Source organism: Cervus elaphus, chromosome 16 (assembly GCF_910594005.1).
Source record: "Cervus elaphus chromosome 16, mCerEla1.1, whole genome shotgun sequence".
NCBI lineage: Eukaryota > Metazoa > Chordata > Mammalia > Artiodactyla > Cervidae > Cervus > Cervus elaphus.
The window spans coordinates 21,843,589-22,131,946 of NC_057830.1; the positions used below are offsets into that span (position 1 = coordinate 21,843,589).

The 288,358-nt window shown below is 42.5% G+C and overlaps 1 protein-coding gene, 1 long non-coding RNA gene and 2 pseudogenes across 5 annotated transcripts; 3 read left to right on the forward strand and 1 right to left on the reverse strand.

Annotated features, from left to right (window-relative positions):
• Nucleotides 1–1,861: 1,861 nt before the first annotated feature.
• LOC122709957 lies at nucleotides 1,862–12,739 on the forward strand. The gene is made up of 3 exons (XR_006345785.1): nucleotides 1,862–2,729; nucleotides 10,246–10,503; nucleotides 10,658–12,739. It is a non-coding gene; the product is annotated as an uncharacterized LOC122709957 (long non-coding RNA).
• Nucleotides 12,740–28,547: 15,808 nt separating this feature from the next.
• NXNL2 (nucleoredoxin like 2) lies at nucleotides 28,548–36,236 on the forward strand. Of its 4 annotated transcripts, none has more exons than XM_043870583.1 (3): nucleotides 28,548–28,582; nucleotides 29,634–29,953; nucleotides 35,755–36,236. In XM_043870583.1, exons 2-3 carry the CDS (start codon nucleotides 29,652–29,654, stop codon nucleotides 35,921–35,923), a joined length of 471 nt encoding a protein of 156 aa, XP_043726518.1. In that variant the 5' UTR covers nucleotides 28,548–28,582; nucleotides 29,634–29,651; the 3' UTR covers nucleotides 35,924–36,236. The 4 variants fall into 4 exon arrangements, with proteins under 4 accessions (XP_043726518.1, XP_043726515.1, XP_043726514.1 ...); XM_043870580.1 differs by lacking the exon at nucleotides 28,548–28,582 and adding an exon at nucleotides 28,639–29,163; XM_043870579.1 differs by lacking the exon at nucleotides 28,548–28,582 and adding an exon at nucleotides 29,286–29,511.
• A 43,665-nt stretch (nucleotides 36,237–79,901) lies between these two features.
• On the forward strand, nucleotides 79,902–80,180 carry LOC122709878 (annotated as a pseudogene).
• Nucleotides 80,181–82,674: 2,494 nt separating this feature from the next.
• Nucleotides 82,675–215,388, reverse strand: LOC122710031 (annotated as a pseudogene).
• Between the last annotated feature and the right edge of the window lie 72,970 nt (nucleotides 215,389–288,358).

Below are 288,358 nucleotides of genomic sequence, written 5' to 3' on the forward strand. Positions count from 1 at the left end.
AAGTGGTCAGTGCCCATCTTGACCAGCTGGCTGGAGCCTGTAACACCACACTCTGAAGTTAACCACACATATCGGGCCTCAGACCCACCCTGGCCAACTGTCCTCAGAGATTGTCTCTGGGTTGTGGGTCACTTGGTTACATCAAGTGATGGTAAGTGGATCACTATGGTGTCTCTAATTTGCTCTAACAAATTAAGTCACTCTGTCGCTAATAGGAGCTCAATAGCATCAATTTACATTAAAATGATAATGAGAAGAACTTTCCTGGGAGTCCAGTGGTTAAGACTTTGTCTTCCAATGCAGAGGGTATGGGTTCAGTCCCTGGTTGGGAGAGCTAAGATCCCACATGCGTTATGGCCAAAAAAACCAGAACATAAACAACAGAAGCAATATTGTTCAAATTCAATAAAGATTTTAAAAATGGTTCACATCAAAAAAACTCTTTAAATAAATGATAATGAGAGACACGATAGCTTACTATTTGCCAGGCACTCTAGAGACTTTGTGTATATTATCTCATTAAATCTCCCAACAGACATTACTATCTCCATTTTATAGACCTGGAAACTGAGGTTGAGAGATGATAAATAACTTGCACAAGGTCACGCAGGTAAGAAGTGGTTGGATCTGCTTCAAGTATCCTATACATACACAGCTCTCACATCACAGTTCCAAGTACACTTGTACACGCTCATGATTATGTGTCGGATTGTGAGTTTTGGCATGATACAGGAAATCTATTTACTCAAAAGTAATATATTCACACTCATTTCACACCAAGATGGCTCTACTCAGAAAGATGTGTTAGTGAGGATGTGGGAAAATGGGAACCGTTGTTCATACTGCTGGTAGGAAGGTATATGGTGCAGTCGCTTTGGAAAACAGTCTGATGGTTCCTCAAAATGGTAAACAGTTACTACACAAGCCAGCGCTTCCACTCCTGGGTTTAAAACCCAAGAGGAATGAAAACATGTCCACATAAAAGTTTGCACACACGTGTTTCTAGCTGCATTATTCACTGTAGACAAAAAGAAAAAAAACCAAATGTCCATCAACTGATGACTACATGAGCAAAATGTGGTCTATCTCTATGGTGGAATAGTATTCAGCCACGAAAAGAAGAAAATACACATATGTGTGAACCTTGAAAAATGTCCAGAATAGGGTAATCTATAGAGATAGACTGAAGGCAGGAGAAGAAGGGGACAACAGAGGATGAGATGATTGGATGGCATCACCAACTCGATGGACATAAGTTTGAGCAAGTTCTGGGAGTTGGTGATGGACAAAGAAGCCTGGAGTGCTTTAGTCACGTGCAGTCACAAAGAGTCAGACATGACTGAGCAGCTGAACTGAACTAAACTGATAGAGACAGATGAGGAAGCAGATCAGAGGTTGCCAGGGGCTGAGTGGGAATGGGGAGTGACTGTTCAGTGACTGTTCTGGGGGTTCTTTTTTGGATTATGAAAATGTTATGGAACTAGATGGTGGAGATGGTCGCACAACCTTTTAAATATACTAAAAAAAAAAAAAAAAAAAAAACAACCCACTGAATTCAAAGTTTACTTTTATAGGGCTTCCCAGGTGGCTTAGTGGTAAAGAATCTGCCTGAAATGCAGGAGGCACTGGAAATATGGGTTCAATCCCTGGGTCAGGAAGATCCCCTGAAGAAGGGAATGGCAACCCACTCCAGTATTCGTGCCTGGAGAATTCCATGGATAGAGGAGCCTGGCGGGCTATAGTCCCTGAGGTCACAAAGAGTCAGACATGACTGAGTGACTAACACTTAAACTTTTTCACTTTCAAAGGGTGAACTTTACAGTATGTGAATTTTATCTCAATTTTTAAAAGGTCAATGATGGAATCTGGAGAAGACAGAGACCACAGTCCAGGTCATCACATGGAGCCTACCAGACCAAGTGCTGGGGACGTGGACAACACCCAGCTTGTCAGGAAGCACCATACTCTGTCTAAGATCAATATGTCTCATCACCTGGGACCTCCTCCTGTTCATTGACCTGTTGCAGTGAGCTTGCCAAACAGATCTTTGAGCAGCTTGCCAATTAAGAGAGTCTTTTCAGGATTTGTAAATGAGGAAGTTTAGGTGAAATTGGAATGAAGCTATGGGTTGATAGGCTTGCCCTGAAGAGCTGCATGGGCCTCCTTGGGAACCGCAAAGATAAGAGAGGCAAGAGCGTGTGTTGAGAGACCCTGGTCTGAAGCTGTGCCCCCAGGTTGAACCTCTGGGCTGTGTCCCTGTGTCAGAGACCCAGCTCCCTTAGGGACAGTGGGCTGCTTTACTCTCATTACTTTCATTCTATGTGGCAAGTGTCTGACAGTCTAGGACTTTAGAGGCTCAAGCTATGTAAGTTTCATGCCAGCCACCCAGAGCCCAAATCTAAACAGGATAGTCAGCCTGCTCCTCATAAAGCTCACAGCCCACAGGGGAGGATGGTCTCAAACTACTAGTATCACTAACTATCCTGCAACACCACGTGGTTATACATACTATATAAGCTATATATGACTTATTCAGTTATACAACTCATGCAGCTATGTTAATTGGTTACAGAGTGAAATGTGCTCAGTGTTAGTTAACCTGGCCTGACATGGTCCAGGGGTTGAAGGTGGACTTGCTGGGACAGGGCGTTTAAGCAGAAGCCTGAAGCAGGAGGACGACTAGTGAACTGAAGAGAGGCAGAAGAAACAGCATGTGCAAAGGCCCTGGGGTGAGAAAGCACATGGCTTGTTATGTTAGAGAAACTGGAGGGTGGGCAGTGAGGGTGGCAAAGAAGGAGAGATGAGCAGGATGAAGTTTGGTCTCAACAACCATCTCAGGCAATATAATGAATGGTCACTGTTTGTGTCCTCAGGCCAGAGGGCGCCAGTGAGAGCTACACCTGCTTGTGTCCTGTATCCTCTAACACGCACTCACACTTTGTATTTCTCTGTTCTAGTTCTCTCACAGACTTCTTTGTAAGATCGGCTCTTATCCATAAAGGCTTTCTAACTTCCTCATGGGGGCTTACCTGGTGTCTCAGTGTTAAAGAATCTGCCTGCCGATGCAGGAGATACAAGAGACTCAGGTTTGATCCCTGGATTGGGAAGATCCCCTGGAGGAGGAAATGGCAACCCACTCCACTGTTCTTGCCTGGAAAAGTCCATGGACAGAGGAGGCTGCCAGTCTAGGGTTCATAGGGTCACAAAGAGTCAGACAGGGCTAAGCAACTGACCATGAGCATGAACTTCCTCATGCCACATATTTGTGATCTTTCAGAGAGCCCTCCATGCATTTTGTTAGTTCATTCAAGGGTGTTACAGGGATTTCCATTTGTAGTTATAACTGAGGTCTATGGGGGCTGCCCACTGGCTTCTGAAAACAATAGTCCTCTCTGACAGAGTCATTGCCTGTGGACCAGATCTCTGCAGCGGAGAAGGCGAGGGGGTAGTACACAGAGCCCTGTGTTTTAGGGGATCCTCTGTAAGCAAAGCAACAACACAATATACGTTCTATTCTTGCAAAACAAGTTTGGGTGCCAGGACAGTAGGTCGAGGTCCCGTGTGTGTGTGTGTGTGTGTGTGTGTGTGTGTGTATGTGTGTGTGAGAGAGAGAGAGAGAGCACAAGTGAGCTGTGGCAGGGGTTATAGGGAAAGGACAGCCAGAGTGCCAGCCATTCACCATGTGCTTTTAGAGGCTTGAAGGATGCTGTACATGGAGAGTCTGGAGATAGTAGACACAGGTACCTTGAGCTAACAGTTTCCATTATTGTACATGCGGAACTCTAGATCTCTCATTGGAAACTAACCATCTCTTAGCAAGCAATCATTTCAGCTCTTCATGTCCTAAGAGGCGACTCATCTCTGCCTCCATGCCCTGTCACACAGGGTGTAGTGGTCAGGCTTCAGATCTCCACCTTTAAAATGGGCTGATTACTCCCTTTAGGGCCTCCTTAAGGGGCTATCACAGGGAGTGAGTGTGACCTCCACCAGAGTGACCCCAGGAAGGGGCAAAGGCACTGCAGGCCTGACTAGACGCACCTGTCGAATCGTGATTCTGAACTGCCTTGTCTCCTGAGATTCCATCACATTCAGTAGGAAAAGTATCTGGCATGATACCTTACACAAGATAGAAATTTCAGACAATGTACCACCTAGGGTATTTTCCACAACAGTGATAGAAACATTAGCTCAGACAAGAATGGATCATCTCCCATAACTGAAAGCTCTGAGAAGGGGAGGTGTGATGAGGTGTAGTACATCAGGGTCGCCTGTGTCTTCTCCATGATCAGTTTTACCCGTAGCCTGACAGCATGATAGGTGCTGCTGTCCCAGGCATCTGGTCCACTTGAGGACCCAAGTCTATTAAGGGACAGTAGGACCTTGGGTAAGAGGATGAGGACATAGGAGAGAAAGTACACACAGACAGGTACTTTCCTGGGGATCCCCCTTGCCTGCTGGAAGGACAGACTGAGGGGTTGGAATGGTCAGGACCCTGCTCGCAAGGAGGCATGCCAGCTTACCAACAATCAGGGCAGAGAGAGATGAACTTCTACCTTGCTGTACTTCCCAGCCCGAAATGCATACCAGATAGCACTTCTAGTACCAGCAGCATCTAGGCACTGAATCTGGGGTGGATGGGCCCTGGGAGAAGACTCAGTCTAGCTGCACAGAGACAGCCTGGGGGTCTGGGGTGTGATATGGTTTGAACCTTGGAAACCATCATTAGTGTGGGAATGACAAGTGTGGTCCTCCACTGGAGCCCATTGTCAGTGCATTAACAGTGGGGCACAGGTCCAGCAGAAGCAGGGGTTGCTGGCGTGCACATTTGGGTGGGGCCACAGAAACACACGTCTTACATGGATGGCCCCTGGGGAGGAATATGCAGCAGTTCCTTTCCTGGCAGGAGTGCTCTGGTTCTGCCCACCCCTTACCACAGTTTGGAGCTGGATCTGGGATGAATAGGTCCTGGGAGAGACCTGCTATAGAGTCAGCCAGGTCCCATGCAGTGGCACAACCACCTTGGTCCCTGTAGCCACAGCACCCTGGCCCCCAGCACCTGCCCAGGATGAAGTCTAGGATAAACACAATGGAGAAAAGGATGTGACCGTGGGCTGCTTCCATGTGACCATGGACTATAGCACAGGTGGTGAATGGGTTCACTGTGACCACAGGAACCTCAGTTGCTTCAGCACTCACCTCCTTTGGGACAGAGCATGCAGTCAAAGGCAACAGAGTGTTATTTAATCCATCCATCCATCAGAGCTTCTACTTCAGGAACTGGGGAGCAGACCCTGCCCCTGGCAGGGCTGTGATGGCTATGGAACAAAGAGGGGCCCTTGCCCAATAACTAGTGCTGGCTCTGGATAGCAGAACATTAATTACACCCACTGTGGAGTGGATAGGGCTTCCCAGATGGCTCAGAGGTAAATAATCTATGTGCAGTGCAGGTGACACAGGAGGCACAGGTTCGATCCTTGAGTTGGCAAGATCCCCTGGAGGAGGAAATGGCAACCCACTCCCGTATACTTGCCTGAGAAACCCCATGGACAGGAGCCTGGTGGGCTATAGTCCTTGAGGTCACAAAAAGTCAAACATAACCGAGCAACTGAGCATAGCACATCACGTGGGGAACAGCCAGCACACTCTGAGAAAAGACCCGTATCCTAAATATTGGACTCAGTCTTCACAGAGGTGCTCCCACAGAAAAACACCCCTTCAAGGACGATAATAGATCATTTTCTCCTAAAGTTTTACAGGCAGAGAAAGTGAAGTAAGATGAAAAATCAGAGGAATCACTCTCAATTAAAAGGACAAGAAAAATCCCACGAAAGAGCAAATAATGAAACAGACCTTACCAGTCTACAAGACAGTGAGCTCAAAAAAGAGGTAATAAAAATGCTGAAGGAAATAAAGATTTTAAATAGAAATGCAGATCACTCTAACAAGAAACTAGAAGCTATAAAAAGGAACCAATCAAAATTAGACAACTCCATTGCTGAGATAAAAACCAATCTAGAAGCAGTAACTAAGTAACACAGAAGAGCAAGTAAGTGATCTGGAAAATAGAATAATGGAAATCACCCAATCAGAACAGCACACAGAAAGGCAAATGAAAACAAATGAAAGCAACATACGAGATCTGTGGGATAATATAAAGCATGAAAAACAAAGGTGCCAGAAGGAGAAAAGAGAGAGAAGGGGGTCAAAAATGTATTTGAAGAAATGATGGCTGAAAAATTCCCAAACTTCAAGAAGGAAATAGATATTCAGGTGCAGGAAGTACAGAAGGTCCCAAATAAGATGAACCCAAACAGACCCACTGCAGACTATAGCCCACAAGGCTCCTCTGTCCAAAGGATTCTTCAGGCAAGAATACTGGAGTGGGTTGCCATTTCCTTCTCCAAAACAGACCCACACTAAGACATAAATATAATTAAAATAAATAGGTGCTATAATTAAACTTAAAGAGAGGATTCTAAAGGCAGCAAAAGCAGGGACAGAGGATGAGGTGGTTGGGTGGCATCACCAACTCAGTGAACACAAGTTTGAGCAAACTCCAAGAGATAGTGAGGGACAAGGAAACCTGATGTGCTACAGTTCATGGGGTTGCAAAAAGTTGGACATGACTTAATGACTGAACAAAGGTAGCAAAAGAAAAACAATGAGTCAGTCACAAGAGAACCTTCATAAGGCTATCAGCTGATTTCTCTGCAGAAATGTTGCAGGCCAGAATGGAGTGGCATGGTATATTCAAAGTCCTGAAAGAGAAAGACCCACAACCAAGGATACTCTACCCGGGAAGATTGTCATTTAGAATAGAGAGAAAGAATTTCTCAGAAAAGCAAAAGCCAGAAGAATACAACAGTACTAAACCTATTCTAAAAGAAATATTGAAAGGTGTTTTCTAAATAGAAAAGGAGCAAGAATCCGTAGAAAAGGGAAAATCACAATAGGAAAGGCAAATATATAAAACTACTGAAGATCACTTTAAGAAGTCGGTTGTTTAGTCACTAAGTTGTGTTGAACTCTTTGGCAACCCCATGGACCGTAGCCCACCAGGCTCCACTATCCATGGGATTTCCCAGGCAAGAATACTAGAGTGGGTTGCCATATCCTTCTTCAGGAGATCTTCCCAACCCAGGGATCGAACCCAGGTCTCCTGCATTGGGAGATGAATTCTTTACCACTGAGCCACCAGTTGTTCGGTCACTCAGTCTTGTCTGACTCTTGTGACCCCATGAACTGCAGCATGCCAGGCTTCCCTGTCCTTCACCATCTTTCTGAATTTGCTCCAACTCGTGTCCATTGAGTCAGTGATGCCATCCAACCATCTCATCCTCTGTCCCCTTCTCTTCCTGCCCTCAATCCTTCCCAGCATCAGGGTCTTTTCCAGTGGTTGGGCTCTTCATATCAGGTGGCCAAAGTGTTGGAGATTCAGCTTCAGCATCAGTTCATTCAAAGAATATTCAGGGCTGATTTCCTTTAGGATTGACTGGGTTGATCTCCTTGCTGTCCAAGGGACTCTCAAGAGTCTTCTCCAGCACCGCAGTTCAAAAGCATCAATTCTTTGGCACTCAACCTTCTTTATGGTCCAGCTCTTACATCTGTACATGAAAATTGGAAAAAATCATACCTTTGGCTATCTGGAACTTTGTCAGCAAAGTATGTCTCTGCTTCTTAATATACTGTCTAGGTTTGTCACAGCTTTTCTTCCAAGGAGCAAGCATCTTTTAACTTCATGGCTTCAGTCACTGTGCACAGTGATTTTGGAGTCTAAGAAAATAAAGTCTGTCACTGTTTCCATTTTTTCCTCTTCTATTTGCCATGAAGTGATGGGACCAGATGCCATGATCTTAGTTTTTTGAATGTTGAATTTTAAGCCAGGTTTTTCACTCTCCTCTTTCACCTTCATCAAGAGGATCTTTAGTTCCTCTTGCTTTCTGCCACTAGAATGCTATCATCTGCATATCTGAGGTTGTTGATATTTCTCCCCACAACATTGGTTCCAGCTTGTGATTTATCCAATCCGGCATTTCACATGATGTATTCTGCATAGAAGTTAAATAAGCAGGGTGACAATTTACAGCCTTGTTATACTCCTTTCCCAAAACTTGAGCCAGTCCTTTGCTCCATGTCCAGTTCTAACTGTTGTTTATTGTCTTGCATACAGATTTCTCAGGAGGCAGGTAATGTGGTCTGGTATTCCCATCTCTTGAAGAATTTTCCAAAGTTTGTTGTGATCCACACGGTTAAAGGCTTTAGCATGGTCAATGAAGCAGAAATAGATGTTTTTCCAGAATTCCCTTGCTTTCTCTATGCTCCGATGAATGTTGGCAAATTTTATCTCTGGTTCCTCTGCCTTTTATAAATCCAGTTTGTACATCTGGAAGTTCTCTGTACATCAGGAAGTATATCTGTCTCTTGAGAAACCTGTATGCAGGTCAAGAAACAACAGTTAGAACCTTACATGGAACAATAGACTGTTTCAAAACTGGGAAAGGTATACCTCAAGGTTATATACTGTCACCTTGTTTATTTAACTTCTACACAGTACATCATGCGAAATGCCAGGCTGGATGAATCACAAGCTGGAATCAAGATTGCTGGGGAAAATATCAACAAGTCCAGGTATGCAGATGATACCACTCTAATGGCAGAAAGCAAGAGGAACTTCAATATCCTCTTGATGAAGGTGAAAGAGAAGAGTAAAAAAGCTAGCCTGAAACTCAACATTAAAAAAAGTTAGATCATGGCATCTGGTTCCATCACTTCATGGCAAAGAGAATAAGAAAAATGTAAACAGTGACAAACTTTATTTTCTTGGGCTCCAAAATCACTGCAGACAGAAACCGAAGCCATGAAATTATTAATAAAAGATGCCTGCTTCTTGCTAGGAAAACTATGACAAACCTAGACAATGTATTAAAAAGCAGAGACATCACTTTGCCAACAAAGGTCCATCTAGCCAAAGCTATTGTTTTTCCAGTAGTCATGTGTAGATGTGAAAGTTGGACTATAAAGGCTGAGCACCGAAGAATTGATGCTTTCTAATTGTGATGTTAGAGAAGACTCTTGAGAATCCTTTGGACTGCAAGGAGCTCAAACCAGTCAATCCTAAAGGATATTAACCCTGAATATTCATTGAATGGACTAATGCTGGAGCTGAAGCTCCAATACTTTGGCCACCTGATGTGAAGAGCTGACTTATTGGAAAACACCCTGATGCTGGGAAAGATTGAGGGCACGAAGAGAAAGGGGTGACAGAGGATGAGATGGTTGGATGGCATCACTGACTCAACAGACATGACTTTGAGCAAACTCTGGGAGATAGTGAAGGGCAGGGAAGCCTGGTGTGCTGCAGTCCATGGGGTCCTAAAGAGTCAGACATGGCTAGTAGTTTGTGAAAGTGGCTCAGCTGGAGAAATATCCCCAGAGAGGCCAGTATTCCCTGCAGGGGGCAGTCACATTTATAGAGTTCACTGTCTAACCGGGGCACTGCCTAAGTCAACTGGTAGCAACTGCAAGGCTTACCATGTTTGCTTACCAGGCCAGCAAACTGAAAGGCAGACACATGTCATTTTTTTTTTTTAAGGAGAGTCGTTTACAACTGCTACATGCATGCACGCATGCTTAGTTGCTTCAGTAGTGTCCTAATCAGCAACCCCATGGACTGTAGCAAGCCAGGCTGCTCTGCCCACAGGCAACCATTGTCAGAGTCTGGTTACTGCACTAAGTTAGTAACTCTCATTCCTGCACAAGTTAAAGGCAGCACGTTGGGAACTATGTATTTTTAGTTTTGTATCCTTTGCCCTACCCATGTCCAGTATTCTACGGCTGGTCTGAGGCTGCCTCCAAGAGCCGTCAGACTCCTTTTCCTCAGTGGACCCCCAGAACTGCCCTCTGCATGTGTCAGAATGGGGCTATTGAGTGCACTGAGCCCCCAGATCACGTTTGTTCTAACAGTGGGTGGCATCCTCCCTTCTCCGTGTGACCTGGGAGAAGAAGAATGAGCACGTTGGGCCCCTGGAGGGCCTGGAAAGATAGGAAGAAAGTCTCCTGCCCTTGCAAGCGGCCCCTGAGCCAGCTGCACCCTAAGATACTTCTGTCCCCTCCCTGGGAAGGGAGAGATGCCTGCAGGGCATTTCTGGTCTGCAACAAGGCTGTGTCATGGCCTCTGTGGGGATGTTTATCTTCAGCTGCATCTTTGTTTTATGTGATTTTCCAAATCCCTTTTTTTCTTTACAGTAAAAGCTTAAAGAAGCACATGGATGAGATAAGAAAAATCCATGGAGGGGCCAGAAAGAACACCCGAAGCTAAGCGTCTATGGAGAGATGCCAGATGCTGTTGCCTCTACATGTCAGAAGTTGGGATGGAAAAATTCTACATAAAAAATACTGGCCTTTGTCTTTGACCTTTTAGTTAAGAACTGAAGACAGTTTTCCTTGGTGGGGATACCACTGGCTTCTGGATATGAGTGCTTTGTGTTTGGTGTTGATAAAAAGGTGAGCAGGCCTGGGAGTTGTATGGTTTTCTCATTATCCAAATGCTAGCTCCTTGGGGCCACCAAGTTTGGTCTGATGCAGAGCTGGATGTGAGGATGAAGTAAGATCAAATATTATAGTTGTGTTCATGCTTCCTGTTCTTACTCCCACCCAGCTTATCAAACTTCCTGACAAAATCAGGCCAACTGCTCTCCCAACGTGTCTGAAAGAGCCCTCAGGACAGACGTGAGAGACTGGAGAGATGGGGATTCTTAGAATGCTAAAAGTGAGACCTGGAAATACATCCTTCCACCTCTGCCCAAACTGGACAGCTCTTTATTAACTCATTATTAACTGGGGGATTTTTGCAGAAAGTAATGCCTGTGGCCAGCGATTTTTATTTTGGCTGGCCAAAAATTAATTCTGTTACTTCACTAACACTTTGCGGGTTATTGCATTCAACAGTTACACCTGATGCACCTGTAAAGTCTCCTCCAGCACCATGAGTTTCATTTTCACTTTCCATATAAGAATCAATCACTGAAGTTTTTTGTCTTTTTGTTGGTCTAATATTCACACCATCTGAATCAGAACTATGTTCTGAAGAACTATCATCTTCTGAGACACTGGTATATATGTCTCTCAGACAATCAGAGGAAGTATCTGGATAAAATTCACTGAAAAGTTCTTCTTCACTCAGAGTTTTGCAATGCATCATTTTTGAAAATTTTATGGTAATTAACTTATGTGTATAATATACACAGAATTGGAATAAAAACCCAACAGAGCAAAACGTGAATGGTAACGACTGTCATAAGTTGTATAATAATCAATGTTAAGCTCCAGCAGCTTCACACAGTGATGTTAATTGTATCATTCTGTCAAAACATATCGTCATGTCTCAGGTCAGTAATCTGTTAAGTCACCAACAGTCTCACAGCCCAGTCATCTTCTTCCCTCTTTGCTCCAAAAGGGACTTAAATCAACCAATAGAAATAGACAAGTTAAAAAAAGACAACATGAAACTGGAAAGAGAAAATGAGGGTGGGGAAGCCTGGCCGGGCACATTGACTGATCTGAGCCTGAGTCCCCAGGGAAAGGGCCCTGACTTTTGGGGTTCCCCAAGGCTGGATCCCCATCTGTGCTGTGAATCAGTGTAGGGCCCCTGAGTTCTACTTGGCCACCGAGGCATCCGTGCTCCTGGGGAGTCGCAACTTTTCTTTCTGTTTTTCCCTGTGCATTGAACTATCTCCAAATCCTATTTAGATTACAGTTATCTTGCAATAAACAGACCAACAATCACCAAACACGCTGGAAGTGAGGAAAGTGCCCTCAATGGGCAGCATGGCCTGGACTGGACGTGAAGGCCCGCCCAGGAGCAGAGGAGAGCTAGAGGGGCTGCCGGCCGGCGGATGCTGAGGGCAGGCTCATGGGGCCTGGGAATGGGGTCGGAAGCCCAGAAAGTCCATCTCATTGTAAATTTAATGTGAAGCGATTAAGAAGTGGTTTTAAAGCAATCAATGTCGTCTACACTAGGTGTATTTTGTAACTTCACATAACTCTGTAAAATACGGTTCACTTTTCCTAGACAGTCACACAGACATTAAAGGTTTCTGTACAGGTGGGAGCAGCAGAGACAGGTGGCTCTCTTTGCAGTGAAAGGAGAGGCATCACAGCAGCAAAATGTGTCTTTGGAGAAGAGAGTGCAGTTAAACTCACTCTTGTTCCTGTTTCTTCAGTTTGATTAGTGGAATTGGCTTGCTTCATCATGATTAGCCCTGGATCATCAATAGTCTCTATTCTTTAGCTCCTCTGATCAGCACAAGAGAAGGGGTTTCCAGCATCACTTACAAAAATGAATGCTTCTGTGCCATGAAACAGACACTAGCACTGACCTTGAAGACCCCAGACTTCTCAGACCTCTGTTCTCAGGATCCTTTGTAGTCTCATAAATGACTGAGGAGCCAAAGACCTTTTATTCATGTGTGGTGAATGTATTACTGTATTAGAACTTAAAAATAATAAAATTTTTATGTGCATGCTGCATGCTAAGTTGCTTCAGTCATGTCCGACTCTTTGCGACCCTGTGGACGGTAGCCCGCGAGGCTCTCCTGTCTTTTGAAATCCCCAGACAAAAATATTAGAGTGGGTTGCCATGCCCTCCTCCAGGGGAGAATCCTGATCCAGAGATTGAACCCAAGTCTCCTGCATTGGCAGGTGGGTTCTTTAGCACTAGCGTCACCTAAAATAACACTAATAAACCCATTACATGTTAATTCACATATTTTTTTTTTAAATGATGTTTTACCAGTAATTATTTTGTTTGGAGAAGAGTATCACTGTGTGCCTTTTTGCAAATCTCTTTAATGGCTGGCTTAATAAAAGATAGCTAGATTCAAATATCCACTTCTGCATCCAATCTTCTGTAATAGGTTTTATTTTTCATTTTATTTATTTTTGGCTGCATTGAGTCTTTGTTCCTGCCCACGGGCTTTCTCTAATTGCTCTGTGCAGGCTTCTCATTGCTGCGGTTTCTCTTGTTGTGGAGCATGGACTCTAGGTGTGCGGGCTTTAGTAATTGCGCCACGTGGTTCAGTAGTTGGCACTTGAGGGTTCTATCTATATTTTTCAATCTATGCATGGTTTTGTACCAAAATGCATTGGCCATTTGGAAAATATTGGTTCACCAAGGTAAATGGAACTTCCAAATGTTGATCTAATTATTATAGAACATGAAACAAATCACAGTTGTTAATATCACCATCTAACTCTCAAGTATTTTAATGATTGAAAAGCTCTTGAGCTCATGGTTCTTGGTATAAGCTTTTCAAAATGTTAATTTTTGCTTGAAAGATTGAATGGTATCACAGGCAACAAGAAATGTCAGTTGTTTTTCTTGAATTGACAGGTTCCATTTATTCATTTCTGAGGAAACATCTGCCAAATACCCAAGTCTAAATATTCCGTTTGTCTGCCAATTGTTCTTTCAGGAAGCAATGATGTTCCATGAGAAAGTGGCTAGTTTGGCTTGCTATTCAAACAATTGCCCAAGTGTTTTTCCTCAAGAAAACCATAGTGTTTGGGGATGCAACAAAAGTCCTTTTTGCGAACTTCCCATTTTGTCATACAGAATACAAAAGACTTGTACTCTGAGATTGAGAGTTAATAAATTAATAACTCTTATAGCATCATCATGAGTGAAACTGGCCTTTTTTTTTTTTTTTTTTTTTAAGGGTGTGAATGCTTGTGAGGGAGGAATATGATCTACAGTACAGTCTGGTGCTGGTGGCTTGATTCAGGTTGTGCCAGCAGTTTAGCCCACTGTTTCTTTTGTACCATTTGGGCAAATGTCAATACAATGAACGTGAATACCATTTCAGTGTTATTATGAAAACAGTTTGACCCTGTAAGCCATCTGAAAGGTTCTTTGGTCACACAGTGTTCTGCAGAACATACTTTGAAAACTCCTGAGATAGGTTTTTTCTTTCAGTTTACTTTTTCTCTTTTTGATTTTTCTTCTTTCAGTTTTGTTGAGATATGATACAGCACTGTATAAATTTAAGGTGTACAGTGTAATGATTGGACTTGCATACATCATGAAACAATCATCACAATAAGTTTAGTGAGCATGCTTCATCTCATATAGATACAAAATTAAAGAAATAAAAATTTTTCATTGTGGTGAGAGCTCTTAGAATTTAATCTCTTAATGACTTTCATATATAACATGTTAATTGCTCAGCTGTGTCTGACTCTTTGTGACCCCATGGACTGTAGCCTGCCAGACTCCTCTGTCTGTGGAATTCTCCAGGCAAGAATACTGGAGTGGGTAGCCATTCCCTTTTCCAGGGGATCTCCCTAATCCACAGACTGAACCCATGTTTCTTGCCTTGCAGGCAGATTCTTTTTGGTCTGAGCCACCAGGGAAGTCCCATCATATATAACATACAGCAATATTAATTAGTGGTTTATTTTTCTTACAAGCCGTCTTGCCAGCCTTCTGGAGATAGATAAGCACTAGACAGGGGGTTCTGCTTATTCCTTTTGTATCACTGAAAGGAATATTCCAGGAAAAGCCTTACTTCCCACTGGTCAGGCCTGCAGGAGGCTCAGAAAGGAAGCATTTGGGTTTTCATACTTCTGGGGGCACAGGGTCGCAGCAGAGAGAATGGAGGATGGGGTTAGTGAGGGGAAGCCTCAGTGCCTGAACAAGGAAAGTATTTCTGGGCTTCACTGTTTCTCATTTTAATAAAACAAAAGTCCACATTTCTGATTTTACAGTTTCTTTTTTTAAAGAGAGGAGCTACATATATTGCTTTGTTTCTGCAATACCTTATGAGACATTTTGGAAGACTGAATAAGATAACACGAAATAGGGAATGCACATAACACAGTGCCTGGCACATATCATGGATTAAATACCACCATTATCACATATACCAGGCATCCAGGGCCCTGCCTGAGCTGGCACAATCAGCCTTCCACCCTCCTCTCCATCCACCCTCCTGACAAATGTCCACCCAAGCCAAATTGAGATGCTTGCCATTTCCTCTCCCCAGTCTGCTTGAGTTCAACTCCCACCACCTCTTTCTTGGGCTCCCCTCTCTACAAAGTCTCCCAATTCTCCTCCTTGAAATAACTGTCCTTCCTCTAGACTCATATTACGGGCTGAATCATGCCCCCCAAGGAATATATGTTAATGTCCTGATCCCCAGAACTTCAGAATGTGACCTTATTTGAAAATAGGGGCATTGCGGATGTAATTAAAGTTAAAATGATGCTCTACTGCAGGAGACTGGGCCCATGATCCAATCTGAATGGTGTTACAAAAAGGCCCTGTGAAGGTGGAGGGCTGGAGAGATGAATCACAAGCCAAGGGACACCAACGATTGCTGCAAACTACTGGAAGCCAGAAAGAGGCAAGCAAGGATTCCAGTACTGGCTTCAGAGGGCAAGGGTTCCTCTTGGATCCCAGCTCTACTCTCTTTGCATTTTGAACTCTCTGACTTTATGTTACATACCTGTATTTTGTTTGTTGAAGCTTCTTGGTAAGTCCTGCTTCTATCTGAAGGGCAGAAATCTGTGGTTCTCTGTGTTTTAGGCAGCAGTAGGATTATTGGGGCTTCCCTGGTGGCTCAGTGGTAAAGAATCCACCTGCCAATGCAGCAAGATTCAATCCCCGGGTCGGGAAGATCCCCTCCCTGGAGGAGGGCATGGCAACCTACTCCAGTATTCTTGCCTGGAGAATTCCATGGACAGAGGGGCCTGGCGTGCTACAGTCCATGGGGTCGCAAAAGAGTCATACATGACTTAGTGACTTAACCGCAACAGGATTACTCTCCCCAGAGATTGTTTTAGGGAATTCAAAGGCAAAGATGGGTTCTACCTGGTCTAAAACTCTTTCTTCACTGTCCTCAAGAATACCTGTTTCTGGAGACTTCCCTGGCAGTCCAGTGGTTAAGACTCTGTGCTTTCAATGCAGGGCATTTGGATTTGATCCCTGGTTGGAGAACCAAGATCCTACAGGCTGTGTGGTATGGCTAAAAGAAAAAACAATCCCGTTTCCCATATGTATACCCATTATGGACCAGGAACTTGTGCCTTTTTGGGAAATGCGTGAACTTTTGGATAATTTGGAACTGTTAATGGCCACTTTGGGGAAACTTCAAGTTAGACAAATCAACCTGAAGGGGCACCCTTGAAAAAAGGACCTCACATCTTTCAGAGACAGTGGAAAGCAGGTTTTGATTGGTATGCAGAAATGAGAGGGTAACAGGCAGGAAGGCCAGGGGTCTCCAAATGGAGGAAATAGGCTGAAAGTGTCAGACATTTTTAGCTCTCTTAAGCAGCAGGAGGAAACAAACTGGGGATATTTTTTTCCTTCTCTATACAAATTTAAAAGGAGGTTTCTCTTAAAATACTGTGTTGCCATAATGATACCTGGTTTCACTTGAAGTTAACTACTCTCATACCTTGAGTTAACCAATGCATTTTTCTTATGGAAATATTTGTCTTAAGCTATGTTAATGTACTATGCATTTACCCTAGACTCTGTCTTCAAGTCCGTTCTGTCAAATGGCTCAGAACCTACTTGACAAACCAGTATGTTATACTCAGATATTGTTCCCCTAATCTATGTAAACGAAACTATTTGTATGGTAATCTGCCCTTCTACAAGATTGAAGTCAATCGTTTTATGGCCTGGGATGAATCGTCTGGTGCCAAAATTATCCCGAAATACATCTTATGGATGAGGGGCCTGGTGCCATTCTGAGTTTAAAGACATTCCTTTCTTTCATTAACAGACTGCTAGTGACTGTATAACATCCAGCTGAAGATTGGCAGGGGGGTACTCTTTCTGCCCCCTTCTGATGCCTATGTCAGAAGCTTTCTCTATCTCCTTTATACTTTAATAAAACTTTATTACACAAAAGCTCTGAGCGATCAAGCCTCGTCTCTGGTCCTGGATTGAATTCTTCTCCTCCAGAGGCCAAGAATCCCAGTGTCTTTTCATTTAGCAACAACCTTTCAGAAACAAAGACAAAATGATTTAAAAAATATCTTTTCTAAACGAATCCTTACAGCATGCAAAAAAAAAAAAAAAAAAAAAAACTTTAGCAAAAAACTGGTCACCTGAGTAGGTAAACTTAACTTAGTCCAGCAGCCAGGACCACTGTTAGTATCCAGCTATCCTTTCGGGTTTTGTATTACTGTACCTGAGACTTGGCTAAAATTTTTAAATGAAAGCTATAAGGTCTCTGTTGTGTCTGTCTATATTTTTATGTGTATCTATTTAAGTATTTGTATTATGTATGCATTATTTTTTAAAGTGTTGTATTTAATTGGCTAAAAGAAGAATATGTGCTTATAAAAAGTATTTGTAAAATACAGAAATACAGAATCTAACACAAATATTTTTTAAGTTCACAGGATCTGGGATAATCTTTGGTAAATAAAATCTAGTTTAAGTGTGTTGGTTTAATAGAACAGGAATGTCTTCAGAATTGTCAGCATTAAATGTAACACAAACATACAGTTTTTCCTACCTGGGTTTACTAGTCAAATTAGGTCATGCTACCTCTACATTACAAAATTGTCAACAAGAAAAATAACTTAAGATAATGGTTAGCTCTTTGATGTCTAATCTAGGCATAATTGTTAAGAACAATTTAAATAAGATAAAATTTACACTGAGTTTAACTATATAATGGATATATTTTGAATATCTAGGTCATATCGAAATAAGGTAGTATACTTAGATTTTGATCACTAAACATAAGTTTGTCTACTTTTAGCTTTTTAATTTTTATGGAGAGACAGTGGATATCTGGGTCTGTAATCAATATATCATTTAACACATTAAAAAAGGATGCTATGAAAAACATGTCTCTACGAAGTATAGATTTTTATAATTATGTACAGTTGGCCCTGTGCATCCTTGGGTTCTGCAAGCATGGAGTCAACTAACTGTGGATCAAAAATATTCAGAAAAAAATTTCAGAAAGCATGCCACATGTTGGAAACTATATACATAGCATTTACACTGCATTAAGTATCATAGGTAGATTAGAGATGATTTAAAGTGTATAGGAGAATGTGTGTAGATTTTGCAAATATACATCATTTTGGAGAGGGAAGTGGCAACCCACTCCAGTATTCTTGCCTGGAAAAGTCATGTGGATGGAGCAGCCTGGCGGGCTATAGTCCATGGGGTCTCAGAGTTGGACATGACTTAACAACTATACCACAACAGCAATGATATACATCATTTTATGTAAAGGACTTGAGCATCTGCTGATTTTAGTATCCACTGGAGTCTGGAGTCAATCCCTAGAGGATACAGAGGAGTCACTGTATTTATACATTTGCTAATTTACTACATGATGTTAATAGGTAATAGTTCATAACTGCCTGCTTCCTAGTTTTCACTGGGAAGTAAAGATTGTAATAGTTAAAATTTATAATCAATATGTAAAAATAGAATTACTGGTAACAGTAAGAACAAAGGAAAACAAATTTGTATATAACATATGGGAAGAAAATGGGATATATTTTTACATGAAGAGTATGCAAGTAATATAGGATGTGTTTTTGTTAAAAGAGAGGGATGTTGTCTAAAATAAAATGACTTCCAGAATAAGAAGAGAAAAAAATAAGACAAAACCTAAATGGATATAGAAAACTGCAGGAGGTTTATGGAAAATAAATTTTATGTTGTGAGGTCACAACTGACTAAAATTGAATAGATACAAGGGTTTTTTAAAAAATGAGCTTTAATAAATAGGGTACTTATGTAAATCTAAAACAATGTTCTTTCATCTGCTAGAAGGACAAAGTTTTGTTAGACTGTTGGTCTGCTCTTGCTGATTGTGAAAGGTCTTTCTTCACTTTTTAAGTAGTCTGCCTAGAAAACAAAGATTCTGTTGTTTATGAAAACAATTTCCTGTGCTTCATGTTGTCTTTATTGAGTCTGATTACTTAAGAAAACTGAGTCTTCTCTATTAAAAGAGCTATGATTTTTTACAACTGCAGGTGACCTTTGAACAACATGGGTTTGAACTGCACAGGTCCACTTATACTCATATTTTTTAAATAGATAAGTATTATGATACTACACTATCCAAGGCTGGTTGTGTTAGGTCGTTAGAATAGGGAAGAGGAGTCCAAAATGGCGGTGGCTAAAAGACAAGGAAGAGAAAAGCCTGAGAAAATAGAACAGAGGAAGGTCAAAGAAAGGTCTTGAGGACCAGAGTGAGGACTTCAGGTAGAACAGCACTCCTGACGAAGCCCAATTTACATAGGGCAGGCCCAGGGGGAAGAAAAAAACATATAAAAAGAGGAGCCAGAGGACTCTCTCTCTCTCTCTCTCTCTCTCTCTCTCTCTCCTGCGCGATGGGGCACTCTTCTCTTCACATCTTTGGATCGACATGCCCTCACGCCTCGGAGGTGGATTTTCCTGCTCTCATCTAAATAAAATGGAGCGGTAACGCTGAGCTGTAACACTGATTTGTCTAAGAGCTATAACACGGTCCGTTTCAGACCTGAGAGCTATAACACGGTCTGTCCAAGACCCGAGAGCTGTGACACGCCGAGGGGGGCTTTAATGTCCGTCACTCCAAATCTTTGTTGTGACAAGACAAGAACCGAGGCGCACAAACGCGCCTGACAGTTGGGTCCAAGGAGACAGAATCGCAGGTGTGGAGGGCCAGCTATGGAGTTACGTGTGGATTTTTGGCTGCACAGAGGGTTGTGCTCCTGCCTTCATGTTGTTCAAGGGTCGGCTGTATATAACTTTCCGTGTTGAATGAATAATGAAGTGCTGTTTTACAGTGAACTGTGATCTTATTTGATCAAGTGTCTTAAACATTTTGACATTTTTGACACAGTTCCCAAAATCAAATTATGAAAGTCCCAAAAAGTCACTTTGGGATTTTTTCCAGAGGGTCCCTGGAAGATCTCAAGAGAGTTGCTCTCCCGCCCTATAATTTATTAGGCTTAATTTATTACATTATTAGGCTTATTTTACATGTTAAGTTACATGGGAAACATAATCAAAATAAAAACTATTTAACTTTCTTAGATTTTATTTACATGGTTATATATTAACATAAGTAATTCAGAAATTATGTGAAATTCCTAAAAATCCAATATGTCCTGCTGTAATGTTATCAGTCATAATTTTAGTTATTATTTTACAGTATTGAAAGTGAAAGTCGCTCAGTTATGGACTATACAGTCCATGGAATTCTCCAGGTCAGAATACTGGAGTGGGTAGCTGTTCCCTTCTCCAGGGGAATCTTACCAACCCAGGGATCAAACCCAGGTCTCCTGCATTGCAGGCAGATTCTTTACCAGCTGAGCTACCAAGGGAAGCCCAACATCACAAAATAAACATTTGCCTCTCAATTGCATTATTATTATTATTATTATTTTGGTCAGTTTTAACCATGGCTATTTTGAAGCCTTTTGTCACTTACAGACAGGTATTTTTCATTCTCTATTCTTTTCTGAATGCACTTACAATCAACTACAGATGAAAATGCTTCATCTTCAAAGAGATTCATGAAAGGACCCTGACAACATGACAAGTGCTCTAACTGGTTTGTTGGTTACAGGATTTCAGTCCCATTTCTAAAAGTAGCCATTTAATAGTGTCTTTAGAGTGGAAAGGCAATTGAGAGAGAGGATTATTAGAATAAGTACTCAAATAAAGGAGTATTAAAAGGAGTAGGAGTTAAAGTTTTGGTCCCTTTTACATCATTAACCTTTAGTTAACCATCTGCAAATCTTTCCATGAGGCTATTTTGGAATTCTGACACCTCCGGGGGCTTCTGTATACCAATTAAAATAGATACAGTGGTTTGAAATAAGAGCTCTCTAAAATTTTCAACAATTTGAAGACTTTTGAATTCAGAGGATCCAAGGAGCTAGCTCTTGCCTACAAATATTTTCCTCTGCTAATCTAATTTTAGAAAAGAGAAAAACTTACCGCTGTTATTTCCAGCAGATCCTGCAGACAGAGATCCAGAAGACTGCAACCCACTCCAGTATTTTTGCCTGGAGATATTCCATGGACAGAGGAGCCTGGAGGGCTACAGTTCATGGGCTTGCAGAGTCAGACACAACTTAGCAACTAAACAAGAACTAAACAAGAATTTTATGTGAAAAATTTCTGGAGAGCCAGAAGAACACAATTCTTGCCATTTCAGGGTCTGATTTCCTTTAGTTCTAATCAAGTACTTGTAAGCATACATAAACCCAGCTGGTATTCCCATAGGTGACTGTCTGCATGGGAGCTATTTGGCTTTAGAGTACAATTTCCCATTATTAATTTGGTAGGCTAATTCAGATATGAGATATGATCTGAACAACTTTCTGGGGACAGTGTGGTAGATCAAATGTGTGCTCCTTCTGAGTCTAGATCCCCAAGGGGTTACCCTTGGGTCAATTCAACTCTAATATTTCTCAGAGTCTCCCTGTGACAGTCTAAAACTGCCATCGGTGCTCCAAGTACTAGGTTATCAGCCTCTGTCTCAGCCCTCGAATCTCCTCACCTCACCATGAGCAGTATTTACTTGATGGTGATAGAGGTCAGTCTCTCTTGTTCTTTGGAGCTGAATAATTCTGTTTCTCATTTCATCAGCAAAAGTTTTACTCAGACCATATATCAACTAGTTTAAAACAAACTTAACAAAACCCCAGCCATCCATGTTTCCCTGGATGTCTTGCCCAGATGCCTTTAGGTCCCTGCCTAGGAAATGCACTGGTGCCCATTACAACTTCAAGTCTTAAGTAAAACAGCTGGAATATAATTTTCAGGACCATCACTCAAACAACGGGATGCAATATCAGGAGAACTCATCAGAACACCTGAGCAATGCTAAAAAGGTAGTGGGGTTCAATGGGTCCTATGCTGGTTCCAGGTAGGTTCCAGGTGTCCCCTGTTGGATATTTCTAATATTCTGCTGTCTACACCATACATATCATGAAAAACTGATCAGTTGATCTAAGAAAAATTTTGAGTCAAACTGAGTTATAACATGGGAACAGCCACCCAGAAAGCTCCAAGAACTGTTCTGCCTGTTAAAGGTCAGAACGCGGTTATTTAAGCTTTTGAGACAGAGGTTGTTGTTCTTGTTTAGCTGCTAAGTTGTGTCCAACTCTTTGCAACCCCATGGACTGTAGCCCTCCAGACTCCTCTGTCCATAGAATATTTCCAGGCCAAAATACTGGAGTGGGTTGCTATTTCCTTCTCCAGTGGATCTTCCCAATCCAGGGACCGAACCCCGCATCTCCTTCTGCATTAGCTTTCACCACTGAGTCACTAGGAAAGCTTGAGATGGAGGGCTATACGTTAAATGAAGTACTACTGACAGTTCATGCACACAGCTATGTGTAATGAGTCATCATGGCCCCTTACAGGGTTAAGGAGAGAGGTTATCTCCTAACGAGGTCTGGTTAATGTGGATGTACAGTACATACTAAAAGGGAGGGAGGAGCCAAAAAAAGGAAAGAAAAATGTTATGTTTAATTTTTTTCTCATCTTGCCATAGAATATGAATTTTATTTCATCACCACTTACAGGCCTCAGAGCACTCACTACAACAGATCATATGTGGACAACTTTCATTCCTGCTGCTGTATGGTACATGTGAGGACATGATTAAAGACTGTCAAACTGCAAACCAGGAAAATCCATCAGATTGAAACTGCTAGCCTCATTCCATCATCTAAAGAGGCTTCAAACTCAAATCTAGAAATTTCCTCAACTAGCTGGTCTCCAAGCTTGGAAACTGAATTTATAATTTGCTCCAACTCTTAACCTTTGTTTTTCTTCTGTTTCCATACCTATTTGCCCACATAATATAGAGGCCAAATTTAGGTGGATGCTCACCTAACATCACCTCTTGAAAGAAAACATCCCCATGTTCATCCTTTCCTAAATAACAATGATGTGTGTTTGCTAATACATCATGCTTTATCTAGGTAAATAAATAAAGATAATATAGATTGACTTAGACAAGTAAAACCTGTATTTGATTATAACCTAAGTTATTTTATTGGTGAAATTTTGGCTTAAAAACAAATCTTGGCTTCTGGGAATCTCTGCTCAGGGGAATTTTTCAATCCTTGGCTATTTTTCTCCTCATTCTCATCATATTAACCTGTCTAGTTTGTTGTATTCTCTCAAGGGTTTTCAATACCTTTTGGTAGCCACTCACACTTCAAATGACATCTGTCAGGATTGGACAACCTAACAAAATTAATGATTGACATCCAATGTGTATGATGCTGATCCTACTGTTGGTTACAGTGCCTACAATGACCCTCTGTCCTGATGATTCAATTAGCTGAAACATCCAGTATCTGATTCTTCACCCTGGTGGCAACAACAGTGGGAACTGAGAGTAATACCATATAGTTGGTCACACCCCCAACTTGCTGAGAGAATGATTAAACTTTTAGCTGTTGGTGATTGATCCAACCTCCATTCCCCTTTTCTTCCCCAAGGGACAGGATGGTTGGGATTGAAAGCTCAAACCTTCTAAGCACCTGGTTAATTCCTCTGGTAACCAGGCCCGGTCCTCTGGAGCATTTCAAAAATCACCTCATTAACATGAAAAAGATACCTGTATTCCTCTCATCACTTAGGAAATCCCATGGGTTTTAGGAGCTCTGCACCAGGATTGGGGGACAAATAAAGATTTTTTTTGTTATTAATAACAATATCACAAGAAGTCACTGGATTAAGGAGCCTTAATCCAATAGACTATGGCCTTATAAGACAAGGAAGATATCTCTTCCTCCTCTCTCCTCACTCACCTCTCTCTCTCTGCCATGTGTGGACACAGTGAAAAGATGGCTGAAAAGCCAGGAAGGGAGCTCTCCCCAGAACCTTGAACTTGGACATCCAACTCCAAAACCTTAAGAAAGTAACTTTCTGTTGTTTGATCTGCCCAGCACGTGTCCTTTGTTACGGTAGCCCAAGCTAAGTGAGACACACTGCCAGCTTCTGCACCTGCACTTCTCTGTTCTAAGCCATCTGGTGGAATTATCTAAAAGCATCACTGGGAAGAACTAATGGGACCAAGGAGCACTTCCTTGTCCATCATGAGGCCTGTTTGAACTGCTAAACATTGTCATCTCTGAGAAGCTGGTATCCATTGAGTATGATTTGCCCTGGCCGCACAGCTCATCATTGGTAAACCCAGGCTTCCGTTTGTCGCTTCAACATCCTTTCCCAGCAATGGGCCAACCACTGTTTTGAAAAATGAGTCACGAAAACCTCATGACACCAACCCTTAGGAACAAATATTGAAATACAGGAAAATAAGTAAGCATGAATATTTAAAGCCAGGAAATTCAGAATGTAATATTTGCACACTGGGATATCTAATTTGTTTGCTCTGCTGATCAGAGCAGAAAAAAGTTCTCATAGTTCTATTTATATATTCATAAGTAGTAGTACACAGAAATCAACCATCATTTGTACCTTTTGGCAATGAAAAGAAAAAGTCAACTTTATGTCAAGCAGCTGAGGGTACCATGTTCTTCACACGTTCCTCTTTTGTCACGCAGGGCAATTCAGCGTGTCAACAAAGGACAGGACAGAGCAGAAGTGCACTGATGGGAAGTTCTCAAACATTCCTGCCTAGAAAAGGAATTTTTCTAGTGAGAAATGGCCTCATTCAGAAGTGGAGAGAGTGTGCATGCTGAACACAGAAAGGCAGAACCATGATTTTACTGGAGCGCTTCTCCTTGGAGAGCCTTTGAAGGCCCCACATACCCAGCCAGCCAGTAGTTAGCTCTGGAAACATTCTGCCTGTCAGTCTCTGTCATGGTTATAAGCACACTGAGGTGTCACAGTCTTTGATGGCTGTTCAAAAGAAACAGAGCCAGACCCTAGTTGAAGGCAAATAAGATTTATTCATACTACTGCAATAAGGAGAAAGAGTTGAGCTCAATTCCTAAGGCAGGGACAAGTGGGGATTTATGGCTAAGAAAGGGGAGTCAGTCAGTCAGTCAGTTCAGTTGCTCAGTCGTGTCTGATGAACCACAGCATGCCAGGCCTCCCTGTCCACCACCAAGAGTTATCAAATGGAAAACTACTGAGAGGAGACATCAAGGGTGAGATACTCTTGTTAAATCTACTTAGGATTCTTGCTGAAGGCAGGCCAGAGTGGTCAGTCCAGGAGTGAGGGATGACTTAGCAGGATTCTTGGCGAGGACTGGCTGAGGCAGGCCGATGATGGGCCCTGAATGAAACCACAGAACACATCTCAGAGCTCAGAGGCTCTCATGTTCTTTATGTTTCAGCGTGGAAAGAATTCAGGGAGAGGCAAAGTGATAGATAAGAAGTGATTTATTTGAGGGGATATATGTATACCTATGCCTGATTCATGTTGAAGTTTGACAGAAAACAACAAAATTCTGTAAAGCAATTGTCCTTCAATTAAAAATACAATAGTTTTTTTAAAAAAGAAGTGATTTGTATAAGATGCTTGTGAAGATGGGCAGGTAAAAGGGCTCTGCTCTGAGAACTTAGTAGGCTACAATTTTACAATCAAAGGAAAAGTGGGATGGGGGAGAAGACCACCTCTTCTTCATTCTTTTTAAAAATCAATCAGTTAATTAACTTCTGGCTATGTTGGGTCTTCGCTGCTGTGTGGGCTTTTCTCTAGTTGTGGCAAGTAGGGGCTACTCTCTAGTTGCGGTACGTGGTCTTCTCATTACAGTGGCGTCTCTTGTTGCAGAACATGGGCTCGAGGGTGTGTGGGCTTCGGTATTTGTGGCACATGGGCTCACAAGGATGGCTCCCAGGCTCTAGAACACTGGCTTAGTAGCTGTGATGCAGGGTTTAGTTGCTCCAGGGCAGGTGGGATCTTCCAGGACCAGGGATTGAACCCATGTCTCCTGTGCTGACAGGTGGATTCTTTACCACTGAGCCACGAGGAAAGCCCGCTCATTCTTTTTAAAAAGTATTCATCTATTGACTTGGCTGCCACAGGTCTTAACTGCAGTATTTGGGATCTTTGCTGCATCAAGCAGGATCTTTTGTTGAGGCATGTGGGCTGTCTCCAGTTGTGGTGCATGGGCTTAGTTGCCCTGTGGCATGTGGGATTTCAGTTCCCCAACCAAGGATGGAACCTGTGCCCCCGACACTGCAAGGCAGATTCTTAATCACTGGACCACCAGAGAAGTCCCCTCTTCCTCATTCTTGAATAGACATCAAACTTCCATCATCAGCTTCTCCTCCACCCTGGGTGGTACAGTTTTTTGATCGCTATATAGTCAGACTGGGATTGTCAAGGTGCTATTCAAATCAGCAGAAGGGTGGTAACACATGCTAAAGTATGGTTAATCATCTCAGGCTTCTGCTGAAGGGTCTTCTACTTTGGGATGTCACCTTTCCCCTATATATATATATATTTTTTTTTTTTTAATTTTTATTTATTTAATTATTGGCTGTTCTGGGTCTTCAATGTTGCAAGAGGGCTTTCTCTAGTTGAGGAGAGCAGGGGTTACTCTATCTTGTTGCGGAGCACAGGCCCTAGGGCACTTCAGTTTCTATAGTTGTGATGCATGGGCTCAATAGTTGTGGCTCTCAGGTGTTACAGCATGAGCTCAGTAGTTGTGGTACACAGGCATAGCTGCCTTGAGGCATGTGGCATCTTCCCAACCCTGGGATCGAACAGTGTCCCCTGCATTGGCAGGCAGATTCTTAACCACTGGACCACAAGGGAAGCCCTATCTTTGTTTTTAGTTCATACACAGATGAACATGTCCTAGGGGTCATTAACTTACTGACCTCAACCAGCAGGATGCAGATGTCACTGACTTGACGTACAGTTTTGTTGTTAAGCAAGCCTGCTTTGTTTAACAATTTTCTGATTGCTTTCTTGATGATCATTAACTTACAGTGGTCTCTCAAAGCCCCCTAAAGTTCCCCCTCTCTTTATAATTTCCTAGTGGGATTTTTAAACTAGCTATTTGACTATCTTACTCTAGACTTATCATGAGGACAGGCCTGGTGGAAGAGAGGGTTCAGAGGAGCCAGTCTAAAGTTTGATCGAGGAAAGCCTTTAACAGAACCGAAGTTATCAGACAGGGGACAATGCAGAAAATGTTGCCCTTAAATTCAGGTGGGACATGGATAATAAGGTAGAGTATGTGAACAGTAAACTATTTTTAGAGTAATGGCAGGGGTCTGGGAGAGGGGGCAGGGGAGGGAGGCAGGTGTGAGGAGGCCCTCATGGAGCTGCTCTCAAGCATCAGGAGTAAGAATGTTGCTCAGTTCCGCTGAGATTACCCAGGACACATAAAGCTGGTTAGCAGAGGCCAGCAATCCAGCCACCCTTTGATGCCCTGGAAGGAAGTCAGGTATGAACGGACGCTGCGTGTCCCGGCTGGGGTTAGTCACCTTATCCTGTTTCCAGGACTCCGTTTATGGCTGTCCTTGTGCTCAGTGGAGGAAAAGCCGTAGGAGACTTGGTTCCAGAAGAGGCAAGGAGGGGGTCCTGGGCTTCCTCTCATAGCATCGCAGTCCTCTCCCACCTTAAGGACCAGCCAGTGCGATGGGTCAGAAGCAAATGACACAGGATCACGGCTCAGGAGGGGCCTTGGGAAAGTCCCTTCACAGGCTGGTTGAGAACACCCAGCAGATGCAGAGCTGGAGGGGAGCTGAGCTGTGCCTATGTTCCTCTTGAGGGGGTTCTTGAGGGCGGGGTCCCCAGCTTACACACACACACACACACACACACTCAGAGCAGTCACAGGAGGAGGGTCCCTAGGTGCGGAGAGGTGCTGGCTTGCTGTTCTCCCTAGGATTTCTCTTCCCTGGAGGGCTGTGCCCCTTTCACCATGATAACTGAGTGGGCTGTGCTCCCAGGAAGGGACATCTACCGCTCCCCCAGGACTCGGAGGGCACACAGTACTTATACCAAAAATCGGGAATTTGTCGGTGGGCAGGTGGCATCACCACTAAAAGGAATGTTCCCTACCTTCCCCGCTATGGTGATAAACGAAGACAAGCCAAACAGATGAAAATACAGTCTTCACGACATTTAGTTTCGTTACATTCATCTTAGTTCTGAGTTTTAAGAAATGTCAGGGACCTGTACATGCAAGATTTATGGTGCGTGTTGTTCCTCTCCATCTCCACACCGCCCCCCAACCCCCCCTACGTTTCGCCTATAAATCCCCACTTCTTCCGAGAGGACAGTGAATCAGGGCTTTGGCAGCACTCTTCATGGAACAGGATCAACCCTCGGACAGAATTTCCCTTGGCCCTGGCTCTGCCAAGCGCACGTACACGACCAACCGAGGAGGTGGGGCTCGTAGTGAAAACTGCACGTTTTCGTCCCATTTCCCTGGGAAGCCGAGGGGACAGCGCGTGCCTGGAGGAAGTTCATCTGCGGGCGACCCCGCCTTCACCATCCGCGCTTCCTTTCCCTTCTCGCACCGTCGCAAGGGCTCTGTTTTCCTCATTCACCTTGTTTTTTTTTTTTTCCTCTTGTCCCCGCGGGAACATAAGCACCGAGAGGCAGGAGGCGAATCGGGACTCAGAACGAGAGGAGCTCGGGCGGCGTCCAACGGCAGGGTGGGATCCTGTCCTTACATGTTTGATGTTTTGCTCATCACAAACTTTTTTGCATTAACATGAGAATACTATTTAAATTGACCACTGAATTTTTTTTTTTTTTTTTGGCGCTAAATCTTTTAAAATGAGCCCCGCGTGGAAGACTCACCCATCCCGGGCAGGAAGTTGAACTGTTTTGCTCGCGACTGAATCCCAGTGCCGGGCACAGTAATACTCTGGTTCTCCGAAGAAAACATCCTTTAAGAACCGCCCCTAATTTCTTGCAGGGACCCTCTCTGCCAGGGCGCAGTGCTTCGGGGGCAAACCCCGGCAAAGAATAGGGCCCAGGTCTCCCCAACGCCGGATCCCTGCCCGCTACAGATCGAACCGCTCTTACCTTTCCTCGCTGGTGGGACCCCTGGGACAGGTGGGGAGGGACTGAGCGCCGAGTGGGGCGAGCGCCCCGGGGACTTAGGGCGAGGGCGCGGCGGGCAGGGCCCAGGGGAGGGTGCGGAGGGGGAGGGCATGCGAGGGCGGCGGAGAAGAGAGCGTGGCCCAGGAGCGCGGAGGCGGCGAGCGGCGCGGGACAGAGAGCTGCGCAGGTGGGTGGGACGTGCAGAGGGTCGCGGAGGAAGGCGTGGGGCGGGGCGCCGAGGCAGGAGGGGGCGGTGCCGAGGCAGGAGGGGGCGGGGCGGGGCAGGAGGGGGCGGGGCGGGGCGGGGCGGGGCGGGGCAGGAGGGGGCGGGGCGGGGCGGCTCGGTTCCCTGGAGGCCGGCTCTGTGCTTGTTGGTGCTACGGCCGCTACACCAGGGGTCGCGGGTGTCTGTGAGTGTTCCCCCTCAACCCAGCGCGGACGCCCCTGCTCCCTCCGGAGGCCGAGGCTCAGGCTGGTGCCGAGGTCCGGGCGCCCGGCGGTGCGAAGGGAGCCAGACATCGCTGCCCGCCCGCAGGTGACCGTTCGCCTGCAAGGGATCAGCCACCTGCGTTCATTCACCCTTGTCCGCTCCTCCGCTAGTATCCGTGCCCCGCGCTCACCGCCCCGCCTCTCCCCTCGGGTGTCCTTGTGCCGCAGGTGTCCCCGCGCCCGGCCATGGTGGACGTGCTGGGCGGGCGGCTCCTGGTGACCTGCGACGGCGCGTGGGTGGAGGCCGAGGCGGCGCTACAGAACAAGGTGGTGGCGCTCTACTTCGCCGCGGGCCGGTGCGCGCCCAGCCGAGACTTCACGCCGCTGCTCTGCGACTTCTACGAGGAGCTCGTGGACGAGGCGCGGCCGCCCGCGCCCTTCGCGGTGGTCTTCGTGTCCGCCGACGGCAGCGCGCAGGAAATGCTGGAATTCATGCAGGAGCTTCACGGCGCCTGGCTGGCGCTGCCCTTCCACGACCCCTACCGGCAGTGAGTGGAGACCGTGTGTGTGGGGCGTGCTGGGAGCTCCCCCACCAGCCCCCACCCCAGTCCCTCATCCCCGGGCTTCTCCCAACTCGCAGGGCCTCCTCGATAGCCTCCACCCCCACCCCGTCGTGTTTGAGCCTGTTTGCTCTGGCTTCCCAGGGAGGCTCTAGCGTTGGCGACGGCGAACTTGGTGGGCGCGGACCTGGGTCCACCCTCGTCTTTGGCTCAGTGCGTCTGAGGCTCTGGGAATCTGAATGTATAAGTTCTGGCGATGATTATTCTGCGGCAGGGAGCCCACTCGAGTAATCACAGCCCTGAGGTGCTGCACCCTACTTGCAGGGAGGGCTTCCCAGGTGCCTCAGCTGTAAAGAATCTGCCTGCCAATGCAGGAGACACAATCGCTGCAGGTTCCATCTCTGGGTCGGGAAGATCCCCTGGAGGAGGAAATGGCAACCCACTCCAGTATTCTTGCCTGGAGAATCCCATGGACAGAGGAGCCTGGCGGGCTATAGGCCCTATGGTCCTCAAAGATTCGGACACAGCATTGAGCACACTGGCACTGCATAGGGAAGACACCTACCCTTATCCGGAGAGTAGGAGAGGGAGATCCAGAATGGATGCTCAGGTCAGAACTGGAGACTATGGGTGGACCACCCTGTCCCAGCAGCGTGGGCCTGGGTACCAGGTGCTGGGGAGAAGGGTCAGGACTCAAGTCCTGGAGGAAACCTACTGCAAGCCACGTTGCAATTTCAGTTTTGTTGGCAGTGATTGAAATTTCATAAAGGTGTCTTCTGCTCCTATACCTGTAAGAAGAAGCAGCTTCCTGGACTCCTGAGACAGATGTCAGAGGTGACAAAAATCCATGCTCTCTGAAGGGATCTTGCCCCACCCTTGCTTTTAGAAAAATATGTGACATGGATTTCAGAATTTGAGAAAAAACTAGAAATTGACCCTAGTGCTCTATTTTTTTTTTTTTAATTTAATTTCTTTGCCATTCTGTGTACCATGTGGAATCTGTTTCCCAACCATGGATTGAGCCCACAGCCCCTGCACTAGAAGCTCAGAATCTTAACCACTGTACCACCAGGGAAGTTCCAACCCTGGTGTTCTGTTGGCTGTGGTCATGGGATCTATGGAGGGGAGGAGGAGAAGGTGGGAGGGGGGTGTTAGTAAAGAGAGAGGACATAGGAGGACTTTGTGGAGGATTGGAAGAGGGAAGTGGGGCACAGGCACCGATTGTCTGGCATGTTGGGGTCACCTGTGGTGTAGGAGTCCAGACTGAGGTTAATTGTTCTTCACTAAGTGCATTACCCCACCATCCCCTTAACAGATATGGAGGTGAATTTCTGGATTTTTTTTTTTTTTATAGCACCATGTAGTACATTTTTCTGGGAGTTAGTATTCAGTTGTGGCGTTCCCCCAAATTAATTATTCTGAAATGGTTTTCCTTCTAGACACTTAAAAATTAAAGCTAACTTTGGAAAGTTCCCTGGAGGAGTAATTTTCCCCAGCACATGCTTTTGCTGATGCCAAGCAAGAGGTGAGGCCCAGGCCCTTCAAGGGAGGTTACCTGCTTTCCAAGGCCTCACTCAAGGCAGGACTAGGGAAAGTCATCCATGATACATCCAAATGACCATGATTTACTTGGTTGAAAGTTCTATGGCTTCACATCTAGTGGTGATTGTAAAAGGAGTTTTGATTTGCTTAGCGTTCAAGTTACACACTGCTTTTGAAAGAATACACTTAGTTTTGAAAGTGACAGTGTTAGTAATCAAGTAAAGAGCTCAGGCCCTGGGCAGAGTCCAGCTGTGGGATCTATTTGTGGGGTAACTGTAGGCAAGGTATTCAATTGCTGAGTATAAGTGTATAATGATGGATGAGAACTGCACTGATGCACGAATTCAGAGCTATGCCGGCTGGTTGTGTAGCAGCATTTTCTGTGTTGCCCATTTCACAGATGTACTATTGAAGTGCAGAGATGGGTGTCCCTGGCTCTGGAGCCAGTCCTTTCTGAACCAGCTTCCTCTCCCAGGGGACACTGAGCCTCAGCACAGCCTTGCTGCTGGTGGGGATAAGGGTGGGGTTGGGGGGGCTTACAGCATGCTCTCTGCTTCCTGGATTAACTGGTCAAAGGCCCATTTGGTCCACTGCAGGTGCTGAGCTGTTTAGGGCTTGGCATGGTGCTGCACTAGGCCCTGGCCATCTCCGGCTGCCAGCCTCACCTAAGAGGAATCTGATCTGGGGGGCAGGGTGGGGTGGGAGGGTGGGAGGCAGCAGTCTGGGGAGAAGTTAGTTCCTGGGGCCTCCCCTTCCCAGATTGAGCTTTGTGAATCCTGTCATTGCAATTTATAAGTTAGGAAATGTGGTATTCTGTGGGAAATTCTTGGAGCTAAGCCCTAAATTTTGCTTATCCCAGCCTGCATTTTGAAATCAGATCGTGAGCAAAAATGGAAGTAACTGCCACCAAGGAGAACTAAAGAATGTAAGAAGCCTCCAGGAGGCCTTTTGAGAAGTTCTCAATATATGCAGAGCATGGCATTCTTCTTGGTGCTGTGAGAAGGTGAGGGACCCGGGCTGTCTTTTTTCAGTGGTCCACAGGTGTCATCTGCTGTCCTCTGCTTTTCTGATGACCTGCCTGAGGCTCATGCATGCATGTGTACTAAGTTGCTTCAGTTCGTGTGTGACTCTTTGCGACCCTATAGCCTGCCAGGCGCCTCTGTCCAGGGGATTCTCCCAGGCAAGAATACTGGAGTGGGTAGCCATTCCCTTCTCCAGGGGATCTTCCCAATCCAGGGGTTGAAACCACATCTTTTCCATCTCCTACATTTGCAGAGCAGTTCTTTACCACTTGGGAAGGTCCGCCTTAGGCTCAGGAGATGGTAGGTCCCACAGAGGCACTCCGCCCCGCTAAACTTACCCTGGGCATGGCTGGAGGCGGTGATGCTACAGATGCAACTGCAAGAAGAAACTTTCTAGAGCTGCTCACCTCAAGGTTGCTCAGATCTTGGCTGTCCAGTGAAGAGTGCACACAAGACCCGACCCCGAGTGCCACCCTTCTGCCTAGAGAGGCAAATATCTAGTGACGTCCCTATAGCCAGGGGCAGTGGGGGCCCAGGGTAGGCCCTCAGGTCCTGCCCTGATGCCTGTGTGTGCAGCTGGGTGAGAGGTCTCAGCAAGGGGGCAGCATTGAAGACATATTCCGTCCTGTCTTCCCTCCCTTTTTTTATGAGCCAAAGAGCCAAGTAAGGAATAAAGAGAAATCCCTGACTTTGCCAGCAGGAATTTCTGTTGCGTGCTGCCAGGCATGCGAGACCCACTCAGGCCATGTCTCACACATCCCCCTCCAGTATTTGACCCTCACTCATTTTATTTCTTGTTATCTCCTTTACATCTGTGTTCTGGTCAGACTTGACAACTAATATGCCAGAATACTCCATACGCTTTCCCACCTCCAAAGGTCTTACTCATGCGGCATCCTCCAACCCTGGAGCCTCCCACTTCTCTTCCTAGTAGCTCTTCCTTTGTGCCCCTGGGGACACCAGGTGTGTGTCTGGACCCTGAAGCCTATACCCTCCATAGCTCAAGCCAGCGCCACTCCTGTTGGAGTGTATGTGTCTGGTGGGGCGGTGGTCCCTGTAGTCCCAGAGGTTGAACTAGACATTGTTCAGGGCTTGGCACCTGCAGGGCACTTGTTTGATGGATGCTTGAAGCAAGTAGAGAGATTTGCTCGGTAACAGCCTGGCTACCAGTGGCTGAGATGGAAAGAGACTGGAGCCAGAAGTTGCCATGGCAACCCAGAAGCAGTTGTGCCAGGGATAAGGATGCGCTGCTTTAGATGAAGGGAGGGAGCCATTGCTGCAACTGCATGCAGGGTAAGGAGGGAATGGGCTCTCGCATTTCCCTGAAATGGTTAAAATGCTGAGTTATCACTTCATTCTGCCCAGCAACAAGGTTCTTTCCTTTCTGAGGCTTGGTCTTCTCTCTCTGAACACAGCTCCCAGAGGAGACAGAGATGACTTCAATGTTCTAGGGTAACACCTGTCACCAGGCAGAGGCTGCCAGGGTGGGGATGTAGGGTCCACACGGTGATTCTTTGAAGAGAAGCTGGAGCAATGAAATGCCTTCAGACCTCCTCCTTATTCCTCGAAGGCCTGCCCAACTCCTGATGTCCCCCTGTTTTCCCTTTTTCCTTCTCATCTCGATAGAGCTTTTCTCTGTTTTTTAGTCTAAGAACCAGGTTTTGTTTTGTTGCTCACCCCATGTGGGTTCATTTCCTAGTCCAGTGATTTCTGTCTTCTCTCTTCTTTTGCCTTCTTTCTACTTTCTCTGTAATTGCTTCATCATTGTTTTTCTAGTTTCTTGAATTAAATGCAGAACTCATCTATATAGGGGCCTTTTAGTTTTGGACAAGAATATGTAAGATAACTTTCTGTGTCTAATTGTACCTATAGTGTGGGACCCATAGTGTATTCCATATTGCCCTGTTCTAATTATTTTGTAAGTCTGCTTTACAGTTTCATAGATAACATATGGTTATTTAGTTTTTAACTCATTCCAAAAATTATTGCTTGTTGGTTTCCAGTTCCATTATGTTATGGTCTGATTAAACGATCTGCACTGATTATTTGATTATTAAGATCCCTTTATGAGCAACACCATGGCTGGTTTTGTCCCCATTTCATAGATGCCTGAAAGCAAGGCATATTTTCTCTGTTGGGTGTAGGTACTGGATTTTTTTTTTCTCCTCAGTTTGAATTAAGATTTGTCTTGGAGCAGGATATCAGAAAGCAGCAGGAAGGAGCTGATGGAGGTGTCACAGGGAAGGTTTGGTAACAGGAAGGTCTCAAATGCATTTTTCTTCCACTCAGGTTCACAACCCTGAAGGCGACAGATAAGGGAAATCAGATTACTGCTAACCTGAGGCCCTGGCAAGCTGGCGGTGGTAACAGGACAGGATTTGCACCCAGCTGTCCTATCTTGAGGGCAATAATCCCTGTGAAGGTTATGGGGAGATTTGCAAAACTAAGAAGGCAGATGTTCCTTTCCCTAAATGAATACAAATAATTTTGTAAAATGGTCACACAAGGGGTTATTTCATGTGAAGGTAAAATGTTTCACCCATAATGTTAAGTAGCATGTCCTTGAATTTATAGGGTAGAAAGTCTAGTAAGCCTTTGCTTTTGTCTAAAACTTATGGAATTTTAACTTTTGCCATTATAGGTACCTGATGTATTTAAACCTCTTGAGATGTAGGAAGGATCCAAACTTACTGGGTTACTTGTGAGTTTGAAATTGCACTGTGCCATTTGGCAGCCACTAGCCACATGTGGCTACTTAAATTTAAAATAGACTGAAATAGGGAATTCCCTGGAGGTCTAGTGGTTATGACTTGGTGCTCTTACTTCCATGGCTGGGTTCAATCTCTGGTTGGGGAACTAAGATCTGCAAGCCGCTTGGTACAGCCAAAAAATACATAAACAAACAAATAAATGAACTAAAGCCAAAATTCAGTTCCTCAGGCTCACCGGCCAGATTTCAAGTGCTCAGTCATCACGGGTGACCGTGGCGATGACCCTGGGCAGCACAGATGCAGAACGGTTCCATCACTAGATGCTCCTCTGGGGCAGTATTGGCTGAGAACCAGCTAGCAGCGAGAAGAGCCCACAGGAATCCTCCGCCCAGGGGGAGGGCTCACCGGGCAGGCAGCGGTCTCAGCTGGCTCCGGGGAGGCGCCGGTCCCTGCAGACGTGCAGCGGCCTGGCCTGGCCCGCGCTGACCCTCGGCCACCCTCTTCTCTCCCACAGCGAGCTGAGGACCAGGTACCACATCACGGCCATCCCCAGGCTTGTGATCCTGAAGCCCAGCGGGGAGGTCATCACCGACAAAGGGCGGAAGCAGATCCGGGAGCGGGGGCTGGCCTGCTTCCAGAACTGGGTGGAGGCCGCCGACATCTTCCAGAATTTCTCCGGTTGAGCTGGGGGCCGGTCTCCGGGGGGCCTGCACCGGTGTGCAGTCACTCCTGATGCTGCAGCTTCCACCCGGCAGAGAAGAAGAGCATGCTGTCTCTCTATGTTGGTGGTTTCTTTCAGAGCAGAGGCACTCATCTGTGATGGAAAGAAAATGTTGCTCAGGGAATGCCCTCCCTCTAGCTTTGTTGCTAGTTATTTTTATTATTCTTAGCGTAGTTTTCTCCACATGAGCTTAAGTGTGTTCACAATGAGCTATTGGAAATCTATGCAAAACATGTATTTATACAAGCTCTTCAGGTAAAATGGCATATTTATTGGTACATTTTTCTGGAGATGTCTTTATTTTATTTTCCTTTAATTTTTTTTTTTTTATTGAAGGATAATTGCTTTACAGAATTTTCTCGTTTTCTGTCAAACCTCAACATGAATGAGCCATAGGTATACATATATCCCTTCCCTTTTGAACCTGCCTCCCATGGAACCTTACATTACCATATGTAAAATAGAGAGCCAATGGGAATTTGCTGTATGACTCAGGAAACTCAAACAGGAGCTCTGGATCAACCTAGAGGGGTGGGATGGGGAGGGAGATGGGAGGGAGGTTCAAAAGAGATGTCTTTATTTTAATGATACATTCTCATGACTGTATTTATTACTAAAATTTGCACAGTCTGTTTGCTTTAATAAACACACCTATCTGCAGCTGGAGTCCTCCAGTTTCCTTCTTTCTCCTGGCAAACCAAGTGTCCTTATGAGGAAAGTGAAGCACTCGAGAAATTCCATTTTCAAGCACTTTGTTTTGTTTTTCAAAGGGATAGTTTTTAATTACAGGTCTTCTTGGGAATTCTTCTTCTCTTTGTTTTCTTACACTTACTTTTAGTAGCATCATATCTTAGAAAGAAAAGAAAATTTCAAGGCTGCATACTCATATCTTCAAGATCAAATCTCCCCATCTTCTAAAAGGTGCTGATTAATCCAGGTAGACAAAAGTTCACACACGATCTTTCATTTTTTTAATTTCTATTGAAATGTAGTTGATTTACAATGTTGTGTTAGTTTCAGGTGTACAACAGAGTGATTCATTTATACATCAGTCGGTTTCAGTTCAGTCACTCAGTCATGTCTGACTCTTTGCGACCCCAAGAACTGCAGCACGCCAGGCCTCCCTGTCCATCACCAACTCCCAGAGTCCACCCAAACCCATGTCCATTGTGTCGGTGATACCATCCAACCATCTCATCCATTGTCGTCCCCTTATCCTCCTGCCCCCAATCCCTCCCAGCATCAGGGTCTTTTCCAATGAGTCAGCTTTCCACATCAGGTGGCCAAAGTATTGGAGTTTCAGCTTCAACATTAGTCCTTCCAATGAACACCCAGGACTGATCTCCTTTAGGATGGACTGGTTGGATCTCCTTGCAGTCCGAGGGGCTCTCAAGAGTCTTCTCCAACATCACAGTTCAAAAGCATCAATTCTTCGGTGCTCAGCCTTCTTTACAGTCCAACTCTCACATCCATACATGACCACTGGAAAAAACATAGCCTTGACTAGACCGACCTTTGTGTACAAAGTAATGTCTCTGCTTTTCAATATGCTGTCTAGGTTGGTCATAACTTTCCTTCCAAGGAGTAAGCGTCTTTTAATTTCATGGCTGCAATCACCATCTGCAGTGACTTTGGAGCCCAGAAAAATAAAGTCAGCCACTGTTTCCCCATCTATTTGCCATGAAGTGATGGGACCAGATGCCATGATCTTAGTTTTCTGAACGTTGAGCTTTAAGCCAACTTTCTCACTCTCCTCTTTCCCTTTCATCAAGAGGCTCTTTAGTTCCTCTTCCCTTTCTGCCATAAGGGTGGTGTCATCTGCATATCTGAGGTTATTGATATTTCTCCCGGCAATCTTGATTCCAGCTTGTGCTTCCTGCAGCCCAGCGTTATGTACATTCTTTTTTAACATTCTTTTCCCTTATAGGTTATTATAAGATATTGAGCAGAATTCCCTGTGCCGTTCAGTGGGTCCTTGTTGGCCATCTATTTTACACGCAGTTGTGTGTGTCTTTGCTGACAACAGGAGGGGTGTGTGCACTGCCTGCCTGCTGGAGGTGGCCAGCCGTGATCTGATCCACATGATTGGAATCGTGAAATACCAGGCTCTCACCTCTAGCCTGGTTCCCATCTGCCAACTCACTTGGCTCACTGGGTCCCTCACCGGGAATCTGGAGCAAAGCTGTCCCTTGTAGGACCCAGGAATCCCCACACTCCCTAAGGAGGCCCTCTGTGGAGCAATGCTGGGTGAAGTGAAGACGGCTGCTGGGCTGCTCAGGTAATCCAGGATGTGAGAGCTGAATCTAAGAGGGTGAGGCTGTGTCATTGGCTTAATTGTATCAGGGCCAGGGAGCTCCATGGCACAGTCACCTTGATGTGCTCTCCTGCCCATCAGTCAAGTTCCCCATGGGTTTACTAAAGACGTATTTGATGAAGCTAACCTGGTCATTATTTGCCCCAGAAATAAAGCATAGAAGTGCAGTTTTCTTCTCAAAACAAAAGATGGCATATTTCACTTAATTTTGGCATTTTCCCCAGTACCATAGTGTTAGCTACTCTCTTTATCATATTACATGGTTACCACCTGATCTTATTCAAAAGGCTGAGAAGCAGAGACATCACTTTGCCAAGGAAGGTCCATCTAGTCAAAGCTATGATTTTTCCAGTAGTCATATACAGATATGAGAGTTGGACCATAAAGAAGGTTGAGCACTGAAGTATTAATGCTTTTGAACTGTGGTGCTGGAGAAGACTCTTGAGAGTCCCTTGGACAGCAAAGAGATCAAACCAGTCAATCTTAAAGGAAATCAGCCCTGAATATTCATTGGAAGGACTGATACTGAAGCTGAAGCTCCAATACTTTGGCCATCTGATGCGAAGAGCAGATTCATTGGAAAAGACCGTGATGCTGGAAAAGATTGAAGGCAAGAGGAGACGGGGCAACAGAGGATAAGATGGTTGGATGGCGTCACTTACTCAGTGAACATGAATTTGAGCAAACTCTGGGAGATGGTGAAGGACAGGGAAACCTGGTGTGCTGCAGTCCATCTGATCGCAGAGATTCGTACATGACTGAACAACTGAACAGCAACAATGGGTACCACTGCGTTTTTGTGATGAAATCATTTAAGATCAGATTATAGTAATTCAAATCACACATTTTGGGTGTGTGTGTGTGTGGGCATCTCTTGTAGGTGTAACATCCTGGTGGGTGGGTGCACACATATGTGTGCATGTTTGTGTGTGTGTGTGTGTGTGTGTTAACCACAACCAAACTTCTTGAAAAGTGTAGATAAGTTCCTCCTGGTAAACATGCTCATTAGTTGCCATGACGGAGCCCAAGCACTGTGCTTACCCCTGAGGCTGGAGCATCACATTGCTTTCAGCTTGGGAGCTGCATGGGGCTGTGTGTGTGGTGAGCATTCAGCACCTCAGGGGAGGGAGGGGTCCCAGCAGAGGCCACCCCACAGCTGCACCAAAGTAGCACATTGGGGGTTAGGGTTTCCACATGTGAATTTTAGGGGCACACAAATATTCAGACCACAGTAGTGGCTCTACCCTAGTCCTGTATCCCGTTGAAATTCCTGGGTCTCTGTGTGTATGCTGATTTTACAGAAGCCCTGCTCTACGAGATGTCTGTCTACTAAATTTTTTGAAATCATTTACACTGAGCCTATAGTTGTGGCATCTTTTCTCACACCTGGGCTGCCCGATAAGCTGGAAGTATTAGCTGCAGGCTGGGGAGCCACTCAGTTCTGCGCAGAACCATGTGCAAATCCCAGGAGGTCTCCACAGCAATTTCACTTGAGAAAGATGTTGCTTATTGTGTGCTTGTGTGGGGAAGCCACTGGGGGAACATGTGGACACACACATACAACACACAAACACCACACCACATATACACCACATACACTTCACACACTTTACATTCACCGTACATGAACACATACCACACACACACACACCACACACATGTACACCAGTCATGCACAATATCACACATGCTATACCACACCACATGCACATACTACACATCACACAGACACACTGCACACTCACCATAAACAGCACACAAACATCACACAAAAAGCATACCGCATATACACCACAGACACACATACTACACACCACACGCAAACAAATCACATGCAAACACCACATACTACACACAGACATACCACACACACACACACTATGTTCACACCACACATACCACAAACACACATATCATACTCACATCACGTTTGTTTTCTGCGTCTTTCTGTCCTCCCTTCCTTTCTCTCCTTCTTTCGTAGTGTTTTGTTCTAGTTCCATGAAAGCAAGATCTTCCTATCTCTTCACAGGACACTGATGGGGTTTGGGGGACCAGATGGAACCCCAGTGGGCTTGCTAACTTTGCGCTCCCCTTAGAGTGATCTTCCTGGGCCACTTTGCCAGGGAGACTTTCTTCCTGGGCTGGTCACATTGATCAGGTAACACCCTCCCATCCCCACTGGCAGGAGAGGACTGGGGGCTGGCAGGGAGAACACACTTTCCCCTGATTTCCTGGAGTTCACTTCAGCACCCCGCCTTCAGCTGTGTCTCTCCCACCGTGAAAGACCTCTGGGTGAGGTCGGACACCCAGGGTAACGGTGCAGAGGTAATCTGTTGTTGTGTTAGTCCCTCAGTCATGTCCGACTCTGTGACCCCATGACCCCATGACCCTATGACCCCATCCTCTGTCCATGGAATTCTCCAGGCAAAAATACTGGAGTGGGTTGCCATCCCTTTCTCCATAGGATCTTCCCAACCCAGGGATCAAGCCAGTGTTTCCTGCAGGCAGATTCTTTACCATATGAGCCACCAGGGAAGGGAATCTAGGTCTGATTTCATGTACAGACCCCAGTCCTCACGGGCACTTGTGTGTCCACCTCAAGGGGTTTCTGGAGCTGCCAGGTCTTAGGTCTTCAGGATTCCCGGCTAAAAGCAGTAGGTTCTTGCTTCCCCAGGCTGGCCAGGATCCTCTGTGTGTGTGTGTGTGTGTATGTGTATGTGTGTGTGTGTGCCTGTAGAGGCAGCCACCACCCCTGTCACTTTTAGAGCTTCCAAACATTTCTTGTTCCCTCTTTGTTTTCCCATCATTTAAAAAACCCCTTTGTTGTCATTTTAATGACTCTGTCAAGGAGTGAAATTATATGCAGGTGTTCAAAATGCCTGTTTGCCTCAGAGTTGAGAAGTGTCCATTTTAAGTTTGTGATGCCACCAGGATGATCTCTTTGAAATTTTTATTGGATTTAGTGAACTGACAAAATGCTGTATAAATCTAGCTTTCTGCTTTCAACATGAATTTCTAAGTTTGACAATGTCTCCACAGTTGTAATTGCATGTCCAGCATTACTTCTACAACACCTCTCTGCCTTTGCCGTTGAAGCATGAGAATGAAAACACTTGTGCCTGGTTGGACCCAGATGCTTCACACCATGCATAGGAGCAGTGATGATGTGCCCTGGGTTAGGATCTAAAAGGATGATTTTAATCCAGGTGCAGCTAGATGTGAATTTTAGGTCTAAAAATCCTGGATGAAAGCTCTCTACTCCATATGGAAGCCATCTGTAATCCAGTATCCTGTAGGCACAGACTCTCCTTCAAAGAACAACTGCTTGTAGGCAATAGTAATTAAAAAGGAGGGGACTTCACTGGTGGTCCAGTGGCTAAGGCTCTATGCTCCCAATGTACGGGACTGGGGGTCAATCACTGGTCAGGGAACTAGATTCTGCATGCTACAGCTAAGAGTTCATCTCAACTAAAAAGATCCCACATGCTGCAATGAAGATCCAAGGTCTAGCATGCTGCAAAGAAGACCCGGCATGTGGTGGTGGTGGTTTAGTCATTAAGTCATGTTTGGGACCCCATGGACTGTAGCCTGCCAGGTTCCTCTGTCCATGGGGATTTCCCAGGCAAAAATACTGGAGTGGGTTGCCATTCCCTTCTCCTGGGGATTCTCCAAACCCAGGGATCAAACCCAGGTCTTCCGCATTACAGGAGGATTCTTTACTGACTGAGCTATCAGGGAAACCTGACCAGGCGCAGGCAAATAAATAAATAAATATTAAAAAGAAAAGAAATGAAAAGGAATGCTACTTGTTTCTGACATCATTGAAAAGTAACTAAAGAGATCCTTCCCAAAGTCCCAAACTACACATGGAAAATTCGCCCTGCCTCTGCTCCCCAAGTGAAGTGAAGTGAAGTGAAGTCGCTCAGTCGTGTCCGACTTTTTGTGACCCCATGGACTGCAGCCTACTAGGCTCTTCCCTCCAAAATCTCCTGTCCACTCCCATACCTCTTGTTCCCTGTAGCTCTGCTCTCTCCCTCTCAGTTTCATATGGTCTGTCTCTGGTTCCATTCGCATTGCCTTCCTTGTTCTCCAGATTCTGCCTTTCCTCACTTGGGATCTCTGCTGACCTGGAGGACTCCTGGTGGCTGTAGGAAGTGGTGAATTTACAGGGTACAGAGAATATTCTCTCTTTGGCTGTGGAATAACAGAGAGAAGGCTGGCTAGGGACGTGGCAAAACATGTCTCTCTCATACATTGTACATAATACGTCTCTTGTTATTCCAGGTAAATGTAAATCCCTGGGTTAAAGTCTTAAGATTTGAGGGTTAGTATTCTCAGTGACTGGGCAGAAGATAAATCATTTTTATTTCTTATGTTCTTTTACTTTCTTGCTTTCCTTTTAATGACAAAGAATCATTATCTTTAGTCTCTCTCCCTTACGTAGGTATCACGATAATTTTATTTGTTACATATAAGCAGCTTTGGTTTGGGGGTAAGATGCATATATTGATACAAGGTTTTGGATATTAACCAATACATTCATTCAGCCATTCATTCAACAAGCATCTGGGGCTCGCCAGGCATCTAGGCTGGCAGACATTAATTGTGTCATTAAATGGTCTGTGACAGAGCATGGGGATCTCAGGCAGGGTTTAGGCTCAGAGGTGAGAGAAGAGGGTGGAGCTAGTGAACCTGGCAAGGACAGCTGCTCACCTGACATGACAGCCTTTCAATCAGGACCTCAGAGAGCGGGTCTGAGGCCGTTCCCGGGGTGTGATTACTTCTCAACGTGAATGATGACCATCTGCTGTGAGTCGGACGGGAGAATCTCTCTGCAGGGAAGGCAGTCATCCAGGAGCATTTCTGTACTGGAGGGCCCTGGAGGTGATGGCACGTCACAGCATTCCTTGAAGGACAGTGGATGCACCTAGGACGGCGCCCTGCATGTTTCTCTTTCCCTCTGTGGACAGACTTTGCTCCGTGACATTTTCTCCAAGACAGATTCACCAGGCATCCTTTGTCAGTCCCAGGTTGACAGGACAAGGGGGACAGGCTGGGGATTTTCTGGGTTCATGAAACAGATTTTGTGGCAAAAGGTGTGTGAGGCTTTGAGACTGCAGGAGAAGGGAGGCCACATTAAAAAAAAATTATTTATTTATTTGACTGTGCTGGGTCTTAGCTGCAGCAGGCAGGATCTTTTGTGAACTCTTAGTTGCGGCATGTGGGATCTAGTTCCCTGGCGAGGGATAGAACCTGGACGCCCTGGATTGGGAGTGTGAATCCTTAGCCAGTGGACCACCAGGGAAGTCCCGAGAGGCAACATTTTTAATTGCAACGAATATCTTTGCAGGCTGCGTTTTTGTGCGTCTCAGCTGACAAGGCTCCTCTTTCCTCTTACCTCTCCCAGCTTCAAAAGAGACCCAAGAAACCGCAGGCTTAGGTGTCTCCCCTTCCAGGTGGGTGTCAGACAGAGCTCCCTTCAAGAGCCTCTGCGGTGAGGTTCCTGGCTCTGTGGCTGCTTGCATCAGGATTTCTGGAGCACTTACACTGTGAGAATGTTCTTAAAGCTGATTATACAGACAAGTATATACATAAACAAACCATGTTTGCTGTCATAGTTCCTCCCAATTTGTGGAATTGGTGGGTTAGAAGTGCTTTTCCTCTTTCCCTGTGTGCAGGTGGGAAGAGTCTGACTAATAACCTGAGATGAGGGGGGACACCCAGCCCCAGAGTGTCCACCTTATTCCAAAACAGACACCAGTTGGTTGTGTGGTTATAGATGCACTTTGAAGCCTCACCCACTCAAAGCAGGTAAGGCGAAAACCAGTGAACAAGGAACTCAACGGTGTCTGCCTCCACTCAAGAACCTTTGAGTCAGGGGAAGAAAATTTATGAGAGGTCAGTTCACCCTCGCATTTTATAATAAACTCCAGTGGCAAAGTTCTCTCTTCCACATTTTAGGAACTGCCCTTCAGTTATTTGCCCACCCTCGCTTCAGTGAGAGCAAAGGTCACTTGAGGACTTGTTCAATGGAAAAATGATAGTGCTTCTTTGTCCCCGCCAGGGCTTCCCAGGATCTTGGTTAGAAGGGGAGGAGACAGGCCCTCTATGCCCAGGTCACTCCTTACTCACTGTGCTTCCTGTCTCCACATTCAACCTCTTGGTACCTGTACCAGTCAGCTTGGGCTGCATAACAAAACGGCACACACACACTGGCTTAAACAACAGACATTTATCCCTCACAGTTTTGGAGGCTGGAAGTCCAAGATCAAGGTGTGGGCAGGGTTGTTTCTCCCAAGGCCTCTCTCCTTGGCTTGTGGATGGCCGCCTTCTCCCTGGACCCTCTGTGGTCTTCCCTCTGGGCGCCTGTGTCCCAGTCTCTTCTTATAGGGATACCAGTCATTTTGGATTAGGACCACTCTCACTTCATCATTTTAACTTAATCACCTCTGTAAAGACGCTATCTCCAAATACAGTCATGTTCTGCAGTACTGAGGGTAATTCAATATATGGATTTTGGGGAGATGCAAGTCAGCTCATAACAGCACTCAGCCTCCTGAAAGCACTCTGCACTGAGCAGAGACATCTGCTTCAGCAAATACGCTGAGTCTTCCAACAAGCACAGACGACCCAGAAACAATGGGGGAGCAGAGGAGAGGGTCCAGCCAGCCTCACAGCAACCTCTTTCCATTCAGGACCCTCAGCTCTCCTGTGCTGCCCACCTTAGCTGGGCTCTGGGGTGTAGGAAGAGGAGCTGGAAGGCCTCTTCTTGGGGCCAGACAGGTGGCTGTTGTGTCTGGCAAGTAATATGGCCAGTGCGTGGACACCACCAGGAGCAATAGTGGCTCTCTGGAGACTGGAGGCTAACTGTGGCTAACCCAAGACACCACACTCTACTGAGATCCCAGACAGACGGCTGCCATGGGGGAGCCCCCAGAGACTTGGTGCCTTACCACCCACCAGGCTGGTCCTCCATGACTGGCCGCCCTTCACGGCTCGTTCCCTCCCCCAACAGTGACAGCAGTAACTGTGACTGCAAAGGGCTTGCTCCTTCCCATGAACGTTCACTCGTGTGCTCTCCTCCTCCTCAGTGCCTGCAGCAGCTCCCGGCCCCAACTTTATGGTAGAACCCACACTCCACGCCCTGCACTTCCCGCCAGGTATAACCTCATGCAATTTGCTCAGTCCATTTAAACTCGAGCTTCAGAGCAACAGTGATGATGTGAGTCCTTCCACCTGAAATGGCAAAATAAATGGAGTAAGTGGAAAGATTGTTCATCCTCTTCACAGGGAGCGGGGCTCGCTCCCTCCCCGGGCTGCTCTCCTGGCTAGGTCCACACCCCACGTCCAGCAAAGCCATGTCCTGAGAATGCAGGTGGGAGAGACTAGGGAGTCTGAGACCTTTTCGGGGTGACCTAGGAAAGCCAGTGAGACCTCCCAGAATGGTGCATTCCCTTCTGCTTTCTGCAGGCCCTTAAAAAGATGTGGGGGCACCTGTGAATGGACCATTGATTTTAAAGAGGAAAGAGCTGGCAGAAAACTTCAGCAGAAAAGGGGACTGTGGCCTTCTCAGGAATCATTGCATGGTCTCCTTTTCTTTCAGCATCTGAAATCTGAACATAGATCTTCACTCAGTGGTGTGAATTCTGCCAGTGTTACAAAAAAGCCTGTCGCCTTCTGCATGATGGCCCCTCCTGGACCAGCTTGATGCTTCTCTCTGCCAGCTCTGGCCTTGCTGTCCCTCCGGCCCCATTGTCCTTACAGAGATGAACTTCCCACTCTCATCTGTCTTCTACTTGCCATAGGCTCCTTCCTTCACCTTTGACTGCAAAGATTCTCAGGTGTGGCAACCTTGATCACTGCAGAGCCCTTGGGTTTCCTGCATTGCAGGCAGATTCTTTACTGTCTGACCAGGGAAGTCCCAAAACCCCAAAACACAGATGATAAATAGAGCTCTTATGATGAGTTTGGACATCCCTGATGGTGCAGTGGTAAAGAATCCATCTGTCAATGCAGGAGACACAAGAGGTGCAGGTTCAGTAACTGGTTTGGGAAGATCCTCTGGAGAAGGAAATGGTAACCCACTCCAGTATTACTGCCTGGAAAATGCCATGGACAGAGGAGCCTTGCGGGCTACAGTCCATGGGGTCGCAGAGTCAGACATGACTGATCACACACACATACAACTGGTTGACATAAAAAATGAATATTTTTGTGACAGAACTAGTGAGCAAGTGATTAATAGAGAAGGCATTTGCAGTGGTTGAATCCAACATGAGATTCCTCCCCACGTTGTCTGTGAATCTCCTGCAAGTGACAAGAAAGTGACACGTGGGGAATGTGATAAAAGCATGAATGGGCGTCTTACAGAAAAGGGGACCAAGAGGCTCACAGGCCCCTCTGGAGACATTGACCCCACAGTCATCAGATACAACCAAGAGCCCAGCTGGGCTTGGAAGACTGCTGGGACAGTGTGGAGGGGCAACATGGTGAATGGCACCAGGGTGGGACAAGCAGCAGCTGGGGGCCTCAGATTAGAGGTTCAAATAGCTAAATCACACTCCACATGGCAGGATACCTTGATTCTGCAGATCTTGGAAGACTGAAGAGCAGAAAGACGATGTAGCATCGTTGGAATCAGCATCACGTACGGGACTCCGGCCTTGACCTGAGAACCAGGTGGTCAGTTTCCAACACGTTTTCAGCAGTGACCTGAGTACAAGCAGCATGGATGGCTATTAAAAACATCATATTGAGTGAAGAAAATAAAACATAGAGTGAATTATGAGACGGGTAAGCAGTATTATCATTTATGTCATTGAACATACATACATGAGAAAACCCCACACACATCCCAAAACACATGCAAACAAATTATGCACAATAAGACCCACAGAGTGAGTTCCTGGTTATGGAGGAGGGGTGTGGAGTTAAAAGGGGGCATAAACACAGGAGAAATAAAAATAAGAGATGAGTCGCATGCTAGCCAGTGATGACACTGCACATGGACCTCTGCTCAAAGGATAAAAAATGAAATACACAAATCCAAGGTTCGACACCAGCCATACCCATCAGGATGACTAAGTTACTAGGAGGAAAAACTTCAAGAGCAGGGAGCACTGCTAGGGGAGTGTGATTGATGCAGTCGTTTCACTGATCTGGTTTGACTGATTCTGCTAAAGCTGAAAGTTTGCACAGCCCGAGACTCAGGGATGTCAAGGTCTATCCCAAGAGATCATACATCACCAGAGAACACAAACTAGGAGGTACATAGCAACGCTGTTGTTAACAGTCCCAAGCTGGGAGATGCTCTTGGCCCATCAGTAGCAGAATGGATAATCCTTGGAGGTATATGTACAAAGCAGAGATGTGCAATTGCCCATAAGAATAATGATGCATTTCAACAGTTAGTAAGAGGTGAAAAGAGTCAGACACAGAGAGAGTAAGACGTATGTTTTCTTTGACACAGCGCTATGAACAGGTGAAATGGATCTGAGTGGTTAGAAATCAGGATGGCCATTGCCCAGGCGGAGGGGTTGGAAGTGAAACGGGCCTCAAGGGTGCCCCTGGGGGTGTTGGTGACACTGTGCAATTTGTGAGACTCCAGCAAGCGTGCATTTCTGTTGGCTCTCAGTAAAAAGGAAGAAAAAGAGTAAGACAAAGAAAAGCAAGTCAGTTTAAATCACAGGAGGGCAAATAATAAGAGATCACCCGGCAAATTTTGTTTATTGACAAAATATTAAAACACACACAGACTGAGCGCTCCCCACGTGGGGGCCTGGGGTCAGAATACAAGATGGGTGATCTACCGCCTGTGAGTGGCGCTGGTCACTGATGCACCCTGATAAAAGAAACGTTCACATACTGAGGTATGGTGAAGTCATTCTGGCTTGTCCATGAGTTAACTTGAACATTATGCTAACAAAAACAACCTGTTTGTGGCCTATCCAACAAGCATTGTACATCTGCTTTAATTACTAAAGGAAAGAGTGTCTCTGACTCTTGACCGGAAGTAACAAATGTCCATGTTAAACGTAAAGATTAAATGCCTCCCTTTCTGGGACACGAGAACATCACATTTAATGTATATGTTTGATGAGAACTGACACCGCTCCATTATTGAGCTTCAATCCGGGGATGACATCTGCTTGGCCTTTTATTCGTTTGTTTTCTGTCTCTTGCTGCTGTCTTAGTTCTTTCTGCATAGCCCTGCCTCTCTTTTGCTTCTTTTCACACGTGTTTGTTGCTGTTGCCTTTGGAAAGAGAATTCTTTCTTCCTTTTTTTCTCCCTCAACTTGGTTTTTATCTACACATAGAAAAGAAGCCCCCATAGCATGTGAAATTGTCACCAGCTGACTTACGGCTTTTATGACGGCTTGGTTGTGTCTGGATTTCCCGAGCATGTGGTGGTGGTTTCAGCTTTGCCTCCTTCACTGTTTTCAGCTCTTCTGTTCCTCTCTCACCTTAAACCAATATTTACCTAATGAGAATATTTCTGGTATTTCATTATAAAGATTGGTACTTATTTTTGGCTTAAGATATGCTTTTAAATCATAATAAGAAAATACTCACTTATTGTTAAGTGTTTTAAAAATTTAATCAGGAATGGATGCTGAGTTTTCTAAAATATCATTTTAGCTTCTCTGCAGATAATTATGTGGTTTTCCTTCTTTGACTTACTAATGTTGTCAGTTGTGTGAATTGATGTCCTAATTTGAATTATCCTTGCATTCCTGAGGGGTAAATCCTACTTGGCTGTGGTTTATTATTATTTTAATGAGCATTTTGAATGAAATTTGTTAATATTTTATTGAGGCTATTTGCAGAGATATTCATGTATAAGATTGCTCACTTTGTGCTCTTGCATCTTGCCGTGCCCAGCAGCATGCCGCCTGTGAACGTGCCGCTCTCCAAGGCAGAGTACCTGGGCCAGCTTCTCATGCTGGTGACTCAGTTGTGCTACTTTTATACTTTTCAAAGTGTGCTTTTCTTTTGGCAAGTAGGGAGTGTGGTGTGCATACTAAGTTGCTTCAGTCGTGTCAGACTTTTTGCTACCCTGTGGATTGTAGCCCGAGAGGCTCCTCTGACCATGGGATTCTCCAGCAAGAATACTGGAGTGGGTTGACATGCCCTCCTCCTGGGGATCTTCCCGACCCAGGGACCGAACCCAGTATCTTTTGTTCCTGCATTGGCAGGTGGGTTCTTTACCACTAGCGCCATCTGGGAAGCCCCAGGAAGTATGGTGCCTTGGGTTAAAATCTGTGTTTAGACAGAACCTCTTAGGTGTCTTTGTTCACTTTGTCAGGCCTCACCTTCCTCATTTGTAAAACTGCAATATTATCACACGTCTTTTATAAGGTGATGGGGATTAAATGGATGAACAATACATACAAACTTGGAAGAACAGCATCCAGTAAAGAATAAATATTATATAAGTGTTTGCTATTATTTTGACCAATGCTATTATTCATTTGTTAATAAGTGAATAATACTCATTCAGTATAATTCTCTCATTCTTCAAAGAATGTCAAGGAGGACATTAACTGGAGGAACCCCGTGCTGGCCTGATGCCTTTAAATGCTCAGAGCTGGATGTGTGTGGGAAAGGGCCTCTCATATAGTTTAGCACTGAGGCCTGCGGGTGGGAAAATCGTAGAAGCCACTGAGCTAGCCAGCAGACTTGGAACTAGTGTCTCCTTGCTGGTTGAAACCCTTGTCTGTCCTCCCACCATTTGAGGCTGTCGGCTGCCTGGGTAACCTGGATGTGAGTGCAGTGAGTGGGACCTGTTGTGGTGGTTGCCATGGCAGAGTTGCTGTTTCCAGGCAAGGGTCGAGTTAACTCAGCGGCTAACTCCCAGGTCAGCACATTTAGTCCTGTCCTGGAAAATTCATCAAGGACTTTGAACCATCTGGTGGCACCTCAGAGTCTAGCCTTGAGCACGCAGGACATGTGTACGTGCTAGGTTACTTCACTTCCGTCTGACTCTTTGCGACCCTATGGGTTGTAGCCCACCAGGCTCCTCTGTCCATGGGGATTCTCCAGGCAAGAAAACTGGAGTGGGTTGCCATACCCTCCTCCAGGGGATCTTCCTGACACAGGGATCAAACCCAGGTCTCTTATATCTCTGGCATTGGCAGGCTGGTTCTTTACCACTAATGCCAGCTGGGAAGCCCTGAGTACGTGGGGGACATCACACCAGATAAACTGCTGCGGAGCTGCAGGCCACAGATTCCCTCAGAATCACACCCCACCTACACACATCTTCTCGCAGACTTCAGCCAGATAATGTCTAGTCACAGAGAAATGTTTTCATGAGGCTGAGGCAGCAGCCTTCTTGGATAGTCTCTGTGGCTGCAGACCCTCTGGTTGGATTTCAGTTCAGTTCAGTTGCTCAGTCGTGTCCGACTCTTTGCGACCCCATGAACTGGTTGGGTTTAGGGGTAAGTTGTTGTTGTTTAGTCCCTAAGTCGTGTCTGACTCTTTTGTGACCCCATGGGTTGTAGTCTGCCAGTCTTTTCTGTCCACAGGATTTTCCAGGCAAGAACACTGGAGTGGGTTGCCATTTCCTCCTCCAGGGGATCTTCCCAACCCAGAGATCGAACCTGCCTCTCCTGCATTGACCGGCGGGTTCTTTACCACTGAGCCACCAGGGAAGCCCTTAGGGGTAAGTACCTGTTGTATAATAAAGGATACATCTAATCTTTGTCCTGGGATCCTGGCACAGAGCTTCTAAACCCTTAGGAATTCCTGAGTGATAGGAGTGTCTTAATGGTAACGAGCCCTTGGACCACATATAAGTTTATGTTACTGAGGCAACTCATGATGGATGCATAGATAGTTTCAGAATGGGGTGGTCAAGCTAGAAGCACCAACCACATGATTAGAGGGTTGGGGCTTAGAGCCCCCATCAGCCAGACTTCCCAACCTCCAGGGCAGGGGGAGGGGAGTGGGCTGGAGATTGGTTTCAACCACCTGGCTGACCAACGATTCAACTGGTCATGATGATGTCATTAAACTCCAATGAAAACTCTGGACACCAAAGCTTCCTGGTGCATGAACATGTGGATGTGCTAGGACATGGTGTAGCTTGACATGCAGGAAGAGTGTTACACAGAGGTTCTGTGTTGGGGACCCTCCCAGACTTCAGGCTATGCATCTTTTCATTTGGCTTGTCCTGATCTATATCCTTCATGATAAAACTTAAACAGAAGTGTAGCACTTTCTTGAGTTCTATGAGTTTCTAGTGACTTACCAGACTTGGGGGTGACCTATACATCAAAAAGCAAAGGAGAAAAGGAAAGATATTCCCATTTAAATGCAGAGTTCCAAAGAATAGCAAGGAGAGATAAGAAAGCCTTCCTCAGTGATCAGTGCAAAGAAATAGAAGAAAACAACAGAATGGAAAAGGCTAGAGATCTCTTCAAGAAAATTAGAGATACCAAGGGAACATTTCATGCAAAGATGGGCTCAATAAAGGACAGAAATGGTATGGACCTAACAGAAGCAGAAGATATTAAGAAGAGGTGACAAGAATACACAGAACTGTACAAAAATGATTTTCACGACCCAGATAATCATGATGGTATGATCACTTACCTAGAGCCAGACATCCTGGAATGTGAAGTCAAGGGGCCTTAGAAAGCATCACTATGAACAAAGCTAGTGTAGGTGATGGAATTCCAGTTGAGCTATTTCAAATCCTGAAAGATGATGCTGTGAAAGTGCTACACTCAATATGCCAGCAAATTTGGAAAACAGCAGTGGCCACAGGACTGGAAAAGGTCAGTTTTCATTCCAATCCCAAAGAAAGGCAATGCCAAAGAATGCTCAAACTACCGCACAATTACACTCATCTCACACACTAGTAAAGTAATGCTCAAAATTCTCCAAGCCAGGCTTCAATAATATGTGAACCATGAACTTCCAGAAGTTCAAGCTGGTTTTAGAAAAGGCAGAGGAACCAGAGATCAAATTGTCAACATCGGTGGATCATGGAAAGAGCAAGAGAGTTCCAGAAAAACATCTATTTCTGCTTTATTGACTATGCCAAAGCCTTTGACTGAGTGGATCACAATAAACTGTGGAAAATTCTGAAAGAGATGGGAATACCAGACCACCTGACCTGCCTCTTGAGAAACCTATATGCAGGTCAGGAAGCAACAGTTAGAACTGGACATGGAACAACAGACTGGTTCCAAATAGGAAAAGGAGTACATCAAGGCTGTATATTGTTGAGAGGGTAACAGGCAGGAAGGCCAGGGGTTTCCAAATGGAGGAAATAGGCTGCAAGTGTCAGACATTTTTGTCTTTCTTAAGCGGCAGGAGGAAACAAACTGGCGATATTTTTTTCCTTCTCTATACAAATTTAAAAGGAGGTTTCTCTTAAAATACTGTGTTGCCATAATGACACATGGTTTCACTTGAAGTTAACTATTCTCAAACCTTGAGTTAACCAATGCATTTTTCTTATGGAGATGTTTGTCTTAACCTATGTTAATGTGCTATGCATTTACCCCAGACTCTGTCTTCAAGTTGGTTCCGCCTAATGGCTCAGAACCTACTTAACAAACCAGTATGTTATACTCAGATATTGTTTCCCTAATCTATGTAAACGAAACTATTTATATGGTAATTTGCCCTTTTACAAGATTCAAGTCAATCGTTTTAGGGCCTGGGATGAATCATCTGGTGCCAAGATTATCCCAAAATACATCTTATGGATGAGGGGCCTGATGCCATTTTGAGTTTAAAGACATTCCTTTCTTTCACTAACAGACTGCTAGTGACTGTATAACATCCAGCTGAAGACTAGCAGGGGGGTACTCTTTCTGCCCCCTTCTGATGCCTGTGTCAGAAGCTTTCTCTCTCTCCTTTATACTTTAATAAAACTTTATTACACAAAAGCTCTGAGCGATCAAGCCTCGTCTCTGGTCCTGGATTGAATTCTTCTCCTCCTGAGGCCAAGAATCCCGGTGTCTTTTCGTTCAGCAACAACCTTTCATTGTCACCCTGCTTATTTAGCTTATATGCAGAGTACATCATGAGAAACGCTGGGCTGGAAGAAGCACAAGCTGGAATCAAGATTGCTGGGAGAAATATCAATAACCTCAGATATGCAGATGACACCACCCTTATGGCAGAAAGTGAAGAGGAACTAAAAAGCCTCTTGATGAAAGTGAAAGAGGAGAGTGAAAAAGTTGGCTTAAAGCTCAACATTCAGAAAACTAAGATCATGGCATCTGGTCCCATCACTTCATGGGAAATAGATGGGGAGACAGTGGAAACAGTGTCAGACTTTATTTTTTTGGGCTCCAAAATCACTGCAGATGGTAATTGCAGCCATGAAATTAAAAGACGCTTACTCCTTGGAAGGAAAGTTATGACCAACCTAGACAGCATATTGAAAGGCAGAGACATTGCTTTGCCAACAAAGGTCTGTCTAGTCAAGGCTAGGGTTTTTCCAGTGGTCATGTATGGATGTGAGAGTTGGACTGTGAAGAAAGCTGAGTGCCAAAGAATTGATGCTTTTGAACTGTAGTGTTAGAGAAGACTCTTGAGAGTCCATTGGACTGCAAGGCGATCCAACCAGTCCATCCTAAAGGAGATCAGTCCTGGGTGTTCATTGGAAGGCCTGATGCTGAAGGTGAAACTCCAATACTTTGACCACCTCATGCAACGAGTTAACTCATTGGAAAAGACCCTGATGCTGGGAGGGATTGGGGGCAGGAGGAGAAGGGGATGATAGAGGATGAGATGGCTGGTTGGCATCGCTGACCGAATGGACTTGGGTTTGAGTAAACTCCGGGAGTTGGTGATGGACAGGGAGGACTGGCATGTTGTGATTCATGGGGTGGCAAAAAGTTGGACATGACTGAGCAACTGAACTGAACTGATAGGTGGCCTGGGGAATTCTGAAGTATGGGGTAGTCTTGTTGAGAACCATGCCTTCTAATCTGTGGGGTCTGTGCCACCCAGGGACATGTTGTGGGGCTTTGGAGCCTGGTTGTTTAGTGTTGGAATCAAATTGTGGTGTACCAGGTGGGATGGTGATAGAAGGGTTAGTGCTCAGCAAAAGTGGAATTAGCTAGCATGACTCAAATCACTGAAAAATATGGTTTTGGGGGAGAAAGGATAGAAGGGTGGGGAAGAGAAATTTTGATTCCTGAGTGGCTGGGGGGTCTCTGACTGTGGTAGGGAGCAGCTGCTGTGCTGACGTCAGTTTCTGGAGGTAGAAGTTCCCAGTGGAATTTAGAGATGATGAATCCAAATTCTGGGGATTTGGCTCAGTGGATCTGTAAGGAAATGCAAAATAATATGAAAAGACTAAAAGATACAATCCCTTGGTTATTGTTCTATGAGAGAACTAAAAATGAAAAGGCTAAGCTTAGTTTACGGCTGGGAAACCATAGCCTCTTGTCTCAGGGCCCTCAGTGGAGGATATGCTGGGGATTCAGATGCAGACCCAACTCAGATTATTGCATCTAGTGTCAGATATTTCCAAGGGAAAAAGGTGTGCCGAAATAGCACATGACAAGGAAGGTGAGGCTGATGGCCAAAGGAAGGGGCATAGATGAGGGGCGAGCCACAGGAGTTGTGCCATGGAGTGGAAATCCTGAAACAGTTATGAAGAAATGGGGTGAATAAAACAGCTATTGATGGTCTAAATGAAGGTCTTCTGCAGCACTCTTGGAGGGTGACTAAACCAATGAGAGCCCCTGCTGGTTCCCTAAACAAAACTGCTTTATATACTCCAGTTTGGAGGAATTTGGAAAGGTCCAAGCCAAAAATGGCAACAGAGAAAAACCACATCAGCTGTCACCTGTGGTGAAAGTGAAAGTTGCTCATTTGCGTCTGATTCTGCAACCCCAAGGACTGTAGCCTGCCAGGCTCCTCTGTCCATGGGATTCTCCAGGCAAGAATACTGGAGTGGGTTGCCATGCCCTTCTCTAGGGGATCTTCCCAACCCAGGGATCAAACCCAGGTCTCCTGCATTGCAGGCGGATTCTTGCTGCCTGAACCACCAGGTTAACCTGTGGTGATGGTTCTGCAATTGAATCAAGAGAAAGAGTGACAAAAAGGCCAGAGTCTCTTGGTTCAGTCTCCTGCTGGTACCCAAACGAAATGCATATGAATATGGACTTCCTTTGCCATCAGTGGTTAGGTCTCAGTGCTCTGATTGCCAGGGTCCCAGTTTCAATCCCTGGTTAGGGAAATAAGATCCTGTAAGCTGTGCAGCAAGGCCAAAAAAAAAAAAAAAAAAAAAAAAAAGAAAAGAAAAGGGGAAAAAAAAAAAAAAAAGGAATGTTTAACAGGCTTTATGTGAAGAAGTTGTATCTCCTTCACCTGAGTGTTTTCTGGGCATGGACATCATGTCTAGCTGGGGTATCGTAAAGCCAAATCCTGTTGGTGAAGTTTGGTAGTCAGGAATGCAAGGGTTGATGGATTAAGATGAAGATTTGGACCAACTGTGGCTTGTCTGCATGGGCTGTTTATGAAGTGTCTATATCTGTTCATCTGAATGTGTGATGGGGATGGATATTGCCTCTCCCTAGAATTATAAAGCAGAAGGTGGGTACATCTGTCCTTCTATCAGTACTAATTGGATATGTCAATGGGAACTAATAAGATGGCTTGAGTCATCACAGGTTGTTAATTTCAAATAGTGTAGAACAGTGCTGATGTGAACAATTCTCTGTGGAGTGAGTAGCCTTGTATGGGGTGTAGGCTGGGGCTTATGACAAAGCCCACTTGTGCCACCAGTGATATCCAGTGGGACTTTGCACTAGAGAGTTGCCATCTGAGAGGCAATGACTAGCTTGCTACCGGGCATGAACTGAAACTGCCCTTATGACTGAAGGACTTAATCTTGACTTATGAAATACCCTTGATGTCTTGGGTAATGTCTGAGAAATGCTCCTATAAAGAGGTCAATGCACAGAAACGTTCCATAGTAAAATGGAAATGGTTTACCCAGGATCATGCTACTCAGGGAATTGTAGTTAGTATACTCATGAGCAAGGGGTCAAACTCCTGGAAAGGGAACGTGGCATGGAGGCTGCCATGCCCGGAGAAAGGAGAAATGGGGTTTTGTCGTTTACTGGGTATGAAAAAGTTCTGGAGATCATTGTGGGACAATGTGAACATCCTTAACACTGCTGAGCTATACACTTAAAAGTTTTGAAGGTGGTACATTTTACGTTGAGAATATTTTACCCCAATGAAAACAACAAAAGATCTGTAGAGACATTTTTCCAAAGAAGATACATTGTTGTTTAGTTGCTAAGTGGTGAATGATTCTTTTGCTACTCCATGGATCATAGCCTGCCAGACTCCTCTGTCCATGGAATCCTCCAGGTTAGGATATGGGAGTGGGTTGCCATTTCCTGCTCCAGCAGATCTTCCCAACACAGGGATCGAACCCAAGTTTCCTGCATTGGTAGGTGGGTTCTTTACCACAGAGCTACCAGGGAAGCCCAAAGAAGATATATGAAGGGTCAGTTAGTACATGGAAAGGTGCCATGTGACTCATCACTGGAGAACTGTAAATCACAGCCACCAGGTCGGCTGTAATAGATGATAGTGGTTAGCAGCAAGGTTGGGGAGGGTTGCGGACACTGGAAAGCTCACAGTGCCACTGGGGTGTGAAGTGATGCAGCCTCTTTGAATAACAGCTTATAGTTTCTTTAAAAAGTTAACATAGGTTTCCCACATGGTCCAGCAATTCCACTTGTATGTACACACCTAGGAGAAGTGAAACATGTCCATGGAAAAGCCTGTGCACAAATGTTTGTAGCAGCGTTATTTGTAAAAGCCAGCTCTCGGAAGCAACCCAAAGGCCCATCAGCTGATGATCAGATAATTAAATGTGGTATTAATATATGTGCACATCAAAATATTATTCAACAGTTAAAAGGATTGCTGTACTGACACATGATAAGACATGTATGAACCTTAAAAACATGCTCAGTGAAGATCGCCAGTCAAAGACTATACTGTATGATTTCATTTACAGTAAAATGTTCAGAATTTGACATCTGTAGAGACAGATTAAGACAGGGATAGGGAAAGGGAATGTGGGGAAATGAGATGTGATTGCCAATGGATACAAGGCTTCTCTTGGGGGTGACAGAATTCTCTAAAAATTGGGTCTTTGTGAATATACTAAAATCCATGGATCTGTATACTTAAATGGGTGAATCATATAGTATGTGTATTGTATCTTAATAAGGCGGTTAAAAATAAAACTAAACTAAAAAATAAAAAAAAATTGTCATTATTTATCTGATTTGCTGGAGGTCTAAGGGGAGAAAGAAAGCCCTCAATTGACAGCTCAAAGCAGAGAGGTAGTGATTGTACAAGAATAAGCAGTAAGTAAGCCCAACAGTTGCCCATGATGTTGAGTGAAATAAAGGAAATGGGGTGTGAGGGATAGTGGTTTCCTTAAACAGTTATTCAGGGCGGAGTCCCTGAGAAGAAGAGTTTTTGGCTAATCTGAATGGAGGGAAATTGCCAGGCTGGTGGCAGTGTTTTCTGGACTTGAAAGAGTTCCTGCAAAGGCTGGGTGAGACGCCCCATGTGTTCTGCAAACTGGAGTGGAGGTCCTGACAGGGTCTGGGTAGTTTGAGCACAGATGTCTTCACCTGAGGGCAGAGATTTTATTGGTGTTCTGGGTCACGCCTGACTCATGTCAGATGACTTACTTGAAACCATTTTTTTTTTTTCCGTTGTAGAATTCCTTCATTGATTTTTTAAATTTTGAAGCTTAAAAAAGATTACCGAAAGATTTGCTGTTAAGTTCCCCTTTCATTCTCATGATTCCAGCGAGGGAGTGAGGAAGGAAGCAGAGGGGAAACACAAGCCCTCCCACTGCTGGACTAGGTAGCACCCGAACCCCCTGGCCAGGGATGTTATTGATGCCCGCTCGGCCCTCCGGAGAGGGTACCACAGGTGGGGCTGGGGTCTACCTGGTGTCTCAGCTTTCATACCTTCTTCAGCGGCTGGCTTCTCCTTTCTCCTTTTGGAGGTGCAGGCTGGAGTGTGTGGAGAAGTCCCAGGTGCCCTAGGAGGATTCTATTCAACTCATGACTTCTTGGTGGTGCGGGGGCATCCCCCAGAAATAAGAAACAGGCAGAGTTCTGCTCTTTGTGGGACTGTGGGCGACTTGGAGCGCCTGGGCTGTGGGAGGCAGGGTGGCCTCTGCTCTATTTCTGAGGCTGCCTAGATGCAGGCGTCTGGGGTTGCGGGCCCTCTCAGGACCGCATTCTGTCATGACCCTGCCAGAGTGTCTCCATGAATGGCTTCCTCTTGACCTGGGCACATGGAAAGAGTTTCAGCAAAGAAGGGTCAACCTCACATAGCGGTGGGCGGGGTTCCAGCTTCCCACCTGAAATGAGTCTGCATTCAGGCTTGTGGCCGAGACCTCCTGGGCAGATGCTGAGGTAGGGGCTGCGTGACCCACACTGGATAGTCCAGAGGCAGCTGAGATGCTACTGGGGGGGTGGGGGTGGTGGTGGGCAGGAGGGCGGGAAGGCGGACCGGAACCTGGGGACCAGGAGCCTGGACCAGGAGAGACAGAGGGAAGTAGGAGAGAAGGATGGTCACAGAGGGGTGTGAGGGAGGGCAAATGGGGGACAGAAAGAGGGAAGGATGGGGAAGCGGGGAGGGGAGGAGAGGAGGAGACAGTTGTGCGGAAACATGTTGAAATACATAGACAGCTGCACCCGTAACGGGGCGTGCCTGTCGGGGTCCTCGACAGTGGCTTCCTGTGAAGAGTCCCAGTACTCAGGGTCACCGGGATCCCCGCTCTAGAACTGAGAGACTGAACTGCATGGACTTCTGAGCAGTTCTTGGCCTTAGGATGGAGAACGGACTCTAAGGTTCTTTCCCTTTGTGCTTACTTCCCCTGTTAATGGCTTTTCCCCACACTTCATGGCTTACTGCAGCTTCAAGGTCTAAGTTAGAGTTTAAGTCAGCCTGAGCACCGTCTCTGTATCAGCACTGTGTTATTTCGGAGGGGAAATGAGATGGTTCTGCCTTTGAAAGTGCAGGGGACCTCGCTGCTGCCTGTGTGTGAGGTGAAGGCTGGTTGTACCCTCAGTGACGTGGGTCTGAGCTCACACCTGGTGTCCGGGGTGAAGCTGTCATCTCCTGCGTGAGGATGGGGTATGCAGGTGATCTTGGGGGTCACTGTGGGGTACAGGGGCTCCAGACCAGAAGGGGTGGATGAACCTCCTGCTCCTTCCCAGCCCTGAGAGCCCACGAGGCCAGCGGGTGTGGGGGTGTTTTGGTGCCTACCTGAACAGGAGCACAGATGCCCCACAAGGACGCTGGGGACGCCTCTTGGTGTGAGGCCTCCAAGGTGGACACAGGGCCTGAGGGGACCCGGTGACCCTGAGTGCAGGGCTGGCTGCCGCACAGGAGGCCACCATGAGAGCATCAGGCCATCCCAGCATGGCCACCACGGCCCATCCAGTCCCCATGGGGCTCAGCCTTCAGCCTTGTCGTCACAGCTGAGGTGGAAGTTGGGAAATCGGGAAGACTCAGAAAATAACCAAGAATTTGGGAACTGATTGCTCTGAAGGAAAGCTGGGTAGAATAGTCTCCAGAAAAATCCTCAAGAATGCAAAGGGCAGGTGTTTTAAATTATAAGAAGAAATGGGATTCATCTTAGGGTAACTGGGCACGTGGGGACAGAGCAACCTTGGCCACGGGAGGGGCTCCTGGATCCAGCTGGCCCAGGACAGCCGGGCACAGCGCTTCAGGGGTGCAGCACCCCCTTGAGGGGGGGACGTCTGTAGTGCCCACGGCCCCACTCAGGGTCTTTGTAGGGGGAATGTGTGACTTTGAAACGTGTGCATGCATGATGCAAAAATAAGAAATGGACCTCTATTGACCTAGCCTGAAATTGATTTGGTTGTGAAGGTTATTTATTAATGATAGAAAATATGGAAAATACAAAAGAGGACAGAAAGAGAATTGAAATAACCTGCAGTTCGGAAAGACTGAAGGCCAGAGGAGAAGGGGACGACAGAGGATGAGATGGTTGGATGGCATCCCCGACTCAATAGACATGAGTTTGAGTAAACTCTGGGAGTTGGTGATGGACAGGGAGGCCTGGCGTGTTGCAGTCCATGGGGTCGTGAAGAGTCGGACACGACTGAGCGACTGAACTGAAACCGAAACTGCAGGCCCACCACTGGCCAGCACGTCGGTGCTGTTCTTCTCCTGGGTGTGCCGGCTTCCACTGTGGAGAGTCTGGAGGCCTGACCTGAGGATGTAGCAGGGCTGGCCTGCGATGTGTTCACACTGCCCCCTGGTGGCCCTGCAGGGGCAGCCACCTCCATCTCAGAGGCACATACAGATCACCTCTTCTTAAGGGCCAGGAGCCAGTCCAGAGGGTCAGCTTTATAATCTGGCATCCATGGAGGGAACCTAATGTGTCCAGGGCTTTGAGGGGACCTCCCCAGGGAGCTTCAGAAAGGTGAGCTTCATCCAGACTGTCGGGACAATGGTGGGCAGGGCCGAGGGCCTGCGTACACGGAGCTGGACCCAGAGGACAGTGGGTGGGCAATCCAAGTCTGCTTCTGCAGGACCGTTTCTACGTCCCCGCCCAGGAGCTGAGGAAGGGAAGAGGGGGCCTGGGGACCAAAGACTGGATTTCTTGCTACATATGTGGGGAGGTGGTTAGGATCATTGAGATTTGGGCAAGTAGGCAATTGTGATACATTCATTTGTCCCTGTCGGAAGGCAAAGCTGGGGGACACACACAGGTGGTCTCTGTCCCCTCCTATCTCCACCCTCACTGATGCTGCCTTTCCGTAGCTCAGCACTCGGACACCTTGGGGAGTCAGCTGGTCTTCCTTCACTTTGCATCATTGGATGAAATGCGGCTGAACATGGCTCTCTTTCCTCCTTTTCCTCCTCCCCTCCTCCTTCTATTACTCCTCCCCTCCCTTCTCCTCTCTCCTTTCTTCTTATTAAAATTTGAAGAGATTTTATTTAAAAATTTTAAAAACGTTATTTTGAATTAACTTTGGACTCAAAGTTACTTAATGAGAGCAGAGAATTTCCATCTGCTCCCCTAGTGTTAGCATCTTTGTGTGAGTTGTGTGGGGCTTCCCAGGTGGCTCAGTCGTAAAGAGTCTGCCTGCCAATGCAGGAGATGCAGGAGATGTGGGTTCGATCCCTGGGTCAGGAAGATCCCCTAGCGTAAGAAGTGGAAAACCACTCCAGTATTCTTGCCTGGAAAATTCTGCTGACAGAGGAGCTATAGTCCATGGGGCTGCAAGGAATCAGATGCGACTGAGAACTGATTAGTCCCTGACAATGGTCAAACCAGGGACTCTGCCCTTATGCAGCACTGTGAACAAGTTCATGAACCTCATTCAGATATCACCCATGGCTCTGCGAATGTCTTTTTCTGGGCCGGCACCCAGCCTAGTCTCACATGTTATATTTAGTCATCATGTGTCCTTGGGCTCTTTTAGTCTGGAATGTTCCTCTGCCTTTCTTTGTCTTTCACAACCTTCAGACTTTTGAAGAGCAATGGCTGGGATTTGTCACATGTCCCTCAATTTGGGTTTGTCTGATGTCTTCTCACAATTCAACTCAGGCCGTGCATTTTGGGTGAGAATATCATACATGACCGTATCCTCCTCCATGCATCACGTTGTGAGTCCTACGATGTCGATGTCACATCACTGGTGCCAACTTGGATCACCTGTTAAGGTGGGTTTGCCAGGCTTTCCTCGTTGAGGTTATCTGCATGTTTGTAATTCATATAAGCCCAACACTGGCCTTTAAATGCACTGACTTCCACCATTTGACAGTTTAGTTTTCCAGGCCTGCCACTGCCCATCCCTTCTGGAAAACCTTCTGTCTTCAAGCCCTGTGGGGAGGGGAGGATGGCAACTGCAGCAACAAGGAAGTGGGGGAGGCCTGGGCGGGATGAGGCTTGTGATCAGTTCCTAATCAATGAGCTCCAGAGTAGGGGGAGTCAAAGACAATACAAGCAAATATTGGTTTGGCCAAAATGTTTGTTGGAGTTTTCTGTGCATTTTATGGAAAAAACATGAACTTTTTGGGCAAATCAATAGTGTCACTCATTTTTTAAAAACTTAATAGTGAGTGTTGGTGATTTTAAATTTGGTAACTCTTCTATTTGGGCTTCCCTGGTGGCTCAGAGGTTAAAGCATCTACCTGCAATGCGGGAGACCTGGGTTCGATCCCTGGGTCGGGAAGATCCCCTGGAGAAGGAAATGGCAACCCACTCTAGTATTCTGGCCTGGAGAATCCCTTGGACGGAGGAGCCTGGTGGGCTACCGTCCATGGGGTTGCAAAGAGTCAGACATGGCTGAGCGACTTAACTTTCAACTCTTCTATTATTTCATTTATTTGTGAATGCCTTGTTTCCAAACTGATAAAAGCATATTTTGAACGGACTTCATTGCACAGAGCACCTGGTGACACATAAGCTTTTCTCTTCAGTTGTTGTTTTTGTTCAGTCACTCAGTCAAATCTGACTCTTTGTGACCCCATGGACTGCAGCACACCAGGCTTCCCTGTCCTTCACTCTCTCCTGGAGCATGCTCAAACTCATGTCCATTGAGTAGGTGATGCCATCCAGCCATCTCATTCTCTGTCGTCCCCTTCTCCTCCTACCCTCAATCTTTCCCAGAATCAGGTCAGTCTTTCCCAATGAGTCAGCTCTTCATATCAGTTGGCCAAAGTATTGGAGCTTCAGCCTCAGCATCAATACCTCCAATGAGTACTCAGGATTGATTTCCTTTAGGATTGACTGGTTTGTTCTCCTTGCAGTCCAAGGGACTCTCAAGAGTCTTATTTACAGTTGAGAAGGTGCTATTTTTTTTAAAGGTGATTCCTAACCATGATCAGGATGACAACAGTTGTGGTTGGTGTCAGTAAACGTTAACCTGTGGAGGACATTGGTGTTTGGCATATGTCCGTATGGGAGGCCCTGACGTCTTTTCCTGTTAATCAAGAGCTCCCTTTGAGCTCCCACTCACTGGTTCTGTCATTCCCTCACCTGGATTCCGGAAGAATATTTGAGTTGTGAGAGTTTTGCTCTTTGTGACTCTGTAGCTATATATTTCTAAAAGGAAACGGACTGTTTTTTTTTGGGGGGGGAGTGAAGATTGAACTGCTCATTAGAGGAGCAGTTTAAGCGAGGTAATTGCACTGTTAGCTTTTGCTGCACAAGATGCATCCCAAAATTTAGAGGTATAAAGCAGCAGTTATTTTCTACTGTTTACAAGTCTAAGAGACTGTGGGGCCAACTCAGTGGTCGTTATCTGTGGTCGGAGGGCAGGCGGGCATCTGGGTACTGTGGTTCTGTTCCTTGTGGCGGCTAATCCCCCAGCAGGCTCACTTGAGTTCGTTCCCACGGGAATTCGGGGATGCCAAGCGGAGGCAACTCAGTCAAGTCTGTTTGCATCACATTTGCTATCTTTCTACTGATGGCTGTACCCAAAGTCAGTGTGGGGGGAGGCTGCCTGAGGGTGTGAACACGGAGACAAATTATCAGCCATGTTTGCAAGCCATTTCCCATAAGTGAGAAACAAACATCACTGCTTATAGGGCATTAAGCACCAAATTGTTAACAAAATAATGAGAAAGCAATTCAATCTTCATTTTATGGGGCTTCCCTGGTAGCTCAGCTGGTAAAGAATCCACCTGCAATGCAGGAGACCCCAGTTCAATCCCTGGGTTGGGAAGATCCCCTGGAGAAGGGAAAGGCTACCCACTCCAATATTTTGGAGAATTCGATAGATTGTATAGTCCATGGGGTCGCAAAGAGTCAGACACAACTAAGCGACTTTCACTTTTCATTCTATCATGTGTATATTCCATAGCTCTGTCCTTTCTCAAGTGTATGCACGCTGGAAATAGATAAACAACCTAACATATCAACAAAGACTTTCACTGACAAACTAGTTCCTTAAGTTTTTGGAGCAGACACATCACTTAAAACCTAGACAAAGAAGGAAATTCTGTCACTGTCTTGGAAAATTAGTCAATTCTGTGCAATTATCCTAGGTAGTTTTCTTTTTTTTTTTCCTGAGAAGTTGTATTAACATTGTTTTGAACCCAAGAAAATACCTAATGGTTGCATGCACAGTTTTCTCCAGTAGCCACGTTATTCTCATGGCTAGGAATTTCATTTCTTGGGTTTTTGTTGCTTGAAGTTTCCTTGAACATATCACAGTCCTGTGCATAAATGCGGCGGCAGCAGCAGCAGCGCATTACAAATTCTCCTCTCTATCAAGTGTCTAGGAATACTAGGAAAAAATATTTCCCAGCATTGATTAGAAAAGTATAAAAGAGTGAAGTCAAGACATTTCATTTTGAATCATTACCAAGATTGATATAAACCTTTCCAGGTATCGTGATCAGCCCTCACCTTCTCCCTCCTACCTGGGTTTTGTGCCTGTCTCCAAGAGTTTGTCTTCACTTGTCCTCTGGAGGCCCTGCCCTCTGGCCTCTGTAAAGGTAATTTATTGCCTTTACCCCTAATTGCTGCCCTTCCTCTTTCTGCCCTTTCGCAGACAAATTTCATGTTGGTCATCATTAAGAATATTTATTTATTGAGATGAATAAACATTTATTAATGTAAAACATACTTGTGATTGAAAGTATTAAACAGAACCGATAGTTTCAAGATAAAAATAATAGACCTCTTGGTCACCTTCTCTGTACCCCAGCCCCATTCTTCAGAGGTCAGTCACTTTTAAACTTCTGTTTAGCTGTTTCTTCTGGCCCTCACCTCCATGCTTCCAGACAATATACTTTACCATTATTTCTTTTATTTTTAAAATTTTTGCATTTTATTTATTTGGCTGCATTGGGTCTCAGTTGCAGCACAGAAATGCCTTGTGGCATCTGAGACCTTTCGGTGTAGCGCCTGGGCTCTAGATCACAAGCTCAGTAGTTACACTGTGCAAGCTTAGTTGCCCAGTGGCCTGTGGGATCTTAGTTCCCCGATCAGGGATCGAACCACATCCCCTGTATTGGAAGGCCGACTCTTAACCACTGGACCAGCAGGGAAGTCCCTCAATATTTCTTGATTTGATAAGTTTTAGGCATTGTCAATGGGCTTTCTCCAAGGAGAGATTTTTCTTCCATGTCTTCTGTGACATTGTCTAGGAGAGGTGGATTAATAATCAATATTATGTTACTAGTATAGCTATGTATTGTTCTTTGAGGCTCCAGGTGAATATTTCCTTTCTTGTGAGAGTTTTTGTTTTTCCTGAAGTTTGCAACTGTTTCATTTTTTCTACTTGTTTAATTTCCTACTCACATATTTTTGTATTGTCCCAAAGGTATAATTTTTTATCATTTGTTCTCCTTTTCCCCCATGAGTCTTACCTTCCAAATACTTCTATAACCCACTAAATCTGAACTGTTTGCTGTCCAGGCCCATGGCACATTTTTCAACCTGGAGCTTCCCCTAACTCTTGGGGTTGGACACATTGTTTCTTTACTTCCCTGTCTTCCTAAATTTGCCAGAGATTATCTCTAGTAGTTCCCTAGGGAAGGTGCAAGAAAAATCAATTTTGAGATTCATTATATGAATGAAAATGTCTTTAGTCTATTTTTACTTATGACTAGTGTTTTGCTGAGTTTATAATTCCAAGTTGAAAATAATTTTTCTTCAGAATTTTTTAGACATTAAGATCTTTACCAACATAAGATGACATAAGAACCTCACCATACAGTGTTATATGGAGGCTGTTCTATGTAAGCCTTAATTCTTAAAGATTCACAGATGTTCCTGGTTCTACCCTCATTATGCAACCAGTTGCCTGACTGCTTCAATACGGAGCCAGTGCATGATGATTCAGAATGGTCAGTCTTCACAGTGCTGAAGGGCTCTGCCTAGATGATTCCTGCCTATCATGACATCCAGCATATCTTTGCCTTTTATAAAAAACAGTATTTTGTTATTTTCTCAGCAGCTTTTTTTCTGCTATTTTTGTTAAGATTTTTTTTCTACTATTTTTGTTAAGAGAGTGTTGCTATCCACTCTGTGATTATTGTTTTTCCCCTTTTAAACTGGAATGACATGTCAATTTCTGAACCGACCTGAAGAATTGCGGCAGCTCATGTTTTTGTTCTCAGTTTTGCTGGCCACCCGACCAGGGTGGGGCGCAGCCCTGCTGGGTCACAGCACACAGTGACCTGGTGCAAGGAGGGACCGGGGCATGGGGGTGCATCTGGGTGAGGGGTGTGTGCACCCTCTGTGGATCTGCAGTGGAGAGGGGAGCCCGGAGCCAGGCAAGGAGAACAGAGCGGCCCAGGAGGGTGGGGTGTGAGGAGGCTCTCCTGAGCAGGTCCTTCCTGCCCAGTGACTAAACCTGGCTGCCAGGCAGGTGTCAGGTCCCAGTCCAGTGTTGGAGGGAGAGACAGAGGGAGAGTAACACTTGGTTTGTATAATGGCATCAAATTAGTTCTAATTTTTAGTTTAAAAAATCCATGCTCTGACCCGTGAAACACAAGCCACCTTCAGAAGGACACTTCACAAATGCATTTAAAACCCAGGCAGAGACCAGTCTCTTCTGTCACTAGAAGAAACTGTAAGATGACTTTCCCCAAATATTATTTCTTGTGTCTTCTGCATGTATCCCAGATAGACAGACCTCCCCCTGAAGCTTCTTGGGAGGAAACAGGGTCTCCAAGCTCACAGATGAAGGCAACCAGCTCTGGTCTGCACGTCCTGGGTGAATGTAGGGACACAGGTCTCCAGTGTTCCTGGGTCATGTTTGTTTTGGTTCTTGCCAAGCAGGGATTGCAGGTGATCCAAGGAGGTGGGCGCATTGAGTGTCTGTAGCCACAAGGAGACTAGATGTCTCACTAAGTGCCTCCTTGTGGGTCGCCAACAGTGGGAGCTGCTCCCTGAGAGGTCAGTTCTCCATGTCAACGGGAGTAAATTGTCTGCGATAATTTTCCTGTGTGGATCCCAGATTTCTGGGCTGTTCCCTCCTTAATGGCACCTCCAGGGAATAGAAGGGGGTGTGTGGGGATGGGGGACAATGGAGAAAGGAGAAAGGTGGTAATGGGGGATAGGTGGAGACACTGTCTGTATTGTGAAGACCTGCAGCCTGGGCCAAGCCAGTGAGGGTGACCTCCACTTTCAAAGATGAGAAACAGTTCTGGCTTTAGTGGAAAATACAGGATGCTTTTATTTATTTAAAAATTTTTTAAAATTTATTTTTATTGGAGGATAATTGCTTTACAATGCTATGTTGGTTTCTGCCATACAACAACACAAATCAGCCATAATTATACACATATCCCCTACCTCTTGAGCCTACTTCCCCTCCCCACCCCAGGTCATCAGAGAGCACTAGGCTTGGCTCCCTGTGTTATATAGCAATTTCCCAGCAACTATCAACTTGTAGGATGCTTTTAAAGTAGAAATTCTCAGGTGTCTTTACACACTCACCTGAGGGTGAAATAAGTGTGTGACCTGGTTGGACAAGACCTCATGCCTTATCCAGCCATGCTGACTTCTTTAGAGGAGCTTGGATAGCTTTGGAGCACTTGAGTCACATGCCCCTCCAAAAAGGGACATTGCATTCTGAGGAGGGACAGATTCTGGGAGTGAAGAGGAGCCTCCTGGGCCCAGCATGGTCCTGAAGCCAGTAGTGGGGGAGATCTCAGTGGCTTCACACAAAGAGATGCAGGAAGAAAGACCTGTTCCGTACCTCACTTGCCACTTAGGTTACAGGGGAGGAGAAGTATAGTGACAGGCTTCTTGTGGTTACTAATATAAATCTACTTCCATTGCCACTAACCAACCAATATACCACCCAACATTATTAAGCACCACTGTATACCAGGTACTTAATTAGCATTTCCAAGCATCACTCATGCAACCTTCATAACAGCCATGTGACACATACTCATCATTTCACAGACAGGACACTGAAGCTCAGAGAGGTTTAGTGACTTCTGTGGGTCACACAGCAGAGGCATCTGACTTCAGAGCCTTCTGCTGCAGCCTCGGTTGCTTGGATAGCTTTGGGGCACCAAGCTATTTCAGGGTGGTAGCTGACCTGATTCATGTTTGTTGGGGTTCCCTGAGCTCATGACCAAACATGATGAGTTGTGGCGAGTGAGAGCCCTTCACTGTTTAGGTCATGTCTGCTCTGTGCCAGATATGCTTTCTTTAGGATCTCATTCCTTTACTTCTGCAACAGCTTAAGGATGAAGGCAAGTTCTTTGCTGAAAAGCTGCCAACCAGATGTGGTTGCTCCCCAAAATGTTAGGTATATGTGAAAATTAAACATTCATTTTCTCCTTCCTTTGCTCCAAAAGCTACCTTCTGCGTCTCTAACCCCACTGCCCAGAGCAGCGGTGGCCCCTTGCTTCAGCACTGGTGGAAACTTGCTTGGCCCCTTTACCTCTTAGAGCATGTTTTACTGGCTTCCTATCTCTTCTGTAACCCAGTGTCTGGACCTTAGGACAGCTATAGTTTCTATTTTTGACAGCCCGCCCGGATTGACCACTAGTGATTGCTTACAGCTCTGTGCTAAAATGACGCTGCGACATGGTTGGATGCAGTTCTGGGTTCCGTTATGAGTGTTTGTTATGGGCAAAGGATGGGAAGGGGTGCAATGTGTGCTGATTATAGAAAAGTGTCACCTTTCTATAAAGTGATAGGTCTTGGTGAAGTGTAGGAAAGAAGGCCCTTCATCAAGTTACTGCTATAGTGTCCTTGGGAATAATGACACTATAGTGTCCTTGGGAATGATGGTCAAATGAGCCCCCTCTGTCCCGTTTGGGACTTCCTTGGTGATCCACTGGCTAAGACTCTGTGCTCCCAATGCAGGTGGCCTGGGTTCGATCCCTGGTTGGGGAACTAGATCCCCCATGCAGCTAAAGATACCGCATGTCAGAAATAAGACGTGGTGCAGGATTGTGAGAGTTGCACCACAAAGAAGGTTGAGTGCTAAAGAATTGATGCTTTTGACTGTGGTGTTGGAGGAGACTCTTGAGAATCCCTTGGACTGCAAGATCAAATCAGTCAATCCTAAAAGAAATCAATCCTGAATATTCATTGGAAGGACTGGTTCTGAAGCTGAAGCTCCAATACGCTGGCCAACTGATGTGAAGAGCCAACTCACTAGAAAAGACCCTGATGGGAAAGAGAAGGAGTTGACAGAGGACAAGATGGTTGAACGGTATCAGTGACTCAATGGGCAAGCGTTTGAGCAAGCTCTAGGAGACAGTGAAGGACAGACACCTACCACTGGATTCTACAAAAACACTGAACTTCTTTTGTTTTTGTTTTGCATATCTAGCCATCCATCTCTATATTGATCTGCTTTATACTTTTAATTAAATAAGCTCTATACTTTATTTGGATGCTTAAAATTTTAGATTGTGACAAAATACACATAATAATAGGGGCTTTCCTGGTGGTTCAGTGGTAAAGAATCTGCCTGCCAATGCAAGAGGTGTGGGCTCTATTCCTGGGTCAGGAAGACCCCCTGGAGAAGGAAATGACAACCCACTCCAGTGTTCTTGCCTGGGAAATCCCATGGACAGAGGAGTCTGGCAGGCTACAGTCCATGGGGTCGCAAAAGAGTCAGACATGACTTAACTAGACAACAACAAAAACAACAATACATAATACAAAACTTACCACATTAACCATTTTCAAGTGTACAGTTTAGTGGCATTAAGTACATTCATATTGCCTTGCAACCATTACCACCCTCCATCTCCAGAACTTTTTCATTTTCCCGGTCAGAAACTCTGTTCCCATTAAACACTAACTCCACATTCCCTCTCCCCCTACTAAGCACTGTGTTACTTTCTGTGTCTATGATTTGACTACTCAAGGTCCTTCATATGAGTCCCTTGTAGTCTTTTTGTGACTGGCTGATTTCACTCAGAATGATGTCCTCAGAGTTCATCCATGTTGCTAGCATGTGACATGGTTTCCTTCCTTTTTAAGGTGATGTAATATCTCACACACTAGTAAAGTAATGCTCAAAATTCTCCAAGCCAGGCTTCAGCAATAGTTGAACTGTGAACTTCCAGATGTTCAAGCTGGTTTTAGAAAAAGCAGAGGAACCAGAGATCAAATTGCCAATATCCACTGGATCATCGAAAAAGCAAGAGAGTTCCAGAAAAACATCTATTTCTGCTTTATTGACTACTCCAAAGCCTTTGACTGTGTGGATCACAATAAACTGTGGAAAATTCTGAAAGAGATGGGAATACCAGACCATCTGACCTGGCTCTTAAGAAACCTGTATGCAGGTCAGGAAGCAACAGTTAGAAGTGGACATGGAACAACAGACTGGTTCCAAAGAGGAAAAGGAGTATGTCAAGGCTGTATATTGCCACCCTGCTTTTTTCACTTATATGCAGAGTACATCATGAGAAATGCTGGGCTGGAGGAAGCACAAGCTGGAATCAAGATTGCCGGGAGAAATATCAATAACCTCAGATATGCAGATGACACCACCCTTATGGCAGAAAGTGAGGAGGAACTAAAAAGCCTCTTGAAGAAAGTGAAAGAGGAGAGTGAAAAAGTTGGCTTAAAGCTTAACATTCAGAAAATTAAGATCATGGCATCTGGTCCCATCACCTCATGGGAAGTAGATGGGGAGACAGTGGAAACAGTGGCTGACTTTATTTTTTTGGGCTCCAAAATCATTGCAGATGGTGACTGCAGCCATGAAATTAAAAGACGCTTACTCCTTGGAAGGAAAGTTATGACCAACCTAGATAGCATATTAAAAAGCAGAGACATTATTTTGCCAACAAAGGTCCGTCTAGTCCAGGCTATGGTTTTTTCAGTGGTCATGTATGGATGTGAGAGTTGGACTGTGAAGAAAGCTGAGTGCCGAAAAATTGATGCTTTTGAACTATGGTGTTGGAGAAGACTCTTGTGAGTCCCTTGGACTGCAAGGAGATCCAACCAGTCCATCCTAAAGGAGATCAGTCCTGGGTGTTCATTGGAGGGACTGATGCTGAAGCTGAAACTCCACTCCTTTGGCCACCTGATGCAAAGAGTTGATTCATTGGAAAAGACCCTGATGCTGGGAGGGATTGGGGGCAGGAGGAGAAGGGGATGACAGAGAATGAGATGGCTGGATGGCATCACCGACTCGATGGGCATGGGTTTGGGTAGACTCTGGGAGTTGGTGATGGTTAGGGAGGCCTGGCGTGCTGCGATTCATGGGGTCGCAAAGAGTCGGACATGACTGAGCGACTGAACTGAACTGAATATTCCATTGCAAGTATATGCCACATTTTGTTATCCATTCCTCTGCTAACGATCATTTGGGTTTCTTCCACCTTCTGACTATTATAAATAATGCTGATATGAACATGGGTGGGCAAATATCTATTCAAGTCCCTGCTTTTCTTTGTTTGAGTTATATACCTAGGAGTGGGATTGTGGTGATCTACCACATATTTTGAAGCATTTCAAAGAAAGTTGTAGACATCCAGTCATTCTACCCCAGCACTTCATCAAACATACATGTACTTTACAGCTGTCTCTTTTTCTCCTTCACAAGTCTTATCTACACCTTCCTATGAGTTTTGACAAAGACCTATACGTGTATAACTCAAACATCATTGAGTTACAGAACATCTCCATCACTCCAGAAATTTCCCTCATGTTATAAGGTATTTGTGAAGGGACACTGAAGGGACTTTTCTATTGCTCTGGGGACTGGTGGGAGGGTGGCCAGCCTATAGGTAAGGGGATGTCACTCTGAAACCAACCAAACCTAGGAAGAGTCTTATTTAAACCATCCAATGAGGTTCCCGGTGACAGAACCACCCACCCACCCACCGCCCCAACCCCAAGCCCTTTGCTTCCTTATGATTAGGAAAAAGACCATGGGAATATACTGTGGCCTCTTAGGCCATCTATGAGTGGAGACAGAAAACAAGCCATGGCAGTTGATGATTAGAGAAGCAAAGGAATGCAGAAAAAAAGAGAAGTCATAAGTCTGCTTAAGTCACAACCATAACTTAAGCCATACATTGGCTCCAAGGGCTCCCTGTTCTGTCTCTGTTGGGTCCTTTGAGCATTTGCTACCTGTTCTCCTTGCTTGGTGCCTTGAAATAAACACTGTACTTTCTTTAACCGCAACCTTTTGTCAGTGGCAGATGCTAGTTTGGTTTGGTAACAACCCTAGGAACATGGGTCTCTTGCTGTGGACTTAGGTCGTGTTGCCCCAGAACACACACACACACACACACACACACACACTATGGATTCAGTACACGTCCATTTCACTTCTGGCAGGTTTGTGCCCCTAGAGTCTCACCCAGGCTGTCCCAGTCAGGACACACATAGAACAAATATACCATGAACAATAGGTCTGGGCACGCTGATTACCAGCTATGTGAAGGGTTTCAACAAAGAAAGTAATTCTCTACTAAACCTTTGGGCCCCATGGGCAGTTCTGACTGCCAACTCTCAGAGATCTCCAAGGGCTAGTACACGCAGTGGGCCAAGGGAGGGCTCCATGTCAACTTCATGGGTTCCTGCAAGGGGATTTTGTTGATTCTTTCATGATTCTGAACTTAGGATATGTCTTAGCATTAACAGCAAAATAGCTTCCTTGATTGCAGGCAGAGGATGAGGCCACGATGTCCCTGTTGTGTGTGAACCAGCGTCTGTGGACTAAGCCTGTTCTGTGCCCATGGGATTTTAGCTTCTGGCTTCTTCCTTTTTACTTACTATGTCTTCACAAGAATCACCTATAAAATGATGCAGCTATACTCTTAGTGATTTCAAAATTATATATTGCATACAAAATTCATATACTTTTATGTAAAACAAAGTTTAGGCTTTCCGGAGGAAGCTGCTTCCTCACGCTGGCTGCCCTCTGTACCTCGTTCAGGCACCTTGGGGCCAGCGTCCCCTGCCAGCGGGAGCAACTCTCCACCGTAACGTGGCTGATGCTTGAAGAGAATGTTACTGCCCAGAGCCTCGTAATACAATTTAAAAATTGACTGTGACTCAACTAAGCAGGAAATGGCGATGATGGTACTGGCATTTGGGGGTATATTTCAAAGTGATTTTGTTGATTTAGGAAGGAGTTTAACCCCAAGGGGGTCAGGACCATGATCTGGAGTTGGTAAAAATACAAGTGAGGCCCTGAAACCATGGGAAAGGTCAGCAGTTCAGTGTTTCCCAAGATATTCCCTCCCAGGACTCAACTGCTGGCCTGAGGGGGAAGTGTGAGCAGTTTTGTAGAGCAGGGAATGCCAGTGTTGGTTAGTAAACAGGTCAAACAGATAGAGGTGTGTGCTCTTATAAAGTAAAGCTGTCCCATCAACCCTCCAAAAACCTGGCTTCCGGAGAGCAAGGAGCTGGGCCGTCAGGAGGCCTGGAGTCCCCCCACGCCCAGCTGATGTGTTTAATGGTGGATGTAACACAGCACTTGGGTGTTTGGAGAGGAACTGAGATGCTGCGTTTGGAGCCTGTGACCCCTCTGGGCAGCAGTGTGTGGAGTGACAGTGGCCCCGGACAATATGGTGCGTGTGGGACCTCTCTCCATATGCCTGTATAACTTCTCTCCAGGAAGGGAGGTGCACCCAGGGAAACTCAGGTGTGTAGGCATTCTGGGGTCAAACAGTTGAAAGCCATAGTAATAATGACCCACTGAGGACTTCCCTGGTGGCACAGTGGACGAGAATCCGCCTGCCACTGTAGGGGACATGGGTTCGATCCCTGGTCGGGGAAGATCCCACATGCGGCAGGGCAGCTGCCTGTGCGCCACAGCTACTGACCCTGTGCTCTAGGGTCCGCAAGCCAGAGCTGCTGAAATCTCCTCATCTAGAGCTGTGTACTGCAACAAAGAGTAGCCCCCCTCTCCTCAAGTAGAGAAATCAACAAAGACCTAGAACAGAAAAAAAAAAAAGAAAGAAAGAAAGACCCATCGGGCATCCTGCTGAGTCTGTCGACTGATGCTTGGGGCTGTGTGTCCCCTGGGCGACTCCCATGACTTTGATCTGGCTGGCCATTCAGCTCCCTAGGCCAAGAGCCCTCAGCTGTGCAGAAGTGGTGGGGGGCCTTCCTGTGATTATTTGTAGAACACAGTGAGACACAAAGTACCCTCTGCCTGGGGCATTCTGAGAGTAAGTGATGAAAAGTCCAAGAGGACGAGATTGGTGACAACGTTTATTCTGTGATTCTGCAAAGCAGGAAGAAGTGCAGAGAATTTTGCAGGCCCAGGCTGGAAGAATCTGCATCAGGGGTGAATGTACATGTTTCTGCATCTTTTGACATGTCTGTCCAGGCAGATGGGGGAGTGAGCCAGAAAATTTCCTGCCTTTTGAAAAAAATACCAAAAAAAGGACAACTCCCCCCCAACGCCCCTGCCAAAACACCCCAAAAAGATAAGGCTTTTGAGTGAAGAGTGTAAATATAAAAGGGAAAGTGGGTCTTCCTTCCCACCCTCCAGCCCCACCACCAGCTTCTTCGGCCCCTGCTGTCAGATCCCTCGAGCCCTGGGATCCCCAGAGGCTCCGGGAGGTGGGATTGGCAGGCAGCACATGGTTTTCCTTTGCCCCAGGAAGTGGACTCTGTGTAGGGGAGGAGAATAGTTACAGCCTCATGCTCCTTGTTTTCTTATCAAAAAATGACTCAACTTTCCTGGTGGTCAGAACCAAACACTTCATCATTTCAGGAGTTTGCTTCGTAAGTGGAAAAACACCACGTACACACAATACTGGGATACAGGTTTGGGGATTCCTAGAGATCTTCTACCAGCAGGGGGCCCATAACTCCAGGTTAAGAACACCCCAGGAGAAAAATTTTACAAAGTGCAGGAAATAAAATCAAAACCGCTTTCCCACGTCCACTACCATAAACAGTCTGCTTTTCCTTTAGTTTCCTCTAGCATTTGCGCTGTCAAAGCCCTTCCCCATCAATTTGCACTGTCAAAACCCTGCCCCTTCTTTACAACTGTTTTTAACAGCTGTGTAATACTCTACTGCTGAGGCATAGTTTGAAGTAAAAGTCGCTCAGTTGTGTCCAACTCTTTGCTACCCCATAGACTATACAGTCCAAGGAATTCTCCAGGCCAGAATACTGTAGTGGGTAGCCTTTCCCTTCTCCAGGGATCTTCCCAACCCAGGGATCGAACCCAGGTCCCCAACATTGCAGGCAGATTGTTTACCAGCTGAGCCACAAGGCTCAGACATAGTTTGCTGTTGGATTTTTAGACTGTTTCCGCTTCTTGATCATTAGGCATAACACTATTGTAACATCTGTAGACATACAATTTTGTCTCTTTTTCACTTAATTTCTTTTGAGTATATTCCTAGAGGTGGGATGATTAGGTCAGAAGATTTAAAGAAATTTTCATGTCCTTGATGTGTGTGTTGTGTGTGCACCTGCTAAGTCATGTCCAACTCTGCAGCTCCAAGGCCTGCAGCACGCCAGGCTTCCCTATCACTGTCTCTCGGAGTTTGCTCAGATTCATGTCCATTGAGTCAGTGATGCTATCGTACCATCTTATCCTCTGCTGCTCCCATCTCCTTTTGCCTTCAATCTTTTCTAGCATCTGGGTCTTTTCCAATGAGTTGGCTCTTCGAATCAGGTGGCCAAAGTATTGGAGCTTCAGCTTCAGTATCACTCCTTCCAATGAATATTCAGGGTTGATTTCCTTTAGGATTGACTGGTTTGATCTTGCTGTCCAAGGGACTCTCAAGGGTCTTCTCCAGCACCACCTTGATACACCTTGTTAAATTCTGATGCTCAGACATGTTGTTTTATTTTATTTATTTTTAAATTTAAATGTTTTCATCATTTATTTTATTTCAGCTGTGCTGGGTCTTGGTTGCTGCTAGGACTTTCTCTAGTTGCGGTGAGCGGGAGCTACTCTCTAGTTGTGATGCACAGGCCTCTCATTGTGATGACTTCTCTTGTTGTGGAGCACAGCTCTAGGCACTTGAGCTCAGTAGTTGTGGCGTGCAAGCTTCAGTTGTTGTGGCACACAGCTTTAGTTGCCCATGGCATGTGGAATCTTCAAAGATCAGGGATGAAACCATAGTCCCCTGCATTGGCAGGTGGATTCTAAACAACTGGGCCACCGGGAAAGTCCCTAAACACGTTTTAATTACAGTTTCATCATCAACAGAGCAAGGAAGTGGGCTCAGATGGCCTGTAGGAAGGCAAGGTGCTGGTGGGGCTGGGGGGTGCAGCCTTTAGTTTCTGAGAGTGACTGCTGGGAGGTGCAGAGCTGTGTCCCGTGCTCAGGCTCCTGGTGGGAAACTGGAAACTGTCCCTCCCTGCTGCTCCTTGAGGAGGCTAATAGTTGCTCAGTAATAGCTCAACTGGTAAAAAATCTGCTTGAAATGCAGGAGACCCCAGGTCCATTCCTGGGTCGGGAAGATCCCCTGGAGAAGGGATAGGCTACTCACTCCAGTATTCTTGGGCTTCCCTGGTAGCTCAGATAGTAAAGAATGTGATGCAGGAGACCTGGGTTCAATCCCTGGGTCAGGAAGATCCCCTGGAGGAGGGCATGGCAACCCACTCCAGTGTTCTTGCCTGGAGAATCCGTGGACAGAGGAGCCTGGTGGGCTACAGTCCATGGGGTCACTCAGACACGACTGAAACAACTTACACACACACACACACATACACACACACACAACCTGAGTCTGCTCTGGCTCCTCTCCACCTAAGGGGGCTTGCTTTCAAGATTTGAATAGAATGGAAAGTTAATGCAGAATCCTGTCCTTGTGTTCTGACTTCCCAGGCAAACTCCAGAGCTTCAAAGAGTCAGACAGATTAAATAATGAGTTTGCTTTGCTTTGACTATACTGCTTGAATTTCTTGAATCTGCAACCTGGAAAACTTCTGTTTAAACTTCTGAAGATACATCAGAATGTCCTATGTTTTATAGGAAAAAATGTAGTGTAGTAAAATGTCAGTCAATTTATTATTTTTTGTGGTTTCTTTTAATAGTGGATTAGTTTCCTGTTTTTCGCTTTTCTTTTTTTAGGGGTTTGGGGAAACAGAAATCCTATAAATCTTCTTTACTGGATCCACAATCTACCACCCCTTGGCAGCTATAAAAATGGTCTAATGCCTTTCAGTCCATGATGATGGCCTTTTGAAAGGCCTTGGAAAATCTGTTTGTGAATTTCCACCAGGCTGTGCAATCATTCCTCTCTCAAATTCCTGCATCCCAGATGCTGCTCTAGAAAACTCATTTTACACTTAGGTCCATGAGCCATTGAGTTGATTTTTGTATATTGTATGGAGTATGGATGAAAGTTTAAATCTTGTTACATAAGATGTCTAATTATTTAAGCACTATTTGTTGAAAAGGGCGATTCTTTCCCACAGAACTGCATTTACAACTTTGCAAAAAAAATCAGTTGTTCATAAATGTGTGCGTCTATTTTGGGGTTCTTTACTGTGCTCATTAGTCTATATTTCTATCTTGATATCAGTTCCATACAATCTTGATTACTACAGCTTAATAGAAAAGAAACCTTGAGATCAGATAGTGTCGGACCTCCCCCTTTTGTTCTTTTTTCACAGTATTATTTGACCATTTCAGGTACTTTGCATTTCCATATAAATTTTAGAATTAGTCTGTCAATTTCTATCCAACCAAAGCTGTTGGGAATTTTGTTGGGATTTCTTTGAATCTACAGAACAATTGGGAGAGAATTGACATCTTAGTAATATTGAGCCTTCTGACCCATGAATAAGGTATATATCTCAACTTATTTAGGTATTCTTTACTTTCTTTCATCAGTATTTCATAGTTGTAAGTGTGAGTTAAGTTTCACAGTTGTAAGTTGTAAGTCTGACACATTTTTGTCAAATTTATCCCTAAGTATTTTGTATTTTTTGATGCTGTTATAAATGGTATTATCTTAATGGGCTTCCCAGGTGGTATGGTGGTAAAGAATCCACCTGCCAACGCAGGAGTTGAAAGAGATCTAGGTTAGATCCCTGGGTCAGGAAGATTTCCTGTAGTGGGGAATGGCAACCTGCTCCAGTATTTTTGCCTGGAAAATTCCGTGGATAGGATCCTGGTTGGCCATAGCCATGGGGTCTCAAAGAGTCAGACATGACTGAATGACAAAGTGTGTGCGCGCATGCGTACACACACACCCACACCCATACACATTATCTTAATAATTCCAACTTCTTATTGTTCATTGCTAGTATATTAGAATAGAATTAACAGCTGTATGTTGACCTCAAATCCTACAGCTTACTAAACTCACTTATTAGTTCCAGCAATTTTTAAAAAATAGATTCTATCAAGATTTTTTATTCATTAAGTTATCTTAATTGGAGGATAGTTAATTCACAATATTGTGATTTTTTTTGCCATATATTGACATGAATCAGTCACAGGTATACATGTATCCCCCCATCCTGAACCTCTTCCCTTCCATTCTATCCCTCTGGGTTGTCCCAGAGCACCAGCTTTGGGTGCCTGCTTCATGCATCTATTTTACTTATGGCAATGTGCATGTTTCAATGTTATTCTCTCAAATCATCCCACCCTCACTTTCTCCCACTGAGTCCAAAAGTCTGTTCTTTACGTCTGTGTCTCCTTACTGCCCTGCAGGTAGGATTTTTGGCACCGTCTTTCTAAATTCCATATATATGCGTTAATATACAGTATTTGTCTTTCTCTTTCTGACTTACTTCACTCTGTATAATATGCAGGGATGATCATAAATCAATAAAGCAATTTTATTTCTTCCTTTTCAATCTAAATGTCTTTTATCTCTTTTGCTCGCCTGCTTGCACTGCCAGAACCTCCAGTATAGTGCTGACTAGACATCATGAGAGCAGACATCCTTGTCTTGTTCTTGAATCATAGGGGAAATGCATTCAGTCATTACCACTAAGTATTACATTAGCTATAGTTTTTCTGTAGGTGTTATTTATCAGATTGAATAAGTACCTTTATGGCTGTAATTTTCTGAGTTCTTTTTAAATTAGAAATAGATGTGAGCTTAAAAAATAGTGAAAAGTGTTTCATCTTATTCCATTCTGGCTGTCACCTTGCTTGCTCAAAAGAAATTGAATTATATCATCAGTAAATAAGGCAAATACATCTGAGATGCATATAGTCATATGCAACATTCATCTGTAGCTAGCCATGCCTTTGTTGATCCAATTAATCATTTGAGTTGCATATTCTAAAATTGGTCATTAAAAATCATATCATGTTATGCACATTATTTAAAACTAAGAAGAAAAAAATGAGAAGAATTTAGCCTCTGAAACTATAGCTGAATTGTCTTTTGGACAAATTATCCATAATTCTTGTAAGATTTGGCATTCCAGGACCATGTGAATATAAAATGTGTTCATCTTATGACAAAAAGTGATAAATCAATGAGTCAAAAGCACAATTATTTTAATAAGGGCAGGTACTCTTAATGGACAAGTAAATGCCAAATTGATTAGAGAATTTTAGTGGAAAATGGTGGCATAAATAAAAACGAGAGGAAGCCTTTTGGTGGACCAACACCTGATGAAGGGGATGTATAAAGAGCCCCAAAGTGAGAGGAGTCATTTCATCCTAGATATTTCATCTTTCACTCCAAGAAACCAAAAGCAAACCAGGTTCCCAATGCCATGGCTTGCTGTGCTCCCCTCTGCTGCAGTGTTCCCACCAGCCCCGCCACTACCGTCTGCTCTTCTGACAAATTCTGGGCGTGAGTCTGCCTGCCCAGCACCTGCTCACATGTGGTTTGGTTACTGTGACAGCTGCCCAAACCCTGCCCCATTCCTCAGCCCTCTGTGCCCACCTGCTTCCTGCTCAACTCTACCCAGCCCACTCCGGACCTGGAAACCGTCAACCTCACAACCTTCACTCAGCCCGCCTGTGAGCCCTGTGTCCCAAGCTGCTGCTAAATGATGTTCGACTCACTCAGTGCCTGGTAATAACACAGAAGCTATCTATTTGGCATGCACTTGCTCAGTATTTTATCACAGATTGAGGTAGACCTGATGGCATAGATATGGAAAGCCTACTTTTTACCTTAATGGAAAGAAAATAAATAAATTTTTATGGCTATTTGGCTGAGTAACAATTTGGTTCATTTGGGCAGGTGAATATCATCTGTTATCAAAATACTATTAAAGTCTATAAGACCTCAGACTCTATTTTATTGGTCATCTTGCTTCCTGGATCCCATTTATTGTATTGAGCATTTTCATAGAGGAAAAATAATTTCTTGATGGATTTTCCAATAAGTTATTTCCGTGGCAAAAAAGAGAAATAGATGTGAAATTTTGTTGAGTGCTTTTTCTGTATCTATGAAAGTAATTATTTAGTTTTTTATATTAATTTTTTACATTTGAAAGTTTATAACTATGTTCATTTGCATTGATTTTTAAAATGTTAAACCAACCTTGCTTTCCTTGTGAACCCAAATTGATATAATGTATTTTCCTTTTCATACATGATTGACTTTGATTTGCTACATTAAAAAAAAATTTGTTTATTTGGCTACACTGGATCTTAGTTGCTGCACATGAAATCTTTGTTGTGTCATGTGGGATCTTTTGTTGAGACACACGGATTCTCCAATTGTGGTGCATAGGTTCCGGAGCATCCTGGACTCAGTAGTTGCAGTTCCCGAGCTTAGTTGCTCTGTGACATGTGGGCTCATAGTTTCTCAACCAGCAATCAAATTCTTATCCCCTGCATTACAAGGCAGATTCTTAGCCATTGGACCACCACGTAAGTCCCTGATTTGCTAAAATTTTATTTAGAATTTTTGCATTCATATTAATGCAGAATGTTGGTTTAGTTTTACTTTCTTGTAATATTCTTATCTGGTTTTGGAATTAGGGTAGCTGGCCTGATAGAATAGGTTAGGATATACTCCTTTGTGTTTAATTTTCTGGAGTTTCCTTTATGGGAATGGTTTTAACCACAAATTGAATTTCTTCGCATGGAAGTGCCTTGACCAACTTTCATGACAGTGGGATTGCTTTCAAAATTTAAATTAAACAGTAAGCTAATGCAGAAACCAGTCATCACATTGTGTAATTCTGAGCAAACTGTAGAGAATCTACTCAGAATACTGAGTTTTATATTGACTATATTGCTTTTATTTCTTTTATTTCTATCAGGTTATCTCTTTCTTTTTAAATGAACTTTGGCAGCTTGTGAATTTTAAGGAATTTATCCATTTCAGTTATCAAATTTATTAACAGAAAGTTGTTCACAGTTTCCCTTCTAATTCTTTTTGATATACGTGGAATGTGATGATGTCACTTCTCTCATCTTTGATACCGGCAATTTATGTCTTTTCTTTTAGTTGGATAATTAAAGAAAAATACCTTATTTTGTTATTTTAGTGGTTACTTTGGGTTTCTGGTATACTTGTCATGGTCTACTTCCAAGTGATGTTAGACCACCGCATATATAATATAAGAAAGCCACAGGAGTATGCTTTTATTCCTCCCCTCCTATGCTTTATAGATTTGTCACCGTACAGTTTCTAATGCTTGCTACAAATCTCAAAATCTGTAGTTTTCATTTTTATAGAAGCAAATATCTTTTAAAAGGGTTTAAACAATAAGAAGAAACCATATATTTTCACTCATGCAGACACAATTTCTGGTGCTTTATTTCTTTATCCTATTTGCATCTGATTTGATCACCTATCTGCTTGCAGAGACACCCCTTAACATTTCTTGATGTATGAGTCTACTGGTGGGCTTCCCTATTGGCTCAGATGGTAAAGAATCCACCTGCAGTGTGGGGGACCTGGGTTCAAGGTCTACTTATAAGAAATTCTTTGAGCCTTTGGAAGTTTGAAATACACTGAATTTTGCTTTTTAAAATTAAAGCTTTTCTTTCCCCCAAACTGATGCAAAATATTTATTCCAAGTTAGGTATTTTATGCAGTAGTTTTCCCCCTCAACAGACCTGTGATAACTACATCTTTAAAATCTGTAAATAATGTTATCAAGGTAATCTTAATCTTTGAAACCTCACAAAAATTTACATTCTACAATCTACCCTGAATATCAAGGCTGCAAGAATAACACAACACTTCCTATATCCAAATATTTTACAGCTGTACCTAGAAAGAAAAAAAAAAAAAGGGAAAAAACCACATATGCTTGGTTAAGGGCTAACCTTACCTGAGCATCCAGAAATAAAATAAAATATCCAAATTATTAGCATTAATTTAATACAATTATAAATTCAGCAGTCACTTTGTCATTGACAGTGATTGCTTGAGCACAGAGGTGTGTGCCCCAAGGGCTGGTAGTAGAAGCTGTCCCTGCAGATCAGTGTCTCCTCTCTGCACTGCCAGCTCCCACCTGTGCATTGCCCCATATATACTGTGTGTATGTGTGTGTGTTTTAAAAATCTTTCCCACCACACAAAGTTCTCTCTATTAAGCAGAAAACAGGGAAGAAGAACAACAAAAGCTAAACAAGCCAATTGCTCACTCTCTCTTTGGGATATGATTGTTTCTCCTGTGCATGAAGTATTCAACAATAACATAAGAGAAGGAAAAGGAAAAGAATGATTTCCTCTGTATAATCCCTAAACACGCAAGCTGAGTTTACTGGGTCAGATTTAACTGTGAGCATTTATACACCTGCTCCCAGGCATTGTCATCAGATGTCTCACTGCTACTTGTCTCTGCGTCTGAGTCCTCCAACTCTGCTCTGCAAGTGCTCCTCCAAGAGGAGAATAGGTTGGAACTTCGACTCTGCAAGAAGTCATTCTTCCCAAAGCCGTTTCTTATCAGCTGCTCTGTCTTCATGTGGAACTCTCTGAGCTCATCCTCTGTGAGGGGAAGGAAATTCTCATCATTTTCAGGATACTCCTGCCATCCTATTGCTTTCAGTAACCTGTGCTCTGCTTCCAAAGAGTGAGAGAGGACCCCCCCCCCCCCCCACCACCTTCCTCTTCTACAGGGAGAGCAAGCCAATTCTGATGACAGCCTTCCTCTCTGTTTTCCTTTGGTTCAGATGTGCTATTGTCCTCTGAATCTTCCAACTTTGCACACTCTCTGCCCTCTGAGAAGTCCCCATTCCAGTCATCCTTCAGAGTCTTCAGGAGCTCACTCTTCCTGTCAGTAGTTTGGCTGGTCAACTTGGTCAGACGAGAGGAGCTGATCTCAATTGGAGGAGTGGTGCTGGTGGGGCCCTCTTTGGGAGAGCTTAAAACTACACCACCAGCCAGTACTAATGGTTTGATAACAGATTGGACTGGTAAAAGCAGACTCTTGGCTAGAGGAAAGGGATCCTGACTTGTGTCCCATTCTGTTAGCTTTCCAAGCACTGGCCTTGGATGGAGGTGGTACAGGCGTAGAAACCAGGTTCTTATAGACACTTGGAACCATGGTTGACAATTTGTTTCCATTTGCATGATGAGATCCTGGTGAATGCAGCAGAGAAGGCAGCAGCAGGATCTTCTTTGGAAACTTTTTTGTTGACTAGCATTTTGGAGGTTGCTTGGCACTAGGTGAGTTTTTCCCACACTCCAGAAGCGGTCCCAATAGGTCTGCATGGCTGATTCTGTTTGCCAGCTTCTGGATTCAAAGAAGGGAAGTCTTCCTCTTCAAATTGCAACTTTTCCACCTTATCCTCTTTCTTCTCTTCTCTAATATCTGTAGGTGGCTTTTCCTGAAAGGCACAGCCTTTCTGGGAGTGGAAGCTGCCATTCCAGTGGTGATGGTTTCCTGTGCCATGCCCATTATGCTGGCTCATACCATCATGACCTTGTGAAGAGCCATGCCAACCAGATCGGCTCCCTGTGATTCTAGCATATGCTCCCTTAGAGACACCAGAGTCCACAGAATCATGGTGGAACAGGGAGGGCTGGTGCCAAGAATCGCCTGTCATTCAAAGAGGTCCGTTGTTGAAAAGCCATCAGAGGAATTATGTCTACGACAGCTTACTCCAAATCTACCATCTCCTCGGGGTAGGTGCTCTCCATGTTTTTCGAAAGTCGCTGTAAGGGACTTAGCTGACTGTGGTGTTGAGAAATTTAGCCAAGCAGGAACAAAGTCATGCTACACTATTTAAATCCAGTGTCTCTTTTCAACAAGGTGAGGCCTCCAACCTCATGGCCAGGATCCCAGAGTATAACCTCTGTGGTCCTGCTTCCTGAACTTCTTTGAGTTGCCAGCTGGATTTCCATGAGGTTCTCTTGTTAAGAGGGTACTTAACTAGGCTGGCCAGCAGAACGCCTTACGATGAAGCACAAAGAAGCCAGGCTCTGTGTGGATCAATCTATCTGTCCCCTCAACTGCTCATTTTAAACTGTCTAGTTCCTGACATGTTTCCCAAAGGGGAAAGGAAAAGGGGAGAGAGAGGGGAACATAAAAAGTATTTGTTACATTTAAAAAATGGGGAGAAGGGGAAAGAGCTATATCAATGTTCAGCTCTTTCAACTTCCTTGAGGGATGGCAGTATGATGTTGCTTAGATAGATAATACATAGACATTTGCACAGTGAATGCAAATATTGTTCATAGCAAGGTCATACCTTAAAAAGACAGAATGACTTCTTTTTGGTCAAATAATGTCATTGAAGTGATAGATCAAAAATAAAACATTGAAGAGCTATAAAAGACCTTCTGAGTAGTCAACTCTAGTAGCAAAACATCCATCCACATTACAAAGCTCTTAATTTACAAATCTCGTTATTCTTACATGGCTGCTAAAAATAGTCTGCAGGTATGAGTTTATATCCTTCAAAATCTAAGGACACAAGAAACCTTGTTAAAAAAAAATAGGAACTTGATATGATTTCCTCCAAGAATAGCAGCTTTCAAGGCAAATTTCTTGGTATAAAGCTCCCAAATGTTTCTTCACTATTTATAAATTCACAGCAAAATTAAAACAAGTAGAAAGGCAGGGCTTAAGAACAGTCATGGAGAAAGTTCCAAAGTAAGGTTTTCTTCTCTTCAGTTTTCTGTGTTTCGCTCGTTCTGCCTGTTCTGGAAGACTAAATTGACTTAATGGAAGGTAATAAGAATCTTCTGCTTCAGCAGAGAAGTCACTTTGGATCCACTTTCATCATAATTCAATCATTTAAAAGGCCACAGGGCAGTGGAGGGGCTACAGTTAGGGACCAGTCGTGGCATCTGAGGGTGCATCCCCAGCTTCCTGATCCAGCAGAGGTGGACAGCACACAGCCATAACAAAGGTCTTCCCCAAAATCAAATTAAAGACATTTTTGATAGATGTTGAGTTCTAGATTAACAGATATTTCCCCCCTTCAATACTTTCATGATGTTATTTTACTGTGTTCTTATCTGCATAGTTTTTGGTGATAAATTTGCTTTTATACTTACCTTTTCCCTCTGTGCATATTGTTTTTCCCCTTCTGACTGAAGGTTTTATTCTTGACACTAGTTTCAAATAATTTAATTATGATGTATCTTGGTTTGATTTTCTTCATGTTTCTTGTGCTTGGATTTCATTGTGTCGCTAAGCATCTGTGGATTTTCATCAAGTTCGAAAAAAAATGTCCACCATTTCTTCAAACATTTTTTTCTGTTCCCCCAGTCATGTCTTCTTCAGGGCCTCCAATTAAATGTATGTTGGGTCTTTGGAAGTTGTCCCACAACTTACTGATACTTTCGGATTTCATTTTTTAAAAAAAATTATTATTTTTTTCACAGTTTGAGTTTGGATAGTTTCTATGGCCATGTCTTTAAAATCACTAATCTTTTCCTCTGCAAAGTCTAATCTTTTGTTAGTTTCATCTAGCTTATTTTTTCCTCTCAGAAATTATAGTTTTCCTGTCAAAAAACTTGAATTGAGTGCTTTTAAAATGTATTTTTCAAGTCTCAACTTTGAAAACAGAAGGAAAATATATGTATTAGATATTTTAATGTTCTTTTCTGTTAATTCTTTTACGTGTGTCAGTTCTGGACTGGTTTTGTTTGATTGACTTTTCTCCTCATCCCGGAGTGGGAGTGAGAGTACCCAAGGTGAATGTGGAGTCTGCAGGTCTGCCTGGGAAGAAACAGCTGCCTGATTTTGAGCAGGCATAAAACTTCAACCCCAGGAGCCCAGTGAAATGACTTGGCTGCATCCAGTCCAGGCTCCACATGGCCATCTCCTATTTTGCCTTCCTGAATTATGAGGTGAAGATGCTCACCCAGGCAGCAAAGGACCCTGTATTGTCTTCAGAAGGGCACCACACAGCCTCACCTGGGATATGTCAGGCTATGATCACTGGAATGCAAATATCCACCTTGTCTCTTCTAAGATGTGCCCACAAACTCCACCCAGCTCAAATTCAGTCACCATAAATGGATAGGGAGCTAACTTTCTGTGACCTAATCCCAAGACCAAGGCACCATTTTTCCAAGTCTCACTTGGCTCAAATATCTTTGCCTACTAGGGTTATTTTCCTGCTGTTGTGGTGAAATTGCTATTTTCAACAGCTGAGAGAAATTCAGACTTTATTTCTGTTAGTAGGAAATCCACTGTGAGGTAGGTGATTACCAGAAGTTGATATTTTTTTTTAACTGTATAGATGGATCCCTGAAGAAATGATCATAAATAATAATATTTTAAAGAAATTAATCTGTGCCTACAGGATGCAATCAGTGGGGCAAATATCTATCAGATAGATCTCCTGTCCATTTAAAATTTTATATATTTATAGCTTTGAGGCATGATACAAGTGGAACAGGAACCTAGCCAGCAGCAAACAAACACAATTTCAAGAGGGAGATTTATTACTGCCTCTGGAAGTAAATCATAGCTGATATTCTGGGCTTAGTTTATTCTGAGCGTGTGATCTCACTCAATCAGATCATGCTAAATATAGACCTGGAGAGGAGTCATGGCAGAACATCGATAGAACCACAAGCTGCCACCTGGGTTTTTCATGTCTTTTTCAGAAAGCAGTGAATTCATCTCAGCATTCAGTTTCTTTTAAGATAAAGCAGGAGGATCATCCCTTGCTGATTCCTGGAGAGAAACACAAACTGCTATGAAAATATATTCACAGTTGTATTTAGATTTATAGAATTTTAGGGCAAAATTTACTATCTTTTTGCAAAATGTCCCTCTGCTCCACCATACCCTGTAACATTCCATCCCTTATAGGATTATTAGCCATGATTATTCTGATGATGAGAAGCATTAATGATGACTCATTTTGCTGATATTTCTCTACATGCCCAGAAGGGTTTGTGTAATCTGTCTGGAAAGAAAGACCTTCTTAGAACTATAATGTTTATCAAAATATCAGAGAGATTTGGGTAATCTGGCTTAAACTTCCCTATCAGCCTCACTACCATCTTTGGAAAGAACACAATGTAAAATCTCCAGGATGGTTAAAAATTCGTCCTAGTAATCAGGTTGTTTGGTGGACAAGGCCCCACAACCTCTCTCACAATCACTCCCTTCAGGGCTACTGACATGGTGGGTGCTCAATTCAACAAGTACTGAAAAAAAAAAGGGAAAGGAAGAGTGGCCAGAAAGCAGAATATACACATGTACACTAACAGCTTACTCCCAGCCTAGGCTGTCTGTCCTGCACCAATGACCTGAATGACACCACGTGTATCTTTTCACTTTCAGAGCTTCCCTGATGGCTCAGCAGGTAAAGAATCCGCCTGCGATGTAGGAGACGCAAGAGATGCAGATTCAATCCCTGGGTTGGGAAGATCCCCTGGAGAAGGAAGTGGCAACCCACTCCAGCATTCTTGCCTGAAAAATCCCATGAATGGAGGAGCCTGAATGGGCTACAGTCCAAAGGGCTACAGAGAGTCGGACATGACTGAGAAACTAAACATACATATCTTTTCACCAACTTTCATGACCTGCCAGCAAATGTGCTTCCAAGTGTGACAACCTGAGGCATCGTTTCACTCGAGCTCTGCCTTCATTTCTCTTCATGGATGCACTTCTGCATGTGACTTTTTGGTTATTGGATCCTCTCATGGTGATAGATGACCTCAGAAGCTAAAATGTGAAAGGACAAATCTCACTGGGGGTGGGGGGAGATGGTCACTGTATCTTTTACTATAACTATCATCCTTGACTTCCGGTCCCCGAACATGTTTTTTTCCCCCCACCTTTCACCAGTTTAGTTCAGTTCAGTTCAGTCGCTCAGTTGTGTCTGACTCTTTGCGACCTCATGGACTGCAGCACACCAGTCCTCCCTGTTCATCACCAACTCCTGGAGTTTACTCAAATTCATGTCCATTGAGTTGGTGATGCCATCCAACCATCTCATCCTCTGTCATCCCCTTCTCCTCCCGCCTTCAGTCTTTCCAAGCATCTGGGTCTTTCCAAATGAGTCAACTCTTTGCATCAGGTGGCCAAAATATTGGAGTTTCACCTTCAGCATCAGTCCTTCCAATGAATGTTCAGGATAGATTTCCTTTAGGATGGGTTGGTTGGATCTCCTTGCAGTCCAAGAGACTCACAAGAGTTTTCCAACACCACAGTTTAAAAGCATAAATTCTTCGGTGCTCAGCTTTCTTTATAGTCCAATTCTCACATCCATACATGACCACTGGAGAAACCATAGCTTTGACTAGATGGACCTTTGTTGGCAAAGTAATGTCTCTGGTTTTAAATATGCTATCTAAGTTGGTCATAACTTTCCTCCCAAGGAGTAAGCACCTTTTAATTTCATGGCTGCAGTTACCATCTGCAGTGATTTTGGAGCCCCCAAAAATAAAGTCAGCCACTATTTCCATTGCTTCCTCATCTATTTGCCATGAAGTGATGGGACCAGATGCCATGATCTCAGTTTTCTGATTGAGTTTAAGCCAACTTTTTCACTCTCCTCTTTCACTTTCATCAAGAGGCTCTTTAGTTCTTCTTTGCTTCCTACCATAAAGTGTGGTGTCATCTGCATATCTGAGGTTATTGATATTTCTCCTGGCAATCTTGATTCCAGTTTGTGCTTCATCCAGTCCAGGGTTTCTCATGATGTGCTCTGCATATAAGTTAAATAAGCAGGGTGACAATACAAAGCCTTGATGTACACCTTTCCCAATTTGGAACCAGTCTGTTGTTCCATGTCTAGTTCTGACTGTTGCCTCTTGACCTGCATATAGATTTCTCAAGAGGCAGGTCAGGTCATCTGGTGTTTCCATCTCTTGAAGAATTTTCCAGAGTTTATTGTGATCCACACAGTCAAAGGCTTTGGTGTAGTCAGTAAAGTAGAAATAGATGTTTTTCTGGAACTCTCTTGCTTTTTCCATGATCCAACGGATGTTGGCAATTTGACCTCTGGTTCCTCTGTCTTCTCTAAATCCAGCTTGAATATCTGGAAGTTCATGGTTCATGTACTGTTGAAGTCTGACTTGGAGAATTTTGAGCATTACTTTACTAGCATGTGAGATGAGTGCAACTGTGTGGTAGTTTGAGCATTCTTTGGCATTGCCTTTCGTAGGGATTGGAATGAAAACTGACCTTTTCCAGTCCTGTGGCCACTGCTGAGTTTTCCAAATTTGCTGGCATATTGAGTGCAGCATTTTCACAGCATCATCTTTCAGGATTTGAAATAGCTTAACTGGAATTCCGTCACCTCCTCTGGCTTTGTTCATAGTGATGCTTCCTAAGGCCCACTTGACTTCACATTCCAGGATGACTGGCTCCAGGTGAGTGATCACACCATCATGATTATCTGGGTCATGAAGATTTTTTTTGTATAGTTCTTCTGTGTATTCTTGCCACCTTTTCTTAATATCTTCTTTTTCTGTTAGGTTCATACCATTTCTGCCCTTTATTGAGCCCATCTTTGCATGAAATATTCTCTTGATATCTCTAATTTTCATGAAGAGATCTCTAGTCTTTCCTATTCTATTGCTTTCCTCTATTTCTTTGCACTGATCCCCGAGGAAGGCTTTCTTATCTCTCCTTGCTATTCTTTGGAACTTTGCATTCAAATGGGTATATCTTTCCTTTTCTCCTTTGCCTTTTGCTTCTCTTCTTTTCACAGCTATTTTTAAGGCCTCTTCGGACAACCTTTTTGCCTTTCTTTTTCTTGGGGATGGTCTTGATCACTGCCTCCTATACAATGTCACGAACCTCTGTTCATAGTTCTTCAGGTACTCTGTCAGATCTAGTCCCTTAAATCTATTTCTCACTTCCATTGTATAAGGGATTTGATTTAGGTCTGAATGGTTTAGTGGTTTTCCCTACTTTCTTCAATTTAAGTCTGAATTTGGCAATAAGGAGTTTATGATCTGAGCCACAGTCAACTCCTGGTCTTGTTTTTGCTGACTGTATAGAGCGTCTCCATCTTTGGCTGCAAAGGATATAATCCATCTGATTTCAGTATTGACCATCTGGTGATGTCTATGTGTAGAGTCTTCTCTTTTGTTGTTGGAAGAGGGTGTTTGCTATGACCAGTGTGCCTACCTTTCATTAGACCCCAGTAATTGCTTTGGTATGATATAAGGAGAAAAAAAATGTATTTACTTTAGTAGAGACTTGACCTCATGCAGTCATAAGAGCTGGGTATGGCCCTAGTCTTTATGTCTGTTGCTAGATCTTGGAGTCCACAGGGAATGCAGCCAGGAGGAAATGTAGATAGAACGTGAGAGAAGACAAACAGAAGCTGGAGCCCGCAAGAGCAGACTAAAACCCAAGTCCGTTCTTGCTGCCTCTGACGTTGGTGGTACACATATTACATAGAAACCAGGACCTTTTATCAATGAACTAACCACAGACTGCTGTCCCAGAAGTCAGAGAAACTGAAGGGGGATTTAGGGAAAGGTGAGTCCATCTCAGGCCAGTGAGGTGAGTCAATAGGTGGGGGATGTAAGAGAGCTACAGATGGTTGGCTTTCCACTTCTGTCCCCCAGATACTGCAGAAGAACCTCTCTGTGACCTCCCCTGACTAGAATAGGGAGCCCTGGGAAATGTAGTCCAGCCTAGACAGTGACATAGCCCCCATACCGAGCCCGCAAGCAGATTGTATCATACAGATCTAAATAAAATAAGCCCATCAAAATAACTGTGTTGCTAATTGTACTAGAATAGCAGTAGTCATAGCTCCGTCAGTAAAGAATCTGACTGCAATGCAGGAGACCCGGATTTATTTCCTGGATCAGGAAGATCCTCTGGAGAAGGAAATGGCAACCCACTCCAGTATTCTCGCATGGAGAATCTCATGGACAGAAGAGCCTGGCAGGCTACAGTCCATGGGATCACAAGAGTTGGACACAACTTAGAGACTACACCACCACCAGCAGTACTAAAGAATTTTTAATCTTAGGATTCTTTTGCATTCTTAAAAATTATTGAGGATCCCACAGATCTTTTGTTTATATAGATTATATCTACTGATACTTGTTATTTTAGAAATTAAAACAAAGAAATGGAAAAATATTAATTTATTTATAAATAAGAATAATAAACTATTACATGTTAATATGAGTAACATCTTTTTATGGAATTAACTATATTTCCCAAAATCTAAAAAAATGAGTGAGAGGAGAGATACTTTATATTTTTCAAATATCTTTAATGACTTTGTTGTTACCGTTTAGTTGTTAAGTTGTGTCTGACTCTGTAACTTCATGGAAAGCAGCACCCCAGGTTCCTCTGTCCTCCACCATCTTCTGGAGTTTGCTAAAATGATGTTCGTGGAGTCAGTGATGCAATCTAACCATCTCATCCTCTTCTGCCCCCTTTTACTTTTTTTTTTTAATTTAATTTTAATTTTTTTACTTTCAAACTTTCCCAGCATCAGGGTCTTTCCCAATGAGTCAACTCTTTGCATCAGGTGGCCAAAATATTGGAGCTTCACCTTCAGAATCAGTCCTTCCAATGACTATCCAGGATTGAGTTCCTTTGGGATGGACTCTGATTCGATCTCCTTGCAGTCCAAAGGACTCTCAAGAGTCTTCTCCAACATCACAGTTCAAAGTGTTAATTATTTGGCACTCAGCCTTCTTTATGGTCTAACCCTCACATTCATACATGACTACTGGAAAAGTCATAGCTTTGACTAGACAGACCTTTGCGGGCAAAGTAATGTCTCTGCTTTTTAATATGCTGTCTAGGTTGGTCATAGCTTTTCTTCCAAGGAGCAAGTACCTTTTAATTTCATGGCTGCAGTCACCATTTGCAGTGATTTTGGAGCCCAAGAAAATAAAATGTCACTCTTTCCAATTTTTCCCCTTCTATTTGCCATGAAGTGATGGGACCGAATGCCATGATCTTAGTTTTTTGTTTTTTTTTAAATTAATTAATTAATTAATTAATTTATTTTTTCAGTGTGTTTTGTCATACATTGACATGAATCAGCAATAGATTTACCTATGGACCTACTCCTGATTGGAATAAAAATGGCCACAGTCCTGTGGCCACTGCTGAGTTTTCCAAATTTGTTGACGTATTGAGTGAAACTCTTGAACAGCATCATCTTTTAGGATTTTAAATAGCTCAGTTGGAATTTTATCACCTCCACTAGCTTTATTAGTAGTAATGCTTCCTGCAGCCCACTTGACTTCACACTCCAGAAAGTCTGGCTCTAGGTGAGTGACCACACTATCGTGGTTATGCCGGTTATTAAACCTTTTTTGTATCATTCTGTGTATTCTTCCCACCTCTTCTTAATCTCTTCCGCTTCTGTCAGGTCCTTACTGCTTCTGTCCTTTGTAGTGTCCATCCTTGTATCCTTCCCTTTCTCCTTTGCCTTTGCTTCTTTTCTTTCCCCAACTATTTGAAAAGCCTCCTCAGACACCCACTGTGCCTTCTTGTATTTCTTTTTCTTTAGGATGGTTTTGGTCGCTGCCTCTTGTACAGTGTTACAAACCTCTATCCATAGTTCTTCAGGCACTCTGTCTACCTGATCTAGTCCCTTGAATCTATTCATTACTTCCACTGTGTAATTCTAAGGGATTTGATTTAGGTCATACCAGAAAGGCCTAGTGGTTTCCCCTACTTTCTTCAATTTAAGACTGAATTTTTCAATAAGGAACTCATGATCTGAGCTACAGTCAGCTCCAGGTCTTGTTTTTACTGACTGTATAGAGCTTCTCCATCTTTGGCAGCAAAGAATATAATCAGTCTGGTTTCAGTATTGACCACCTGATGATGTCCATTTTTGTAGAGTCATCTCTTTGGTTATTGGAAAAATGTGTTTGCTATGACCAGCATGCTCTCTTGACAAAACTCTGATAGCCTTTGCCCTGCTTCATTTTGTACTCCAAGGCCAAACTTGGCTGTTATTCCTGATATCTCTTGACTTGCTACTTTTGCATTCCAGTCTACCATGGTGAAAATGATGTCTTTTTTTGGTGTTAGTTATAGAAGGTGTTGTAGGTCTTCACAGAACCATTCAACTTAAGTTTCTTCAGTATCAGTGGTTGGAATATAAAGTTGAATAACTGTAATGTTGAATGGTCTGCCTTAGAAATGAACTGAGATCATTCTGTCATTTTTGAGATTGCACTCAAGTACTGCATTTCAGACTCTTTTGCTTACTATGAGGGCTGCTTCATTTTTTCTAAGAGATTGTTGCCCACAGTGGTAAATATAATGTTCATCTGAATTAAATTCACCCACTCCCGTCCATTTTAGTTCATTAATTCCTAAGATGTCGATGTTTACTCTTGCTATCTCCTGCCTGACCATGTCTAATTTACCTTGATTCATGGACTAACATTCCAGGTTCCTATGCAATATTGTTCTTTACATCATCGGACTTTACTTTCACCACCAGACACATCCACAACCGAGCATCATTTCTGCTTTGGCCCAGCCACTCCATTCTTTCTTGCTGTGTGTGCTTAGTCGCTCAGTCGTGTCCGACTCTTTGCGACCCCATGGACTGTAGCCCACCAGGCTTCTCTGTCCGTGGGATATTCCAGGTAAGAATACTGGAGTGGGTTGCCATCCCTCCTCCGGGGGATCTTCCCAACCCAAGGATAGAGTCCAGGTTTACCGCATTGCAGGCGGATTCTTTACCATCTGAGCCACCAGTGAAGCTATTAGTAATTGCCCTCTGCTCTTCCCCAGGAAAGTTTTGGAAGCCTTCCAACCTGATGGGCTCATCTTCTTCTGTCATATCTTTTTGCCTTTTCATACTGTCGATGAGATTCTCCAGGCATGAATTCTGGAGTGGGTTGCCATTTTCCTCCTTTGGCAGACTGTGTTTTGTCTGAACTCTCTACTATGACCTGTCCATCTTGGGTGGCCCTGCACGGCATGGCTCATGGCTCATTGAATTATGCAAGCCCCTTTGCCACAACAAAGCTGTCATCCATGAAGGGCGTCTTTAACCTCTACCTGAATAGAAAACAGTTAGATTCTCATATCATATCAAACAGTTATATCATTCTGAATTTAGTCTGCTGAGATTCCACTCATCATGTAACCCCTGGCAAATTCCACCACCCAGAAGGGAATGAGAGTGAAAGACAAATAGCTTCTTCGTGTTATCAATGAAAATAGCTTTGACTTCATGAACACTTTAATAGGATCCTAGTTCTCCCCAAGGGTGGCTAGACCACACTTATCCACAAGGGAAGCACTGGGGCAATTATCTAATCGTTGGAACCCAAGTAACCTGCTCATGGCTCAATTATTTGGGCAATTTAGATATTTATCCTTACAGTTCCAAAAACTCATGACACAATATTCTACATCATTTTGCCCCTGCAGATTCTGGTAGTAAGAGGTAATAGAACTGGAAAGACAGAAAGAGCTAGAGAAAGAACAAAGACAGGAAGAAAGAGGAAGGAAGGGCGCACACCTGGAGTTTGCCTCATAGACCTTCACCATCAATTTGCTGAGAAAGAAGCACATCCAGAGTTCCTTGTGTGTTCCCAGAAGAGGCCAGCCTTCCATGTAGTCTCACTGGGTTCGGGGACCAGTTTCAGCGTTATTCCCTGAAGCTGTTGCAGAGTGGTCAAAGAAGTCTGGAGTAGTAGTGACCTCATTGTGGATATTTAGCCATTTTTAAATGCTCCTGGCCCATTCCTGCCTAGGAGACTGAAAAACCAAATTGCTGCACTGTTGTCTATCAGTGATATTTTCATGTGCCTCAAAATCTTTTTTTTTTTTCAGTCTTTATCAAGTGCTACTTTAAAAAAGTTGATTATAAAATAAAACTCTTCTAGAAAATATGAACATATTTATCAAGACACTAATTATGGCTTAAAATGATAATGTAAATTTTTATAATATCATTTTTATAAATTAAAGCCTTTATTTGGAATAAGAATCCTCTAAAAGATCAACATTTTCTTTTCACCAAGCCCTGGTTCCCAGCCCAGTTTTCAGAAATATTTTGGAAAAGCACCAGCTTGTGATACCAACCATCCAGCTAGTATTTAGACATAGCTACATTTTTATGGTCATTACCCTCTCATTGAATCTTTATGGAATGAAGATAATGTCATGGTCAACTTTCTCCTTAAAATAAACTTAAACTGCAACATGATTTTCTTTAGAATTGAAGTTCTAAACACTTTCTATATTAAGTCTTTTCTGATTCTAAAACTGCTGCAGATTTATCAAAATTTGATGACAGGATATTTAAAAATCACCTGTAAACCTACAACCACCCAAATATACCATTGTAATAGATGTCCTTCCAGTCGTCTTTCTAAACCTACATATAAGCTATATGTATATAGCACATACATTGTAGTGTAGGTCCTGACATTAAGCTTTTGACTGCAGGAGTGTCTGCTTCAAAGATCTTAAAGCTGGGTGACACAGTTACTAGCAAAACAACCAGATACGGAAGCTAACCTCCCCCATGGAGCTTATCCAAAGAAATAGAATCTATAGGGTGTGTGGGGGTGTGTGTGTGTGTATGTGTGTGTATCCTAGGGACTTGGCCCACGTGGCTATGGAGAAGTTCCCTATGAGAAGCTCCATGGTCTCTTGCTTTTAAGCTAGAGACCCAGGAGAGCCAGTGATGTAAATTGTAGTCCAAGTCCAAAGGCCTGAGAGCGGGAGAGCCGATGATATTAAGTCCTAGCCTGAGGGTGGAAGACCATGTCCCAGATCAAGCAGTCAGGCAGAGAGAGAGAGAAAAAGAGAGAGAGAGAAAGAGACAGAGATTCCTCCCTTTCTCTGCCTTTTTACTCTCCCCATGCCCTCAGTGGATTTGAAGATGCCGATCCATATTGAGGAGGTCAATCTGCTTTCGTACTCTACAGATTTAAATGCTCATATCATCTGGAAATATCCTCATAGACACCTCCAGAAATGACGTTTAGCCAAATACCTGGGCACCTGTGGTCCAGTCAAGTTGACACATAGCTTAGCCATCACACTCCAGCAGTGAGATAGACCACAAGGCCAAGGACCCAGAGCTTGTCCCAGTCTGCTGCTCCTGCAGACCTCTTATCCTGTTCTAGGACTGGGGTCACAGGAGGCTGAGCTGCAGGTGGAGGGAGGGAGGGAGGAACTCTATGTGAAATGTAGCCTGGAGTGGAGAGTCCTGGGAATGTCCTCAGAGGTTCTCTGTACCCTCAGGATCAAATCCAGATTCTTTCAGGAGTTACCTGAGTCCCCAGCTCCTTGGCAAATCCATCTGCCTGCTGGACACCATGTTCTCTTTCAGCTCTGGTCTGTTGCAGACCTGTCTCCTTGGAACTGCTTCTTCTCCCTTTTCATAAGCTAACTCCCTTGCATCCCCCAGGGTTATGCTTCACTGTGCTCTTTCCCTGGGAACTTTTCTCTAACAGCTCCAAACCTGGGGCAGGTGTCCCTCAGGCGTGCTGTGTGGCATCCTGACAGGGTCTCTTGTCTTAGTCCTGCCCCAGTCAGCTCTGTGACTTTCAATTCAGTTCAGTTCAGGCACTCATTCGTGTCCAACTCTTTGTGACCCCATGGACCACAGCATGCCAGGCCTTCCTGTTCATCACCGACTCCCGGAGTTTACACAAACTCATGTCCATTGAGTCGGTGATGCCATCCAACCATCTCATCCTCTGTCATCCCCTTCTCCCGCCTTCAATCTTTCCCAGCATCAGAGTCTTTTAAAATGAATCATCTCTTCACATGAGGTGGTCAAAGTATTGGAGTTTCAGCTTCAATATCAGTCCTTCCAATGAACACTCAGGACTGATTTCCTTTAGGATGGACTGGTTGGATCTCCTTGCAGTCCAAGGAACTCTCAAGAGTCTTCTCCAACACCACACTTCAATAGCATCAATTCTTCGGTGCTCAGCTTTCTTTATAGTCCAACTCTCACATCCATACATGACTACTGGAAAAACCATAGCTTTGACTAGATGGACCTTTGTTGGCAAAGTAATGTCTCTGCTTTTTAATATCCTGTCTAGGTAGGTCATAACTTTTTTTCCCAAGGACTAAGCATCTTTTAATTTCATGGCTGCAGTCACCATCTGCAGTGATTTTGGAGCCCCCAAAAATAAAGTCAGCCACTGTTTCCCCATCTATTTACCATGAAGCAATGGGACCAGATGCCATGATCTTAGTTTTCTGAATGTTGAGCTTTAAGTCAACTTTTTTTACTCTCTTCTTTCACTTTCATCAAGATGCTTTTTAGTTCCTCTTCACTTTCTGCCATAAGGGTGGTGTCATCTGCATATCTGAGGTTATCGATATTTCTCCCAGCAATCTTGATTCCAGCTTGTGCTTCTTCCAGGCAAGTGTTTCTCATGATGTCTCTGCATATAAGTTAAATAAGCAGGGTGACAATATACAGCCTTGATGTACTCCCTTTCCTTTTTGGAACCAGTCTGTTGTTCCATGTCCAGTTCTAACTGTTGCTTCCTGACCTGCATTGAAATTTCTCAGGAGGCAGGTGAGGTGGTCTGGTATTCCCATCTCTTGAAGAATTTTCCACAGTTTGATGTGATCCACACAGTCAAAGGCTTTGGCATAGTCAATAAAGCAGAAGTAGATGTTTTTCTGGAACTTTCTTGCTTTTGCAATGTGACTTTGGACGAGTCCTTTTGCTCCAGTGTGCGTCCAACTTCTTTATCTGCAAAATGATAAAGTTGGGCCATATGATATGAAGGTGTTTCATTTGAGAACTATATGATTCTCCAAACCCTTTATTAGTTATATAACCAACTTGTAACTTCTACTGGTCTAAGCTGTCCACAGAAAGAGGATAATGAAGATTATCTTCCACTTCACCTTTGTAAACTTTCCAGCTCTTTGTCCAAAGACGGAAACTTCATTTCTGGAAGGTCACAGTCATGGTCACTTGACCAGAAGTTCCCCTGGCTGATCCAGCAGGACTGTGGACAATCAGAAACTGGGGAAATATATCATCAGTCCTGGCCATCAAATGTCATCAGATGAACCAATTGCCCATCTCTTTTTATTTTCAGAGGTGCATGTGGTGGAGGTTAAAAACAATGCTCGCTCAAGAAACTTCTGGTATTTTGGTTCACCAGGTCAAGAGCATCAGGCTCCAGAGATTTCTACTATTGTTTCATTTTTCTGTCCAGTTAGGAATAGTTGGGCTTTTGAGTACTATTCCAGGAAGGAGTTCAGTTCAGTTCAGTTGCTCAGTCGTGTACGGCTCTTTGCACCCCATGGACTGCAGCTTTCCAGGCTTCCCTGTCCATCACCAACTCCGGGAGCTTGCTCAAACTCATGTTTGTTGAGTCGGTGATGTCATCCAACCATCTCATCCTCTGTCGTCCCCTTTTCCTCCTGCCTTCAATCTTTCCCAGCATCAGGATCTTTTCCAATGAGTATATTCTTCACATCAGGTGGCCAAATTATTGGAATTTCAGCTTCAACATCAGTCCTTCCAATGAATATCAGGACTGATTTCCCTTAGGATGGACTGGTTTGATCTCCTTGCAGTCCAAGGGACACTCAAGAGTCTTCTCCAAAACCACAGTTCAAAAGCATCAATTCTCTGGGAAGGAGAGACCACCAAAGCCTTGCCACTGAAAAACTGAAACAGAATTTTGTTTGAATTCATTGTTTCATTTTGGCACCAACCACATAATAAATGTAATCCAAGTTGAAGACTGAAGCAAGGAAAAAGAACTGGGTACTTCTAACCACATCAGTTGAGCCTTTGCAACTTCTTCTGAAACAGCAGACTTTTCCTGGGACACAGCCTGAGAGAGAGGGTGAGGTGATAGTTGACACTGAAGTTTGCCCCTAATTTCTGTGAAAAAATTCTAGGCACATGCTGCTGGCTCTGCTATAACACCCTATTTGTATTCTCCTAAAAACCTTGCTTTTTTTTCAAAATCACACAGGGATTATAGGAAAACTTGGTTGAGAGCAGACAACTCCAAACCTATATAACTATGTAAATAAGCACTAAAAAAATCAATACTTTATGCATCTGCTGCTGCTAAGTCACTTCAGTTGTGTCCAACTGTGCGACCCCATAGACGGCAGCCCACCAGGCTCCTCCCTCCCTGGGATTCTCCAGGCAAGAACACTGGAGTGGGTTGCCATTTCCTTCTCCAATGCATGAAAGTGAAAAGTGAAAGTGAAGTCGCTCAGTCGTGTCCGACTCTTAGCGACCCCATGGACTGCAGTCTACCAGGCTCCTCCATCCATGGGATTTACCAGGCAGGAGTACTGGAGGTAACTTAGACTCTCCAGGCAGACAAATCAGTGTGATTGGAGGCTGCCTTGGGGAGTATTAAAAATGCACAAAACCAGGAGAGGGAAATGAGGGAAATGCTGGCTTGCTGGCATTCAGATAAGGCTGTGTAAGGAGGCACAGAAAAAATCTGCTCCAGCAAGAGCCCTGGGGGTCTGCACTGGGGGCGTTCCTTTCTAGGGAGGGAGCCCTGGGCAGAAGCACTGGCTTTCCTTTTTTTTTTTTTTTTAACTTTTTATTGCGAAATGTTTTAGACTTATACAAAAGTAGAGGGAACTGTTTAGTAGGCTTCCATGTAGTTATCACTCAGCTTCAACAGTTATCAACTCATGACCAGTCTTATTTTACCTACTGCCTACCTCTCTCCCCATGCCTGTCCCAAATTGTGAACTATTTTTGAAGCAAATTTCAGATGTCACATAATAGCTTTTGTAAATATTTCAGTGAGTTTTTTTTAAAAATAAGAAACCTTTTTAAAAATAAACCATTTACTTAATATATTTATTACACTAGGTGATTATGTTTCCTTAATATGATAATTCAAATGTTTATATTTTCCTGATTATGTTGTTCATGTTTTTGGTATCATATCTAAGAATTCAGTGTCAAATCCAAGGTCATGAATATTTAAACTTATGTGTTCTTCTAAGAGTTTTATTATCTTCATTAGATGCTCAAATTGTAGCTTTCCATTGTCCAAGTTAGGATAGTTTAGACTGTTTTGCAGTAACAAACCCTGAAACCTCAGTAACTTACAATAAAAATTACATATTCTTGCCACACATACAATATGGATTGGACGATCCTCCTATACCTTGCAGCTACATAAAGTAAGCAAAGCCCATGAGAGATATTTTAAACAATCACCCCGGTAAGTACCCAATTTTCACCCAACTTCCATTGGCCAGATCTCAGTGACCTGTCTCAACCTAATTGCAGTGGAGACTGAGAAATGTAACCGTCCTGTCTGCTCAGGAACAGAACTGGCCTGTGCGACATGCTTTCCTCTATTTCCTGTGTTGACTCAGTTACTGGCTTTGTGTATTGAGCAAAATAAGAATTACAAAAATTGAATATTTTGAATTAAGGCGTTATTAGAAAATATTTTATAATTTCATTAGACATTTTACATCTTGCTTTCTGTATCCTTGAAAATTATAAGATTATTGATTCTTTTGAGCTGTGGTAGTGGAGAAGACTCTTGAGAGTCCCTTGGACTGTAAGGAGATCAAACCAGTCAACCCTAAGGGAAACCAATTCTGAATATTCATTAGAAGGACTGATGCTGAAGCTGAAGCTCCAATGCTTTGGCCACCTGATGTGAAGAGCCAACTCATTTGAAAAGTCCCTGATGCTGGGAAAGACTGAAAGCAAGAGGAGAAGGGGACAACAGAGGACGAGATGGTTGGATGACATCATGGACTCAATGGACAGGAGTTGGAGCCGTTTCCAGGAGATGGTGAAGGACAGGGAAACCTGGAGTGCTGCAGTCCATAGGCTTGCAAAGAGTTGGACATGACTGAGCAACTGAAAAACAGCAACAATAATGTATACATATATGAATATATAATATATAATGTATAATATATATATTAAATATACATACATTTATATGTATGTATATATATAGTCTCTGAAAAGAAAGAGTTGGGGGAAAGTAAAGAAAATGTTTGAAGAAATAATGACTGAAAAATTTCCAAACTTGAAACTGTAAACCCACACAAAAAAGGCTTAATGATTCCTTCATACAAGAAACATGAAGGTTAATTGAATGTACCCAACTACCCATGGATGCTCTTTTCTTTTAAATTATTTCTTTTTTTTGTTTCATTTTGAATAGTTTCCATTGCTACATATTCAAGTTTCTTTTCCAAGACCTAGTTGCCACTAATCTATTCCAGTATATTTTTCATCACAGACTCCTAGCTTTCATTTAGAAAGTTCGATTTGGGTCTTTAAAAATATTTTTGCATCTTTAGTTAACTTCTTGAACATCTGGAATACATTACAACAATTGCTTAATATTCTTGTCTGCTAATTCTGACATCCATGTTAATTTCACTTAGTTGATTTTTTTACCTTAATTACAGGGCCTATTTTCTTGCTTTCATACATGTCTGGTATCTTTGATACCAAGTCAGAAATTATAAATTTCCTGGTGACTCCAGGAAGGTTTCTTGAAGCAATATTTAAGCTGAATATTGAAGGATATGAATAGATTAAAAAAATAAATGAGAGTGAAAGCATTTAAAGAAGAGGGATCAGTATGTGCAAAGGACCTGAGTGTATGTCTTTGCATTTTTGAGAAAATAAAAGAATGATACTGTTATTGGGAGCAAATAAATAAAAAGAATAATTAAAAGTCTTTGGGGATGAAGGCACGGGCAGATCATGCCTTGCTTTCTTCAGGGGTCTTAGGCATTTGAAATTTTTTAAGCTTCATGGAGGTAAAATTGAATATAAAATGGTATGATTTAAACTGTACATTGTGGTGATGTTGATATTCATAAACACTGTGAAAGAATGTCCTCCATCTACTTAATTAACACATCTATCATCTCTCATATTTATTTGTGTATGTATGTATGTGTGTGTGATAGAGAAAGAACATTTAAGTTCTACTCTCAGCAAATTTCAGTTACACAATACAGTATTGTTAACTGTACTCATCATGGTCTACATTAGCTATTCAGAATGTAGACATGCTAGAATGGAAAGTTTTTACCCTTTCTTTAAGCTCTCTGCTGCTAAGCTCTCCCAGGCCCCAGCCCCTGACAACCACTTTTCTACTCTTGATGTCTAGAAGTTTGACTTTGTTTTCCTTAAGATTCTTCATATATGTGATACCATGCAGTCTTTGTTTTTGTCTGGGTTATTTCACTTAGCATAAAACCCTTAAGTTCCACCCATATTGTTGCAAATAGCTGCATTTTTCTTTCTTATGGTTGAATAATACACACACACACACACACACACATATACACCCCTGCCCCCATATCTTTTATCCATTCATCTGTTGATGGACATTTAGCTTATTTCTGTATCTTGGCCATTGTAAATAGGGCTGCTGTGAACATGGGCAGGTAGATACCTCTTTGAGATACTGACTTCATTTCCTTTGGATGTGTACCCAGAATTAGGGTTGCTTAGATCATATGGTAGTCCCACTTTCAATTTTTTTTAGGAACCTTCATACTGTTTTCCACAGTGGCTGTACTAATTAACTTTCCTATCAACAGTCCACAAATGTTCCCTTTTCTCCACATCCTTGCCAATACGTGGTATCTCCTGTCTTTTTGATGACAGCCGTTCTAACAGGTATGAGGTAATATATTATTTGTGATTTTGATTTGCATTTCCCTGATGATACATGATTTCATGTACCTATTGGCCATTTATATGTCTTCTTTGAAAAAAATCCAGGTTTTTTTTTTTTGCTATCGAATCATGTGAGTGTTTTATTAATATATATTTTGCATATTAACCCTTCATCAGATATATGATTTGTAAATATTTTGTCCTGTTTTCCTTTTGTAATATTTATTTATTTGGCTGCATCGGGTCTCAGTTGTGGCTTGTGGGATCTTCTTTGCAACGTGCGGGGTCTTTCACTGTGGCATGCGGGCTGAGTTGCCGCTCACTATGCCCCTCACTTAGTTCCCCAGCCAGGTGTTGAACCTGCAACCCCTGCACTGGAAGGCAGATCCTTAACCCCTGCACCACCAGGTACACCCCTTTGCCCATTCTTTAGGTTGCCTTTTTATTTGTTAATGGTTTTCCTTTGTTGTGTGGAAGCTTTTTAGTTTGATGGATCCCCACTTGTTTATTTTTGCTATTATCACCTTTGCTTTTGGTGTCAAATCCAAAAAAAACAGTCAAGCCAATGTCAAGGAGTTTATCTCTTATGTTTTCTCCTTGGAGCTTTATGGTTTCAGACTTTATTTCAGTCCTTAATCCATTTTGAGTTGGTTTTTGTGCATGGTTTAAGATAGTAATCTCATTCTTTTGTATGAGGTTGTCCAGTTTATTGAAGAGACTTTCCTTTTCCTTTCCCTATGGTTTATTCTTGGCTCCTTGTCAGCAATTAATTCACCATTTATGCATGGGTTTATTTCTAGGGTTTCTAATCTGTTACATTGATCTATGTGTCTGTTTTTATGCCAGTACCACACTGTTTTGATTACTATAGCTGTGTAATGGATGCTTATAAAGAAAATTAGGAAGCATGATGTTTCCAGTTTTGTCCTTCTTTCTCAAGATTGTTTTGGCTATTCAGGGTATTTTGTGGTTCCATACAATTTTTAAGCATTTTGGTCCTCATCTTATGAGGGGTTGTAATCTTGTAAGGGTTTTAATCAAGTTCAGAATTTTTATAAAAATCACTCCAACTTCAGGATGGAGAATACCTTGAGTGGGGTTTCTGGGCAGAAGAGGTTGGATATGTTAGGAAACTAGGGTACATTTCCAAGTGAGAGACAAATTTGGTTTGTACCAGGGTGGAAGTGAGATGGAAAGAAGTGGGTTGACCTGAGATGACAAATGTAGTGTGATTCTTGAATCCCTCTTGTCTGCATTTCATCAAATCAGTCACCAAGTTCATGTAAACCTCTTCTAAGGAGAATATTCTTACAGAGTGAGTACATTTCTTATTAAAATGCTCATAAATATATATTTTTAAAAATTTTGAACATTTTGCACAGTACCCCACAAAGGGAAACTATTAACTTGTTTCTGGAAAGAATTCTAGCAACTCTCTTCTGATGTTTGCTCAAGAATTCCCCCTGGAACACTCAGTAATGAAAAACCTCATTCCAAAGGTCTGGTTCAGTAGCTTTCAAACATTAGATGCATCAGAAATCACCTGATGAGCTTGTTCAAACACAAATTTCTCCGTCAAACCCCCAGAGTTTCTAATTCAGTAAGTACAAGTTGGGGCCTGAGATTTTTCACCTGTATCAAGTTCCCAGACAATGCCAGTGTTCCTGGTCTGGGAACTAGTGTGAGAACCACTAGACAATTAGAGGTGAGGTAGTCAAGAGGTGAACTTCTGGGATTAGACACAAAACTCTGTCCCTTTCTAGTGATATGACTTGATATGACTTGGGCAAAATCACCTGTGGGTGCTTTTGTTTCCTTATCTGAGCCTTAATGAAGGTTGTTCATTAAGAATGAGGGATGTTCGTTTTTTTTTTTCATTTTAAAGGTGTGAAATGCCTTTTATTTTTTAATTAAAGTACAGTTGATTTACAATGTTGCGCCAATCTCTGCTATAGAGCAAAGCAACTCAGTTATACTCATATATACATTCTTTTAAAGTATTCTTTTCCATTATGGTTTATTGCAGGATCCTGAATGCAGTTCCCTATGCTGTACATCAGGATCTTACTTATCCATTCTAAATGTAATAGTTGGCATCTGCCAACCCCAAACTCCCAGTCCATCTTCCATCCTCCCCTGTCCCCCTTGGCAACCACGAATCTGTTCTTGATGTTTGAGTCTGTTTCTGTTTTGTAGATGGGTTCGTTTGTGCCATATTTTAGGTTCCACATGTAAGTGATATTATATGGTATTTTTCCCTTCTTACTTCATGATAATCTCTAGTTGTATCCACATTCCTTCAGATGTCATGATTTCATTGTTTACAGCTGCATAGTATTCCACTGTATATATGTACCACATCTTCCTTATCTGTTCACCTGTTGATGGACATTTAGGTTGTTTTCATGTCTTGGCTATTGTGGACAGTGCTGTTATGAATATAGAGGTGCAGGTATTTGTTTGAATTACGGTTTTCCCCTGGGAAGGAGTGGGATTGCTGGATCCTGTGGTAATTCTATTTTTAGTTTTCTGAGGAACCGCCGTACTGTTTTCCACAGTGGCTGCATCAGCTTACATTCCCACCAACAGTGTAGGAGGGCTCCCTCTAGAATGAAGACTGTTTATAAAGTTAGGCTAAGTACACAATGAATGTAGATACATTCTTCTGAAAAGAAAATGACTTTTATGTGCCTAGAACATGCTACAATTTTCAGTGTAAAGCAGGACAGATAACTCTTTTAGCTCATTCTTGGAAAACGCTCATCAAAGTTCCACGTTATGACATAGTGGAAGTCTTTAGTCAACAGCCTTGAAGGGAAACCTCCGAGTTCTGCTCTTCTTCATCTCCATGTCCTCAGTTCCGGTAAATTCCTACCAGGGTGTGTGTTAGATGTTTGTCTGCCTCTGCCCTCCCTCTGATCCCCATGACCTTGACAATGAGCCTGTCCCTAGACAGGGTGTCCCATCTGGGAATAGCCAGTTGATGAGGGGGCAGAGAGCTGACTCATCCATGCTCTTGGGAGACAGCTGTGGGCAATTTTTCCCAGGTTGCATAAGCCATCGGTTTCTGAAACAGAAAGACAGCCTCTGCCAGCTATTAGCTGACCTCATGGAGATAGTCATGGTGTGCCAAGAGGAGGTGTGGGGAGGAGACGACCCATGGGAGACCCTCTTATTTGAATGTTAGGTCCGCCCAGATTCGTCAGCAATAAGCGATAAATGGCTCACCTACACATTCCATCTCTTAAATTTCCATGGACAAAGGTCTCTACCTGGAGCTTGTACATGAGAATCTAGTAGTTTTCTAGAGTAACCAAAGGGACTAGTTGAATGAAACCAGAACCAGAAGACTAGTTAACTTTGCTGAAACCACCCGTCAGTCACCCTGCAGGTATAGCTGGGGAGGTAAGGCAGTCAGTGCAGGCTTTTTTTGAGCTTCTGAAGAACGTGTGAAATCCAAAATGTGGGCCACAGGAGAAAGCTGAGTTTTATAAAGAGGTTTCCTTAACCCAAAAGTTAAACCTGGGATAAGGCAAATGTACCCTTTACCTGGGCCTTCACGCACTGTGCACATTTTGGGTGATCTGCAAACATTGTGAATCATCTCCAGCGTGACCTTTCACCATGCAGTTAATGTTCAACATTTATTGACGTCCTGTGATGGGAACATCTTTACAGTTTGGCATGACTCTGGCCTGGAGGGGGTGTGGGTTTTGTATTTGGGGATGTGAGGACTCTGAACTTTGAGTCCTTGGGTCCTTGCATCTCTGTGGGGAAATGGATGTAAGCGTGAGGGTCTGGAGAGCTAGGAAGCATAAGTCAGAGAGTTCCTACACTTTGCTGTCTCTGTCTGATCTCTTTTTATCCCCATGTTGATGTGGCCTGGGCTAACAAAATGTACATTTGGCGAGATGTCAGTTCTCTAAATGGTCGGAAAAACATCGTGTTTTCCTGTTATGGCCAAAGTATAATCAAAGCATCTGATAGTTTCAATCAAAACAAAGATTTTGGAGTATTAAACCTATTATCTAATATCTAAGATAATGCCCATTTAATAACAGATCATTATTCCAAAGGAGAAAAGCCCTTTGGAATTCATGTTATTGTTCATTCATTTTTCCCTTTAATCATTCTCCCTGGGTGATCCCCCACCACAGTGGGGATATGTTGTGTGTCTTGCATGCATGGGTAAATGACAGTTCATGGTCACTGTTAGACTGGGCCTTTTGGGGTTGGACTGACCACCATTTTTCTGGAAGCAAATGGCAATAGAAAACCACGAATGAAACGGCAAAGTAGTTACAGGGCATCCTGAATATCTACGCCCTTCTCTGGGGCCAGTCAGAGTTCCTTGGCTGGTCATCTCTGACTAGAGCTCATCTGTATGCTCCAATGGGACATTCAGCCAGCACACCTTTACTGAGCACCCACTCACTATGAGCTGAACTTGTTTAGGAGCTTGGAACATCTCAGTGAGCAGAGCAGATAAAGACACCTGCTGTCTAGCAGGGACATAGTTATTTATGATTAACGGAAGGACACATATCATCACATGTCATTATTCTCCGTTTGCCAAGATGCAAGACTGCTAGGACTGTTTAGACTGACCACCAGGGGGCAGCCTACCCCATGGGCTTAGCCTGGCTGCTAAGGCTGCCTGTCTTCTACCGTGTATTTAAGGCAGGCCCTGGGGGATTTTACCAAGAAGGAGGGGCACAGTTGGATCTCTGTCCTGAAACAGGGGAATGTCAGAGGGGTCTAGAAAGGAAGGCTGTATTTAGGAATTAGGAAGGGCAGGTTATTGCTTCTCTTTCTGCCCCAGTCTGTCCTTTTACAGGGAGGGGATTCCAAGCCAGGTCTGATGGTGTGTGTGTAGTGGGGTGGGCAGGCAGTAGGTTCTTCAACAACTAACTCCCTAAGCCTGGAATCTGAGTCTAGGAGCGGCCCTACGTGGGGTAGGCAAACTATCTTTCAAAGGTTTGCATGTCCTCTTTGGAAAGTGGGAGTCAGAGATAAGCAAACATTCTATTATAAAAATCATGTTCTTAACTACTATTTTAAACATCTCTAAGTTTGAAGAATTAATAATGGAAACATAAAATATATTTAAACTCTTTAGGATATGCTTGGAGACTTTTTTTTGTTTATTGTTTGTTATTTCCAGTAAAACCTTTTAATATGTATTATACCTCACCAGAGACATTACTTTGCCAACAAAGGTCAATCTAGTCAAAGCTATGATTTTTCCAGTAGTCATGTATGGGTGTGAGAGTTGAACTGTAAAGAAAGCTTTTGAACTGTGGTGTTGGAGAAGACTCTTGAGAGTCCCTTGGACAGCAAGGAGATCCAACCAGTCCATTGTAAAGGAGATCAGTCCTGGGTGTTCATTGGAAGGACTGATGTTGAAGCTGAAACTCCAATATTTTGGCCAACCTGATGCGAAGAGCTGACTCATTTGAAAAGACCCTGATGCTGGGAAAGATTGAGGGTGGGAGGGGAAGGGGACGACAGAGGATGAGATGGTTGGATGGCATCACTGACTCAGTGGGCATGAGTTTGAGTAAACTCTGGGAGTTGGTGATGGACAGGGAGGCCTGGCGTGTTGCAGTCCATGGGGTTGCAAAGAGTTGGACATGACTGAGTGACTGAACTGCACTGAACTGAACTGATACCTCACCCTTTTCCTTGGAGTTTCAGACATTTGTTCAACTTAATATAGTGAAAAAAGTGGAAGTGTTAGTTGCTCAATTATGTATGACTCTTGTGACACCATGGACTGTAGCCTGCCAGGTTCCTCTGTCCATGGAATTCTCCAGGCAAGAATACTGGAGTGGGTAGCCATTCCCTTCTCCCGGGGATCTTCTTGACCCAGGGATTGAACCTGGGTCTTCCACATTGCAAGCAGTTTCTTTACTGTCTGAGACACCAGGGAAGCCCTCAATTTAATATAATATTTCCCCGAAAGGTTCATCTTTGGAATCTTTTAGTTTCCTCAAAGATCTGTTAACATCTTGCTTAACCCGGTGTTCTACAGCCTTTCTATTTGAAGTGTGACCTGTGGACCAGGAGCAACAGCATCATCTGGGAGCTTGTTAGAAATGCAGAATGGCAGTCCCCCCCCTGGACTGTGAGTTGTCCCATTAAATTCCTACATGTGTTCAAGTTCCAAAGTGCTGCTCTATGGGATGCATGTCAAGAAGTGCTGCATTAGAGAGAAAGAGTGACGGGATAACGTGGAGAAGTTTGCAGCACTTTGTAGATTATGTCCAGAGTTCCCACATAGAATGTGGACTCTCTATATGTTCCTTGAGCTGACTGAATTGGGCTGTCTTCCTCATATTCCTACTTGCCTTTACTAACTCATCATGGCTCGAGGCCTTTATTAAAATCCTGATTGGAGATCTTGAATCAAGCTTTAAAACTTAAGTAACTTTGAAATGAGGTCAAAGTCAGAATATTCAGTGAGGATCCTTAATTATAAAAGTATGTCCTCAGGCTGGGTGGATCCTGAACACTTTGCCAATAAGAATGGTAAGTTCAAAAGAGGCAAATTAGCACTGAGTTGTGTCCATGGCTGTTTCCGTAAGACGCAAGCAAAGTTACTTTTTCTTTCCCTCAATTTCATTTCTCATGTGAGGATGACAAATGTTCTCTCTTGTAATTTTCTTTTCTAATAGTGATTCTTTTTGTTTTGCATTGCCTGGACATCTCAATATGGACAGCACAAGAATTTACATCCTATCTTAATTCTTAGAGTATATTGATTTTTTAAATTTACTGGAGTCAATTTCTTATGCAACCATATTTTATTCAGCATGAAAATTAGTGCCAATTTTAAACATTTATAGAGTTTTTTCTCCAAGGAAAAGCACAAACTAGAAAGAGAAACAAAAATGTCATTTGATGAGATTCAAATGGCTTTGGCCAGATGACTATAGAAACATCTCCTTATTCAGAACAGTCACTGGAAGTCCATTTGTGAAATGATATCTGTCTAATTTCTGTTTACTTTGTAGAGAAAGAACATTTTCTGAGGAATCAAAACAAGTGGCAATTTGCATTTTCTTGTTAGACTGATGTGAGAGATGGGGGGAAGACACAATATGTAAAGCTGAAGTTCCCCTTTCATACATATAAAACACATATATTTTAAGTAAATATATAATGGATCATGCAATGTTGCTTTTCAGAAATTTTCTTTTTGTGTTTTGCTTGTCTCACCTCCTTGTCCCCCCAAGCTCCTGCCTTTCCTCCTGCACAGATGTGACAGCAGGATTCCACGTGTGCAATGATTTTCATCGCACATGTGGAATTGCCCATAGGTATTGTTCATTGCACACATACTTGTCTGCCTGTATGTACATTGATGCAGAGAGCTTTTCTTCATTGTTTTAAGAATGGGATAATAAAATATGCAATATTCTGAATTTGGTCTCTCTGACTCCATAATTGCTCATATACTTGCAAAGTCATTAAATATAGCTCTAATTCATCCTTTTCGATGATTGTGGTGTGAATGAACCAGAATTTATTTGAACATGCCTTTGTGAATAAGCATTTATTTCCATTCCTCCCTTTTGCCAGTATGAACAACGCTGCAATAAATGCTTATGTCCTTGCAATTTAAAAATATATTTTTTTAAAGAGCAGTTTAGGTTCACAGCAAAAATAAGACGAAGGAATAGGGATTTCTCATATGCCCTCTGCCCTCACACATACATAGTCTCCTTTGTTATCAATACCCCCACCAGAGTGGTGCATTTGTTATAACTGATGAACCTACACTGACATATCATAGTCACACAGAGGCCATAGTTTACATTAGGGTTCGGTCCTGGTGTTGCCTATCCTATTGGTTTGGACAAATGTATAATGACATGTGTTCATTATTATACCTACGGAAGAGTTTCACTGCCCTAAAAATCCTCATTTCTCTGCCTTTCATCTTCCTCTCCTAACCTCTGGCACTGATCTTTCTATTCTCTCTCTAGCTGTGCCTTTTCTAGAATGTCAAGAAGCTGTAATCATATATATCCTTGCATTTTTTACTTCTGCCAGGTAGATGAAGGTGGCTATAGAAGCTTTAGTTTTAAATTTTGATCCCTTTTTACTTTTTTTTTTTTTTGAATTATTTTATCTTGAAGTGTAATCAGTTAACAGTGCTGTGTTAGTTTCAGGTGTATAGCTGAGTGATTTAGTTATACAAGCAGATATATCTATTCTTTTTCAAATTCTTTTCCCACTTAGATTATTACAGAGAATTGTTTTTTTGCTCTTCTTTATCTGCTATAGATGCTGCAAACTTACCCTGCAGAGCCTTCACAGCTGAGAAAAGCCATGGGGCTAAGTCTATAGAGGGAACATGGCCTTTGCCTAAGCCTCTTCAGCTACCACTTTCTTCCTGCTTGGAATGCAGCTAGTGCTAAGATCATTTTTAAACCTGGTCTTACTATTTAGATATTATTTTGGCAAGTGTTTATTGAGCATGTACTATGTTCTGGTAGGAGGCTTGAAGGGCATGGATATAACACAGGAGGACATGGTCCTCTGGCTTCATGAAATGTGTAAATGCTCTGTAGGAACAACATAAGGTGCTCTAAGGCCACAATGCACAAAGAGCTAGAGTGATGTGGGGAAGACGGTGTTCATAAAGACCTGAAGGGAACTCAGGTTGGCCTGGAACAACAAAGTGGGGGAGCTTCCTGAACAGAAAGCACTCCGAGGTAGAGAAGACCTGGCCTGTTTCTGGGAGCAAAGAAAAACTCACCATGGCTAATGGCCAGCACTGGAGACACAAGAGGAGCCAGATCGGATGTGGCCTTTTTGGTCTTTGAAGGACTTTGAACTTGGCTGCTGGTGAGGAAGGGATGAGCATGTTAAGTAAGGGATGAGTGTGTCTTAGGCCAACACTGTGAGATGGGATTTAGAGAAAAGCTGACAGTTTTAAGATGTAGATTTTCCCCATTTGTAAGATTAGTATAAAACAATATAGCAATGAAAATTACTTTATATTTTTTTCCAGATTTGTCTCATTATCTTTTTAGAATAAATTCTGGAAGTGATCCTTTGGATCAAAATTTATGCTTGCTAAAATTTTGCCACCTATTTTCAACCTGCCATCTCCAGCTGCTGTGCGTGGAACACTCCCAACAACACTGGTGAGAGTAGGGATTGCATGGAACTCATTAACACTGTGTCATCAATCTTTTAAATATTCCCAATCCAATGGATGGAAAATAAGGTTTCAGTATTATTTGTATTTCTTTTATTACTTCTGTGTTTGAATTTCTCATTATTACAATATCACAAAATATTTACTTCCCTTTAGGAGTTTATAGTTTCCTAAAAGGAAATGTGGGATTAAATAAAACGAAAAAGAAATGGAGTTAGGACTTTCTGTCTTTTAAAAACACCCTTGGTCCAAAAGTCTGTTCTGTACATCTGTGTCTCTTTTACTGTTTTGCTTAGAGGGTTAGCGTTACCATCTTTTAAAATTCCATATATATGTGTTAGTATACTGTATTGGTGTTTATATTTGTGGCTTACTTCACTCTGTATAATGGGCTCCAGTTTCATCCATCTCATTAGAACTGATTCAAACGAATAGCTGAGTAATATTCCATTGTGTATAGAAGGCGAGGGTGGGATGTTCTGAGAGAATAGCATTGAAACAAGTATACTATCAAGGGTGAAACAGATCACCAGCCCAGGTTGGATGCATGAGACAAGTGCTCAGGGCTGGTGCACTGGGAAGACCCAGAGGGATGGGATGGGGAGGGAGGTGGGAGGGAGTATCAGGATGGGGAACACATGTAAATCCATGGCTGATTCATGTCAATGTATGACAAAAACCACTACAATATTGTAAAGTAATTAGCCTCCAACTAATAAAAATAAATGAAAAAAGTAAAAATAAAAAATAAACACACCCTTGGACTGCAAAGAGATCAAACCAATCAATCCTAAAGGATATCAACTCTGAATATTCATTGAAAGGACTGATGCTAAAGCTGAAACTCCAGTACTTTGGCCACCTTATACAAAGAGCCAACTCACTGGAAAAGATCCTGATGCTGGGAAAAATTTAAGGCAAAAGGAGAAAGGGGTAGCAGAGGATGAGGTGGTTAGATAGCATCAGTGACTCAATGGACATGAGTTTGAGCAAACTCCAGGAGATAGTGAAGGACAGGGAAACCTGGCATGCTATAGTCTGTGGATTGCAAAGAGTTGGACATGATTTAGTGACTGAATAACAACAAATAGATGTAATTATACTCCCAGAATATGTATAACATAATATGTGTAACATATGTGTAACCCTGGCAGAATGCCTTCACTTTATTTATTTATTTTTCTTTTTTTTCTTTTCTTTTCTTTTATTTTTTTTTATTCTTTGAATCAGCCATGGATTTACATGTATTCCCAATCCCGATCCCCCCTCCCACCTCCCTCTCCACCCGATTCCTCTGGGTCTTCCCAGTGCACCAGGCTGGAGCACTTGTCTCATGCATCCCACCTGGGCTGGTGATCTGTTTCACCATAGATAGTATACATGCTGTTCTTTTGAAATATCCCACCCTCACCTTCTCCCACAGAGTTCAAAAGTCTGTTCTGTATTTCTGTGTCTCTTTTTCTGTTTTGCATATAGGGTTATCGTTATCACCTTTCTAAATTCCATATATATGTGTTAGTATGCTGTAATGTTCTTTATCTTTCTGGCTTACTTCACTCTGTATAATGGGCTCCAGCTTCATCCATCTCATTAGGACTGGTTCAAGTGAATTCTTTTTGACGGCTGAGTAATATTCCATGGTGTATATGTACCACAGCTTCCTTATCCATTCATCTGCTGATGGGCATCTAGGTTGCTTCCATGTCCTGGCTATTATAAACAGTGCTGCGATGAACATTGGGGTGCACGTGTCTCTTTCAGATCTGGTTTCCTCAGTGTGTATGCCCAGAAGTGGGATTGCTGGGTCATATGGCAGTTCTATTTCCAGTTCTTTAAGAAATCTCCACACTGTTTTCCATAGCGGCTGTACTAGTTTGCATTCCCACCAACAGTGTAAGAGGGTTCCCTTTTCTCCACACCCTCTCCAGCATTTATTGCTTGTAGACTTTTGGATAGCAGCCATCCTGACTGGCGTGTAATGGTACCTCATTGTGGTTTTGATTTGCATTTCTCTGAGAATGAGTGATGTTGAGCATCTTTTCATGTGTTTGTTAGCCATCTGTATGTCTTCTTTGGAGAAATGTCTGTTTAGTTCTTTGGCCCATTTTTTGATTGGGTCATTTATTTTTCTGGAATTGAGCTTCAGGAGTTGCTTGTATATTTTTGAGATTAATCCTTTGTCTGTTTCTTCATTTGCTATTATTTTCTCCCAATCTGACGGCTGTCTTTTCACCTTACTTATAGTTTCCTTTGTAGTGCAAAAGCTTTTAAGTTTCATTCGGTCCCATTTGTTTAGTTTTGCTTTTATTTCCAATATTCTGGGAGGTGGGTCATAGAGGATCTTGCTGTGATTTATGTCGGAGAGTGTTTTGCCTATGTTCTCCTCTAGGAGTTTTATAGTTTCTGGTCTTACGTTTAGATCTTTAATCCATTTTGAGTTTATTTTTGTGTATGGTGTTAGAAAGTGTTCTAGTTTCATTCTTGTGCCTTCACTTTAAAAATAGTTTCCACCAGGAGACTTGCTTCTTACCTATTACTTATTCTCCAGATATAACCAGTGAACCACTAGCCTCAATAAAGGTGCATGCATACTCAGTTGTGTCTGACTTTTTATGACCCCATGGACTGTGGCCCACCAGGCTCTTCTGTCCTTGAGATTTCCCAGGCAAGAATACTGGAGTGGGTTGCCATTTCCTCCTCCGGTATAGTATATACATATACCAACTAATATACCAACTAATTCCCCACCCAGGGATCAAACTTGCATCGCCTGCATTGCAGGCGAATACTTTACTGCTGATAGACCAAAATATTAGCCCTATGCTTTTTAAATCTAGGCACCCCTCAGTAAAAGAAAGGTGAAGTAACAGATATGGGAAAGAATTTTTTTATCTGATAATTCAGTATGAATGAAGTTTATCTTTCTATGGTACTATCAGGGTAACAGAGACAGACCATTAGCATTGAAAATACTGGAAGTAGAAACCCTATCATCCACTGTACGTTGGGCTCTTTCTAGGTGCCAGGCACTGTGCAATGGATGCATGAATATATTCCCCTTCTCAGGTTAATTTTCCATCATGCCCCCTGAAGTAGGCCTGCTAGTAACAATGCAGAAACCAGGCATTAACCTGGAAAGTAAAAAAACAGCACAAATGCTCCGAATAAGCCAACACTCTGGCCTCTTGTGTATTTCTGATTTTCTCCATCAATAATTGCCATTCATGGTGGTCAATACAAGCCCAAACTTTTAGTATATACATATACCAGCTAATAGCAGCTCCTAGAAATGAGGAAAATTTGTGAGGAAAGAAATCCATTTTGTTTTTCCTCAAGAAAAGTACTTGTATTCCCTTGCAGTTTTCCAGAAAAACATTGTTCCCGAAATACCGTTCTTCAAGTTGCTGGGTTAATGCTGATCAGATTGTAGAGGATTCTTATGTAGGAAAGCAGACAGGACCTTGGAGACTGTAAGGAATATTTGTGTGCAGTGAATCCTGAAAGTTTCGTGTCAGAAGTTTCAGGAAATGTTTTGTCCTCTGTGCTTCTACCCACTGAGAGGCATGCACGGGAGACTCACGTCTGCATCATCACGCTGAAGCTACTCACCATGTCCGTATTGATGGGGCTGGTTTGTATCTGGACTCCCTGGAATTGATGAGGTCATAGATTTCTAGTCATATTTCTAAGAACATCTATTTCTAGTCTAGAAACATCCTCAATGAAGCAACTGCTCCTTTGGCTTCCTTATATTCAATGTGGCTTTAAAATTAACGAGAAAAGAGTCAGGCTACTGTGTTTACCCCCAAAGACCAAATACATATTTTTGTTGTTATGAGTGTGCATGAGTGCAACTATGCTTCCAAACACTTAACTGTTGCTTCAGAAAAGGCACATGTTTCTAAGTGATCTTGGAATCACTCCTCAAGCCTGGAGATAATAACCTATTTTATCATGTGCTCTGGAGATTTTGTTTTGCCAAAAATCTGGGATTTCAATGACGAAAATGCAGCATACAAATCAAAAAATCGTTTCCAACCTTCTCCAAATATCTTTACTTTGAAAACGAAGAATTCCTTGTCAAATATTTATGCTCTCTTGGTTCCATTTCATGGCTGTGGTGGGATGTCCACAGTGCAAGTTGATCCAAAATAGTAGCTTTGCTATGCTTCAGTCTTGGCAAAGGGGTGTGTATTGATCAGTGTTCTCCAGACAAATGAAACTGATATGATATACACACACAGAGATTGATTTATTTATTATAAGGAATTGGCTCATGAAATTTTATATGTGCATACGTATATATCATATTTTTTGAGGAATTGGTTCATTTAATTATGGAGGCTGGGGGCCAGAAGGTTGGAGACCCAGGAGAGTCAATGGTGTGGGTGAAGTCTTTCTGCTGGAGAATTCTCTGTTACTCTTGGGAGGATTGGTCTTTTTGTTCTATTCAGGTCTTGAACTGATTGGATGTGGCCCACCTACATTAGGGAAGATAATTTGACTTACTTAGACTATCAGTTTAAATGCTAATCTATCTGCAGACACCCTCACATACATTTCCAGAAAAAAGTTTGACCAAGTATCTGGGCACCCTGAGACCCAGCCTAGTTGACACATAATTAAACATCCCAGAGAAGATGCTGTTTTAATCTGGAAATGAACCCGTCTGAGAGCAAAGGAAAACGGAATGAACCTGGGGGAGTTTTGATGTTCCTTCTGTTTAAAACCATCATGCTATCAGAAGTTAACACATATGGAGGGCTAGCCAGTTAAGAGCATTCAGTTGGGGTAGCAAAAGAAATCTCCCAAGTGGTTGTGAAGTATAGGATGTCAGCCTTCCCTCACAACTTCAATCCTTTAACCTTTTATTCTAGATTAAGGTATCACTTTGGTTTATCAATTCTGGAGAAAAAAGATAAATATCTTTTAGCTCCTGTTACACTGACTTGCTTTTTCACTATTGGGTTCTTATAGATGAAGAAGTGTATTTGAGATAACATTCTATGTGACTGGCACTGTGAAGAAATGAATGATAACTAACAAACATCCTGAAGTCTGCACACCCCAATGGATGCCTGCCCTGCAGTAGGTTCTCCCGGGGCCAGAGCACTTTCACCAGAGATGCTGGCATGGCTCAGTGCTTTTGGAAACCTTTTGGGAATTAACTCCAGCCTGTGCACTGGCGGCCTGAATGTGCCAACAGCTCACCTTTGTTCTGTAAGATGAGTTTACAATTAGAAACAGTCAAGTCATAATAGACACCAAATCTTATTAAGAAAGATAGTCAAGAAGCTGGATAAACAAGCTGGACTAAACCAAATAGACAGATGTTTCATTCAGTTCAGTCGCTCAGTCGTGTCCAACGCTTTGCGACCCCATGGACTGCAGCACGCCAGGCCTCCCTGTCCATCAGCAACTTCCAGAACCTAATCAAACTCAAGTCCATTGCATCAGTGATGCCATCCAATCATCTCATCCTCTGTCATCCCCTTCTCCTCCCGCCTTCAATCTTTCCCAGCATCAGGGTCTTGTCAAATAAGTCAGCTCTTCTCATCACGTGGCCAAAGTATTTGAGTTTCAGCTTCAGCATCAGTCTTTCCAATGAACATTCAGGACTGATTTCCTTTAGGATGGACTGGTTGGATCTCCTTGCAGTCCAAGGGACCCTCAAGAGTCTTCTCCAATACCACATGATGTACTCTGAGTGTAAGTTAAATAAGCCCGGTGACAATATACAGCCTTGATACAGTCCTTTTCCTATTTGGAACCAGTGTGTTGTTCCATGTCCAGTTCTAACTGTTGCTTCCTGACCTGCATATAGGTTTCTCAGGAGGCAGATCAGGTGGTCTGGCATCTCCACCTCTTTAAGAATTTCTCACAATTTGTCATGATTCACAAGGTCAAAGGCTTTGGTGCAGTCAATAAAGCAGAAATAGATGTTTTTATGGAATTCTCTTGCTTTTTCAATGATCCAGTGGATGTTGGCAATTTGATCTCTGGTTCCTCTGCCTTTTCTAAAACCAGTTTGAACATCTGGAAGTTCATGGTTCACGTACTATTGAAGCCTGGCTTGGAGAATTTTTAGCATTATTTTGCTAGTGTGTGGGATGAGTGCAATTGTGCAGTAGATTGAGCATTCTTTGGCATTTCCTTTCTTTGGGATTGGAATGAAAATCAACCTTTTCCAGTCCTGTGGCCACTGCTGAGTTTTCCAAATTTGCTGGTATATTCACTGCAGCACTTTCACAGCATCATCTTTTAGGATTTGAAATAGCTCAACTGCAATTCCAGCACCTCCTCTAGCTTTGTTCATAGTGATGCTTCATAAGGCCCACTTGACAGCACATTCCAGGATGACTGGCTCTAGGTGAGTGATCACACCATCGTGATTATCTGGGTCATGAAGATCTTTTTTTGTGTAGTTCTTCCATGTACTCTTGCCACCTCTTCTTAATATCTTCTGCTTCTGTTAGGTCCATACCATTTCAGTCCTTTATTGTGCCCATCTTTGGCATTCAAATGAATATATCTTTCCTTTTTTCCTTTGCCTTTTGCTTCTCTTCTTTTCATAGTTATTTGTAAGGCATCCTCAGACAACCATTTTGCATTTTGTATTTTTTTTCTTGATGATGGTCTTGATCCCTGTCTCCTATACAACGTCATAAACCTCTGTCCATAGTTCTTCAGGCACTCTATCAGATCTAATCCCTCGAATCTATTTGTTACTTCCACTGTATAATCATAAGGGATTTGATTTAGGTCATACGTGAATGGTCTAGTGGTTTTCCCTACATTCTTCAATTTAAGTCTGAATTTGGCAATAAGGAGTTCATGAACTGAGCCACAGTCAGCTCCCAGGCTTATTTTTGCTGACTATATAGAGCTTCTTCATCTTTGGCTGCAAAGAATATAATCAATCTAATTTCAGTATTGACCATCTGGTGATGTCCATGTGTAGAGTCTTCTCTTGTGTTATTGGAAGAGGGTGTTTGTTGTGACCAGTGTGTTCTCTTGGCAAAACTCTATTTGCCTTTGCCTTGCTTCATTCTGTACTCCAAGGCCAAATTTGCCTGTTACTCCAGGTATTTCTTGACTTTCTACTGTTGTATTCCAGTCCTCTATAATGAAAATGACTTTTTTTGGGGGGGAGCGGTGTTAGTTCTAGAAGGTCTTGTAGGTCTTCATAGAACTGTTCAACTTCAGCTTCTTCAGGTCTGGGCATGGACTTGGATTACTCTGATACTGAATGGTTTGCCTTGGAAATGAACGGAGATTATTCTTTCAATTTTAAGATTGCATCCAAGTATTGCATTTTAGACTCTTTTGTTGACTATGATGGCTACTCCATTTCTTCTAAGGGGTTCTTGCCCACAGTAGTAGATATAATGGTCATCTGAGTTAAATTCACCCATTCCAGTCCATTTTAGTTTGTTGATTCCTAAAATGTCTGTGTTCACTTTTGCCATCTCCTGTTTGCTTCCAATTTGCCTTGATTCATAGACCTAACATTACAGGTTCCCAGTGGAAGTGAGAAATAGATCTAAGGGACTAGATCTGATAGACAGAGTGCCTGATGAACTATGGATGGAGGTTCATGACACTGTACAGGAGACAGGGATCAAGACCATCTCCATGGAAAAGAAATACAAAAAAGCAAAATGGCTCTCTGAGGAGGCCTTACAAATAGCTGTGAAAAGAAGAGAAGCGAAAGCAAAGGAGGAAAGGAAAGATATTCCCATTTGAATGCAGAGTTCCAAAGAATAGCAAGGAGAGATAAGAAAGCCTTCCTCAGCAATCAATGCAAAGAAATAGAGGAAAACAATAGAATGGGAAAGACTAGAGATCTCTTCATGAAAATTAGAGATACCAAGAGAACATTTCATGCAAAGATAGTCTCGATAAAGGGCAGAAATGGTATGGACCTAACAGAAGCAGAAGATATTAAGAAAAGGTGGCAAGAATACACAGAAGAACTGTACAAAAAAGATCTTCATGACCCAGATAATCACGATGATGTGATCACTCACCTAGAGCCAGTCATCCTGGAATGTGCTGTCAAGTGGGCCTTAGGAAGCATCACTACGAACAAAGCTAGTGGATGTGATGGAATTCCAGTTAAGCTATTTCAAATCCTGAATGATGATGCTGTGAAAGTGCTACACTCAATATGCCAGCAAATTTGGAAAACTCAGGAGTGGCCGCAGGACTGGAAAAGGTCAGTTTTCATCCCAATCCCAAAGAAAGGCAAGGCCAAAGAATGCTCTATCTACTGCACAATTGCTCTCATCTCACACACTAGTAAAGTAAAGCTCAAAATTCTGCAAGCCAGGCTTCAATAGTACGTGAACTGTGAACTTCCAGATGTTCAAACTGGTTTTAGAAAAGGCAGAGGAACCAGAGATCAAATTGCCAACATCTACTGGATCATCGAAAAAGCAAGAGAATTCCATAAAAACATCTATTTCTGCTTTATTGACTATGCAAAAGCCTTTGACTGTGTGGATCACAATAAACTGTAGAAAAGTCTTCAAGAGATGGGAATACCAGACCACCTGACCTGCCTCTTGAGAAACCTATATGCAGGTCAGGAAGCAACAGTTAGAACTGGACATGGAACAACAGACTGGTTCCAAATAGGAAAAGGACTGTATCAAGGCTGTATATTGTCACCCTGCTTATTTAACTTATATGCAGAGTACATCATGAGAAACCCTGGACTGGAAGAAGCACAAGCTGGAATCAAGATTGCCAGGAGAAATATCAATAACCTCAGATATGCAGATGACACCACCCTGATGGCAGAAAGTGAAGAGGAACTAAAAAGCCTCTTGATGAAAGTGAAAGAGGAGAGTGAAAAAGTTGCCTTAAAGCAACATTCAGAAAACTAAGATCATGGCATCTGGTCCCATCACTTCATGGCAAATAGATGGGGAAACAGTGGAAACAGTGTCAGACTTTATTTTTTTGGGCTCCAAAATCACTGTAGATGGTGATTGCAGCCATGAAATGAAAAGGTGCTTACTCCTTGGAAGGAAAGTTATGACCAACCTAGATAGCATATTTGGAAGCAGAGACATTACTTTGCCAACAAAGGTCCGTCTAGTCAAGGCTATGGTTTTTCCAGTGGTCATGTATGGATGTGAGAGTTGGACTGTGAAGAAAGCTGAGTGCCGAAGAATTGATGCTTTTGAACTATGGTGTTGGAGAAGACTCTTGAGAGTCCCTTGGACTGCAAGGAGATCCAACCAGTCCATCCTAAAGGAGATCAGTCCTGGGTGTTCATTGGGATGCCTGATGCTGAAGCTGAAACTCCACTCCTTTGGCCACCTAATGCAAAGAGTTGACCCACTGGAAAAGACCCTGATGCTGGGAGGGATTAGGGGCAGGAATAGAAGGGGATGACAGAGGATGAGGTGGCTGGTTGGCATCACTGACTCGATGGACATGAGTTTGAGTAAATTCCGGGAGTTGGTGATGGACAGGGAGGCCTGGTGTGCTGCAATTCATAGGCTTGCAAAGAGTCAGACACGACTGAGTGACTGAACTGAACTAAACTGATGCAATACTGCTCTTTACAGCATCAGACTTGACTTCCATCACCAGTCACATCCACAACTTGGTGTTGTTTTTGCTTTGGCTCCATCTCTTCATTTTGGAGTTAATTCTCCCCTGATCTCCAGTAGCATATTGGGCACCTACTGACCTCGAGAGTTCATCTTTCAGTGTCCTATCCTTTTGCCTTTTCATACTGTCCATGGAGTTCTCAAGGCAAGAATGCTGAAGTGGTTTGCCATTCCCTTCTGCAGTGGACCACGTTTTGTCAGAACTCTCCACCATGACCCGTCTGTTTTGGGTGGCCCTAGGCAGCATGGCTCATAGTTTCATTGAGTTAGACAAGGCTGTGGTCCATGTGATTAGATTGGTTAGTTTTCTGTGACTGTGGTTTTTGCTACATTGATAGCAAGATGAACATGAGTTTTATTACAGAGGTCAGTCTCAAAGATTTCTAGACATAAAGTCAGTAAACCATAGATAACAGACTTATGGATGTGGGGAGAGGAGAGGAGAAGGTGAGATGTTGGAGAGAGTTATGTGGAAACTTACATTACCATATGTAAAATAGATAGCCAACGGGAATTTGCTGTATGTCTCAGGAAACTCAAACAGGGGCTCTGCATCAGCCTGGAAGGGTGGAGTGTGAGGGCAGATGGGAGGGAGGTTCAAGAGGGAGGGGATATATGTATATCTATGGCCGATTCATGTTGAGGTTTGACAGAAAACAACAAAATTCTGTAAAGCAATTATTCCTCAATTAAAAAATAAATTAATTAAAAAAATAAAGTCAATAAACATGAACATTCAACATCATCCTCTATGTCTGCAATAAACAAGTAGAAAATGAAACCACACAATTAAAATGCAATATCTGGGGGGCTTTCCTGGTGGCTCAGACTGGAAAGAATCTGGCTGCAGTGCAGGAGAACCATGTTTGATCCTGGGTTGGGAAGATCCCCTGGAGAAGGAAATGGCAATCCACTCCAGTATTCTTGCTTGGGAAATCCCAAGGACAGAGGAGCCTGGCAGACTATAGTCCATGCCGTCACAGGGCAGATATGACTGAGTGACTAACGCTTTCACTTTCAAATAGAACAGAATGGAGAGTCCAGAAACAGACTCAAGTGTTCACAGGTATCTTCTATGTAGGAGGTAATTTCATAAATTTACAAGATAGAGGTAGATTATTCAGTCAATGTTGATGGCTAAATCGACTGTGTTAATAAAGAAGAGTGAAGTTGGATCCTGACATCATGTCATATTTGAACAGTTTGGATTAAAGACCTAAATCTAAAAGATGAAATTTTAAAGAAATAGAAGAAAATATAGAATACTTTAGTCATCTTGGGAAGTGGAAAGATTTTATAAATAAGATCTCCAAAGCCTGAAGAATAAGACAAAAAGTTAGATGGATTTGACTGTATCAGAATTAGGAAATATTTCTTCCATGATGAATTTGGAATTGGTTCCATGAAGTTAGCAGACAGGTAGTAAACTGGGAGAAGACGTTTTTAGTGTACAAATTAGAAAGAGGATTTATATTTAGAACATATACAATATTTATAAAAAACAAGAATAAAGGACAAGAAATAGAAAAATTAGCAAAGGATGTCAATGGGCATTTGTAAAAGAGGTAATCTGATAAAACATCATTCTCACTAACAATGAGGAAGATTCAACTAATTCATTTCAAATTAGTTTATTGTAATAATAAATTTATTACAATAAAATTGACAAAATCTAAGGGTTGAATAATAAAAAGATTTCTATTTAAAAGGCATTTACCATCTCTCCCTTTGCAAATCCCACTAATGTAATACAATTTTTAAAAGTATGAATTTTACTTTCATGTTTCTGTCTTTGCTAAAAGAGCAAAATGACTAAATGAATAAATAAGTGAACAAAAGAATAAACAAATAGATAAAATCAAAGTACAAAATAAAGTCTTGGAAAAAAGAAAACATAAAAGACATGAATGTTTAGATGTAAAGTGGACAGGAGTGTAACTGACTTAGCGGAGAAGATGAAATGAACATCTAAATGCCTGCAAGGATGGATAAATGTGAAGAGTGAGAAATGTGTCCTGAAGACTCCCTGAAGTCTTTGTATTGAAGACGACAGCCACTGTGACAGGTGGGCTTGTGTGTGGAGCTGCTAACGAGAGTTGAAAATGTGCATGGCAAACAGTTGAGTTTTCTTGGTCTCTTCCTCCACCACATCCTGCAACAGGTGTCTACACCTCTCCTGTGCCTGACAGGATCCCAGAGATTTAGTCTAAAGACATCAAAATACACAAGCTGTGGCCAGGTATAGTCATTGACTTGGGAGCCTCACAAAGAAAATGCTGCCGTGGTTTTATAGTAGGGTGCACCTAGGAGCTTCTAGTAAATCTTTTGGTGCCTCACTCAACTGTGAATGACATAGGTAAGGCACTAAGGATTTGACACAAGTCTCCAGCATGAAACAGAAAGACAAAAACAAAACAGAGAAAAGGGAATTAGATGAGGCAAATCTATAAAGAAAGTAGGCTTGTGTTCACTTAGGGAAAGGTGGGCTGCTGACAGAAAATGAGGTGTGACATTGATAGAGATGGGGTTTCTTTTGGGGGTGCTGAAAGTTTTGGAAAATTGTTTGGGATGATGGCTGCATAACTTAGCAAGTATAGTAGAAGTGTCAAGATACAGAGGGAAATGGCCCCATAGTTCCCTCTTTGAGCCCAGATCCTTAGAGTACAATTATAAGCAGTGCCTTGTGTTTCTGTCTAGAATTGTTCTGTGTGTATGCAAATTACACACACATGCATGCATATGCAAATCACTTCCATGCAGACACAAACATGTGTCTGGTATATGTTTTACAAAATGGAGGCTTTGTGCATTTTTCAGCTCACTTTTTCTTTTTTTTTAAACACTCAACTATGTGTATGGGGGCATTCTTCCATGTCATTGAGTGTATTTCTCTCATTCATTTTAGGATTGCATGACATCACGTAGAATGGCTGAAGCATAATTTATTAAAAATCCTGATGGATGTACATCTCAGTTGTCTACATGCCTTTGTCTTTATAAACACTGAGCAGCTTCATGTCTACAGCCTTGAGAGCTTTTGCAAATGTTTCTAAACTATGAATTCCTGGAGTCAAACCACTGCCATATTTCCCTGGCAGAGTTTGTTTCAGTTTATTAATATACTCCCTCATCTTTCCTTATTCTTGTTAGCGCTAAGTACTACCAATCTTCTGCATTCTTGCCAATCTAAGCAGAGAAAAGTGATCTTCTTTCTCTAATTCACTTTCTCTGATCACTATCATCTTTTTGTATTTCTTCCATCAATTGCTTTCTAGCTCTCTGGATGCTTTTAAACAAGGAATATCCAGCCTTCAGAACTTTCTTTACCAGACCAAGAGTTCATGGGCCTGCTGTGGATTTTTCATGTTGAAACAAGTGGTTCTTTTCCAAGGTCATTGAACACGTACTGCGTCAGGCACCAGACACTGAGCTTTTCCTGCATTGTTTCCTTCTCTCTTTGTAATTCTTGTGAGGGGAACTATGATTTAGCCTCATTTGGTGATGAGAAACTGAAGCCTAGAGGGATTAACTCACTGTTCCATGGTTAATACACCAGTAGTGTTAGCCACTAGATTTATTAGTATTAATATTAACCAAAGGTTAGTACATTGCATCAGGAGCAACTTTGCAATGTTAATGAGAAAAATGACTATTAGCATGACTGGATAATTTATTAAAGTATTATTTTTGCTTTGGTCTCATATTTTTCCTTTTCCATGACCCCAAAAGCTTGCCTCAGGTCATTCTCAGGATGGAAATGAGTTGCACAGCTGTTGCATCTGCTTAGCATGTGGGGTGTGTGTGTGTGTGTGTGTGTGTGTGTGTGTGTGTGTGTATGTGTGAGTGTGTGGTTTAAAACCAGACTTTGGATTTTGGGGCATTGCTCTCCCAGGAAGGAGGCTGCAGGCACAGAGGGGTGGAACAAAGAGGAAGCACTGACCCTGCAGAAAGATCCATTTTCTAGCTCAGGAAAACCTAGGGGCTGTGTTGAGAAGCTGTGTTGGACAGGTTCAGATCCCTTACAAAGCTTCAGGGAGAATGGCTGTCCACTTCTGCAGGCAGTAAACCATGTGGACCAACAGTCAGCAGACCTTTCAGCATAATCTGCTCAGCATTAGGCCCCAGAACCACCATGTGGCTCTATGTAGAGCTGGAAGGAGGTTCCCACAAAGATGGAGATTGAATTTTCTTCCAGCCAAGTAGGATAGGGATTTCAACTCAGACCTCATTTGATTTTGAAAAAAATAATGAGACATTCCTTGCATTCCCATGTTAATATTTGCAAGTTCACTTTTATTACATAGAAAGAGTGTATCTTGGACAGTTCCTGATATATCCAAGGTATTAACCAACAAAAGAAGTAGATGAATCAAATATTTTTAGCTCAGTGAGCAAATGACTACCAGACCACCAGACAATGAAAGTTTGATTGAAATCTTGCATCTGGTTCCTGTTAACCAAATGGAGGTAAAATATGGGCTCAAGGTTTCTTTCCAGTTAATTTAAAAAGCAATTTGGATTTCATGGGTCTTAGTTAAAGTTTAGTTTCAGGGACCCGATAGGCATGAAACCATAAGTAACTGTAATGAGCTAGACAGGCTCATATTTTCTTTTCCATATTGTAAAAGCAATGATAGCCACTTCTCAGAATATTTGAAAGTAGACACTAGTTACTCACAATCCCTCTCCCAAATACAACTTGTAGTTTTCTATTGCACATTCTTTCAGTGTTCTTCCTGTGAGAATGGAAAACACGTTATATCTATGTACATATGTTTGTGTTTGTAGCAGCATGGAATTGCTCATACAGAAGATGGTGTGCATTCTGTATCTTCACAGAATATTTATCATGCCTTTATATAGTCATTATGAGCATTACACACCTTCTTGCTTAAAGTCCATCAGACGTAGATCTTGTTTCCTTATCTATTCCCTGTGGTGGTTGAGTCATTAGGATGCTGTCTGGGTTTGCTCCTAGAAATAATGACATGGCCACACCTCTGAGCAGAAAGTCGGGAGCCAAAGACAAAGTCCTCCCATGGCTCTGCATTTGTGCCTGTCACCAAGTCACCTTCCGAAAGGGCTGTGCCAGTTTGCACTCAGCAACCCCCGTGGGGTTGGCCATTCTTCTTTCCCAGATTGGTTAGCAAAAATGGTGTGTTTGGGATTAGCAGATGCAAACTCTTATATATAGGATGGATAAACAACAAGATCCTACTTACTGTACACAGGGAATTATATTCAGTATCTATGATAAACAGTAATGGAAAAGAATATGAAAAAGAATATATGTAAACTGAGTTACTTTACTGTATAGCAGAAATTAAACACAGCATTGTAAATCAATTATACTTCAATAAAATTAAAAAATAAATTAAAAAATGGTGTGTGTGTGTGTGTGTGTGTGTGTGTGTGTGTGTGTGTTAGGGCTGTGTGTGTGTTAGTTGCTCAGTCGTGTCTGACTCTTTGCAACCTCATGGACTGTAGCCCACTAGGCTCCTCTGTCCATGGGATTTCCCAGGCAAGAATACTGGAGTGGGTTGCCATTTCCTTCTTCAGGGGATCTTCCCCACCCAGGGATCAAACTGGCGTCTCTTGCATTCCAGGCAGATTCTTCACCATCTGAGTAACCAGGGAAGTCTTTGGTCTAATTTACAATAAGATCATGAATGATTTTGAACATCTTCCCATATGTTTAATAGTGAGTTGTTTGGCTTTTGTTGGGAATATGCTTTAATGACAGTGGGCTTGTGTATTTTAATTGTTCCAACTGATACATAGAGAAAACCCAGAAACTCATTTCCCTGGAACTGGTCTTGTCTTTTCATGAGATGGGAAAGGAAATTTGAGATTTTCCATGACGACATGCCTATAGTTTAGAGTGGTCCGTTCCCAGGGTGTGCTCAGGTGCTCCAAGTGCTAGTCCACATCCCAGCTTTCTTCCTCTTGTGTCTGCAGAAGCTGGGGCTCCTGGCCAGTTCCTGGTCCCTGGGGCCTCCCCTGGGTCATCTCATAAACTTAATTCCCACACAAAGGATGGGGCTCATGTGCCATGGTTTTTGAGTTTATTGAGGTTTTGAGTGCATTTTGAACTTACTAACAGTATAACCAATAGGAAAGAAATAAATACCAACCCAAGCAGTTTAGAAGGCTGTTTAAGAAATTGGAATCTACAGCTGACTAGGAAAAGCATGCCTGTATGAGAATTCTCAGGTATATCTGAGTGGTCATCACTTCCTGCAGTCTTAAATGTGAACAGAGACTAAAATTCTCTGAGTCACATCTTCCCAGAGATGGTCAGTTTTCTCTGTCTGCTTGGCTGAGCTACAGTCCCGGATTATTCAGTGAAACACTCCTCTAGGTGCTGCTGTGAAAGTGTGTTGTAGATGTGATTAAAGTCCCTCATCATTTGTCTTTAAGTAAGGAGGATTATCCTACATGACCTGGGTGATTTGATCTGATCATTGGAAGGGTAGAGGCTTCCCTGATGAGGGAGAGATTCACCATGGACAACAGCTTCAGTCACACTTTCACAGAGTCTACCTCACAAATTTCAAACTTGTCCCGTCAGACCCCAAAGCCACCCTTGTGACAAACCTCTTAATATATGTTTTCTGCAGCTTCTGTGTCAGAGGTTGAGCCCTGGCTGGCACACTCTGCAGTATCTTAGTCATCTGCCTCCCCTCCCTCCCCTTCCTCTTTCCATTCCACTCTGAAAGGACTTTTGTACATCCCGTTCTCCGATTTTCCTGGAGCCACTCTGGCTGACGCAGCATAGAGAGAAAAGTCAATTGCTAATAAGAAACCATAACCAGGAGGTATCTTAATTGTTTCCACCTGTCTTCTCCCATCCAAAATTTCATTATGAAAAATTTCAAACCACAGAAAATTTGAAAAGTATTATAATAAACACCTGTACAATCTGTATTTTGCCATTAACTTTTCATTACATGTATCCATCCATGTATAGCCTACTTGTCTATCAACCCATGTTATTTTTTGATGCATTTCAAGTAAGTTCCAGATATTAATACCTTTCTCCCCAAGTGCTTCAGCATGTGCCTCATCAAGAAAATGTAATGGTAGTGTATAGCTCTTTTAGAAAATTTATTTATTTATTTGGCTGCATCAGGTCTTAGCCGCATGATGAGGGCCCTTAGGTTGTGACACGCAGACTCTCTAACTGTGGCATGCAGGCTCCGGAGATGTAGGCTCAGTCATTGCAGCACACGCTTAGTTGCTCCATGGCATGTGGGATCTTAATTCCCCGGCCAGGGTTTGAACCCACGTCCCTTGCATTGCAAGGTGGATTCTTAACCACAGGGAAGTCCCTATACCTATTTTGTTGAGGAAAATGTCATACAGCGAGATGCCAAATCTTAAGTATACACCATTTAATGAATTTTGAAAAGTGGTTTCACCTGTGTGATCTGAAATTCATCAACAGGACACTTATGTCACCCCAAATTTTTCCCCATGTTCCCTCAGTCATCCTTTCCTCGCCCCACCAGAAGCAACCACTGATTTTTTCCATCCAAATTAGTTTTGCTTATTCATGAAATTAATAATTATGGAATCACAGAGGGCATAATCTTTTGTTTCTGTCTTCTTTCATTCAACATGATGTTTTTGAGATTCATCCATGTTGTTGAATGTATCAGTTTGTTCCATTCTGCAGGTGAGAAGCATTTCAATGTACAGATATATCACAGTTTGATTAAACATTCTCTCATTGATAGCTATCTAGGTTGTTTCGGTTATTATGAATAAAGTTGCTATGAATGTTCTTGTGGAAAAAAAAAGTGGAAGCAGTGACAGATTTGATTTTCTTGGGCCCCAAAATCACTGCTGATGCTGACTGCAACCATGAAATTAAAAGATACTTGCTCCTTGGAAGGAAAGCCATGACAAACCTAGACAGTGTATTAAAAAGCAGAGACATCATTTTGCCAACAAAGGTCCCTATAGTCAAAGGTCAACAAAGGTCCCAAAGGTCCCTATGGTTTTTCCAGTAGTCATGTACAAATGTGAGAAAGCTGAAGAACTGAAACTTTCAAATTGTGGTGCTGAAGAAGCTCTTGTGAGTCCCTTGGACAGTAAGGAGATCAAACCAGTAAATCTTAAAGGAAATCAACTCTGAATGTTCATTGGAAGGACTGATGCTGAAGCTGAAGTTCTAATACACTGGTCACCTAGTGAGAAGAGCTGACCCATTGGAAAGGTCCCTGATGCTGGGAAAGACTGAGGGCAGGTGGAGAAGTGGGTGGCAGAAGATGAGATGGTTGGATGGCATCACAACTCAATGACATGAATTTGAGCAAACTCTGGGTGATAGTGAAGGATAGGGAATCCTGGCGTGCTGCATCCATGGGGTTGCAAAGAGTTGGACATGACTTAGCAAATGGAAAACAACATCAAATGTTTTTCATTGGGTTAATATCTGGGATTGAAACTGGTAGGTTTCCAATGGTTTTGTTGGAACATATGTTTATGTTTAAGTTTATATGAAGCTACCAGACCTTTTCTCAAGTTGGTTGCACTGTTTTATACTTCCACTGGTAGGGCTTGGGGTCTCTGATTGCCCTGTATCCTCATCAGCATTTCATATTGTCAGTCTTTTATTTTGAGCCATTCTGCTGGGTATGTAGTGATATCTCATTTGGTTTTAATTTTTACACTTCCCTGATGACTAATGATGTTGAGCCCTTTTTCATGGTAACACTGTTTTTGGTCATGTGTTTACAAATCTCTAAATCACTTCCACCCCCAGCTTTGTGGGAGACCAGAGAAACCTGGTCAAGAGTTACATTCTAAAATTCTATTTTGAGAGATGTCTTCATGAAGCCTGGGTAGAATTCTTGACTCTAGTGGGGATTGTGGACACATAAGATCTAACATAAATGCCAGGTTCTGAACAGAAGAGACTCTGTGAAAGGCCAGTTGGGTCAAGATCTAGAGCAGTGAGTAAAGGAGCTCATGAGGACCGTGGAGTCAGTGAGAACCATGAAAGTCAGTGAGGATTACAGGATTAATGAGGGCCAGGAGAACTAATGAGGCCATTGGCCTTGAATTCTTGGTGTCTAGTCCAACTCCATGCATCAGCAGTGAGTTGAGAAGGGATGTCTTGGGCTGTAGTAACTATTTGGGGACAATTTTCCAATAAGGCAGTAGTTTTTTTTCTTATGAATTAGTATATGACATTCATGTGATAAAATTATTGAACATTTTCCCATTGTATATACCATAAACACTTCCCTCAGTCTATTGTTTGAGACTCTAGCTTCTCACATAGTGACTCTCCAAAGTGGGGGTGGAATTATGATGGTGATTTTCAGATATTAATGTGTAACTCATTGCATAACCCCCAAATGTTTGATGGTCAACATTCTGAAAGGTTGTGACCATAAGCTGTAAGTTACTTCAGGAATAGTGACCTCTGGAGGAGAGGATTTTGATCCAGGGCCAGAGATGAGGCTTGATCACTCAGAGCTTTTGTGTAGCAAAGTTTTATTAAAGTATAAAAGAGATAGAGAAAGATTTTGACATAGACATCAGAAGGGGACAGAAAGAGTGCCCCCTTGCTAGTTTTTAGCAAGGTGTTTTATACCTATTCAGTTCAGTTCAGTCGCTCAGTCGTGTCTGACTCTTTGCGACCCCATGAATTGCAGCACGCCAGGCCTGCCTGTCCATCACCAACTCCCGGAGTTTACACAGACTCATGTCCATCAAGTCGGTGATGCCATGCAGCCTGTTAGCAAGCTGCTAATCAGATAAAAGAAACACCTCAAGACTGAGAGAGCTGCACCAGGCCCCTCTCCCACAACATGGATTTGGAGATAGAATTGCACAAGAGGAGTCATCTCTGGCCATAAAACAATTGATATGAAGCTTGAAGAAAGGCAGTTTCCAAAACAAATACATAGCTTCATTAACATAGTTTAAGGAAACATTTCCATGAGTAAGACATACTGGTTTCCTGAGCCATTATCAGCTCAAGGTTTGAGAAAAAGGTTAGTCTCAGGTGGAACAGATTTGAAGAAAGGCGGATTCCAAAGCAAATACATAGTTTTATTAACCTAGCTTAAGAAAAACATTCCCATAAGAAAAATGCATTTTTTAGCTCAAGGTTTGAGAAAAGTTAAGTTCAGGTGGAACCAGGTGTCATCATGACAACACAGAATGAATTTTGTGTTTATACTTTAATAAAATATACTTTAATATACTTTAATTTTGTATAGAGAAGGAAAAAACTGTCTGCCACTCGCAATTTATTTCCTCCTGCAACTTAAGGGAAAAAACATCTGCCACTTGCAGTTTATTTCCTCCTGCTGCTTGGGAACCTGTGGGCTTCCTACCTGACTGTTAACACTCTCAATTTCTCAAAGCTGAACTTTAGGTTGAATCAAGTACTTGGCTGGAAACTGATTTGTCTTTCTAGCAACTCCAAATCATTTGCCTATAGAGGAAAATGGGTGGGAGCTGTTGGATAGTACCCCCTGTTCCAAGCTAACCATGTTATGCAAAACTGGACTTTTACAAAGGATACAAAAACAAGAGGTGATTTTTCTATCTTAAGTTTTGTTGGATAGGAGTTCACCAGAGGTTCATTCAAATTTCAAGTCCTTCTCCGGTCAAAATATAATTTGATTGTCAAAAAGTCATAAGGCAACTGATTCTACCAAACAGGAACAGTCTCAGAGCAATAAGAGGACCTCCCAGACAGAGGGGTTTTTTTCCCCCCAGGAGAGAGGGCAGCATAAGCCAGCACATCTGCTGGGACACCTTCCTGGTTCGCATTGGTCCCACATGTCAGGGCCATGCAGGGCTGCTGTAGACTGAACATTTGTGTGCACCACCGCCTCCCACTCCATCCCAAATTCATGTTCAAACCTGACACTCAATGTGATAATGTTAGGAGGTGGAACCTCTGAGAGCTAAGTAGGTCTTGAGGGTGGAGGCCCCTTGAATGGGATCAGTGTCTTTCCCCCATTTGAGGACACAGCCAGAAGACAGCCATCTATGAAACATGAAGTGAGCTCTCACCCAGATACCAAATCTGCCTGTGTTCTGATCTTGACTTAGCCTCCAGAACTGTGAGAAATAAATGTCTGTTAAGTCACTTGGTCTATGGCAAATTTCTCGTAGCAGCCTGTACGGCCAGTGGCTCCTGAGGGGTCCCTGCATTCATACTCACTATCCTTCAGTGACTGAGTGAATCTGTGAGGGAGTAAGTAATTGCCTTAGTCAGCTAGGGCTGCTATAAAAAAACACACCATAGGCTGAGTGGTTTAAACACCACAGATTTATTTCTTACAGTTTAATGACTGGAAGTCCAAGATCAAGGTGCCAGCCAATTTGATTCCCTGATGAACTCTCTCTCTCTGGCTTGTAGAATGGCTACATTCTTGCTGTTTCCTCACATGGCAGAAAGACAGAGCAAACCCTCCAGTCCCTTCTTGAAAGGACACTAATCTCATCATGAGAGCCCCACCCTCATAACTTAATCTAAACCCAATTACCTCCCAAAGGTCCCATTTCCAAATACCAGTGAACTAGGGGTTAGGGTTTTAATATGGGTTTCAAAAGGGAACACTTCATTCTATAGTATTCTGCCTCTGCACCCCCAAAGTTCATATCTTTCTCTGTTCAAAATACATTCATTCTATACCAACAACTGATGAAGTCTTAATTAATTCAGCATCAATGCTAAACTTTAAAGTCCAAAGTCTCATCAAAACCAGGTATGGATGAAACTTGAGCTATAATTTATCCTGAAGCAAAATTCCTCTCCAGCTGTGAATCTGTGAAGTCAAACAAGTTATATGCTTCCAAATACAATGGCAGAACAGGCCTATGATAGCTATACCTATTCTCAAATGGAGAATTAGAAAAAAAAGAGGGGGAAGGTCCCAAGCAAGTACAAAACATAATGAGGAAGATTCCAGAAGACCTTAAAGTTTGAGAGTACTCCTCTCTGGTTCTATGCTCTGCCTTCTGGACCCACTAGGGTGATTTATGATGAGATTTGTTTTAAAGAATTGGCTTATATGGTCATGGAGGCTGAGAAGTCCAAGCTCTGCAGTCTGCAAGCTGCAGACATAAGAAGACCCAGGAAAGCCAATGGTATGGTTTCAGTCTCAGCCCCAAAGCCTGAGAAGTAGGGGGACCAATGGTGTGCAAGTTCCAGTCCAAGTTCCAGCTAGAAGACAGGAGAAGACTGATGTCCCATCTAAAAGACAGTCACACAGAGAGAGCAAATTCTCCCTTTCTCCCTTTTGTCTATTCAGGCCTTCAATGGATAGGATGGGCCCATCGACATTGGGAAAGGCAGTCTTCTTCACTCAGTCTACTGATTCAAATGCTAATCTCATCCAGAAACACCCTTACAGATACATCCAGAATCTGGTGTAATCAAATATTGGGGCACCCTGGTTTCCTCAGGATATATGCCAAGTAATGGTATTGTTGGGTCCTATGCCATACATCATATTGATGTATGTAGAGGCCAACGATATTGTGGGAGCAATTATTTTCCAGTTAAAAATAAATAAAAAGCATATACATAGAAAAAAATAAAAAGAAATATAATAAGAAAATAAAAGAAATGAAGAGGGTAATATAAGGGTTGATGTATCCCTGCTATAGCAGAGGCCATGGTGCCCCATCCACAGCCCTCGGTCCCTGGAGTTCCAAGTAGAGAGTTCTATCAGGTCCTGTCCCTGGTGAGAGACAGCCTGAGCTCAAGGCAGGCCAGCTGTCCAGATCAAGAATTGGTGGACAAAGACCTGGCTCCCTTTCCTTTGGAGAGTGGTCCTTGGATGCTCCACAGTTTCTCAGAACAGCCTCAAGTGACCTCATGAACCCCATCCTCCACATTTGGCTTCCTTCCCTTCCCTGCCTGCCTCCCAGCCTCGGTCAGGTGCCTCTGGTCACCTCCCAACTCTTGTATGAGAGTCAGCTTTGGGGGGCCCAAAACAAACACCTAGAAAGAGTGAAACAATCAGAAAGTGTCAAGATGTTGCCACACTTGCTTCGTCTCATCCCCTTTCCCTGGAGTATCTTAGAACAGATCCCAGACATCATGTGATGACACTAAAGATTTATGGCTCTGCTTCAAGGGAGGAATGGAAAGGCCTCCTTGATGTCACTTCCACACACATAGCACAACCGTGTTCCTCTCCCAAGCCACCCCTTTCCACTGCAGGCTGGGATACCCACGCCTGCCGTCTGGACACAAACTGGGAACGTATCAACCCGCTTATCGCTGTTTATCTTTTAATGCATTATCCCAAGGCTTCAAATTGTGGGTGGGTGTGATAAATTGTGGTGAAGGAGATTCCCTTTAAAAGGAAGGATCTTTCATTAGACAAAGGTAAGGAACAGGGGGAGAATCACTGTTAGCAAGCAAGCTCAAGCTGTGCCTGTTGTGGGGCAAGCAGCTTGCCCTATAAAACCAAGAGAAAGAGGTTAAGTTGGGACCAATAGTTGCTTTTGAGGGCATCATTTTGTAAAGGTCAAATGCTTTCCATCATCTGCTTGGTGATGGTGATGTAATATGGTCACAGCCCTCAACATTGGGCACACCTCTGTGCTCTCAGGCTCCTGGAGTGAGATTGAACACCATGAATCTCTCTTCAACAGAATCAAGCAGCTGATTTCCAGAGGAAGATTGGTTCTTCACATCCTGTCTACAGCTTTTCTCTTGCCTTCAGCCTTGGTGGTGAGAGAGAAATGTGTGCACTAAAGGCCTCCTGATATTTGGATGAATGGAAATTGATGGGATGGACAAGACTCCCACCAGCCTTGTTTTCCTGATGTTGGAAGACAGCACAGTGGATTCAACATGTGTGATGCTGGGACCTACGGGCCATGGGGCTTGCATGCAGGGAGCCCGTGATAAGTGAGTGGCTTAATCTCTGAGAGTCACTGAAAGTGGGCTGGATGCCAGGGCCCTGTGAATGGGCGTGGATATGGTTACAGAGCTGGGAGGCCAGGCATACTTTTACCAGCCTTTGAAATGTGCTCTGGGAAGCTCTGCTGTTCATCCCATTGCTTATGCTGTTGGGGCCATGCTGCCTCAGTGGAGGGGCTGACGATTGTCAATAGAGGCCCTTGTGCAATGGGTGACTTTGACCCTCAGCGAACATTTGGGAAATTCCATGCTGGGCGTGTTGGAGCTTTCACAATAGGGGTTGGGGTTCTTCCCAGAGATGCTACAGGAGGTGGAGACAGCTGAATGGGGGCTGTGTGTGCTCGCGTCCTCGCCTGATTTATGAGTCCCCGCTTGCAGTACTTCGCATGATCCCAGTGCAGCGTGGGAAGGAAATCAAAGTATGGGTTAGTGATGAAGGCAAAGCAGGCCTTGCCACAGGCTGGCTGGGGATCTGGGAAGCTGCCCCAGTGCCAAAGGTTGCAGGGGCCAGCTGTGCCCGAGGCCCCCTGTGGGAGTACAAGGAGCCGAGTGCCTGGGGGCTGCCCCCACGGGCAGAGCTGGCCTTCACAGCAAGTTTCCTCCACTTCTGCTGTCTGATTCTGGGTGCATCCCATTCCCCCAGCAGGTGTGGTCCTGAAGGAGTGTTGGACCCAGGCCAAACAAGTGCTTGGAACAAGGTGGTGAAGCAAACAGCAGAGGTGAATTTAAATAAAAAAGATGTTCTGTTACATCAATTTTCATTCAAAACTGTTTCAAAGGAGATTAGCTCTTTGGAGACAAAAACACAGCTTAGTCTACAGGAAAATGAACTAACGATGGGCTCATGTATGACACAAAGAAATAAACACTTTACCTTCTAAGGACTCAAAATCACTCCACAGATGAGCCTTGAGAAGCTTCGCACTCAGCTTAGGGTCCCTGCAGACCCTCGAGTCTTTTTCTGCACAGTCTGTGCACTCTTGACTATTCCAAGTCCATCACAGAAGATGTTGGCCCCCGGACCCAGAGGAAAGGCCTGGGGCATGTCCCCTGCACAGCTTCTGGATCCTCAGAACTCGTGGGTAGTGTTTATTGTATTCTCTCTTTTGAAGATTCAAATACATCACACTGTAAACTATCACTCTTTGCTCTAAGGGCCCACTTCACCAGAGTGACAGAAGCCGTTTGTTATGGGCTTGATTGTACTCCCTCAAAATTCATGTGCTGAAGTCTTGACCCTCCAGAACCCCACAAAGTGACTGTATATGGAGACAGAGACTTTAAAGAAGTAATTAATATAAAATGAGGTTATTAAAGTGGGTTCTAATCCAGTATGATGATGTCTTCTAGGAAGAAGAGATTTAGGACACATACACACGGAAGTCCGCATGAGGACACAGGGAGCGGATGGCCGTCTCTGAGACAGGAGCGAGCACTCAGGAGAAACAATACTGCTCACACCCTTGTCTTGAACTTTCAGCCTCCAGAAATTATAATCCCCTCGTCGATGTTTCCATGAGGCCGTATTGTGACACCAGTGAACATGCGCAGCATCTGTTGTACTTCACTTTCCTGATAACAGGAATCTGTGTTTCATATTCTGATAGAGAATAAACATAGGTTGTTTAAGACCCCAGAGTGCTTTGTTATGTAACGAGAGAAGCCTGATACGCTTTCCAAACTAATACATGGTTGTGTAAAGGCCTTCCCTCGAGCCAGCTCTGCTTTTCCTGGGAAGGAGGAAACTGGATTTCAGGACACCCAGATCTCACCAGGCTGTCAGATGAGTCCTTTTTTTTTTTTTTTTTTTTAAATTATTCTGTTCTATATTATTATGCTTTGACAGATTTGTTAATTGGTTTTTTTTTTTTTAAACAAATATTCAGAGCCTTTGAACAGCTGCGCAGCAAAATTGACTTTGTCACCCAAAGTTGATAGAATTTCAAAAGGAAGAATCGATATCTTGGTCAGCAATGTTGATGGTAAAAATCTGATTCCTTCTGAGCCTTTTGAAGTATTAAAAATAGCATGTGGATGCTTTTAACTGCTTACCTGATACCTTTGCTCTTCAAAGGCCATGGCCAGGAAAGGCAAAATCAGAGAAAAATCCAGAGCAGATCAGTTCACCAATTGTTGTAATGGGGCTAATCCCCAAGGAAGTCAGAGAGGAGAATAGGCCGGGAGAGGATAGTGGGTTAAAAACTTCATTGGGTCCTGGGCAGGGCAGCCATGGTGTATGGGAAGTGTTTTGTTTGCTACTTTGAACTTCACTGGGCACGGTAGTGGGGAGGCTGGTGCTGGTGAGGTTCACACAGGTGGGTGGCTGGAGGATGGGGAGTCCTGAGGCCACAAGGGAACAGTTGTGTTAGAACTGACCACATGTGTCTCAGTGGCCCTCCAACAGGATGAATTCCTCTTACCACCTCATTGAGAAGATATTGGCTGTAGATTGGAGTTATTGCCAAGGCATCAGACAATCACTGTTAAGACGGGGTTAGGAGAAGTGGATCTCCCTGATTTCACAAGGCAAGAGACAGGAGTAAAGACCTGATACCTCTGAGTTTAAAGATTTTGCTGAAAAACCTTAGGATTAAAAAAAAAAATTATTTATCTTTGCTTGCACTGGGTCTTTGTTGCTATGTGTAGGCTTTCTCTAGTTGTGGTGAGTGGGGGCTACCCGTCTTTGAGGTGCACAGGCTCCTCCATGTGGTGGCTGGAGGCGGCTTCTCTTGTTATAGAGCACAGGCTCTAGGGGTGCATGGGCTTCAGTAGTTTCAGCATGTGGACTCAGCTGCAGCTCTTGGACGTTAGAGTGTGGGCTCAGTAGCTGTGGCACATGGGCTTAATTGCCCATGGCATGTGGAATCTTCCCATACCAGGGATTGAACCCATGTCCCCTGCATTGGCAGGCAGATTCTTATCCTCTGTACCACCAGGGAAGTCCAAAACCTTAGTTTTGTTGAGAGATTTCCTATCTTCTGTAAGTTGTTGGCATTGTATTTGCCCTCCCTAGAATTGTTGCCATTTATGCAAGAGTGTCTCTCTCTGAGTGGCATGGACCCTGCCATCCTTCACCAGCAGTTAATCAAGAGCTGAAGGACTGTCAGTGACCACTTAGGCCAGAGGTTCCTGGGTTTCCTGCATTCGAGACAAGTTCTGGATACTTTTTGAACATGTTCCGTGAGGGCATCAGACAGCTGTTGTTCAGCTGAGATCATGTGATTTCGTTTGCTTGTGCCCAGGGCAGTTGCCTCCACCATTTACAGCCAGAACTATTAATAGACATATGGAGGCCAGATGCCTGACCCTCTGATTTTTTGAAGAAAATATAGATGTTGCAATGGGGTAGGCAGTCAAGGACATTCCCAATGCCATGGAGCATGAAATGCAGGCGCCTGTTTTTCGGAAAGTAAAGTACAAAAGATGCTGTACATTTTCTTGGTGTTGCAATCTGGTCTCATGGAAACATCAACAGCGGATCATAATTTCCAGATTTTACCCATGTAGAGGTAAGTGTGGAGTCTGCAAGAACAGAAGCATTTGACCAGACTGTGTGGAAATCTGGACAAACATAAAAGGTGCCTGGACATTGGATTTGCTTTATTGGAGGCTCTTGACTTTTCCCAAATGTTCACATCTCCAGGAATGCCATGTGGTCCCAGGACTTGAGACCATTTGGCCAAACTCGGAAGATCATCGATGTTCTAGGCACAGGTACGCATTACTGTGTGGCAGACCCAACGATCAGATCAGGTTGATTTGTGTACTGCCACATCTGCATTTGGGGTTGACATCCTGGAGGCTCTGGGTAGATGCCAAGGGGAGTTGTGGCTGGCGGGGAGGTAGGTGATGTGGTGTTTGGGGAAGTGGCTGTGGAGGCCAGGGAGCCTGAGGAAGTGTGGTGCATAACAGGGTTGACAGTGGGAGGGTTCCGGGTCAGTATCATAAGGAAGCAAGAGTCATGAGGCATCTCTAACAACCCCATAAAAAGAGAACAATGGGAGCCATTGGGGTTGGAAAGCAGGCAAGGAACGTTGGTGGTATTTAACAGGCATAACTTTGTGTCCTATAGGTGCTTGATATACCCCAGGGTGGCCTTATCATCATGGGTTTATAACTCACAGTTCTGTGGAGCCCATGGAGGCCATGGAGGTGTCACTGTCAAGCATTTTGTATTCTCAGGGAAGAAGTAATAGGACCCAGGAGATCTTACAGATCAAGATAATGACCCAGGAATTGGGGAACCAGTGTGGAGTTGTTGGAAACCAGCATGGACCTGTGTGGGTGAGAGGTTGCAGGTGCTATCCACTGATGGAAACCTGGGGTCCCATGTGGAAATGTGACCTAGTGAAGCTTGGAAACCTCTACTAGAGTCTTGCCATAAACATGTGAACTGTGGCAAATGCAAATTTTCAGTAACTCTTGGGGATCATTGGGGCATCTTGGGCCAAGCCCTGGGCAGCTTCTCTTAGTGTCTGAACTTGATATTTCATCCACAGGGAGTAAATCTTCTGGTCCATAGACAGCTGACTTAGTGGGCCTAGATATAGTTGTGACACAGTCCATAGACATAGTTACATAAACATTACAGCCAGTATAATAGAGACTGAGTGGTTGGTGGAGGATGGATTCAGGATTGTTGTTCAAGCTGGCCAAAGACTCTCTGACCAGTTAAAATTGGTATTCTGGATCAATATTCTGCCTGGTAGGGCTCAAACATCTCTGCCGTTGGTGCCATTTACAATAGATTTCGAGCCTCCCAGGCTTGATGATGTGTGGACCTGAGAAATGGTCCTTGCAGTCTGGCATCCCCAGCTGGCCCATTCTGGAGTGCAATTTTGAACATTTTGGGCCATTTGGTTGCTACAGGATTTGGTTGTAGAGAGCTCTTTTGGGTCTGCCAGCAATCCTAGGAACCCAGCCATATGTAATAAGTCCAATAACCATAAGCCAATTGAGCACTGGCAGCAATTAACTTGGGGTCCCAAAAATTTGTTGTCTAAGGAAGTTGTTTGGCAACCAGGTGGGGCATTTTGAGGCCCCAGGCATCTCTCCCAGTCTCTTGTGGAAGTTCCCATGGGCACCTGAGAGAGTGATCAAAGGTGGCCAGTGTTTCTAATCAGTGATCAGTTCCTGGGCAGCCAGTGGCAAGGCTTGTTATGTAGTCTGCTGTGTTAGCTCCAAAGCCTGTGGTGCCTCAGTGGGAAGAGGCAGCCTTCCTAGTAATCTGATCAGTGAATTAAAGCAAGATAGAAAGTTGTGGAATATATTGTCTCCAAAACATGGACTGTCTGAGTAAGTGTGGGCCCTGTCTGGGTGTTTTTGGTGGGCGTCAGTGGAGGAGGTGGTGTTTCAATGAGTTTGGATGATGCCACATAAGGTAGGGCAAAGTAGGACAAAAGAGGGCTGGTAGGGTGGACGGCTTTCCCAGATGGTACAGCTCAGCCAGTACAGTCCATCAGGAAGCCATATGCAATCAGTGAGCATCTCCAGGGGAACAAGGGATCATCTGCCCATGTTTAGAGTGACCTTGTCCTTATCACCAGTTATGTAAATGAGGCAGATCCCCTCAGTTGAAGTCCTTTGGGGCTCCCTTCTACACAGCCATGAAAGTCACACTTGGAGAGGCATAGAAATTAAGGATTTATTACACTCAGAGGTCCCAAAGAAGGAGGGCTGGCAATCCATTGCCAGGTTGAGCTCTGCTGGCAGGAAAATGGGCCAGGAGAGAATGGTGGGATAACTAAAGGATAAACAGAACTAAAGCAAGGTGCCAAGTGGGGAATAAAGCAATGAAAACAAAACTAACAAATATGCTGTGAGGAAAGGAAAGAAAGAAAGAATGTATCTGCAAAGTGAAATAGAGGTGGATAAAGATTTATATACATTAAAGTTTAGATGCAAGGGGAAAAGAACAATATGAAAAGCAAACAAAAGAATAAATGTAGAAAAGATGATAGTTTAAAACAATTAAAATTTAAAAAAAGAGAAAAGAAAAAAACACAAAAAGGAAGAAGAGAAAAAAATAATGAAAAGAAAACTCCACAGGACTGCTAAAGCCCAACATAGAGGCAGAGGTTTATAACAACAAGAAAAAAGTTGACTGAGGGAAAAAAAAGCTCAAAAGCTTAATTAGATTTCATAATGCCAATAAAATCAACAACTACAGTGGGGGTGGGGGGGAAGAATAAAAAAAGAAAAAGAGAAAAGTAAAAGAAATCCAAGAAAATCTACAAAACAAGTCAAAACATAAGAACAATGAATATTTTTTCTTGAGTCACTGCTCTCAGAGTCCTTTCCTTCACTGGGAGTCACAGTCCACCTCACCTCCCTAGGATGTCCTCCAACACTGTGCTGGCCTCTGGACCTGCTGTGGAGGCAGCTCAGATTCGAATCCGGTCCTACTCCTGTGTGTTCTTGCCTCCAATGTCCACAGCTCTCAAAACTAGTGCATTTTCTTTTGTGGAAGATCTCACTGTCCTTTTATATATTCCACAGACACAGAATCTACCTAGTCGATTATGTGGATTTAATCTGCAGCTTGCGCAGCTGGTGGGAAGGTTCTGGATCTCCTTCCTAGCCACACTGCCCCTGGGTTTCAATTATGGTCTTATTTCCACCTCTGCATGTGGGTTTCCCCCTGGGGTTTGCTCCTCAGGCTGCCCTGGAGGACTTGGGTTTGCCCCAGTGAGGGCCAGGTGTGGAGGCGGTGCAGCTGCTTGGGTCACGGGGATTCTGGCAGCACCAGGTACTCAGGGGAGTTGGCAGCTAGGGCAGCAGGAAATATAGTGCTCTAGAAGGGTATGGCAATCAGTATTGGCCAATATGCTCCAGTATTCTTGCCTGGAGAACCCCCTGACAGAGAAGACTGGCAGGCCACAGTCTATAGGGTCGCAAAGAGCTGGACACGACCAAAGTGACCCTCCGTGCATAGACACAAGACATTTTTTGCCTATGGCAGCTCTGCCCCAGTGAGGGTTGAGAGTGAAGGTGGCCCAGTTTTTGGCTTGCGGTGGCCCTGGTGGTGCCAAAGGTGCAGGGACACGGACTGCCTCCATGCAGGAGTTATGGCCCTATCAGAGTCCTTTTTCTAGCCTCTTGTAGCTGGTGATCAGAAGGCCTATTTGGCTGGTCTTTCAACATAACTCTACCTGTTTAGGCACTTAGAGGGCTCCCTGTCCTGGAGTTCTTCTCTGTTGTTCCGTGCATCAGGCACATAGAGGGTCTTCACTGGCTGGGGTCCTACTCTGTAGATCAGGCCATCAGGCACTTAAAGGGGCACTCTGGGTGGGGTCCTACTCTGTAGTTCATTACCTCAGGTGTTTGATGGGCCAGCCTCTCTGTTCAGTTGCCATGCTGGCGTTTGGGGAGAGAGAGGCTATGGTGATGGCTTCACCCACTACGCGGGACTCAGCAGTATTGCCTTGCTTCCATGGCTGCCTGGCTATCCTCTACAGGCATTTCCCACCACAGTCTCCCCGCTCACATCCCCTCGATCTGTCTCTCTGCAGTCAACAGCAGCCCTGCCCTGGGATTGGTCCACAATCCCTAAACTCCAGCTCCCAGCCTCTGCACTTTCTAGGGGACCTGCATTCCTGTCCAGGGTAAGTATGACTGTGGCAAGGACTGTTGGATTCTCATTCCATTTAGGCTGCCACAGATCAGCTGTTTCACTCTCAACCTTAAATGTTTCTCCTCTGACTCAGACAGTTGCTCTGATATGGGGATCAGACCCCTGCTTCAGTTCCCCCACCCACCAAGGGCTGGTCCAGTCCTACTAACACTCCTGTGTTAGTTTCCCCTAGTTTCTTCATCCTACTGAGTTTTGCATGGTTCTATATATTGTTTTCTGCTGATCAGATACTCCTGTCTGCTCTCAGCTGGTGTTCTGCATGCACTTCTGTGTCTGAAGGTGTATTCCTGATGTATCCATGGAGAGAGATGTACTCCTCGTCCACCTACTCCCCTGCCATCTTGTTCTCCTGTTTTAAAGAAACAGATTTTTCTTAGGTCACTTAGTGTATTTTTCACACATTCACCGACAATTCAATTGTGATATATGTAAAGAATTAGAAACAGGTTTTGTAAAGTCCAGAAAGTGAAAATATATGGATACAAGTACATGGAGTATGTAGATCAGTGAGAAAGAGAAAACCCTGGTCTCACCATCAAAGCTTACACACCTAGGAGGCTGCAGGTGGTGAGGTTGGTGGAGTTCCCTGGGAAGAGGAGAGGTTCTAGACTGCTCAATGTGAGAAGCTTGTCAAGTCCTCCTGGGTCATCTGACATAAGTGATTGAGATTATCACCTCTAACTTGACTTTTGATGGTGTATTCATTCATATATATATATGACAGGTGGAACCATGTGATAGAAAACATCCCCCTGGAGCAGAATTCTCACACCTGGGATGCAGGAAAGCCCCTGGAGGGCTTGTCACATCACAGACCCTTGGGGTCCACCTAGAAGTTCTCACTCAGCAGGAGAGAGGCAGCTGGGTCACCTGCATTTATAACAAGTTTCCAGACAGGTGATGCTGCTGCTCTGGGGAGTCCACTTTAGAACCTCTGGTCAGGTGTTCTCTTGGGCAGCACAGACACAACATTCTCCTTGTGTGCACGTCCAGCCTCCTGACATTGGCAGATGGTGGGACCATCAGGGGACAGTTCTTGTTGCCCTCCAAACAGAACCCCTCAGCACACAGCATAACCCAGCCCCAAAGCTGTTATTTATAAAGAGCATAAGGTTTGCAAAGAAATGACTTCAACTATAAGAATGTTGAAACAGACTGAACCCTGGTCTAGAGGTCTATTTCTAGAGAGAAGACTTGTCATCAATTGATAGACATTTTCCATGGAAAGCAGTGGTGACAAGAAGCAATGCACACTCTCAGAATGAGGAACAACATCACAGTAGAGGAAGAAATGTCTAGGAACAGAAAAATACAGGAGCCATGCCCAGCTGGCGAGTGTGCATGTGTACCATCTGTCTCTGCCTACAGAATGTTCCAAGTATTCCTCTTGGTTTGAGTAATGTGCAGAATTCATTTCTCAGCACAGCCAAGAGAGTCTAATGAGAAAACCACTGTCTTGCTTTATTCTTAGAACTTACCAGAGCTAGGAAGCACTGCCATTGATATATCTGGGGCAGCCTCTGGACTGGCCTTCCATCTCTCTTATCAACAGCAGCCTCCTCTCCCCCCAGTGGGATGTGCCAAGTCCCCCTGAGCTCTGCCCTGCCCCACCATCCTTGGAGGACTTTGAGTATTCTTGATTCCACATAGCCCGGTGGGAATGAGTTCTCCTGGAATGCTGAATGAGGAAAAGGACAGCTTGGGGAGCCACAAAGATCAGATAAATAACGGAATGGGTGCCAAACAGAGATGAGGGATTTCATTTCAAGTCATGTCCTTCACTTGATCCTCGACAGCTCACTCAATCAGGAAGCCTGCAGAGCACGGAGGAGCTGGCTCTAGGGGTCTGTGGTTGTCTCATGTCATGAGAGTACTGCAGATTTTATTTAGTCCAGGTGAGGAAAAGCTCCCTGGGGTGACAGTTCTCCCCTCAAGTCTGTGGACATCCTGGGACAGTGGGTGATCTCACACGGCTGTTCAGGTGGAGCTGGTCATTGTCTGCCCGGGGTGCTGCTAAGGAGATTTTTTTTAATATGAAAGACAGAAATATATTACCTTAACATTTCTTTGGACTTAAGTTTTTAAACTTGATTTTGTGCAAATAACACTCTCCAAAAAAAATGAACCATTAAGACCATTAACTTTAAAAAAAATAGAGGCCACTAGCATGACAAAGCTTAAAGGATAGCAAAGGAAAACGATATTTGAGAAACAATAGATCACATTCAAAAGATAAACTCTTAAGATAAACTGCTAAAGTGTAGTTTTTAAAGTAAAGAATACCTACCCTTTTATGGGTTTTGCTCAAGTGAATGTAACTTCTGACAGGATACTCAAACTTTCAACAGTGTGTACTTTGTGATTTATTTTTAGCTGGTTTCCTGGGAAAATTGTAATTTTCATTCTAAAGTAGCACATTTTAAAGTATAATATTTTATTGCTAAAACTGTTTTCCATGGGAAAGAATTTCTGATTTTATCATGGAAATAAATGCAGAAATATGAGTTAGTTTACTGAACTAGTTAGTTTACTTTGCAGGCATTTCAGGAACAGTTAATCACTGAAGCTGGTTGGAGAACTCCCAAACCCCAGCATCAGCCTCAGGAAACCATCTTACAAGCATGAAATGTCACGCCCACAGCCCCAGGTCCTTCTCTCAATGTGGCTGGTGCCACTTCACGGACCCCCTGCCTTGAAACCCAGGTTCAGCTGCCTCTGGATACAAATGCTATTCTACCCTTACAAGGGAGCAAGAATGAAGCTGGATTTTCTTTCAGATAATTTGGTGGAGGAGGGAGATGATTTGGAGAGAATAGTTCCAAATAAGCACTGAGACTTTAAAATATTTCAAATTGATGTTTCCTTCAGCTGCGTCTGTCATCCAGGACACGCTGGTAATTCAGCAAAGCAGATTTCACTGAAATCCTTCCAAACTGAAGGAGGGAGCTTGGCAGAGCTTGGCGTGCAACACTCCTGTTCAACCAGTCACAGTGCTGAGACTGAGGTTTCCCCAGAGATGGTCACAAGGGGCGATAGGCCTGTTGCCCTCTGGACATATTTAGAACTCACAGGAGAGGTTAAGCAAGTTCATGAAAGTTACACCTAGAAGGGAGCGAGTGACACCTGGGAGCTCTCTCACAGCTGAGACTTCTGTAGTGTTTTCCAGAGTCCTCTTACCCCAGGCAAGATGTCCAGTCAAAAACTGCAGGAGATGGGATCAAGAAGGATTTCAGGTGATCGAGTTGTGGTCCTGCACTTGGTCCGGCACAGATCTAAGAAAATGGATCTGCACTGTTTGATACCCTCAGCATCTACTACCTTGCTTACACCTCTTTTAGAATAAAACTCACATTTCTTGGTTTGGTGGATGTAATCTCTCACCTCCCGCACCCTCCATCTGAGTGTTGTCCATGTTTCTCATTATCTCCTGTGCTCTGGCCACAAGCCTACTTTCTGTTCCTCAAAAACACTGACTTCAGTCATTCTTGGGTCTTTGCTGTTCCTTTTGGGTAAACCCAAGCCTTAGACCTTCAAACTCCCAGCCTGTTGTTGCATCATATGGTAGTTTTATTCCTAGCTTTTAAAGGAATCTCCATACTGTTCTCCAAAGTGGCTATATCGATTTATATTCCCACGCATAGTGCAAAAGAATTCTCTTTTATCTGTAGCATCTCCAGCATTTATTGTTTGTAGACTTTTTAAATGATGGTCATTCTGACTGATGTGAAGTGATACCTCATTGTAGTTCTGATTTACATTTCTCTAATAATTAGCAATGTTGAGCATGTCTTCATGTTCTTATTGGTCATTTGTATATCTTTTTTGGAGAAATGTCTATTTAGATCTTCTGCCCTTTTTTTGATAGGGCTATTTTATTGTTGTTGTTGTTATTTAGTTGTATGAACTGTGTGTTTTGGAAATTAAGTCCTTGCTGGTTTTAAGATGGGCAAATATTTTCTTCTAGATGGTAGGTTGTTTTTTTCATTTTGCTAATGGTTTCCTTTACTGTTCAAAAGCTTGTAAATTTGCTTAGGTTGCGTTTGTTTATTTTTTGTTTTTATTTCTATTGCCTTGGGGGACTGACGTTAAGAAAACACCGCTCTGATTTATTTCTTTATTTACTTTTAAACTTTTTATTGGAGTATAGTTGCTTTAGAATGTTGTTAGTTTCTGTTTGTACAACAAAGTGAATCAGATATGTATATATACATTTATCGCCTCTGGATTTCCTTCCCATTTACACAGAGCATTGAGTAGAGTTCCTTGAACACAGTAGAGTCTCACTTGTCATCTGCTTAATACATAATAGAGTATATGTTTTGTTCTGTGCTTAGTCACTCAATCCTGTCCGACTCTTTGTGACCCCATGGACTGTAACCATCAGGCTCCACTTTCCATGGAATTCTCCAGGCAAGATACTGGCGTGGATAGCCATTCCCTTCTCCAGGGGATCTTCCCAACCCAAGGGTCAAACCTGGGTCTCCTGCATTGCAGGTAGATTCTTTACCATCTGAGCCACAAGATAAGTCCATGAAGATGATCAGGGGTCAAACAAGATGGGCTGCAATTGACCACTGTTGGGTATTCTGTTTGTGGTCGGTTCCTAAATCTTCTACTCATCTGGGGAGATTTGATACTGCATGAGTTTTTTGGAAGGCAGGTGCACTTCCTCCGCAAGCTCAAGGGAGACCAACACTCTCTCTTCTGCTCCCTGGCAGCTAGCCTGGGCACAGTGTAGCCCAGGCCCACTATAAGCTCCTATTTAGGGCTCTGAATCAACAATGCACAGATGTTGTATCCCAATGGGGAGATCACTCTTGGTAGAGTTGATGGGGCCAGGAGGCCTGGTGCTAGAAGCAGTGGAGGGAGCAAGGTGGTGGCTGCAATGTCCCTCAGAATGGGATATTCATCCCGCCATGTGACTCTGGCTCTACTCTTGGCTCCTAACCTGACTGCTCCTGTGTGTTCTGAGCTGGCCCTCTAGATTTCTCTTGATTTTATGAATACCTGATAATCTTCATAATGTGCTTGGGTTAAGCTGGCATCTGTTTGAATCTACATCTTCAGGGCCTTATCTGAAGAGTAAATACCACTTTATATACTGAGCAATGGGGAATTTGTCAAGTAATGAAAGGATAGCAGCATCCTTGGTTTGGAGTTGAGGAAATAGATTTCCATAAAGGTCCCCAATGTCCTCTTAATGGAAAGATATTGTAATGTTGATAAGGATGAATGATGAAAGGAGATGGTAATATATATTTTGAAGGAGAGCCCTCAGCATGCTATTTACATACAAAACAGGAAGGTGTCACATACATTCTAAAAAAGCATCTACTCCTTGGGGACCACACACCAGGGCTTAACCACAGCAGGAGCATAAAAGGGAGAGATTTGAGGGACATAAAGAAGAAAACCTGACTTGTGAGTTATTTGCATTAGTGCTCAAAAAGTAGTAAGTCACACACACAAATACAGATCAGGTCAGGGATTGATAAACATTTTCTCTAAAGAGCCAGATCGTGAATACATGCATGTGTGCTATGTCACTTCAGTCATGATTGACACTTTGCAACCCTATGGACTGTAGCCCACCTGGCTCCTCTGTCAATGGGGATTCTCCAGACAAGAATACTGGAGTGGGTTGCTATGTCCTCCCCTTCAGGGGATTCTCCCTACCCTGGGATCAAACCCGAATCACTTTACATCGCCTACATTGGCAGGTGGGTTCTTTACCACTAGTGCCTGGGAAGGACCCAGATAGTGACTATGTTAGACCCAAAAGTGTTTTATAAGGAGTAGTATTTTACAACTGGCATTGTTTATAATAAAAAGAAGAACCACAGGAGGTTCTGGTGAGTTGAGTGGGCAGCTCAGGGAAATAGCAACTCATAGTAAATTTCATTTCTGCAGCTGGTAAGTAAGTAATAGAGATTAGCTAGCTCCAAGTTGAGCTGTATTCCTGCAAACCAGAATGTAGGCAAGTCACAGCTCAGGGATGGATGTTACAGGGAGCATCATTGAGCTACAAATGTAGCCCAGACCCTGAGTAAGGAATGGAAATGCTCAAGTCTTGATTGCTCAGTGGGAGGCTGAAGCTGGAGGAAGTGAGCATCAATTGGAGTCCACTGAACCACAGGAGGCGAGACACCACAGACCCCAGGTCCAGCCAGCTCAGAATGTCACCACTCTAACACCATACTAGAATGACCCAGGAATATTCTAGCAGCTGTAATAGAGTAAGAGCTTTGGCTTACAGAGCAAAGCTTCAAGCAAAAAATATTTGATTCTAAGTCTCGGAAATTCTTTTCAAACTTGGATTCACTCTAGAAGACTAGTTAATTCTTCAGAAATAAAGACATAGGGACAGTGATTGACACTGATTACAAGAGGCCTGGAAAGAAGTGAAGAAATGGTTTGTGCCTGACTGGGGCTCAAGCCCCTAAGAACAAGGGACAGTGTCAGGGTCATCTGTGGTTTCTCTGCCCAACCATTGCACCCAGACATGTTGAAAGTGGCCAAATATGCAGGAGAGAATATGAAAAATGCCACGATGACTGGTTGTTAAATATAATATTAGTTTAGAGAAGGGAGTGGTTATGACTGGTTGGTATTTAAAAAGATTGCATCAGAAGAAAAGATGGGAATTAAAGACTCAGAATCTCTGGGTAGAAGGCTTTGAAAAGATTATTTGTTCTGGGTCCCAGCTGGTGAATGCTCAGTTTACTTTTATGTTATAAAATTTTTATTTTAAATATTTTTATTTATTTAATTTAAATATTTTTACTTATTTTAAATATTTTTATTTATTTATTTTTAATATTTTTATTTATTTTTAATATTTTTATTTATTTATTTTTAATGTTTTTATTTATTTATTTGGCTGCCCTAGGTCTTAGTTGTGGCATACAGTTATGGAATGCAGGATGTTTAGTTGCTGCATGTGAACTCTTAGTTGCAACATGTGGGATCTAGTACCCTGACCAGGGATCAAACTTGGGCCCCCTGCATTGGGAGTGTGGAGTCTTAGCCCCTGGACCATCAGGGAATTCCCTAGTCAACTTTTAATGAGTTCTATGTACATGCTAAGTTGCTTCAGTCATGTGGATCATGACAAACTGTGGAAAGATCTTCGAGAGATGGGAATGCCAGACCATCTTACCTGTCTCCTAAGAAACCTGTATGGGGTTTCTGAGAAACCTGATCAAGAAGCAACAGTTAGAACCCTGTATGGAACAACTGATTGGTTCAAGGTCAAGAAAGGAGTGCAACAGGGCTGTCTGCTGTCACCCTGTTTGTTTAACCCTATATGCTGAGCATATCATGAGAAATGCCAGGCAGGATGAGTTACAAGCTGGAATCAAGAGAGGTGAGAGAAACATCAACAACCTCAGATACGCAGATGATACCACTCTAATGGTAGAGAGCAAAGAGGAACTAAAGAACCTCTTGATGAGGGTGAAGGAGAAGAGTGAAAGAGCCGGTTTAAGACTAAATATTAAAAAAAAAAAAAACCAAAAAACTAAGATCATGGCATCCAGCTCCCTTTAGTGCATGGCAAATAGAAGGGGAAAAGGTGGAAGTAGTGACAGATTTCCTCTTCTTGGGCTCCAAAATTCTTGCGGATGGTGACTGCAGCCATGAAATCAGAAGACGATTGCTTTTTGGCAGGAAAGCAATGACAAACCTAGACAGTGTGTTGAAAAGCAGAGACATTAATCTGCTGACAAAGGTCCATACAGTCAAGGCTATGGTTTTCCCAGTGGTCACGTACTGTTGTGAAAGCTGGACTGTAAAGAAGGCAGAATGCCAAAGAATTGATGCCTTTGAACCATGGTGTTGGAGAAGACTCTTGAAAGCCCCTTGAACAGCAAGGGGATCAAACCAGTCAATCTTAAGGGAGATCAACTCTGAATATTCACTGGAAAGACTGATGCTGAAGCTGAAGCTCCAGTATTTTGGTCATCTGATGCAAACAGCTGACTCATTGGAAAAGTCCCTGATGTTGGGAAAGATTGAAGGCAGAAGAAAAGAATGTGTAAGAGGATGAGAAGGCTGGACAGCATCACTGATGCAATGAACATGAACTTGGACAAACTCTGGTGAGGAAGATGGTGAGGGACAGGGAGGCCTGGTGTGCTGCAGTCCATGGGGTTGCAAAGAGCTGGACATGACTGGGTGACTGAACAACAGCGGCACACATAAGTGCTAAGTTGCTTCAGTCATTTCCTACTCTTCGTGACCCCATGGACTGTAGCCCACCAGGCTCCTCTGTCCATGAGAGTCTCCAGGCAAGAATACTGGAGTGGATTGCCATTTCCTCCTCCAGGGGATCTTCCCAACCCAGGGATCCAACCTGGGTCTCCTATGTCTCCTGCATTGCCAGGTGGGTTCTTTACCCACTAGCATCACCTAGGAAGCCCTTAACCTTTAATAAGTCATAACTTAAGATAAAATCTTTCTTCCTGTAGTTGACATCCCTTGAAAAGGGCTCTGCCCCTTGGGATTCTTTCAGTGGAATGATGACCCTGAATAACAGTCATAAACAGTTGAACTCAGCAATTGTGTCTTCCATTCTCTCCCTGGAGGCCTCATCTCCATTTTCTCCAATGTGCCCATGTGGTGTAATATTGAATCTTATTGTAACATACTCTTGCTGGGTTTGCCTCTGTTTCTAAGTGAAGCATTTCCCAGAACTGAGTACAAGATACAAGAGGTCTTGCATTTATCAAGCAGAGAAGAGTACCTGCCTTTCATGACCAAATCAGCCAGTTGCAAAATGGCGGCCATCAGAACAAGTCAAAGAACCCTGGCCCCACCCAATGTCATATGGGTCCCAGTCTGCAGACACCAAACCTGGCTGCATACTTGGCTTCATCAGACATATCTCGTTCAGCTCCTCCTGGCTTTATTAATGAAATCTCTCAAACCAATTTTCAAGTGGCAAGTTGCAGTTTCTTCCTCTTTATTTTATATTTCTGCAGTTGATTTACTGGACTATGGGGAGTATGTTGGGGAACATGTTTAGGGGACTAAAGACTGGGGTCAGTCCTTTCAGAGCAACTGTTCCTCCCCATCACCTGTATAAGCAGTGGATTCAGTCACCCTGGGGCCCATTCATGAGCTGGTCATGGGCCTGAGACAGGTGTGGCAATTCTCAAAACAACAAGCAAGACCACTCTGACCCTTTCTCTTTGGGTCTTGAACAGGATTCCTGTTGGTTGTAAGTCCTGAAGCTGGAAATTCAAGTGACACTGGCGACTGTTTAGGACTTTGTACAAAACTTGTAAATGGAGAATACATGGAACTGGATCCTTATAGTGGCCCATACCAGGGCTAATATAATAGGCCTATGTAAATATAGTCCTAAATAATGAAAATACATCATAAAAATGTATTTTTGAGTCTTATCCTTAATATGATAAGGATTCATATAAGCACTCAGTTTCTTTTCATGTCCTCTGCAGTCCTTTCCAAGTATTTCTTTTTACTTACTTAAATGTATTTTTAAAATAATCATTATTTTTGGCCACACCATGTTGTGCAGGATGTTACTTCCCTGACCAGGGACTGAACCCGTGCCTCCTGCAGTGGAAGTGCAGAGTCTTAAACACTGAACTGCCCGGGAAGTCCTCCAAGTGTTTCTTTTCAAATTTATGTATATAAGCTTGAGATCTGTGTATCTGTTCTTTTATTATCCACATGTGACTGTGATGCTACGACAACTGACTGAATTAGGGGTCCTAAAATGGTTATTTCAAAGACAAGCAATATTAAATGAGAGTCAAAGCCTTCTAGATTAGTTGACATCAGATGGTCTCTCCTGTCCAAATACTAACCAGACCTGACCCTGCTTAGCTTTTGAGATCAGAGGAGATAAGGTACATTCAAGGTGGTATGGCGGTAGACACCAAATTGTCTCTTGATGAGCTTTGCTCTGATTAGGGAGGAGAGTCTCCTGGAAATTTTAATCTGTGTTAATCAAAACTAAAAATTATCAAGCATCTACCTTCCCCAGCCCTTCTGCCACCACTTCAAGTATGCTGTTAGCAACATGAGATTTTTAGCACAAAAAAAAATCATTATAGTAAAAGAGTATGCATGGGATATACATATACTAAAAAAATGATTTTGCTTAGTTGAAATTTAAATTGAGTTGAGTGTCATGTTTCTTTGTTCAGCCTGGCAAATTGACAGCTAAGGAAAAGAAGAATTCTATCCTTACTGGTTTTGTTAAGTGCTTCCTAGCAGAGCAAGACAAGCTCTGAAGGTTAACCTCCACTCCCAGCCCCCCTTCCACTCCCCCCCAACCCCTCAGACAAGCTCAGTCCATTCGTGAGGACCTGGCAACATTCCAGCTCTGGGCTTCCCACCTGCCAGGCACCAGGCGGACACCCCTATGCTCCAGGCCCTTTCACCTCTCCGAGGGCGTCTGACTCACTCCGCCTCATGGGGGATAAAGAAGCTTTGTCAAGGCCGGGCCTCATTTGCCACTTCAGAGCACCACGTCTGTTGACATTGCAAAATAGCAGAAGAATTTGACAAGAGGTCTTTTCAGAATGTTCATTGTGAATGCACAAAGGACAGTCCCAAGTGGGTCAGCAGCTGGCCTGGAGAGCTTTCCGGGTGAGAAATCACATCTCAGTATTCAGCCTTTGCGTTCCCCGTCCGTCCTGCCCGCCTCCTCCGGCCACTCCCAGGGGTGACTCACATGGACAAAAGCAGCAGGCATCGCCCTCTCCTCAGGCAGGCAGCTTGGTCCAGAGAGCTCACACTTGGAGGGACTTCCCGTGTTGACGTCTGACGCCCTCCCCAGTTTTGGCATTCTCTCATATATGAAGAGGTCCAGGCCCCATCCATCCTTGCAGGAATCCCCACTCTCCGCCAAACACCAGCCGCCTCACGTTTAGGGGCTCTCATGCTAGCAGTTCAAGCACAATGGCAGCGGAAGCTTCCAGCAGCTTTCTGCATCAGCTGCGGTGTGGCAACACCTCCAGCCTGGCCGCTTGTGAGGGTTCGGGGCGGGACAGGGGCAGAGGCTAAGAGAGATCCTGGCGTGGGGGCAGAACGGGGCTGGTCCGCGGGCACTGCGCGGGGCTAGGAACGGTCCACACCCAGGTGTCACGGGGCCCCAACCAGAGAACGTGCCCAAAGACTCAACGCTGCCTGAGCGCCATCTGGGTGACCCCAAGGATTCCTGTAGCAAAACTTGCCCTAATTAATTTATCCAGAAGAGAGTGCTGCATCAAAGGAGACATGCCACAAATTTCCGCATCACTGACAGACAACAGGCCAGTTTGGAGCCACAGGGCAAAGCTGATATTCCTGGCAGTAAGCCTCTACAGCAGCATTGGGTTGGTTTTCTCACAGCAAATTATTTATAATTAATGATTCTTTGCAGTAAAAGACGTAAGTAAGCAATTCATGCCGGAAATGAAAACATCTAGGAATGTGCGACATTACTTGAATTCAAATGAATTCATAATAAAATAAAATATTCATTGGATTAAATATTTTTAAAAGATTATAATACTCAGAGCTGACAACCATGTGAAGATAAAAAACCCTGTCATACATTGCTGGTGGTAGTACCTTTGGTACAACCATTTTGGAGGGCAATTTGGTAGCACATACTAAAACCCTTAAATATTTTTATAACCTTTGACCTAGCAGTTTCATTTTCAAAAATTACCCTGGGGAAATTAATGTAAATATGAACAAAGGTTTAGCTACGTGGAGGATCATGGCAGTAAAAAGTTTGAAAATTCCAGTGTCAATAAATTATCATATATCTGTGTAATGAAATGTTTAAAGTGATGATGCTGGTATGGAAAAGAAAGTAAGTATGAACAGCTAAGAAAATTCTGAGGAAGAAGATAAAGGAGAGGGGTTGGTTATATGAAAACATACTAGAAAGCCAAAGGAATTAAAACAAGGTGGAATTGAGTCAGGAAAGATAGATACATAAAAGAAACAGAAGAGAGTCCACAAACAGAACCATTTATATGTGCAAATTCTGTTTGGTCAAGTGGTATGTCCATACAAACTTTCAAAAATAAGATAAATAAGTTCTGGGGAAATAATATGTAGCACAATGGCTACCTTGCTAAGAGAATAGATCCTTAAAGAAAAAAAGTTTTTGTAACTGTGTGTGGTGGTGGATAGCTAAACTTATGGTAGAGGTCATTTTGCAGTATATACAAATATTGAAACATTATATTGTGCACCTTGAAGGAATATGATACTATATGCTGGTTATATCTCAGTAAAACCGGGACAAAAACCGAGGTATATCAGAATAGTAGAAAGAGGACTATTTAGTCAGAGGTTTTGAGATAAGTGATTATTCATTGAGACCCCTAGGACAGTCTCAAAACTAAATTCCAGATGGATTAAATATGGGAAGACCACCTGAAAAAATAGTAGAACATTGTAGCCCTTTGAAGGTGGAGAAGGATTTCTGAAGCAAAAAGCAAAGCCAGAGCTGTAGCAGAGGTAGGCCATGTGTTCACCAAATTGTCGCCTGATTCTCCTGGGCAAATAGGACGATGACCTTTCCCAGGCCTCCCTGTATCAGAATAGGAACACGTGAGTGAGTTCCCGCTGAGGGAATGTGGGAGTCAGTGATGTGTGCTGGCCAGCTCGGCCCTTGCTGGCTTCTGAGCAGCGCTTCTGCCCTTTCCTTCTCCCACTCACAGGGTGGAGTGAGGACTCTGCAGAGGGCAGGGATGCTGTGAAAGGATCTCAGATTCCTGAGTCTGGAGGACAGAAAGGGTTATTAGACTAAGAACCTCTTATTAAAAATAAAATTATTTGTGTGTGTGTTTGTGTGTGTGTAAAGTCTTTGGGATTTTGGAGTTTAAGTATAAACCTACAGACAGGACTAATACAGAAATCGTCAATGAAAAGATTGTCAGATTATCTCACAAGAAGCTTAGAACTTATATACAGCAGAACAGATGACAAGCAAAGTTAAAAGACTGGTTTTCCTGATGACTTAGTGAATTACTGCCTGCAATGCAGGAGACGCAGGAGACACAAGTTCCATCCCTGGGTTCGGAAGACCCCCTGGAAGAGGGTATGGCAACCCCCTCCAGTATTCTTGCCTGGAGAATCCCATGGACAGAGTCCGGTGGGCTACAGTCCATAGGCTCGCAAAGAGTTGGACACAACTGAAGTGACTTAGCCTGCTTGTACACAGTTAAAAAACAAATAATAGAGAGATAGAAGGTATTTGCAACACAGTTAACAGATGAAATATTGGTAAAAAGTGTTCCTATAAATCAATAATAAAAGGTAAAACAATTCATTTGAAAAACAGGCAAAGGATTAAAAAAAAAAAAGGATATTTGCCGGAAAAAACTGGTAAATGACAAACACATGAAAAGTTGCTCAACTTCATTTCTGATCATGAAATGCAAATTAGAGCCACGGTACACTCAGTATTTGCTCATTCCAGTGAGAAAAAGTTTCTTTTTTTTTTAAAATTTGGTTATATTCAAGCGTTTGAGAATATGTGCGGAAAGAGGCAGCTACTTTCTGTTTGTTTTTTCTAAACTTTTTAGCAGCTTATTATAAAATGTGCTGCCCTAGAGCATATCAATTTCATTTCTTAGTGTTTTCAGTAAAGAAGGAGCCTAAATAAATTGTGGGGAAATACTGATGCATATTCAGAACATGAATAATAAAAATGAAAAATGGTATAAGTTATTAATATGTCATGGAGATGAAAAATGAAAAAGAGGAATTGGTGTTAAAGTGATAATTACAAAAAGTGTGTGGTGGCTTGAAAAATTCATATAAAAATTATAGATCTACTATAATGGTTAAAGGAAAACATATGTTTACCTAAGGACAAAAATTGGAGGAAATACTTTAGGATAATGGCCGAATTTTTATATCTATTTTATAAACCTTTATTTAGCTATTAGTATGCCATTTCCTCTCTTCCCATACCTTTTTTTTTTCCCCCGAAGGACAGAGGTGTTCTGGTACAGGTTTAATGTTCCCACAGGAGTGAACTTTGATTGGTAACACATGCCGGTTTCTATGATTTCTGTGATATAACTGCTCCCACCATGGTTGATTTCAAGCTACCACCTTAACGTTGACCAGCAAGTGACATTCCTGACAAATTAAAAATTAGTTCTCATTGTCTTTTTTGAACCAGCTTCAGACACCACTGGAGTTGGGATGGAATTCAAAATGGTATCCTGGTCAAGTCTTGGAGTCCACATGAATCTTGGAGTATAGTCATTATAAGAAACCTTGGAAAGTCAAGATTTGAATGGATTACTGAATGCCTCTGAATGGATTTTCAGCCTCCAAAGAACTCCTCTGGTCCCTACAAACATCTTCTCCCAGTGAAGAGGGAAACTGCAGATTTATTTGAATAAGATTTGGGAAGTTGGTGGGAGAAGAAAGGGATAAAAAGCCAGGGGGTGCTGGGGAAGAAAATCAAGAATGAGACCAGCAAGGAAGGTCCTCACTAGTAAGTGGAGATTAATGGAGCATTTCCTGGCAATCTCCAGATAGAGAAGCCTCTTAAAGGCTGAGTCCAGAAAATGAAATCTAGAGTTTTTCTAGACAGCTATGATCTCAACATCTGGCAGCACCCTTGGAATGAAAAGTGAGGTAGAGAAAGAATTCACCAGCTGTGAGTAAGATGCTAGCGTGGGTTGTGGGAGGCAACCACCTCTGAATGAAATCACAAGCTGCAGAGCTTTTGTGAAGCCCTCCAGAGGCCTCTTACTCATGGTGGTCAATGATGTAAATGCCATATTATGGAATTCAAAATGGTGCTCCAGTCAAGTCTTGGAGTCCACTTGAATCTTGGACTGTAGTCCTGTAAGAAACCCTGGAAAGTCAATATTTGAAAGGATTACTGAATGCTGAACAAATAGACTGAGATGGAGGGACACCATGCCCCAGCTACATGTCCCACTTCAGTAGACTGCCTGATGGGGATGCTGTCTTGTTGAGGGTTAAATAAGGAAAAGACAACCTCTATTGCTTTCTAGATGTTTCCTCTTGGATTTTCCATTTAGGAAGATACCTTGGAGCCCTTCTGGAGTCTCAGATACTTACAGTAGCTGCTAAAGAGGGTGGTTAGGGATAGTAACTGTTGCCTGATATAGGCATGCAATAAAAATACTGTTTAAGAAAACCATTTCAGACCTATCTTGCTAATATTTTTGCCCAGAAGCTTCCCACCTTTCAGAGCAATGGATTTCAGTGTGTTGGAGAAAGACAGAGGCCAGCTAGAATCAATGGGTCAGCTGAGACTGTAGCTGATGATGATGAAGATGCCATGATGGTGGTGGTGGTGATGACGAAGATATTGGTGATGATGGTGGTGACAATGATGATGGTGATGTTGATGCTGCTGCTGTTGATTTTAAGTTTACTCCCAGACAATAGGCTTAGTACTAGCTATTTTCTAGAAAGAAAGGATTTTATAAATTCACTGAACATATTAAGTGATGAGCTTGGTGGAATAAATCAACATTCTATGTTGAAGATTGTTCCAGCTAGAAAAAAGAAGAGGAAAAGCCCCTTCTCCATTCTGGTACACCATGGAAAGAGATGCAGATGGGTAAGTCAGCATTAATGGGACTTCAACCACAGAAAATCTGAAGCAACTAGGACAAAATTTATGAAATTTTGATAATTTTCAAAAATTTATGAAATCTGGATAAAATGAGTACATGGGTGTCCATTATAGTTCCTTTGTGCTTGGAATATTTCCTAACTTAAACAATGAATCACATAACAATAAGTTGTCTCTGTAAAGTCACCTTATTTATGCAATATATTGACAGGGCTGACTCTAATTATAATTCTTAAGGGCTCATTATTACTGTATTGCAGAACAATCCTGTTACAATGAGATAAAGAAAAGCTGATAAATAGGTAAAAATAAGGCAAGTCTAACTGACAGTTCAATGACTACAAAATATATTTGAACCTGTTCTTTATAATGCCCAACATTGTTCAAATCACAGTCTGCATGAACTGTAAGTGGCAGGGAGTTGAACCCAGGGCTTTGAGCATAATCGCTGAAGATGGATGTTCAGTTGACACCCTTCTCCACAGAAAAGGGAGTCACATGGGTGCTCTGGTGGGTACATGGACCCAACTTCTGAGGTAAGACCTTTCTGAGGGGACAACCTGAGGGGACAACTGCTTCGAATTCAAAGGAAACAGCTGGAGTCTGCAGAACAGGAGGAGCAAAGGCAAACCGAAAACCTCCATGTGGCCAACGGGGATCTGCTGGTGCATTCTCTTGGTAGCTTGTTTGCAATTTTAAAAAAGGCATCAATATTCATTATTTAGGTGCAGTAGCTATAACATACATGAAGAAGGAAAGATGTATCTGTGTACATGTGTGTGTGCACATGCATCCGTGTACATTGAGAATTCATGCTTTCTTCCCCCTTCATTTCCTTGATACCCTGTCCTGTGGTTTCACCCTAAAAGCTCCAGTGTCCCTTGATGTTTGTTTTCCATCTTTCTCAGGGTTGTCCAATCCAATTTGAGTGGCAATTGGATAGTTAGGGATCATGAAACTGAGTTCTATCATGGGTTTGGCTATGGTTCGAAATGGCTCATAATGAGAATGTTTTCCTTTTTTGGTAGTTCTCATTCAAGGTTAAATAAACATGAATATTTTGATTGGATTTGATTTTGTTTAGGTCTCAGCAATTTAGGTGAAATAAGAGTCAAGGGTTTACTTGTGTGACAAAGAGAAATTTATAGGGGCCTATAGTCCCTGTTTTCACCAATACCACGAGGTGGGTGGTGAGAGGGAAAGCAAGGAAGAAAAGATTCTTGGGTCAGAGTCATGGTTTGACTGTTGTAGTTTTTCCAGTGGAATCCAAGAAATGTGGGAAAAGGAAAATTGGAAAAAACAGAGCAATAAAAAACAAAACACAAACCTCACCCCAAGCAAAAGCACAAATGTTGGAGTTAAGAAGTGAGTAGGAGCCTCACTAAGTGGGACTGAGGTAGTTCTGAGGGATGGGAAACCCAGGTGTAAGACAGACATTTCATATGAGAGAGATGGGGAATTTTTTTTCAATTTTATTTTATTTTATTTTGCGGTCTTCCCCCCACCCCACACACCTTGAACTTATTATTTTGTATTGGGGTACAGCTGATTAATAATGTTGTGATAGTTTCAGGTGAATGTTGAAGGGAATCAGCTATACATATATCTATTCTCCCCCAAATTCCCCTCCCATCCAGGCTGCCACATAAATTTGAACAGAGTTCCACATTGCTATACAATAGGTCCTTGTCGTTATCCATTTTAAATGTAGCAGTGTGCACATGACCATCCCAAATTCCCTAACTATCCCTTCCCCCCAGCAGCCATAAGTTCATTTTTTAGTCTGTGAGTCTCTTTCTGCTTTGTAAGTAAGTTCATTTGTATCATTTCTTTTTAGATACCACATGTTAGGGATATTGTATGATATTTCTCCTTCTGATTTAATCTACTCAGTATGACTCTCTAGGTCCATTTATGGACCTAGCTATATGCAGAAATCTATGTTGCTGCAAATGGCATTATTTCATTCTTTTCAATGACTGAGTAATATTTTGTTGTATATATGTACCACATCTTCTTTTTTCGTTGTTTATATGTATCTATTTATTAATTTACCACTTAATATATTTATATTAATATAAATTAATATATATTTACCACTTAATATAGTCACCATTTCCTTCCTGCATCCTTAACCATCCGTCTAAGATCATTTTCCTTCTTGATGGAGAACCCACACAGCTTCAGTTAGTGAGGCTCTGTAATGGCAAAGTCAGTTTTTGTTTATCTGAAAATGCCTTTATTTAATCCTCATTTTTGAAAGATATTTCCACTGGTTAAATAATTCGAGATTGACAATCATTTTCTCTGATCATAATATCAAATATCAAAGATATTCTTCTGGTTTACTTTTTTTGCAGTTACAAAGTCCCATGTCTGCCTCATTTTTGTTCCATTGGAGGTAATTGGCCATTTCTCTTGATGGTTTTAGGTTACATCTTTGTTTTCAATGCTCTGCATTTTCATTATCTCATGTCTAGGTGTAAATTTTTTTTTTAAATCCTGCTGCAAGTATTATATGTTTCTTTTCTCGTCTTAGAATTTCAATCAGATATGTATTAGATCTTCTCACTCTATCCTCTGTAATTCTTTTATATGAAAAAACTAGTTTAGTTCTATCTTCTAATTTGCTGATTCTCTTCAGCATGTCTAATCTGCTGTTAAATCTGTCAGTGAATCTTAAATTCTAATTATTATGGATTAAAAAAATTTTTTTTGAAGTCTAGATTTTTTAAAAACCTGCCTATTCATTTTTTGTAGAACTTTGTTATTTATATATTTTTTTTATCATATTAAACATGCTTCTTTATAATCCATGGGCTATAATCAATTCCAGTTTTAAAGGCTTTATGTGTTTGATTCTGTTATCTGAGATTTTTTTGTTCACTTTTGGGTTTTTTTATTTCCTGTTAATTCTTGTACAAGATGTCTGTCTCTTTGTACGATTTGTGATTTGACTGAGAGTTCACATTTCTTGGAAGTTTTTCTTGTAGAAATGTTTGGGATATGGGTTAAATTGGTGTTACAGTCAACTTGGGTTGACAAAATACCATAAAGTAACATACCATTACATAAATAAAACACCCATTCCTCATAGTTCTGAAGCCTGGAAACCCATGATCAAGGTGCTGGCAGATTCGGTGTCTGGTGAGGGCCCATTTTCTGGTTCATAGAAGACTATCATCTCACTTTGTCTCACATGGTAGAAGGGGTGAGGTTGTTCTCTGAGGTCTTCTTTATGAAGGCTCTATTGTCATTCACAAGGGCCCCACTCTTAGAACGTAATTACCACCCAAAGGCCTTATCTCCAGATACCATCACACTGGGATTAGCTTTAAACATGAATTTTGCAGGAACACAGACATTCAACCTATAGCATTTGAACTTCTCTAAAAGTAACCTGGTTTGTTTTTGCCAGCACCACCAACCTGAAACCACTTTAAGGTAAATTATGTGCTTGAGTTTTTTCACACAACCCAGGTAGAGTAGATTATTGTCTTTGGTTAAAAAAACGTCTCAGAGGAGGTAAAAAAAATGTCTCCAGAGTCCTCTGGAAAAAGGCTGAAGAGGCCTTCTGGGGGATCCTGGCTTTATGTGTGGAGTCTCTTAGGAAATTTCTCATCTTAGCAGGAACCTGGCCTTTGTTTCTTCTTTCTGTGCCTCATGAGACCATGACAAACTAAAACTCAAATTCATCTGGTTTAGCCAAGACAAAGCTTGGTTTCAGCATTCTGTTCATCTCTTACTAGTTTTTGGCTTCTGAGTAATCAATCCTTACTTTCATGCTAGCTCATTAATAAACTTTCTTTTTTTAAAAAAAATATTTAAAACCATTTTAAGTTGCTTTCCATCTGAGAGAGGGACTGTTTCATTACTGTCAGAAATGGAAGTCTACAGAGTGATTTTCTTCCTATTTTTTATTCTGAAAAATTCCAAATTTCCAGAAAAGGTAAAAGAATAATATATGAATAGTATAGTACAAGAACAGTATATACACTATACAGTGTGTGTGTATATATATATATATATATATATATATATATATATACTTATATATTATTCTTGTACTATATACTATACATATACAATAGTTATAGTACAAGAATAGTTTCTTATACTATTATACAATAGCACAAGAATAGTTTATATATATATACATTGTTGTTTAGTTGCTAAGTCATGTCCAGATTTTTTGCTACCCCTATGGACTGTAGCCTGCCAGGCTTCTCTGTTCGTGGGATTTCCCAGGCAAGAGTACTGGAGTGTGTTGTCCCTTCCTTCACCATGTACCACATCTTCTTTATCCATTCCTCTGTTGATGGACATTTAGGTTGCTTCCATGTCCTGGCTATTGTAAACAGTGCTGCAGTGAACATTGGGGTGCATGTGTCCTTTTGGATCATGTTTTTCTCCAGACGTATGCCCAGGAATGAGATTGCAGGATTGTACAAAATAGGTTGCGGCTCTATTTTTAGTTTTATAAGGAACCTCCATACTGCTCTCTATAGTGGTTGAACCAATTTACATTCCCACCAACAATGTAGGAAGGTTTAAGATGGGAAAATTTTTCAGCAAATGTTTTAGTCATTATGACTATATCTTCTTTATGGTATTCTCAATAGGATGCGGTGAAATGTGGACACTCTTTTAAATTATTTGGGGGGCTGAGTTTTCTTTTTAAAATGCAACCTTGTGCTGAGATGAGCCATGAGACGGCTAGAGTGAATTTAATTTCATTTTGAGTCATCAGTACTTATTGAACATTGTCTAGACACAGAAGGAGGGACTAGTTTTTGTAGTCAACCAAGGCTGGAGCAGTCAAATAGCAACCATCCCTGAGTCCTGGTCCTCTCTCAACCTTCACTTCCAGGCTGTCCCTCAAGCCTGCTTGGTTTCCATTGACCTGCGTACGTTTCTGAGTCCTCCTTCCATTCTCACCATGTCTTTACAAGAGCTGGTCCACATCAGCTCCTGCCTGGATTAGCACCACTACCCCCAGCCCATTCTGGTCACCATGGATACAGACTCAGGTACGTGAATCTCCTTAGATGGCCACTCTGCTTTTTATCCCCTCTCCTACATCCTCCTATGGTGCCTGGCTGTCTGCAGAATAAATATCATCCATGGCATTTGTCATTATAGTAGCTGCTACCGTGTGCTGCGCCTGGTTCTTCCACCCACCCTCAAGCACCTCATGCTGTCACCTCATGTCACAGTAGGAAACTGTCACAGCATGGTGAAATAACTTGCCCAGGATCAAGAAAGAAGAGCTAGATTTTGAAAGTAGATCTTGTGGCTCCCAAGCTCTTCATTTCTATGACTTTCATTACCGGATTCCTTTATTTCATTTCCTATATAAGCTCTCTGCTTCTTTTTATTAGTCCTCAAACAAACTCAGCATTTTTTTTCAAACTCAGCATTTTTATTCATGGTGATTTGTTCACATACTTCCTTTTTTACCTTCTAATTTTTCTGGGGCCAGAATACTTCAAGTCCTCTAAACTCTAGCTTCTCCAACCGCTTCAGTTATCATTGGTTAAGAAGCAACCAGTCTTCACAATCTGCCTTTAACACAAGTTTCCTTGTTGACATAAATTCCCTTTTTCTTTCCATTCTGTATTCTTTCTCATCTAGTCTGTGAGATCCTTGATGCCCACACCCATAGTCTCAGGTCCCGTTTTATCTCTAGCACCTAGGGCAAAATCTGTCTTAGAGCTGGGGTTACACAAAGTGCTAATTTCAGAGGGAGTTGGAGCTTAGGTTCATAATCTCATCAGATCTCTGCCAATCTTCAAAATTGAATAATTTTCTCGTTCTTGTCCAAAGCATTGTATAAAGAATTACAAAGCATTTCTTTCCAATACAATCGCCACTTCCAAGTCCTTTCTAAGTAGAAATTCTAGAGCCATCACAAAATAACAGGTGCCTATAGAAGGAAATGGCAACCCACTCCAGTGTTCTTGCCTGGAGAATCCCGGGGACACAGGAGCCTGGTGGGCTGCTGTCTATGGGGTCGCACAGAGTCGGACACGACTGAAGCGACTTAGCAGCAGCAGCAGCAGCATTAGACCCCCAGTTCTGCCTTGACTCCATCCATCCATCCATCCATCTGTTTATTAAGTGCATCAGAAGCTGTTAGCACTGTGCCGCAGTAAGAACATGGCACAATAATAGCACAGTGAACATGCGGATCATGTCTTTTATGGACCACATTCTAGTGGAGGAAACTAAGAGGCAATATAGAGTGTGCAGTGCCTGTGATGGGAGGCTGTAGGGAGGATGTATCCCTCAGTGTGGTGGTCAGAGGAGACAAGTAAGCTGCTTGTCAATGAGAAGGGAGTTTCAAGATTGACAGTTGAGTGAACACAGTCTCTTCCAGGTGACAGCAGCACATACAATGCCCAGGGGCAAAGAAGAGTTTATAAATCTGTGAACTGAGTTCTCTGACATGGCCTCATCGGGACAAATGAGGCAGTGTCTTAGGTGCCTCCCCAAACAAGAGTTTTTTAAAATTTATTTTTATTTATGTATTTAAAAAAAATTATTGGAGTATAGGTGCTTTACAATGTTGTGTTAGCTTCTTTGGTACAACAAAGTGAAGCAGCTCTATATGTACACATATCCCGTCTTTTTTGGATTTCCTTCCCATTTAGGTCACCGCAGAGCATTGAGTAGAGTTCTTGGTGCTATGCCTGGTTTTCTGAAATTTTGATTTCATCTTCTCACCTCTACTTAAGCTGCCAGAGAGGTCCATTGCAGGGATCCTGGGTTCCCAAGCCCTAGGTGGTTCCTATATTTCTTCAACTGCCACACACCTGGGCTCATTGTCCATACCCACTTCAGACATCTGGTACAGTGTTCCCAGACCCATCTGAAGTCCTTAGTTTAGTGAAACCCTCCAAATTCAAGTACTATAGGCAAATACATCGGAGAAGGCAATGGCACCCCACTCCAGGACTCTTGCCTGGAAAATCCCATGGATGGAGGAGCCTGGTAGGCTGCAGTCCATGGCGTCACTAAGAGTCGGGCACGACTGAGCGACTTCACTTTCACTTTTCACTTTCACACCTTGGAGAAGGAAATGGCAACCCACTCCAGTATTCTTGCCTAGAGAATCCCAGGGACAGAGGAGCAATAGTGGGCTGCCGTCTATGGGGTTGCACAGAGTTGGACACGACTGAAGCGACTTAGCAGCAGCAGGCAAATACATGTTTTTGTTGTTGTATCAGGACCTGTTTACACACCAACCTAGATTTCCCCTCCCCGGTTCTCTGCTTGATGTGATTCAATCACTCCAGGAAGATGGTCTGGCAACAATCAAATTCTTATAAGCTGGAGGGTGGAGATTTCTCTCTTCCATGAAGGAAGGTATTTTGTGCTCTGTTGCTATCATATGTGGCCCTGTAACTGACACACCTGCACCCCTTGGAATTCTCTGTTGGCCAAGTGTAAAGGGAGCTGGTTCTCCATGGGGTGACTTGTTCATCAGTGGAAAAACCCTTCCTTCTCCCTTGCTGGGGGACTGTCTGGAGAGACCACCCTCTCGGGCAGACTCTGGCAAGATGGAGCCATCAATTGTGCTCTTAAGAAGTTGAGGCCAACTTGGGCAAGCATTTTCCTCTATTTGTTCTTCTTTCCAAGACTCACTCAGTTCCTGCCTCTTCCCTTACTCCTTCCAAGGACTCAAGCCTCAGGCTTCTCTCCCTGGGAACTTAGGCTAGCACCTTGCTGCTGATTTTGGTATTGAGGGATTTATACCTGTGGGAGGCTCCCAGAACCCTTCCATAAATAGAGCCTGAAATTCCCTATGTTCTTCTCCTGAGAAGTGAATGGGAGCATTATATTGTGGTTTCTGCTGACTACTTTTGAACAGGATAGTTTCAAACACTTTCGAAAAGATGGCTTGCATATCTGCTTTAAGTCAGAAGAGAGTATAACTACAAATGCCCAGAAAAGTCACTTGCCTTATATCTTGATATGTACATGTCAATGAATAATTATGGAGAAAGCTATCACCTTGCTTCCCAAAACCGATGCAGGCAAAGTTGTGCTGGACATTCTGAGCTGCTCTGAGGAAGATGATGAGAGTGGTCATGTTCAGTCCCACCCCTGCTCCGTTGGTTGCTCGGTTGCTCCTATAGGGTGGGGAGTTAGTTGAAGACAAAAGCCTGCACAACCACTCCTCTGACACACAGCCACACCAGCTCAGGGGTCTGGGACTGCTGGACTAAAATTGTTTGTAATTACCCATGGCTTAGCATCACATTTGGCAAGAAATAAAGGGAAATTGGAAGCTTTCAATTTGTCTCTGTCTCTAGGGGAAGGTAGCCCCCCTAGCATGGACCCTTCTCAAAAGGGAAGCAAGAGCTTTCCCAACAGCACATCGTGGTCGGCAGTCGCTAAGATGCCCACAGTGTGGCCCCACTTTGTGTCCCCCTGCGTTGAGTGTGGACCTCAGGATTTGCTTCTGGGATGAGATAGCACATCTGAGATTAGATTGCAAAAGTACTTCTACCCTAATGGCATTCTCTCTCTGACTTCTCTGCAGACTTGCCCTGATGAGCAGGGTGCTCTCAAGGAACTGAGGGTATCCCCTGATTAGCAGCCAAGGAGGAAGCGAGGGTTTTAAAAAAAGCCTGTAAGAAGCTGAATTTTACTGACAGCATGTGAATGAGTCTGGATGTGGATTATTCCCGGTTAAGCCTTCAAATGAACATGCCCCAGGTGTCACAAGATTGCAGTCTATTGAGAATCTTGAAGTAGAGGACCCAACCAAGTTGTGCCCAGTTTCTTGACCCACATAAATGTCAAGATCATAAACGTGCATGTTTTAAGCTTCTAAACTTGGGGGTAATTGGTTCTTCAGTGGTAGAGAAGGAGGACACACACTAAGGATCTCAAATGTTCAAGATAAAATAGCACAAAACTTCTAAGCAAGTAGATAAAAACCTGCATGAATGAGAGAAGGGATGGACATCCTGAAACAAGTCAGAGACAACTGGAGAACTACATAAAGAGATCATCCACATAAGGGCCAATGGTTTGAGGAGCACAGGATAGATGGTTTGATTTCTTGAGGGTAACCCTGGTGGTTTTATAAATTTATGAGAAAGGTTTTGCCTTTTGGGTCGACTTCCTATTATTTCACCTTTTAGTTTTTGTTTGATGGACCTGGTTTTTTTCTCATTTTAACTTAATCCTGTTTTGCTGTATGCCAAATGAAGCCTTTTATTAGATAATTGAACTAAATAATAAAATGTTTAAATTGTGAAACTTTCATGGTAAATTAAAAAAATTCCATGGAATTTTGAGAACTGAGTTTGATGTGGTTCTCTTCTCAGGTCTGGTTGGAAATCAAGAAAATGTACCATTTTGGCCATGTCTTTTTGATATGGTGTAATACAAGTGCAGAGCTCTGAAAAGAACTTGGTTTCTCTGGTGCCTGCATTCTATCACTCTATCTCCTTTTGGATGACTTGATGTCATTTGTATAAAAATACACAGTTGAAATAAACATTTCCCAGCCATGAGCCATGTGCTTCCTGAGGCTCTATTTCCCAGCAGGGAATTAAATTGCTTATTCTTCCTATTGATCTGAGACCTAGTGAGCAGGAAAAACAATTTAATCATTGGCATAAGAGAGGATTTCTTAACCTCAGAACTAGTAACATTTTGAACTAAATACTTCTTTTTTGGGGAGAGAGTATCCTCTGCATTGAAAGATGTTTAGTAGCATCTCTGACTTCTACCCACCAGATGCTAGTAATGCCTCCAGGTCGTGACAATCAAAAATGTATTTGAGGGGCAGAATCTCCTCCAGTTGAGAACCATGCAGGCAATATCACACTGTGAACAGTTTTCCTCCACTCTGATTGATTTAACAGCCAAGAAGAGCAATGACTAGATCTATTATTTATCACTTGTCTTGTTTATAAGTTTTTTGAGAATTCATATCTCCTTTTTAGGGGACAAGAGTAGTTTGTTTTACTGGTGTATCATACTGAATTAATGTTTGTATTTTAAACAAAACAACAATAAACAAAAATAACAAATACTGCTTTAGGAGGGAAGATATTTATATCTCTTCATAAAATGATATTTCAGTCTGTTTTCAAGGTTTCTAAGAATTCTGTGTTCTCCTGCTTGCTGTCTGGCTCCTGGGTTTGTTTGGAGCTGCTGTTGGCGGTGTTTAAGAAGTACATTCTGGAAAGTCTTATTTCATAAATCAGCTCCACTTAATTGAAATCATGGTTTGGAAGATAGCTTTCACATTACAGCTTTAAAAAATTATAGATTTTGTAAAAGAAAATTAAATCGTTTCTATTAGCAGTTAAGTAAACACATACATGTAAACAGAATTCAAAGGTTAGTACATTTTCCCCTAGTTTTTGGTTCTTGATTTAGCCCACTTTTTGGTTCGCAGAAACAATAGATACTATAACAATTTCTGCACATTCTGACTTTCCATGTGCAAATTTTCTAGTATAAGTCACATGAACTTAGTGACCTGAGGGAAAAATATTGTAGGATAATGGAAAATCGTGGGCTTCCACGTCACATGTACCTGAAATTCAGTCCTCAACTCCTCTGTCTATAAAATGAGGCAAGATTGTTTTTCATAGTGTTCTTGGGAGGACTCATTGGTGGACTAGCCTTTTCTAGGTCATCTCTGTCTTTGCCTTGCTTTTTGGGGGGTGATAAAAAATACATAATATGCTTACCCATTTTTAAGTAAACAGTGCATTATTGTTGACCATGTGTATAATATTGCACAGAATATCTCTAGAGTCTACTCATCTTGTGTGGCTGGAACTCCTTGAACAATAACTCTCACTTCCCATTCCCCCAGCCCCGGCAATCCCCATTCCATTCTCTGCTTCTCTGGGTTTAACCACTCAAGTACCTCATATAAGTGGAATTATACAGTGTTTGGCTTATTTCATTTAGCACAATGTCCTTAATGTTTGTCCATATTGTAGTATGTGTCAGAATTTCCTTCCATTTTATTTATTAAGTAGCATTTCATTTTATGTATATACTATACTTAGTCCATTCGTCCACTGATGGAAATTTGGGTTGATTCTATATCTTTTCTCTTGTGAGTAATGTTACTATGAATATGGAGGTTCAGATATCTCTTTGAGACCCTGATTTCAGTTCCTTTGGATAAATATGCAGCTTTAATCTACTTTTTGACTTCATAGTTTTCTGAACATAATTTTATCATAGAAATAGAATCTTCTCTAATGCTTTTAATGAAAGTTTGCATGCCCATCTACCCTCCATTTTAGGGGTAAAGAGCCTCTTGGTGAAAGTAAAGGAGGAGAGTGAAAAAGTTGGCTTAAAACTCAACATTCATTGAAACAAGTATACTATCAAGGGTGAAACAGATCACCAGCCCAGGTTGGATGCATGAGACAAGTGCTCAGGGCTGGTACACTGGGATGACCCAGAGGGATGGGATGGAGAGGGAGGCAGGAGGGGGGATCAGGATGGGGAACACATGTAAATTCATGGCTGATTCATGTTAATGTATGGCAAAAACCACTACAATATTGTCAAGTAATTAGCCTCCAATTAATAAAAATAAATGGAAAAAAAATAATAAAGTTAGAAAAAAACAAAACAAAAAAACTCAGCATTCGGAAAACTAAGATCATGCAATCTGGTCCACTTCCTCATGGCAAATAGATGGGGAAACAGTGGAAACAGTGACAGCCTTTATTTTGGGGGGCTCCAAAATCATTGCAGATGGTGACTGCAGCCATTAAGTTAAAAGACGCTTGCTCCTTGGAAGAAAAGTTATGACCAACCTAGATAGCATATTAAACAGCAGAGACATTACTTTGCCAACAAAGGTCCATCTAGTCAAAGCTTTGGTTTTTCCAGTGGTCATGTATAGATGTGAGAGTTGGACTATAAAGAAAACTGAGCGCCGAAGAATTGGTGCTTTTGAACTGTGGTGTTGGAGAAGTCTCTTGAGAGTCCCTTGGACTGCAAGGAGATCCAACCAGTCCATCCTAAAGGAGATCAATCCTGGATGTTCATTGGAAGGACTGATGTTGAAGCTGAAACTCCAATACTTGGGCCAACCTGATGTGAAAAACTGACTCATTTGAAAAGACCTGATGCTGGGAAAGATTGAGGGCGGGAGGAGAAGGGGATGACAGAGGATGAGATGGTTGGATGGCATCACCAACTCAATGGACATGAGTTTAAGTAAGCTGTGGGAGTTGGAGATGGACAGGGAGGCCTGGAATGCTGCAGTCCTTGGGGTTTCAAAGTGTCAGACATTACTGAACGATTGAACTGAACTGAACTACCCCTACTGGTATGAGAGTGACCTGAGGTCAGGGACTGTGTCACCCTCATCTTTGTGTCCCCAGCAGCTAACCAGTGCTCAGTAAAAAAATGTTGCATGCCTCACAAGATGGACCAACAAATGACTCAACTTCTAAATGTAAGTGAAGATCTTCATAGAGAGGAGACCCTCAATAAACATAAGGTCTTCTTCTACAAGGGCTTGTAACAAACACAACGCATAAACATCCTTCCATAATGTGTTCTAGGCAACAGAGAATGTTCTGTGTCTGAATATGTGGTGTTGAAACAGCAAAACATATTTTGATAGAGAGGACTATGTCTGTTTAAAGGATACATGATGATTGCATTTTCTTCTAAGAATTTCAACAGTATAATAAACAAGGGAGAATCACATAGACACCAATATTTAGTTAAAAGAAGACAGACCACACATTGAACTGGGCTATGGCTTTCTAATGCAAGAGGAAATTCCTAGGAGCACCTTTTAGACAGAAAACAATGTTGGGGATTGAGCTCCCACATTTGACTTCCTAGCAGTGGCATCAGGGGAGGTCTGTATCTCCTCCTCATTCCTTCATTCACCCATGTGCTACATGAATTTTTATCTGGCACTGCCCACACATTTTTTCCCAGTCTCTGTGCTTTCATAAAATTAAATATCAGTGGGACATGAGCCATGTCCAGAAGACTTCCAGAAAGTCATATGAAAAAGGAATTTCTTCTTCAAATAAAATCACATGTCTTTGAATAAAATAATCATCTCTGAAAATGTTGGTGTGCATCATGCACACTATTGTATTCAGTTTTCTCTTCCTTTCATTGTTTTATGTAACGTGGCACTGCTTGGAATACGATTGGATGCTCTTCCACTCTGGGATTGATTTCAAATGTTTTAGCTTGTCCTGAATTAGCTGTGGCTTCTAACACATGCAATTAAAAGACAACAGGCCTGGTCTCTATCTGACCAGAAGCATGACACAGACAAACAATCCTTTGCAAATTATAGCCTTGAGACCAGGAATCTGCGCTGGCCTTTGCTGATGGTGTGGAGATTGTGCAGAAGTCTGCCATGGGTGCCTCATGGGGAACTGATGCTGATACATTTTGTGACAAAGGGGACATCCTTATAATAAAAAATACTTTACAAGGGACACAGACTTACAGAGTGGTTTTCTTGGCTCATCTGATGGTCATGGTGTTCTTAGGAAGTAGGTTCAAGCCTCACAGTGGTTATGTGATCAAGCCATACTTGTCAGTATAAAGTGTTTGAGTAACTGGCCCCAGATCACCCTCCGGAAGGGTAGCCTGTTTGTGATGAAAATAAAGACTTTGAATTCAACAGGCCTCACGTCCAAATTCCTGATTAAGTGCTCACTAGCTCTGTAACTCTGCTCTTTCTTAGTCTCTCTCAGCTTAAATTTCTTCCTCTACAAGTTTGGAATATAATAGTTAACATGCAGTGTTGTTCTGAGCTTGAAATTAAATAATGTCCATAAGGTGCCTGCTGCCAATGGAAACTTAAGAGAGTTGGTTTTCTTCTGCTGGTATAGGATGGAGCCAGAACCTGGCCCCACGTCATCATCATTTCTCCTGTGAAGCATTTTCTCAGATGAGGCCACCAGTACAGACTATTCCACTTCAGTTGTAGGACATTTTTTTTAGTGAAGTATTGTCTATTCAAGAAAAATGTCTACTTAGATCTTCTGCCCACTTTTTAATCAGGTTTCCTTTTTGTTGATGTTATGAGTTGTATGAGCTGTGTATGCATTTTGGATACTAACCCCTTATCAATCATATCATTTGTGAATATTTTCTCCTATTCTCCAGGTTATCTTTTAATTTTGTTGATGGTTTCCATTGGTGTGCAAAATCTTTGAAGTTTAATTAGACCTCATTTGTTTGTTTTTGCTTTTATTTCTTTTGCCTTAGGAGACAGATCCAAAAAATATTGCTTTGATGTATGTCTAAAGAATGTTCTGACTATGCTCACTTCTAGTAGTTTAATGGTTTAGGTCTTACATTTAGCTTATTTCTGTAAATGGTTTGAAGAAGTAGAAAATCTCATTCTTTTACAGGTAGCTGTCCACTTTTCCCAACATCACTTATGGCATCTAATTTTTTGTAGTATTCTCTTATGATTTTTTTTTTTTTGGTATCTCTGTAATATTGGTGGTTGGGGTGTGGGCTCAGAATGGGTTGATTTGTATATAAGAGATATTCTATCCAGGATTCCCACTGGACAGAAACTAGGTCACCTTGCCAATGTCAAGATGGGTCTTCTTCAGAACTCAAATCCTTAGAGGCACATACCAGCTAGGTGTTTTTGGCAACACACTTGGCTGAATTTAGGGTTTCCATTTGGGGTTAGATGAGGAGCCCAAATCTTAGAGGGTCCATCTGATGAGGGAGGCTCAACCAAGCAGCAAAGTTGGGGCTTAGTGGCAGGTTCTGACTCTTTGTAGCTAATTGGGGTTTGGATCAATGAAACGATCTGTATAAAATACAGCACATGCAATGCAGTTCCAGAAGCTTTTGTGTGCTTGCTTTATAAAGGCATTGAGTTACTTTTTGAAACTGAGATTTTTGTCTGGAAGTTTTTCATGACTATTAATTCAGAGCTTCCTTTTAATTCCCTGCCCCCATCCCTGTTTAAAGCAGAAGAATGATAATAAGATCTCAATGATAAACATTTAAAAAATTATTCGATATAAACCCAAATAATCCAAAAAAATGCTCAAGAAAAATGGAGCGTTTTTTTCCTCTTCATTTAACATTCATAATATCTGGAGCTATACCTTTAAGTCTTCAGATTGGATTCTTTCCATAGTGTAGATGGGGTACTTGATATGCAGTTTCAAAAAAACTGTGTTCTTTCCCCACATACACATAGTCAAAATGTTCATCGGCATATTCAAGGCAGCTGCAAAAGTCTTCTCAAAGTGACACAAAATGAAGGACTATTGAAATCTAAAGTAGTCATCTCATTGGGGCATGATACAAAGGAAAGATTAAAATGTAAAATTCGGGATTAAGCTCCTTGTGTTTATCAAAATTTTCCAGATAATCATTTAAAAAGATAATTAAAAAAATATACTTGACAATTTTATAATTAAAAAGTTTAAAATAAAATTTTTGACCAGGCTGATAGAAAATCTCTGAATCAAATTTGACTTTTACATTGTGTCTTCTCTAAAGCTTTCAAGTAACACATGAAATATTTAAATATTTAGTAATATTCACCACACTTCTACCTGAAAACTCAGAGCAGGCACTTGCTTTATTCTCTGACCCTGGAAAACTCTTCCTTCATTCTCACTCCAGACATGCTTTTCTCCTGACCTCTGTTAGAACCTGACGTTGCCTCTCTTCCTTTGTTTACCTTTTCTCCAAGCAACAGACATTTATTGAGCACCTATAATATACCATTCCCTAATTAGATCGGGTATTGGGGACACAACATTAAACAAAGCAAGAAGTTCCTGACCTCAAATAATTTAAACAAGAGAATGATAATTCTTCAAGTAGTTTCAATCTATTCAGTCAGGGTCAGTGAGAGGAAAGCACAGTTGCAATGGGAATGATACAGGGGGATCATCTGCTGTGGACTTCTGGAAATCCAAGTTACTGGTCATCAGTGGTCAATGACTTAATATACTCTTATCAGAGGAAGCCCTGGTCTTTTGTGCAATACTTGAGAAGAAAGACTCTTAACTACTGGGCATGATAAGGAAATGTGTATCTCTAGTTTCCTGGCACCCATCCTACCAACATGAAGGGAGCCAGCCTTATGACGAAGTCTACTCTGCAAGAGATTGATGAGAGATGACACTGCCAAGCTGCTTCTCAGCCCTTGACAAGCCAACCCTAACTTTGAACTTTTCAGCTACATGAGCCAATAAATGTCTTTTGTTGTTTAATCTAAGTTGGTTTTTCTCAGTTGTTGTAATTGACAGCTTCCTAACTGACTCATTAGAAGGGTTGGTAAAATGGAAAGAAAATTCTAGTGATAGTGAACAAATGTGACAAGAGAATGTGAGGCACTTAGCATGTGGTCTTCCCTGGAGAATCCCATGGGCTGAAGAGCCTGGAGGGCTACAGTCCATGGGGTCGCAAAGAGTTGGATACCACTGAGTAACTAATCGTTTCCTTACCAAGGGCTTCCCTGGTGGCGCAGATGGTAAGGAATCTGCCTGCAATGTGGGAGACCCAGGTTTAATCCCTAGGTGGGGAAGATGCCCTGGAGGAGGAAATGGCAACCCACTCCAGTATTCTTGCCTGGAGAATCCCATGGACCAAGGACCCTGGCAGGCTACAGTCCATGGGGTTGCAAAGAGTTGGACACAACTGAATGACTAACCCTTACTTTACCTTGCCTAGCATGACTAGTAGTGAATTGGGAGAGTGGGAGCAGTAAAAGGAGAAAAGATTGGAGGCTTGTAAAGGACCCTGCTGGCCATTTCACCCCCAGAGAAGTGGGGACCCACTCGGGGCTTATTCGGAAGAGTGATATAATGAGATTGCCTTGCAGGAGAATCACTTTGCCTGAGGAGGATTAGAGAGGGGTAAGATTGGAGAGAAGGGAACTGGTCATAGGGTTGTTTCAACAAATAAAAAATTCTCAAGCATTTTGGTCTTAGGACCCCTTTGCCCTCAAACATGATTGAGGTCTCCTCATAAAGCTTTTGTTTTAATGGGTTTTATCTAGCAATATTTGCCATATTAGAATTTTTAAATATTTATTTAATTCATTAAAGATAACAATGATTAATCTATTACATATTGACATAGCACATTTTAATGAAACAAGACTATATTTTCAAAAACCAAAAAAAACTCGAAAAAAAAATATGGTATCGTTTTACTTTTTTTTCAAATCTCCTTACTGTTTGGTCTAATGGAAAACAGATGGAGACTCATCTGCTCTCACAGTCAGCGTGTTGCAAGTGTTTTTTGGTTGAAATAAACAAAGAAAATCCAACTTACAGAGATATGCAGTTGAAAAGGAGAGGGGTATTTTTACAGTCTTTTCAAATAATTGTGCATATATATTCCTTGATATTATACCAAAGTCAACACATGGTTGTTACTTATTGACTTTGGTGTCATATCAAAGAATAATATACATAAAAAAGAGGGAAAAACAGGAAGATGCCATGTTATAGAAGGCAAGGAATGCAAGGAAGTGCTTCAAGAAGGAAGTAGCCAGTGGGGGTGCAGAATGCAGATAGTTAAAGACAAGAATCAATGTGTCTGTTGAGTTTGGAGCATGGATTTGCTGCAGGTGATGTTCATAGAAGATGGTGGAGGGAAATACAGAAGTCAGGATTCTTCTTCCTTCCCTCCCTTCCACCTTCCATACCTTCCAGTGTCTTTATTGACCACTTGCTGTGTGTCAGGTATGTATATGGAATACTGTCCTCACTTCCATGATGATTATAGTTAGTATTGCGGGGATGGCAGAAAATAATCACGTAAATCAGTGTATGTGTTTATGATCCCGTGACCATCCTCAAATAAACGGTAAGGAACAGAAGACAAATTCACATTTTCTTATGTCCAATGATAAGAGCTAAAGTTCTCTAAGAGCCCAGAAAATTGTCATAACTCATTTGGTATCAAAAAAGAATGGCAATATGCTCTACTGTCCTCTTTTTTTTCCCACTTGATTTACTTTTTTAATTGAAGGATAATTGCTTTACAAAATTTTGTTATTTTCTGTAAAACTACTGTCCTCTTAAAATCTGAACACTTCTGAACTCCTAACAAGTCTACAAAGATTTTAGGTAAAGAGATCATAGACCTGTATTGGCTCATTTTTACAGAAACATTAGGTAACTTCTGCACAATCACATAGCCACACCAGGCTACCACACCAAACTAATTGCCTATAGGGATATCCAATATCAGAATAACTATTACATTTGTCCATCCATGCATGTATCCATCTATACATCCATTTATCCATCCATCTATTGATCTACCTATGCATCCATCATGCATGCATCCCATCCATTCAGTCATCCATCTAGTCATGAATCCCTTCATCTATTCATCCATCCATCCATCTATCTCAAAACATTTACTTGAGACTCCACTATATCCCAGGCTGAAAGACCATTGTCTAGTTTAAAGTTACCAGAGAAGAGATGATAATTTTTTCTAACAAACAGGGGCTGCTGAAATTACTATTTCTGTAGATGTTATATAGAGGGTCTGGGAACTCAAGGGGTAATTTAAATGCTTAGCTGAGCTCTGGCCTTGTAAGATATTGATCAACAGGGTCCTTCTCTCACCATTTACTCAAGTGCAAGGACCAATATCATCCCTTAAATCATTTGTATTGTCCCTGTGAGGCCTCTTTTAGTGTTTGGATACTGCGGTCTCTCAAAAATAAGTGACAGGGTGGAATTTGATAATCGATTTGTTTTGCTGCAGGAGACAGCAGGATAAAAACAGAGCAGTACAAATGCATTTTATGTGGCAGCCTCCAAAAGAATTACTGCAATATTTTCTGAAAAAAACGAGTAAGAGAGGATGCCTTAGAATTTCATTAGAAAAAACTACTCTCAATGAGAAAGGAGAAGCTATGGGAAATGAAAATATAAAAATAATACAACTAAGTGAATATTTTTGCAGTTGTGAGAGATCCATGAGAAAAGGTATATTTCAGAATCAGAGGAGGAGGAACAAGATGGTGGAGGAGTAGGTGGATGTAGAATACATCTCTCTCCATGGATACATCAGGAATACACCTTCAGACACAGAAGTGCATGCAGAACAGCTGAGAGCAGACAGGAGTACCTGACCAGCAGAAAAGAATGTATAGACCCACACAAAACTTGCTAGAACAAAGAAACAAGGGGGGAAAATGGAAGTGTTAGTGGGACTGGACCTGCCCTCGGCAGGTGGGGGAACTGAGGCAGGGGTCATATTCTCACACTGGGGCAATTGTCTGAGTCGGAGGAGAAATATTAAAGGCTGAGAGGGGAACAGTTGATCTGTGGCATCCTAAATGGAATGAGAATCAGACAACCCTTGCTGCAGCCATACATACCCTAGACGGGACAGTGGTTGGGAGCTGGAGTTTAGGGACTGTGGAGCAATCCCAGGGCCAGGGCTGCTGTTGACTGCGGAGAGATGGATAGAGGGGATGTGAAGGAGGAGACTGTGGTGGGGAATGTCTGTGGAGGAAATCTCCAGCAGCCATGGAAGCAAGGCGGTATTGCTGAGTCACGCGTGGGGGTGGAGCCATCACCATAGCCTCTCTCCCTCCGCATGCCAGCATCAGCAGCTGAGCAAGAGAAAGGCTGGCCCACCAAATGCCTGACACAGTGAACTACAGAGTAGAACCCCAGGCGGGGGGCCCCTCTATGTGCCTGATGCACCAAAGAACAGAGAAGGACCCCAGGCAAGGAAGCCCTCTAAGTGCCTGACCGGGTGGAGCGATGGAGAAAGACTGGCCAAAGAGGCCTTCTGATCGCCAGCTACAAGAGGCTTGATAAAAGACTCTGATAGGGCCATGACTCCAGCGGTGGAGGCAGTCCATGTCCCTGCACACTTGGCACCGCCAGGGCCCCCGCAAGCCCAACAGCTGTGCTACCTTCATGCTCAGCTCTCACTGGGGCAGAGCTGCTACAGGCAAAAAGAGTGTTGCATCTATACGCACAGGGTCACTTTGGTCGTGTCCGACTCATTGGGACCCTGTGGACCATGGCCTGCCAGGCTTCTCTGTCAGAGAGGGGGCTTCTCCAGGCAAGAATACTGGAGCGTATTGGCCAATACTGGTTTCTATACCCTTCTAGAGCACTATATTTCTTGCTGTCCTAGCCACCAATTCCCGAGTACCTGGTGCTGCCAGAACCCCTGTGACCCAAGCAGCTGCTCCGCCTCCACACCTGGCCCTCCCAGGGGCAAACCCAAGTCCTCCAGGGCAGCCTCAGGAGCAAACCCCAGTGGATGACCCACATGCAGAGGTGGAAATAAAATCTCAATTGAAACCAAGGGGCAGTGTGACTAAAGAAGAAGTCTCCAAACCCTCTCACCAACTGTACAGCTGTAGATTAAATCCACACGATCAACTAGGCAGACTCTGTGTCTGTGGAATATATAAAAGGTCACTGAGAGCTCCCACAAAAGAAGACACACAAATTCTGATAGCCCTGAACATTGAAGGCAAGAACACACAGGAGTAGAACCAGATTAAAATCTGAGCTGCCCTCACAGCAGGTCCAGAGATCATCACAGTGTTAGAGGGCTTCTTAGGGAGGTGAAATGGACTGTGACTCCCAGTGAAGGAAAGGACTCTGACAGCAGTGATTCAAGAAAAACATTTATTATTCTTATGTTTTGAGGTGTTCTGGAGATTCTCTTGGCTTTTTTTTTTTTCCGTTCCCCCCCCCCCCCCGCCCCCGTTGTAGTTGTTGATTTTATTGGCACTATGAAATCTAACTAAGCTTTTGGGCTTTTTTTTTTCTCAGTCACATTTTTTATTGTTGTTACAAACCTCTGCTTTCATATCAGAGTTTGTAGTTCTGGGGAGGTTTTTTTTTTTTTTTTTGTCTTTTTAATTTCAATTTTTTAAACCTATTATTATTTTTCTACATTTATTCCTTTGTTTTTCCTACTGTTCTTTTCCCCTTGCAGTTACTCTTTAATATATATAAATCCTATTTATCTACTTCTATTTAACTTTGCATATCTAATCTCTCTTTCTTTTTTTCCTTTCCTTTAGTCTCAACATATTTGTTAGTTTTATTTTCAGTGCTTTATACACAATTTGGCATCTTGCTTTAGTTAGCTTTGTTCTGGTAGACATAATTTTTGGTTCCCTTTGTTTGCCAGGTCGATCTATTTTACTTTATTTTTGTTGGACTGTTTCAATTTTGCTTATGGGTGTATATGTATATGTGTATATTCAGTCATGATTTTATTGTCGTTATAAACCTCTGCCTCTACCTCTATGTTGGGCCATTGCAGTTCTGTGAAATTTTCCTTTTTTTCCTTTTCTCTTCTTCTGTTATTTTTTCCTCTATTTTATAATTTCAATTTTTAATTTTCTTAAACATATTATTTTTTCCTACATTTATTCTTTTGTTTGCCAATCCTACTGTTCTTTCCCCCTTGCAGTTAATCTTCAATGTATATAAATCTTCTTCATCTACCTCTATTTAACTTTGCATAGCTATTCTTTCTTTCTTTCCTTTCCTCTTAACATATTTATTAGTTTTATTTTCATTGCTTTATTTCCCAATTGACACCTTGCTTTAGTTTTGTTTTCCAGTTTGTGCTTTGGTTAGTTTTGTTCTGGTAGGTATAATTTTAGTTTTCCTTTGTTCCCTGGGTCAAGTTAGTGTATTTTATTTTTGTTGAACTGTTTTGACTTTGCTCCTGGGTGTGTGTATATATATATATATATGTACGTTCTATTATTTTAATTGTTATTTGCCTGATTTTGTAATTGCCATTTGTCTGGGGTTCATCTTTGGTTTCTCATTTTTGGATATTTGTTTTAATCTCACTTAATGCTGTAACAAACCACTTGTGGAATCTCTGTTCCTGACAAGAGATCAAGCCCTGACCTTTGGAGTGGAAACACTAACTCCAACCCTAGACTACCAGAGAACTAACCTTATGGAGTATCAAATAGTGAGAACTCACATAAAAGAAACCACTTGAATATAAGAGCTGGCATCACGCAACCACCAGTAGCACCCTGTGCAGGATGCTTCATCTAAACAACAAACAAAACAAAAATATAAACCCAGTCATCAGCGCACAGGATTACCATCTCACTCAGTCTTGCCCATCAGAGGAAAAACAAACAAACAAAAATTCACCACAAATTTCACCCTAAAAGAAGCTTACACAAACCACTGGACCAAACTTAGAGGGCAGAAACCAAAAGGAAAAAAGAATTCAACCTTGAAGCTTTGGAAAAGGAGACCACAAATGCAGTAAGTTAAAAAAAAATAATGAAAATGCAGAGAAATGCTACACAAATCAAGGAACAAACTAGAAACACAGAAGTCCAAATAAATGAAGGGGAAATAGGCAAGCTACCTGAAAAAGAATTCAGGAAAATGATAGTAAAGATGATCAAAAACCTTGAAAACAGAATGGAGAAAATGCAAGAATCAAGTAACAAATATCTAGAAGAATTAAAGAATAAACATGCAGAGACAAACAGCACAATTACTGGAATTAAAAATACTCTAGAAGGAATCAATAGCAGAATATCTGAAGCAGAAGGACAAATCAGTGAGCTGGAAGATAAAATGGTGGAAATAACTTCTGAAGAGCAGAATAAAGTAAAAAGAATGAAAAGAACTGAGGATAGTCTTACCGACCTCTGGGACAATATCAAATGCACAAATATTTGAATAATAGGGGTCCCAGAAGAAGAAGAGAAAAAGAAAGGGTATGAGAAAATTTTTGAAGAGATTATGGTTGAAAATTTCCCCAACATGGAAAAGGAAATAGTCAATCAAGTCCAAGAGGCATGAAGAGTCCCATACAGGATAAACTCAAGGAGAAACATGCTAAGACATGCTAATCAAACTAACAAAGACTAAACAGAAAGAAAGACTATTAAAAGCAGCAATTGAAAAGCAACAAGTAACATACAAGGGAAACCCCATATGTTTAACAACTGATCTTTCATCAGAAATGCTGCAGGCCAAAAGGGAATGGCAGGATATATTTAAAATACTGAAAGGGAAAAATCTATATCCAAGATTACTGTACCTGGCAAGGATCTCATTCAAAATTGATGGAGAAAGAAAAAGATTTTCAGACAAGCAAGGGGTAACAGAATTCAGTACCACCAAACCAGTTTTACAGCAAATGTTAAAGGGAGGTATATAGTCAAGAAATACAACAGAAGAAAAAATATCTACAAAATTAACCCCAAACAATTAAGAAAATTGCAATAGGAACATATATATCAATAATTACTTTAAATGGATCAAATGCTCCAACCAAAAGACACAGACTAGCTGAATGGATACAAAAACAAGACCCTTATATATGTTGTCTACAAAAAACCTACTTTAGATCTGAAGACACATATAGACTGAAAGTGAGAGGATGGAAAAATACACTCCATGAAAATGGGAAGCAAAAGAAAGCTGGAGTAGTAATCCTCATATCAGACAAAATAGACCTTGAAATAAAGAAGATTACAAGAGATAAGGAAGGACACTACATAATGATCAAGGGATCAATCCAAGAGGAAGACACGAGAATTGTAAATATGTAGGCACCCAACATGGGAGCATCTTAATACAAAAGACAAACAGTAACAGACATTAAAGGAGAAATTGACAGTAACACAGTAATAGTAGGAGACTTTAACACCCTACTCACACCAATGGACAGATCATCAAAACAGAAAATTAATAAGGAAACACAAGTCTTAAATGATACATTAGATGAGATGGATCTCATTGATACTTTCAGGACATTCCACCCAAATGCAGAAGAATATACCTTCTCAAGTGCACATGGAACATTCTCCAGGATACGTCACTTCTTGGGTCACAAATCAAACCTCAGTAAATTTAATAAAATTGAAATCAGATCGAGCATCTTCTCCAACAACAATGCTATGACGGGAGATATCAATTACAAGAAAAAAACTGTAAGAAACACAAACACATGGAGATTAAACAACATGTTTCTAAATAACCAACAGGTTACTGAAGAAATCAAAAGGGAAAACAAAAAAATTCTAGAAACAAATGACAATGAAAACATGACAACTCAAAACCTATGGGATGCAGCAAGAGCAGTTTTTTTTTTTCATTTATTTTTATTAGTTGGAGTCTAACTACTTTACAACATTGCAGTGGGTCTTGTCATACATTGACATGAATCAGCCATGGATTTACATATATTCCCCATCCCGATCCCCCCTGCCACCTCCCTCTCTACCCAATCCCTCTGAGTCTTCCCAGTGCACCAGGCCCGAGCACTTGTCTCATGCACCCAACCTGGGCTGGTAATCTGTTTCACTATAGATAATATACATGTTTCAATGCTGTTCTCTCAAAACCTCCCACCCTCGCCTTCTCCCACAGAGTCCAAAAGTCTGTTCTGTACGTCTGTGTCTCTTTTTCTGTTTTGCATATAGGGTTATCATTACCATCTTTCTAAATTCCGTATATATGTGTTAGTATGCTGTAATGTTCTTTATCTTTCTGGCTTACTTCACTCTGTATAATAGGCTCCAGTTTCATCCATCTCATTAGAACTGATTCAAATGTATTCTTTTTAATGGCTGAGTAATATTCCATGGTGTATATGTACCACAGCGTCCTTATCCATTAGTCTGCTGATGGGCATCTAGGTTGCTTCCATGTCCTGGCTATTATAAACAGTGCTGCGATGAACATTGGGGTGCACGTGTCTCTTTCAGATCTGGTTTCCTCGGTGTGTATACCCAGAAGTAGGATTGCTGGGTCATATGGCAGTTCTAGTTCCAGATTTTTAAGAAATCTCCACACTGTTCTCCATAGCGGCTGTACTAGTTTGCATTCCCTCCAACAGTGTAAGAGGGTTCCCTTGTCTCCACACCCTCTCCAGCATTTATTGCTTGTAGACTTTTGGATAGCAGCCATCGTGATTGGTGTGTAATGGTACTTCACTGTGGTTTTGATTTGCATTTCTCTGAGAATGAGTGATGTTGAGCATCTTTTCATGTGTTTGTTAGCCATCTGTATGTCTTCTTTGGAGAAATGTCTGTTTAGTTCTTTGGCCCATTTTTTGATTGGGTCATTTATTTTTCTGGAATTGAGCTGCAGAGCAGTTTTAAGAGGGAAGTTAACAGCAATACAATCCTACCTCAAGAAACAAGAAAAACATTGAATAGACAACCTAACTTTACAACTAAAACAACTGGAAGAAGAATAACAAAAAAAACCCCTCAATGTTAGTAGAAGGAAAGAAATCATAAAGATCTGAGCAGAAATAAATGAAAAAGAAACAAAAGAAACAATAGTAAAGATGAATAAAACCAAAAGCTGGTTCTTTGAGAAGATGAACAAAACTGACAAACCTTTAGCCAGACTCAACAAGAAAAAAAGAGAGAAGAATCAAATAAACAAATTAGAAATGAAAAAGGAGAGGTTACAACAGAGAATGCAGAAATGCAAAGGATTATAAGAGACTATTATGAACAACTCTATGGCAATAAAACGGATAACCTGGAAGAAATGGACAGATTCTTAGAAAAGTTCAATCTTCCAAGACTGAACCAGGAAGAAATAGAGATTATGAACAACCTAATTACAAGCACTGAAATTGAACTTATGATAAAAAATCTCCCCGAAACAAAAGCCCAGGACCAGATGGCTTCACAGGAGAATTCTATCAAACATTTAGAGAAGAGGTAATACCTATACTTCTAAAACTCTTTCAAAAAATTGCAGAGGAAGAAACACTTCCAACCTCATTCTACGAAGTCACCATCACCCTGATATCAATACCAGACAAAGACAACACAAAAAAGAAAACTACAGGCCAATATTACTGATGAATATAGAGGCAAAAATCCTCAACGAAATTTTAGCAAACAGAATTCAGCAATACATCAAAAAGCTCATACACCATGATCAAGTTGGGTTTATTCCAGGAATGCAAGGATTCTTCAATATACACAAATCAATCAATGTGATACACAGTATCAACAAATTGAAAGGTAAAAACTGTATGATCATCTCAATAGATGCAGAAAAAGCCTTTGACAAAATTCAGCTTCCATTTATGATTAAAACTCTTCAAAAAATGTGCATGGAAGGAACCTACCTCAACATAGTAAAGGTCATTTATGAAAAGCCTACAGCAAACATTATTTTAAATGTTGATAAACAGAAAGCATGCCCCCTAAGATCAGGAACAAGACAAGGGCGTCCACTTTCCTCACTGTTATTCAACATAGTTCTGGAAGTCCTAGTTACAGCAATCACAGAAGAAAAACAAATTAAAGGAATCCAGATTGGAAAAGAAGTAGTAAATCTCTCACTGTTTGCAGATGACATGATACTGTACACAGAAAACCCTAAAGATAGTATAAGAAAATTACTAGAGCTAATCAGTGAATTTAGCAAAGTCACAAGATACAAAATCAATACACAGAAATCACTTGCATTTCTATATACTAACAATGAAAAATCAGAAAGAGAAATTAAGGAATCAACCCCATTCACCATTGCAACAAAAAGAATTAAATATCTAGGAATAAACTTACCTAAGGAGCTGAAAGAACTGTCCACAGAAAATTAAAAGGCACTGATGAAAGAAATCAAAGATGACATAAACAGATGGAGAGATATTCCATGTTCCTGGCTAGGAAGAATCAATAGTGTGAAAATGACTATACTACCAAATGCAGTTTGCAGATTCAATGTGATCCCTATCAAATTACCAATGGCATTTTTCACAGAACTAGAACAAAAAATTTCATAATTCATATGGAAACACAAAAGTCCCTGAATAACTAAAATGGTCTTGAGAAAGAAGAATGGAGCTGGAGGAATCAACCTTCCTGGCTTCAGATTGTACTACAAAGCTATGGTCATCAAGACAGTATGGTACTGGCACAAAAACAGAAATATAGACCAATGGAACAAGATAGAAAGCCCAGGAATAAACCCATGCACCTATGGGTACCTTATTTTTGACAAAGGAGGCAAAAATATACAATGGGGCAAAGACAGCCTCTTCAATAAATGGTGCTGGGAAAACTGAACAGCTACATGTAAAAGAATGAAATTAGAACTCTTCCTAACACCATACACAAAGATAAACTCAAAATGGATTAAATACATAAATGTAAGACTAGAAACTATAAAACTATTAGAGGAAAACATAGGCAGAACACTTGATGACATAAATCAAAGCAAGATCCTCTATGACCCACCTCCTAGAGTAATGGAAATAAAAACAAAAGTAAACAAGTGGGACCTGATTAAGCTTAAAAGCTTTCGCACAGCAAAGGAACCTATAAGCTAGGTGAAAAGACAACCCTCCGAGTGGGAGAAAATAATAGCAAATGAAACAACTGACAAAGGATTAATTTCCAAAATATACAAGCAGCTCATGCAACTCAATACCAGGTAAACAAACAACCCAATCAACAAGTGGGAAAAAGACCTAAACAGACATTTCTCCAAAGAAGACACACAGATGGCTAACAAACACATGAAAAGGTGCTCAACATTGCTCATTATTAGAGAAATGCAAATCAACACCATAATGAGATATCACCTTACACCAGTCAGAATGACCATCATCAAAAAGTCTACAAACAGTAAATGCTGGAGAGGGTGTGGAGAAAAGGGAATGCTCTTGCATTATTGGTGGGAATATAAATTGATACAGCCACTATGGAAGACAGCATGGAGATTCCTTAAAAAACTATAAATAAAACCACCATATGACCCAGCAATCCCACTCCTAGGCATATACCCTGAGGAAACCAGGGTTGAAAAAGACACATGTTTCCCATTGTTCTTTCAGCACTATTTACAGTAGCCAGAACATGGAAGCAACCTAGATGTCCATTGACAGAAGAATGGATAAAGAAGTTGTGGTACATATACACAATGGAATATTACTCAGCCATAAAAGGAATGCATTTGAGTCAGTTCTAATGAAGTGGATGAACCTAGAACCCATTATACAGAGTGAAGTGGGTCAGAAAGAGAAAGATAAATATCATATTCTAACACACATGTATGGAATCTAGAAAAATGGTACTGAAGAATTTATTCACAGGGCAGCAATGGAGAGATAGACATAGGGAATAGACTTAAGGACATGGGGAGAGTGGAGGAGAGGGTGAGATGTATGGAAAGAGTAACATGGAAACTTACATTACCATATGCCAAATTGATAGCCAAGGGGAATTTGCTGTATGTCTCAGGAAACTCAAACAAGGGCTCTGTATCAACCTAGATGGGTGGGATGTGGGGGGAGATGGGAGGGAGGTTCAAAAGGGAGGGGATACATGTTTACCTATGGCTGATTTATATTGAGGTTTGACAGAAAACAACAAAATTCTGTAAAGCAATTATCATTCAATTAAAAAAAAAAAAGAATCCGAGAGCTCACAGTGAGCTAATGGTCTTCTGGAATAACATCAGAAGAAGTGACTACCTCACTCGGCGCTGAGAAATACATCCCCGAATGGGCCAGTAGATGAGGACACTTAGCATGCAGAGATGGGGAGCAAGGGTGAAACTGCATTCCACAACAGAGAATACAATGGCCTCTACTACAGGAGGCTAGGTAGAGATTTGGGTTACCTGGGATGTACCTGCATCGTTTCTGAGAACTTAGGCTAAATCCTGTGTGGCGACCTGGAACTGAAACTTCCTGCAGCTGTTGCCTGGATCTATGATGTGTCTGGACTTTACTTTGCTAATAACTTCATGCCATGCGTTTAACCTGTTGGTTCTTGAGAAGTCCAGGACTTTTTGCAGGAGCACAACCCAAATCACTGTTGGAGGAGATGCCTCGAGACAGATCAAGTATTCTCTCAAGTGCTAGTACTTGATGATTTTTTTGACCCTTGACCAGAGGCCACACACATCTGCCTCGGGAACACATTCTAAATCCATCTGGGGCTCTCTTGTTCATGCTGGGTCCTGGGCTCACCTGGGGGCCCTGCTGGTGAGCTCACTGATGCTCCTGGTCTCAGCACAGCATCTCTGCCTTGTCATGAGAGCGCGCCTCCACATTCTGAACTGTGGGCACATTGTAACCCTGAGCCTCTGGGTTTTCATCTGCTGAACTTTACAAAGAATGAGATTGTTACCTGAAAATTTTGGGGTTTATAGTAGCAAAGTAGACTGAGGGCAGGAGGAGAAGGGGACGACAGAGCATGAGATGCTTGGATGGCATCATCGACTCAATGGACATGGGTTTGGGTGGACTCCGGGAGTTGGTGATGGACAGGGAGGCCTGGCGTGCTGCAGTTCATGGGACTGCAGAGTCGGACACGACTGAGTGACTGAACTGAACTGATAGTAGCAAAACCTTCTTCCTACCACCCTCACAAACAATATCTAGTTCACAGCCTCAATCCTGAAAACAGAGAAGATGACCCTTTCTGGTGGAGGCTGAGCTCTGAACCACACTCACTGAACTTTCCAAGCCCAGGACCTTAGGATGTGACAATCTAGTGGGTTATTTTATTATTATTATTATCTACACGGGTGTTTTTGTGAAAATGCATCAAGGGTATAGTTTTATAATGTGTGCATACTTATGATACATGCACACATTTGTGACTCATATATTTTTCTGTACTGCAGATTACACTTCCATAAAAGATTGGAAAATTTCATTGATTAAAACAGAAAAAGTAAAGATACCAATCCTAAGTATGCATTGTCTACCTGAAAAAACATCGAGTCTGAATTTTCAGTTTTATGTTTCTGATCACACTCTATTTAGAGAAATTAGAATTGCAAAGTTGAATCTAATCAATGCACATGTTGCCTATCAGTTTCTGGAAAAAAAAAAAAAAAAATTGAAAAGACCACGCCATGGTTCTCTCAGTTTTGTGATTATTCTGGTGAAACTAAAATAAACTCTAGAGATCCCATCCACTCCACTTTAGAATAGCTGTTGAAAGGATTAAGAATTCACCACTTCTGGCTTCTACTTCTTGGCTTTCACTATTTCTGACTGAGGACAAGAAATGGAGTTTTATGGGTGGAGGCAAGAGACTCAAAGGAAGACTCCAGTGACTAGAAATGCAAACTCACAAGATAAAACTCCATTTTCATATCACAATACCACAGTCACGCAGGGAGAAGGAGAGGTACATCACTGAAACACACATGCAAACTCTCTACAAAACAGTTGCCTGTTTTGAAAAATGATTGGTGTCAGAGATTCCGGGGAGTAGGATGTAGCCAGTGTTTACTTGGAGTACACCTGAGGGAGAAAAGGTTTATAAGAGTGTGATTGCATTAACAACTTTCCCCCCTTTCCATCTCTTAGAAACTAACAGTCGTTAACTGGGACACACAGACCCTGCTCCCCCGTAAGGATATCCCAGGGGAACATGTTTTGCCTCAGATGCCATCAACTGTTTATCGAGGGTGCACATTTACCAAAAGAACCAGCTTTTTCCACTAGCATTGCCAAATTATTGGAAACATGGATACTGTGCCTATTAGAGAAAACAAAATCTTCACTATGCTAAGAGTTTTACATGGATAATCTCATGTATCTCTCACCAACTCCTAGGGTATCCTGAGTAGGATTCCTCTTCAGACAGTTTTAATTAAAAGCCTGGGGCTTAACAGCCATGTAGATGAAAGATTTTCGTGTGGCACGTGGAGAGAAGCTATATACCCTTCTAATTAGTCACTAGAATGTGCAGCTAAAGTCAGCAATGATCTCATTAATTTATAAGTATTTGATGGGAGGAAACTCCCACTAATAGAGTTTTCAAAAGTAAGATTCATGCTTTCATCCATCAATAGTGTATTAAAATATTTTTTGGGAATTGGATTCATGTAATGCTCTGTTACAGCTATGCAAAGAAAGCAAACAACGAATCAGTAGTAAAGATCCAAAACAGTGAAAATAAAACAGTAAAAACTCTCATCACAGCTGTCTAGGTCATCAAGGGACAGCCAGAAGCTCATTTTCCTTTTGTAGAAATGAGACAAATGGCCTCAAATATTTCTCCCTGCCTACATGTCCTGGGCAGGATTTTCTTCTGGCTCCATACAGACATCATTTCACTGTCTTCTATGTTCACTGCTTCTCCTGAAAAAATCAGCTAAATATCTTACTGTTGCCCCTTTGAAGTTAATCTGTCTTTCAATTTCTTTCTGGCTGCTCTAAAGAGTTCTCCTTTGTTGTTGGTTTTCAGCAGTTTGCCATGATGGTATGTTCGTATGTGTTTCTTTGTATTTAACCTGCTTGCGATTCACTGAACTTGTTTGGATTTCATGAGTTTTGAGAAATTGTCTACAACTATTGCTTCCATCAGGGCTTCTCTGATGGCTCAGACAGTAAAGAATCTGCCTGGAATGCAGGAGATATGGGTTCGATCCCTGGGTTGGGAAGATCCCCTGGAGGAGGGCATGGCAACCCATGCCAATATTCTTGCCTGAAGAATCCCATGGGCAGAGGAGCCTGGCAGACTACAAAGAGCCAGACTGCAAAGAGTCGGACACGACTGAGCAACAAGCATTGCTTCGATCATCATCTCCTTCTTCTTCCTTGCTGGCACTTCATTTATACAATAGACCATTTTATCACATCACATTTGTTTCTTAAGTAACTTTTTGTATGTTATACTTTAAATTCTCTTTCATTATGGACATTTCTATCATTGATTTTTTTGTTTGTTTGTTTGTTTCCAAATCTTTTCTTCTACTGAAACCAATCTAGGGTGAATCCACTCATTGGTCTCCTAATTTCAATGACTGCATTCTTCAGCCCTAGAATTTTCATTTGATTTCTTATCACTTTTTCTCTGCTAACTCCTGTTTTGTCTTTTAGTTTGTTGAACATGTCATAGTTATTTTAAAAATCACTGTTTGAATATTCTCATATCTGGATCTGGGTCTATTATATGTGTGTATACACACACACACACACACACACACACAAACAGGGCTACAGTCCATAGGATCACAAAGAGTTGGATACGACTGAAGTGACTTAACACACAAGCATGCAGACTGTACTATGTATAGTCTCTTAAGGGTCCAAACTGAAAACCTAGGAAGTTTATTAGGCCTCCTGCTCAGAGGACTAAAATTCCTCAGCATTTTGAGACCATCAGAATTTCTGTCTAGTTTGTTAGGTGTCTTAGCATGGGATGCCACAGCAAATACTGTAGACTTGGTTGCTTAAACAACATTTATTTCTCATAGTTCTGGAGACCAGAAGTCTGGGGTCAAGGTCTAATAAGAGCCTCTTCCTGCCTTGCAGGTGGCTACCTTCTCACTGTGTTCTCAGATGCTGATTGATGGCCCTATCTTTATGACCTCATCTAAACCGAATTACTTTTCAAAGGTTCCATCTCCCAAAATTATCACACTGGGGACGAAGGTTTCAACATTACGACTTTTGGGGGGACACAATTCAGTCCATAGGACCAAACAAATTTTTAAAATCTGAAAATGTCTCAAATTAAAACTTGGGTCAGAATGTAGGCTCATGTTTCTGAATTTTCCTACTCTCCAGGAGACTGATCTCCCGAGTCCTGGGCATTTTGGAAACCCTGGGCCCCCATTTTTGCCTTATCAAGTCCATATTACTGCTGAAAGCTCAGCCTTTCTGCTCCATGTTTTTTTTGTGATTCTGCAAATTCCTAGAGGGGCAGAACTATGTAGATTGCTCAACTCATGTCAATATGTTTCCCTTCTCTATGGAATCTTGGTCAAGTTCTAGTGACATCTTCAGATGATGCATTGGTATTTTATTCAGCTTTTCCAATGAGACATCAACTAAATTAGGTTGCTACAATTAGGCCATTAGAGCTTGAATTTCATGTGCCCGTAGCCATTTCCCAGCACTACCTCCTCCCCCATGACTATTTTACCTCTATTCTTTTCATTTTCTCTGTTCATCTCTTGAATACACAAATGGGGCTAGAATACATCTTCCAACGTGAAGCTTTCCAAGGTGACAAAGGACTGCTGAGCATTGAAGGTGATGCTGCCTAAACAAGACTTGCCCACCCTGTCCTGTGAGGTCCCAAGTAAGGACCAAGCTTGAACTCTGCTTGGAACAGATATAGGGGCTCCCACATCAACAGCTACTTTCTTGGCTTTTGTTACATTTCCTTTGAAGATTTTGAGGCTAATCTTAAGCTCATCTCTCTGTTATAGAACTTTGGGAGCTAGAGTAAATCCAAAATTACATGTTCACTGTCTGTTCTTTTTTTCACATTCTGTTCTTTACATTCTAACATTCCTCCTGGCATTACAGTGAGCATTCTCTCCACCAGGGTTGACATTCAAATGTTCATAGCCAGTGAATGCCTTCCATCTCCAGCCAGGGATCATACCTTGGACTTGGTGAAATTCAACACTTGAAGAAAAGCTAAGTGGAGAATGGGCATGTGGTTCAGTTTTTCTCCTAGATATCCAGCCATCTGTGCCTGGATTAAACCAGCTGTGACCCTGATTTCACTATAGTGGGAACCAGGGAGTCTTCACTGAATTTTACTTGAGATTAATGCCGTCAGCAATCAAGGGAGAAAGCAAAACAAAGAGATAATTTCATTTGTGGAGGTATTTTCTACATTAAACAGTACCTTCTTTTGAAAACCCTTGGAGACACCTCTCTGGTCTCAAGATAAGTAATAACTAAATTGCTCCTTGGAAACTGGTTCATTTTTATATTGCAAGCTTTATGAATTATGTAAGTAACGGTATTTTCTTCTTGGATTAGTCACTTGATAGCTTATAGTCATACTTAGAACTTTCTCCTGAAAAGGGGGTGGGATTCCATTACATGCATTTTCTATACTCATTCCAAGTCTGCCTATGTCATATTTCCCTAACCTTGGGGCTCTCTATCCTCACTGACATCATTCTGGGTCAAATACATCTCTTCCCTTGCTTCAACTATTGTAGCTGCTGTTTTATTTGTCTTCCTCCTTCCAGTCTTACCTTTATTCCCCAGTATATTACCTACATTAGCCAGAATAATCATCTGTATTAGTTATCTATTGCTACATAACAAATTAACCCCCAAATTAGTGGTTTAAAGCAACACATATTTGTTATCTCATCATTTCTGTGGGTCAGGAATCTAGGCAAGGCTTAGCTGGGTGTCTCTGACTCAGGATCTCTCAAAAGTTGCAATAAGTGTTGGCAGGGGCTTCATCACTTGAAAGCTCAACTGGAGAAAGGTAACTTCCAAGCTCACTCACATGACTGTTGGCAGGAGACATCAGTCCCTTCATGTGTGGGTATTTCCATAGGGCAGCTCACACCATGGCAGCTGGCTTTCCTTAGTGTGATGAGGGAGAGACTGAGGCATCAAGGATGAACTCCACAGTCACCTAATCTTGGAAGCATCAACCTATCCCTTTTATCATATTTTTTGTCATTAGAAGCAGTCACTAAATCAAGTCTGTACCTGAAGGTAGAGGATCACATAGTATGAATACCACAATGCATGGATCACTGGGGCCATCTTGGAGGCAGCCTACCACATGTCTTAGTACACAAAGCTGAGTGTACTTTGCTGAAAACATTTTGGTAGCTCCTTAGTGCTCTTCAAATGAAGTCCAAACTCTTTGACATGACTGACAGATCTCTCCAGCCATGGCTTACCCATTGGTCTTACTTGGAGAAGCTCCATTCCTGACCCTTTTATTTATTTATTTATTTTTCAGGATAAAAAAAGAAAATGGACTCCATTTAGTTTCATCTTTTCTCTGTCCCAGAGGAGATTTACAAAACCTAGCAAACTTATCCAAGAAGCGTGAAACAGAATGTTGCAAATGTCACCAGAGTAATGTACAATCTAGAAATTGATTTCTGAATAATTTACAATTGTCTATTACTGGACTGAAGTGAGTAAAAACAGTGAAAATGGCTAGCACTTATGACTGTGGGTTGGGTTCTCCTTGGAGAGCTTTATGAGTACTACCTTACTTATTCTTAAATCACCCTGTTCTCTCGTCCTCCCCAGTTCACAGAAGTTGGGCTCACAAAGGCTGGCTTGGAGCCCTCTCCCCTAAGCACTACACCTATTTCTGTGGCTGGTGTGTGTGGACACGACCTGGCAGGTACTGCTGGGACTGGTGACTACTCTCTGGCTTTCACAATGCCCAGCACAGTGTTCCATAAGCGATTTGACCCTTGAGGACAGCTACTATTGCCTACTTTAGGCCATACATAACATTTTGAGACAGAGAGTGGAAACAAGGACATTTTGAAATATTTTTAATGTGTATTGGGATTTCATGAATTTGACAATAGAAAAAGATTTTTGTTGTTGCTTATTTTACTTTTCCCCATAAGTAATCTTTTTGAAACAAGGGCATTTTTAAAATATTAAAGTTCTTTTGAACACAAATTCTGGTGTAGGAGGATTTTTTCAGAAAGTTTTCAAGCTGATTCTTTTATTTTCTGCAAAAACATTAATATAGCCAGCAATAAGAAAGCTGTTGTGAATAGATCAGTGTTGGAAGATTCTGCCATCGGTTGTCTGTGCAGGGTGACTTTAGCTTTCTCTTTAGCCTGCTTCTTCTTTGTTCATCTTTTAGCAACCATGACTAAGTTTTGTGGATTATGTCAGGTCATTTCCAGCTGAAGGAGTGACGCTGAGATGGAGTTGATTTGGAGTCAGCTAAGGAACCCTCATAGAGCTGGGTAAAGTGAGGAGCTGGCACCTAGAAGCCCCACAGAGGGAGGGGTGGCTATCCTCAGGGGCTCCCAGGAAGGACATCACTCCTGCATAGAAAGTTGGAGAAATGAATGTTCCCATCTCAAACCCCAGATTTCTATGATCCAGTAGCCTTTACTCCTTTCCCAGCCCTCATTTAAATCTATTATTGCTAAAATAACTTCAATGTCATATGGTAAGAAATCATGCTTCCTTTTCAAGTATTAGCCTGCACAGTTTTTAGAAAAGAATGTCTCTAAAAGATCTAGGTCTCTGATAGCAGCCACTCACGGGTCCAATCATTCCAGAAGCAAGTTTTATCTTATGTGATTTGGAGCACTGGGGACTTTCTGACATTTTCAGCTGCCTCTCAGCTTTTTGACACATGTTTCATATAAGTTTTAACTTTTTCACTTATTTCACCTTATCCACCCATCCAAATGTTTAATGAGTGCTTTATTAATGGTGACTGATTTTTGCAAGTTAACATTCACTTTGCAACCCTGAGCAGCAAATGGAAGAAAACAAAACCAAACTTGTCCTTCTCCAGAGAGCACAAGTTCAAACCAGCCTAGTCAGAATCTAAGTGATTGATCCATTTGCCAGGTAAAAGCCTGGCTTTCTCTCTCTTGAGGAAAGTGTTAGTTGCTCAGTCGTGTCCGACTCTTTGTGACCCCACAGACTATAGCCCACCAGGTTCCCCTGTCCACGGACTTCTCCATGTAAGAATACTGGAGTGGGTTGCCATTCCCTTCTCCAGGGGACCTTCCCGGCCCAGGGATCGAACCCGTGTCTCCTGCAGACAGATTCTTTACTGTCTGAGCCACCAGGGGATCCCCTAGGGTAGCTTCATCTTCTGCTGAACACATTTTCAAAGTGACTTTAAGAAGCTTATCACATTGGGGACCAGACAGACTCCGTTGTCGGGGGCACATCAGACCACCTGACCCCCATGCTGGGATAGCTCAGCCCTGCGTGGAGTCTCTCTGTCAGGTTTCTTTGTGATGTCTGTACCCCAGGGCTGCTTGAAGATCAGACTCCCCTGAAACACTGTACCCAGCTCCTGACTATCATGATCTCTTCTTTTCCTTCCTCATTTCTTAGTGGCACTCTATGCAGAAAGGATTTAGCTAAAAATCTGTTTGAAAAATGTACTTTCTTGCACACCTTATTGCCCTTGGAAAACTAACCCTTCATGTCTACACATCCCAGTTTACAAGGTCCAGTCACATGACCCAAAACAGTGAAGTTAAGGCCAGTGCCCTCTCTAAAGAGGAGATGGGGTTCACAGGTGCGAGGAGACTCAACTAGGGCTGTGTCTCCCATGTGTGGCAAAGCCATCGACTGAATACAAGCTCGTTCCTCTGCACTAGTAGTTTCTGGAAAGCAGAACTCACTCTGTCCAGGGGTCCAGGGTTTGGTCATATCTGGCTGAGTTCTCACTGCCCTGGCTTCTTTGAGCCTCCTTCCATGAGGGCCAGGGGAAGGGGAGGGATGGAATTCGAGGGCTGGGGCAGAATCAGGACACAAAACTATCAATGCAAACTTAGGTTAAGAGTTTTCTTAGACGTGGAAAAGAACTCGCATTTCAAAAATTACACATTTTTAAAGTTGACAAATACTATCTATATCATAAAATCATAAAAATAGCATATATTTTTATTATTTCACTTTTGAAATACTTCAGGAATTCTTTTTTTTTTTTTTGCTTTGGTAGTAATTTGCATCTTTCATTTGGAAACAGCTATTTCTGAAGGATAAGATTCACTGAAATCTCTAATTTGTGTGTTGCTATGTGAAGGTGGTGGGGCTTCCCTGGGGGCTTAGTGGTTGAGAATCTGCCTGCAATGCAGGAGACATGAGTTCGATCCCTTGGTTGGGAAGATCCCCTGGAGGAGGGCATGGCAACCCATTGCAGTATTCTTGCCTGGAGAATCCCATGGACCGAGGAGCCTGGCGGGCTACAGCTTAGAGGGTAACAGAGTCTGACATGGCTGAAGCAACTGAGCACACATACATGGAAGTGGAGGAGCATAAAATATAACTTCATATATATAGATGCAGTTGTTATTTGTAGAGCTGCTGTGCTTTTTGCCCCAAGAAATAGGAGTTCTGATAAGTGCTACTGCACATGATTCTTATTAAAAAAACTCTACATTGCATCTATAATTAAGTATATTGCATTTTAAGCATTTTCCTGACCAGAGAACACTTCTTTTTTTACAGGCATTACTGGAAATGGCCTATGGTTTAAAGCATAATGGCTGGGAGAGTTCTCAGAGACTAGCTTCTGGCTCTGCGCCTCTCCCTCCTTGCTTCTCTTCTGCTGCCCACGGTGCTGTAGGAAGTGATCCCATCTGCTTGTCAAGACATTGGGGGATTGACCTCTTGGGCAAGGGGACATTCCAGGAAGTCATTCCTGCACTGGAATGGTTCCCAATAAGGCAGCAGCCATATGTGGAGGTGACTAAAATCATGAAAATATGCCTCCAAAGCTGAAATTCAGCATTCATCCAAATCATTTTCCCATTGGTTGGATCTCAAAGCATTCCTATTCACATGATGCCCTCTAGCTGGAGGAACAGTGGGAGAGAGAAGCTTTGATGTTTTCAGATCTTATGGAAGCAGAACCTTGTGAACATGTTGCTCATGCAAACAAGGGATACAAATTGCTTTCGCTCCAAAATGGTCTTGTTCCCAAAGGGGCACAAGTGACCTATAGGGCATGCTAAATGCAGGGAGGGTATTATAGGCTGAGTCATCCCCCACCATGTTGAAGCCCTAACCCCTAGCACCTCAGAATGTGACCGTTTTTGGAGATGAGACCTTTAAAGGGGTGACTAAGGTAAAATGGGGCTGTTAGTGTGGACCCTAATCCAATGTGCAGTACTCTTACAAGAAGAGGAGATGAGGACACAGACACCCACAGAAGGAAGACCGTGTGAGGACACAGGGAGAAGATAGTCATTTGCAAACCAAGGAGAGAGGCCTGAGAAGAAGCCAGCCCTGCCACAACTTGATCTTGGACTTTCAGCTGCCAGAGCTGTCCGAGAATACATTTCTGTTGGTTAAGCTGCCCAGTCATGGAGTCCCATACAGACTTACACACTTATGGGATGTGACTGCAATGCTCCAGGTTGTAATGGAAACTTGCAGTTGAGTTGTGGTTGAATTTATTTGGTTTTTCAAAGTGTTTATTGAGTGATCTACCATCTACACTTTCTCTACACTATGCCACTACACTTAGTGCCAGCCTTAGAACATGACATAAAAATCTCCTGTCTTATGACATAAGATGGGAGTATAAGGCAGAAAAATCCTTGCCTTAACTTATAGTCTAGTGGGAGGACATAGGTATACTAAATCAGTAGGAGTTTAAGTAGCTTGTGTTACTTACTCTAGATCGCCGGAATAGAGAGGGCCTGGCAGTGGAAGGCCTCTTTAAGTAGATGTCAGAAAAGAATTTTTTGAAGCCTTGACCTGTAAGAGGAGCCATGAACAGCATGAAGGAGACGCCAACACACAGATCATTGAGAACATTATTCCAAGAAACATATAGTACAAGACTCTAGGGAGAGAGGAGAATTATAGAGGGAAGTGGAAGATGTTCCGGGCACCCTCTGAGGTTTGATAACCAGAGTTGACATTGAGCCAACTGCCAAACTTATGAGTAGGGCCATTCTAAGTCATCTAGCCCCAGGCATTCTGCCCTCTGGCCTCTACTGTGTATGTGAGTGGAGCAGGGATCCATCATATCTGCCCTGACTAGAAAAACTGCACAGCTGACTCACAAAATTGTGAGAAATAATCAACATTTGTCATTTTAAGCTTAAGTTTTGGGGTAACTTGTTATGCAACAAGAACTAGCTGATACAAACTCATAAAGATGTCATGAAGAGTGTCAAGATGACTACATTTAGAACAGTGTTGGGATATAGCCCATGTACAGTAAATGTTAGTCATTACTGATATTAGGTTATGTGTTGGTAATTTTTGTTTTGTTTTTAACTGTGAGCTCTTTCTTGGCAGGGAGCAGTTTTTTCTCTGTGGGAGCTCCATGAGCCTGAGATTGTGGAGCTGTTCCTACAGAAGGCTTGATGCTTATTACTGCCAAGTCACCATAGTGGTTTTATGTTAATTTCTCAGCTTATGATACCTGCACTACGTGGCTCATGTAAATTTTTGCATAGCATAGATTTGGTTTTTCAATCACTTAATCTTTTTCCCATCCATCCAGGGTTCTGGACATGTGGCAAGTTTCCTTGCTCCTTCCCTGGACCAGTGGTGGAGTTTTGTCTTCTCCTTTGTGAGAAAGGATAATCACCATTCCATGGGGTCTCACCCAGGCACCTCAGCTCCATCCCCAGCCTGTGTGAGTGTTAATTACATTCCCATGGTGGTTAATCCCCACTTCTGCATTAGAGGCCAAAGGCCCATGTCCAGGACTGTCTTGGGCCACCTTGGACTATTTTCTGAGAATATTCCTCTTTATTATTTTGAGCTAGGCTATGCATTTTAAAAGGCAGGATGTTAGTCTATCATTTCTATCTCCATGGGCTTTCCAGGTGGTGCTAGTGGTAAAGAACCCCATTGCCAATGCAGGAGACGTAATAGTCACTGGTTTGATCCCTGGGTCAGAAAGATCCCCTGGGGGAGGGCATGGCAACCCATTTCAGTATTCTTGCCTGGAAAATCCCATGGACAGAGGAGCCTGGAGGGCTACAATCCATGGAGTCACAGGAGTCAGACACGACTGAATGACTGAGCACACAGCACATCTGTTCTCATAATGGTAGGAAATCCAAGTCTTCCCAGTATGCCACCTTTCTGGAAGTCACCAGCAATCTCCTTTTGGCAGATCCAGTGGGACATCCTTCTCTTTGGATAATTGGAAAAATAATTTCCAAAAATTAATTTTTGAGCTGAACACTCCTGTGACTCAGAGGTATCTTTTAAAAGGCTGATTTAGAGTTTTCTTGCAAACATTTCCCTGAGAAAGTTACTAATTAGTAATCTAAAAAATTCTCTTCAATGTTTAAAAGAGGTAAACGTTGTTTGTAATAGATTTTTTAATTCTGAAAAGTTCATGTCAAAAAATTAGCTTCAAAAAAAAAAGTTAGCCTCCTTCCTCAGTGATATCTCTCCCCACTCAGCCCACTTCTGGCAGTTATCTCTCACGATTTAAAGATATGCCCATGGGCCTTCTCTGGTGGTCCAGTGGTAAAGAATCCTCCTTGCAGCACACAGGATGTGGGTTTGATCCCTGGCAGGGAAACTAAGATCTTACAAGCCACAGGAAACTAAGCCCTAGCACTGTGGCTACTGAATCTGGCCCCCTCTGGAGTCTGCAAGTCACAACTTCTCAGCCTGAGCCACACCTAAGGAGTTAATGTGCCTCAAGAAAAGAACCTGAATGATGCAACGAAGATCCTGTGAGCTGCAACTAAGACCGAACGCGGCCAAATAAATAAATATTGAAGAAAAGATGTGCTCATGCATCTTTGTTTTCTTTTTCAGTCTCAGCTATTACTTGTTAACTATCCATCATGAATTATGGGCATTTCCTCCCTCCGACCCCCATGTATTATCACTACTTGCTCTACCACTTTCCTCTTCCTATTCCGCCTGCTAAATATGATAGCTATATTATACATTTTTTTATTTTATTGATTGCTTTAACTAACATACTTAAATATTTATCTTCCATTTTAGTAACTTGTCAGGACATCTTGACCCCACCTAATATGAGATAAAGACTTCCTTTCTCCATCATCTACTTAGTTTTTGTCAGATACATTTTAATATTTAGTATATCAAAGTTGGCAACATGTATATTGTTTTGCCCAAATTTCTATGTTGTGGTTGGTCATAGATTGGCACTAAAATTTGGGAAAAAAAATCACCTCGGTATCATAAGTTTGATGTCTTTTTTGTTTACTATTCAGGCCAAGATCACATATTTTTCTCTATCGGATTCTGTGTACTGTTAGAAGAATATTCTTGCTCAAAAATCAAATACATTTTCTTTTATTATTTCTCATCAACTGCTTTCTCTTCGAAACATGACTATCTTTAGAACTCCTACTCGTCCCCTAGAGTTTTTATTGACTTTTCTTCCTTTCTAAAAAAACAATGTATGTAATTTGTTTGTTTGTTTATTTCTCATATATTTATCTGACACTTGGTGTGTTAGGCAACTTTCTGAGAATAAAGAAGGAGATAAAACAGGCCCAAATCTCTGCCCTTTCATTTATTCTGCTAGTGGTAAAGGTAACCAATAAACAGAGAGGTAAAGTAAGTGGCAGATAAGGAGATAAGCATTGTGAAGAAATACACAGCAGGCAGCATCTAGGCAGTGCCATGCTGATTGAAGCGTCTGCAGTTTTCAAGATGATGATCAGTGCGTTTCCTCCTGGGACGCTGTTCTGCTACTCCTTCTTGTAGTTGGAGATTCACTTCTCTTCAGTCTTGTTCTGATTTCCGTGGGGTCAGGGGCACATGCTGAGTCCACTGCCCGGCCTTAGAAGCCCTTGTCCTGGTCCATTAAAGGTCAGCTGTTCCCTCCCATGTTGTCCCAGAGCCCTCTGGCCAGCTCCAGTTGCAGAACAAGTTATTTGGCTCTGGTCTGGCACTTTTGAGGGCTGGACAGAAACCAAGTGTCCCCATCCTTTGAGTAACACCGTCCCATTTGTCCAAGGCCTTTCAGCCTGGCTTTGACATCTACATCCACTTCGGTGGGGTGAGGAATGTGGAGCAGCTGTTCATGCTAAGCATCAGTTGGGTAAAGGGACACTTTTGCTAAAATAGGTTCAGCTATGGTGAAACTGGTAGTTTTCTGAGATATGGTAGGTAAGGGTAGCAATTTTGGTATGGTATCAAATTCATATAAAACTGTGTTCATTTTTCCTCTTTCATGATCATAAACACCATTTTAGAGCCCGAAAACATTTAAAGTGCCAGCCTCAAGGATGTTGTAGATGAATGGGTTTACAGTGTTTCAAGGTTTCTTTCAGACAATATTGCTTTCTTTTAGAAAAACATGACAAGATGGGTTAATCATGGTGATTTCTATTATCTTACTCAGCGCTTTTCATACTTTCCACATTCTACATAATAAAGGTGGCTAATTTTAAAATCAGAACAGGACTGGTGGGCAGGCCACAGCTCAGCAGTCCTTCAACTGCATTGTGATTTCATTACAATTTTGGGGGTGATTCAAGACCCACAAGTGCTCCCCTCTCCTTTATTGGGGCTTCCCTGATAGCTCAGCAGTAAAGAAACCACCTGCCAATGCAGGAGATGTGAGTTTGATCCCTGTGTTGGGAAGATTTCCCTGGAGGAAGAAATGTTAACCCACTCTAGTATTCTTGCTTGGGAAATCCCATGGACAGAGGATCTTGGCAGGCTACAGTCCATGGGATTGCAAAGAGTAGGACATGACTTAGGGACTATACAACAACAACATTTAAGCAAGAAGGACATTCAGTTCAGTTCAGTTCAGTTCAGTTGCTTAGTCGTGTCCAACTCTTTGCGATCCCATGGACTGCAGTACACCAGGCTTCCCGGTCCATCACCAACTCGCAGAGCATACTCAAACTCATGTCCATTGAGGTGGTGATGCCATCCAACCATCTCATCCTCTGTCATCCCCTTCTCCTCCTACCTTCAATCATTCCCAGCATCAGGGTCTTTTCAAATGAATCAGTTCTTTGCAGCAGGTGGCCAAAGTATTGGAGTTTCAGCTTTAGCATCAGTCCTTCCAATGAATATTCATAACTGATTTCCTTTAGGATGGACTGGTTGGATCTCCTTGCAGTCCAAGGGACTCTTAAGAGTCTTCTCTTGTGCACACCAGGACCCAGGAGCGGTGACCCCACAAGAGATTGACCCAGACTTGCCCGTGAGTGTCCAGGAGTCTCCGGTGGAGGCGTGGGTCGGTGGTGGCCTGCTGCAGCATTGGGGGCACTGCGTGCAGCGGGGCATGCATGGGACCTTTTGAAGGAGGACGCCATTATCTTCATTACCTCCACCATCGTTAGGCCTCAGGTCAAATAGCAGGGGGAACACATCCCCCATCAACAGAAAATTGGATTAAAGATTTACTGAGCATGGCCCCGCCCATCAGAACAAGACCCAGTTTCCCCCTCAGTCAGTCTCTCTCATGGAAGCTTCCATAAGCCTCTTATCTTCCATTAGAGGGCAGACAGACTAAAATCCTCAATCACAGAAAACTAACTTATCTGATCACATGGACCACAGCCTTGTCTAACTCAGTGAAATTAGGAGCCATGCCATGTAGGGCCACCCAAGACGGATGGGTCATGGAGAGAGTTCTGACAAGACGTGGTCCACTGGAGAAGGGAATGGCAAACCACTTCAGTATTCTTGCCTTGAGAATCCCATAAACAGTATGAAAAGAAGGATGTTAAATCTAGATAAAGAGGAGACATGCATATGTTTTTGCTACTTATGAAACTCCATCTGACAGAGTTTGAATCTATGTTTAATTCAATAAAGTAACATACTATTCTGTGATATCCCAGAAAGTAGAGAAAGTAAAGAAAAATAATTCAATTAGTAGGCAATATTTTATCTGAATTGTCTGAACAAAGTGCCCTTTAGTTTGTTTGAGTTTTAGATAATCACAAAAGCAACAGTAATATTGTCTTTTTAAAACAAAGAGCGAATAGAAATGTGAGCCTCTACAAACCCCTTCTTCAAAAGCCAGGGCACCGTGGCTAGTGTGAGCACTGCTTGCCCAACAATTAAAGCATCACTGGTCTGGGCCAAGCTCTGGAGTTACATGTGTTCAGAAGATTACTGTTCCCTCCCTTAAAATGTTTTACTTGTTTTTTTCAGAAGTGCCACACAGAGACAGCGGGGCCCCTCTCTTCTTGGTTTTTCAAATTGACATGTGTCTTAGGGAGGAGGCAGAGCTCCAAACTCTGTGTCACTGTTGGTATTTAAGGCTGCGGACCTTAGATGGTGACAACAGATTACATGGCCAGCCTGGTCCCTCGTGGGTGTGGACAGTGTGCTCACTTGCAGAGAATGACTCACTGTGGGTTTTACTGCCTCCGGGCCGGGAAGCCACTCAGGGCTTTGATGGAGGCTCCCGAATGAGGATGGATGAGATGAATCAGAGGCTGAGTTCCCCCACGTCCTCCTTGAGCATCACAGAACATTCCTCCAGCCAGTGCCCTAGATGGAGACAGGTTTTGCTCTGTGGCTCCTTCCCAGCTGTGAAGTGGTTCTGACCAAATCATCCATCCTAGTGTGACATACATGCTCCAGCCTGGCATTCTGAGGGGAGGTGTTCTAAAGCAGAGACAGAGACTAAAGGACTTGCCCCCAAATATGCAGGTGTGATCAGAACCCAGGGTGCTCGGCTCCCACTCTGCGCCCTTCCCTTCTGCGTCCATGCTCTAAACCACACAGGGAAGCAGGGGCTGAGGGAGCAGGGTGACTGTAAAATGTGAGGAACTTCAGGGCAGAGTCTTCTAAAAATCTTGTTGCAAAACCCTAATTATAAAGTTTTGTACATTCTGTTTTCTATTTGAGTGAGAAACTGCACAAGGCAAATATTGCTTCTGAGACCCTAAAATGATAGCCGCAAGTTGTGCAGTTCTCAGGTAAATGGCCTGGGGATCCCTGACCGCCATCTGCAACTTCAGGGACAGTTTGGGGTCACCTTTGCAAAGCAGCATCAGTTCATAGTATGAGCAGTCTCTCTGCATTGTAAGTACCTGGGTGAAGGAAGGAAGGTGCGGAGAAGGGAAAGGCTTTCTCTAAACGGGCGACCAGGGTGAGCCTCACCTGTCACTAAGGTGGAAACTCCCCGAATATAGCCATGAGGGTTACCATGCCAACTGCACAACACGTGCGCAACAGACATTTTTGTTTGAATGTCCATTGTTGATTTTCAAGATACCAATAGCAGTTTCAGAGGACAAAGGTGTCCAAGTGCTCATTTAGCTTGGGGAATCCTAGGACAAACAGTAAGCAGGGTTTTTGGTTGCAGTCCTCTTAGCATCTGTAATGTGCTATTGTGTGTTACAAAGCTGCAGGCAGAGCATGCCTGTGTATCTGACCACACATGCTTGGAAGGAGAGGACAGGTAACTTTTTAGTAAAGGAAAGAGGTAGAGTTTTAGAGTTAGAAGATGTAGGCTGGCATTTGTCCCTTACTGACCACTGTGATATTGGAAAGTCATTCTTGTGTACCCATTTGCCCATCTGAGTAAGGGAATGGTTGTGGCAACGATTTGTAACTTTAACTCAGCATGTAGTGAGATGCCTAGAACAAAGCAGGTGTTTCATAAATGGTAAGTCTTGAAAATGTAATCTCTGGGTCCCAGAGACAACCAAGAGGTCCAGGGTCACCCAGCTTTGTCCTTGGTTTTCTTGTCTCCTCCAACATTCCTTATATTGCACTATGCTGACAGACAATAGAAATTATACGTGAACATATTTCTCTCATATGCAAAACAAATCAAATAGAAGTTGCCAGATGTTTCTCTTTCACAGAAGAATGAAATTAATGGCTGTACATCAGGGCTCAAACCTAAGATTTAAGGAGGGGTTGCTGAATGTGAGCAGCCATAAAAACTGTCTAGCTCGGTATTTCAGCATTCCAGGGCTGCCCAAACCACTGTTTGGTCACATCTGGTCTCCATCAGTCCTGAAGTGTTACATAAATACACGCCCAGTTTAGAGGGTGAGGAGGCTCTACTGAGACAGCCCAGGCTTTGTTCTGCGTCAGTTCTGCAGGGGGGCCAGGAGGCTGCCTCACGGCCCTGGTCAATGCCCTCTCAAGGGGACAGGGAGCTCTGTTCCCCAGAGCAGCAGGGGGCGGGGACGACACACAACCATATCTATCCATTCCAGCTGCCCAGCCTCACATCAGACACACCTTCCGTTAGAAGGCTCTGGAAACAGACAGCTGCTGTAACTCAGCTCTGAACTTAGAGAAGAACAAAATGCTTCAGGGATCTTGTGGGCTCCATCCATCCATCGAGCCATCCGTTCATTCACACATCCATCTACTCATCCATGAGTCCATTGAAACATTCATCCATCCATGCCCATCCCATCTACTTATTCAATGAATACGAATGCTTTACATGTATAAACTAACTATTCTAGGCACAGGAAGTCCAACAGTAAAGAAGTTGGACATGGGGCTGACCCTTGTGCCCAATTCTGGAGTGAAGAGCCGCATTAAGTCATTGCACAATTATTTATCGGCCAGGGTGACAAATTCCCAGAAGGAGAATTACAGAGTGTAATGTGAGACCCTTCCTAACTGGGAGGCCGGAAATGACTTGCATGAGCACAGAGGACGTGCAGGGGGGCAGCTTCGAAGCCCAGGCTGCAGACCCTGGATCCACTCTGGCCATATGCTTTTTGTGAGGTCTATTCTGCTTTCTCTTAGTCCTGCTAGGTTGACTGTTAGTTTTTCCCCCCAAAAGACTCCAAAACAAGGCTATTCCTTCTCTAAGCAAAACTATTAAGATGATCCTAGTATCAATTTCCCCAAGCAATGTAACTAAAGGGTAGAATTTCATAAAAGCAGAGTCCCTGATTGGAGAAGGAAATGGCAACCCGCTCCAGCATTCTTGCCTGGGAAATCCCATGGATAGAGGAGCCTGGTGGACCACAGCCCATGGGGTTACAAAGAGTCGGACACGATTTAGCAACCAAACAACAGCAACAGCAAAGTCCCTTATACCACAGTGAAGGAAGGACGGAAAAGTAGGGATTCTTGTAAATAAGTGCCCTGGGCAGGAGTCCTCTGTCCCCACGCCTGAGGCTCTGTTGAAGGATCACAGCCTCAGCACTGTGTGTTTTCTGTTTTAAAAGGGATGAAACCCTGTGCCAAAATCCAAAACAAAATCTTCTCTACTTCCCCTTCACTGACACAAACAGAAAGGACCTGGTCAGCCAGGAAGGATTTAAAACTTCTCTGTTAGTGAAGTCAGAAAAAGAAAAACAAATACCGTATATTAACGCATTATATGGGCAATCTGGAAAGACAGTACCGACGATCCTATCTGCAGGACAGCAAAGGAGACACAGACATAACAGACTTTTGGACTCAGTGGGAGGAAAGGGTGGGATGACAGGAGAGATTAGCACTGAAACATCTACATAACCATATGTAAAACATCTACATAACCATATGATGCATGAAGCAAGCTGCCCAAAGCCAGTGCTCCATGACAACCTGGAGGGATGGGGATGGGGTGGAGGAGGTGGAGAGGGGTTCAGAATGGAAGGAGGGACACATATATATCTATGACTGATTCATGTTGATGTATGGCAAAAACCATCACAATACTGTAATTATCCTCCAGTTAAAACAAATAAATAAATTAAAAAAAAACTCCTTTGTTTTATGCCCTGCTCCTTGCCAGAGGAGGGGGGGTGAGGGTGGGGAGGGAGGCAGAACTATTTCCCACACACACACCCAAAATCGTGGTCCTGTTGCCCATGTCCAGTGGCCTGATTACGGCCAGGCAGGGTTCAGCTCTCTTCTCAGATGATCAGCTATAATTATACACTGGAGGTAATTACACTGGCCTTGTTTCGGCTCTCTGTAGCTTTGCTGGGGTCTTGAAGAAAGGGAGACTTTGGTTTTGTGCTACTGTGTAATTTCTTTGTAGGGACAGGGTGTTTTGGCTACTCCCAAACTGGCTACCTGGACCCGAGTGTCTCATTTCCTGCTGCGCTGAGTAGCAATTACACAGCCAGAGGGCGGCTTCTAGTGGGTTTATTCGTCCTCGGGACATGCATTTTCTGAGACAGAAGAGTTCCTCTGTCTTCTGAAAGCAACTCGGGCATTAAATACATCAGACTCCTCCCATGAATATCTGCCTGGGAAGAAGGAAACCATGGTGTCTGATGGGCTTTGAAGCATTGGACGGGGGTGTGTAGAGGCATAGATGCGAAGGAGCAAGGGAAGGTGGTGGGAAGATGGGAGTTTGTCTGCAGGTGAGACTTGCTTAGGGCCTCACTCCCTGCAGACAGAGCCAGGGGCAAACTGCATCCCCAACTTTTTAAAGTTTAAATCATGCGAAGATTTTCACCCAAGTGTCATGACAAAACACTGGTGTGTGTGTGAAGATATTTGCAGGGCAAAGAGCTTCACCTCACATGCGCTGCCAGGTAGAGATGGATGGATCCTGAGGTCTTTGTGAGATACCACATAAGCGGAGAGAAGCGAGGTGTTTTTGAGAACAGGAGTTGAAAGGGACCTTTGACACCCATCCCTCAATTTAGGGGGAGGAAGCTGGCTTGTCTCATGTGAGAAAATCCCACTCCTATGCCTCACCCCGAGCAGTAACCCTTTAACTTGGGGCTGTAGAGCTGATTCCACAGCTCAGCCCTGTGCTTCTCTGAGACCGTGAAACAAGGATCTGTCACTCGGTGTTTGAAATCTGAGAGCTGGAAAGAAGGCTGTGCTTTCTCCTCGTGGAGGGGTGATGCCCATAGAGAGGTCACCAGGATGCCCTCATTGGGCCCCTCCTGTGGGATGTGAGCTCGGCTGGGTTGCCCTGTTGCAGGGGGGTGAGCAGGGTGGGAAAGCAGTTCGCCTGTGAATGTCAGGACTGGTGCCTCTCTCCTCTGTAGGGCCTTGTGCTGAAAATGAGTGATCAGAAACAAAGTAAGATTCAATCAGGCCATGCTCCCAGGGGAGGGGTCACCTAGACCCTCTTTCCCAGCTCTGTCAAACCTGCACCCTTGGTGAAAGCTATCTTTCAGCCCGTAAGCTCTCTCACCAGCTCTCATGGTCCTTCCTCCTCGTCCTTCCTATGTCCTTCTCTCTCTCTGTCTCCATTTTCTGAAACTCTCAAAATTCTCTACATTCCACAGCCTTTCTAAAATTTCCAAGGATTTGCATTAAATGCAGCCTCAGTATTTCCTTTATTAACTTGGGCCCCTCTCTATGTAAAAATGAGCACTTATTTCTCTGATTGACAAAGGAAGAAGCAATAGACAAAGGTGGTGCTTAAACCCAGACAAGTGTTGGGTTTCCCAGGTGGCTCAATGGTAAAAGAATTCGCCTGCCAATGTGGGAGATGTGGAGACGTGGGTTCAATCCCTGGGGGAGGAAGATGCCCTGAAGGAGGAGATGGCAACCCACTCTAGTATTCTTGCCTGGGAAATCTCATGGACAGAGGAGCTTGGCAGACTACAGTCCATGGGGTGGCAGAGAATCAGAAACAAATGTGCACATACTGTCAACTTTACTGGTTGTTTTTCAAGATAATAGTTCGGTTTGCTTTCCACATTTAATATCCTCTCCAAGACATTTTGACCAACTCTAACTCATAGATCAAGTCCTAATTTTACTGAACCTCTGTCTCCCCATTCCTTCCCTTAACAAACCTGTGGGGATTTCTCAGAGGGTAGAACTCAGATCTGAGTGTTTAGTTGTCTTTACCAGAAAACAGACCTGATTATACCAAAAACGCATGTGCCTCAAGGTTCTCCCACCTCCTGAGCCTCCAGGACAGCTCAGGGAGTGGTGGGAAAGAGAGAAAAAGAAAAACAAATGTGGGGCTTGATCTGGAGACTCAGTCAGGGGACCATGATGATGACAAAGGATGGGACAAGTGGGTCTTAACAGGCAACCTTGGAGAGAAAGGGCTTCCCTCATGGCTCAGTTTGTAAAAAATCCACCTGCAGTGCAGGAGACCCTGGTTTGATTCCTGGGTCGGGAAGATCCACTGGAGAAGGGATAGGCTACCCCCTCCTGTATTCTTGGGCTTCCCTTGTGGCTTAGATGGTAAAGAATCCGCCTGCCATGCGGGAGACCTGGGTTTGATCCCTAGGTTGGGGAGATCCCCTGGAGAAGGGAAAGGCTACCCACTCCAGTATTCTGGCCTGGAGAATTCCATGGACTGTACAGTCCATTGGGGTTCCAAAGAGTTGAACATGACTGAGCGACTTTCACTTTCACTTTGTAGAGAAAGTCAGGCTTTATGTACCTCACTCCAAACACGTTTTACAATAGTAACACTTTAACCACCAAAAAGCAGCCTAGGGCAGTGAAACAGGACTTTCAAGTTTCATTGATTAACAGCATGTTTTCCCCCAGTTTTATGAGATATAACTGACATGTAAGACTGTGTAAGGCTAATGATTCTACCTGCATATATTGTGAAATGATTTCTACATAAGTTTAGTGATGGCAGATTGACAATACTTTAAAAAAAAAGTTCAAACAACAAAACTGTTTATTTTTATCTTTAGTTCCTAAGAGAAGACAGTTTAACATACAGAAGTGTAAAAAGTACAGAACTTCAGAATGATGAGCAGCATTTATTTATTTATTTTTACGTTTGGAATCAAGATTGCCGGGAGAAACATCAATAACCTCAGATATGCAGATGACACCACCCTTATGGCAGAAGTGAAGAGGAACTAAAAAGCCTCTTGATGAAAGTGAAAGAGGAGAGTGAAAAAGTTGGCTTAAAGCTTAACATTCAGAAAACTAAGATCATGGCATCTGGTCCCATCACCTCATGGGAAATAGATGAGGAGACCGTGGAAACAGTGTCAGACTTTATTTTTTTGGGCTCCAAAATCACTGCTGATGGTGACTGCAGCCATGAAACTAAAAGACGCTTACTCCTTGGAAGGAAAGTTATGACCAACCTAGATAGCATATTAAAAGGCAGAGACATTACTTTGCCAACAAAGGGCCATCTGGTCAAGGCTATGGTTTTTCCAGTGGTCATGTATGGATGTGAGAGTTGGACTGTGAAGAAAGCTGAGCGCCGAAGTATTGATGCTTTTGAACTATGGTGTTGGAGAAGACTCTTGAGAGTCCCTTGGACTACAAGGAGATCCAACCAGTCCATCCTAAAGTAGATCAGTCCTGGGTGTTCATTGGAAGGACTGATGCTGAAGCTGAAACTCCAATACTTTGGCCACCTGATGCAAAGAGTTGACTCATTGGAAAAGACCCTGATGCTGGGAGGGATTGGGGGCAGGAGGAGAAGGGGACGACAGAGGATGAGATGGCTGGATGGCATCACTGACTTGATGGGCATGAGTTTGAGTAAACTCCGGAGGTTGGTGATGGACAGGGAGGCCTGGCGTGCTGCGATTCATGGGGTTGCAAAGAGTCGGACACGACTGAGTGACAACTGACTGATGCTGGATTTTAGTTGCAGTTGTAGCATGTGGAATCTAGTTCCCTGACCAGGGGTCAAATCTGGGCCCCCTGCATTGGGAGCATGAAGTGTTAACCACTGGACCATCAAGAGGTCCCTGAACAGTCTTTTTTTTTTTTATTCCTTTAGGATTTTTGTTTTACTTTACTTGTAATTGGAGGATAATTGCTTTACAATGTTGTGTTGGTATCTGCCATACAACAATGTGAATCAGCCATAAGTATACGTATATCCCCCCTCTCTTGAACCTCCTTTCCACCCCTCCATCCCGCCCTTCTAGGTTATCACAGAGCACCGGGGTTAAGTTCCCAGTGTTATATAGCAATTTCCCACTAGCCAACCATTTTACATATAGTAATGTATATGTTCCTAAACAGTTTCTTAATAGATAAATTTGTCTTTTTGAAAAACTAACATATTGTCCATATTTTGCTGGTTTTATTATGGACTCATAGAGAGTCATTGCTGACCACCACTGGTTCTGTGCTGGATCCTTGGCCTAGAGCAATGAGGGGTCTCAGCTTCAGTGCTAAAGACAGTCAGTGAATGGTCCCTTGCTGATCGGAACACTGCATTTGAAGGGATTCTGATGTGGGGTCCAGGCTCCACCACTATTAATTAGCAACACATATCAGGTGCATTACAGTGATTTTGAAATATGCTCACAATCCTTTGCATTCCTTTCAGTGAAAGGCAGAGTACTCTTGTGGGCCGGCCTTAGCAACTTGTTTCTGACAAATAGAATGTGACTTCTGAACACTCCCACTTGGAAGCCAGCTACCATTGTGTGAGGAAGCCCATGGTACATGAGGAGGCTGTGTTCTAACCTATAGCCCTGAATGAGGTTGAGGACTGAGCCAACAGCTAATACTACCACTGGTCATGGGAGCAAGAAGCTTGCAGACGATTCCAGCTGCCAGAGCCAAGCTGACCCAGCTGAAAATGAGTGAAACATAAATAAGCTGCCCTACACATATTGCAGATTTGTAAGTGAAAAAAAAAAAGTCAGTTTTTAAAGTCACTAACTTTGGAGGTGTTTACTTATGCAGCAGTAGAAAACCAAAACAGTCACATTAGAGTCTGGAGACCTCTCCTCCCAGGGGCCTTGGTTCTTGGCAAGGACACAAAGAATCTGAGGTCTCACTCATTGCAAGAAAGTTTACTGAAGATAAAGAAAGAACAGAGAGAACACCTCAAGAGAGAGGTGGGCCAGGCCAAGGGAGGCAATGGTCCTGGCGGGCTGGGGTACACAGTTTTTAAGGCAAGGTTATTTGCATAATTCAGGGGGTCATTGGTTGACAGTCTTGGCTGACAATTGCAGGTTATATAACAAGATGCCCTACCATGCACGTTCTTCCCATAATTCAGTATCTTATAATTAGCCATATATGTTCATGGAGGACTTCCCTGTAGCTCAGATGGTAAAAAATCTGCCTGCAATGCAGGAGACCCAGTTCGATCCCTGGGTTGGGAAGACCCTCTGGAGAAAGGAATGGCAACCCACTCCAGTATTCTTGCCTGGGAAATCCCACGAACAGAGGAGTCTGGTGGGCTACAGTCTGTAGGGTCACAAAGAGTTGGACATGACTAAGCAACTAACTGTATGTATGTATTCATGGAATATTTATGAGCAGTTAATAGGTCCAATGGCCACCAAAGGTTACTTTAGTACATGGCAGTGTGAGGTGTGTGCATGTGGCAGAGTAGGTAAAGTTCCACCAGTCTACCAGAGGGGAATTTTTCCAGGCCCCCTGACTATTTTGGAGTACTAATGGGGGTGTATTAAGGGTGGGCTGGTAAATTGCTTGGTGGGATTAGTCAACCACTGGATGTTTAGCTGAAGAAGCCACCTCTCGGTGCTCACGTCTAACTTCCTACCTAACAGTCACAGGATGAAAAGTGGCAGAAAATAGTTATCATCCCTAGTCTAGAGCATCTGAAATAAAAAACAGTATAAGTTATTTTCCTTCCATTAATCTACTTCTGTTTCCATTTGGGAATTTAAAATTTAATGTGCTCACCTATGTCCATGAAAAAAGGCCAAGATCATATTGATTTCAGTAGATTACACTCAAATTGACCGATGCTCTTTGTTGAGTTTAACTTCTGCCAACCCCTCTGAAATGGTGCAGGGTGGCCACGGCAGATTGAACATGCTCTGGAGACAGAAAGATCCGGAGGTGGGACCTCTTGGGGTCCTTGCCCACTCACCAACATCCTCCATGTCAGCAGTTGTCACTGGCAACTGTATTCTGCTTCCCAGTAGATTTCACCAAGAGCATCCATCCTGAGATTAAAATGGGGCCTGAGAATTCCGGAATTCAGAAGAGAGGAGTTCTACATCCAAACACCCAAGGACGAGCTCCCAGGCCAAACTTCCAGACAATTTTAATGGCCCTTTCCTGTGGTTCAGACATTCCTCAGAAATTCCCTCTCTCCAATGACCCATACTGACAAGTGTGAAACATACCATAAGTGTGATTATTCCTCTGTGTGTGTGTGTGTACACATGAAAGCTTCCCAGGTGGCACTAGTGGTAAAGAACTTCCCCGCCAACACAGGAGATGTAAGAGCTGCGGGTTCCAGCACCAGGTTGGGAAGATCACCTGGAAGACGGCATGGCAACCCACTCCATTATTCTTGCTTGGAGAATCCCATGGACAGAGGAGCCTGGCAGGCTACAGTCCATGGGATCGCAAGGAGTCAGACACAATTAAAGTGACAGCATGCATGCACGCACATGCACACACATGTGTGTGTATCTGGTCAAGCCAGTACACTCATTAGGTGCTGAGTGTATGATGATGGTGGAGATAGCGGTCCAGACTTCGAGAGCTCAGAGTGGACACTGTCAGCATAAGTGGCCCAATTTAAGTGTGACGTAGGGAAAACAGGTGAGTGGCTGAGGACAGCATTCTGGAGAACATGTCCTCAGTGCTCCTTTCTTAGAGATGAGCTGAGTGAGCCAGGAGGAGGCACCAGGGAGAGTGGGGCTCTGGATGAATGCCCACGTGCCCAAGAGCACAGAGGCTGGGAGCTGTTCACCATGGCCAGGAGCAGGGCTCCCCATGGCCTGAAGCCCATCAAGCAGAGACCACGCTGGGAGGGAGAGGGTCAGGAGAACTGCTCAGCCCTAGACAGTGCAGGCTACACTGAACTGGAAAGGGGGGTTCACTGGGTCCCCAGGGGTATCCTACCATCTCCTGCTGGAGCTCCCACTCCCACCCTATGATCTAAAGAAAAGAAGAGTTGACAGCCAGCAAAAAGAACACTCCCATATCCAAAAAGCACTTGGTCATGGATGGACATTGAAACCTCTTGGTCCAGCTTGCAAAGCCCTCCTGTTCTGAGCCTGGGTACCCTGAACCTTTGTACGCTATGGCTGGTGCGGACCGGCTTCCACTTCAGCTCCCGAGCCTCTCACTCACCATTGTGCCACCCATCTGCATGGCAGCCCCCAAGGATGTCTTCCCCTGGGAGCAATGCCACAAGGCAGGCTTGGGTGGGGAGGATGAGGCAGACACCCAAGGGCCCTAGATCACTCTTGTACATTCTTCTGTTGTCACTTCCCCCTTCTGGTTGGTGTTAGGTTCTGCAGTGACACCATCCCCTGACCCTCTTCCTTCCTCTCTATACCCAACTCCAACTCACGCTTAGGTCTGAGGTCCAAGGTCACCTCTCGAGGAAGTGTCTTCCTGGATCCTGAGGTACAGATACACACAGTACTTTGTACCTTGCACACATCCCAATTTAAATTATAGTTCTAAAGCTACAATAACTCATTCACTGGTGAGGTCTAAGTTCTGAGAAGAGTGTCTGGTGCCCAAGAGAAACCCAGCCGAGTGTGGGGCCAGGTTCCCAGGTAGCTCTCTTGTAGAGCACTCTTGCACTTGGGCGAGAGCTGGAGCATCCTGATCTCATGCACAGGGACCTTGTGCGCATTCTCTCACTGAGGAATACATCAGTGGTGTCTCATTCTAGATGGTTGCTAAAGAGAAAACATCCTGCATCCCACGATCTGCCCTCTGGACACCAGACGGGGCTAGAGGAAAGCTGGTCACTTCTCTTGGCATCGCCTGAGGCAGCTTCAGGCTGGTGGGGCCAGAATTGAGGCTTGTGTATGTGACCTGGGCTGTCAGTCAGGACTATCCACACGTGCCCTGAGCTTCCTTACTCCAAGTCTGCAGTATAGGCAGGGAGAGAGACCCTGGATTTGGACATCAAAACATTACTTCCTCTATATTTTACCCCCAAGGCAGCCACCAAGATCTGCCTAGGTTCAAGGAAAATAGGGTGGTTCAAGGGAGCATAGACTCCATCTCTTTTTTTACATAGTGGCAAAATATGCATAACATCAACTTTATCATCATCGACATTTTTGTGCAAGGTTCAATGGCATTAAGTACACTCACATTGTTGTGCAGCCATCGCGACTATCCATGTCTAGAACTCTTTTCATCTTCCCAAACGGAAACTCCACACCCATTAAACACTAACTCCTCTAGCCTTGGGCTCACCTCTTGCTAGGAGCAGTGGGTTCTGGAAGCACCACTGTGGCCGTTTTTGAGAAATACAGTCTACCTCAAATAATCCAGTAATCAAGGTGCGGTCAGGAGCCATAAATAACATGGGCATTTCCCACTGTGAGTCTTGCCCTACTCAATGAAGAGTTACAGTCCATGGCTTTCTTTTTCTTGGTACCCAATACTCATGCTGGGCTCCTGGTATCTCAGATGCTCAGTCTTTTCATCTTTAGAAAGAGAAGGTAATGTATATGCTCCCTTCCAGTTATAAAATTCCATGGTTCTCTATCTCCATCCCGTCTTAAACTGCAAAACATTCTTGAAGTATGTTTTGTGCTTTAATATTTTAAATCCTGGAATGTGAGGTCTTTCTCTCATTACGGGCGCTTTTCAGAAGTTGTTTTTATTACAACGCTTAGAGCAGAGATTTACCGGGCAGGGAAGAGCGGGGTTCTGACAGCTGCTGTGGCCCTTCGCTTTGTTTGGCCACGCAAAGTAAATTCCACTAACTGGGTTAATAAGGGCAAGGTGCAAGCCACCAAGAACCTTGCCATTGGAAGTTTTACTGTGACCTTAGCCATCCCTTTAGAGCCAGAGCTTCAAAGAGGAGACAGAGATAAAGGAAAGAAGGTTCCCAAAACTGAAGAGGCCACAGTATCTACCTTATTCACTGACTTAGTGTCCATCACTCTCCTTTTGGGGTAGCCAATTGGGAAATGCACACATCCCTCTGCCTCTAGGTCTGACCATCACTTCATGTGCCAAAATTCATATGAAAATATATCTTTCAGAGAGAAATATGAAGCTTCTTTTAAAACAAATCAGTCATGCTTTCAAACCTTTAGAATCTAAAAAATAGCATTAAGTGTGAAGAGGTGAAATATGAAATAGATTTACCATTTCTGAAATAAATACATTTCCATGCTGACAGCAACCCAGTTCTAGCTCTCCACACAAACATCAAAAATAGAAGTGGAAAGGTTCTGAAGCAGCTTTGGAAATGTTATCATGCAAAAAATTGTGAGTCGACTTCGCTGTGAAATTGATTTTCTTTGAAAGGGAAAATATGACTTTCCTTAAAAGTTTATTATTTTTTTATACTCAGTCAGAGTCCCCATGACCCAGCATCCTGTCCTGCATTTATTTTTTTAAAGAGAGACTTCAGTCCATCTGGGATTTAAAGCAGAGTAGCAGAACCAAGCTGGGAGAAAAACAGATTTATTATGGGCTTCATTATCTCTGTTTTATGGGAAACCCCCCTCTACTGTAACTTCAGAGTAAGGGAGATGGATGAAGAGCCTCATGCAAAAGATACACACTTTCCAGGGGAGAGGGGGATGGTATTTTGAATGCCTCATTTTAGAACCAGAGCCTCCTAACGAACCACCTCCCACCTGCTTTGGATGCTGTGAGGTGAAGAAAGTCCTCCTGCAGCTGTTGAGTTTCTGGAACACTCTGCAGGGAAACTTTGCTGCAAGAAACTGGACCAGACCTTATGCAGTCACTGCATCTAAATTATAAACCAACTAAAAGATTACATCAAGCCACTCGCCAGTCATCGCACACACTTCCCTGGTTTAAGCCGGCTTTGTGTGAACTTGCTTGGGGTCAGTGTAGCAAGAGTGAGGCCCCATTCAAGTTCCCAGCACCCATGTCTTTGGGCTCAGATGGCTGGTAAAAGGTCGACAATCTAAAGTCTCCCCGGATCCTGGAACATAAACACTGCATAATAAGAATTTTTTTAAAAAAAGATGGTTTCCATCATTTTCCCAGCTGTCGGAGTTAATGGGCTGCTTCTCTGAGAACCAGAGAGATTATCTATAAGAGGAGATACAGATGGCCAAGTGTGACCCCCAGGGGACACAGCGCTGGGCCTTTTGGCACAGCTGTTTCCTGATTCACTTTTCTTCTTTAGTAAACACTTCTGTGAGCTGCTGGTTTGGAAGAAGAGCTGGACTGTTGGAAACCCTTTGATGTGCGGGGAGAATGAAGCTGGACTTGGAATTCAGTGACTTCAAACACTAGGTTGAAGAACTTCTCCAATTCCAGTAGAGCTCATGGATTGAAAAACTGAAAGCAGGACTTGGCCTGTGAACTGCGTCTGGACTTTTGTGTGGAAAGACCCCAAACCCCATGCCTCTACTCTAGTCCACCCCATCCTCCTCCAGATAATGTTTGTCTAAAAGAATAAGTGGTTTATCTGGGGCCGGTTCTAATGGAAACATTTCCATTTGGGGTTTCCATAATTATAGGCCAGACTCTCTGCTGTAATGTTCCCATGAAGGGATTGAAGTCTAAACATGAAAAAGAGATCTTGGAAATGCCTGGGAACCAGGACTTGTAACAAGAGTGAAGTGGAAGTGTCTTTGCTCAAGCTCGCTGTGTTGGAAGTTTGTTCTGGGAAGCAGAAAATGGTCCTGATATGAAAGCCACTCCTGGCAAGGTTAGAATCGAGGCTGCGAGAGGGTCTCATCTGCAAGTATAATTTGAGTGTTATCATGATGCATTTCACCTTAAGCTGGCGTCAGGGTAGAAGCAGGCATGCCTGTGGCTGGAGGCTGGTTGGCCATGAACTCAGTTAGTTACCCCTGTGTCTGAGTGCTGGGTTGGCACCTGTAAATTGTTTGGGGGAGGCGATGCTGCCCTGATTTTGCACCTATACAAAAAGGTCTATAGGCAAGTACTGTGCAAGGGGGCCCCCAGTCAACTCTGAGAGTCAGATATAACTTAGCATAAACACACAGGAGACAGCACAACTTCCTGCTCTTTTGCTTTCTTGCTGTAACATAGTCTCAGAAGTATTTTTCTTTTTGTGAATCTGCTACAAAAGATCAATGAACCCATTCTCCTATCCAGGGAACCCAGCACCTCTGCCAGCCTAGAGGAATGGAGATTTGTTCTGCTTTCTGGAGTCAGGGCCTGGAGACCTCTGGTGGCAAGCAGACCAGAGCCTTAGCTGTGGCAGGTCAGTAGAAAGTGATGCCAGTGGGTACCAACATCAGCAGACTGCAAAGCAGAGCATTCACAAGCCTGAGGAGCTTTCAGGCCAGATGCTCTCAGGTTACATGTTGTGATTCCAGCACTTTCCCTTCACTGATGCAGAAAGTGAGGTTTAAAGACTTGATTTGCTCACATGTAAGAAACAGCCATGAATCGTTCCCAAATGCTCAGCCCTCTACCCCCAGCCTGTCTCTCTCTGTTTCTCTCCATCTTTCTCTCTCTGTCCCTCACCTCCACCACCCACCTATTGCACATTCCAAGTTTGGGATTCTGGATGGAAGATCATGAAGGCAGCCCCCACCAACCCCTGTCCTTTGCCCTGGGAAATGGGACTGCAAACCAGCAAAGCTCTGGTTCTCCCCTCACAGGAATAACGGGAGCTATTTTAGCAGAGTGTGAGGAAGAAGAGAGTCTTGTACTGCTCCTCAATTCCTCCTCCACAGCGTGGTCTGTGGTTTCAGCTCACCATCCCCACCATGACTATGTGGAAGGTCAGCACAGGTGCAGAATGCAGCGCCAACCCTGGCATCTCAGCAGCCCTGACCCCTACCTTGTGCCTAGTTTGTATTTAACCCTGTTACCCACCTGGATGGGCCAATGGGCACGGGGAGGAGTAGGACTCTATGAGTCACTCAGTCGTGTCTGACTCTTTGCAACCCCATGGACTGCAGCCCACCAGGCTCCTCTGTCCATGGAATTCCCCAGGCTAGAATCGTGGGGTGGGTAGCCATTCCTTTCTCCAGGGTATCTTCCCAACCCAGGGATGGAACCCGGGTCTCATCATGCCTCCTGCACTGGCAGGAGGGTTCTTTACCACTAGTGCCACCTGGGAGAATGATTTTACCACCTGGGCCACCAGGTAAGCCCCTTTTACTTTTTCTTTTCACCTGCCTGCATCAGCCAATGGGTGGGGGGTGGGGTGGGGTGGGGTGGAGTCGGACTCTATCTGGGGCAGCCCCCAGGTCTATAGAAATGATAAACCAGATTCATATGGGAAAGCAGTTGCCCATACAAACTTGATGCCGATTCAAACATTAATTCTGCCAAAATAAATCTAACGAATAAACAAATGGGAAAACTCGGTGCCACTGCCCTCTAAACTCAAAGCTTCCTGTCTCTGACAAGTTGTAAAACACCAAAAGAGGTCTAATTGAACAATTTACAGTCATTTTCAGAACAGATAAGATTCCATTTTAATGATGCCTACAGGATATGAGAGTTTTTGGAAAACGTTTAATTCTGAAATAATTATAACTTCCCAGGAAGTTGCAAAAACAATAGAACGATGCCACATGCATTCTTCGCCCAGGTTCCCTTGAAGGTTACATAGTATGAAACTATAGTTCGATATCAAAACCAGGAAATTGACACTGGTACCATGTACAAGGGGCTTCCCTGGAACACAACTGGTAAAGAATCCGCCTGCAATGCGGAAGACTTGAATTAGATTCCTGGGTTGGGAAGTTTCCCTGGGGGAGGGATAGGCTACCCACTCCAGTATTCTTGGGCTTCCCCGGTGGCTCAGATGGTAGAGAATCCACCTGCAATGAGGAAGACTTGGGTTTGATCCCTGGGTTGGGAAGATCCCCTGGAGGAGGGCATGACACTCCTGTATTCTTGCTTGGAGAATTCCCATGGATAGAGGAGCCTGGCTGGCTACAGTTCACAGGGTCACAAATAGTAAGACATGACTGAGTGACTAAGTACAGCACAGCAGAACACAGATAGATTTATATATTATATATTTAAAATTATGTGCTTCTTTACCATCTGTATCCGCCTCAGTGAAGTGTCTGTTCATGCCTTTTGCTCATATTTTATTAAATTACTCACTTTTGTTTTTAATGTTGGATTTCAAGAGTTCTCTACATTTTCTATGTACAAGTCTTTTGTCAGATGTGTGCTTTGCAGTTCTCTCTCCCAGTCTGTAGGTTGTTTTTCATCCTCTTCGCCTGGGTTTTCTCAGACTAAGTCCTTATTGTTGAGAAAGTCAGATTTACTGAGCTTTTCCTCTGATGGGTTGTGCTTTTGGTGTCATGTCCATTCACCACCCCTCGGCCTTGAAGATTTTTTCCTGTTTTTTTTTGTTTCTAAAAGTTTTATAGCTGTATGTTTTATGTTTAAACCTATTACCCATTTTGAGTTATGGTGTATATAACGTGTGAGGTTTAGATTAAAGCTTTTGTTTTTTTTCCAATATTCTATAAACATTGTATTGTATGCGTGTGCTCAGTCACACCCAACTCTTTATGACCCTGTGGACTGTAGCCCGGTAGGACTGTAGTCCTCTGTCCATGGGATTTTCCAGGCAAGAATACTGGAGTGGATTCCCGTTTCCTACTCCAGGGGATCTTCCCAATCCAGGGATTGAACCCATGTCTCTTGCATCTCCTGCATTGGCAGGTGGATTCTTTCCCACTAGTGCCAAGTGGGAAGCTGCTTTTTTGGCTTATGAATGTCCAATTACTCCTGCACCATTTGTTGAAAAGACTGAAATATAGGACATTTAAAAAATCATTTTGTCATTTTACATATGAATATAGATGTGAAATTGCATTTCTTTGAGGTAGTTTTTTGACAGTGAAAAGCCCCTTTGGGTAAGCTTTGGCCCCCAAAATTCAGATACAAGTTTTTATGTCTATGTTTCCTGGGGCCTTGGTTTGGTTGTTGAGCAGATTTCCTGTTGTGGTCATCTGGTACTGGGTGATGCCAAAATTAAAGCTATCTCTGTATTCAGTGCCATCAACACTCAACCAGCTACTTCAACAAACACAGGACCCAGAACCTCTTTTTAAAATGTATGGAGCGGGTGCACAGAGGGCATGTCTGTATTTAGAGCACTAGGACTTTGGATCCAGAGGGAAAAAAAAAATAAACACATTGAATGGATGAATGAATGACTGATAGTTAAAGTTATTCAACTTGATCTGTACAGATCATTTTCTAGTACATGAATTAAATTTATGAAACAACACTTTTCACTGCATTCTTTCTAAGGAGATTGAACAAAAATTTCCCTCTTAGCATCAAAATAAGAATGCTTTTCTCTTCCTGTTTGGAAGTACTGGTATCTGGGTATTCATTTTATGTTTGGGCTTGATCTAGATCGAAAGTAATGAGAATGGGAGTTTTTGTTTCCCTGGTTTCTCAGAATCTTCAGGGGTCTTACCTGTGAGGGTGAGGTTCTGTTTCCTTGTCAGTCACAGCAGGAGTACATATTGATCTGATTACTCCACCCAGTTATTTTGTTTTCATATTTGTGCCTTTTTGGGGGTGAAGTCTTGGGAGCTGGGATAGATGAGCTTCAAGGCTGAGTGCTGTTGGTTGCAAGGAGACAATTTCTGTGGATACTTGGTCTGTGTCTGTATCCAGCCTCTCACCGCCATCTGATCTCCACCTTAGGTCTGAGTGGAGCATGCAGGCATGGAAGGCTTGACGCTCCATGCCTGGCGTGGAGTGTAGGCTGGGGTATAAGACATCAGAGAGGATCCTCTGGAGGACCCTGATACTGGCCGTTTTTCAGCAAATCACTCAGTGAACATTCAGAGCATGCCTGCACTCTGCAATTTCATTGTAAGAACACTGGCTAGGAGGAGATTAAAAGAATAGTGTGTATGACAAAACCCACTGAAATGTTGTGAAGTAATTAGCCTCCAACTAATAAAAAAATTAAAAAAAAAAAAAAAAAAAAAAAAAGAATAGTGTGAAGCCTCATCTCATTCTATCCACCTGCCCAGTGCTCACTATAGCCATCATTGAATGACCTGAGTGCCTGCTCTCCATCTGGGCTGTGTGGGACACAAGGACACTGCTAGGGGGCTTTTTCCATTTGTGTGTGTGCATGCTAAGTCACTTCAGTTGTGTACAACTCTTTGTGGCCCTATGGACTGTAGCCTGACTGGCTCCTCTGTCTGTGGGATTCTCCACGCAATAATACTGGAGTGGGTTACCATGCCCTCCTCCAGGGGAACTTCCCAAACCTACATCTATTATGTCTCCTGCATTGGCAGGTGGGTTCTTTACCACTAGCGCCACTTGTGAAGACCTTTTCCATCTTATCTCCCTCCATTACTTTAAAACCTATAAGAGTGCTAAGAATCCAGAAGACCATTAATGAATGATTTTTAATTTAGAAGAAACTATCAAAACAAGTGGTATAAATAATACTGTAATACTTTATAGAAGGGAGAAATATTTCTGGTGTGGTATAGGCAGGAAAGCTTTCCCATATTAGGGACACTTATATGGGACCCTGAAGGGAGTGTATAAATTAAATGGTGAGGCCTTCATTCCCTGTGACCTTGCAAGTCTCCAGAAATTTCTCCATAATGTTGGCCCTGGACTGCCACTCTATGGGAGCCAGCACTCAAGGGTTAAACAGCAGAGAGCCTGATTATATAAAATGAGTTCCAGATTTAGGACAAAATCTGAACTAATACATCCCATGCTGTATTCCCTGGGAAACTGAAGAGAAAAAAAGGTGAATTCCATCTGGTAGTGCTGGGGAAAGTTCCCTCAGAGGGAGATCAGCAAAAGGGGGGCAAGGGGTAGCTGGGTAAGAAAGCCATTATCATGACATTTCAAGCTTACAGTTCCAAATCTAGAGCAGATGGAGATTGTTAGGTTGCATTTCTGAGCCAGATTATAAATGGCACTAATCGGCTTGAGGTAGCCTTGGCATTTCCTGAAGACTCCATGGCAGCCTGACTGGTGGACATTCAACATTCCATTGCAAAGAGCTGCACCAGACCCTGATATTCAGAGCAATTAAAATTACAAGGCAAGCTTGGAAGAGTAGATTAAAATGATCTGTCTGCTGTTTATGAGAAATTCACTTCAAATTCAATAATTATAGATAGGTTGAAAGTTAAAGAATGGAAAATGACATGCCAAAAGAACATCAATTTAAAAAGAGGCATGAGTGACCATATTAATAGCCAACAATAGAGATTCCAGAGCAAAGAAAATAAAGACAAAGGGGAACATTACATAAAGATAAAAGGAAGACATAATTCTAAATGTTTACACAAAAAACAACAGAGCTTCAAAATACATGTAGCAAAAACTGATAGAACTAAAGGAGAAATAGATAAAGACAAAATTATGATTAGGAACTTCAATGTCCACTTCTTATCAACTAATAGAACTACTGGAGAGAAAATCAGTAAGGAAATAGTTATGAAAAATAGGATCTACCAAGAGGATCTAATTGGCATATATAAAATACTCCATCCAATGGCAGAAGAATACACATCTTTTCTCAAATTCTCACAAAAATTCTCACAAATTCTCTCAAATATTCACAAAGATAGACTGTATCTTGGACCAAAAAACAATATTAAAACATTCAAAATAATTGAAATCATACAGATGTATTATGTGGGCATAATGGAATCAAGCTAGAAATCAATAACACAGACAAAAGGAAAAAATCCCTAAACATATGGAAATGAAACAATATGTTTCTGAATAACCCATGGATTAAAGAGGTAGTCTCAAAGGAATTTCTTTTTAAAAAGTAGAACCAAATGATGAATGACATTTTTAAAAAATATATGAAAATATGTAGGGTATAATTAAAACTGTTTAGAGGAAACTTAACACTACATGCTCACATGAGAAAAGAGAAAGTCTCATATCTAAATGTAAGTTCATACCTCAAGACTGAAAAAGAAGAGCGAAATGACCTGAAAGCAAGTAGAAGAGAAGAAATAATAATGTTCAGAGTAGAAACCAATGAAATCGAAAATAGGAAAACAATAGAGAAAACTAATAAAATTAAAGATTGATTCTTTAAAAAAAATTGATAAAAGTTTAGCAAGAGGTTGCACCAATATCTGGAATGAAATGGGACTATCGCTAAAAATTCTATAATCATTAAAAAGGATTATAAGGGTAACAAAGAAGTACTATGAATAACTTTATACTTGTAAATTTGAATATTTAGAATATTGGAATAGTTGGGAGAAATGGACCAATTCCTTGAAAACCTAAAGTTGCCAAAAAGCCATCAAAATGAAACAAATACTCTGAATAGTTCTATCAGTTCAGTTCAGTCACTCTCTTGTGGACTGCAGCGCACCAGGCTTCCCTGTTCATCACCAACTCCCAGAGCTTGCTCAAACTCAAGTTCTATAATGATTTAATAAATTGAATTCATGATTGAAAGCTCTCCTGAAAAAGAAATCTCTAGGCCAATGTGTTTCACTGTCAAATTCTACTAAATACTTAGATGAATTAAGGAATTAACACAATTTTAATACAAATGCTTCCAGAAAACAGAGGGAACACTTCCTAAATTCTTTGATTCGGTCAGTTAGATACCAAAATCAGAGAATGTGGCTGCTGAGCCAGAGCTTCTGTAGGAACCAGGCTACCACCATTAGGCCTTCCTCTCTAGTAACAGATGTGTTTTCAAATATACAAGATGATGCTGTCTATGCTGCCGGGCAGCTTCCTGAGAAGCAGGTACATGAGAGTTGAGGGGTGGGAGTGGAGGGCAGCACTTTTCCAGCTCACATTTACAGCTAGATTAGATACCAAAATCAGAGAATGATGGTTCAAAAATGGAAAAACTATAAAACGATATCTTTCATGAATTCACTACAACAAAACATTAGCAAATTAAATCCAGCAGTGTATAAAAAATATATATACTATGACCAAGTGGGATTTATATGTGTGAAAGTTTGGTTCAGTGTTCTAAAATAAATATAATTTACCTTACCAACTAGGCAAAGAAGAAAAATCATATGACAATATCAATTGACACAAAGACATTATTTTGCAAATCCCACACCAATTTATGATAAAAATTCTTTCTCAGAAAGATTGGAATATAGAGGGACTAACTCAAATGGAAACAGAATATTTATGCAAAAGCTACAGTTCACACTATTCCTTATGATAGAAGACTGAATGCTGTCTCCCAAAAACAGAGCAAGGCAAGAATGTTCACTCTTACTACGCTTATTCTTTATAGCACTGGGAATTATAGACACTGTAAATGGCAAGGACGAGAAAAGGCATACCAATTCTAAAGGAAGAATAAAATTGTGATTTGCAGGTGACATGGTTATCTATATATCTATATATATTGTATTTTGTAGATAAAAAATCTACAAAAAACTCTTAGAATTAATAAATGAGTAAAGTGACATTGCAAGAGTAACATGCAAGACTCAACTGCATTTATATAACAACAATGAATATTCAGAAAACATAATCTAAAATACCACTTTCAATCACTGAAAAAAATGAAGTACTTAGGCGTAAATCGGGGCTTCCCAGGTGGTGTTAGTGGTAAAGAACCCTCTTGCCAATGCAGGAGACATAAGAGACTCAGGTTCTATCTCTGGGTGAGGAAGATCCCCTGAAGGAAGACATGGCAATCTACTCTGGTATTCTTGCCTGGAGAATCCCATGGACAGAGGAGCCTGGTGGCCATAGCCCATGGGTCACAGAGTCGGACATGACTGAGCGACTTAACACACACAGATATAAATCTAATAAAACATATATAGAGCATGTATACTAAAAAGTATAAAGTGCTAATGAAGGAAACCAAGAAGATTTAATTAAATGATCCTTGTTTTAATGACTTGAAAAATTCAACATATTGATAGTAAATATGCCAATTATCCTTAAGTTGATCATAGATTTAACGCAATTCTTATTGAAATCTCAGTGAGGTTTCTTATAGATATAGATCTGAACAGCACTATCAACTAACTTGACCTAATGTCTATCTACAAAACACTATGTTCAAAAGCAGGAGAATACACAGCCTTTTCAAATGTCTGTAGATAATTTGCCACCTTCTGGGTCATAATAGTCTCAAATTTAAAATAAATCAAACATTCTCTGTTATTAATAAAAAATTAATACAAGAAATATATCTTTAATTCCCAAATACATGGAAACTAAGCAACACACTTTTATATAACCTGTGGATCAAGAATAAATCAAAGTGGAAATTAGAAAATATTTTGAGGAGATCAGTCCTGGGTGTTCATTGGCAGGACTGATGCTGAAGCTGAAACTCCAATACTTTGGCCACCTCATGTGAAGAGTTGACTCATTGGAAAAGACCCTGATGCTGGGAGGGGTTGGGGGCAGGAGGAGAAGGGGATGACAGAGGATGAGATGGCTGGATGGCATCACTGACTCGATGGGCATGAGTTTGAGTAAACTCCAGAAGTTGGTGATGGACAGGGAGGCCTGGCGTGCTGCGATTCATGGGGTTGCAGAGTCGGACTCGACTGAGTGACTGAACTGAACTGAACTGAAAATGAAACTAAGCTATCTTAAAATTTATAGTATGAGGTAAAACAGTGCTAAATCTGTATTAGATATAAGATCTGATCAAAGATATAAGTTTCTACTTTAAGAAAGTAGGAAAAGAAGGACAAATTAAGGTGAAGAAAGAAGAGAGGAAGATAAGAACAGAAATCAGTGATACAGAAAACAGAAACAATAGGGTAAAATCAAATTCAGCTGGTTTTTAGAGAATATCAATAAAATTGATAATATCATAGCCTGACCGATCAGGAAAAAAAAAGAGCAAGATAAAATCATGAACAACAGAAATTAAAGAGTCTATCACTAGGATCCTACAGACACTAAGAAAATTTTAGCAATATTATGAACAATTTTATGCTAATAAATTCAATGATTCAGATGAAACAGACAAATTCTTTGAAACAAACTAAGAAAATTCATCCAATAAGTAGCAGATAATGTTAATAATCATATGACTATTAAAGAAATAGAATCTGTAGTTAAAAGCCTTTCTCACACAAACAAAAAAATCCATTTAAGCCAACATGGCTCCATTTGTGAATTCTTCTAAACATTTAAGGAAGAATGTCAGTTCCACACACTCTTCCTAAGAACTAAAGAGGAGGAACATTTTCTGACCCAGTCAACGAGTACAGCATTACCCTCATATCTAAACTAGACAAAGATATTACAAGATAACTACAAACATTTCTCATAAACATGAAGATTAAAAAGTTAGCAAAGATAAGACAATGAGAAAGAGTAACACCTTATGGAATACAGGTGGGTTAATATATTTTTTAAAAAGTAATTCAGTACGTCACCAGAATTGAAAAGGATGCATATGGTCATCTCAATTGATGCCCAAAAAGCATGTAATAAAACCACAAATCCATTTATCTTACTTTTAAAATGTGGAAATGTAACCAAAAAAGCATTTACAGAAGTTTGCTTAAAGGTAAAAGTTGGGATTCTATCTCCCTAAGATTAGTATCCAGGCAAAGGTATTTTCTGTCACCATTTTTATTTATCATTGTTCTAAAGATTCTAGTCAGTAAGGTAAGGCCAAAACAAAAAAAGTACTAAAATCATACAGACTGAAAAGGAAGAAATAGAGCTGTGTCTATAAGCACCTGACCTGATTATCTATACAGAAGATTCCAAGGAATATAAAAAGCACTAGTGAGTTTAGCAACCTACAGAGTTTAATACAACTGCAGGTTAAAAGATCAACACAAGAATTTAACCATATTTCTGCATAGTTGTTGTGTTGTTCAGTCACTAAGTCATATCTGACTCTTTGAGACTCTATGGACTATAGCACGCCAGGCTCCTCTGTCTTCCACCATCTCTTAGAGTTTGCTCAAATTCACGTCCATTGAGTCAGTGATGCTATCTCACCATCTCATTCTCTGCCAGCCCCTTCTTTTGCCTTCAATCTTTCCCAGCAGCAGGGTCTTTTCCAATGAGTCAGCTCTTGGCATCAGGTGACCAAAGTATTGAAGCTTCAACTTCAGCATTAGTCCTTTCAATGAGTATTCAGGGTTGATTTCCTTTAAGATTGACTGATTTGATCTCTTTGCAGTCCAAGGGACTCTCAAGAGTCTTCTCCAACACCACAATTTGAAAGCATCAGTTCTTCAGCATTCAGTCTTTTTATGATCCAACTCTTACATCCACACATGACTGAAAAACCATAGCATTGACTATATGGACCTTTGTTGGCAAAGTAATGTCTCTGCTTTTTAATATGCTATCTAGATTTATCAGAGTTTTCCTTTCAATGAGTAAGCATCTTTTAATTTCATGGCTGCGGTTGCCATCTGCAGTGATTTTAGAGCCCAAGAAAAGAAAATCTGTCACAGCTTCCACTTTTTACCCTTCTATTTGCCTACATTAAATTTGAGAATTTGTTGTTTAGTCACTAAGTCAAGTCTGCCTCTTTTGTGATCCCATGGACTGTAGCCTGCCAGGCTCCTCTGCCCATGGGATTTTCCAGGCAAGAATACTGGAAAGTGGGTTGCCATTTCCTTCTCCAGGGAATCATCCTGACCCAGGGATGGAACCTACATCCCTTGTATTGGCAAGTGGATTCTTTACAACTGAACCACCTGGAAAACTCTAAATTTAAGAATATATACTAATGAAAAATATCATTAAGGAGTTTAAAAGGCCTACCCCAGATTTGGAGATATTTGCAACACCTGCAAATGATAAAGTCTCATATCCAGAAAATACAGATTTTCTCTAAATCAAGCATATGGTAGATAAGCCAACTAAGTAATGGTGTGATGACCTAGTGGGGTAGGATGGAGGGAAGGAGGTCCAAGAAGGAGGATCTATCTATCTATAGCTCATTCACAGCAGTAACTAAGATAACGCTGTAAGGCAATTGCTTTCCAATTTAAAAGATGCTCTTTATCAAGTTGAGGGAGTTCTTCTCTGTTCCTAAGGTGCTGAGCATCTTTATCACAAACAAATGTTGAATTTTGCTAATTTTTTTCTGTATAAATTGATAGATCATAAGATTTTTATTTTTTAGCCTTTAAATGTGGTGGATTACATGTATTTATTTTCCAGTGTGAAAGCAGTCTTGGGGAAGTCCTTCTTGGTTGTGGTATAAAATTTTTTGTATACATTGTTGCATTTTACTTGCTAATATTTTATTGATTTTTGTATCTATGTTCAAATAAAGATAGAGGTGAAATATCAGCCTATATTTTTTCTTTCTTGGAATGTGTTTGTCTGAGGTTTGTATTAGAGTAATGCTGTCCAAACAGAAGGGGTGAGGAAGTTTTCCTTCTGCTTCTGATTTCTAGAAGAGATTGTAGAGAAATGGTATACCTTTTCCCCTTAAATCTCTGGTAGGATTCAACATTGAACCCATTTGGGGCTGGTGCTTTCTCTTTGAGAGGCTGTTGACTATTGATTCATTCTCTTTAATAGATGCAAGTCCATTCAAATGATCTACTTCTCTTCCTGTGAGTTTTTGTTTTTCAAGAAATTGATCCATTTCATCCAAGTTATCAAATCTGTAGTTATACAGTTGTTCATTATATCCCTTGATTAAGTGTACCTGGGATCTTTAGTGATGATTCCTCTTTAATTTTTGATAATGATAACATATCTTTTCTCCAGTTGGTTATCCTAGTGAGAGTTTTAGCAATTTTATTGATTTTTAAAAAGGAATCAGGTTTTTCTTCACTGATTTTTCTCTGTTTTTTTTTTAATGGTCAATTTCCTTGACTTCTGCTCTAATATTTATATCTTCCTTTTTCCTTGCTTTTGATTTTAATCGTTCTTCTTCATCTAATATCTTAGTCCTCAGGTGGACGTTTAGGTTGTTGCTCTTATATTTTCCTCTTTTTAATATAGGTATTTAATATTATAATAGCCTTCTAAGTGCTGCTTTCACTGAGTCCCACACATTTTCATATGCTGTATTTCCATTTTTCTTTATTTAAAAACATTTTTAAACTTCTCTTGAGACTTCTTTCTTCACTCATGTGTTACTGAGAAGTATATTGCTTAATTTCCAAATATTGGAGATCTTCTAGCTTCTTTTCTGTTATTGATTTCTTATTTACTTCTACTGTGGCCTAAGAACATATTTTGTATTATTTATACTATTTTAAATTAGTTTTAAGTGTGTCTTATGAATAAGAATACATTTTATGTCAGTAAATATTGCATTTTCTTGAAATCAAATAATAGACATAACCCCTAACATATCAAATAATTGTCTTAATATAAATGATGTATATAGCACAACACTCCACATACAACAAACAAAAAACACATTTTGTTCAAGTGATTTGCCAAGACTGGCCAAATCCTGGGCCATAAAATAAAAGAATCAATGAATTAAAAAAAATGGAAATCATAGAGTGTCTTCTTTGACCACAATGGGGTCAAATTAGATATCAGTAACAGACAACAGGAAAAGTTCTAAATACTTTTAAGTGCGGCAACACATTTCTAAATAATTCATGGATCAAAGAGTAAATCTCAAAGGAAACTTTTGAAAATACAGACCCAAATGATGAATGAAAATGAAAATATAGCATATAAAACCTATGTAGAATGTGCCTTAACTACTGAGAGGGAAATTTATAGCCATACATACATTAGAAATGAGGAAAGATTTCAGAACAGTAATCTAAGTTTCTACTTCAAGCACCTGAGAAACAAAAAGGGAACATAAGCAGGCAGAAGGAAGGAAGCAATACCATTATTCTGAAATTGAAAATAGGAAAACAAGGCAAAATCAATGAAACAAAAACTGGTCCCTTAAGAAATCAACAAAATTGATAAACCACTAGTAAGATTAATAAAATAAAAAGAAGACACAAATCCTCAATGTCAGGAATGAAATATGGTATGTCACTACAGATTCTGCAGTCATTAAAAGAATAATAAAGGAATACTATGAATAAGTTTGCACTTATAAGTTTAGTAACTTAAATGAATCAATTCCTCAAAAATCTCAGTTACCAAAACTCAACCAAGATGAAACAGATAATCTGAATAGTCTTATAATCATTCAGTTCAGTTCAGTGGCTCAGTCGTGTCTGACTCTGTGACCCCTGGACCACCGCACGCCAGGCTTCCCTGTCCATCACCAACTCCCAGAGCCTATTCAAACTCATGTCCCTAGAGTCGGTGATGCCATCCAACCATCTCATCCTCTGTCATTAAGAAATTGAATTTGTAACTAAAACTTTCTTGAAAATAAAATTACCCACGTAACAGTGGTTTTTCTGCAAGGGGTCTCAGATACCAATGCTAGCTTTTTCCATATAAGTTAAGGAAATGGGACTTCCAGTTTACCAGATTTAGCACTGATGAGTGAATTTCATCCACAAACAGATTATGGATGTCTAAAAAGATATGAAAACCGTGATTCACATTTCCATTTACAGTTATGTAATTTCTCCTTCTTCACTTAGCTCTTTACACTAAGTAGAATGCACTATTTTTATTCTTTTCATAATGATAATTTAGCAGGTGTTCTCAACACCTACTGTCATTGTTTTCAGGACATGTTTACTTTCTTCAGAGGTCCTTGTGTCAAAGGGGCAGTTTTAGTCATATGCCTTTGCAGTCCTTCTACTCGCCCAATGTCTGGGATATAGCAGACATTCCATAATTTCTGCTCACTTGAAATCCAATGCAAAAATATTTAGTGTTGTCACTGCACAGAAGAAAACAATGTCTCCAAGTTTGCAGGTAGCTCAGTGGAGGAGAAAGAAAGAGTAAAAACATCCCAGTGAGTCAAGAGACAGAAAGGAATGTGTCATGGATTTTTATCCCCTTTTTATTGAGATACAGGCTTTTCTGGTGGCTCAGATAAGAATCTACCTGCAATGTGGGAGACCTGGGCTGTATCCCTGGGAAGACCTGGGAAGATCCCCTGGAGAAGGGAAGGGCTACCCACCCCAGTATTCTGGTCTGGAGAATTCCATGGACAGAGGAGCTTGGCAGGTTACAGTCCATGGGATCACAAAGAGTTGGACATGACTGAGTGACTTTCACTTTCACTTATTGAGATATACTTGATTTACAGCGGACGACAGAGGATGAAATGGTTGGATGGCATCAGTAGCTCAATGGACGTGAGTTTGAGCAAGCTCCAGGAGGTGGTAAAGGACAGAGAAGCTTGGCATACTGCAGTCCCTGGAGTCACAAAGAGTCGGACACAACTGAGTGACTGAGCAACAACTACAGTGTTATATAAGCTTAGGCTATACAATACAGTGATTCGCAATTTTTAAAGGTTAATTTTTATAATTATTTTTATAAATTTATAGTTATTATAAAGCATTTGCTATATTCCCTGTGCTATACAATATATCCTTACAGCTTATATATTTTATACATAATAGTTTATATCTCTTAATTCCCTAACCCTAACTTGTCCCTTCTCCCTTCCCTCTCCCATGGTGACCACTAGTTTATATCTCTGAGTCTGTTTCTGCTTTTTGTATTCACTGGTTTGTTTTCTTTTTTCAGATACCACATGCAAGTGATATCACACATTATTTGTCTTTCTCTGTCTTCCTCTGGAGCTGGTGCAGCCTCATTGGGTAGGTGAAGTCAGGATACAGGAGACCCCAGGGCTGGTGTCCACACATTGGTGGGTGTAATCAGGTCCTGGGGCTAGAGCCAACTCTTTGGCAGGCACTGCTGGACCCTGGAGTCTGGCTGCAGGGCCTGAGTGCCCTGCTGGTGGATGGGCCTGCTTCCTGACATAGCTGCTGGCAAGATACAATGTGTCCTGGAGCTTGTGTTGTCCTGCCAGTGTGCGAGGCTGGGACCCAGCCTGTCCCAGGTCAGGATCTAGCCTGCTGGTGGGTTGGCTGGGTCCATAGGCTGTGGTGCCACAGATGTGTGTCTTTGTGCTAAGTCGTGTCCAACTCTTTGCGACCCCATGGACTATAGCCCACCAGGCTCCTCTGTCTATGGGATTTCCCAGGCAAAAATACTGGAGTGGGTTGCCATGCCCTTCTCCAGGGGATCTGACTGACTCAGGAATCAAATCAGGGTCTCCTGCATTGCAGGCAGATTCTTTACCAGCTGAGGTGCCAGGGAAGCCTCCGGATGTCCTGCTGCTCATATCCATTCAGTGATGTGGGGGGCTGGTCCTGAGGCTGGAACAGGCTCACTGATTGGTGGAAACAGGGATGCTGGGGCTGGTTTCTGCCCAACTGGTGTGTGGAGCTGGGTCCTGACATCTCTGGTGGCCTGGACCATGTCTGGGGGTGGCTCAGGGGGGTCTTAAAGCAAATGTCTGCAGGTAGGTGGAACTGTATACCCACTAAGTTAGTTGCTTGACTTGAATGTTCTAATACCGGTGCTCACAGGCTGTTGGGCAGGAGTGGGGATGGGTCCTGAGGATAATCTAGAGGGAGGATTCCCAAATGATGCTTACCAGGACCAGAGTCCGCATGGTAGAAGGGGCTGTCCAAAATGGCTGCCACTAGTGTCTTTGTTCCCAGGTTGAGTCACAGTTTCTTCCTGCCTCTCTGAGAGACTCTCCAAGATCAGCAAATAGGTCCAACCCAGGCTCCTTTAAAATTTTGCTTCTTCCCTGAGCCCCTGAACCTGTGAGATTTTGTGTGCACCATTTGAGAGTTGAGTCTCCTTTTTCCCCCAGCCCTCTAGGACTCCTGAAAGTAAGCCCTGCTGGCCTGAAAGCCAAATCTTCGGGGGGCTTGTCTTCCCAGTGCAGGACCCGTGGGCTGAGAGCCCAATGCGGGGCTCAGAATGCTCACTCCTTTGGGAGAGCCTTTGCAAATATAATTGCTTTCCCATTCTTGGGTCGCCCACTTGGGGGTATCAGTTCAGTTAAGCTCAGTTGCTCAGTTGTGTCTGACTCTTTGCGACCCCATGGACTGCAGGGAGGATCCCAGGCTTCCCTGTCCATCACCAACTCCCACAGTTTACTAAAATTCATGTCCATCGAGTTGGTGATGCCATCCAATCTTCTCATCCTCCGTCGCCCTTTCTCCTCCCACCTTCAATCTTTCCCAGCATCAGGGTCTTTTCAAATGAGTCAGCTCTTCACATCAGGTGGCCAAAGTATTGAAGTTTCAGCTTCAGCATCAGTCCTTCCAATGAATATTTAAGACTGATTTCCTTCAGTATGGACTGGTTGGGTCTCCTTGCAACCCAAGGGACTCTCAGGAGTCTTCTCCAACACCATAGTTTAAAAGCATCAATTCTTCAGCGCTGAGCTTTCTTTATAGTCCAACTCTCACATCCATACATGACTACTGGAAAAGCCATAGCTTTGAGTAGATGGACCTTTGTTTGCAAAGTAATATCTCTGCTTTTTAATATGCTGTCTAGGTTGGTCATAACTTTTCTTCCAAGGAGCAAGATCTTTTAATTTCATGGCTGCAGTCACCATCTGCAGTAATTTTGGAGCCCCCCAAAATAGTCTGTCACTGTTTCCACTGCTTCCCCATCTATTTGTCATGAAGTGATGGGACCAGATGCTATGATCTTAGTTTTCCGAATGCTGGGCTTTAAGCCAACTTTTTCACTCTCCTCTTTCACTTTCATCAAGAGCTCTTTAGTTCTTCTTCACTCTTTGCCATAAAAATGGTGTTATCTGCATACCTGAGGTTATTGATATTTCTCCCAGCAATCTTGATTCCAGCTTGTGCTTCTTCCAGCCCAGTGTTTCTCATGATGTACTCTACATATAAGCTAAATAAGCAGGGTGACAATATACAGTCTTGATGTACTCCTTTCCCCATTTGGAAACAGTCTGTTGTTCCAAGTCCAGTTTTAACTGTTGCTTCCTGATCTGCATGCAGATTTCTCAAGAGGCAGGTGAGGTGATCTGGTCTTCCTTTCTCTTGAAGAATTTTCCAGTTTGTTGTGATCCACACAGTCAAAGGCTTTGGCATAATCAATATGCCAACTTGGGGGTATGGGACTTGACTATATCATGAGTCCACCCTTCCTGCTCATCTCACTGTGGTTCTTTCTCTGTATCTTTAGTTGTAGAAGATCTTTTCTTGTAGGTTCCAGTCTTTTTATCAATGGTTGTTCCATAAGCTCAGGGTCTTTCTACTCTCCATCTTGTCTGATCTCTCATGTCACGACTTTTAAAAATATACTGTAGGCAATAATGGTTTCCCTAGCAGCTCAGACGATAAAGAATCTGCCTACAATGTAGGAGACCCAGGTTTGATCCCTGGATCAGGAAGATCCCCTGGAGAAGGGAATGGCAACACACTCCAGTATTCTTGCCTGGAGAATTCCATGGACAGAGGAGCCTGGCCAGTTACAGTTCATGAAGTCACAAAGAGTCAGACATGACTGAGTGACTAACACACACACACACTGCACTGATTTAGTTCTTCGTTTGAGAATTCTTCCATTTATGCATCTTAAAACTACAGAATACTATAGTCTATAAAATTTAAATCTTCAACAAAGAGTTAAAAAGATTAAAACAAATTGCTGTCAGAAGACAGGAAGCAGCATTATAAAAATATCCCTCTATTTTTTCTCATACATAGTATTTATTTTATTAGTCCTACTATTAAACACTACTTGTTACCATTATTTACTAGTCCTATCGCTGTTTTGTTTAAACAATAACATTTATGTAGCAACAATAAAAATATAGAATAATATACTATTTCAAATAAAAACTTATATGTCATGTTAAAGTCATAGATGTGAATAACTATTTATTATGTTATATCATACAGGGTGTTTGGGCCTGGCATGACTGTGTATTGGGATTGCTTTCTAAAGAGTTACTCTATCCACAGTGTGAACTCTGAGCACTAGCGAGGAGTCTGTGCACAGAGCTGCCTGCCTCAGAGTGTCAGAGCTTAAAGGGAGTGAGGAGGGTTCTGAGCAGGGAAGGGCAAATTGGACAGGCATAAAGATGAGCCTGCATGTTTGTGTGTACTACACAGGGCTAAGGAGGGCATCTCACAGGCTTTTGGGAATGGGAAAGGGGACTGTGCATTTGCTCCCTTCCAAGGGGAGGCAGAATGGAGACGGGGGAACTTACTTCTATGGGGGTGTTTGTTATAAAAGCAGCACATGCCTCAGACCAGCCTATTTCATTAGGAAAGAATAAAATCTTCAGGTGTCAGATATTTAGAAGAGATGGAAGTGTTAAAGTTGATGAATGGAAGGCAAAAGAACTTTTGTTTCCCTGTTTGTGCAATGCAGGAATGCTAGTAACCATCATTCCTGTACTAAAAAAGGGTAATTGAAAATTTGCTGTAGGAAAAATACTGAAAGCCTTTTTCAGAAATAAATAGGTCTTGAAGAAGTCTAAGGAAAAGATTTGCTTTTCTTAATGCCAGATTTCTCTCCTGTAGACATTACACATACAAGGAAGATTTTAAAAAAAATTTGAAAGAAATAATGACAAGTACCATTGTTTAGCAATTCAGAAATTAGCTGCTGACAAAAGCCACACATGGGCATATAAACATGCACACCCATAAAGAGAGAATGGGCTGGTTAATAACAACCAAATAGCAAGGACACAATGGTTACAGCCTGGAAACCCAGATATCCGTCAGCAGAGACAAATAAACAATGGCACATCCATGTAAAGGAACTCAACACAGTCATTAAAAGCTGATAGAGCAATTTGCAGTTAGAGTAAAGATTTATTCCCTGTCATCTCCACTTGGACATTACCCCAAAAGATCCAGAAGAAGCAAAAAAGTGAAGGCCCACTCATTGGGAGAAGAGGAAGATTCTTTTCTTTCATTGTGGCTCTGGGGGGCTGTTTCCTTGTGTTTTCTGTTTCAGTCATGTCCCAAGGGCACTGTTCTGTGTTGAGGGAGATTGGATTACTCTGAATGTCCCCTAGGTCACTTTCTGCACTGCTGGGTCCTACCTACCTGGTGTGGCCAAGGTCAGTTGAGGACCTGGCAGGACATAGAGGAAGGCAGGGGATCATGCCACGTGAAGTCACATGTTTTACATGTGCTTTTGGAAGACTGGCTGTGTGTTAGAGCATGCATAACATATATGTATATATTGCACATATACACACCACACACATATGTGTATCCATGTAAATATTAGCATGACAATTCATTGGCAGTCTCTCACAGGGAATATAAGTATTTGTATCACACACATATTTTATCCTCTTTATATGGGATCTGCTTGCTTTGTCTTCCATTCATTTGTAGCCATTCTCAGAAACAACATCCTGTCCCTGGTGCCAACTATAAAGATACATCATTCTTGGTACAGCTGAATGAAAAAACATGAATACCCCGAGTTGGATCAGAGCAAAGAGAGGTTTGAAAACTGGAAACATATCCTATTTAGAAAATAAGAAGCGGGCAGGAAACAAGAGCCCTGAGGAAGTGTAGAGGAGCATGTGAAAAAGAAAGGGTAGAAGACAGGGTCAGAACCAAGGCTGGTTGGCATGTCAATTGTCTCAGATCCTTTATCACTACGTGGCAATAGTTGTGATTCCTCCTTCTATGAGGTCACCTATGGTGGGTGAGTGTGAGTGCATGTGGGCAAATGTATGTGTGTGTGTGCAATACAGTCAATGAAACATTAGAGAAAATATTTGAACTTTTTGATTCAACAAAGTATATTTATTATAATTTTATAGAGAAAAATCCCTACTTTCATAGAAGACCCTTATGTACTATATTTCTGTTTCTTTTTCCTGGAGACTCTGGGGCAAGACTAAAGATGTATGCTTCCTTAGTTGTATGGATCCCCCACTACCGCACTCTCCTAAGAGTTGAATTTTGCATTGGCGATTCTTCCTTTCAGCCAGCCTCCTGCTCTCCTCTCTTTCCCTCCTCATCTTCTGAGATGGTTTCAGTGCAGCCAGGGGACTCCTGTTTTGTGCTTTATCCCTGTGTCTTTCTCTGATTCTCAAGGTTTGGGGACTATCTTTAATTACTTCACTTTTAATTCCTCCACAGTAATTCCCAGGCTCTCATGTGTTTCTCTAGTGTTTGATGAAATCCAGGTCACCATGCAGAAAATATTGAGCATAAAGGAAGAAGTCCCAGGAGGCAAAATCTGAGACCGGAAGGTGGGATTTGGAGCAGCCAAAAGGCCAGCAGGCGAGTTCAACCGGATGGATGGTCATTTCCTTTCCTTAAAATTTACTTTAGGATCTCCAGCCTGACCAGCTGAGTTAGGAGAAGCTGGGGAGGAAGGACACTGACCCGGGGTCAGGAGACAGTGTGGCAGCCCGCCAGCGGGACCCCCAGGAGACCTCCTAGGCCCTGTCTTCACATCTATAATGGAGGGCCTGTTTCTGCCATGTTTCAACCTTGAACACTGGAGATGGCTGTGAAGGAGCTGGGCATGGATGGAAGGTAGAGTGTGTGTGGGTGTGAGAGTGTGCTTCTGTTTTTGTGTAAGTGTGAGAGCAAGTGTGGAGGGAGTGAGTGTTCTATGTGCACATGTGAGCATGTGGGTGTTGGAGTGCGTACCTGTAAGAGAAAGTGTGTATGAGAGTGTGTATATATGTGAAAGAGACTTGTGTGAATGTGAGTGTGTACATGTGAGCATCTAAGAGTGTACTAGTGTGTGAAAGTGTGTGTGTGCATGGGTATAAGTGTGAGTTGTGAATGTGTGTCTGAGTGTGTGGGGGAGTGTCTGCATTTAACTGTATGAGTGCATGAGGGTGTATGTGTATTTAGTGTGCATAAAAAGTGTGTGGTGTGTGTGAGTGTCAGAATGTGTATGTGTATGCTTTTCAAATAGTGTATCAAAGAATGTGTTTGCACATGTGAAGGCAGCATGTGTGACATTATATAAGTGCGTAAGTGCATGTATATGTGTGTGTGCATGTGACTGTGTGTGGAGAGAGATGTTTAAAATGCAAAGACTATTTTTAAAAAGACATAACTGAAGAACCATTATCATACTAAAAACCTTAGCAATAATTCCTTAATACCATCAACATCTAGTCAGTGTTCAAAGTTCTCCAACTGTCTCGTAAATGGTATTTTTTTTACAGTTTGTTGAATCAAAATCCAAATGAGGCTCTACATTGCTAATTTAAAGATCTCTCATTTTTCTCTGCATTTTATTTGTTGAATCAACAGCTCTTTCATTCCCTAGAGTTTCTCTCAATTTAAATTTTGCTTTCTTTTAGATTTTGCATCCGGAAGTTGTCATTTATCATGTTCTTCCATCCCATGTGCTTCCTACAGATTGGTAGTTGGACCTAGAGGCTTTATCTCTTTCAGGTTCAAAGGTCTGTCTTGAATAACTCATAGTGGGTGTGTCCTCCTGGCAGAAGACACATCCTGTCTGTCTGTGTCTTTGTTGGAATGTTTTAGAAGACCTTGAGAATCAATACCTAGAGGAATAGCTCTCCTGGTGACCCCGACACACACTTGAGATAAAATCACCACTGTTTCCATGTTTGGGGGTTGACAGAGCAAGCGGCCTGCAACTGTCTTCTAGTGGGAACTTCAGTGCCAACAGGAGGGTCTCCAGCCCACAGCCACCCTGTGCAGGGCTCATGGCACGAAGATGTATCTTCTCCCCATCGGTCCCTTCCTACAGCTCAGCCTTGCTCCCAGAGGCCAAGAGATAATGGTGTGGGCTCTTTGACCCTTGTGGACTGTCCTGATGGCTCGAAGTTGGATGTGTCCTGTCTTTGGATGACTTCTCTTCAGAAGAACAGGGGATTCCCTTTATTTCAACATTCTGTTTTACTCTGATGCTTAGCTTTGTCGCTGCCCAGATTCTCTGTGCTAAAATCTTTGTGAGTCTCCTTAGCTGGGGAGAAAAGTCTCTATAACCCGTGGGCTGAAGCTGGGTCAGTCAAGGACAAAGCGGCCAGACAAGTCCCGTGGGACCATCTCTTGAATGTTTTCTGAAGAAAGAAAAGAAATGAGGATGGATGGAAACTGTGTGTGTCACACTGAGGGACAGCTGAGGGGTCGAGGCAGCAGGGAGACAATTATCTTGAAGTCTTTTGGGCCGATTTTCTTGTGTGTGGGGAAATTGTAACAAGAGGGGCCTGCAGGACAACACTTCAATTAGAGACTGAGGGTCATGACCCATGTGTGTTCTGACGTAGATCAAGTCTGACATGGGCTCTGTGGGGCCTCCTCCCCTGACTCCTGTCGTCTCTCCTATTGTCACATGGATGCTGCAGATGAAATGCCTGGACACAGGAGGGCTTCCTCAGCACCTGGGTAGAGAGATTGTGGCCTGCTGCTGATCTCAAGATGATTGGTTAATTGGATGTGGGTTGATGGCTGGGAAGACCCAGGACTCTGTGGTTCTGGATGATAGAAGTGATTCTAGAAATTGGGAGGGAGCCAACAGTGGGAAGGGGATGGTGAAGAGAACAGAATCTTTGCTGCAACGTGCACAAGATAACTCCTATTTGCTCTCCCCCAACAAAATGCTTCCTCAGTGGCTCAGTGGGTAAAGAATCTGCCTGCAATGCAGGAGACACAAGAGATGCAGGTTCGATAACTTTGTTGGGAAGATGCCCTGGAGGAGGAAAATGGCAGCCCATTCCAGTATTCTTGCCTGAAAAATCCCATAGACAGAGAAACCTGGTGGGCTACAGTCCACGGGGTCACAAAGAATCAGACATGACTTAGCAACTAAGGACACAACAAAATGCACAGAGAAGCCCACATACCTGCTAATCCCCATGGGGTTGGCTCACTGTTATTCTGAGGATGAGAGTTCTGGAGCTGGATTTACAGTGAAGGTGGGCGGGGTTGAGGAGGGAGCTAGCTGTGTGGTCACAAACGGCCACCAACAAAGAACAATGAATCTTTCACATGGATGGCTTTCACTTCCATCCACAGTTGTTTCACAGGGGGATGCCTGCCCAGGGGAGCCTAATTCGGGATTCCTAGCACTTCTGGTTTTTGTGTCATCCAAATTAGTCTTGGGGAACAAAATGATGACTGTGAATGCAGTTGACAGCTCTGCTGACACAACAGATAATGGCTTAAATGGTGAAAATTCCAAGCTAGGTCTGTGACCAGCCTTTTTAAACAATGAAAAGAAGGCTCTCAGGTTTGGAAATGGGTTGTATGGTCAACTCTCTGATCAACGGTGAATGAATGGGAGACAGCAGGTGACTTTATCATATTATTTCTGTCTTTACTTTTCCTTCGTTCTTTTTTCTTTCTCTTTCAAACAGGAGATTCGATGTGCTTGATAGTTTTATAAAAGAAGAAAACCAGGGACGGTTTGAAAGTGGCCACTCTCAAGTTACATCTCAGTCCTGTCGCACACAGTTTTTGTCCCCTTTCAGCTCTTTTTCTCACTGTGGAAGAGGTCTTTGAGTGGGACTTTTACTGATACAAGTGAAAGCAGATGGCGCCATGTTTCCCATATTCTGCACTGACCTGTCAGCCAGCTCGTAGCCTCTGGGTGACTCAGGAGAGAGGGCAGGGCTGAACTGTTGCCACTGACTCTGACCTCTTCCCACGCAGAAGAGACAGCGAGTTACTGGCTGGGGGAACAACATTGGTGGGAAAAGTTTCCCAGCCCATAGGGAGTGGGTGGGAATTCTGTTTTAATCACCTCCTTCCACCCCCTTTGAGAAGAGAGGGTTTCCACCCTAGTAGTAGGAGGATGACCAGACATAGCCCTCCATCCTGGAAGTGAGATGGACAGCCATTATTAGTCACACATACTCCCAGCTGGGGGAGGAGGACTCTACACTCCACCCAGGGCCACACGGGGTGCATTGGGGACCAGAGTGAACCAGTAGGGCTGCAGGGAGGCAGGGTTTGTAGTAACAAGAGGGAGGCTGCCCCTGGTTCCAGTGGGAGGTTGTGATCAGCTTGCTTGAACGATTCTGCAGTTTGGCAGGAACCAAAACCTGCTTCAGTTCAGTTCAGTCGCTCAGTCGTGTCTGACTCTCTGCGACCCCATGGACGGCAGCACACCAAGCCTCCCTGTCCATCACAACCAACTCCTGGAGTTTACTCAAACTCATGTCCATTGAGTTGGTGATGCCATCCAACTGACTCACCCTCTCCTCTAGCCTTCAATCTTTCCCAGCATCAGGGTCTTTTCCAATGAGTCAGCTCTTCACATCAGGTGGCCAAAGGAGTGGAGTTTCAGTTCAACATCAGTCCTTCCAATGAACACCCAGGACTGATGTCCTTTAGGATGGACTGGTTGGATCTCCTTGCAGTCCAAGGGACTCTCAAGAGTCTTCTCCAACACCATAGTTCAAAAGCATCAATTCTTTGGTGCTCAGCTTTCTTTATAGTCCAACTCTCACATCCATACATGACTACTAGAAAAACCATAGCCTTGACTAGACGGACCTTTGTTGGCAAAGTAATGTTTCTGCTTTTTAATATGCTGTCTAGGTTGGTTATAACTTTTTTCCAGGGAGTAATTTAATTTCAACAAGTCTTTTAATTTCATGGCTGCAATCACCATCTGCAGTGATTTTGGAGCCCCCCAAAATAAAAACCTTCTACTTAGGGATAAACAGGACTTGCACCTGCCTCCTTGATAAGAAGGCTGTTTGGTGGTGGTGGGGGAACCTCATCCATGGGAGCAAAATGGTGGGGGAAACTTACACCTAGAACTTTGGAGGCTTTGCTGATTTTACCAGATGTCCAGGAAGAACATCTTAGGCTTTCCAGATGGTGCAGTGGTGAAGATCTGCTTGCCAATGCATGAGATGCAAGAGGCATGGGTTCAATACCTGGGTTGGGAAGATCCCCTGGAGTAGGAAATGACAAACCACTCCAGTATTCTTGCTTGGAAATATCCCATGGACAGAGGAGCCTGAGAGGCTCAGCCCAGGGGGAGTGCAAGAGTTAGGCACAACTGAACCCACACACACACCAGGCAGAACACACTTCTAAACCTCAATTTTAAGCCTTGTCCCCTAGAAAGAGAGTGCCAGGAAGTCACTGATAGTGACAAGGAGTGCCTTCTGGGAGTGACACCTCATGGCTGCCTGCAGACTCCCAGCTGTGGGTCCTGTGGGTCCTGCAGAGCCTGTCTGTATGCTGTCCCTGGGCAGCTTTGAGCCTCGCTCAGAAGGTGCAGAAGATGTCAATTTCTGCAGCTTCATGTAAATGGACACAGAGGTCCTAGAGCATCACGGGCCGGGGACTACCCAGGTGGTCCAAGGGGGAAGGTCATACCACTCCAGAACAGTACTGAAAGGGGACATATACCAGAGGGGTAGGCTGGCATGGACCATGGCCTGTGGCTCTTAGAGTCTCCATTCAGATCCACTCTAACACAGTCGCTCAAGTTGTAGGTTCTGTTTTTCTCTTACATGATCCAAGGTCTTCCCATGTGGCACTAGTGGTAAAATACCTGCCTGACAATACAGGAAATGTAAGAGACGTGAATTTGATCTTGGATTTGTAAGATTTCCTGGAGGAGGGCACAGCAACCCACTCCAGTATTCTTGCCTGGAGAATCCCATGGACAGAGGAGCTTGGCGGACTATAGTCCACAGTGTCACAAAGAGTCAAACATGACTAAACAACTTAGCACATACACACACACACAGAGTAAGGTCCAGGGATAGTTTATCCAGGGTAGCAGCATGGTTTCAGAATGTCAACAGAGAGCATAAGATGACTGAAACACCACCATGGTGTCCGAGGAGAGGGCAAAGGGCAGAGGGCAAAGGCTACATGCTAGAAGACAGTCTGGAAACTTCCACTTACATTTCCTTGCCCAGACTTAGACATGGCTGCTCTCATTTGCAAAGAAGGCAGGAAAACACTGTGTTAGGTTGAGCATGATGTCAACCCTGACAAGACTGAGGAGAGGTTCTGTAGTTCAGGAAGTAGGGGGAAAAGAGATCCTGAGAGCCTAGCCTGGGGGCAGAAGCACTGCTGGGCAGGGCTGGAGAAACAGGATGTGACAGCAAGAAGAATGACTCATGAGATGAAACCAGCAAATGAAGAACAAGTCAACAGAAGCTTGTGCCAACTGCACAACCCATAGATTTCCAGAAGACCAGGGAGCAAGTGGCCCCACCAAGCATGTGGAAGCTGCTGCCCGGAAATACAGAAAGTGCTGGGTTTGCAGACTGGGCTTGGCCAGTGGTAGTCCTCAGTGCAACCTGCCCTCTGAATTCTGGATACAGCAGGGTGTGACCATTTCTACTAAACCTCAGAACATAATTTTGCAGTGAGACAGCTTATGTCTATTTTGCATGCTATTAGGAATACTGGGAAGTGGAGGTAAGGTGAGAGCATCTGGACAAATTTTGTGAAAGTGATGACTGGAAAAATTCTTGAAAGTTTATTAGAGATGGGAGATGTTACATGATTAATCGGTCAACCCATTCCCCTCTGTGTGGCTGAGTACCCAGGGTTCTGTTAGTAGCAGGAGGGAAGCCCAAGGTACATCCCTGTCTACGGTGAACTTAAATTCCAACTGACACGTGCGGCTCACTAGGAGGAAAGACAAGGATGCCTGGAAATCAAGCAAGGAGTGAGGTGAAAAGTACTGCTAACAGTGTATCCGTTCTCCTTACCTCTGGATCTTTTCTAAGAAACAAAACAAAGGAAAAAGCATCAACATTTGAAATCAAGAAAATTAGCCCTATGATTGAGGAGTAACACAAAGGGACCACCCCAAGATGCTCTGAACAGGCATCCTGGCTATGTGAGCACAGCCATGAAGTAGCCACTGATGCTCAACCGGCCCCCAGAGGGCAGACTCTGGGCACCATGGCTCATGCCCTCTGTCATTGCTACCCACCTGGTGCTGGAGAGCTCCAGGAGGTGGGGGCAGGCATGTGTGAGCGCGAACGTGGGCTCTGTGATCACTGCTCTGGGACAAAAGAGAAACTACTTGTCTGAAAAAGCTGACCCCAAGTATTTTGAATCCCGTTCTTAACTTCAGTCTTTGTTCTCAGTACTTGGATGCAGCTGCTGGTTTAACAAAACCTCCTGCTTTCCCGGCTTGCTGCTGGGTGTTCATGGACATAACAGGCTGACTTTCAGACCTGGCTGACCACTAACCGGGCTCTTGGGAGACGCTTGAATCTGTTGCCATGGGTCACGCTTCCACCCAAACAGAACAGCAGTAGCAAGATTATTTATCTTTGCTTAAGTTAACTGGCATGTCTGAACTACATTCAAAAATCTCTAGACGTAACCCTGGTTGCGCATGTTGGGGTGTTTCCCTCTCTCTTCTTTTCATCCTTCGGTCTGACCCCCATTTAGTGGGGTCAGACAAGTCTTTGGAAAGTCCAGTGAAGTCCTGGCCTGTTGTTACTTTCACATCCAAGTGACAGTGGCTAATGCCATTTCAGAAAAATGGAAGGCGTCTCAGCAGATGAATGTCGTTCACTTTCAGTTCAAGCTGAGTGTAAGGACCCAATTCTGTGGGAAGCTGAGTATTTTCAGCTAGGTTCTGGTTTGCCTCTCTGAATAAAATGTGCAGAGTTCAGATCCAATGAGAGCCTGTCTTAGAGGCGAATGATGGTATCCATGAAGCTTTCAGAATGACTCCGTTTAATAATGACAGATCAATCATGGGAACAGAGAGATCCTGCCTAGAATTACTAAGCCTTTGTTTGCAAAATCAAGGAATTTGTAGGTAATCAGTCAATGTAGAAATTTTCAGGACTTGTTGTGGTCTTCCTACAACTGTTTAAAATGCTGTGCTTTTAATTCAACTGATACTAATAAAGTGTCTGTCCCAGCAGGCTATGCCTTTTCTGTGTCCCAGGGGCCAAACTCCAGCAGCATCAGCCAAACTTCTGACTTAGACTTGCTTTTCCTTTGGCCCCATGAGAAAGCTATGACTTTCAGAGAGCGGGAAAGTTGTTCACTATTTTAGAGCTGGTTAGCAAGCAGATCTCATCTTATTCACAGCATGCTGTGACAGGGCTGGAAAATGTTTCTGATCTGTTTTGTTCTTGTTGTTGCTTCTATCTGTTGTCTCCATTTTTCTCTTCTCCTTCCCTCTCTCCTTAAATGCAGTCCATCCAGGCTTTGTCGCCACCTCCTCACCAGATTCCTCTTGTCAAGATTGTTCATGACCTTTGTTTTGCTAAATCCAGTGTCTAATTCTTGGCTGTTATCAGACTTGACCTGTCATGTGGTTTGACGAAGCTGATGGCTTCTTGCAGGAGATGCCCTCTCCCCTTCATTTCCATGTCCCTCCGGCTCTCTTCTCTCTCACAGACCACCCTTGCATGGTCTCCTGAGCTGTCTCCTCACTTCCCTGACCTTCAGCTGCTGGCATGTTCCAAGGCATGGCCTTGAACCCTTCTATTTTTCCTCTACTGTTAAACCCATCTGGTCTCTTGGCTTTTAACTCCAACTGTGTGCATATCTCCAGATCTATATATGTATCTCTACCCCAAACTCCCTTCTAAACTGCCTGCTCTCCATTAGGAAGTCTGACAGGCACCCCAAACTTAGCCCACTCAGACAAGAGCCTATCCACCAACCTGGTTATCCTGCAGCACTCCCATCTCAGGAAGCAGCCATTCTTCCAGTAGCCGAGGCAAACAAATAACAGGTCTGCTCCTTCTCTCATAACCTGTTTCCAATGCATTAACAAAGCCTTTTGCATCTACCTTGAAAATAGTGAGGAATCTGACCATTTCTCTGACCATTTCCTATCATCGTTAACACCCTGGTCCAAGCTACCACCACTTCTCACCAGGCTTATTATCATAGTTCACAATTGATATTTCAGTTTCTGCTCTTGCCCTCTGAGAGCCCACCGTCAACATAGCTACCAAAGAGAATCTTTTAAAGCAAAGGATGAGCTACATTGATCTTCTCCCTGAGACTTTCTCGGGATGCTCTACTTCACCCTGAGTAAAAGCCAAAACCCTCAGCTTGGCTTCCAAGACCCACCACCCTTATCCTCAGTTACCTCTTTCATTCAATGTCCAGCTCTTCTCCCCTCAATCCATTTATCCAGCCCTTGGGCTTCTTCTGCTTCTTGGGCCCACGAGGGATGTGCCTACCTCCAACCTTCACCCTAGCTGATCAGAGTGGAACATCTTTCACCAGATCATCTCTCATGTCCTTCCAGCCTTTCCTCAAATGGCACTCTGTTAGCAGGACCTTCCTTGAGTTTTCTTTAACAGAAACACCACCCACACCCACATACCCCGAGGCTTTGTTCCCTTTACTCCATTTAGTTTTCTTCATTCATATCTCACCAGTTGACATACTACCCATTAACTTTCTTACTTTTTTAATAGCCAGTTTCTCTCTCAATCTTAAAAAAACAGGCACTTTGTATTTTTTCTGATCTTTCTCTGGCATGCATCACAGTGTCTGACACAGATGATACTCAAAAAGTGTTGAATGAATGAATGAATTCAAGCCTTGATCAACATGCTTTTGGTAGTAAGTCTATCTGCATGTGGCATGTTTTGTCATTATAAAGTTTAAAAAGAGAGATGCTAGTCTTCAAAAGGAGACTGCTGCCCATATGCTCTGTCAGGTCCTACACTTGGCATGGACAATGGGGTGGGAAGGATTTGGATTTCCTGAGCCTGTTCCTGCATTGACAGTGTATGTCACCAATATCAGGGCTGGCTGTGTACTCCAGCATGGGCCTGCAGTGATCTGTAGGCCACAACAGGCAGGTTACTTATGGGGTGAGTGGCAGGTCAACCAGGAGAGTGGTGTTTATTAAGCAGGTCCATATCTCCAAATCTTGGGTTAGTAAGAAATAACTTTTGGTGACTAAGATCTCTAAAGTATAAGTGAGAAAAGCTACCAGCTTATTGTCACCAACTCTCGTCTCAACCAATTTTTTTCCTGAAAAAGGAAAGAAGATAATTCTGGTGAATTGATACTCTATGATGTAAGAATACTTTTCACTTTCCTATCCAACAGGAACAAAACTGCTGAGGGGGTTTTCAGTGCTTTCTTATGATAGAGTTGTGTCCAAAAGATACAGGATTGAGACTGGAGAAATTTCTGCTAGTCACATCTTGGGAGATTAGAATAACAAAATAAATTATGATAATAACAGACCACAACCCATTGAATGAAATATGCACCCAGAGTCCGTGCTGATTTAAATAAATGAATAAATGAGAGAGAAGAAAAAGTTCTTACCTAGAGTAGAATGCTGACTGATACATGTGAAAGGAATGAAGGAATTAGAACATTATCATCTGAAAATCTTTATAAGGATGGTGATTCAGGCAGGAGACATTACTAAATGCTGCGGTTGGTGGGTGGAATTTGATGGTAAAAGGATATTTGTTGGAGTCTGATAAACACCTTCCACAAAATACTTCTCAATTATAGAGGAGGTGATGGTGACTTTGCAGTGGAGAGACTGGAAAATACCAAGATGATCAAGATGATACTCTGCAGTGGTGGGAAGAGTTGATGCTGTGTGTACTAAATGCAACCCTGTTCTTGTCGAACCTAATCTCCCAGTTCATTCCACCCTCCGCTTCCCCTCCTGTGTCCACATGTCATCCTCTACATCTGTGTTTCTATTCCTGCTCTGCAATTATGTTCATCTGTACCATTTTTCTAGAGCCCACATATATGCGTTAGTATACAATATGTTTTCTCTAACTTACTTCATTCTGTATGACAGACTCTAGGGTCTATCCACATCACTGCAAATGACCCTATTCCATTTCTCTTTATGGCTGAATGACATTCCATTAAATAAATGTATCATGTCTTCTTTATCCATTCATCTGTTGATGAACTTTTAGTACAGTTCCTTGTCCTGGCTATTGTAAATAGTGCTGCAGTGAACACTGAGGGACATGTGACTTTTTGAATTATGGTTTTCTCAGAGAATATGCTCAACAGTGAGACTGCTGAGTAATATGGTGGTTCTATTGTTAGTTTTTAAGGAACCTCCATACTAAATACTCAACCATGTGTAAAACAGGTAACTAGTGGGAACAGCTCAGGGAGCTCAGCTTGGTGCTCTGATGACCTAGAAGAGTGGGACGGGGGTGAGGGAGCTCCAAGACGGAGGAGATATATGTATACCTACAGCTGATTCACTTCATTGTACAGCAGAAACTAATATAGCATTGTAAAGCAATAATACTCCAATTAAAAAAAGAATCAAAAAATTGTTCTTGTCAGGGATCCATGGTCTGAGACTGTCATGTCTTGATTAAGAAGGTTGTACAGTGTTTACCTAGGAGAGTGTCTTTGGAGGAAAACACACTGTAATATTTAGGGGTATCAGCAGCTGCCTCACAAATGATTCTAAAAAAAGACTAACGATATAATGGTCACAGATAGGTAGGAGATATGATGGGGAAAAGGTGGTAAAATTTAAACTGTTGTAGGAGATATGGAAAATTTTTGTACTGTTCTGACTAGTTTTCTGTATTTCAAAATGGACCATTGAAAAGAAAGTGGAGAGACGCTGGAAGAGAGTATCCTGATAAAAATAGTATTCCTAGTAATGAGCTTTCTATAAGAATCAGTCAAAAATTTAATTAGCCCTTAGCATGCTCTATTCTACCAGGTTAATTATAGTGGGAATATCCAACAAATGGAAATTATTAATCTAGCTATTCACTTTTAAATCAGGGCCATAACGACACAGAATTCTATTACCCACAGCAAAGTAGTGTCTATAGTCCAAAAATTTTCCAGGGAGAACTAAAGATTCCCATTTCTTTATAGGTTTTAAAATAAGATTCTTTCATTTTGAAGGTCCCTAAAGAAAATTTCAAAAATATTGAGAACTGGGGAAAAAGGAACAAAGAAAATCTGTCACCTGTGTTAACATTCTGGTTCATTTTTTTCCCCAGTTTCTGAAGCAGTCTTTTGTCTTGTTTGAGACAAGTCTAATCATATTTATGTACACTTTTATCCTCTGGGTCTTTCTCCTAGTATCTCTAGTGTTTTTCCATGCAGCCACATGGTCTTTCTCAATTACAACTTTAATGGCTAATAATGCTCCATCATGTAGAATTACTGCTGTGGGCTACTTGCCCATCCCTGTGGATGACAGAGCAGGGAAGCAGACAGGGCCTGAACCTTGATGTCCAAACACACTGCTGCTTCACTTCTGGGTCCAAGATGATTCATTTTCAAATGAAATTGACTTTACTAGGATTTTTCTATTACTATAATCAAAAGTTGATAAGAGACCTCACAGTTTAGAAGTTTGGAAACAATTGTCAGTGATGGAGGGACCAATGCCTTGAAGACAAGGAAGTTTATTGTCAGAGACTATTCTTGTTATAACCTCAGATATGCACATGACACCACCCTTATGGCAGAAATCGAAGAGGAATTAAAGAGCCTCTGGATGAAGGTGAAAGAGAGTGTGAAAAAGCTGGCTTAAAACTCAACATTCAAAAACCTAAGATCATGGCATCCGGTCCCATCACTTCATGGCAACAGATGGGGAAACAATGGAAACAGTGACAGACTTTATTTTCTTGGGTTCCAAGATCACTGTGGATGGTGACTGTAGCCATGAAATTAAAAGACCACTGCTATGACAAATCTAGGCAGCATACTGAAAAGCTGAGACATCAGTTTGCTGACAAAGGACATATAGTCAAATCTATGGTTTTTCCAGTATTCATGTATGAATGTGAGAGTTGAACCATTAGAAAAGACTGACTGCTGAATAATTGATGCTTTTGAACTGTGGTGCTGGAGAAGACTCTCGAAAGCCCCTTGGACTGCAAGGAGATCAAACCAGTCAATCCTAAAGGAAATCAGTCCTGAATATTCATTGGAAGGACTGACGCTGAAAAACTGAAGCTTCAAAACTTTGGCTGCCTGATGGGAAGAACCAATTCACTGAAAAAGACCCTGATGCTGGGAAAGATTGAAGGCAGGAGGAGAAAAGGATAACAGAAAATGAGATGGTTGGATGACATCACCTACTCAATGGGTATGAGTTTGAGCAAACTCTGGGAGATAGTGAAGGACAGGGAAGCCTTGCATGCTTCAGTCCATGGGGTTGCAGAGTTGGGCAACATTGAGCGACTGAACAACAATAGAATGTTTTCCCCTCCCCACATTTTACCATCACAATAATGGCTCCAATATAATAGGAGTGGGTCACAGTAAAAAGGGCTAAAATCCAGAGACTCTGAGAAGCAGCACTTAGGGAAGCCCAAAGTCAAGAACAGAGATGAAGGCAAGGACATGACAGGAGCTGACTCCTGTGGTACCTACAGCTATAAATACTAATCAGAGTCCAACACCCAGTCAGATTCACATAAATTTGCAAACAGGACTATTTGCCTTAGTTCCTATTACCCAGTAAGAGCTTCCCTGATAGTTCAGTTGGTAAAGAATCCGCCTTTAATGCAGGAGTCCCTGGTTCAATTCCTGGGTCAGAAAGATCCACTGGAGAAGGGATAGACTACCTATTCCAGTATTCTTGGGCTTCCCTTGTGACTCATATGGTAAAGAATCTGCCTTCAATGTGAGTGGATTGATCCCTGGGTTGGGAAGATCCCCTAGAGAAGAGAAAGGCTACCTGCTCCAGTTTTCTGGCCTGGAGAATTCCATGGAGTCCATGGAGTCGCAAAGAGTCAGACACAACTGAGTGACTTTCACTTTCACCCAGTAAAGCATGTTCATCTTTCACCTTGGAGTGCTAAAAGGCAAAATGAGCAAGCAAATAATCCCCCAAACTCACAGTCTGCGAAGACAAAGCAAACATCAGAGCTAGACTCAGATATGATACAGATGTTGGAATTATCAGATAATTTAAAATAAGTGAGATTAATTTGTTAAGCCCTCTTATGGAAAAAGTTGACAACTTGCAAGAACAGAATAGCAATGAAAGCAGAGAGAAGGAAATTCTAAGAATCAAAGAAAATGTGAGAAAGCATTAGAAGTTAGAAGCACTGTGATCAGAAATAAAAGTGAAGAATGGTTTTGATTCATCTATTAGTATCTTGAATAGCCAAGGGAAGGACAAGTGAGCTTGAAGATATATACACATCACACACACACACACACAATTTACTACACTTAGGTATATTATGTTCAAATTACACAAAACTAACAACAAAGATTAAACTTTGAAATCAAAAGTGAGGACCAGGAGGGATGGAAATACCACAACCGATAGAAAAATAAGAATGAGAATTTCAGCAGACTTCACATTGGAAATTATGCAAACAAAAGTAGAATGTAATGCTTAAGGGGTAAATGAAAAAAATCCACCAACCTAAAATTCTATGTAGAGCAAAATAGATTTTTCAAAAGTGAAGAAGAAATAAAAATTTCCACAAACTAAAACCAAGGAAATTAAGAGAATTAATTAAGTAAAGTAAAATGTTTATTAATCTCATTAATCTGAAATATAGCTGTTTTTTTCTTTTCTCTTTTTTAATATATTTTTTTTATTGGAGGATAATTGCTTTACAGAATTTTGTTGTTTTCTGTCAAACCTCAATATGAATCAGCCATAGGTATACATATATCCCCTCTCTTTTAAACCTCCCTCCCATCTCCCACCCCATTCCACTCCTCTAGATTGATACAGATCCCCTGTTTGAGGTTCCTGAACCATAGAGCAAATCCCCTTTGGCTATCTATTTTACATATGGTAATGAAAATTTCCCTGTTACTCTTTCCATACATCTCACCCTCTCTCTCCTCTCCCCATGTCCATAAGTCTATTCTCTATGTCTATTTCTCCATTGCTTCCCTAAAAATAAAATTTTTGGTACCATTTTTCTAGATTCCGAATATATGCATTAGAATACGATATCTATCTTTCTCATTCCGACTCACTTCACTTTGTGTAATAGGTTCTAGGTTCATTCACCTCATCAGAACTGACTCAAATGCATTCTTTTTTATGGATGAGTAATATTCCATTGTGTATACATACCACAGCTTCTTTATCCATTCATCTGTGAATGGACATCTAGGTTGCTTCCATGTTCTAGCTATTGTTAATAGTGCTGCAATGAGTCTTTTTCAATTTTGGTTTCCTCAGGGTATATGCCTGGGAGTGGGATTGCTGGGTCATATGGTGATTTTATTCCTAGTTTTTTAAAGGAATTTCTGTATAGTCTTCTATAGTGACTGTATCAATTTGCATTCCCACCAACAGTGCAAGAGTGTTCCCTTTTCTCTTCTGCAGCATTTATTGTTTGCAGACTTTTTAATGATGGCCAATCTGACAGAGAGGTGAGGTGATATCTCATTGTAGTTTTGATTTGCATTTCTCTAATAATGAGCTATGTTGAGCATCTTTTCATGTGTTTGTTAGCCTTCTGAATGTCTTCTTCCGAAAAAGTCTGTTTAGGTCTTTTTCCCACTTTTTGACTGGGTTTTTTGTTTTTCTGGCATTGACTTGTATGAGCTGCTTGTATATTTTGGAAATTAGTCCTTTGTCAATTGTTTCATTTGCTATTATTTTCTCTCACTCTGAGGGTTGTCTTTTCACCTTGCTTATAGTTTCCTTTGCTGTGCAAAAACTTTTCAGTTTAACCAGGTCCCACTTGCTTACTTTTGTTTTTATTTCTGTTTCTCTAGGAGGTGGGTCATAGAGGGTCTTGCTTTGATTTTTGTCATCAAGTATTCTGCCTATGTTTTCCTCTAAGAGTTTTATAGTTTCTAGTCTTACATTTAGGTATGTAATCCATTTTGAGTTTATCTTTGTGGATGGTGTTAGAAGGTGTTCTAATTTCATTCTTTTACATGTAGCTGTCCAGTTTTCCCAGCACAATTTATGGAAGAGGCTGTCTTTGCTCCATTGCATATTCTTGCCTCCTTTGTCAAAAATAAGGTACCCATAGGTGCATGGGTTTATTTCTGGGCTTTTTATCTTGTTCTATTGGTCTATATTTCTGTTTTTGTGCCAGTACCATACTGTCTTGATGACTGTAGCTTTGTAGTATAATCTGAAGCCAGGAAGGTTGATTCCTCCAGCTCCATTCTTCTTTCTCAAGACTGCTTTGACTCGTCAGGGCCTTTTGTGTTTCTATATGAATTGTGAAATTTTTTGTTCTAGTTCTTTGGAAAATGCCATTGGTAATTTGATAGGAGTCACACTGAATCTGTTGACTACATTTGGTAGCATGGTCATTTTCACAATATTGATTCTTCCTACCCAGGAACATGGACTAACTCTCCATCTGTTTATGTTGTCTTTTATTTCTTTTATCAGTGTGTTCTAATTTTCTGTGTACAGTTCTTTCATCTCCTTAGGTAAGTTTATTCCTAGATATTTAATTCTTTTTGTTGTAATGGTGAATGGAATTGATTCCTTAATTTCTCTTTCTGATTTTTCATTGTTAGTATATAGAAATGCAAGTGATTGCTGTGTATTGATTTTGTATCTTGCAACTTTGCTAAATTCACTGATTAGCTCTAGTAATTTTCTGATACTATCTTTAGGGTTTTCCGTGTACAGTATCACGTCATCTGCCAACAGTGAGAGCTTTATTATTTCTTTTCCAATTTGGATTCCTTTTATTTCTTTTTCTTCCTTGATTGCTATAACTAGGAATTCCAGAGCTATGTTAAATAATAATAGGGAAAGTGGACACCCTTGTCTTGTTCCTGATCTTAGGGGAATGCTTTCAGTTTTTCACAATTCAGAATAATGTTTGCTGTAGGCTTATCATATATGGCCTTTTGAGGTAGGTTCCTTCTATGCCCATTTTTTGAAGAGTTTTAATCATAAATGGGTGCTGAATTTTTTCAAAGTCTTTTTCTGCACTTATTGAGATTATCATATGGCTTTTATCTTTCAATTTGTTAAGATAGTGTATCACATTGATTGCCATTTGCATATATTGAAAAATCATTGCATCCCTGGAATAAACTCAATTTGATCATGGAGTATGAGCTTTCTGATGTGTTGCTGAAATCTATTTGCTAAAATTTTGTTAAGGATTTTTGCATCTATTTTCATCAGTTATATTGGCATGTAGTTTTCTTTTTTTGTGTTGTCTCTTCTGGTTTTGGTATCAGGGTGTTAGTGGCCTCATAGAATGAGTTTAGAAGTGTTCCTTTCTCTGAAATTTTTTGAAAGAGTTTTTTTTTTTTTTTTTGAAAGAGTTTTTGAGAGATTTTTTATCATAGGTTCAATTTCAGTGCTTGTAATTAGGTTGTTGATAATTTCTATTTCTTCCTGGTTCAGTCTTGGAAGACTGAACTTTTATAAGAATCTATCCATTTCTTCTAGGTTATCCATTTTATTGCCATGTAGTTGTTCATAACAGTCTCTTATAATCCTTTGTATTTCTGCATTGTCTGTTGTAACCTCTCCTTTTTCATTTCTAGTTTTGTTGATTTGATTCTTCTCTCTTTTTTTCTTGATGAGTCTGGCTAAGGGCTTGTCAATTTTGTTTATCTTCTCAAAGAACCAGCTCTTAGTTTTATTAATCTTTGCTCTTGTTTCTTTCATTTCTTTTTCATTTATTTCTGCTCGGATCTTTATGGTTTCTTTCTTTCTACTATTTTGAGGTTTTTTTGTTCTTCTTTTTCCAGGTGTTTTAGGTCTAAAATTATGTTATCTATTCGATGTTTTTCTTGTTTCTTGAGGTAGGATTGTATTGCTGTTAACTTCCCTCTTAGAATTGCTTTTGCTGCATCCTATAGATTTTGAGCTGTCATGTTTTCATTGTCATTTGTTTCTAGAATTTTTTTTATTTCTTCAGTAACCTGTTGGTTATTTAGAAATGTGTTGTTTAATCTCCATGTGTTTCTGTTTCTTACAGTTTTTTCCTTACAATTGATATCTAGTCTCATAGTGTTGTGGTTGGAGAAGATGCTTGATGTGATTTCAATTTTCTTAAATTTACTGAGGTTTGATTTGTGCCCCAAGATGTGCTCTATCTTAGAGAATTTCCATGTGCACTTGAGAAGAAGGTGTATTCTTGTGCATTTGGATGGAATGTCTTGAAGATATCAATGAGATACATCTTATTTAATATATCATCTAAGACTTGTGTTTCCTTAGTAATTTTCTGTTTTGATGATCTGTCCTTTGGTGTGAGTGGGGTGTTAAAATCTCCTACTATTATTGTGTTACTGTCAATTTCTCCTTTTTTGTCTGTTAGTGTTTGTCTTATGTATTGAGGTGCTCATATGTTGGATGTGAACTACCCTTGTGGCTCAGATAGTAAAGAGTCTGCCTGCAGTGCGGGAGACCCAGGTTTGATCCCTGGGTTGGGAAGATTCCCTGGAGAAGGAAATGGCAACCCACTCTAGTATTCTTGTCTGGAAAATCCAAGCCTGGCAGGCTGCAGTCCATGGGGTCGCAAAGAGTCAGACATGACTGAATGACTTCACTTCACTTCACTTCATTAATGTCGGGTGCATAGATACTTACAATTGTTATGTCTTCCTCTTGGATTGATCCCTTGATCATTATGTAGTGTCCTTCCTTATCTCTTGCAATTTTCCTAATTTTAAGGTCTATTTTGTTTTGATATGAGGATTGCTACTCCAGCTTTCTTTTGCTTCCCATTTTCATGGAATATATTTTTCCATCCTCTCACTTTCAGTCTATATGTGCCTTCAGGTCTGAAGTGGGTTTCTTGTAGACAGCACATATATGAGTCTTGTCTTTGTATCCATTCAGCCAGTCTGTGTCTTTTGGCTGGAGCATTTAATCCATTTACATTTAAAGTAATTATTGATATATATATTCCTATTGCCATTTTCTTAATTGTTTGGGGTTGATTTTGTAGATCTTTTTACTTCTCTTATATTTCTTGACTGTATAAGTCTGTTTAACAGTTTTTGTAAAGCTGGTTTGGTGCTACTGAATTGTCTTACTTTTTGCTTGTCTGAAAAGCTTTTTCTTTCTCCATCAATTTTGAATGAGATCCTCGCCCAGGTACTGTAATCTTGATTGTAGATTTTCCCCTTTCAATACTTTAAATATATCTTGCCATTCTCTTCTGGCCTGCAGAGTTTCTGCTGAAAAATCATCTGTTAAGCATATGGGGTTTCCCTTGTATATAGCTTGTTGTTTCTCCCTTGCTTTTTTTTTCTTTTTTTTTTTCTTTTATTCATTTATTTATTTTTTATTAGTATCCCTTGCTTCTTTTAATATTCTTTCTTTGTGTTTAGTCTTTGTTAGTTTGATTAGTATGTCTTGGCATGTTTCTCCTTGGGTTTATCCTGTATAGGACTCTTTGTGCCTCTTGAGCTTCATCGACTACTTCCTTTTCCATGTTGGGGACTTTTCAACCATAATCTCTTCAAAAATTTTCTCATACCTTTTCTTTTTCTCTTCTTCTTCTGGGATCCCTATTATTTGAATGTTGGTATGTTTGATATTGACCCAGAGGTCTCTGAGACTATCCTCAGTTCTTTTTACTTTATTCTGCTCTTCAGAAGTTATATCCAGTATTTTATCTTCCAGCTCACTGATTCTATCTTTTGCTTCAGATATTCTGCTCTTGATTCCTTCTAGAGTATTTTTAGTTTCAGTAATTGTGGTGTTTGTCTCTGTATGTTTATTCTTTAATTCTTCTAGGTCTTTGTGAATTGATTCTTGCACTTTCTCCATTTTGTTTTCAAGGTTTTTGATCACCTTTACTATCATTATTCTAAATTCTTTTTCAGGTAGTTTGCCTATTTCCTCTTCATTTATTTGGACTTCTGTGTTTCTACTTTGTTACTTCATTTGTGTAGTATTCTCTGCCTTTTCATTTTTTTTTTTTTAAACTTATTGTGTTTGGAGTCTCCTTTTCCATGGCTTCAAGTTTGAATTCTTTCTTCCTTTTGGTTTCTGCACTTCTAAGGTTGGTCCAGTGGTTTGTGTAAGCTTCAAGTAGTGTGAGATTTGTGCTGAGTTTTGTTTGTTTGTTTGTTTTTCCTCTGATGGGCAAGACTGAGTGAGGTGGTAATCCTGTGTGCTGATGATTTGGTTTGTATTTTTGTTTTGTTTGTTGTTTAGATGAGGCGTCCTGCACAGGGTGCCACTGGTGGTTGGGTGATGCTGGGTCTTGTATTCAAGTGGTTTCCTTTGTGTGAGTTCTCACTGTTTGATACACTCTAGTGTTAGTTCTCTGGTTGCCTAGGGTCTTGCTGTCCGTGCTCAGACTCCAAAGGCTTAGGTCTTGATCTCTCTCCAAAGACCAGCCTAAGTCCAATCTGTCAAGAGGAATTTCAGCCAAAATGAAAGATCCTTTACTTGAGTTCCAGAAGCCAGTGCACAAGAACACAGCAGAGATCTCTGACTCATCAGAAACTCACTGTGTCATCTCAAAGGCCCTCCACCCATAATTGTTTTTCATTTGTTTATTCTGTCTTCCATTTTTCTGTTTTTTTCCTGCTATCTTTTTTCTTTTTTTGTTCTCATGGTAACAAAATTCTTGAATAATTTTAGGATTGCAATTTGTATTTTTGAATGTTTTATGCTGCACTGGATATTACAATGACATGTGATGTCACATTTACATATCATCATTTTCCCCATACATAAGTTTTTTTCTATATAAATGTTTATTGTAGCTGAATCATACTTTATAAAATTGTTTTCCTGTTTTTTCACCTACCATCATTCTCAGCTTGTAACTGTGTTGCATTTTTCATAAAACTTTCTGAACATTATCTCTGACATGTGAGTCTTGCCCTGGGGCCAATGCTGTATCTACATCCCACCTCCCTTGCCTGCCAGTATTTCCAGATCTCTGTTTCTTTATGAGTTCGTCTCTGTTGCCTGTGTGTGTGTGTGTGTGAGAGAGAGAGCATGCTTAGTTGCTCAGTTATGTCTGACTTCTTGTGACCCTTTGGACTGTAGCCCTGCCAGGCTCCTCTGTCCATGGGATTTCCCAGGCAAGTATACTGGAATTGGTTGCCATTTTCTTCCTCCAGGGGATCTTCCTGACCCTTGCTCATAGGTGACCAGTAAAGCACTATAATGTGTTTCTGTCCTCTGGAGTCACAATTGATACGATGCACTTTGTCCCAAGAGAGTCCTACTCTTCTTGTGGACACCATACACTTATTTAGTGATGTTGAGCCATTCTACTTTGGAATCATCTTGCCAACTATTTTTTCCAGGACCGGATGACACTAACAACATTATTTTCTCATCACACACTGCTTTCTTTAAAGAGTTGAAGTATAGTTGATTTATACTGCTGCTCTGCAAACAAGATCATCAGTACTATCTAACTAGATTCCATATATATGCACTAATATATGATATTTGCCTTTCTATTTCTGATTTACTTCCTTCTGTATAATAGGCTCTAGGTTCATCCACCTCATTAAAATTGTTTCAGATGCATTCATTTTTACAACTGAGTAATATTCCATTTTATACAATTCTTTAATCATTCATCTGCCAGTGGGCATCTAGGTTTCTTCCATGTCCTAGCAACTGTAAATAGTGTTGCAATGAACATTGGGGTACTTATGTCTTTTTCAGTTATGATTTCCTGAGGGTATAGGCCCAGTAGTGGGATTACTAGGTTACGTGCTAGTTTTATTCCTTGTTTTTAAAGGAATCTCCATACTCTTCTCTATAGAGGCTCTATCAATTTGCATTCCAACCAACAGTTCAAGAGAGTTCTCTTTTCTCCACATACTGTCTAGCATTTGTTGTTTGACTTTTTGATGATGGCCATTCTGACTGGTGTGAGATGATATCTCATTGTAGTTTTGATTTGCATGTCTCTGTTAATGAATGATGTTGAGCATCTTTTCATGTTTTTATTTACCATCTTTATATCTTCTCTGGAGAAATGACTGTTTAGTTTTTCTGCTCACTTTTTGATTGGGTGAAAACCATTGTCTTGAGTATCAATGTTTTAATTTTTACTTCAATTATTGCATATGATTCAGATCACTCAGGATGCAAAGAATAGTTTATTGTATTTATTCAATTCTCACACTTTACAGTGTTCATTCTTCATGATGTTCTAAGATTCCTTCTTTTATCATTGCTTTTCTGTTGGAGAAATACCTTTAATTATTCTCTAAGTGTAACCTCCTAGCAACACATTATTTTAGTTTTTCTTTTTCTAAGAATGTCCTTTACTAAATAATCCCTTTATTTCTGGGAGACATTTTTACCAGATACAGAATTCATGATTGATATTCTTTTTTTCAGCACTCAAAAAATATTATACTATTTCATTTTGCTCTACAGTTTCAAATGAGAAATCTCCTGTCATATGACTTGGCATTCCCTTATAAATAATGTGTCTTTTCTCTGTAGTTATTTTGAAGGTTTTTTGTTTGTGTCTAGTTTCAGGTGATGCTAGTGGTAAAACCCACCAGCCAACACAGGAGCCGTTAAGAGACCCAGGTTCCATCTCTGGGTCAGGAAGATTCCCTGGAGAAGGAAATAGCAACACACTCCAGTATTCTTGCCTGGAAAATCCCATGGATGGAGGAGCCTGATAGGTTACAGTCATAGGGTCACAAAAAGTCAGACATGACTGAAGTGAGTTAGCACTTTCAGAAGTTAAATTATAAAGTGTATTGGTAGGAATTTCTTTGGGTTTATCCTATTTGTGGTTTGCTCATCTTCTTAAAGCTGTGGGTTCACCAAATTTAGGAAATTTTTATCTATTATTCCCTCAAATACTCCTTCATGTCTACTCTCCTTCCCTTTTCACTCTGGGATTTTGATGACACAAATGTTGAATTTTTTGCTATTGTCCCAAAAGGTTGCTGAGTCTTTGATTTCTTTTCCTTTTTTTTTCAGTCTATTTCTCTCAGTTGTTCAGATTAGGTAAATTCTATTGATCTGTCCTCAAATTCACAGTTTCTTTCTTCATTCATTTCCATTCTACTATTTGTGCCAACTCAGAAAGTTTTCTATTTGTTACTATATTTCTCAGTTCTATCATTTCCATTTGGTTTCTTTTTATTCCTACTCTCTTTGATGAGAATTTCTTCTAACTTGTCCAAGAAAATTTTAATTACTTGTTAATCGCTATTATAATGATTGCTTTAAAATCCTTGACTGATAATTCACATATCTGATTCTTCTCATTGTTGGCACCAGCTGATGGTCTTTACTCATTTAAGTTGCTATTGTCTTGGTTCTTGGCCTGCTAGATGATTTTTTAATTATAAGTTGGATATTTAAGCTGTTATGTAAGAGACTTTGGGTCCCACTAAAGTTTTAAATTTTATTAAATGCATTTATTTTTATTTTAATTTATTTAGGTTAGTCATATAGGTCCTGTCCTGCTTTTGTGGCAACCTAAATGTCAGAGCCTTGGAGGTGCTGTTTTGGGGGGGTGGTATGTCTTGTGTCACTGGGCCTTCACTGGTCCCTTTTGGTGCCCAGGCTGGGCTCTCTGTGGAGAAAGCACACCTCTATCCTATGGGGAAATGAGGCTCCCAAGTCCAGGTCCTTGTGTGATGGAACCCCTTGCTCATGCCCACAGCCGAGTGGCGAGGAGAGTCTCAATTCAAGTGTCAAAAGAGAGAAGTGTCCTGTTGATTGCCTCTTGTCAGCAGCCCCAGTAAATCTCTTGGCAGTTGCCGAGATGTTCTGCTGTTTTTGCAGAACTCATGCTTGATTTGGGGGAGGATGAAACATGCCTGGGCTGCAGTGAACTGGAAATGAGGAATTTCTAGCTCAGGGCTGCCTTCTAAGAGCAAGACATAAGACAGACTGTCACTGTGTTGCTCCTCCAGTTCTGGGCTCACAAACCAGGTTGCTTCCCTCTAGCCACCATTCAGAGCTCAGCTTCAGTCACATCTTACACTACTTTCAGGGCTTATGGTTGTGCTTAGTGGGAAGGAGAGATAAGTCCAGGAAGTTCAGTAGACTTATTTTAAATAGTAAATTCTGTAATAATTTTATTCATCTTGAAATTTTTCAAAAATACGTGCTTATAGTACTTTGTGCTGTAAATTGGTGGTCTCATTTATCACTTTCTCAAACTTTTCAAGACCCAAAAATTTAAGAAAATTAACAATCACAGTTTAAATTGATAATCTTCAATGTGTTCAACAAAAAGCAATTAAGATCTATTCACTATCTGTGGTTTGCTTCCATCTGATGAAGTACTATTAGGTGAGAAGACTTTTTTTTCCAAAATAGATAATACTGAGCAACACTGGAGTCCTCCAATGAATATTTCTAAAATTTTGGGGAAAAATTGGGGGCAGACTTAATAGGTTTTAATCTAAGGTTAAGAAGAGGAAGTGTCCTTGAATTTTCAAAACATCTTCACTATTCTGGAATTCAAGTTCTTTCATACGTGTGTCTGTTCTTAGGCTGCTTCCTTCTGGAGGCTTTGCAATGAACCATCACTTTATCCTGGTGATGAAGGAGCTTAGTGCTCACTCCTACCCATTGTGAATCTCCATCCCAGGTAACAAAGTCTCCCCACATTTCCAGGCAGGAGAACCCTAATCTTTGAAGCTGTGAGTTAATCCAAAGGGCTGACAGAAGATTCAGTGGTCTTTCTGACTTCTGATTCTTTTTCACAGAAACATCCCCACTAAAGTGGATAAATAAATATGTGGTGAGATAGAGAAGTGCTATTTTTTCCCACTGCAATATGTTTATTCCCTCTAGCTTTAAGCTTTTAAAAGTAAGCAATATTCTCTTTTTTCATTTTTACAATGCCACCTGTTTACTTTTTATTCCACTTTATTCTAGTTTGGTGATGCAGTTACTCAAGGGATAGAGCAGAAGAGGATCAGACCAGGCACGTGTCTAATGGGAAAAAGGAGTGAGCTAATTGATGTACATGGGTACCACCCTACTCCGCCCCAGATAGGGACTTGTCTGCTAGGTCATTACAGAACACAACTTTGTCATATAGACTATCTGTAATAAAAGTGAAAATGATTACATGTGAAAAAAATTATGAATATATAGTCTTTGCAAAACTGAAACACTGTAAATCAAGGGATGAGGAGTGCATATGGTGAGACAGTTAAGAGGGAAAGAGGGAAGGCAGTGGGAGCCTCAGGGACCCCAATTAAAGCATCAGGGATGCTGAGGAGCAGAGGGCATCCTCTCCATAAGCTACTGTCTGAGTAGAAAGACAAGAAGAGTAGCAGGAGCTATTGTCATCCAGTAAAGCTCTTAAAATCCTGGGATGAGGGAGGCCTGGGGAATCAGGCAAAGATTAAGCAGTAACATAAAAAAGAATTAGATATATGCTCACCAAGAGAAGCATTTAAACAAATTACGTTGGATTTGTAGAATGAATTATATGCAATTATAAAAAACCACTTTTGAAAAATATTTTATAAGAAGAGGAAATAGCATACATCAATAAAAATTACAGTTTTTATTCTATAAATAATTGTGAACCTCCAGGCCAGGCAACAAGGTGAACTATATAACCACCACCTAGAAATACAAAATAACAATTATTGTTTTGAATGTATAATTGAACAGAAAAATGGTGTAAAGCAAGTGTTCAAAAAGAGAGCCTTTATGTTTAGTAATATAACATGTGACAAGTACGGTGTTCCCATGTTGGGAAATGAGAAACCATTAAGGAAATGAACTAGTCCCTTTGGATCATAAGCTAAAAAACACAAAATCCATTCCGAGTACTCCACATGCAGAAAAATAATAGTGTAAAGACCTACAAGTAAATGATGAAGGCTATATTATGACCTCAAGGGTAGGATACCTTGGAGAAGGGAATGGCTACCTATTCCAGTATTCTTTCCTGGAGAATCCCATGGACAGAGGAACCTGGTGGGCTACAGTCCATGGACTCATAAAGAATTGGACACAACTGAGTGACGAACACAACAGGGTAGGAAAGTATTTCTTAGGTAAGCACCAAAATCAGAAACCATAAAAGGAAAAAGAAAGTAATACATTCAATTAAGTTCAAACTTGTAATATCAAAGGATAGCCTAAGAGTTCCACTAGATAGACCTGGGTTTAGGAAAGCTATTGGTAACACTATTACTGATTAGGTTACTGGAGAAGTGAATGTTTTCTACCCATTAATGAGAAGAAGATACAGAAATCACATTGGGGCAAAGATGGCCCAGTCATATCCAACCCTCTCCCTATTCACCAGTCTCCCTTCTAAGTCTGGCTACATGACCAAATTTGGCCAATGACATTTGAACAAAGAGATGTCTGTCATCTGTAGCTCTGGCCTCTAAGCTGTCTCATGTGATCTTCTGTTCTCCATCTCCATGGCTGGATGTGAAGCCCTCCCAGATGGAGAGCCACATGTTGGAACCCTTGAACAACATGGATGTACATTATTTTGGTCCACATACACATGGATTTTTTTCAATAAATACAGTACCTGTAAGTAAACATGAGTTTCTTTTTTCACATTATCTTTTCATTTTTGATACCAGTGTTAGTATTATGAATAGCATCTACAGTGTTTTATATCATATAAAAATATTGATATGGGTACAGACAAATCATCTTGTAAATAATGGAAACTTTGGTATCGATAAATACAGTATAGTACTATAAATGTATTTTCTCTTATGATTTTCTTACCATTATCTTTTCTCTAGTTTACTTTAAGAATATAGTATATAGTACATGAGATGGATGAAACTGGAGCCCCTTATACAGAGTGAAGTAAGCCAGAAAGATAAAGAACATTACAGCATACTAACACATATATATGGAATTTAGAAAGATGGTAACGATAACCCTATATGCAAAACAGAAAAAGAGACACAGAAATACAGAACAGACTTTTGAACTCTGTGGGAGAAGGTGAGGGTGGGATGTTTCAAAAGAACAGCATGTATACTATCTATGGTGAAACAGATCACCAGCCCAGGTGGGATGCATGAGACAAGTGCTCCGGCCTGGTGCACTGGGAAGACCCAGAGGAATCGGGTGGAGAGGGAGATGGGAGGGGGGATCGGGATGGGGAATAAGTGTAAATCTATGGCTGATTCATATCAAAAAAAAAAAAAAACATAAAAATAAAATAAAATAAAGTGCAAAAAAAAAAAAAAAAAAAAAAAAACTATGATAGAGAAACAAAAAAAAAAAAAAAAAAAAAAGAAAATATAAAACTGCTGCCTGAAAAAAAAAAAAAAAAACTGCTGCCTGAAAAGAATCACAAGCCAGTGCCCCACCCCTGTGACATACACACACACACTCCCATTCACACACTCATACACACATACACAGTAAAAAAAAAAAAAAAAAAGAATATAGTATATAGTACACATAATATACAAAAAATGTGTTAATTGATAGTTTATGTTATTGGTAAGACTGCCAGTCAGCGGTAGGCTGTAAAGTGTTAGCTGCCCAGTTGTGTCAGACTCTTTTGATCCCAGGGACTGTAGCCTGACAAGCTCTTCTGTTCATGGAATTCTCCAGGCAAGAGTACTGGAGTGGGTAGCCATTCCTTTCTCCAGGGGATCTTCCCGACCCAGGGTTTGAACCCTGGTCTCCTTCACTGCAGGCAGTTTCTTTACCACTTGAGCCACCAGGAAAGCCCCCAACAGTAAGCGACTAGTAGTTAAATTTTGCGAGAGTCTGAGTTATACATGGATTTTTGACTGCATAGATTGTTGGGGGTCCATATTGTTCAAGGTCAACTGTACTAATCCCTGGATCCACTGAAGAAGAGCCATCATCTAGGTTAGATCCACATCAGACGAGGATGTGAGCAGAAAATAAATGTTTATGATGTTAAACCACCAATATATTTGAGTTGTTTGTTAGAACAGGGCTAATCATCTTTATCTATTCAGAAATCAGTGTCAGGAGTGGGGCACTTGCATATGAAAACCTGGTATCTATGACACTGCCTTAGTTTGGGGTGGCTGTTGATGAGAAAACTAACATTTGAGCTTGGAAATACGGAAATTCATGTTATGATTTGGTAAATATTTGGTAAAACTATTGCCTACAATAATTGGGGGCAGGCTGTGTGCTTAATTAAGCTGACAGCTCATGGAGGAAAAGTAAATTGAAAAAGTTCAAAGTGGTATGGGCCACATTTGGAAAAATGTTCCAAGAATGAGATGAGCTCAGTAGGGCAGTTTACAAGGAGAAATGAGAGGAAACAGTGCAAGTCCACAAATTCCAGTCACTCAGAATTGGAAAAGCCAAGGCCTTTTGGGTCACAGGGAATAAGAGATGAGATGTTTTTGTAAATGTGGCCAACAACTATACAATGAAACTTCTGCAGTGAATAAAGAGAAAGATGAGGCTGTATGTGTGGTCTTCCCACAAAGCCTGAGAGCCCTAAGAGAGTCTCCAGGAAGTTGAGAGAAAGAGGCATGAGGGTAAGGAAACAGAGTAATAAAGAAGAATTGAAACTACCTTCAGGGAAAAAAAACAACTATGGGTATAATTATTGGAGTCTGGACCTGAATGGAAGCAAGTAGACCTGAAATCTATCAAATTTTGGAGGAAATCGTGTTGCTAACAAAGCCATTAGTGGGAGCGATGGAAACAATGTCAAGATGGTGACGATGAGGGCTTCCCCTTTGGCTCAGTGGTAAAGAATCCACCTGCCAGTGCAGGAGATATGGGTTCCATCTCTGATCCGAGAAGATCTCACATGACATGGAGCAACTAAGCCTGTGCCCCTCAAGTATCGAGCCTGTACTCTAGAGCCTGGGAGCCAAGATACTGAGTCCATGTGCTGCAGCTACTGAAGCCTGCGTGCCCTAGAGTCCATGTTCTGCAACAAGAGAAGCCACAGCAGTGAGAAGCCTATGCACAGCAACTCGAGAGTAGCGCCCACTTGCTGCAACTAGAGAAAAGCCCATGCAGCAATGAGGACTCAGAACAGCCAACAATAAATAAATAAATAAAATTATATTTAAAAAAATGGTGACAATGAAGTATTCAAAGACTATACTTGGTTCTCTGTAGCAGATTGCATTTTCTAAAGTGGCCACAAACAATGTCCCATTCCACATGGGGTTTTACAGTGTGACTAACACACCTGCCACCAAGGGACAAGGGTCTGTGTGCTCTCTTTTGGACTCTGGGTAAGCTCAGAACTATGAGGGAACTGCCATTATGGGATGTCCATGATTAGGTCATCATGGGTGGTGTATCTTCTAACATCACATATAGTTTTTATGTGATATGCGCTCTTGGAACCCAGTCACCGTGATGTGAGAAAGTCCGCTGTTCCTGAAGAGAGCCACCTGGGAGAAACCAGCCCCTTAACTCGGGATAAACTTCCAGCCAACTCCAGCAACTTGCCAGCCATGTGAGTGAGTTCTTTGGAGGTGGGTCCTTCAACTCCAGTTGAGTGACCCTAATCTGAAACTCCAATACTTTGGCCACCTCATGAGAAGAGCTGACTCGTTGGAAAAGACCCTGACGCTGGGAGGGATTGGGGGCAGAAGGAGAAGAGGACGACAGAGGAGGAGATGACTGGATGACATCACTGACTCGATGGGCATGAGTTTGAGTAAACTCCAGGAGTTTGTGATGGACAGGGAGGCCTGGCGTGCTGCAATTCATGGGGTTGCAAAGAATTGGACACGACTGAGTGACTGAACTGAACTGAATCAATACCACTGAACCCTGGTCAAATTGAAGATTTGTGAGCTAAATAAAAAATTTTCTTTTTAATCTACTAACCTTTGGGGTGTTTCTTACATAGCAACAGATGACCAAAACAGCCCCAATAGCAAGATGCAGGCCTCACAGTCTGTACATCCCCAAGGATAAATGTATATTTTCTTCCCCAACACATATAACATGTGTGGCCAATAAAGTGGATGAAGAGGAGCTTCCTAGATATTATTATCATAAAAAATAATGGAACAGAGAGCTCCTCCTAGAGAATTTAATTAAGGCCTAGTCAAGGAATCTACACTTTAAGGGCAAGGTGTCTTCCCAGGGACTGTCTGATAGGAACCCATTACAATTTTGAATCAATAACTGTGGTATGTCTTCTTTTCTCCCTTTTTGTGAACAGCTTTTACTGCAGATGTCCTGCCCCACTCTCCTGCTGCCATAAGATCTAACACTGAAACATGTACATTACCATATGTAAAACAGATGACCAGTGTGAGTTCAATGCTTGAAGAAGGGCACCCAAAGCCAGCGCTCTGGGTCAACTCAGAGGGATAGAGTGGGGAGGGAGATGGGAGGGGGTTCAGGATGGGAGGACACATGTATACCCGTGGTAGATTCATGATGATGTATGAAAAACCATAATGATATTGTAAAGCAATTATCATTCAATTAAAATAAATAAATTAATTTAAAAAGACATGCAGATGACATCACCCTTGTGGCAAAAAAAAAGAAAAAAATTATGGGGAGGATTGGGATGACTTGACTTTTTAGTCCATAAAGAGATTTCCCAGTTGGTCCTAATGGAGAGAGATAGTCATCACCTGGTCTCTGGGCTGGATGCAGGGACTTGGTGACATTTTGTATGGTTTCCTTGGGGAGGAATATGAGAATGTTCAATGTATGGGCAGAGAGGAGTCGCCTGATGGTTTGTGATCATTGTGGCAGAATTCACAGGGAGTATTAACACTCACCTGAATCCATATACACCCTAATACTACCCTGGCTCCGAAGTTAGGTTGACTATGTGACTGAATTCTGGCCAATGGAATGTGGGCAGCCCCTCCCAGGCCTGGTTTCTAAAATGTTTCTTATCACTATCCATGTTTTCTCTCTTCTATCCTCATGACTGAAGGCAAGGATCCTAAGATGGTTGAGTCACTCGGTAGAACAAACCCAGACTCCCCAAAGAGCTGATTCACATCAACATGCAGTGAGTGAAATTAACTTCCTTTTGATGTTAAGCTACTAAAATTTGGGGGTTATTTATTATAGTATGTAGGGATAATTAGCCTGTCTAACATAATAAGCAGAGAATATGAATAGATATATTAGAAAGGAAAAGACCCAAATGGATTATAAAAATGAAAAGATACTCAGCAGATAAAACTCAAAACAGCACTTAAATACCATCTTTCCACTTATCAGATAGGCAGAAAGCAGTCCACTAATAACTGAAGAAAAATAGAAAATTTTCAACATTGATGGTGGGAGTGTGTGGGGGTCAGAGTTCAGGGTAGGAAACAGAAATAGAGCTAAATATTTTAGGCAGGAAGATTTCCTGTGGATAACAGTGTGCTGACAGAATCAGGGAAAGGATGGGGGTAATGGTGAGCAGAAGATTGATGGGCTCCAGGCTGTGTCTCTAGGAATGTTCCCTGAGCAAGCAGAACTCCACCCTGGAACGGGGCAATGGGAGATCAGAAAGCTACTCTTGAAGCCACAAGATTTAAGAGCAAACTCCTTTATGTGTGTCCAAGATGAAAGACAGCTGGGGTGGGGGATGGCCACGACTGCCACTGCAGACAAACCCTATTTGACCTGGGGAGGCAGCTGAAGGCAGCAGGAAATGTGTTTCCTCTAACTCTACAACCCCCTGAGAGAGCATCTTACCGGTACAATCCTACTAAGCTTGTGCTCAGTCATTCAGTACCAACTCTTTGGGACCCCATGGACTGTAGCCCACCAGGCTCCTCTGTCCACGGGATTTTTCAGGCAAGAATACTAGAGTGGGGTGCCATTTCCTCCTCCAGGGGATCTTCCCAACCCAGGGATTGAACCCGTATCTCTTGTGTCTCCTGCATTGGTAGGTGGATTCTTCACCACTGAGCCACCTGGGAAGCCCACATGGACACTGAAGAGACACAAAACCTCTGATCCAGAAATCCTGCTTCCTGGTGAGCACAGGGCCACATGGGTAAGGGAATTTTTCAGTATTATTTGTAATAGTGAAAACTGTGTAAACAATTAACTGTCTCTCAGCCTAGGAATAGCTAAATGCTCTATCCATACAATGGACTATTACAGTGTGTGTGTGTGTGTGTGTGCAAATGCACTCAATTGTGTCCAACTCTTTGCAATCCCATGGACTGTAGCCTGCCAGGCTCCTCCGTCCATGGAATTCTCCAGGTGAGAATACTGGAGTGGGTGACCATTTCCTTCTCCAGGCAATTTTCCCCACTCAGGGATTGAACCCATGTCTCTGTGTCTCTTGCATTAGCAGGTGGGTTCTTTACCAGTTGAGCCACCAGGGAAGCCCATATTATAGTATAGTTAAACTAAATGACAAAAGGATAAAATAGCAAAAAATAATAATTCCAGGAAAAGGTATGCTACAAAATGGTATATGAAGAGTAACATCAATACTTCATATACTTTAAAGAGTATTCAAAGCAATAATCTATCTTATCTGGGAATACACAATCCATAGGGCCTGTTCACACAATCCACAGGGCCTGTTCACAGCATGTACGAATTTCATTCAATCCAGAGTTTCCCTCTGCAGCAAGAGGGAGGGCAAGCAGATGATAAAGGGATTTTAACTTTATTTCTAATATTTTATTAATTTTTGTTTTTCCTAGGATCTGAAGCATGATGATAAAATGTTTACAAGTGTTGATGTTTACAAGTATCTTGGTGGTAGTAGGTATGTAAATGTCTGGTATATTCTTACCTGTACTGGTTGGGTTTAAAATGTTTCCTGATTAAAATGAACATTGTGAAGTTCAGCAGAGTTCATACATTCATTCAGCAGAGTCATACAAATATAAAGAAAACTGAAAGTAACTGGAAAAAAGATGAAATATGGTGATAATTTTGTTGTCATACAATTTTGTGTTTTCCATACATACATTATAATAGTTGCAATTGACATCAATATCAGCTAACAACCATCAGGAACAAACCTGTAGTGGACAATACTAGATTTCTTATTTGCTGCAGCAAGGGAGATCACACAGCATGGAAACTGTGGGCAATGGCATGGGGCAGATGCCATGTAGATGTGGTTTACAGGGTACAAGGGCTGGAGGCAGTCACAGGATGGTCTTGGCAGGGATTGACCAGATCCTGAAAATGAGGACATTGTCAGAAGATTCAGTAATCTTATTTAAGAACATCTGTTTCCATACAAAGTTCCAATTAGATTGGTTTGTGTGAAGTCTTACCTTTGGCAATTAAGGGACCTTTTAGAGAAGAGTCATTGATTACTGGGTGGTTGATGGTAAAATGAATTCAGCTCCATTTCCATGAGTAAGATCTTTGAGAACAAGAACACTTAATTGTATCTAGTTTCTTTAATGTGGAATATGGGGTCATGCTGAATGGCTTCTAATAAATTGAGTCATATTAAGTCTTTCTTCTTATACCTGAATGACTGTACTGTTATGCAACTTGCCAAGTTGGGTTTGTTTTTTTTTTAAATAGTGATTAGTCACCCCAACTTTTGCTCAGAGCTCTAGATCTGATTTTTCTTTTTGAAGAAAATAGTAGTTGAGTGGGAAAGGGTGCTAAATTTCTTCTCACTTCATCTTTCTTAGGAAAAGGGATAGATGAATATGTGGTGGTCATATGACCTTATGATAGACATAGCATTTGAGACAAAATAAATAGCTTTGTCATATCTGGACTGAAAACACAAATCTACAGTGACAGGAACAGAACACAATCAGAGTCTCATGTGTTACAGAAGTTGGGTTTCTTAGCCAAACGGGTGCCTAAGAATCTAAGTAATTATGGCTACAAACTTCTATCGCTAGTCCTTTCTCCTTTCCACTTTTAGCTCTGCCACTCTTAAAAATTATCTATTGGTGATACCCAGCTCTGGGGTAACTTTGTTTTGTTTTATTTATTATTTATTTATTTATTTGTTTTATTTAGTTATTTTATGGCATCAGAATAGGGCTTTAGAGAGATTGTACCTCATCAGATCATTTTAGGAACATATTTTTTTAAACTCAACTTCTTTGACATCTCTCTTGTGCAGAATAATTGCTCCCAGCATACCACAAGTTGTTTTTCAAGAGAATCAGTGTCATCAACGGAGGACAGGAAAGAATCTGAATGTTTGAAGGGAACATGGTTGCTGTGAGGAGGAATACACTGACAGAGGAAGCAGAGTACACGTACCTTGTGGTCTGGATTTCAGAGGTCATCTGCAAAGCTTCCAACCAATGCCACTGAATTTTCTTGGATAAATTCCATTATGTCATGAATCTCTGGGGACTGAATATTGATAATTAGGATACATCCTAACCTATGTACTAAAGCCAGATTAGGGCATCTCAGTTTCAAGAATAAGACACTGAATGCTTCCTCTTACTGTTTCTAGCAAAGCCTCCTCTTCTGAGCTTGTGGTCTGGAAGGAATTACCACAACCTCCCATCCAGGCTCCAAGAGCAAGCCATGATGGCCTTTGGCCAATCAGGATATAAAACTCCCCATGATTGATTCAGAGATGATCATATGGCCTGAGCCTGTCCAATCAGGTTCAACAACACTCAAAAGCAAGGCGTTATGTTGTTAGGGAAGCAAATTCCTCCCCTGCTTCCCTGGTGGAACCTGGCAGTAGGAAGAGGGAGCTGCTGGCACCCTTTTGAGACGATGAAGGGAAAGTCAGTACTCAGAGAGTACCTCTGAGAATCGGAGGGAGGAAAATAGGTCCCCCTCAGGCGTTTGAGCCTCTGGGTCAGTTATTTCCTGAAGCCAGCCCTGCCTTTGGGTCTTTGAGTTGTAATAGTCGATTGATTTCCTTTATGTTTTAGTTCTAAGGTATCTAGGATAGTTCTAAGATATGAATGTGGCTCAGTGAGTCCTGCATCCTGAACATAACACTTCAGATTAGAGCTCCTTGCTACTATGGCTGTGACAGAATCACCTGGAAAGTAGTTCTTGACTCAGTATCAGGAATATTGAGCTTGCATCTCATTTAGACTAAAATTGTTGGCTCTCTGAGATTCTACTCCTCATGTGTGCCAGGAATGGTCACTCTTGGTCTGTTTAATACATGAATTGCTGTGAAGTCAAGTGAGAGATTGTCGTCTTGGAGCCCCTAGTTGGACAAGGAGGATGCTTGCACTTCCACTTCTTAGAGCAGAAACATGGCTACTGTCACCACAAAGACTGCAGACCCCCTGTGAAGTGCCTATGTGTGGTGTGGACAGGTCATGAACAAGGTTTGTTACAAATAACTTTGCGGAACTTGTCAGAAGTCATACACCCTTACTGAATGGAGGATATCACCTGTCCAAATTGTAACAGAAGAGATGCTGCTGCCTAGTAAACCTTGCCACATGGACTCCAAAAGGCCCTGGGTCGGTTAATGCCTGAAGCCAGCCCAACCTCTGCTGGGGGTGCAGAGTGACATGTCACTATTTACCTCAACACTCATCTCCTGGGATAGGCTGGACACAGCCCAGGGCACCTGGGAACCAAGCAGGTACAAAGCCACAAGGTACTGGGCCCATGAAGAGGTGAAAGCCTCTGGAAGGGAAACATGCTTTGTCTGTGGGAATCCCTGGGGCAGAAGACCCTGCTCTTGTATCCTATCCATAGAGTGTGCATTTAAACATACTATACAAAGGAGTCTTGGAGAGTTTGAGGCAGAAGCTTTGACCTTGTTACTCTGAGTATAACAGGGAAGAGAGCTGGCCTGACAGACCTTAGTCAAGAACTCAAGGGAGTGACTCCATAGACACTAGGGTACAACTCCTTTTGCATGAATGTCCCTCAAAGTTTTGCCCTTTCATCCACGTCTCCAGGAAAAAAAAAATTATTTTCTGCATTTAAAAAGGAGTTAAAAGACTTGAAAAGGCCAGCAGTCGGTGGGAAGCACAACTTCTATTAGAAACTCATGTGCTCTTCCACCGTGCAGGCCGGGGCGGTGCTGCCTGGTATCAGGTGAATTGCCTCACTAGAGGCCCAGCCCGCCTCTGGAGTGCTCACTGGCAAACGCCTTTGTAGAAGCTCCCCAGGATCTTCTGCCTCTCAGAGACTGGGGCTTGTACTGCAGCAGAAGCCCCTGACATTTATCCCTCTTCTAGACTTGCAGGCACTGTGCCTATCCTCCATACCTGCTCCAATATACACAGCTCTGCAAGACGCTTTTCCTGCCTCACCACCCTTAGCTGCATTATGTAATCCATGTCTTTTCAGTATTCTGAAGCTTTGACAGCTGGGTCTTTCCTGATGCTGGAGGGACTGCCCCTCCCAGAGTCAGCCAATACTAAACAGAGTAAACAAGCATGTTCCATGTTCTTCCAGGAACATGCTTTTTAGATGCAACTGATCAATCCAGATCCCAAGTCCAACCCACCCACCTCCTCTATCGGGCTCTCATACTGTAGCGCACTAACCATCCACCCTAATCACCCCAGGATCTGGTACCAGACTGCCAGGGACAGCCTCTGTGCCCCAGAACCCACTGAAATTATTCAAACTAGGCAAACTGCATATTCCGTCCCATGGAAGTCACAATAAAGTCTCTCTGGCCCATACTTACCCCCTCTTCATCTGCCTCTGACTGACCCTGATTCCTCCCCATGTGGCCCTGTAGGGTACAGCATGTCCCTTCCTCTTGGGAACTGTGACTAACAAACTCTCTTTTCAGTGGAAGTCATATCTTGATCTGTTGGCCTCACTCTATCTCCGATTTTCTATTAGTATACATTATTTTGAAACATGGGTGCAGTGATCATGATCCTCACACAGATGTCAGATTTTAGCCTTATTTCCTGGGAGGGGCTCAGAGTTATATACCTTGTTTCACAAACATCAACTCATTGTTTGAAGCTTTAAGTGGCAGAATTTCTCAATTGAGTGGGAGGCCATGTTTGTGGTTGTTCTTTCCATGTCTCCACAGCCCAGTGTTGGACTGTGATTGAGGAGGGGATTGTTGGATTGTTGGATTGTGATACACATCAGCCCAGAGTTTGGATATGGAGTTGTTTATTTTTCTTGGAAGAATAGGAGGAGAGGAGGCAAGTCTTGCATCAGTGTGTTTGTCCCTGGAGAGCCATTATCGTAACTCTAGCCTCATGAGGAGGCCATCTTGTGGATGGGACAGCTGCCTTCAGTGTCCCATAGATGGACCACTTTGGACATGGAGGCAAGGCAGGCAGCCGTGCCTAAACAGGGAGCTCACCAGTATGGATGCTCCTTTCCTCAAGAACACAACCCTCTGGCCCTACACAACTCAAAACTAACTGCCACTCAATCCCTGTGGCATGGGCTTTGGCTTGACTTGCCCCAGTTTGGAAAGACAAGATTTAAAAGGATAAAGTTCAAATATGAGTCAGCTGGTCCTGTCAAACTTCATATCTGCACATTATTTAAGTCAACAAAAGTCATGAACTTGTATGAGCTGCCAGGAACAGAACTCAAATGACATTCCCCCTCCTCAATCACATTTATTTTTCTTTGTTATCAGAGCCACTACATTTTGCATTTTTATTACTCGGGCTTCAAAGAACACCAAAATTCATACGCAGCAAACTTCCAAACTATGTTTGAGAAGCTGTTGACTTGGGAGTGACACCCAAAATCAACAAATCAAATGGAGAAAAACTGGCCCAGATTTGCTTGCTTGCTGCTGTGTTATGGACTCAGAGAGATAGGGTGAATTTTATGGATCTTGAAAAATAGTCTTGTGTCATTTTAATTAACTAGAGCATGATGGTGAAACACAGGCATGAGATGGGGGATTTTTCCACTTCTGGCTTCCCTGGAAACTCTGCTAGGACAGCCACATGCAGCTCTATGGGGAAAGTGGGTCATCACCATCCGTCTATACAACCTCTTTGTAAAAGGTTCAGAGAATTAACAATGATCTCTAATTAAAACTCAATCGGAAACTACAATGACATACCGTAGCCTATTCTTTTTATGCTTTCAGAAAAGGAATTTAGTTACGAAGGCATTTGAGGGCAGCTTAAAACCTTTGAAACTTTGGGGTTCCCTGATAGCTCACTTGGTAAAGAATTACCCTGCAATGCAGGAGTTCCTGGTTCGATTCCCGGGTCAGGAAAATCTGCTGGAGAAGGGACAGGCTACCCACGCCTGTATTCTTGGACTTCCCTTGTGGCTCAGCTGGCAAAGAATCCGTCCACAGTGTGGGATACCTGGGTTCAATCCCTGGGTTCGGAAGATACCTTGGAGAGGGAAAAAGTTACCCACTCAAGTGTTCTGGCCAGGAGAGTTCCATGTATAGTCCGTGGGGTCACAAAGACTCGGACATGACTGAGCGACTTTCACTTTCACTAGAAAATTTACATGTAATGTCTCTGCTATGCATGCCTCTCCCCATGTGGTCTCCTGGCAAAGACAAGGAGAAGGGAGTTTGCTCTCAGATCCCTCCTGCAGGATTTGTGGATTCAGTCTCCTTAGTCTCTCAGCCAGATTCCCAAACTGTTTCTTGTGGAGAAATGGTCGATTGTCTATGCAGCATCCATTGTTTCTTTCTGCCTTAGCAAGAATCTAATTTTTAACTAGGTGTTAATTTCCGGAGTACAAAATAAGACTTCTAATCCTGTATTGAGGATGGAGGCCATGTCCCACGATGAGGAGACCCGGAGGTTGGAGTCCAGGTCCCAAGACGGGGGAACTCAGAGTCAGTTCTCAGTATGGCAGAGGATAAAGTCAGCCAGAAACTGGGACTCTGAGACATCATGGCATCCTTGTACCACAACTGGATGCCTTTCCCAAGAGTTTCAAGTTATTTGGGTGAAATTAAGCCCATAGTAAATAAATCAAGCCCAAATTTTATATAAACCAGTAACCTCATGGGCACTTCCCAATCTGCCCACCCACATACATACAAAGACACTGGTCCCTGAATAAAACCTGTGCTTCAGACTTTTGTTCACTCAACATTTTCTTCCCCTTATTATGAAAAGTGGCCCTTTTGCTTGTGTGACAACTTATTCTTAAGAAAGAACTGTTTTCAATAGCGAAGTTCTTCTTGATATCTCCTAAACTAGACAAGCTTTTGTATCCACCACTGTCTTCCCTTTCGTCCTCTGTTCCTATGGATGTCACTTCTCACAGTGTCTCTCTGACAATACTAGACACATCTTTCAAGAATCAGCATGGATGCACACTCTTCTGGAAAGCTCCCTGGCCTGCCCAGGCAGCATCTGGGGCTACTTTTACGTGCTTTCAGAGTGTCTCCAGCAAAGTGTGATGCTGGGATAATTGACTGTTACCTGTTTCCCTTATGTGTGCTCAGAAAGGTTAGGAATGGTGCCCATCCAACCAGCTTCTCCTCAGTTCCTGGCTCTCTAACAAATGTTTGTTGAATGAATGAGTGATTGTAGAATGCACTTCAAATTTAGCTGTATGGATGACTGAATCAGTCTGCTATACATCTGAAACTACCACAACATTGCAAATCAGTTATACTTCATTAAAACTTTTAAAAAATTTAGCTACATGGATTTGTTGACACATTACAGGGTATTTGAGAAGGAAGCCTGCCCTGGCCCAATGCCTCCATCCCTTTGGGATGGGACCACTGAAAATGGCAACACTATCTTCAGTTGAATATATGAGTTACAAGATTGAGATTAGCAGTCAACCCACAGAACCATGAGAAATAGCATTGTTGTCTCAAGCCACTAAATTCTGGCATGGTTTGTTACAGAGGGCAGATATTTGATACAAGAATTGCTGTTGTTGTTGTTTAGTCTCTGTCATGGCAGTTCCCTGAGACCCCCTGTATGCAGCCTCCCAGGCTTCTCTCTTCATGGGATTTCCCAGGCAAAAATATTGGAGTGAGTTGCCATTTCCTTCTCCAGGGGATCTTCCCGACCCAGGGATTGGACATGTGTCTCCTGCATTGCAGGCAGATTCCTTACCACTGAGCCACCCAGGATTTCCCCTTGATACAAAAGTCTTTCTCCATAATTCCTTATCCCCCATTTATGAGGCAACCTGAGTGCTTCCCAGCATTTTTATAGAACGCGGAGACCAAAGACCTGAAGGAGACATCAACATTGGCCTTGGAACAGTATCTGCAGAATGATTCCAGGCTACAGGCTCAGTCTTCCTCTGGAGGAGGTAGAAAGACAAGCTTTTATGGCCTTAGTCTCCTCTCTGCCCATGAGTAGCCTGAGTTGGCACAGTGTATTTTCCAAGTAAACTTTGAGATTCTAATGCTCAAAATTTTGAGTTTCCTTACTGGAAAGTGGGGTTTCCAGTAAGGTGTATCTTGCTGGAGCATCTCTGTAACCTGGACTGGGATACCCTCCCTTTCTATCAGAGAGACTACTCTTGTATGGGTTTCTTATATTAGGCTTTTGTATACAATGTTAGGGTTGCCCAAGTGGCGCTAGTGGTAAAGAACCCACCTGCCAACGTAAAAGACATAGGAGATGCTGGTCAATTCCTGGATCAGGAAGATTCCCCTGCAGGAGGGCATGGCAACCCACTTCAGCATTCTTGCCTGGAGAATCCCACAGACAGAGGAGCCTGGCAGGCTACAGTCCATAGGGTCGTAAAGAGTTGGACATGACTGAAGTGACTTGGCATGCATGCACATACAATGTTATCTGAAGAAAGCATTCAATTGATTTACATGTGAGAATCACTGAACCAGATATTTTTCAGGGCCTGTGGGGAACCTAGTCTTGAGTAAGCAGGAAATCTGTGGCTCCAGGAGGAGCCTGCTTCTCATTTGGTGTCTTGCCACAAACTTCCTGGAGAGGCTCCTGTCCAAAGCTCCTTCGGTTTCACATGATGCTGGACAATGTGCAGGCGTGAGATGGGTCCTCAGCATGAAGAGTGGCCTGGAGGCTTTGTGCAGGGCCACCTTTATAATGATTCACTTGGACATCGTCATTTATGTGTCCCCAGGGCAGGATTTCCATTTCATTCTCTGTTCCCATGGATGTCACTTTTCACAGTGTCTCTCCAACAACACCAGGCACATCTTTCAAGATTCAGCATGGACATACTCTCTCCTGAAAAGCTTCCTGACCTGCCTAGAAGGCATCTGGGGCTACTTTTCTGGGCTTTCAAAGTGCCTCCAGCAAAGCATGATGCCAGGATAATTGGCTATTTGTTACCTGTTTCTCTCATGTGAGCCAATTCCCTATGTGCAGACTGGGATTCATCCTGCTGGGAACGGAAGGTCATTTCTGAGCTGCTGCAGTGACCACACTCTGTCTGAAAGAGGAAGCCTGTGGGAAGGGGCAGCCCAGAGACTTCATTTTCAAGGTTATAAACCTGCACATCCATCAGAGGGAGAGGGCTTGGAGTGTGTCTCTGCTGCAGAAAAAAGTGTGTGTGGGGGGGGTGGTGTGTTTAAACAGCTATGTCAAAGGGCTCTGTATTTCTAATAAGGGGGGTTAATCTGGTCTGCTTCTCACCCGGCCTCTAAGTGTGCAGGTGTCCCACAGATACTCTCACTCCACAGAGGGCTGGGGAAACCTGATGAAAGATTGACAGTGGGGCCCAGACAGACCTTCCCCAGGTGTCCATGACCCTCCGACCTCCTTCCCACATGGCCCACCTTCCACACAGGCCTCCTGGTCCCAGGTGGATGGAGGAGGAAGGTTGCTACCACTGCCAGCTTCCTCTCTCCCTCGGCCTCCTTCCTCCTTGGCTGTCTCAGAAAAGGGTACTTGGGAGGGTGAGCAGCTTTAGCAGAGGTCTGAGGACCCAGGGAGACAGAGGCAACCCATGCTCTGCCTGATGCCTAATAAAGAAGGCTGAATGCTGAAGAATTGATGCTTTCGAATTGTGATGCTGGAGAAGACACTTGAGAGTCCCTTGGGCAGCAAGGAGTCAAAACTAGAGATCAACCCTGAATATTCATTGAAGGGCTGATGCTGAGGCTGAAGCTCCAACACTTTGGCCACCTGATGTGAAGAGCCAGTTCATTGGAAAAGACTATGATGCTGGGAAAGATTGAGAGCAGGAGAAGGGGGTGACAGAGGATGATATGGCTGGATAGCATCACCATCTCAATGGACATGAATTTAAGCAAACTCTGGGGGACAGTGGAGAACATGGAAGCCTGGCACACTGCAGTCCATGGGGTCACAAGAGTTGGACACCACTTAGAGACTAAACAACAACAATATGCAATACTGCATGGAATTGAAACCGCAGCCTTGGGAGATGGAGGCTAATTATCTTCAGGCTATACACGAGAAAAGTGCACCTGAAAAATACACTAAACCTGAAGAGTTTAGTGAAGCAACCCAGACCACGTGGCTGCACTGTGATCACAAGGCGTCCTGTGGGTCCCTGACAGAAGTACAGCCTGGGACTGGTGCCGCTGGGCCTCGGAGGTGGGGTGTTCATCCACCCTGAATTCCTCCAAAATTTCTACAGCTTCTTCTCCAAAATACTAGAAACTCATTTAGAGAACAGCAGCATAAAATAACACTTCTGAGAGCCATCAGCTTCCTCTTTTGTTGAAAGGGAAACTAAAATATCAAGGAGCAACTTTTAGTCTGCTTTCGACATCTCTGGTGAAAGCAGCTGCCTCTTCTGTGAGGAGAGCAGGCAGGGGTTTGCTAGTGGCTTCCAGTGGCTCCAGGTTATGAGTCAGCCTCCACTGCCACCCGTCTGCTGCTTGGGGGCCGCAGTGGCCCTGTGCTCGGCCCTCTTCTGCTTAATTTCTCAGAAACGTGGCTTCTGTGAGGCGCAAGTGCAGCTTGGGAAGCTAATATGACAGGTGGTATTTCAGAATGGCTGTGGACAATGACTTCAGACTGGCAACCAACAGGAGCGTGGATGCCCACTGCTTCAGCAGGTCAGGAGGACAGAGCCATGAGGACACTGAAGTCCCCAGGCTTGTTCTGGAGTTGCTGGCCTCACTGGAAGTCTCTCACTGTAGCAGAATTTTGTCTTCATCTGAAAGAATCTGTCCAAAGGACCAAAAAAAAAAAAACTTTTTCTTACTTTCCTTTTTAACTCTGCCTTCGAGGCATTTGCTTTTATTAACTTGTGGCTGGCAAGTTTTCTGGCTGGACCAGGCTCTTGAGGTGATTTGAAGGATTGCCTGTGGCTGCCTGAGCTGTCCCAGGGCAGACTCGTGTGGCCTGCAGGTCTGTGATCAGTGCTCATGGTCCCTGAGATGAGAGACATCTGAGAGCTACACAGAGGCCCCCTGTAAGAGTGACTCGTGCTGCTGGTGTCAGAAAACAGGGATGTTCAGTACAAAGGACACGTTGCCTTTTGGAATTAGATCACTCCAAACCAACTGCTGATCCAAATGAGGCAAAGGATATTCCAAATGGGGAGATAAAGGGGGCGGGGTGGGGGGAGGGAGAGGACAAGGATAAATGCACCCTATATCTAGGGTCCCAGGGCCCACTCTCTTGGCTCCTTAACCAAGTCGCAGCCTGTCCTCTGGACCATAGTTTGAGCCTGTTTTTTTTTTTTTGTTTTTGTTTTTCTGGCTCCAGTTGTTAGGTTTTCTGTTTGCATTGTTCACTGAAGTATTTCCAGCTCTTGCTAGTGCCAGGTTGTGGCTAAAAAGAAATAGAATCTTTCTAAATGTAATTTATACAGTCAGGATACAGCATAATTATAAAATGTCATTCTCTTTGTCTCTTTAAAGGCACAGACTTTTAGAAGGTATCCAGTGGAGGTGTAACTTCCCCTGGCCCTGGATGAAAATTCCAGCAGACCTCATACTTATTTTAGCCTCCTGATGGATGTGTTATGATTATTCTCAAGTTCTCATAGTCTGAGGGTCGCTCTGAGTCTGCTGGACCATCTACAGCCTCTCTCTTCTGCTTGACCTCTTCCTGCACTCACTACTGAGGCTCAGGGCCCCAACACTAAGGCGGGGAGGAGGGGCAATGGGCGGAAATCTGCTCAGTGGACCAAGAAAGTGACTCCATCTGGTTCTCTCAGGGGAGTTCGCCTGAGATATTAGCCTTGTCCCTCCCGGGGGCATCGCTCACCTGCAGCCCTTTCCCCTGCAGTTGGGTTCACTTTCTTCTGTTGGTTGCTTACTCAGGAAACTGGAGGTCAGCCCAGTTTCTCCTCACTGAACTGAAGTTGCTCAGCTAGTCCTTAATGCTGGGCTGCCTGCTGCATGAGGCCCACATCTGGTCGGAGCCATCCCACCCAGAACAGTGGGCCTCTGACTCTCCTGCCACCCACACAGCCAGCATCAGTGGTTCAACCTCCTGCTCTTACACAAGAACCAGACCCTTTCTGTGGGCACGCTCTCCAAGGCCTCCTGTGGAGCCCTTCTGTTGACTAGAGGTCCCCACTAGAGGTGGAGGAAATGCCCTCCACCCCTACTAGGGGGCCAGAGTTTATACAACTACCTCCCCCAAATTATCCTCCTTACAAAATGATCTTTCACATAAGGCCTAGTTGTGTTTGAACATGTCCCATATTGGCAAGACCAAGTTTTTACTGACTCCTTTGTACATTTTGCATCTTGTTTGAAATGCAGCCATTAGGAGATGATGACAGCAAGAGGGTGTAATAGGACATTCTGTCCATATCTCCTAATAGGAGCACTAAGATGAACAACTGTCCACACATGAAAATGCCTTCAGGAGAGACCTGGACTCTAGACGAGAGATTACAGTAGCTGATAGAGCACAGAAATGAGAAAAGAACATTGAATAGGATAGCAAGGACAGCTTCATTCCTCCTGAGTTACCTCTCCCCCAAGCCTATGCAGTAGGGCCAAGAGCAATCCCCTCCACTCTCTCTGAGAGTGAAATGGACATCTGACTTCACCATAGACTCAACTGTAAATATATATGCAACTAACTTCAGAGTAGCTAAATATATAAAACAAATATTAACAGACTGAAGGAAGAAAAGATAGTAATACAATTCTAGTAGGGGGCTTCAATATTCTACTTTCAACAATGGGTAGATTTTTCAGACAGAAAGTCAATAAGGAAATGGTGGACAGGAACACCACTATTAAGCAAACTGACCTAACAATATAAATAGAAAGTGCCCCAGCAGCATCAGAAGACACATTCTTCTCAAGCACATATAGAAGATTCTCCAGGATTGATCATACTTACATCACAAAATTAGTCTAAGCAAATTTCAAAAGAACAAAATCATATCAACTGTCTTTTCCAATCACAATGGTATGAAACTAGAAATCAATAACAGGAGAAAAGTTGGTAAATTCACAAGAAAATTAAACAACATATAATTGAACAGTCAAAGAAGAAATTAAAAGGGAAATAAAAATGTATCTTGAGACGAATGAAAACAGAAACGCAACATGCCAAAACTTACAGGATACAGCAAAATCAGTTCTAAGAGGGAAGATTATAGTGATAAAAGCATGCAGTAAGAAAAAGAAAAAGCTCAAAGAAACAGCTTGACTAAACCTCACTTTGAATAAACTTGAGTCAAAGGTAAGATTTCACGTCATTCCGCTAGAAGGCCCATGTTGGTGGGCTGAACGGTCTGCAGCCTGAGCCTTCTCACGTGTTTGATCTCCTCTCCCGCTCCTGAGGTTTAATGTCCCCACAGTCTGGCTTAAAGGAGAGACAATGGGAAGAAACCTGCCCAGTGGGCCTGGAAAGTGCCTCCATTTGGTTCTTTCCAGGGCATTCTCCTGGCCTCTTTGCTCACTCCTCCCTGGGACAAATCAATGTGTGATATAACACATTAAAAGAATGAAGGACTAAATATGATCATCTCAATAGATGCAGAAAAAGCATTTTGCAAAATCTAATATCTTTTCCTAATAAAAAGTCTCAACAAGATACATATAGAAGAATGTACCTCAATATAATAAAAGCCATCTATGATAAGCTAATATACTCAGTGGTGAAAAGCTGAAATCTCTTCTTCTAAGATCAGAAATAAAACAAGAATCCTCACTCTGCCCACTTATATTCAACATTGTACTAGAGTCCTAGCCAGAACAATTAGGCAAGAAAAAAGAAATAAAAGGTTTTCAAATGGGAAAGAAGGAAGTAAAATTGTCTCTGGAGATGATATGATCTTATTTAATAGAAAACCCTAAAGACCCCACTGTAAAGCTGTTAGAACTAATCAACAAATTCAGTAAAGCTACAAAATACAAAATCAAAAATTAACTTAAAATGGATTAGAAATAAATACAAGACATGAAACCACAAAACTGCTAGAAGAAAACACAGGGGAAAATCTTCTGGACATTGGTCTCGGTCATGATAGTTTGGATATGACACCAAAAACACAGATAACAAAAGCAGAAGTAAGCAAGTGGGAATACATCAAAGTAAAGCTTCTGCATATTAAAGGAAACAATAAACAAAATGAAAAGGCAACCTACAGAACAGGAGAAAATATCTCCAAATTCTATTTCCACTAAGGAGTTAATACCCAAACTGTATAAAGCTTCCTGCAGCTCAAAAGCAATATAACAAATAATTCAATTTTAAAATTGGCCAAGGACCTAAGTAGACACTTTTCCAAAGAAAACATAAAAAAATATGCAAAAAGGTGTTCAACATCACTGATCATCAGGAATATATAAATCCAAACCATCAGAGACATCAGAGACATCACTTTGCCAACAAAGGTCTGTATAGTCAAAGTTATGATTTTTCCAATAGTCATGTTCAAATGTGAGGGGTGGACCATAAAGGAGGCTGAGCACCGAAGAATTTTGATTATTTTGAGTTATGGTGCTAGAAAAGACTTTTGAGAGTCCCTTGGACAGCAAGGAGATCAAATCAGTCAACCCTAAAGGAAATCAACTCTGACTATTCATTAGAAGGATTGATACTGAAGCTGAAGCTCCAATATTTTGGCCACCTGATACAAAGAGCTGACTCTTTGGAAAAGACTCTGATGCTGGGAAATATTGAGGGCAAGAGGAGAAGGGGACGACAGAGGATGACATGGTTGGATGGCATCACCAGCTCAACGGACACAAGTTTGAGAAAACTCCTAGAGATAGTGAAGGACAGGGATGCTTGGCATGCTGCAGTTCACAAAGTTGCAAAGAGTTGGATGCAACTTAGTAGTTGAACAATAACAGCAACAATACATCATGCTTGTTAGGATGACTAATAAAATATAAATATATTTCATTTATATAAAAAATAACAAGTGTTGGTAAAGATGTGGGGAAAGAGGAGCCCTTATACACTGTTGGTGAGACTGAAAACGGTGCAGCCATTATGGAGTTTCTCAAAAATTAAAAAAGAACCACCGTGTGACACAGAAATCTCACTTCTGGGTATATTCCAAAGGAATTTAGATTAGAATCTTGAAGAGCTATCTGAATTTCCATGCTCATTACAGCACTATTCACAATAGCCAAGACATGAAAATAACATAAATGTCTATCAAGTGATTAATGGATAAAGAAAGTGTGCTGCATATGTATCTGTGTATAGATGTAAAATATAGAATATTATCCCTCTATATAAAGGAAGGAAATTATTCCACTTGGGACAACATGGATGGACCTGGTTTTCATTAAGTAAGTGAAATAAACCAGACCCTTAAAGACAAATACTGTGTAATCTCATTTATATGTGGAATCTAAAATAGTAAAACTCAACTCATAAAAGCAGAGATTAGAAGGGTGATTGATTGCCAGGGTCTAGAGAGAGGCAAAAATGCAGGAGGTGATGATCAAACAATGCAAAGTTTCAGTTATACAAGATAAATAAGTTCTGGAGATCTACTATACAGTATAATGCCTATAGCTAATTCTACTGCATTATATACTTAAAATCATCTAAGAAGGTAGATCTTAAGTGTTATCACTCCCTCCCCCCACCACACACAAATAATAATAAAGGAGACAAGAGGAAACTTGAAGAAGTGATGGATTTTTTATGGCCTTGATGATGGTGATAGGTTCATGTGTGTATACTTATTCCCAACTCCTTGAGTTGTATACATTAAATGCTGCTGCTGCTGCTAAGTCACATCAGTCGTGTCCGACTCTGTGTGACCCCATAGACGGCAGCCCACCAGGCTCCCCTGTCCCTGGGATTCTCCAGGGAAGAACACTGGAGTGGGTTGCCATTTCCTTCTCCAGTGTGTGAAAGTTAGGTCACTCAGTCGTGTCCGACTCTTAGCAACCCCATGGACTGCGCCTACCAGGCTTCTCCGTCCATGGGATTTTCCAGGCAAGAGTCCTGGAGTGGGTCGCCAGTGCCTTCTCTGATACATTAAATATGTACAGCTTTTTACATGTCAATCATACCACAAAAAAGCTGTTCAGAAGAAAAAGAAATGTAGCCATTAACATCTTTTCTTTTTGGATTGCAACTTTTTGTTAGCATCTGTTATTTTCCTCTCTTCATATCTGGAAAGGAATTATTTCAAATGAAAATATTGAATATACAAAGCAAATGGGACTAATGCTGCAGCTCCAGTACTTTGACCACCTGAGGCAAAGAGCTGACTTATTGGAAAAACCCCTGATGCTGGGAAAGATAGAAGACAGGAGGAGAGGGGGACGACAGAGAATGAGATGGTTGGATGCCTCACTGACTCAATGGACATGAGTTTGAACAAACTCTGGGAGATAGTGAAGGACAGGGAAGCCTGGCATGCTGCAGTCCATGGGGTTGCAAAGAGTAGGACGTGACTTAGTGACCGAATAACAACAAATCTCTAGAAACATGATCAGAGCGGTTTTCCCACTCCAAGTCCAACTTTGAACCAAGTGCATCCCCTGGACCCTGATCGTGGTCAGAGCAGCCTCATTTCCTATGTGCCTTCATTGTTCTATTTAAATAATCTCTGACCTAGGACATTTTCTGGTGACCCTATAACGACATTCTCATAAAGAAGGGGTCTTTTAGATTCAGATGAAAAACATAGAAGTCTAAATACATTAGGGCAGCAAAGGAGACACAGACATAAAGAATAGACTTTTGGACTCAGTGGGAGAGGGCAAGGGTGGGATGTTTCGAGAGAATAGTTTGAAATATGTCCATTAACATATTAAAATAGATGACCAGTGCAAGTTCAATGCATGAAACACTCAAAGCCAGTGCTCTGGACCATCTAGAGGGATAGGGTAGGAAGGGGGTTCAGAATGGGGGGACACATGTGTCCCTATGGCCGATTCATGTTAATGTATGGCAAAAGCCATCACAATATTGTAAAGTAATTATCCTCCAATTAAAATAAATAAACTTAATTTTAAAAATTAAAAAAAAAAAAAAAACATTGTAAAGGAATCAGCAAATTGTGGTCCAAAACCCTCTTCCTGCAAGCTTGGGGGAAGTCTGAACGCACCTCTGTGGTTTGTTCCCTGCAAATGCGGTTTTAATCCAGAGCAGTGTATTCTGCACGTTCACGTCTCAGAGCTGCTCTAATAATAGACTGGTCCCTCCCCCATGCCCGTGCTGGCAGCGGCATGCGGCAGGTCTCAGAATGCTTCATCATGATGCAATTTGCTTGTCAGGCCTCCATCTCAAGCAGCAGCTGCAGCTGATTATGGCTCAGTTCAGGGCTATGTTTTATGATCCACCTCCTCCCTTTCAAAACCCGTCAGCACACACTCATGGAAGTAATATTAGAGACTCCTAGCAAGGCTGGAGCTTGGGAAATGCACTTTCCTCTCCTTTTCAGGACAACAGTGTCCAGGAAGCCCACGCAGAGGGGCCAGTGTGCAGTCAGAAGGCTGGAGAGGCCCCCTGTGTGTGTGTCTGTAAGCTGATGCTGACAAGCAACATTTTCTTAGACTTTCAGTGCTTTTCTTCCATAAATTTATCTTCCTCCTTCTCTGCTTGTCACCATGTTCAATCCTCAAGTCTCAGTAGCACTTCAGGTCCAGTGCGTACCTTCAACCATTTCTATTTCTGCTTGGAGGTTCCATTCTGAGCTAAGTCGCTTTATCATGTCTGACTCTTTCCAACCCAAAGAACTGTAGCCTGCTAAGGTTCCTCTGTCCATGGGATTCTCCAGGCAAGAATACTGGAGTAGGTTGCCATGCCCTCCTCCAGGGGATCTTCCCAACCCAGGGGTCAAACCCACATCTCTTACTGCATTGGCAGACAGGTTCTTTACCACTAGTGCCACCTGGGAAGCCCCTGCCTGGGGATGAGTGAGTGTGAGTGTGAAAGTTGCTCAGTCGTGTCCAACTCTTTGCCCACCAGGCTCCTCTGTCTATGGAATTCTCCAGGCAAGAATACTAGAGTGGTGCTGGTTGGCAAATAACATGCCCTTCAAAGTCACAGACTGTTACGACCTCCTTATCATTCATCTCAGTCTCTTCTAACTGATAAGTGTCATCCTCTGCCATTCATACCTTCCTGCCCCGAATTATTCTTGTCTGTCATCCCTGGTGTGTCAACCATGCCTACTGTTCCTCAGCATGTCTGAACAACAGTTGGCCTGTGCTCAACCTCTCTGGTCGCTTCTTGGACAAGCAGTCACCTTGACTGCTTCACACGGTATTTCCCTAAGAGAGCGTGTTCTTGAACTATCTCTTGAAATCTATAATAATTTTTCAAGAGCTTTTAGTTCCCTATTGAAAC

Excerpts from the sequence above, each read along its gene's own strand:
- NXNL2 (XM_043870583.1), top strand. The coding sequence starts at position 29,652 with ATGGTGGACGTGCTGGGCGGGCGGCTCCTGGTGACCTGCGACGGCGCG. Across the intron at positions 29,954-35,754 it reads TTCCACGACCCCTACCGGCA|CGAGCTGAGGACCAGGTACC; the intron begins GTGAGTGGAGAC and ends TCTCTCCCACAG.